The sequence below is a fragment of the Thrips palmi genome, unplaced genomic scaffold (assembly GCF_012932325.1).
Source record: "Thrips palmi isolate BJ-2018 unplaced genomic scaffold, TpBJ-2018v1 HiC_scaffold_15, whole genome shotgun sequence".
NCBI lineage: Eukaryota > Metazoa > Arthropoda > Insecta > Thysanoptera > Thripidae > Thrips > Thrips palmi.
In genome coordinates this window covers 6,165,143-6,425,399 of record NW_023144624.1, presented here as the reverse complement: position 1 = coordinate 6,425,399, position 260,257 = coordinate 6,165,143, and the positions used below count along the sequence as shown (strand labels likewise).

Below are 260,257 nucleotides of genomic sequence, written 5' to 3'. Positions count from 1 at the left end.
TCATTTTTCATTCCGTTCATCGCAAAAGTATGAGTTTCCCTCGGACAGCAATTAGCGTCCTCGTAAACTGATCAAGGCGCTCGCAGGAAAGGGCGGGACATGCAGAAATGATAATGACCCGTTCTCATTTCCGCGATGTCAAACCCGTCCTATCAATGCTGTTATGGCATTGTGCGCGCGACCGTGCTGGTCCAGAGTCGTAACCCTGGGGCATTAAGTGTCAAGCCCACTCATAACGTGGGCAGCTACAACGAGCTAGTCGGGAGGCGACTCCTATACCGCCTTCAAGACAATTCAATTACTGTGAAAGACGCCCCGGCCCACCGACAGAGGACGCTGGATTTCACTTATTAGTGAAGCAGCGTCAAAGGAGAGGCTTATGGAAGTGTCGCTGTGACCGACCGGCACGCCGACCGGCACCCGCTGGCGGAGAAACAAATGGTGGTCGTCAGAGCCACAACAGCGTCGTGGACCAGACACACACATTTGAATTGAAATGCATATTCGGGGGCCACTGCTGTGTCCCTTTCCAACAGGAGGGGGCTTTACGATGTTCAACACACCTAGCACTTTGGGCCGAAAGCCCCCGCTGCTGCACTTTGAGCCCAACGGCATTGAAGGCCAGACAGGCAGGCCAGACAGGCAGGCGCGGCTGGGTTTCGGGAGCCGCGGCAGGAACACGTCACGTCGTGTGGCTTCTGTTGACAAATTGTTGAGGAACAACTTGCTTCCATAAAAGGGGCTGATCGCGCGCGGCCCTGGCGGGGACCGGCTTATCTGTTCACACTAAAACGCGCCACCGCAGCGGCATTTATCAGCCTTGTGAGGGACAGGCAGCGACACCGTCGTCACGAGCGACATAGGCTGGGAACTTCAACGCGGGAGAGAAGCGATAGCTCAGCAGTCTCCGGGAAATATCACGAAAACCACTAAACACTCGCTGATGATTGAACTGTGGGCATGCGTGTGTCGACGTGGTCTGGTTTGCAACGGTAGCTGCCCTGCTAATCCCGCGATATTCTTCGCTGCTGCTGGGTTCGTTCTGGGAAGGCTTTCGGAGCGACGCCGCGCCCACGCTGCGCAATCCTGATAGCGGCTCTGGCTGCGCCACCCGGGGGGTGGCGATCGTGCGGGTGGGACAAGGACCGATAGAGCCACCACCCGCGGGGGACAGAGCGGCTCACATTGGGGGGCTCCCTCGGGGGTTTCCCTTGGGGGATAGTCACCCTGCAGGAGTCATCATTCCCTGCTCTAGCGGTGGTGAATCTTCCAGTCTCTTTTTTAAAATGCCACTTGTACAGAGACATTTTACGTCCTTTACTTGGCAGTGATTGTAAAAATTGTGAAAATAGAAAGTGGCAGATGCTTATATCAATGAACATGAGGCTCGAAAAAAGAAAAGCACACATTGTCAATCGCCAAGTCGCGGCAAACACACACAGAGTCATCCACCCATCACACACTGACACGCACACAGGTGCCCCTCCCACGAAGTCCACACAAAAGAACTGCGCTTCCAAGAAGGTGCGGGACGTCCCCACCCGGGTGCAAGCATGCAGTAACGTAAAGCAAGGTGCAACTACAATCCTAGTCTACAGACGCATAAAACTGATCTTAATTTTTCAAATTCATTCTGACTTTATTCGAAAAGACGCAGAATTCCAACCCTATTTCTGCACTACAGAACTGCACGCTGATAGCTCACAAAATGCGGCACCCAAGCACGCGAAAGCTCACGAGCGCTCAACACTTGCGCGTACACGCACATGCTCTCACACACAGACACAACACACGCACATTGGCACACAATGGGGCTCGTCATTTGTCCACTCAGCACGCAGCGCCTCAGACCTAATTACAAACGCTTACCTGTTGAGCTGGCTGAGCCTCGCTGAGTGCCACGCGGTTTAGGCTCACTGTCCCTCTCCCACTCATGGCGAGGCCGAGCCCTAACGACTACCGCGCAAGATTTACGACGAGGCGTTTGTCCGCATCGTTCTTTTCCACCGAAATTCCAGAGGCTTTGCGAAAGAGTGAACGCTAAAATTTGTTCCAAATTATGGAAAATGCGTAAAACGCGAGCGATGTGACCTATCCGCAATAAGGACTGCGTGAGTAGGGTGGTTCGAGCATGCGATGCAGAAGGGGGAACTCGTCTGAAACGGAAGACTCTGTTTCGGGGGACGGCCGCCAGAGCGCAGCACACAGTGGGCCGGCCGGTCGTAAACCAGGAGTATCTCTGGGCGTCCGCGCGTCCGCCATGCCTCATCGAACTTTTAATTGGAATACGGGGCCCAACCGGGACTGCTACAAATGGACCGGAATCACCTAGAAGGTAACGACCCGGCCAGCAACACAGAGATGCATTAGACAGAAACACAATATGAATAACATCCAAAATTGAATATCTGAATGAAGAGTAACTGACAGATTGAATGGAAGAGTTGAAATGAAGACGGAAAACTGAAGTGGTGGGCCGTTTTTTTCCACACCTGCGGCGAGGTGGCGGCGAGGTGGCGGCAAGGTGGCCCTATTATGGCCCGGCTTGCCCTCGTCATTGGACCGGCCGGTGGGATGCCCGTTTGGCGGCCCAAGATGGAAGTTCCGTGAAATTCGGAGCTGTCGGAGCTCAGCAGGAGTTTGCCGACAATCGGGTGACCACTCACTTTACGCAGAAAACCACCGAAGGCTCGCCAACATCCCGGTGGAGGTCCACAACACAGCAATGCGACTGCGCTCTCTCTCGCTCCCTCACCCGGTCCGCCCTGCACCGCATCTCTCTCTTTCATTTGTCGGATTTTTTCCACCTCTGCCGACGTGCGCTGTGAACCGAACGAGGCCGCGGGGGACACGGCGGCGGCGGCGGCGGCCCGGTCATGAGAGCCAATGACGATGTCGGATCAGAGAGGTCTAAGCCCTTGCGTTTCCAAAACACGATTCGATTTTGTGGCGACGACCAGAGCGCTCCCCGAGCCGCCATTGTGTAGAGCCACTGGGCCTCGAGGAGGACGAGGAGGGGGGAGCAGAAGAGTTGTCGGCGAGGTGACCACCGGGCGTCGGCCGCCGGCGGCGTCGGTGCGGGAGGTGACGCCTTGGCTGCCTCGGCCCGCCCTGCGGTGCGATATCAAAGGGGCGGCCAGTTAGCGCGCTGCGGCCGGCCAGCCGATATTTTGCGTGCTCATTGTTATTACCAGCGGCTCGTATAACCTGCTCTAAACGGCCACCCCGTTGGCCAGGGCCACGGGCACGTCCCGGCTCCTCCTCATAACCCAAATTCCTTTTATCGCGACCACTCCGTGCTTGCGTCAGTCCTCCGATTGCTTTTCGACTTTTCGACTCACGCGGCATTAAAAACAGAAAAATATAAGGCGTGATAAAAAAAAAGGTCAGCCACGTCACTTTGGATTCCGAGGGAATAAGTTTGCAACTTTATTAGAGCCAATAACTGCGAACTGCGTCTGAATGGGGCAGTTAGGCTACTTTTCCCCCACAAACTGCACGCACGCGCACTGGTTTCTCGAAAGCGTGAAATTTAATGGCGTCTGCGGTCTCGACGCCGGTGGAAGCAGCGCACACACGCACAAAGTGTGCTTTATTTCCAGAAATGAAATTAATATTTTTCCGGCCTACTATAATGCTTTACATTAAATCTGTTTGCCTTTGTTCTGAAATAAACGTTGGTACAGTGCTGGCCTCGCGGGAGCTGCTTTGCGAAACCCCTTTCGGACGGCCATTAGTTTAATGGAAATGGCGCGAGCATCTATTCGGCCTGTATGACTGACACGCGGGGCAAACGCCGTGGCGTGCAGCGCCGTGCTGCCTCACACCGATGGCCGGCCCGATAGCGAACTTCGGCGAATCGGTCGGAAACGCGCCTCCGACGCAAGAATGGTGTGCCGCGCCCGCTCGCGTGCGTCCCGCGTGCGTCTGTGCGTCTCGCGAGTCCCGCGACGCGTTCCGGGAAGACAAGTGCCCGCGGTGCTGCGTTCCGTGTTCGCGTTTCGCACTCGGATGCTCCCGATGAAGTGGGATGAAGGGTCGGCGCCACGCAACGCCGGCTAAACGGCGACGCACTCGTTAACGGGGACCGACAACAGGATGCCCGAAAACGCGCCTAGAAATGCAGCAACGGGAGGGTCAAGGAGTGGGCAAGGAGCGGCCGCTGCGCCGCTGCCTCAATTTCACTTATCGGCTCTCCGCATCTGCCCCGAGCCATGGCGAGCCATCCGGGGCGATGGACGGATAGCCCCGACGCGAGCTTCTAACAGCTCTAAAAACGAGGCAAACATTGCACCGGGTAAAGCGTTCGGTAGCCGGTTGCCAGTTATATCTAACCCACAATAAAAGTTTATGAGTGCCTTTTAGCACCTCCGGCGGTGAGGCTAGGGCGACTCCGCGGCCCTGCCGTCAGGTGACTGCCGATGCACCCCATTTTGCTCACCAACCTCGGCATTCAAATAACAGTCCTCGGCAAGAAAGGCGCCGGTCACTTCCTTGGTCGGATTCGTCGATTCGTCGGGTCCGTTCCTAACGCGCCGGCGTGTGTAAGGGATCGGGTGGCGCAGCTTCGGCCCCTGGCTGCTCTAGGTTCCCAGGTAATTACGCGCCGTGGGCACGGTAGCCCAGGGTAGTCCCGATAAACGCTAATCAAGGCGGCGACAGGTAAAAAGCGGCGCCGCCTTTCACGAATCAGGCCGGCGTTTTCCGGTCCACTGGACAGCCGCGGCAAAAACGTGTGCACCTCGGGAAGACAACCAAGTGCGTCAGATTCGTTGATTCGTGCTTCCTGTGCTGCGCGTTTGCGACAGTGGACCTAATGCAGGGTGGCGGGGACATGCATCATTTTCTAGAAGCGTGTTATGTAATCTCCAATGCCTTGGTTCGAATTTCACCAACGTACGACAGTGGATGTCTAATTAGGTAGAGCAGTTTAAACGCAACCACGTGACAGATTTGAGACTGTCGCGGATGTTTTAGATCCCGCATTGGTGATTGTCCCACCAAAACGGGCGTCTGGTTTACCAGTGCACCCCAGCGGCGAGGAAAGGGGTGGTGCCAAAGTCGTCACGCTCGCCCTGCATGCTAAAAGATTGCCGCTCCAATTTACGAGAGCCGTAACTCAGACTATGATTAAATTCCGGCCGTACGTTAGACAGTCCTGATTGGGAGAGAGCCTGCTGTCACGCTGTCAGCCGCCAGAAAATACGGATCCGGATGATTACTCAAATACAGAAATCATCCTTTCAGATTAGCGCCGGCTTTCGCGTCCAAATTAGCGGCCCGTTTTTCTTTTCCTTGCATTTCGTCGGTGCCGGCGTGCGGATTTTGATGCAAATAGCGCGGTCTTTGTTCACGCAGAGGCACGCCTTGCGGTCGCGCTGCGTTTGGCGCGACACGGCGGCGTGACAGGCCGGTGAGCCGGGAAGCCTTTCGCGGCGCACTCGCCATATGGACAGAAGCAATCTCGATTGTTCCGAATGGCGCGTAAATCTTGTTAGGCATAACAACTACCGAATAAACGGTAAATCATGGGGATGGCGCATTCGTAAGTCATTCGTGTTCCAGCTGCAAATTCCAGCGCCTTGCCTCGCGGCGACACTGTACAACGAGGAGGCGGATTTCCGCGGCCAGTGGATTGTGGCGTCAATCCGTTTGCCCGGACTGCCTGCGCTGCCGTGGCGCGGCGGCGCGGCCAACACTCCGCCCGGCCAGTCCCCCACGACAAACTTCCGCCGGTGAGGCAGAGCAGATCCTGCGAATGGGGCTTTCTGGTTGTAATGAACGCCCCCGTGGGATGTGGGGATGTGGGCCCGTGGCCTGCTGGCAGTGGCGGTGGCGCGTCGTCGGCGACATCTGGGAGGATGCATAACTAAGATCATTTTACGGTCCAGACCTGCTGGGCCTGCGCACCGCGCCACACCGCACGCCGTAGCGGTTCTCTGGTTTATGTCGAGCCGACCGAATCTCCTCGGTGGCTCGTTTCCTCGCGTGTCCCCGAGTGTTGATAGGGCGCCTCGCGAACGCCTCCGAACGGGAAAGCTCCAAGGCCAGAGCTGCAAGCTGACAACCGCTGCACCTCGATCGAGGGACTGCTCCGGCTTTGCAGCGTGAAACGTTTCAAGAACATGCTAAACACACTAGCCGACGAAACCATCACCCCTGCGAAGATGCGGAAAAGGAATGCCCAGCAGGGAGGGGCCCCTCCCGGCACAGGCGGCAGTGTGAATGCACGCACAACAAGCGACTATCGGCCTGGCTTTTACAGCTCGGCATTTTTCACCTATCCCGCATAGCATCACGGCCGGCAAATATCTGCCATAATAAAATAGACATGTTACGGCGTAATCAGGCAGGCCGAGCCCGGCCGAGCCAGCCAGTGGTGGGTCTCTATCCTCTACCAGTTCCTCGCGAGGCACTCCGCGCGCGCGTAACTGCGTCCTGCGTGTGTGTGTGTGTGTGTGAGCGCGAGCGGAGTGTGAGTGAGGCGGACGGAGAGTGGGCTCCTGCAGTCGCGCCTCCTCTATTCCGGCTGAACGACCTTCCGCGAATGCAACCTACAACACGTGCATCGCTGCCAGAAAACAACAACAACAACATGCAGTTTCAATCTCACGCCCCCGATCGTTACCGCCGCGTTACCGCCCCACCGTGACGGCCTGATTCACTCATCGGCCGTGTTTGTTTACCTTTGCGTTGCCTTGCGTCGGGGAGGGGCTTCGCCGGTGTCATTTTAATTTCACACATCCTGGGCGATTTGCGGCGCGCACCTGCCGCAAAGGCCCGAAAGGCCCGGAGGGGCGGCCCGGATGGTTTCCGTGGCGCGATCAACGGGGAGGGTGGCGCCGGCGAGCAACGCCGTCCAATCACTGCCCCGCGCTGCAGCGTCATCCCGCCCCACGCCATGTACAGTCCCCGCCACCACCAGGCCGCCGGAATGCGTCGGAATGGGGTTAGGTCTTGGGTTTGGTGAGGTTAGGAACGGTTCGTGATCGCCGCGGAGGCCCGGGGATGATGAAACTAATTTAAACTGGCTTCAAACGGCGAGACAGCCCGCCTCCAGTGAAAGAAGATGAACCTCTCTCCATTTTCCTCTTTTTTAAAAAGGGACACTCACGCCGGAAGGCATCGTGGTCGGGCCGGGCTCTGGGCGGCCGGTTCACAGTTCAGGCGGGCCTTGCCCGGACCGGCCGAACGAATCCGATTTTGTGCTCTATCTCGGGCCGCTCGCTACCGGCCGGGCCAGGCCGGGCCAAGAATCAAGGGCTTGCTACCGCCGCGCTGAGGCTCGGCTTGTAATAATCATGTCGGGCGGACGGATTTCACGTTGCAGTGCCGGAACGGCGGAACAGGGCAAATCGCAGGGAATTAATCACCCACTCTCCTGTCTTGTTCCCATGCCGGCGCCTGGGCTGCGCTGGGCTGCGCTGGGCCGCGCCGGGCAGGGCCAGCCCTTTGGGCCTAGCCTGTCCCTTCAAGATTCATTGCTCACTGGCCAACAGGCTGGCGTCCGAGGCGCCGCTCTCACCTCATTGGTCGGCGCCCCGGACGCGGCCTGGAGGGCCTGGACCTCGGCCTGGACGGCCTGCTGGAGCCACCGAGTTACCAGTCAGCGCGCCTAGATTTACAGGCCAGCGCTCCGAACGGGGTGCAAGGCGCACGCAGAGCACCTGTAAATAAAGAACTAAATCAATCAGGCGCAACGCAAAGCAAACACACTCACCGAAACAGGGTAAGACTGTCCTCCGCGGCCCCCGCGGCCGGATCGGCCATGGATCGGCCGGAGAAACCCGGACGGCGTTTACGAAAATGACGTCCCCGACACGGGACGACAAGACAAGGCACGACGACGTGCCGATAGAGTTTTCCCTCCGCGTCGTGACTGCATTTTGTTGTTGTTGTTGCTGTTGTTGTTGTCGCGGCAGTTGTCCGGGCAATCAGGCCCTGGTGACTATCGAGCCACAGCCTCGGTGTAGTCGCACCTGATCACTAACGAGCTCCCACTGGAGAAGAAGAGGAAGAAGAAGAAGGAAAGCGACTTCAGAAGGGACCTGAAGACTGTTTCGTTCTAGCGGCGGGTGTGTGCGCGCGCGCGTTCGTAAAAATTTTGATTGTTCCAGTCTTATCCAGTGTATGGCATCCTGCTGCTTGGACGCTCCGCCCGGCTCCGGCTGAAAATGTTTGGATCCGTGGAAGCCATTTATGTTTCCGGCGGGACGGCGAGAGGGAGAAGGGCCCAAAAATTAATGATGGCTGGAGTGTCCTGGCCACACCTGACAGGCGGTACGAGTCTGTCGTCTGCCGGTCTGTCAGAACGCCCGTCTGTCTGTCTGTCTGTCTGTCTGTCTGTCTGCTGGGAGGATCCTTGCTACTTGCGAGACGAAGGTAGGCAACCTGAACCTGTACAGCCCGTCCCCTTCACCGAACCTGCTGCAGCAGGAGGGGGCAGCGGGGGACACTACACCTACGCGCTGTCCCCTCCGATGTTCTTCTTGTTGTTCTTGTTGTTGCGTCGTAATTCGTAACGAGGGGGCGCTGATTTTATTTAGTCGGCGCTCCGCGGGGCGCGCGTGTCTCGGTTTTATGACGGCCGCGCACGCGTGCGCGTGTGATAGACTCCGGCCGCTACACCTGTGTGTGCGTGTGTGCGTGGGTCCCTGAACTCGCTAGGGAAACAAAGCGCAGACACGGCGAGATAGCAGCGCGTCATCATTATGCTTTCGCACTGCAGTGTAGCGCGCCGAGTGCAGTGCGCACTGTGTGCAGTGCAGCCAGCCGACCCGAACCAAAACGACGACACGGCCTGCACGGCATGGAGATGAGGTGGCGTGCGTAATTACGCCCGTAATGTGGCGTGTGTGTCACTTGATGCGCGCCCGCCACTTTTTTCTTCCGTTCCGTTCCGGCGCCTTATTCGCGACGACGCTGCAGCGCGCCGCAGCGCTCGACGAGGTGCCGGCAGCGCTCCCTCGCGGCGCGCGGCGCAAGCTCGCCCAGCCAGTTTCCTCCCCGGTACCGTGGTACCGTGTACCTACCTGTACCCGTAACATCTCACTCCACTCCAGCGAGCCTGCAGGGCCATTGTGCGCCCCCTCGGCCCCGCGCCCCCCGGCCTGCCCCTCCCCGCCTCGAGCTGGCCGAGCCGAGCGAGCCAGCCCGGCTGCCTGCTCCGCGCTGCTCCGCGCTGCTCCGGCCACAGCTTCATTTTCTTCTCCATTTAGTCGTGTTTTCTGCGTCCCACTCGCTCCCGCTCGCCCGGCCGGCCGCTCCTCGTCGCTCTCATGCACGTGGGCACGGAGGATCTGTACCGGGCGGGGCGCGGGGGGCGCAGGGGCCGAGCCAGGCCGAGCAGGCCGAGCGCGGACATCGGCCGAGGCGGCGGGCCGAGGCAGGCAAGGGCGCAGGCGAGGCGGCCGGAGCAGGCGAAGCAGGCGACTCAAAGACTCAAACCTGGTCATTACGGAGACTGAGACAACGCTGGCTGCGCGGCGCGGGCTTCACCAGCCTCACCGTGGCCGGCTAGGCTGGCCGCGGCCCAGATATCGGGATGGACTCCCCGACGTCGCCGTCGCCGTCACGACCAGAGCGCGGTACGGGCAGCGCCGGTCGCCGGCAAATGGCACGAGAATGTCCACGCCGCGCCGCCGGCCTCAGTGTGGATGCCCTCAAATTTGTGGGACGTTCTAAATCATCGGCCGGGGGAAGGGGGAGAGAGAGAGAGAGAGAGAGAGAGAGAGAGAGAGAGAGAGAGAGAGAGAGAGAGAGAGAGAGAGAGAGAGAGAGAGCGTGCACGGCAGACGCAGTGCCCGGACTATTGTCCAACCGGTTGGGGCGGCCTGCCTTACGGCCCAAGGGTACCAACTGCATCGCCGGCCAGGGCACTGCCAGGGCAGGCAACTGCAGCATACCAACCTGGCGACACTGAGAGCGTGTCGTCTGCTAGCGCTGCCGCTCGGGAGCGCCGGGGACACCTGTACGGCCGACGCTCCCCATTGGAAACGGATATCGTGGTGTTCGGCCCATCTTTTATCGGCCCCAACCGTCCCCCTCCTCTCTCACTCTAACACAATTTCGGCCCCGGAAGGACCTCTTTTGGCCGGCCAGCAACGAAACGAAAAAGCCACGGAGGCGAAACAAAGCCATAAAACCAAGGCCCTAAAAGACCGCAAAACGCCACGCCGCGCCACGCCGCGCCACGCCGCGCCGCCCCCCGCCAGGCAGCTCGTTTTTTCCCGCCTCCTTGTGCCTTCGCAACGAAAATTCGCACTTTTTGTGTTATTTAGTTTCGGGGGAAACAATGGCTGCACGTAACGGAGAAGTGAGTCATTATCGGCAGGCCTACGGTCTGAGACCTTCCCCCGGCTTCGCGGAAAGTGCACTGCAAAAAGCGCGGCTGCCTCTCGTGGCCGCGTCGCGAGTTCAGGTCTGCGCGGCACTAAAAACTGCGTCGAGTCGTCGTCGGCGTCCTCGTCTTATAGAGGTGAATCTGAAAATGACCTCAAGAAGTCCTCCGGCCTCGTTTGGGTGAAGTGTTTCCCCAGGTGTGGTGGTGCGGCGTCGTCGGGGTGCCGAGGGTGCCGAGGTGGGGTGCGAGAAAGGCCGGGCGGTATGTGAGACCGACGGACATCCTCCCCGCCCCGCCCCGCCTCGCCCCGCCCTCCTCCAAGTACGAGCAGCCCAGCCTAATAATAAAAGTCCGCCTGTTTGTGTTGTTATTGATGTTGCAGCCGCCGGTCGCCGGACCTGGACCTCCGCCTCCTTCCACCTGAGCGGCACTAGCGCTGCCGATGCGTGGGGCCGCGCCGGGACGTCGCCGTTCCCCGGGCGGCGGGCCGCGGCCACGTCAACGCCCTCGTCGAGGCCCTCGTCGTGGGGCGCAGGGCCGCGCGCCGTGGCGGCAGGGAGTGCCTGGGCGTCGTCGGCGTGGCGCGTCCAGGCGGCCGCGGCCGGCGTCGTCGGCAGCGCTAGCCGTGCCCGCCCGCCGGGCCCAAGCCGCTCACACATACTGATTGAGACATCAACGTGCCGGCCTGCCGGCGCAGCGCGCAGCCCATGGAGCAGGCGAAGCAGGCGGGGCAGGCGCGGCGTGGCCGGAGCGGCGCGATGCTGGGCCCCCTGGCCGGTGCCGGGCCGGCGGGGAGGGGCGGGGCCGGCGGGGCGGGGGCCACCTGTAAGGCCTGTATCGAACACTCCAAAGCCTCGGGTGAGACTTCCGTCCCGCGTGCCGGACGCGCCGCGCGCCACCGCACGCTACCGGCCCCTACGATCTGCACGACCTCGTCGGGGACGGCCAGGGGTGGCTCGACAGCGCGCACCCCAGCGTGTTTCCACCCTGGCCGTCAACGCGCGGCCAATCCGGAGGCGGTTTTCCATTCAGGGGCTGGACACTACGGACGCACAAAGCCTGGAAGGCCTGGAGGTGGCCGAGTCCCACCCCGCGAGGCCGTCATCCCCCGCGGCCACCACCCGGGCCCGAGGGGGCCCACCCCTGGGGCCCACCTGCAAGACCACCTGCGGGACCCCTGTGGGGGCCGCCGGGCCGGTGCGGTGGGCCGGTGCGGTGGGCCCGGGAGGCGGTGGGGGCCCCCTTAGCCCCTTAGGCCCCCTCTGGCCGTGGCGGGGCGTGGCGGGGCGTGGCGCGGGGCACGTCGGGCACGCAGCGTGAGAAGGCTGAGGCGGACGGGCATCAGGGGCCGTCCGGCAGCGGGCTGCCAGTCTGGCTGCCAGTCTGGCTGCCGGCGGACTGGAGGAGGGCGCGACGAGGACTCAAACGTTGGCGCTGGATGTGATAGGCATTTCGAGGGCAGACGATTCCTGACAAGATCCCCGGGGAAAGATGTCCAACAATTCAAATACGATATCATCCGAACGCGAGCGTGCAAACCAGCAGCTTCCACAGTACTGTACGGGCCTACGGGCCCGAACACTGTTGGAGCCGAAAACTGGCATACGCGCAATGCTCCCGGGACGGTCCCCGAGTCCTCGACGCGCCGTCCGGCCAACAACACTCCTCCGAGGGCCGCGTCCGAGAGTGCGTCTCGACGGCCGATCCGCCGGCATCCTCGCTCCAGCGGACTCCAGCCGCCTCCAGCCGCCGCTCGCCCCGGACGCGTCTGGTGTGCGTCTCGCGGCACGGCCGCCACGGCGAGTGAGGAGGCATCACCCGGGCAGTGCCGGCCGTGCCGGGCAGGGCATCATCACTGCCCGATTGATTTCACTGATTGATTATGGCTCACGGTTGCCGCGCAGGGCAGCGCATGGTTGTTGCGGAGTGGTGGGCGGTGCCGCGGGGCCGTGGGGCGGTGCGGACCCCATGGGGGGTCAGTCGGCGGCGTGCCGCCCGGAGGGGGACCGGAGGGGGAAGGGGGACTGCATTGCGAGCGAGTCATGTACCCGGGCACTCGTCCTTTTCGCGCGACCAATCACGGTGGCGAGCGGTGTCGCCATGGCAACGGGGAGCGTCACCTTGGCGACGACGGGCACCTCGAATTGGGTCACTTCGCCCACACTGTCGCGGCGTCGCGGCACACACGGCCGGCGGCACCGCTGTGTACACAAGACAGGTGCCGCTCCCGTCTTTGCTTTGGGTTGGGGCGGCCGGGGCGGCCCATCCAGGCCCAGCCACGCCACTGGGCGCGCCGCCGTATCATCACCGAGGGCGCTTATTTGGTCACCGATCGCGTGTTGCCAACTCGGCGATGATTGGGGCCTCCTCCTGCCCGGCCCGGCCGGGCCACCGCCTCCTCTAGCCCTCTTATTTCGCGCGGTGCGACCGTTTCCTGTCCGGGGATTGATTCATCTCAGCCCGGCCGACGACGGCCGTCTCGCTGTCTCTCTCGCACCAATAAGGGCCGCCCCACGAGTGCGTGCGGGACAGAGCGACAAAAACACTGTTCGGAATCCCTCGGCGGGCAACACAGTGTGCTACACACACCGCACGCAGCGCACGCAGCGCGCGCCGACAAAGTCCGGCGGCGTCCTCCGGCGGCGTCCTGGCGGCGGCGGCATCGTCCCGCCCGAAAACGGCTTAATCGGCCGGCATCGGCCCCCCGAGCAGGGCCGCCAAAAATGTGGCGCAAAAAAGGTGGCGAAGTCTCCCGAGAAAACGTACGAACTGTACCGAAAAACAACCACCACTCGGGCAGGCCGGCATCCCACGACCACGACGACGTCGGTCGCGTCCTGGGGAACCTCCACACGCCACTCTCCGAGCCGCTCCGGCACTCTCGCACGGGAACGGCGCCGCGCGGCACGACACTCGGTTTCGGACCTTCGGAGACCGCGGTGCGCGCCTCTCGTCGGCATATTATTTGTACGGCTTAATTATCACGTTAGAGCTGGCGGGCCGGGGGGAGGGGGAGGGAGGCTGCGCGAACGGCGCACTGCCACGGCACGGCGTGCACGGCGATGCTATCGTGTGTGGTTCCCAAACATCCATAACGGACGCATAATTATTATTGTCGCCACGACGCGACCCGGATGTCGTAAGTCTCGGCCGGCCGGCCCTCGCAGTGTAGGACACCCTGCACCGCGAGCGTCCGGCGCGAAAGCACGCGAAAGCGTCGCCAAAAGTTACGAGATACTAAAGCACACGAGGGATGTTCTGTTCAAAATTGTCTTTGTATGCTTTGACAATCTCATGTGCACAGCATTCCGCGAAATTTCCAAAAATTGGAAAGAAAAATAATTCAAAAACTCGACGAAAATTTTTGAATTTTTATCAGTTTTGTACGCCGGAAAACTCGGAAGTTGCTGCCCCCATCCCCTTGTGGGTCTCTCGCTGCCCTGCGCCACCAGAGTCTGCACGAGGAGAGCTCTGCTTCGGAATCAGCCGGCAGTCCTTGGCCGAGGGCAAGCCGCGGCTAATCTTGACCGGCGATGCCCCGCCATAAAGCGACTCCCTTCTCTCTGTCTCTCTCGCACGGTCGGAGGGGTGACCACATCACCTATAAAAAAAGCCCCCCGCCCTAAAATCGTCCGCGTTTGTTCGGAACGGCCTCAACGAGTTCATGAACTCATAATTACACCAATCGGCGCGCGTGTGAGTGAGAGAGAGACTCGTCTTCGAACCACAACGACGCTGCAGGGCTTCGGCAGGGCTCACAAACTAACAGCACCGCCACGTTTCTCCAAACTACACAGTGTACGCGCTTCTGCGGCCACGGCCCGCTAACCGCACGCAGCCGAGCAATTCCGAAGAGCAGTTTCGTCGCTCTGTCTCTCTCGGACCCGTACGGGCCGCCCCGCGAGTGCGACAGAGACAGAGACAGTCTGCGCGGTGAGTGACGCAACGGCTTTCTAAGTGTCGATGTCGCCCAACAGTGTGACACGCGCGCGACGCTGTCGGGACGTGCGCCGCTTCGTTCGGTGGGTGTCGATGGTGGCGGGAGCAGGTGAGTGCGGCAGTGTTTTCGTGAGTCGGTGTGTGTTGCGCGCACACACTTTGTTGCTCCAATAAAAACAACAATAAACAGGCGCGGCGCGCGTGAGATTTCGGAGGGGTTTACGACGAGGGGGTTATTTGACAAAATTGAAACAACTGTTGGTGCAATGACCATGGCGGACACCGCGGCCGGGACGCCCCGCCCCGCCGCGCCCCGCTGTGGTCCGTCCCACCCAGCGCAGCCCTCCGTGGGGCTGCCTGGGGGATATTTATCGGCCTGTCATTATTACGAGCGCCACGACGCCATGAAGCTCTGCCTGCCTGCCTGCCCCGCCCGTCCCGCTGCCTGCCAGCCCCGTCTGCCCGTCCCGGCCGTGTCCGTAAGACCGTTTGTAAATGAAACAAAGTGGAGACCTCAACGCCAGTGTGGTGCGCAGCGCTCACCGCCGCCACGTCCTTGCGGGCCTTTGCGGCGTGGCTCTGCATTTCCTTACCAAATGGCCGCCTTTTGCCCGCCTGCCCGTCGGCCCGTCACCCCCTCGGCGTGCGTCACGTGTTCACGGGCCGCTGGCAAAGGCGCCGCGGCGGAAAAGAGGAAATTGCACGGTGTGCCCTCAAACGCGCCGCCCCCGCCGCCAGCGCAAAGGACTCGGTGTTCCCCCAGTGCTCCCACCGCCGGGCCGGGGTGCCCGGGAACACTTCCTAGGTCGCCGAGGACACGTGGCGCCCTGGACCGAGAGGGATGCAGCCTGCACCCGAACTCTCTCTCAAACCCGCACGGAACGCCCTGTGAGTGCGAGAGAGACGCACTGCTGGGGAGCGGCGTCCTGATTTATGCGTCAAACTCTGGAACGAGCGGCGCGCAGGCCGACGGCTAGGAATTCCCTGGCGGGGTGTCGCGGCAGCCGTTTGTGGGACTTTGCGTCCGGCAAGTTGGTAGTGTAACTCGATCGAGCCGGATGGGCTGAGGCTGCCGAGTCCGTCCGCAGGGTCCGCAGCTGGGCTGTGTCAGCAGCTTAGGTCCAGGGCCCGACGGCGGCGGCAGCGGCGGCCAGCAAAGGCGGCCTCCGTCTCCCGGTCTCCCAGCCGACGGTGTAGGGCTTCACGCCGGCCAGGCCCCGCCGGGCTGCAGGGCGGCCAAGTGCACCAGAGGGAAAGTGCAGCAAAAAGTCGTCGAATATTAGTTTGGATCCGAATTACGCCTGTCGGTCTCCGCTCCGACGCGACAGAGCGCCTCGCTGCCGCTAGCTGCCGCGGGCTGCATCAGTGCTGCATCCTGCACCGCCCTGCATCCTTCGTCTCCCGGCCGGCCGCCAGGGCGCAGCACTGCATGGATGCGGCGGCCTCGCTTCGCGTCGCTTCCACCGCCAGGCCGGGAGGGCTTCGAGTTCCGAGCGAGAGAAAGGAGGAGAGCAGGCTGGCGGGGCACGACGGGCACTGCGGCCGGGCGTAGCCGGGCAGAGGCGAAAGGGAGGGGGAAGCCGAGGCATCGCGGTGGCGGCGAGCGAGGCACGCCACGCCACGCCGGACATGACTCAATTCCGCGGTCAGCCGTCCACATTATCAATCAGCCTAGCGCCCCAATAATTGAATATTTGCATGCGGTGGCTCCTGTCGCGTTCCCACGCCTTCCGCCGAGCCTTTCGCCCGCAGCGCGACGAGGGAGAGGGAGGGGCCGGCGGGGCGCGAACCCGCGGCCGCCGATATGGCCCGTGTTTATGGCAAGGGCGGCAAAGAGAGCAAAGCCCCGTCGGCCGCCGACGGCCCGATCGGCTCCCGTGCGCTCCGCGGCACCGCGCCGCTACCGAGTACGCACGACAATATCGCCGATATCTGCAACACGCGCCGCGCTTCGACACGACGCCCTGCCCCTTGTTCTACGCGGCGCGGTTCCACGTCGTTCTTTTTCCGCGCGGGGCAAACGGGGCGGCTTGGCAACCCGCCGCGGGAAACAACGAAACGCAACAAAGGCAGCAGTAGTGCTTCTAGTGAATGGGTTCCGTACCGTCCCATCATGTACTCTACTGGCCGCACTGGCGAGCATCGGGCGAGATTGCGGCCATCACGGGCCGGCCGTGCGGTGCCGCCGTGCCGCGGTGGCGCGCGCGTGCCCCAAACATTGCGGTCGGCCCGGTCGGCCGCCTCGTTTGCTTTTCGGGCTGCGGTGCGGTCCGGCCGGCCCGGCACGACGCGGCACGACGTGCGGTGCGCCCAATCAGGATGTGACCACCACCGGACCTACTGGATCGGGTGCACTCGAACGCGCCCACAGGGCGCCCGACACGCAAGCTTGACCACGACGCGATCACCGCATCACCCGGGCGAGACCCGTCACCATACGATCACCACAAATGGCCACGATGCGAACCAACATGTGATAACTCAACTGTGGCCGAAATGTGACCGAAATGTGGCCGGAATGTGACCGGAACGTGACCAAAATGTGACCACGGTGATGGCCTCCGCGACGGCGCCATCGCTCGATCGCGCCGACGTTCGGCGGGCCTAACCGCGGAGGACAGCGCGTCGCCCATAAAACTCCGGAATCGGTGTGCATCATGATTTCATGAATCACTCGGCCGCCCGTAACGATATTACTCGGGAGCATTAGCTGTCAGTCCTGCAAACACCCCTGGGCGCACTATGGCTCGACTCCCCGTGGGCGGCGGCGCGGCGGCAGCGCGATTGGCTCGCGGTTTATAAGGTGATTCCGATAATTTGATTAAGCGGGAGCTCCCACACGCAATTAGGCGATCACCTACTTATGCGAAAACTGCATCTCGTGTCGAAGCCGGTTGGGACGCGTAATTTTCGGTTAGCATATTCATCAGCACGTCAAAAGTTTTCTCCGAAAAAAAAACATCGAACGCGTTATTTTTTTACCCGCATCAAAAGAAAATAGAGGGGCGGTCCGACGACGCCGGGAGCGGATCGTAGGCCGGCCTCCACTTGAGAGAGGTCCCCGTCGAGCTCCGCGTTGGTGACCGCGAGGACGGCGTGGCGGCGCGCGATGCCGCCGCGGCCGCTTACTTATTTTGATTCCCGCCCTGCAGCCATGCTGCCGCCGCTGTGCCTGCAGTGCAATGTGCCTGCTGATGAAGTCATTACCAAGCCGGCCAAAGTCGGCCTCACCCGCTCGGCTCTCCACCGAAGTCGCTCGGCTCGGCTCCCATCTCATCTCATGTCTTCATTCGGCTCATTATTTCAATTTATTTTTAATTTGATTTGGGCCCGGCTGCCGCTGTAAGGGGGACACGCGGGCAAATTGCCGCCGCCGCTGCCTTTCACCTCCTTGACGGCGACCCCTCGACGGCGACCTCACGACGGCCGCCCTTCGTCGGGGACCCTTCGTCAGCGACCCTTCGTCGGGGACCCTTCGTCGGGGACCCTTCGTCGGGGACCCTTCGTCGGGGACCCTTCGTCGGCGACCCTTCGTCGGCGACCCTTCGTCGGCGACCCTTCGTCGGCGACCTCACGACGGCCACCCGTTGACGGCGACCCTTCGACACCGCGCGTCGCGTTCTATTCGGGCCACCTGCCGGCGGCGCGCTGCAGCAGGGTACGCGTTTTAGGGATCCAGGATGAGAACACGATACAAGCCATTAGCACTTTGACTGGGGGCCACTACGGCGGCCTGCGGCCCTGCGGGCTGCTCTGGTTGTCATGTGGTGGCATGGCACATGTTGTGCCCCCTTTGACGCCCGCGCTCGGGAGGAGGAGCAGGAGAGGCGGATGCGAGAGGTTCATAGGGCGGGTGGACCGGGCCACCAGGCCACCAGGCCCCGGCATGTGTTGAGTGTCACATCGGCCCCAGGATGTGTTTATTTGTCGATTTGCGCAAGTCAAGCAGGCAGCAGGCACGGGTCCCCTTGGTTGAAATAATAATAAAGAGGCAAACTGAACGAGCCGGCGAACAGACAGTCAGACAGACAGACGCAGAGTGTCAGCCCCGCACCTCGTTACAAGGGTCGGCCGGCCTCAACACGTTATCGCCGACCTAATTGGATCGCCTTCATGATAATTATATTAATTTTAATTCGGCCATCCCGGAAGTATCGCTTTTTGTGCGGCAAAGTGACGCGTTTACTGCGCGCGTTCCGCACGGCCGGGCCGAGCCAAGGCGAGCCAAGCGCGGCGCCAATTTGTCAATGAACCCGTTTGTCATTTCATCCGCGCGAAATTCGCGAAATGGATTCAGTTTTCATCGCTTTTGGAACCTCCCCCGATAAAATCAAACGGGACAAAAATAACGATAGCTATTGACACCACGGCGCGCACGCTCCGCGCTGCCTCGCGGTCCTCGCGCGCTTATTATGCGAAAAGGAAACATCTGTCGGCGTGCTCATGTCCTTTGTTTAGAATGCACTAATTGGACACGAATTCTCGCGGCCCATTGCTGGAGACAAGGTGCGAGGGGCGGCGGGCCGGCCGGCCGGCCAGCGCGGTCAATAAGGGAAAATAAGAAATGACGGCCGTGCATACACCGTAGGCAGATGTTCGGCCGGCATCATGGGGCATGTTAATTGGGAGAGAAGTGCGATAATAGAGTGATAGAACAGGTGTCGGGGGTTGGCAGCCCTGGCCGGGCCTCGCCGGGCCTCGGCAGCCCTGTGGGCAGGCGGCGCAGGCGGCCACTCGTCGCGGTACTACCAACCTAACAGAAAAATGCAGAGCAGCTCGTAACTCATCGTGCCTACCGGGCAAGAAAGGGCGGAGAAAAAGCGGCCGCCAAGGCCGCGGCGACGCGGCGACGCGGTGCCCGATATGGCGGCCCGTCGCGACGTCGCCATCGGACGCCATCGGCACAGGAGCCAGTGGCTGACGGGCGCGTGACGCACGCAGCAGCCGGCCGCCGCCAAAAATGGCGTTTCGTGCTGCCGGCTCGCCCGGCCCGCCCGGCCCGCCGTTCGAAAAAGGGTTAAAAAGAAGATGAGAGGCGGCGGCGCGGACGAGAGGACGAAAGGGCCCCCAGCTGTGAATTGGGTTACGGCTTCTTGGTGCAGCCACTGTGCGCCCGTCTCGCCGTCTGCAGCAGCGTCCCCAGAGTCCCTCAGGTGCACCGTCGCCGTCTAGGGCTGCGGAGCCGCGGAGCCATCGGAGAAACGGCCGGAGTGTATAGTGTAGCGCTTCGTTTCGAGCGACGACCTCAAACCGCAAGTCTGTGGGTGGAAACTCGCTTGTCTGATTCGCAAAAGGAGAACGGTGTGCCTCGCTGGAGAGGCGCGGCGTGCAGCGCAGGCAGCGCAGGCAGCCATCGCCAGGCTGGAGGCAGCGGCCAGCGCGCAATCAAAACACGGCCTCGGTAGCGACCGGAGTAGCGACCGGAGTAGCGCCACAGAGTAGCGCCACCGACCAGCTGACGTTTGGGGAAAGCACATTCCGGGCGGGGTAGGGCGGGGTGCCTCAGCCTCAGGGACAGCACGGCGTGAGTTTCATTTCGGCCCATACCAGGTACAGGCTATCAACCCTGTCGGCGGCGGCACGCCCCTGCACGCCCTGCACGCCCTCAGCAACCAAAGCGAACGCGTTTTGGCGGCGCCTGTACGCCACCGAAGCTCGCCGAGAGAGCTGTGTGGTCAAAATACCTCCGATTGCCGCTTCGCCGCTGCACAAAGAAGGCTAAGGGGAAAAAACGCGCGCGCCGCCACAGCGATCATCTTTTTAAATACCGATTGTCTTAATAAGGTCGGACAGGTGCTTACCTCGCTACCGCACTCGCCGGCCGAGCGCAAAAAAATGCGGCATTACTTTTTAAAAAGGGGCGCGTAAAAAAGGGAGCAGGGTGGGCGCGCGCACACACACAACGTTGCCCTACTTACGTTGTTGCAGTTGTTTGTTGTTGCTCGTGTTTTTGTTGTTGTAAATTGGCATGTTCGCGCCGACGCACGACGCAGGCCCAGGCAGGTGCATCATTTTCCACTCTCGGGGGGACACGGACATGGAAAAGCTCAGAGAAAGGCGTCCATTTTTTTCCCACCCTCTCCGGCGAGCTCTCCGCCATCTCGGTCGGCGGCGGCGCCCCACACGGCGCGGCACTAAAACGCACATGCACATATGCTTCATAAAAGGGGCGCAGAGTGCACGTTGACACACTACACGATTTCGGGAAGACATAATAACGAGATGGGGCCGCTCGGCCGCGTCTTTCGAAACCACAACAACTCGTCATGTGCGCAGCCTCGCGCTGCCGTCTGGTGCCGTCTGGTGCCTTCTGGTGGCCTCTGGCCGTCGTCATACGCCGCCGTAAACTGGAACACTTACCAGGCCCTTCCTGACTCAATACACGACAATTAGCGACGCACACCGCTAAATACTGCCGTAAAGCGCGCAGACCGTCCTCTTATTGCAGAACGCAGCAACGTTCGCCAGGCACGGCCAGGCACGGCCAGGTGACCAAATTAGGGTTCGCGTCTAATGCCCCGGCCGACTGGCTTTCAAAAGCCGCGCGCCTCCTTCGCGGATAACCCTTCCCGCGGGTACTTAGGCCCGGCTATGCAAGCAGACTGCGGGTCATGCCTGAGTGGTGCGGTAATGCCAGTGTTTACAAGCCGGGAAATCTACGCGAGCACACGTGAGTGAGTGTGTGTGTGTGTCTGTGTGCTGGCGGTGCTGATGGGTGCAGATTAACAAGGTGTGAGCGGCCGCGCGGTGCCATTTCATTGTGCATCTTCCACACCCACACACGCAAACACTCCTACACATACATACATACACACACACACACGCACACACTCGCAGGACGCCTTAGACGACGTCCAAACGAGAAGCCGGCGGCGTCGTGGCGGTCGCGCCCTTGATGACTAGAGGTTCAAGTGCATACACCCAGTGTAGGCGCACCTTGGCGTGCTTCGCAGTTACAACCAACTTCGTGGACATCGTTCCCACAGTGGAGGGAACCGCAGGGAATGCAAACTAACGAGATAGAGTCCCGAAAAAAAAAGATAGGAAAAGAAAGGAACAGATACAGCCCGACTCAAGGCACTTGGGGGCTGACGAGTTTTGATACAGTAAAGCAGCGGCGGACAGAATCTGTTCGATGGCCGCCCCGCACGACGACGGTGAGTTGCACAACTCTTTTGGAACGGATCCACATTGAGCCCGAGCACGCCGTCGAGCACGCCGTCGAGCACGCATGCTCGGATTTATTTCAATGCGGCTCCCGTTGGGATTCCTTGCGCCGAGGTCTGCTCCCGAAGACTTTCGTCGCCCTGTCTCTCTCGCACCCGAGCGGAACGACCCGCGGGCGCGAGAGGGACGGAGCGACGAAAGTGTTCGGAACGGGACGGCAGGCCACAACGTCATTACCGGAGGGACAAAGACTGCCACACTGCAGGCGCTATTCATCAGGCCGGAAGGCGGGCACACTAGGAAAGGGCCCAGGTGAGAGAGAGGGCGGAGCCATAATTAAAAACACGTTTGACGGAGAGGAGTCTCGTTTCCGAGTCGTCATCGAGTCGGCAGTCGTCGTCGGCGATTCGAAAAACAACGAGGAGTCCTCCGGATTAATGATGCCCGTTGGCGCATGCGCGGTGCGGCTCGGCGCAGTGCGCGCACTTTGAGGACACTCGGCCCTTTTTGTGGCGCTTCCGCCGCGACATCTTTGAGTGGCTTTTGATTAGCGGGGCGGGGCAGCGCGTCCTGTTGCCCCTCGTCGTCATGAAGGCCCTCCTCGACCAGGCCCGCCGGTCCGGTCCGGTCCGCCCCCCGCAGCCAGCCAGCCAGCCAACCGGGGGTCGTCACGGGCTGCTGGCCGCTGCTGGGCCTCGGCGGCGGTGGCCTTGGCGGCCTTCTACCCGGTGGGCGTGATGAGGAGGGTCATGGCGTTCCATTACGGAATGGAGGAAGCGGGGTGCCTGCGAGCTCGCCGATAAGCCGCACTGGGGGAGGGGAGAGCGCCTTGAAATTTTTGTTTGAATTACCATTTACTTTTATCAAGGTTTTACATGAAACCGTCGTAAAATTTTCACAAATTTGTCACATCAGCAAGTTTTTATGAAGAATGTAAAATTGGAAAAATTCGGGAACTTTTCATTTTGTTTTCGTTAATTTTGTAACCGTAGTTCCATATTTTTTCCAGGATTTTTCATAACTTTCGTAGCAAACATTTTTCAAACATCAGTGCAAATGTTTCATGAATCTTACAAAACAAAGTGTTACCGTTTGGTGTTTGCCGAGTGCGACGTTCTCTTCCATGGGCATGTTCTCTCGGACAATGCTATGAGCTGGAACACCCCGCGAGTACACATGACAGGATCGAAGCATTGGCCGCCGGAACAGGCTCGGCAGGTACACCTCCCGGCTACCCCGCGAGGGGCGGGGCGTGGCGGGGCGGGGCGGGGCGGGGCGGGCGGGGCGGCGTCTGCCTTGTCAAGAGACATGAGCCCCACCATCCGTCTTGCTGATGGGCCGCGGCTGCAACTCCTTGCTTGAGTCATCAGTTGTTCCGAACCCCTTATCGCCGGCTTCCGAAAACGACGCAGTAATACCAACAGAACGCACTGAAAGGTTACTATTAAAAATCACTCGTTACGCGTCATTGTCAGGCTTTGATGCGAGTAGCCGCGCCAAATTTTCAGCCGCGGGCTTGAAAACTGAAACGGAAAAACCCCCGCGGCCGCGCAGGCCGCAATTGGAAGAAAATTTACTTTTAGTGCGCGCAGCGTGTACCACGTACAGAGAGTAGTACGGAGGGGAGCCCGGCGGGCTATGATCTTCCAGTTCATTACCCAAAGGGAGCCTCTTTGTTACTGGGAGGCCCCGCTAATACCCTCAGCACCACAATGAGCTTCTATTTCACAATGGCGTGCCGGGTTCACCCTGCGCCTCGCCAAGCCTGGCCCAGCCCGGCCCGGCCAGCCCTCTCCAGATCTAGATGCTAATCTCCTCATGTCTGCTCAATGTGGATCACACCAAAAGAGTCACAGAGAGAACCAACAGAGCCTCCCCGCCGCGGCCGCCCTCAAAGTGGGTGAGGTGGGCCAGCCAGCCAGCCAGCGAGCCAGCCAGCCAGCCAGCCAGCCAGCCAGCCAGCCGGGACGCGGACGTGCGGACGAGCCCTGCACGCCAGTCATGCACGCCGATTCTGGTTCGGACTTCCGGTGCGAACCTGCATCGTTTTCGTCGCTCTGTCTCCCTCGCACTGGTGGTGCGTTCCGTGTGGGTGCGAGAGAGACGAGGCGCTTTGCGGAATCAGTCCGCAGCGCTGCCGCAGCAGACGACGCGGAGACATGAGCGAGTGGGAGGCAATGTTCCAGGGCGGGCGCGCCTGCCTCGCAGCGCTGGCAGCCTGGTTTCGAAACGCGCCCATGCGGGTCACCTTACGAGTGCGAAAGAGACAGAACGACGAGAGCACGGCTGAGATGGGCCCGGTTGGGGGCACAACGCCGCGCCGCGTCAGCAGCGCGCAGAGTCGGCTGGCCTTTGAACCTTTGAACTCGCCGCGGCCTCGCCGGCCTCGCCGCCTGTCGGTAAATGAGCCGGCAAATTAGCACGGCCGTGCGCACACTGTGTGCCGAGCCGACGCCCGCCGAAGACGCGCCCGAAGCGGAGCCGAAGTGGAGCCGAAGGCGCGCCGTAGGTGGCGGACGGCACGCCGCGGCTTTTCGTCTGGCCGCGGTCGCGGTGGCCGCGAGCAGCTCGACGAGCAGGCAGCCACCCCGCCACGCTTCGCGCTGCTTCGCCACGCCCAGCGCGGCGGCACCGCGGCATCATGGCGGCCCACACTGTAAACCCGGCGCGCTATCACACGGTGGGCCGGCCGCGAGCCGCGCCGCGAGCCGCGCCGCCATTGGCCAGAGCGGCGGCGGAGGGGAGGGGAGGGGAGCAGCGCGTTATCAGGCCAGCGGCCGCGCACGCGCCGCGTGTGTGCGGGGTGGCGCGTTGGTGCGGGTGGGTGCGCGACGACGCGGTGCTGAAAACTCCCCTCGCCGAACGCCGCCTCCACGTCGGCCACCACGTCGGCCTACATGGAGTGCACGGCGGTGCAGTGGGGCACAGGGCTGTCACGGACGGGCCGGACGTCCGCTGCAGCGCCGCAGTTCGCCGTCGCGGGTCTGGAGCGCTGTTGCAGTTTCCCTCCATTCCCAAGAGTCGCTTCGGTCGCTCCGTCTGCCTCGCACTCGTAGCGTCCCGCAGGGGTGCGAGGGAGACAGGGCCACGACACGACGCGGCCAGGAAATCCTCCGCCGTCACGTGACCGAAGGGGAGGATGCCGTCGAACGCCCCGCGACACCGCGACACACAAAGCGAGACAGCGCCGGCACCGGGACTCGAACCCGCGCCGCGCCGCGCTTGACACGACGGGCACGACGACACGGCGCCGCGCCAAGGAAACGCACGCACCGATAGAAACGCCCATCCTCTTTGCAAACGAGCTTAGCAGCACCCCGTCAAGGCTAACTGTAAACAGTTGTCACCTACACTCGCGCGGCGCTCGGCGTGCACGCACTCCGCGGCCGAGGCGCGCCGCGACGCCGCGACGCCGCAGAGACGCCGGCGTCACGTCGCCAGTTAGTTCGCAGCGGCAGGCAGGCTGGCAGGACAAGGCGGCGGGGCGGGGCGGGGCGGGGCTTGATGTAAACACTCCGGCGTCGTGTCGTTTGATCATTTGCAATGCGAACGGCGCCGCATAGCGCCGCACAGCGCCGCACCCGGCGGCGTGATCCAGCCAGGCAGAGCCAGGCAGAGGACGGCGAAGCGCCAAAGGGAGAGGAAGGGAGGGGAGCGTGAGGGGGAAGGATCACGAAAGGAGAGGATCGCAAAGGAGTGAGGGGGAAGGATCACGACGGGAGAGGATCGCAAAGGAGCGTGAGGGGGAAGGATCACGACAGGAGAGGATCGCTTGAGGGAGGTGATCTTTGGAGGAGCAGAGATCTGAGGGAGAGGATGAGGGAGAGGGTCTGTGGTAAGTCCACCCAGTGCGACTGCTATGATACACTCGAAGGGAGAGGAGAGGATCGTTGGTGAGAGGATCGCGAGTGTCGCGAGCGGAGAGGATGGCAGTGCCGCTTTGCGTCGCGCCCGGCAGACAGCCTACGCGACTGGCCGTCTGCGTGCACCGCGGCGTTGGCGACAACTCTGCCGCTCGTTGGCTCGGCCGGCTCGGCCCTTTGTCGGCGAGGATGCGAGGATGCACTCACTGGCCGCGCGGCCGCGCGCAGATAGAGCGCTCATAGAATGCGCGGCGCCGCTACACTCGCTGAAAAGGGAATCGCCGCGCCGAGCCGCCGCTCGCAGCGCCGCCGTGCGTTTTATCGGAACCAAAGGTCAGTCCTCACTGCCGGCCCCCGTACTCGCGCTCCGCGTCGCATTCCCAGGGCCAGAGGGCCAGAGGGCAGTCCGTATTGTTCCAAGGTGGACGCCCGGGGCGCAACCGGCGACCAGGAGGGGGTGGGGGTGGGGGTGGGCGGCTCGTCATTAGAAGGCCATCAACCCCCTGATGGGCCGTAAAAGCTTTATTGCGCGCAAGGTGGCCTATTCGTGGGGCATAAGTGCGTCCGCGCACTGACTGGGCCTGACTGGCCGCGTACTGGGTCATGTGTACGAGCGAGCTGAAAGCTAAAAGAGACTTGTCGGCCGGGGGTCGAATACCTGCCGCCGCCGCCGCAATCACAATGGTCTCGCATTTTATTTCCACCTTGCTGTTTGTTTGTTATTTTGTCTCGATCTGAATGCGGCAATGCCAGGGCAACGCCAGGGCACTGCCAAGGCGAGGGAGGGGGATCGGCGACAGGTCACGCGGCACGACGACGCGACGGGTTTGGCCGTAAAACGCACACACGCCGCGCACGCCACCCGGGTCACGCGCTGGGACGCGTAAAGTGAGAGGGCGGGCTGCGCGGCTACACTGCGAAAACAGGGGCGCGAGACACGGCCGTCTGGCCTCACGCGACGCTATTTCCGAATTTTATTGAAGAGGGGCGTGCAGAACCAGCCGCCAGCACACAGTGCGAGTCTCACATCGGACGGACGGGCGGACGGACGGACAGACAGGCAGACGGACAGGCAGAGCACGTTGATTGCTACCGAATAGCGCGCAAAGCCAGGGCAGCCGTCTAATGCAGGCAAACGCCCGCGGTCTCGCTCACACACACACACACGCACACATTTACACACGCACGGATGTCGACACAAATCCTGATAAATACATAAGAATCGCTTTCACAGGGGGGCTAATCCTTAACGTACGGCTGGCTGGCTGCACCCTCGGCGGCATGGCGGCACCACCGCGGCCACCAGCCGGCCAAGCCAGCCGGGCCGCCCGAGCTGCCAGCCCCTGCCAGCTTCTGGCAGTGTCGTGTTCCGAAATCCACCAGCCCCGCGGCGCGGCGGTGCGCTGGGGTCCACCATGGGTCCACCACCCGCGGCTCTCCGGTTTCCAAGCGAGTCCAGCCCTGCACCTTGAACCGGCTGAACCTCCTCCACATCCCACAGGACTTCCCGGCCACACCATCTGCTAAGTCGGGCACGGAATCTGGACCAAGCTCGCCTTTTCTTTCTTTCTTTTCGGTTTTCCTTCGCGATGATATCAAAGTCACTCGCGCGACACGCCGAGCACAAAGGCCCGAGGTGTCTGAATGGCGGCCGCCACGCATACCGCACCAACCAGAGTGCGGATGGAAAGCTTCTTCTTTCTTTCCTCTCTTTCTTTTTTTTTGTGCCCACTGCGGGTTCATATCGATCCCAATGATCTTGCGCGGGCTCGCCTCGCAAACCACAGCAGGCCGTACCTTACCGCGCGCGCACGGGAAAAAAAACATACACCACACTCGTACACTTACACACACATGCACGGGCACGTACGCGCACACACACACACTGGCACACCGATGTAGTGCTAACAGCTCGTTACAGAGCAGTGTGTGTCCCGAGCCACCCTCCCAGCTTGACGTCATAATCCGGGACGAGGCGAGATCGGCGCGCCGCGCGACGCCAAAGCCGCAGATAACTTTATTCCACCGCACTGGAAAAAAAAGAGACACCATTTTGCCCGTTTCTATTTTTTTAGGATATACAGTATTCATTCCGTATTTCAACGTGCTACACACAGATCTCCGGCCCCACGCCTCGCACTCTGCTTTACGGTCGTGTGTGTGTGTGTGTGTGTGTGTGTGTGTGTGTGTGCGTGTGTAGGTGTGTGTGTGTGGTGAGTGAGTGTGAGTGTAAGCCCCGTCCAGTCATTAACCCTAAAATAAAAAGAGGAGGGAAAACAGTTAACGCGATGGAGCTGTCAGTTATACCGCTGTGTTTGGCCGGTACCGTTTCAATTTACGTCAGCCGGGTGAAAACTTACAAGTCTACTCGTCGTCCTTGGGGTGGAGGGGGGGGGGGGAGTTCGACGTCGTCATCGACGAGGCGGCGGCGGGGAGCACCGCGACGGCGAGGACGGCGATGAGGACGAGGAGGCGCCGAGACGCAGTGGAAAAAGGAGGAAGAAAGTCCTAATCAATAACTTGTCCAACGGGCTGCGCCGGCCGGCCAGCAAGCCAGCAGGCCAGCCACCCAGAGAAAGGCGCGAGGAGGACGAGCAGCGCCTCGTCGCGCTGTCTCTCTCGCACCCGTCCGGGCCGCCCCGCGAGTGCGAGAGAGACGGCGCGAGGGCCTGCACTGCAGCAGGGCCAACGGGAGCGGAGAGGGGCGCCACGGAGGATGGGCCTTGGACGCGCTGCAGCGCCGCGGTCCGGCCGAGTGGCTTGTTTTGATAGATCAGTGTAATTAGAGGCAGGCCGTATAAAAACGGAGCAATTTGTTAATTATGGCTCTCTTCCCTGTCACGCCTCATCACGCTGTCCCTGTTATGTGGAGCGGAGGACGGCCCGGCGGCCGGCCGGACGGACGGACGGGCAGGACGGGCATAGGTGAGCTGCACCGCCTAGTTTGGGCGGCCGGGCCTGCACTGCGGGGCCTGCGCTCCTCAATGACTTCAGCTGCCGCCTTTTTTTACTGCGCGCGCTGTAAATGTTAAATCTGCCATAAAATACACGCGGTACAATGGAGCGGGGCGCGGCGGGGCGCACGGCCTGCCTGGACCACGGCGTGGACCACAAAGGAAGGAAGGGGTGTCGATTAGACAGTCAGTCGCGTCCGGAGTCGAGCCAGGTGAAAATTGATAAAGCTCTCCCTTTTTCGTTTTCCCAGGTTCGTTCACTCACAGAGCGCGTTTGTTCGCACACCGCTGAAGTTTCGATTCCGAAAAATGGTCTCGCGAAATCGCGCGGCCTGCCGCGAGGGGGGGGGGGGACCCGCGCGCCAACCCGGCGAGTAAACAGAGGGAGAGGAACACCTTCGCTAATCCGCTAAGCCGGCGAGGAGGAGAAAGAGAGCCACACATCGTCGCGGACAGCGATCCCCCCGCGATACGAGCCCGGCCCGGCCACGCCGCGCAGCCCACCAGTTGCTCCACATGCGATGCAACGACTCGGGGTTTTCTGGCGCAAAGAAGACGGCGAAGCGCGGCCAGCGCACCCACTGCGAAGAAGCGTCGCTCTGTCTCCGTCGCACTCGCGGGTCGCTCCGAGAGGGTGGGAGAGAGACAGAGCGACGAAAGGATTGTTGCTCGGCTGGCACGGCTAGCAAGCCTCTATCTGCCTGTCCGCCGCGGCGCGCCCACACTGGCTGGCCGCCCTGCAGCCTGTCTCCGGACGGTACGCTTCGTCGCGCCGTCTCTCTCACACCCCCACGGCGCGGCGCGCGAGTGCGAGAGGGACGGTGCTCGGAATGAGCTGCTGGCTGCGGCCCGCAGACACACTGCGAAATAAGTCATCTTGAATGAAGCTGGAATGCCGGCCGCAGGGCCGAGTACGTTAGTACGCTGCGGCTCGCAGTGCCGCAGTACCCGTCCTCTTGGCTCGCCACGGCTTGCCATCCTCTGCTACTTCCGCGAAACAACAATTGCAGCCCTTCCCCCTCCGCCGTCGTTTTAAGGCCTCCGACCGACAGCTTCACAGGCTATTCGCGTGGTCGACTTCACAGAGCACTCGGTGCCTCTGCTGCGGTTCGGAATGATAGCTTCATCGCGCAGACAAAAGGGGAAAGAGAGAGAGAAAGAGGGACGCAGATGGAGAGAAAGAGAGAAGAAGGCTATCGCCACATTTCCCGCGAAGGCCGCAGAAAAATGCGGCGCATCGCGCATCAAGTCATCGGCGCGGCCGCGGCGGCCGGGGCGTAACTGCAGTACCATAACGGAGGCGGCTTCTGCGAAGGAGCGGAGCGCGGTGCGCGGACCGGCGAGGTTCGAGCGTCGCGGCGCGTCGCGGCGGCGTTTAATTTCGGTTACGTTTCGAGACGCGCCTAAGCACATTGTCATCCGCGCTTAATTGCCTGGGGCCGCGCGGAAGGCTGAGGGAGGGGGGCGTTAAAAATATTTCGGGAGTGCGGATGGTGCACTTGGGCCGGATGCGCGCCTGTCGCGCCGTGCCGCCACACTGTTGGCAAGATTTCGAACCCTTACCGGTCGGATCAACGATATTCCGCGCGGGTCCGCGAGTCACGGCGAGACGGCTGGCCAAATTTAGAACTTAGACAAAGCCGCGCTGCGGTGGGGCTGTTGGGGGCGATCCTGGCTCTGGCCAGCAGACTCATTTTGAACGGCAGTCGTTTGGTCGGCGTGTCTCTGTCGTACTCGCGGCGCGGCTCGTCGGGGAGCGAGGGAGACAGAGCGACGACACGACACTGCCTCGGCCGGCTGGGCTGGCCAGCACCGCGAGGCACGCGAGGCGGGGCAGGGCCGGTGTGGGGCATATGTCTCCTGCCTCCCCCTCCCCCTCCCCGACGCGGCCCAACGCTTTTGATGCCACGCAACATTTACGAACGCTTTAATACCTTCCGAGCCTCCGAGCCCACCGCCGCGCCGCGCCGCGCCGCGCCTCGCCCTCCCCGGCGCACTAATGAAGACATCCGATTCACGGCCACGGCGAGCTTGGCGGCGCGGCGGCCATGGCGGCCATGGCGGCGGCGCCCCGAGTCGTTTGGCGTTGCTGTGAGCGGCGGGCGGCAGGGCAGCGCGGCAGGGCGCGGAAGCTTGCGCGAAGCGCAGCGCCGTCCTCGGCATCAAAGTCCCCAAACGGAATTCGAATCAAAGGCATGACCCTCATGGACTCCTCGTCGCGTGTGTTCGTTCAAGTTTCGAGGCCATAGAAGGGAGGCCGTCGAGAGCTCCTCGCCCTGTGCTGTGCGTGGCGGCTGGCTTGGCCTAGCCGCTCCTAGGCAGCGTGCCCCGTGTGGCAGGCCGCACGCCGCGCTCGCCTGCTCGGCGGCCCTGCCCGCCGCACAGGGGCTCTCGCTGCTCCGCGCCGGTTGACGTTGACGCGCCGCTTGGCGACGGATTCCCACATGCTGTCTGTCCGTCCGTACGTCCCGCGGCCCGCCGCAGCGCGGTGCTGTTGCGGTGGATGTCCCGGAGTGCCGGTGGAGCCACGGCCGTGCAGTGTGGAGCCACAACGGACATCCGCGCGTCAAAAGAGAGGAGTGAGAGAGGACTCGCGGCAGGTCGCTGATTCAATAATGGATCGTTCGTGCGAAAAAGACAAATGAATGGGGAAATGAATGAATTAGGAATGAAAGCACAGCGCCGGTCACGTGCGGCAACCCTCTCCGAACCGCCGAACCGCCACCAGCGGACCGCACGGCGCGGAGGGGTGAGGGGAGGGACGCCGACGGCGAGGTCCGCGGTTCGCGACCGTTCCATCGCCTCGTTTCAAAAACCACCACACTGCAGCGCTTCCGACATACGCGCCGCCGCAGTCACTGAAAGGGGGCGGGGAGCACCGCGACGACGCGTATCGGTAGCAGCGCGGCGGCAGCGCGCTGCTGGACCAATATTTGCCCACGCCGGCCTCGGCAAACACGGCCTCGCTCTCCCCCAAATTGTCGTGCGGATAAGCTAAGCTCCTTTCCGGAAGTGGCGCGAAGTCGCGCAGGGGGCGAGGCGAGACGCACATCCTGGCCTCCGTTTCCACATTTTGCGAGGCTCGGCACTGCAGTTAGCAGCAGCTCTGCGGTGTTTGCGGACCTAGATAAAAACGCGGCTCAGCGACAGACATCGGCTATCCGTGTGGTGGTACGGGGTGATATGGGGTCATATATCCATCTGGCAAAAGCACTGGGGATGGCTTTACTACGGGATAACCCTCCCCCTACTAGAACGTTCAAACGGCGTCGATTTGGGCGTTTCCGAATGCACGACTGTTCGTGCTGGTGGGCCGCGGCCGCCCCGTCCCGCCCCTGGGGGCCGCGGTCGACCCGCGGTGTGGACTAACAAAGGCGGTGACGAGGCCGCGGCGGCGACGCAGCGGGGTGGGCAAGCGTCAGAGGCAAAGAGCGAAGCGCCGGAACGGAAAGAACCCACTGCCGATGGACGCCAAACAACAACAACAACGTCGCGATCACATATCAAACGGGCAATTAAAAGGGTATCTCGCGGTGCAGTCCGGCCTGCTGAGATAGCGAATTGGGATTGCGGTTTTCCCCGCCCCGCGTCCGGGCCCCGCAGACGTGGGCGGCGGGCGTCCCCCTCGGCCCCTTCGGCCTCACCGCCAACCACGTACGGCTGTAATGTCTTCATCTGCCAGAGCGTCAGGGGGCCAATGAAGGCCGGCGGCCTGCCCCGGCCCCTCGTGAAACCAAACAAATTAAAACTTGTCATTTTTTTAGTAGTTAAGTTTTGTTATATTTTAAAAACTGAGTTAAATTTGACTAAATTTAAGTATTCGTGGACTGCCCCTAAGCGTCCAGTAGCCATCACCCGCTCCGCGCCACGCCGCGCCGCGCCGTGCCCGTCCGATCGCCTTACACCGAGCGTGTCCGTGCGCACGCAGCGCCGCCCAGCGCCGCGCAGCACGCAGCGGCGACCCAACTTCTCATGCAACATATTACCAGCGATGCCAAGCATGTGTGATGCCTCACACCCCTCAATTTGAGCGAGAGGGCGAGAGAGAGAGAGAGAGAGAGAGGAGAGAGAGAGAGAGAGAGAGAGAGAGAGAGAGAGAGAGAGAGAGAGAGAGAGAGAGAGAGAGGCCGGGGAGAGCGAGACCGCCTAATAAGGGTGGTTGTCCGTAATAGCGCCCTGCCACGCCCCCGGGCCCCCGGCGTCGTCCCCGCCTCCATGCCCCGCCCCGCCCCGCCCCGCCCCGCCCCGCCCGCGACCGCCTCGCCGGCCGGCCGCGCTGCCCCGGCCGCTTAGCCCCGTGGCGCTCGGAGCTCGGCGCGCTCGGCGCTCGGTTACCCCAGGGGCCCGAATCATCATCGGCACTTGGAAATAAAGTTATTTCCCCGAGCGACTGACAGACGCGTTGACGCCTCGACGACTCCGTCGGCACCGCGATGAGTCGACCGCGGGGTGGAGGGTGGAGCCGCGGGGCCGCGCTGCTGTGAGCGCAGCCGGCCCGGCAGGCCCGGCCCCATCGCACTCATTTACACCTTCCGAGTAAAATGGCCCAAATTGGCCCCGGACTGGCTCATCAGCCTAAGTAGGCTAAGTAGGCCAGGGCACCGCGCGGACACCTCGCTCTGCGTGACGACGCGGCGCCGGCTTGTTCGCTTTGCTTGTACGCTGTAACTCAGTAACTCGACGGTGGTTCGATCGTCATTCGGATTCGAGCATATGCTAATAAGGTTAATATCGCAGAGGGCGGGCTTCTCACGGTGAGGCCTATATTGTCGTCACCGACACACACATTCACGCCCACACGCCGCTCTGTGTGTCTGTGTGTGTGTGATCACACACACATGAGTCATATCTTGCGTGTTGCCGTGTGGCGGTCGTGGATGTGGGAATCTGCCTCCCGCAGTGCTGCGGCAGCGCGCGCACACACACAGACACACACACAGGCGCGCGGCGGGGCATTGTTTTGTGTTGTACCGCGTTTGTCATCCAGCACAAAATTGTTTGGACCCTCCTCTAACGCTTTGTTTAATTCCCCGTCGTCCAGAAAAAGGAAAAGTCAACTCCCCTTCAAAATATTACAACAGGCTCCGCCGCCGCCGCAGGTCGCGGTCAATTCAATTCACCTTTCCCCAAAAATTTATTTCGAAGTTTGGAGCAAACACGACGAGTAACGATTAAAGACAAAGATAGCGCCTGTACAAATAAACGAAAAACCAAAATAAAATATGGAGCGGCCTGAAAAATAAAAAGACCAGTGAGGAACACGTTGCCCCAGCCGCCGCTGAGTCACTGTGACCTCAGCAAACGTACACACACGTCTCGCGCTCAACACCTTCCAAATCATCCGACCGACGGACAAGGGATATCAAGATGAACAGGGCATGGCAGGGCAGGGCGGCGGGGGCCGAGTCTGGCCGAGCCGCGTGCCTGCATGACACACTCCAGCGCCACGGCGGTGGGATGGCGGTGTCGAGGGTCCACGACGTGGACGTCGACGTCAGCAGGCACCGCGACACCGCCAAGTAATTGGCATAGAAGGCGCTACGCGTTGCAGGCCGCGTTGCAGGCCGTTGCGCAGGTCAACGCGGAGGCGAGGCGCGGGGCGCGGCAGAGCGGCGGTGCGGCAGCAGGGATTCCAGGTGCGTGCCTCCGCGGCTCAGCTCCCGCGTGCCTCTGCGGCAAGCGACGCCGCGCGCGACGAGGTCACGAGTTCATCCCCGCATCCAGGCAGCCAGCAAGCGCAGCCTGCGAACCGGGCCGTCACTTTGGACCCGCGGTACATAGGGCCCTGGGACTCGCGAGAAATGGTGGAAACCGCGCGCGGTCGGCACGGATTGGTTCCGTTTTAGCAGTGGTCGAGGGAACGGGCCAGCCTTCCACGTGTAAGGTCTCTCGGAGGCACCAGCACGCCAACACACACACACGCACACACACAACAAAGCTCCCCCACCCCCGGCCGTAATTTCCATCGGGCGGCCGTAAATTTAATGACGCTCGCCATTTCGACTTTGGACGGTTTGATTTTCTAGAATGGCGGACGGCCCGACGGCCTTCCGCTTTACGACCCGCCCGATGCGTCCGATTAGCGAGATGAGGAAGGCAGCGCTTTCGTCGCCCCGTCTCTCTCGCACTCGCGGTGCGGCCCGCAAGGGTGCGAGGGAGACGGAGTGATGGGGCGCAGTTCGGGATTGGCCTGCTGCGAAGGTAGCGCACCGGCCGGCCGGCCCCGGTGTCAGGCAGTCAGGCAGTCAGGCCGGCGTCGGCAGCGTCAGATAGCATCAATTTGCCATCCGGACAGGTTCGTAAGCCCGACGGCGCGGCGCGCGCGAGAGGCATCTCCTTCTCGGCCTTCTCGGCCTTCTCGGAAAGACGAAACGAAACGAAACGGTCGCCGCCGAATGCGGGCGCCGACGCCTAGCCGACGACGCCTGCCTCTGGCCCGGCCCGGCCCGGCCGGACGACGCCTGACGCCCCGGGAGAGGTGCCGTGTTGGGGGCAACCCGCGTCTAATTTACGGTCCAAACAAACTAGACACAGGTCCCCCCGACCAAAAAGTTTACGGGGAAAAAGTCGATGAATGAAAAGGAACATTTTGATGATCATTGGGCCGGGCGCGGCGGCTTTGACGGGCGAGCCGCGCCAAAAACGGCGCCTCGAATATACCGGGCCAGAGAGGTTCCACTCCGACGAGGCCCTCGCAGAAGTCACCAAGGCCTCGTAGAAAGACCACTGCCTCGTGGAAACCGGAAACCAGGGATGGGAACACCAAATTTTAGTAAGCTGGAGAGAGCGCCACTGCAGTGGCGAGAAAATTTGTCACTGACAGTGGCGTTGACCATTGTCGGGTGGACGGCCACCCGCTTGTGGCGAGTCGTTTCCGCGGCCCGCGGCCGATAAGAAGTGGACTGCACGTTCGGCGCGCCTCGCGCTCTCGCGGTGCAGCGTGTGGATGAGGCGTGCCGCCGACGTGCCGACGGCGGGCTGGCGGCCCTAGGAGGCTCCTAGTGGGTCGCGGTGCAATCAAGGGGAGGACGTCGTCCATTTCCCACGGCCGTGCCCCGGCGGGCTGGCGGTCGGGCTGCCTTATGGCGCTGCGGATGTGGACCGCGGCTCTGCGGCGCCGCGGTGTGCAATGTCTGCCTGCCTCGCCTGCCCCGCCTCGGAGAAATCACCCCGTTGGGGTAGACCGTAAGCCCTGCGCTGCCATGCTGCTGCATTCTGCCACGCCGCCGTGGCCCCGCCAGCCTCGTCTGCACTGCGGCCCTCACTGCAATGGCAGTGCCATGGCAGTGCCATGGCACTCGAGCAGCGGAACCTTGCGGAGGAGTCGCGGACGTGAAGCAATCAGGCGGCCACCCCGCCCCGCCCCGCCCCGCCCCGCCACCCTGCAGCACCGCGGCATCGCGGCCCACACCGACTCGCCGACGTCCTGGACCCAGATCCCCGCGGATCCGCCAACTCGGCCGGCGTCGCGGACGTCGCGGTGGGATTCCGGCCACAGCGGCGGCCCACGACGGCGACCCTCCCCCTCCCCGGTCGCCGCGACGCCGCGACCGCGAGTAGACCCGCCGCTGCCGGCAATCCCTTCGCAGCGGGGCGGCGGGGTGGTGTCGGGGTGGTGGCGACCCTCGGGCCCGCGACTCGCAGCCAGCCTCGCGGCTTGGAGGGGAGGGTCATCATGTCGGGATGACACCCCTCGCGCCCTCCCGCCGAACCGGTTGGCTGCGCGACTACGCGGCGACGCGGCCCGTGCAACCGACCAACCCATATCCCTTTTCGTAATGACAGAGGCGAGGCGAGGGGTGCCAGCGTCATCCAGGGCCACCATCAATACCATCCCCGGCAGCATGGCCACGCACGGCCAGCCAGCAGCCACCCTGTGCGCTAGCCCTGTGCGCCAGCCCCGCCCAAAACGAGAGCCAGGACGAGCATCTTCTCGGTGTCAAAGACGGGGCCTCGCAAGTGTATACAAGACTTTTGAAAAATGTATTCCTCTGAAACTCGCTGTAGCACTTGGAAGCTGCGTTGCGGTGCGCTGCGGTGCGCGGTGCGGCCACCACCAAGCCTTGCACCAAGCCTTGCACCAAGCCGCCACCCTCCTTGGCGTGAAGCAGGGACGCGGCTCGCCTTCTGATTAGGGAGGTTGCTTCATCAGACGAGCATCGGGGAGCACCGCAGCCTCATTCCCGACACCCCCCTCTGTCTCTCTCGCCTCGCTGCGGAGCGCCTCGCGAGTGCGAGAGAGACAGAGCGACGAGTGCTCTGCCCGGCGAGGCGGCGAGGCGACGCGTCAAGTACACTATCGGGCGGCGGATCGCGCCCCGCCGTCGCCTCGCCTTGCTCGCCTCCCCAGCAAGCGACCCGCTCTCCGAATTATCATTCCGAACGACAGGGAGGCTCGGTTCACGCAATGGTCGTGATGAAGTTTTCGCATTTCGCGCGCTTTTCCCGGTCGCGCGGGAAATGGGAATGACGGCTGGCCGGGCCCGCGTCGCCCGCGTCACGAAGGCGCGCCTATTTCGGGGCGGCAGAGACCCGCAGAGACGGCCAGAGACCAGATTGGCGGCACATATTTTCACGGCTCTCGGCGGTTCTGGGATTCTCGGCCGGAACGTACACACACACACACATGCAGGACGAAAAGGGACGCCCAGGAATGCCCTCTGTGCCCACCACGCACGCGCGGGAACGCCAGGGAACGCCAGAGAACGCCAGGGAACGCCGGAGAACGCCAGAGAACGCCGAAAATCAACGGCGAAAACGTCGCGGAATCGTTTTTCGAGACTGCGGGGACTACTTTGCGCCGGCCGGGCGGCGTGCGCGGCTCGCCACGGCCCGGGCCGCCGCACCGGGCGGATCGGGGCGGAAGGCACGGAGGATCGGGCGCCGAATCAACTCAACAGGTGAGCAGAGCAGGCGCAGCGCGCAGCAGGCGCTGGAATGAGGCCGTATCAGCCACTAATGAGGGTGCCAAGCCTGGCCGAGCCAACGCCGAGCTGGCGACGCCACCGCGCTGTTTACCTGGACAAACACTCGGCCCCCTTGCCGCCTCGCCGAGAGAAGAGGGAAAAACAAACTCGAGGAGCAGCGGGGTGGCAATACCAGACGAGTGCCACCCGTTTTTTCGACAAGTACGAAAATGCCTGGCGACGAAGCGACGTCTTGATGAAGCGACTAATGGTTCGGCCGGCCGTCGGGCGGAGCGGGCGGAGGCAGATGCCGCTCAAAAAGCAGCTGCGCGAAAATCGGACGCCGAAAAAAACGCGGCCAAATTCGCAGACGGAATTCGGGATTTAAACGTCAAGACACTGGGCGGCCTAATGATGTCCTCCTTCGGCGACGGGTGGGGCGCGCCTCGGGGGTAGGCAGCCGGCCAGGGTCGCCCCGTCCAGGGTGGTGAGAGACAGCGCAGAGACAGCGCAGAGACACCGCTGTGCGATCGCTCTGCCGAGTGGAAAGGGTGCAGTGGAGCACAGGGGTGGACGAGGGGTGCCGGGAGTCCATTGCGGCCTCGTTGTCATTCGAGTGGTGTCACTCGCGGCAGAACCGGCCCGGCATTGGTTCCAGCCTCGCGACGCGTGTCCGTGCGTGTCCGTGGTCCGTGCCTCCACTGGAGTGGAGTGTCTCTGCATTGTGGTCCTGGCGCGCATCGCCAAAGATGGCTGCCTTTGTCCGCGGAAAAACCCTCAATGAGGAGCGGTTAAAAAACCATTCTTGCGCGCCAATTTCATTCTTTTTTTAGCAGATGATACGTTCACGTATCAGCGTGCTTGTACTCTCGTGCAGAGAGTACCGAGTTTCCGGCTAGCCAGGCAGCAGTTGCCTCGTTGCCTGACTAGCAAGCCTAGAAGAGGCCGAGCGCCTCGCTGGCAAGGCAGCGGCTGGCTGGCCTGCCTAGAAGATTATGAGCGGAGGGCCCTCAGCGTGCCGCACCGCGCCGCGCCGTACCGCGCGCCGCTCATGGAATCGGGGCGCCTGCGGGGGCTCGGGTTGCGCGCGCGGTGTATAACCTCGACACCCAGCTCTCTAGTACTCATGAAGTGCGTCCCTCGCGTTGCGCGTCGTTACGAGACGCTGCTAGCACGCATCGCGTAGCTGCCCCCTCGCCCATTCCCTTGCCGAGACGCCACGTCCCACCGCGCCCCGCCACACCCCGCAGCAGTCTACACACACACGCACCTGAGCCTTGAGTGCGTAGAACGCATAGTGCAGCGCCCCCCCGAACCCCTGCCCCTCTCGAGAAGCGGCGCGTCGGCAGTCGGCAGTGTGCGCCACTCTTGTTTATCTATCTTGAGGTCGGGTTCGGGTGGCGCGCCGGCCGGCCCGGGCCCCCCTTGGAGATGTGGCTGACACGCCGCGTGCCGCAACGCGCCTTGCCCTAGTACCGAACACAACTTTTACGGGTATTGAGTATTTATGTGATTAGCCACCAAATTGTGCATCCTCGCGTTGAGACAACGAAAATGATACCCAACACAAGTGGTATCGGACATATGAGTGTCCCACCGTCATTGCGAACATGTTTAACACAAAACAATGGCACGTTAGGATATTCAAAATTTATAATAAAATTGACATTTTCATGAATTACCATGTGTAAGAAATTTGTCAAAAAAAGAGTTCCGAGTGTTTACTCTTTGAAATAAATTGACAAAAAGTCACATTCATACATTTCAATAAACATTCTCATAAGTATCATCTGCTTTCACGTTAGCGTTAGCGTTAACGTTTTTTTTAAATCACGGTTGGATGCGGTAAAGAGTGGAGGAAAGTTTGCGATCCTGAGCTTTGAAACGAGAAGCCAGTCAACTCGCGGCGACGCCGAACCTCGAATCACATCAAATCTACATTCATATTCGGGGCGATGACGTCACCCTCTCCGGGTGCCACGTGCCGGGCAATTACGGGGCTTATTATTCATATTGGGATATGAAACGGGCGATTGGTCGGGGACACGCGACCCTGCCGCCGAGCGCCGCCCGCCCCTTCCCCTGGAGCTGCAACGCTGCAACGCTGCAACGCCAAGGCAGAGACGCTACACTGCCGAAAACTCGGTGCCAAGGTTCGAATCGAAATTCGAAACCGAAATGAAATTTCTAAACTTCTTGACAGTGTTGGTTCCGGTGGCGCCTCGTCCTCTCCGGCACGCGCCCCGCTTGGCCCCGTCGGCCCTGTTCCCTTCCGGGACGTCCATGCGGGCATCCTGGCCGCCCTGCTGCACGCCCAGGACGTGGCCAGGAGTGTCCAGGACGTCCTGGAGGGCGGCCGGTCGGTGCCCGTCCAGGCGCCCCCAGCCTCATCAACAAGAACACCCCGCGGGACCATCGTCCTCTCCCTCCTCTCACCCCCCTCTCTCTCCCTCTTTCTTTCTCTCTTTCTCTCTCTCCGCCGAATCAGCATGGCCTCCCGTTTTATTGTCGCGCCCCGAATTTGCATTCCCCGTTAGTTCTGCACCGCGGGCGAATTTAACGACCGCGGCGGTCCTCCTATCCGAAACGAATTCGTACTCATTTTCCTGATGGAGTATCCCCGGGACGTGTTGGTATACAGATCTCGTAAAAGAGTTTACGGCAGCCGGCAGGTTGGCCCGGCCCCGGCAGGTTGGGCCCAGCCGCCTCATTCCGACAGCTCGTTTCGTCGCTCTGTCTCTCTCGCACTCGAGGGGCGTCCCGAACAGGTGCGAGAGAGACAGAGCGACGAAAGGCTCCCTCGGAATCGGACGGCCGTTTGGGCCGTTTGGGCCGGCCAGCCGTCAATCCCACTGACTTTCTAATCAAAAGGAGAACGGCCGCATAAAAGTGTCTCGGCGCTAATAGGACGCGAGACGAGAGGACTAGGGCGGCCCGCCAGCATCACCAACACCACCAGCATCGCCTGCACCGCCAGCACCGTCAGCACCGCCACTCCAGCAGCGCGAGGATTCCAAATCGCCGCCGTGTCGCCGGACCGTTGACCTTCCGATGTCCGATCCGAGGAGCGGCTGGGACGACCGCGCCAACAGGCAGCCGTTGTCGCTACCCCGCGCGCGAGGCTCAAACCACCACGCGCGCGGGGTAGCGTCACCATCGACAGGGTCATTTATTCCGCTCCCTTCCGCTCGTAAGACCCGTGGCGATACCCCGCGCTTACGCGCTGAGCGCGGGGTAGTGGCGGGGTGGTGGTTTCTCCGCACTCCCGCCAGGCAGGGGTTGACCGGTCACCACTGCGACGTGAACACCCGAGGCTGATTTCGTAAGCAGAGCGCTCTCTTTCCCTCCGCCCCCGCCGACGCAACATTCAACCCTCCTCCCAGCTCCTCCCTCCCTCTCTCCCCTTCCCGAGAGTAAACGTGAGAACGGGGCGCGGTCCTCCAAAAGTGTGTGCGCGCCTCGCGGCCGGTATGAGAAATGAGTTTGGACGTGTGGCGGGGCGTGGCGGGGCGTGGTGGGGCGGGGCGGGGTGGGGCGGCCAGTGTCCAATGAGAGCTTCACAGGATGGGCCGCGCAAGACCATCTCAATGAGGCGAAAATAATAATACGTTCGATGCCGGATAATATCGGTGATGCTCGCTGGGTGGTGGACGCCCGTGCGGACCCCACCCCGCTCCGCTCACATCAGGTTCCCACCCACTACAGTGTCCCCCCGCCCTCCGCCGCCCTCCGCCGCACCGAGGCATCATCACCCCTTCCCCTCCCACGACCGAAACTGCGGTTCCTCTCACAATGCAACGTTTTCCGAGTCACACACATCACCCACGCCGCGAAAAGGGAAGAACAAAACACCACGGTAATTTCTCATTTTGATTTTTTTTTTCCGAGGTGTGTCCGCCCTTCTCGCTGCGGTTGTCCCCGCCGTGTTAACCCTTCCCCTCTAGAGTCCCCGAGGCCAGCCAGCCAGCCAGCGGCCCCCGAATGGGATAGATTGTCGGCGAGGTGTGGCGGTCACTAAGGCCCCTTTACGGCGGCTTTATGGAGAGGGCCTCGGAGATGAAGATGTTACGGCTGGTGCCCGTCCCGCCCGTCCCATCGCACGGCCAGCGCGGCTCCCCGAAGGACCCGAAGGACCCGAAGGAGGAGGTCGTTGGTTGGCACCCAGAGCCGCCGCAGCCACCGCGCCAGTCCTGTCCAGCTGTCTGTTTTCTTTCCGCTCGGGCCGCGTGAAATCGTCAAGGGACCGACAAATTTATTTATCGAAGTTGGAGCCGCGCCGGTCCGGGCGGGGAGGGAGGGGGCAGGGGGTAATCTGGGCAAGACTGCGCGCCGTCGTCGGCGACGATGCCTGCAGCTTGATTCCGAACACAGCGTGTCTCGGTGACGACGCGGCGAATGCGAGGACGCCGTCGTCCGCCGTGCCGCGTCCGTCCCGACCCGGCCGGGCCCCCGCAGCATGGCGGCGTGGCGGCGCGGGGCGGGGCGGCTGTCAGGCACTCCTTGGCGGCGGTACGCGGTACGGGGGTGATTGTCTTGTCCCCGCCTCGCGACCCAAACCGCAAAACCGCAGTTTTCATTTTACACCTAGCACCGCCCTCTTTTCTATGAGAAGCGCGACGGCCCCACTCACTGGCGTGCACGCCGCCCCGCCCCGCCCCGCTCCGCACCGCAACAACAACAACAAAATTAGTGTCTCTCCCGCAAGGGTCGTTGCCTCGACTCTCGGCTCGATATGCCGACGAGTTTGCTCGAGCTGCAGTGTGATACTGTTCGCAATGCAGTGCAGCTGCAAGGTACTGCAACGCGGTGCACCAGCGCTGCCAACGGCGAGGACGGCCGTTAGCAAGACTACAGGGGCCATGGCTGTGAGGCTGAGGAGCGGAGGAGGTATTTCTAAGTTGCTCGAATTCAGAGAGGAAAATTTTTTCAGATTCGGGGCTTTCTGACAACCCGAATCTGAATCTGCAGCCTCGTCGCCTTTTTTTGTTTGAATGCACATAAACAAAAGCAAAGCCTCAACAACAAAAAATGTGTTGTTTGCTGGCCGACCCAGCAGAAAGCAGCAATGTCCAGCAGCATCCGGCATAGGCAACGAAGGTGTTGGCACGGAAGACCCCGGCCGCCTGATAGATAGGCCACCCAACGTACGGATCCCGCACGCGAGCCGCCGGGTTGTTGGGCAGCCCAACACACAGACCATTTTCACGACCGTACGTTGGGCTGCCCACCTACCCGGCGGCTGCGGCACGGGATCCGTACGTTGGGTGGCCTAGGCGGCCGGGGCATAGGGATATACAGGTGGCAGGTTTTGGAACCAGATCGCAGGTGGTTGTTGTAGTTGCTTTTGAGAGCCCAACCAGTTCGAGACCATCGGGTAGGGCAGCCCAGCCTGCTCCCCGCCGCCATCGGCCACCCCACTCAGAGCGCCCGGGGCGTAGGCAGCCCATCTGGCTGCGGCGGCGTGGCAGGCGCTCCGGTCATGGCGGTGTGGCGGTCGCGGTGCCGCCCATGGGCGTCGTCTCGCTGTGTCCGCGCCGCCACCGCGAGCCGCACCGGCCTGCACGGCCGCAAGAGCCGGCCGGCGCATGCGCCCGCCAAGCCTGCAGGCAGCTTCCGGACACTTGGCTCTGTCTCTCTCGCTCTCGCGGGCGTTCCGCCGGGGTGCGAGAGACAGCGTCGGCAGGCTGGCGGGTCGTGCAGCCCATGGCGATGCGGCGCGACGTTTCGAGGCCAAATTCGCAATTTGAATTGTCACAGCCATTGTGGCGATGAGCGCTTGCCGCTTCCGAGAGCGGCGCGGCGGCGCGGCCCGCGATTGTGGCAACGAGAACAAAGTGGTGTGTCCAGATCGGACACGTGTTGTTCGGCGGCGCAAATCCAGAGAGTGGCCGCCAGCCAGGATGACGTCGGCGACGAGCCACCGCTCATTTGCAAGGCGAGGCTGTCAAAGGAAAAATTGTCGCTGCAAGTGCCGCGGCCGAGCCGAGCCGCACTGACGGCCTCGCGGGCGAGATGGCGCATGTCGGCATAGCGCGGCCGTCCCGGCGTGAAATTGGAGGAAAAGCGACGAATGGGTCGAGTCGCGAGCCAATCGTTACCGCCGGTTCGGTTCGCGGTCATTACGACTGCACTCGTCTCGTCTCCACCGGGTAGCAGAGCCGCCGGCCGGCCAGGGTGTGGACGGCAACGGACACGCCGCGAAGTCGCCAAGCCGCGAGGGGCAGCGCCACACCACACTCCACCTCGCTGCTTCGCTGTTGCACCGGCCGCGCGCAGCTCTGGCAATGGATTACCTCTCACCTTCTCGGGCTGCTCGGGCTCTGAGAGAGAGACGAGGCTGCCGGATGGGTGCTCGGCATGCTTGCTGCAGTTTAGCCGGGGGCTTTGGCACTAGGGCCCTGGAGGGCCCCGTGGAGGTGCTGCTGGTGCCGGGGAAGCCCTCGGCCGCCATCGGCGCTCCGGCCGTCTCTCTCGCACGCGCTGGACGCCCTGGACGCCCCCGTGGCGGTCATTACCGTGGCGGGTTCACAGAAGTGCGACTGGGGAAAGGCACAGGGCACTGACGGAGGGCGTAAGCTCGGGCGTAAGGCAGTTTTGTGTAAGGCGTGTTGTGGGTGTGTCACCTGCCTCCCACTCCTCGCGGCAGATTCCTGCCTGGATTTTTCTGGCCGCGGGCCACAGCACTGGGTGAATGTTCGCGGTCTACTGAGGTAAGACATTTCTCTAAGCCAGGACGACTCGTGTTTGGTGTAGTATCACCGGTGTGGCCGGTCGTGCTCGATAGGCAGGATCATTTGTGGTCCAGCGGCCCCCGGCGCTCCGCAGTGCCATGCCGGTGTGCTGGCCGTCGGGGTCCGCCGCGGGAAGGCCTCCGTGACGCCGACGGCGGCCTGCTCGTCCTTTTGTGCCGATGGCTTTGGCGCTTCCTCTACCGACTGGGAGGCTCGGAGCGAGGCGTGTTGTTGGCGCGCCGCCTGATGTAATGCTGGCCGCGCTGCGCGGTGCGCCGCCCGCTGGGGGTGCAAGGCACTGGAAGGCGGGGTCAAGGTGGTCGCGAAATACCACCAACGCGCTGCGACGTGCGACGCGCTGCGATGCGCCCTGGCCGTCGACGGCCTCCACAGGACCGGTGCGGGCGAGCGGCCGAGCGGGTGCGTTGCGCCTGGTCTGTCTGTGGGATATCCGGCACGTCGTAATATTTGTCACCCGATCCAGCGAGCCGCTCCAGGTCACCGTCGGCGCGCTCCCCCCGTGACGCACATCGCGCACACTGTGCACTCTGCACTCGGATTTGCCCGGCGACTGGCTGGCGAGCGGCGCGCCGCCAACACCACCCTCGTGCCCATGCCTCTCATGACGTGCTGGCCCGCACCCAGCGCTTCCTCCAGAACGCAGCAACGCAGCGACGCCCAGTGAATGACTCGGGCGGCCGGCCGTGACGCCGAGGACGCCGAGGACGGCGTCAAGCTGGCTGCGCAGTGTTCCTGGTCCTGGAGGAAAGCCCCCGGCCCGCCGGCTGCCTCACGACGACGGCCTGCTTGGTGACCCCAGTGACACCACTCGCCATTCGCACCTGTGTGTCCGCCGGCACTGCACTGCCTGGCGCAGGCCGCGAGGGATTCCCGCAGCCCGGCGTGCCCGGCGTGCTCGGCCTGTGCGCTCGCGGGCCGACCTTCTCGGCCTTGGCGATATTGAGACTCACGGCGCGCACCGGGCTGATTCCGAGCGGCGCCGTCGCCGTCCGTCTCCCTCGCACTCAGGAAGCACTCCGCGGGGCGCGAGAGAGACAGCCTCAAGACCCATCATCGTCGACGCGGCCCGCACCGCAGGGCAGGCGGGAAGGGTTCTTGGTTCTTCCTCCTCCTACTTAGACTTGTTCTTCTTTGCCGCGAAGCAGGAAACGCGGCGGGTGCGCTCCTGCCGCCTCACTCCGAGGGACCGCGTCGTCGCCCTGTCTCTGTCGCACTGATGGGGTGCGCCGTAGGGGAGCGAGAGAGACAGAGTGGCGAAGCGATCGTTCGGATTCAACCGGCTGGGAAGTGGCGGCTCGCCGGCCGGGCCCATAGTGACACCGCCACACCGCGGACACGTCGCTGGCGGCCCGCCTGCCCGCCTGGCGGCTGTGTGCTGCATTGCACGGCACCCCAAGGCTGTACTTGGCGTCACACAGGACACTGAGCGAAGCGACGCGAAGCTAAGCGAAGCGAGTCTCGCAGGAAATGCAGGCAGCGGCGGGGCGGAGGCAGTCCTCAACGTAGCTTGCCGTCGCAGTGCTCCAACGCTACAGCCAGCCGTGCCGTGCCGCGCCGCGCCGGCAGAGGGAATTCCAGCGCCGCAAATTAATTCCTGCCCAATGGCGCATTCCTGGCCTGCATGGCCCTTCGATATTTTTCATACCTCCGCGCGGCACTGACCTCGGCTAGCTCGCTCGGTTAGATACGCCCCGCCCCGCCCCCGCCCCGCCCCGCCAGATGCCAGGCTAGGCTCGTCTAGAGTGAGTCTAACGCGCCGTACAATTACAAGATGCAGTGCGCGGAGGCCGTTGCCCCGCCGTCGTCTCTTCTCTCTCCCTCTGCCTCTTCTTCTCCTTCTTCATCTTCTTCTCCTACTTCTTCTTCTTCCTCCCCGTGCGACTTCCCAGCCCCTTTCCTCGATTTCCTCGCCGTTGCCTTGCGCGCGGCGCGCGGGTGGCGGTGGCGCGCGCGGCATCCTGTTTTGGCGGTCTGCGCGCCGACCGCGCCGAACGCGCCGAACCCGATCAACATCAACACTCCCCGCGGTGTGGCAGAATTCTTGTCGCGCTTCGCGAGGCGCCGCACTCCGCAGTGCAGCAGGCTCATGCCCCGCCCTCTGTCTCTCTCGCACTCGCGGGGCGCCCCGAAAGGGTGCGAGAGAGACAGGGGCAGGGCCTCCTCCGCGCGCCAACCGTTATGCGCACCTGACCTTCGCAAGTGGCTCCTCATTGGGCATCGTCTTTCTCCTCTGCTTCTCCTTCTCGGCATCGCCTCGCGCACTGATTCCAGAAGGGTCGTCTCGTCGCTCCGTCGCACTCACGGTGCGTGCCGCAGGGCTGCGAGAGAGACAGAGCGACGAGGCAGCCGTGACGTAACGCCGCGGTGCTGGAGGAGCTCGTCTTCGCAGTGCTTGCTTTGCTGCGCTTTGCTGCGCCATGGAATAGGGCCCTCGGAATGGCAAACCGTTCGCCCCGGGCCCTAAAGCTCACTGCGTAGGTACTGGGCCACTGCCTTCTGCGCGACGGCCGAACGGCCCGGGGGTATGGGGCTGGGGGGGGAAGGGGGGGGGTGCGCGCGTCCTGCGCGCCAGGACGTGTAAAAAAACAAACGGGGTTTAAGGGGCCCCTGTGCAGGCTCACTTCTTGTGTGACATTGTCACAACTAATGAAAAATGAGGTTTTAGAGGTTTCTGAAGTGGGGCATAAAGGTTCATTCAACAGGAAAGCTGCACGTTCCAGAAAAACACAGCCCGGAAAACAAATTTAAATTTCCCTTTAATATACAGTGCCCAGGCTCACAGCCCCAAAGTTGCAGAACTTTTGTGGATAAAATTTGATCACACACATTATATTTTAGGTTAATTTATACTGAGACTGATCCTCCAAACTTTTACTACCAGGATTTTGTGCGGGGTGAAAAACAAATTCCGTTTTGTTTAAAAATTAAGAAAAATGGCTCTTTATGAGCTATCATTGGGCCCGTACGTGCCCGCATTTTGGGCGATGAATTACCCCCACTCAATATATTCAAGGTCGGTTTTACCCGAAAAGATTTCTCCAATACTTCATTACCCGGAATTCGGGGGGATGCCGAAAATTTACTTAGAGTTTATTAATTTGAAGGGAAAAGGCCGCTTCACCCCTTAGCAGAGACGCGTAGTGGCCCCCATGTCAAATCCCGACCCGAGTCCTATACCCGTAGGACTCTAGTACCGACGCAGTGAGCTTCAGCCAGGCAGGCCCAGTTGCCACTCCAGCCAGAAAAGGTCCTACTCTCATGGCTGCGCTTTGGCGGCTTCGGCGCGGCGCGGCCCGGCGGCCAGGTCTAGTTTGCCGGCGTCGCCTTCACCCCGATGGCGCTGACGGCGCTGATGGCGTGGCGTGGCGTGGCGTGGCGTGGCGTGGCGTGCCGTGGCGGCGACCTCCGCGGGGAGCTGGAGCGCCGGAGCTGTCGGAGCCTCCTGCGGCGGGCGGCAGGTGCACTGGTGAATACATGAATACGCTCCTTGAATGAAGCGTGCCGCGCCACTCGCTTTGCCTCTGCCTTGACATTGAGACCTCGCGCCTTAACGCCTTTAAAAAAAATTGATGGGACTTGCGAATAAATTTGCGGAGGCAGCGACCCGAACACGGACGGACTGGGCATCGGCTGCTCTGCAGGACTCGATGGAGCGGCGCTGATTGAGTAACGACCGGAGTTGGTTTTAAAGTGTTGCCAAGCGCGCGGCCTGGCGCTACGGAGCGGTGATTACCATCGGCAGTTGCTGCTTTTTTTTTCAACGGCCTTTTTGGAAGTTTAGATTTGAGCTGCAAGCCGTATCAGAAATTTCGTCGCTGTTTACCGGCAACCTTCGCCTAACAGTAATCACTGATTTTTTTATTATTATTTTTTTTTCATTTGCGTTCCCATCACCCACCCATCAATCTACATGCTTCCGGTACCAACTGCAAGACGGGGTGCTGTACGACTGTGCGGACTGGCCGGCCAGCAAATTATTTTCGAGCGGCACCCGACAGAGGCGGACTGGGCCAGCACTTAGCGCGTCGCTGGAGCCTTTTCCAGAAGGGTTTCCGGGCTGGATAGCACGGAAAAGATGGCCCACCACACCGCGAAGGTGGCGAGGCCAGGCCGCTTTGCTGCTCTCGCACCGCCGCGGGAACAACACTTGTTCCTGAACTGGCTGCCGCGGCGAGCAAACAGACTGTTCAGCGCTGACAAAACAAGGCAGTTTTATCGCCCCTTTTGGTGGCACGATAACGCCGGGATCGTGCGTCTGTCCCCCGGCCGCTTCGTTGTCGTATTTTAGTCGGATGCAAAACGCAGCGTCGCCGTTCCGGCCGGGGATCCTCGTCTTCCTGGTCGCCGCGGTTCCCGTCCCGGTCGGGCCGCTTTGCGTTCGCTGCAAGCCGCCGTCCCGTGCCTGTGACACCGCGCAGCGCGCACCGCGCACCGCCGTGCCGCGTCCGTCTCGTTCGAGGCAAAGCGTGACTGCACCGAAGCAGGCTCACGCCGCAGACAGCACACGTTTTGAGACTATAAATGAAATCCAAGAGAAAAACTTTATATAACGAAAAAAAATCTCATTCAACGAACGTTAATGAAAGCAGATGATCCATCGCCTTTCACAACTGCTGTGATAGCCGAGAGGTTAGAGACGTGGGGTCGAGTTACCGCAGGCCGGCGTTCGAACACCAGCGTCACAAAAAATTTTTCGACTTGCTATCCTAAGGGTGGTGGTTCGTGGCCATGAGAGCGGAGCCGTGTGCAACAGGCCCACATGCCGGAGGTTCGACTCCTAACAAATATTTCCATTTAATTTTACTGCCTCACCCAGTGCGGTTCAAACCCGTAAACGTGAGCCCACTCCGTGCATGGGACGTGGTGGTCCAGGGAGTAGAGGCGTCGGTTCTCAGTGCTAGGGTCGGCGGTTCGACTCCCCCAACTTCTTGCGAAATTTTGACCGGGTCGGTCGAGTCCTGTTGCGTCAAGAACCCACCTCACGCCGGTCCCCTCATCATGGGCCGTGGTGGCCGAGAGCGTAAAGTCGTGTGATCCCGATGGCGGGGTCCGGGGATCGAATTCCATCATTTCATTACATTTTTCGACCGCCTTCCTCCCAGTGCAACTCAAACCCGTCGTCCAACACGCTGCCAGACGTACAAGCGTGATAGCGTAGTGGTCAGAGTCACATTCACCTGGCCACTCCGCTGTGGGTGTCTAAAAAGCAATCCGCTTCGGCGGGTTGGCCTCGGCACTGGAGCGATGGAGTATTTGATCCATCAATCCAGACCATCCGGTGTGTGGTTGCGGGTGGTGCCTCCTTGACTCGTCGGGGAGGCGATGATAAGTCCTTTGAAGCTGGCCTAAAACGCTGTATGTTCGGTACGGGAGCGCCGGACAGTGGGGGTACCATGGGGTACACAACCAACCCTACGAAAACAAAAAGCTCCCACCAAACCTCTTCTCTGTCTGAGTCTCTCTCTGTCTCTCTGTCGTCTCACTCTACGTCCCGCCCCTCAAAGAGCTTCGTACTGGGTGCTCTCACCCAGCTGCCTGAGCTTTGGGGTCCTACTGGGTCCCCCGGCGAACGCTTAGAGTCGCTGACGGGATTAACCCCAGGTACCTGATAGCACCGGTTCCCATCCCGAACACCGAAGTAAAGCAGGAGGCCTCCCCATTAAGACTGGGGAGGGGGTGTAGAGTTCAAATTTTTTCTTTTCCCTTTCAAATTTCTCGGTTAATAATCGTTTGGTTTCCTTATGCGGGGTAGTATGCGGGCTCATTCAAAGATAGTAATTAAAATTGTGAGTTCGGCCAGTCAGGCTGAGTCCCACTGCGCCGCCGAGTCCGCCAAGTCCGTCCGCGGAATGCGAGGGACTCGCGGACCGGCGCGTGATTCGAACAAGAGACCTTGCATAATGACCGAAATTGCCGGATTCGCCTCGTCCTGACAAGCGGCGCCACGGATTGGCGGGGAAAGGGGGAGGGGGGCTCTGCATCACACGACTACACTGGAACTTGGAACTGGAACGAGTTTCACAGGGGGGGCCTCTGGGTCACTAGGATTGTAGAAAAAGGAACGGAAGTCGAAATCATCAAAGGTTTTATGTCGCGGTCCGTTTTGCAAAGCTGCATTTTTTTAGAGTGAATTTATTTCAGTTTTCACTTTTTATAGCGCGGACACAGTGCTGAAACGTTTGACGCGGCCTTCCGCTCAAGCGGTAAACGAGGAATACTTCACACAACCATAAACACCCGCAGCGCGCGGCGCGGGCAGCCACGGACGGACAGACGGAGTCGTCGGCGGCTGTCATGCTGTCACCGCGCGCCGCCACACCTGCCTGACGACTCGCGAGGATCGTTCCATCGCTCCGTCTCTCTCGCGTCTCCAAGGGACGCCGTGAGTGCGACAGAGACAGAGGGATGAACTGATCCCCTTCCGAAAAGCGGCTCGGAGATTGATCGCAGAGCATGCGGGTTGCGCTGCGGCAGGGTGCGCAGTGCGCCGCGGCGACGCCCTGGAGACCGTCTCCTTCCACTGTGCAGGTCTGCGCGGCACGGAGCCAGCTGACGCGAGCTGACGGCATCCTGCTGGGGAGTCCCGGGGACCCAGTCCCGCGGACCCAGTCCCCGGCAGGCTGGTGTGATCGCAATCAAGCGTGGAGGCGAGTCGCCAACCGAGATGCTAATGTGTCCAACAGCGACGAGCTGCCGAGCCCAGCGAGTGGCGAACAGGAACTAAGTTCAAACCACCCTTTTTGGGGGGCGATTCCGCCCCGTTTTTCGGTTTTGGCGTTTTCCAAAGCGAGTCTGGAGGCACACTGTCACTGGGCGTGCTCCTCACCCGGTGGGCGAAGAAAAAACCTCACGGCGGCGATAATCAGAAAGTACCGCGCCGCCAAACGGCGATAATTGGAGTAATGAGCTTGACGTCCACCCGCGGCACGCGAGCAGGCCGGCCAGGGCTCTCTTTGGCCAAGCCTGTGAGCTACACTACAAAGTCGCCGGCGTCGCAGGCAGAGGCTGGTGCCTCCAGCACCCCAAGCCTCCCCGGCCGCCATCAGGGGGTTTCTGGAAGTTGCCCGAGGTTGGCAACCCTTTGGACGCTTGCGCGCGCATCGTGGGAGGGAATATTTCCCTACTACTTTCTCCCTGCACTTGCGCCGGCGGAACAGGCTTGCCAAATCTTCCTCGTGTCCCGGTGATTGAGATGAGGGGCAGTACCGGCGAGAAAGTGCGAGCCCCAAGTAGGGCACGGCGGGGCGGGGCGGGGCGGGGCGGTGCCGGCCGTGCCAAGTTCAAGGAGCGCGGGCCAGGACCACGACCACGCGCCAGCGAGACAGCGTGGCGCCCGACGTCCTGTCTCGGCCCTTAGGGCACGTGCAGTGTGCAGTGCCGTGCCGTGACGCAAGGGAAACCCACACCCTCCGCCGTGCTGCCCAGGGATTCCCGGCCCCTGATTGACTCGGAAAAATTATCACATTTATGAACTTCTATAAGCCGCGTTGGGATAGTTTTGGGTCTAGATAGGCGTATTCGATCGTGCAGGCTAACGAGCGCATTAGTACTGTACTGAAAACTTGACAACATTTCAGACGTTAGCGTTGCCTCAATCCTGTTGTTGTCACAGTCCGTCTATTCTGACAGTCATGCTGTCGCCCTGGGCGCCCTGGCGTCGGCTCATCGGACAAAACGAATTTGATCAACTCCGCTAAACGTCTTCAACGAACCGCGTCCAAGTCCCATAGTGCACACCACGGGGGCGGGTGCCTCCTCCCCCCTCCCCCCCCTCCCCTTCCAGGTCCGCGTCGCGCGATCCGCGATGGGCTCGCGTGTATGGTCGCCCCGCGGGCCGCGGCCCGGCGAACTGGTCGCGAACAGCGGCCGGCGGCCGCCCTGCCCCCTCCCGCTCCCCGCCGCGCCGCGCCCCGCCCCGCCCCGCCCCCCGCGCCCCACCACGCCCCTCTCACGGAGTCAGCCGGCTGAGCCCGCCGCGCCGAACGACGTCAGTTTTGTTATGGCCGCGTCGTGAGCCGGCAGGGCAGGGCTACGCAGGGCTACGCAGGGCTGCAGGGCGGCGCGAGTTACAGTGCAACGTGCAACGCGGAGTGCAGGCCGACTCCAGCCTTTTGCTGCAGTACTTGGTGTACTTGGTGGACTTACTCGGCGGCCGTACTTAAGGCGACAGCGCGGGGCGACTACCAGTGGACCGGCGAGGGACTTAGTGCAAGGGCGGCGTTCAAGGTGAGTCGCTGTCAAAGACAAATTGAAACAAGACTGAAAATTTTTGAAAAGCGTTCTCTGAGTTTGATGGTCCCTTTTTCGAGCGCGCAAAAAATATGATTGTTTGTGTTTGTGGGAAGCGTTAAATTTCATCTTTGCGGCCTGTGGCTACATAGGGAAGTTTAGGAAGTCTCATGTTGCTCTCCTGGGGATAACCGAGTGACAAGTTTTGTTTCAATTTGCTGCAACGTCATGTGCCTCCAAATACCTTAAACTGATGAAAACTGGATTTCCCCCACCGCGTTCTCCCGAAATCTTAAGCCATTTGCCCACTTGAAACAGACACATTTGTGTGAATCGCGAACCTGTTTTTGGAGGAAGTGCTTGCCATTTTTTCGCGGTCACCGTGTATTGTGTGGCCACTCTTCGGGCGTCTTAAGTAGCAGGCGAGGAACAATTAGCAGCCCTGCTGGTGTGCACGGCACGGACCACGGACCGCCCGGACGTCACAGCGTCATTCGCCTTCAGAAGCAATTTCATGTGTTCCCATGGATGAACCGAGGCAACACCAATTTTGAGAAACATTTTTGGTAACCGTGCAATGCGTTAGCATTGGAATTTTTTTGTGGTGTAGCAGTAGTGCCCCTTCCCTTGGTCTACTGCACTTGCATACATACGCACACACACGCACGCACACACACGCACAACTGCCCGCGCTGCACCGCCACTGCCGCTACAGCCCGCGCGGCGTAACCGTGATGTAATTGCTCCTGGACGTCAGTCCGCTGCACCGCGTCGTGGCCGCGAGGGCCGTGAGGGCCACCGGTGCGAGTGAAGCTCTTTCCAACGAACTTTCCAACGGCTGTTCGTCCAGGCGGCCAGGGCGACTGACGAGGCGACTGACTTGTCTGGTGCGATACGAGGCGGTGCGGCTGCTCCCGCCACAGTCCTGCAGTCCCGCCGCTGCATCGCGTCGCGACAAAAACAGATGAAAGCGAAAGCAGACGACACTATAACTGTCGCGATCACCTCAACGACGTGCAGCCTGTTGTTGTTGTTGCTGTCACCGGCGCCGCCCCGGTCGCGGCCCATGTTGTTGTTGCTGCCGCGCCGCCGCGACCACGCCGTCGACCCTCACCCGCCGATGTCGGCATTTATTTGCATACGTCAACATTACTAGCCGCGCGGCTCCGCCAAATGTAGGTCAGTGCGCGCGGCGACGCGGCGACGCGGCCAAGCGGCGCGACCGGGGGCTCGCCGTGTAGTCGCTCCGGTACGGCGGCGGCATCGCCGGCCGGGGTGGTGTGCGTTGTCAGGGTGGTCGACGTCGACGGGAAACGAGGCGGGGATCCCGAGCGCGTGAAGGGAAAGCCCAGTCCGCGGTGAGGCGAGGACGGCGAGGACGGCGAGGACGAGCGCGCTGCCCTAGGACCAAGGACTCGGGAAAGTCTGCGGCCGGTGGTCCTGTCGCTGTCCTCAGCAGCCCAGGCCGGCCTAGGCCCTTACAAGGGCCATCCCGGCTGGAAGGGCCTGGGCAGGCAAACCACAGCCAGGCGAGCTAGGCCCGGGCCGCCCGGCGAGGCGACCTTGGCGGTGCGTTACGGGGCCCACGTAACAGGAAGCGGCCCTGCCTGCCAGCACGCGGCCAGCACCGCGGCCGGCACGGGCTGCAGCGGGAGCCGACGCCGACGACGACCACCCCAGCAGGGCGGCCCTCCCACCAGTGGACAGGCAGGCCTGAGGCAGGCCGCCGCGGCCGGCCAGCGCGTCCGTGGCGTTCGTTGCCCCGGCCGGCCGGCAAAAGCAGGCAGAAGGGCAAGGGCGCGACCCAGTTGTGTGTCCGCGTGGCAGTGGCACGGTGCACGCCGTGCACGCCACGCCGGTGATCGAAGGCCGACATGCCGCACCGCGCCAGAGAGGAGCCAGCCGCGGGGCGGGCGCGGCGCGGGCACCTACCCGTCGGCACCCGTTCGCCTGTCCGGCCGTCCCTCCGGTGTCCGGCCGGCCGTCGCGGACCGATGGCCACCACTCGCTGACCCTGGCTGGAGACACCGCGTGACCCCGCAGCCCCGCAGCCCCGCAGTCATGACCCAGTCTGACCCTCTCTCTCTCTCTCCATAGCAGCGGCCAGCAGGCCCGCGCGTGGCCGGCATAGCGCACCGAAACGGTGGTTGCCAGTTTCCTGTTCCGCCGATTCGGCAGCCAGCGGCCCGCGGCACGCGCTCCTGGAGACTGGGGCCCAAATGGCAATCCTTCTCGCGGCCCGTGCCGCCCGTGCGTCCCATTTGGCGAGTCGGCCATTAGAGCGAGCATCACCTCGCGCGGTAATTCCCCTGTCGGGCGGGATTCCATAATTTCTGTGGTTTTGACTTCAGCGATGTCCCGCGAGAAATTTGGCATTCCGTCGCATTCCCAGAGGGACGCTTACACCGCCGTGTACTTGATTTTACAGCCGCGCCGCGATTTTCGTTTTGTTACTTTGTGACTCTCGGTGCGTGGCATTAACACGGGCTCTCTAACTCGGCAACAACAACGACAACATTTCCGTCGGGCTGCGTCATTGACGCGTCCACTCTGGACTTGCAGACGGCTAACGGATTACCACAAGTCATGCCCGTGCCTCGCTCGGCGCAGCGCGGCGCCAGAGAGGTGCCTCCAGTACAACAACGGGCGCGGAGTGGCGCTCTGTCTCTCTCGCACTCATGGGACGTTCCGTACGCGAGCGAGAGAGACGGAGCGGAATCGCTCTGCCCGGCTCTGCCGATACGGCGAAGGCCGCCCTCCCCACAGTGCAGGCAGCGCGATGACTGCGCGCCAATTTGGAAGCAGTGTGCGTGTGTCTTACCGAGGAGTGGGACAGCTTCACTGCATGGAGCCGACCCTGGGGCTAACCGCGGCGCCGCCAGTTATGTCAAGTACTAGGCCCGCACTGTCTGCGGGCCGAGCTGGCACACTGTGCTCCTCGAAAGCCTTGGAACCCTGGCCAACAGGATCCTTTTCATACGCAAATCGTGCAGCTTAATGTAAACTTCCTTATGATTTTTAAGAAATTTAAAAACTACAAGAGACAACTAAAATTTCCCCATGACATATTTTTGTGTCTCTGGGATACCCCAATACGTAATACAGTCCGTACGACCCCGGCGCAAACAGAGCTTGCTAAAACGTCCGCCGCAAGTTTGTCAGCGACAAACCTTTATTTTTTCCGTCGCCAAACTTTGCTTGGTTGGGCGGTCATAGATAACCGCGTCCGCGCTTCGGTTTGTCGATCCGCAAAAGGTTTCGCCAAACACGTTTCCTGCCCGCTGACCGCCTGTCAAAAAAAGTAATGGTAAAATCCGACTCGTAAAATTTGCATAAAGCCCGGCGCGCGTGTGTGCGAGTGCGCGTGTGTGCGAGTGTGCGTGTGTGCGTGTGACGCGTGTGGGGCCTAAGCTTTTCGCCAGGCTCACAACAGAAGGCTGGTTTTCGCAGGTCGCGCGACGGACTCCCGATTCGAAATCCTATCGGCTTTTTACATCTCTCTTTCGCAACCCGGTCGTCGACTTCCCCCGAGACTTCCCTCCGCCGCCGTGCAGGCCCACAAGGACCCCACCCCGGGGGGAGTCCGACCGTCATGAATCTCGCGTCGCAGTGCAGTGACGGCTAGCAGGGTCCTTGATTCGCGAAAAAAGCGAGAGGTGGCGTGACAGTCGCCCGATTCCACAGGATCGCTCTGTCTCTCTCCCACCCCTAAGGGACGCCCCACGAGTGCGAGAGAGACAGAGCGACGGACTGAGTCGGCGGGACGACGTCGCACGCTCCGAATACCTCGCGTCCTCGCGACAATTATTGTGTCCCGGCGGCCGAAATGGCCGAAGTGGCCGAAAATGAGCGGCTTTGCTGCGACTTCTCTTGGGAATGACTCTTCGTTCGGTCCCCGCGTGGCGCCGCGTCGCGCCACTGGGTGGACAGTGGACACCGCGGCGTCCCCAGCGTTCCCATGGCCGTAATGACGGCCTATCATGCGCTCGTGCCCTCTCTCGAAAATAACTTCGAGTCCGTGCGAGCCGCGGGTCGTGGGCCACAAAGACACGTGGACTCGCACACTGTCGCCCCGTCGCCGCGGTACACTGGTACACTGCCTCGTGCCTTCTGGCTCCGCCCCTTGGCTTTCCCCCTGGGCCTGCCGGCCTGCCTCTGGACAGCCCTTGCCCCTGCCTCGTCGCGGGCTTGGCTCTGCCGCTCTGCCGCTTGAGTCGTTTAATTTCGGACTCAAGCCGGACGATGGCCTTTAACGGTGTCTACTAGGAGGCCCAGCCGGGCAGGCGTTAATCCGAGCCAGACAAAGAGAGATTTGCCTTGGAAGCAACACACACACACGAGGTGGCATCCACGGTCTCCGTGAGCAGCATGGCCGAGTGGCGGGGAAGGTGAGAGGGGGCCGGGGCGGGCGACGCGGCAGTGAGGTGGCAAGCGGCGGCGGACCGCCAGTCTTCCGACGTGCACTGCGTGGCCCCTCCAGAGAATGCCTTCCAAGCCCCCTTCCCTTCCCCGGGCCGGCTGCCCTGGTGCAGGCCCTAGGCCTTGGTGCAGGCCCTGGTGCTCTGGCCGGCCGGGGTGCCGTCGCCAGTTCGCGACGACAACGTCCCTCGGCTTTCACTGCGCCCAGCTACGCCCTGCTACGCCCCTGCACTGTCGGGGCTCAAACCGCCACCGACAGGCGTGTCCGGGACCTCGCCGCCCGCGTGCAGCTCGGGGTGCCTCCAATATGCGTGTCGCGACCTAGTATGTATTGGGCCACCGCGCCCCGCCGCGCCCCGCCCCGCCCCGCCTCGCCCCGCTCCGGTGCGACGCGGCGGTGTCGCCTTGCCAGCACGTCTGGCCGTTGTCTGGAGCATTCATGTTACGGTATGGCCGGCCTGCGCGACGACGACGGTGACGAACACACATGCAGCGAAGGGCCGGGGGGGGGGGGGGGGGCTCGGCACGGCGTGCACGTCGTTGCACCGGGAGCGCGGCGATGACGGTGGTCTTGTAGGCGCGCGGGCCGGGGTACTTTCTCGTCAATGCCACCGGACGGCCGGACGGCCGAACGGGGAGCTTTTCCCGTAATAAAGGGTTAGCCTGGTCCGGGGCGGGGCGGCTGGGCGTGGCGGAGGGGGAGGGGGAGGGGATGGACGGAGCGCCCCTTGATCGGGAAAGTGCGATGCCACTCTCCGCATCGCGATGACGCGCTGACGCCACGACGCGCTGCGACGGGAGAAAATAGCGGGCGGCCGGCGAGCCTCCTCCGTGGCAGCCTTGGCCGCCTTGACCGCCTCGGCCGCGGAGAACAAACAGCACCGCGCCGCTTTGCGCTTTGCGGCGCCTTGCGCGGAGTGTGCATAGCCCGGCAATGGAACCACGGGCCGATTCCGAACCAGTGCCTTGTCGCTCTGCCCCCATCGCACCCACCAGTGTGGGTGCGAGAGAGACAGCGCGACGAGGCACAGCCGGGCTCGGCGTGGCGTCGTTCGGGAAGCAAACTCCTTTGTGGCGCCGCGGTGTTGGTGTTTGGGGCGTATCAAGGTCTCGGGGGGACTGGGGACGCCTGCAAGGACGCGGCGCCCCGTGGGGCCGTGGGCCGGTTGCCGGTTCGAGTCCCGCCGAGGGCGAGGGCGCGGTGCATTCGAAGAGAGGAGGGGGCGTGGCCCCGGGGCCGCGTGGCCGCGTGGCCGGGTTACGTGGCGGCAGAGCGTCGTCGCGACGCCAACAAATTACATCACAATGGTCCGCTTGGGCAGGGCCTGGCAGGGCCAGGGCAGGGCGCGGCGTCGCGGGCCCGCACCACCTACACGTCCCACGTGGCTCCGCGCGGCTCCGACGGCTGTACTTGGTGACGCTCTGCTTCGCACTCCGCCTCGACGAAGTGCCACCGAACTTTGGCCTTGCGTCCTGGCGGCGCGACGGCGGGCTCGACCCCGTGGACCCGTTACATTAAACGGCTGCCGCCGCATAGATTGAAAATCGCGCCGTTTTCGCCAACAAGGCGGGCAGGGCAGCCGCCTTTCGGGCATGGCGTGCGGCGCGCGGCTCGAATTTATCGTGAGTGACAAGTCGGCGTGATTACCCGAGATGAGCACGGCGTCGTTACCGTGCGGTCCTCGTTTGGGGCAAGGCCTGCAAGGCCTGCACGGCCTGGCCTGCACGGCACTGCAGTCGTCTGCCTCGCCAAATGCCGGACCGGCCGACCAGGGGTCAGAACAAGGACTTGGACCAGGGGGACCGACGCCAGGACTGCTTTCCGGTTTCCACTTAACGAGCGGCTTCTTCCATCCGCAGGGACACCATGGCCACCGTCCTTGGGTAGAGGAGCCCCCTTGCCCTGCCGGAGCGCGCCACCGGCAAGACCGCCGCCACCACCGCCGCCGCCACCACCAGCACCATGGCGGTGGGCGCCGTCATCGAGGGCGTCAAGGACTCCAAGGCGGCCGGCGACTGGGAAGGCAAGGCCGCCGCCACGGACATGAACAACAAGAACCTGGAGAAGAGCGGCGCCGCGGCCGAGGAGGCCAAGAAGGTGAAGGAGAAGGCGGAGATCCGGCCCGGCGACTTCAGCAACTTCTGGGAGCTGTCGTTCCGGCAGAAGATGGTCTTCGTCCGCGACAACATCACCGTGGAGCCCATGCTGGCCTGCTACATCATGCCGTCCGTGCTCGCCGCTCTGGCCACGCAGAACCTCAACCTGGAGAAGGCCTGCCGGGTCAACCTGGGCTACAGTGACGAGGTGTGCACCGCGCTTGCCGCCCGGGAGACCGCCAACTACACCCACCAAGAGAACGAGGTAGGGCGACCGCCGCACGAACGCACACACTGTTCAAACCGAGTTAGTTTTGACACTGTCTCCTCGTCGCGCAGGTGCAGCAGCTGGTGGCGGGGATGGCGGGCTGGAAGACGTTCGTGCAGAGCTCGGTGCCAGCCTTCCTCATCCTGTTCCTGGGCGCGTGGACGGACCGCCAAGGTCGCCGCAAGCCCTGCATGCTCATGCCCATCGTGGGCGAGTTCCTCACCAGCATCGGCCTCATCGTCTGCACCTACTTCTTCTACGAGCTGCCGATGGAAGCAGCAGGGGTGAGTACGGTTTTTTTTTTCACGGTCACGGAAGTCTGTCTTGGTGGGGCGCGAAATTTCTGTAGCGCTATCATTGGGTCTACCGAGCAGCAGCAGCAGCAGTACCCAGGCATTACGATGGGCGGTCGGTGCTAGCCTTGGCCTACAGGGGTACTACACAGCACTAGTTGAGGGTTCTGCCTTCCTGCCTGCCCGTCCGTCTGTCCGTCTGTCCGTCCGCTCGCTTCCTCGCGCTGCAGCCATGCACCGCCGCGCCGCCCCACCGCGCCGCCCCACCGCGGCGACGCGGCGTCACGCCGGGCATGCGGTTACGTCCGATGATGGCATTTTATTACATCCAGACCGGCGAGGATGCCTCTGCCTCCGCGGCTCCGAGGCTCCGTGCGACCAGATAGGATGGGATTAGAAAGTCAGACTTGCCCCGCCGATGCCATTTTCGCGGTCAGCAAACGACTCGCAACGCGCAAGTTGCAGCAGAGGCAGCGGCACGGCGAATCATTATCTGCACTGCCATTGTGCGGCCCGCCGCCTTCCTTGTGGGTGAGAACGGTATTACCAACCTTCGCGCGGAATGGCTGGACGGCGGGCGCGGAATTTAAATGCAACTGTCCCGCTCGTTGCTGATGTTGCCTCTTGTTGTTGTTGTTGCAGCTGGTGGAGTCGGTGTTCCCCGCGCTGACGGGCGGCTGGTTCACCATGTTCATGGCCGTGTTCAGCTACGTGGCCGACGTGACGGACAAGGACTCCCGCACGCTGCGCATCGGCATCGTCAACGTCTTCTGCTCGCTGGGCATCCCCATCGGCATGGCGCTGTCGGGGGTGCTCTACAAACGCATCGGGTACGCGCCGGGCCCACGCCCACTCAAAGGCCTCCACCTTTCCGATCGCCGCGCTAACTGACCCTTCCACGCCCGCAGGTTCTACGGCGTGTTCTCCGTGTCCGCCGTCATGTACCTCTTCAGCTTCTGGTACGGCTTCTTCATGATCAAGGAGGAGCCGCGGAAGAAGTCCAAGGAGGCCGCGGAGAAGGAGGCCCTGTCCGGGGACCGGCCGTCCCTCTACAGGAGGCTCGTCGACTTCCTCAAGGACTTCTTCGACATGAAGCACATCCAGGAGACGTTCCGCGTCGCCTTCAAGGAAGGCGAGAACATGCGCAAGCAGCGCGTCATCCTGCTCATGATCGTCGTCATGGTTGTCATCGGCCCCATGCACGGTGAGTCGCGGCCTCGGTTTCGGACACAGCCCAGCCGAGGTGTCTTCCAGTGTATACAATGTTTCGACGCGCTTTCGAGCGAGAGCGCCCCTGTTTTTGGTAGTGCAGCTCGGCGAGCGACAAACGAGGCTCACGCCACGGGCACTAGATGGATCTATCCTAGAGTGCGGTCAACACGCCGGGCACGGCGACGCGACGCGACGCCTCGAGGTGGAGGGCCGTCCGGGGGCGGGGGTGGTCCGTAAGCCAGCTGGAGGGGGCGGCGGCCACGCTGCCGGCTACGCTGCTGTGCTCTGGGCTGCACCGGCCGCCACCGGCCGCCGGAACGGGAAGGGCTTAGTCCCGCGCCCCCGCGTCCGCCAGCAGAGCGTTTCCAAGCAGTGCATCGTCGCTCTGTCTCTCTCTCTCCCTTTACGAGACACGCCATAAGTGCGATAGAGCGGCAAAAGCACTGTTCGGAATGGCTGTGCAGTCCGCCAGTCCGCCGACGGGGAGGGGCTCGGCGTGTCACGTGGACGACGCGGACGCGACGCTAGGCCGGGCTGGGGGACTGGAGCACCGAGAGAGAGAGAGAGACTCTCGATTTTATCCGGCCTCCGCGCTTAGCGCATAGTGGCCCGGGGCAGAGGACTGGAGCACCACGACGAAGTGTGTGGAACGGGCGGCCGGCGGCGCGGCCAGCGGCGGCAAGGCGAAGCAGTGGCACGGCCTGGTGCCTTTGGCCGCCTTTGGCGGAAGGGGAGAGTGGTGGCGGCACTGAGGACACTTTGGCCTGGACGGGCGGAGAGGGAGGGCCGTGCTGGGATGGCCCGGCTGTGCCCTTGAGACCCACGCCGCACCGCGCCGCGCTCCGCCGCGCCGGGCCTCACCGCGTCACATCCGCGCCTCCCCCCTCCCTCCCCTCCCGAATCATCACTCAGGTCTTTTCCCGCTGCCGCCCCGCGCCGCATCTTTTCCGTGCGTTCCCACATGGCTGGCGCTGGCCCGCGCCGCGGCGCCGCAGACAAATGCGCCAAGGCCGCGGAGCCTTCTCCCTCTCTCTCACACACTGTGCGCTATGGGGGTTCCAATCCGTTCGCCGTGGAAAATGGGCCTGACGAGGCGAATCTTGTTCCACTGTTCGCAGGCGAGATGACCGTTATGTACCTGTTTACGAGACTGAGATTCAACTGGAACGAGGTGGACTTCAGCATCTTCTCCACCTACGGCATGGTCACCAACCTCATCGGTGAGTACTCAGTACGCGAACGGGTTTACGATGCCAGCCGGGGGTGTCTCGGGTGTCAACGGCCCGTGAAAAGAAATGAAAGCTCGCTCTGTCTCTCTCTGTGTCTGTCTCTTTCGCTCGGGACGCCCGGGCGCGAATTTGCATAAATGGTGCCCAGGAGTTTACTGCCGTTTCGGGTCCCTCTCTCTTCCTCTCTCGCCCTCTCCCTCGGGTTGGACGGACAAAGGAGGAGTTACTGCGATCGGCCGGCCCGACTTATCCGACTGTGCCGAAAGTGGCCGAAAGCAAACACGGGACTGGGAATGACGCGTCTTGTCGCGCTGTGTGTTGCAGGGACCATCATCTCGGTGGGCGTGTTCAGCCACCTCCTGGGCGTGGACGACGCCATCATCGGCATCATGTCGTGCATGTCCAAGATCCTGAGCGGCTTCCTCTACGCCTTCGCCACCACCACGTGGATGATCTACCTCGGTGAGTACGGTGTAAAATAAGAGTGAGTCTCTTCACGGCCGCCGCGCCGCCGCTCGAGCGTTTGGTTACCGCATCTTCCCCCTCCCCGCAGCGCCCCTCGTGGACATGGTCAACGGCACATCCTTCATCGCCATGAGGTCCATCGCGTCCAAACTCGTTCCCCCGGATGAACTGGGTAAGTGGCGCCCTGGAGTTGGGATCGAGTCCCCGCCCGCAGCGGCAGTGACGGTCATGGCCTCCTCTCTGCTTGCAGGCAAAGTGAACTCGCTGGTGGGCGTGTGCGAGGCCCTGATGCCGCTCGTGTACGGGCCCATGTACTCGTCCGTGTACCAGGCCACCATGACCACGGTCCCCGGCGCCTTCTTCCTGCTGGGCGGCGCGCTCACGGCGCCGGCCATCGTCATCTTCGGGTACGGAACACGCGGCCGGCTACTCGCCGCACCGACGCACTCACCCGAATCTTTGGGCATTTAAAAAAGGACTCGCTTTTGCAGGTGGATGTACACGGTGCACCGCAAGGAGCGGCTGGGCCTGCTGCCGAAGCCCAACGCCAAGGACGCCAAGGACGCCGAGGGCTGCGTCAACATGGGCTTCGAGGAGGAGAAGAAGGGCGGCCTGCTCACCACGGGCGACGTGTTCCTGCGGGCGTCCTGGCGGGAGAAGCGCTACAGCGGCAACAACAACACCTTCAACGCCAACCACCTGGCGCCGCTGCCCTCCTCCCTCGAGGTGCCGCCCAAGTAGGCCCACCCCTCCCGCTGGCTGAGGCCGCCGACGAGGACGCTGTCGAGGACGCCGTCGAAGAGGCCGTCGAAGGACGCCGTCGAAGAGGCCGTCGAAGAGGCCGTCGAAGAGGCCGTCGAAGAGGCCGTCGAGGACGCCGAGTACCGAGTCGGATTCCGACGCCGCGTGTCCGCGCCCCGCTGCGGGCTGTGCGTGTCGACTGTCGCGCCCTCTGGCGTGCATACGGGTAACCGAGGACCTCCCCGCGGACCTGGAGCCGGCCCAGGTCTCCGCCCAGGTCTCGGTCCAGGCCGGCGGAAGCGGTTTAGTTCGGTGGTTCGTCTTGTGATGACCCGCGCGAGGGTTGCGCCGTGTTTCAACTTTTCCAAATGCACTCCACCGTGACCACAGTGTTAGGCGGTGGTGAGATGCCGACAGGTTCGTCCCTGAACCACGTGCCGACTCAGCGCTGTGATACTTTTTGTTAAGTCTTAATCGATGGATTCGGATGGAGTGTGAGATCACTCTGTTCCTGAGAAGGGTTGGCGCGTTGATTCCTCCGTCCAGGCAGGCAGACTTTCGTTAGCGGAAAGAACAAACACAAAAATGGGGTCAAAGTGTCGCTTGCAGTGACGCCGCTCTCCGCTCAGGAGGACGAGGCAGTGGCACTTAGCGACGTCCTCGCGCCGCGTTCCCTCCCGGCCTGTTCTTTGGGAAAGGCCGTGGACGGGGACGACGAGGACGTGTGCCTCTGTCAGCAGCACCAAATTCTGCTGGCAACTCAGAGTCTGTTTCCATAGGATGCATAATGTGATAGTAGGTTAAAGATAATGTGATGTAGCCCCGTTCCCGACTCCGCCGTACATTCAATTCAGTGAGATCAGCTTGCCACACTACTTATGTATTGTTCTTATGTATTACGTTTTTGTTGTGCACAATTCATATAACATCGGTCTCCTTCTTAACGACCCGTGCGCCTCATCATCTTTCGTTACTAGATTCAGGACTGTTTTCAGGTTTAACTTTGTGCCTTACATCCTTCTCTCTTTCTTTTTTGTAAATAGTGTGCGTATAAATTTGTGGTTTCAAACTAGAGACTTGATTTAAATTTTGTACATTTTGTATATTTTGTATATCTGAACACATCCAGTGATAAAACACTAAATCTTCGTTTTATTTCACTCTGGTAACAATGTATATAGCTAATAAAACAGAAAGCCAACTGAGATACTGTTTTCTTTTGCCCCTCGGACAGCCCGATGAGCAGGAAGAAATGCAAAAACTCCACGGTCGAACGTATCTACGCTTCAGACATCGAATTATAATACAGACTATGTACAGGCCTACACTATAGACACGTATGATATTCCTAGATTACATTGTTGAAATGGCAGTGATATGTGGGAATGTTTTCTGGAAAGGCGCACCAACGTTGCGCCGTTCAGAAACACTCTCGCGCAAAAATCACTGCTATCATTTTTATTATCAAACACAGCATTTAAAGTTGACTAGACAGGTCCAACTACACAATTCTACAGTTAAAGACTAACTAAATAGCTGACAACACTCTAGTTCGCAAGTTGTCATTTTTAACTTTTTTAAAAAGATTATGATAATGAGGTTGGGTTTGCGCGCTGGCGGTTTACACATACTTCAAAGCGACATGGCTGGGGCTCGACTGGCCCAAGACGGTACCAACGGGTGTAAATATCGAGGAAACGGAAGTTCTGGCCGAAGCCGCCACGAAGGCTCAGCACGAAGACAAAAAGGACGTGGTCGCCGGGGATCGAACCCGCGGCGGCGAGGCACGCAGAGTCTCAGAGGTCGAGGTACATGACGCGGGTGGCGGCGATGGCGCCGCAGAAGGCGAGCGAGGACGCGACGGCGACCACGGTCACGGTGGAGCCCACGATGCTGATGAGCGTGCCCATGCACACCGAGAGCACGAACTGCGCCAGGAACACCATGGAGCTGACGATGGCCACGTCCGTGCCCAGGCCGCGCACCTGCGTGCACTCCACCGCGGCGCCCACCGCGTTCACCTCGAACTGGAACCAAAGAACCGCTGTCAACGCCAGTCAACGCGTGTCGCGGCGCCGACACGAAATGGCGACGGTCCAGCCAAATTGTGGGCCAGCCGCTCAAGGTCTGGGTCGTTTGGACTTGGTAATTCACGTCATACACCAACAATGCTTAAATGCGAACAGTTTGATAAGGTCAAAAAATGGCGGTGGTGCCTCACCGTGCCGCAGGCGTGGTAGTGCGCGATGAGCAGGTACGGCATGGTGAACAGCGTGGAGTACATGACCCCCGCCGTCCACGAGAACAGGATGACGCCGACCGGGTGCTGCGTCAGCGCCATCAGGAACATGCCCACGGAGTAGAAGAGCAGGCCGCCGACGTACACGCGCCGCGCACTAGAACAAGAGGGATGCCAAGTTGAGACCGACTTTGGCGGTGGTCGGGGTGCTTGTCTCGGCGGAGAAGGGACTCACCCGAAGCGGCGGATCAGCCGCTCGATGACGAGGGAGTAGCAGGCGCACGACAGCGAGTACATGGACATGCCCCAGCAGCCGAAGCGCACGCCCGCCTCGTACAGCTCCTTGGACTCGGAGCCGTCCGGCGCCTGGGGCTCGCCGCCGAACACCGCCTCGCCGACGAAGTCCGTGAAGTACAGCGAGTAGCACACGTGCGCGCTCCAGCAGAACAGGTTGGTGAGACACACCATGCGCACCGAGTGCGGCATGTACACGATGGACATCAAGTACTGCGACAGCGTTGCCGGCTCCCCGTCTTCGGCAGGGGCGGCGGGCCGCTGGGCCGCCCGCGCCGCAGCGGGGGGTAGTGACGCCTCCTGTGGGAGATACGCCTCGCGTCAGAGACAGCCATTGCAGCAGGTCAGTTCGAAGCTGCATCGGCAGCACGCACCAGGTCGGCGTCGAAGGACGTCTCCGCCACCCCGGCTGCCGAGCCGTTGATCACCGGGTCCCACGGCTGCCCTCTGCTGCCCGGGGCCTGGTCGCCGCCGTACACGGGCAGGTAGTCGGGCCGAGAGGACCCCTGCGCCAGAAAGCACTGCGTTGCAAGACAGCTTCATGGATAGCGTTTCCACCACAGCGCCTGTGAAGTGCGGGGTAGGCAATCTGCAGTGATTCCGCGCAGCGGAGTGCCGCGGGATTGCCTACCCCACAGGCGCTACGTGTCCGCCTGCGAAGAGCGGGGTAGGCAATCTGCAGTGATTCCACGCAGCCGAGTGCCGCGGGATTGCCTACCCCACAGGCGCTATGTGCTCGCCTGTAGAGAGCGGGGTAGGCAATCTGTACTGAATTCGCGCAGCCGAGCGCCGCGGGGCGGCATTGGCGCCATGACTTGCCTGCGTGCCCGGCTGGCCCGGCCGCCGGTGTCCCACGCGCTGGTGGCGCCGTACGAGTCCGGCGCGCCGCCCGAGCCCAGCGGCTCGCCGTCGGCCTCCTCGTCCATCTTGCCGTAGCGCGGCCCCGCGCCGGCGTCACCCCTCTGCAGCAGCGGCGCGCACTGGTTCTGGAAGTCGAAGAAACACGTGAGCGACCAACTTCAGTGGGTTACAAAGCCACGGACAGGAGCCCCAAAACAATGACGAAGAACAAACAACAAAAAAAGATGTGCCGACGCACCAAGGCCGCGATGCTGGGCCGCCGCTCCCGTTCCAGGACATCGAGAGGCACTTCCTGGAAGCTCGTCACGGTGTAGGCCACGCACGTCACGAAGATGAAGGTGATGAGCGTGAACACGGCGCGCACGTGGCCGCCCAGCATCTCTCCTGCAGCAGAAGAGAGCCGCCGTTTGTCAAAGAGCAGCACGATGCACCAGTTTCGAAATGCATTACAAACACATTTTAACCCAGAAATGTATTCAGAGCCACAGAAATAAAGTCAACACGGCAAAGAAAATTTCAGCGAAAGAGGGCACCCCGGCGAACCGGCCCTCTTCCCTGCGGGGGTGGTGCCCACCAGACAGTTCCCCCATCTCATCACAGGAGCAACCTCAGAGTTAAACCGCAGTGGCCCCGTCATTGGTCACGTCATCTGTGATGTGGAGGAGTCCTCTCATAGTAGGCCAGGCTGCCACCTTTCTCAGTAGTTGGGTTTCGATCCCCGGCCCCCTTCCCACTCAGGGGCCATGCTACTGGTACTCAGGAGTCTGCGTCACCCTGCCCAGCAGCGGAACCACTGGGCTATGAGAGGCACACCGGCGGTCGGCCGATTTTGTATACTTGAACCGCCTTCCAGCGATGCAAACTTGGTAAAAACAGTTGGCACCGACCGGGTGTTGAACCCCGGACCCTGCACTCGAGACCCAACGCCTCTACGCTCTCAGCCACCACGACTCATGTGAGACGGTCACCGGAACGGGACCCTTGAAGCCACGGGTTTGAACCACCATGGCAGAGACCGCCAAAATGTGTAAGCCGGGATTCGATCGCCCGACCCGAGGGTCGAAGACAGACGCCTTCCCGCGCTCGGCCACCACGGCCCATGGATTGGGCCGAGTGAGGTAACGGGTTCGAACGGCAGTGGTATGTGAGAAAAAAAATCTCATTCAGGGAACGTTAATGAAAGCAGATGATCCATCGCGTTTCACAACTGCTGTGATAGCCGAGAGGTTAGAGACGTGGGATCGAATTACCGCAGGCGGGCGTTCGAATACCGGCGTCACATACGTTTTTTCGACTTACTATCCTGAGGGTGGTGGTTCGAGGCCATCCGAGCGGAGCCGTGTGCAACAGACCCACATGCCGGAGGTTCGACTCCTAACAAATATTTCCATTTAATTTTACTGCCTCACCCAGTGCGGTTGAAACCCGTGAACGTGACCCCGCTCCGTGCATGGGACGTGGTGGTCCAGGGAGTAGAGGCGTCGGTTCTCAGTGCTAGGATCGGCGGTTCGACTCCCCCAACTTCTTGCGAAATTTTGACCGGGTCGGTCGAGTCCTGTTGCGTCAAGAACCCACCTCACGCCGGTCCCCTCATCATGGGCCGTGGTGGCCGAGAGCGTAAAGTCGTGTGATCCCGATGGCGGGGTCCGGGGATCGAATCCCATCATTTCATTACATTTTTCGACCGCCTTCCTCCCAGTGCAACTCAAACCCGTCGTCCAACACGCTGCCAGACGTACAAGCGTGATAGCGTAGTGGTCAGAGTCACATTCACCTGGCCACTCCGCTGTGGGTGTCTAAAAAGCAATCCGCTTCGGCGGGTTGGCCTCGGCACTGGAGCGATGGAGTATTTGATCCATCAATCCAGACCATCCGGTGTGTGGTTGCGGGTGGTGCCTCCTTGACTCGTCGGGGAGGCGATGATAAGTCCTTTGAAGCTGGCCTAAAACGCTGTATGTTCGGTACGGGAGCGCCGGACAGTGGGGGTACCATGGGGTACACAACCAACCCTACGAAAACAAAAAGCTCCCACCAAACCTCTTCTCTGTCTGAGTCTCTCTCTGTCTCTCTGTCGTCTCACTCTACGTCCCGCCCCTCAAAGAGCTTCGTACTGGGTGCTCTCACCCAGCTGCCTGAGCTTTGGGGTCCTACTGGGTCCCCCGGCGAACGCTTAGAGTCGCTGACGGGATTAACCCCAGGTACCTGATAGCACCGGTTCCCATCCCGAACACCGAAGTAAAGCAGGAGGCCTCCCCATTAAGACTGGGGAGGGGGTGTAGAGTTCAAATATTTTTCTTTTCCCTTTCAAATTTCTCAGTCAATACTCGTTCGGTTTCCTTATACGGGGTAGTATGCGGGCTCATTCCAAAGATAGTAATTAAAATTGTGTATGAAACAAAATATATAGACCCGAGCGAGGTGGCCGGTGTTGGTACTTTGGTACTAGCCGTGCCGAGCTGTGAAGAACGCAGAGCCTCAGTGCCTCTGGACTGCGGCTTACAATCCACCCCGTCCTAATTAACGCAGTACTTTTCTCTCTCTGCCTCTCTCGCTCCCGCGCGAGCTTCACCATGTCCGCCCACGTGACAGCCAGTGTTCGGCTCGATGGACAGCGCGGATCTCGTCCGAACGGCCGTTGCCCGCTGCCTGTCGGCTGAGCCGCGCCGCCGCGGGGGCGGGCTGCCGAGCGGGCGTGCGCGTCGGCTGGGCGGCCTACCCTGCCGGCGCGGCCCGGCCGCCCGTCCCGCCCCGTGCATACGGCCCGCCGCCCCGCCGCCGCGCCGGGCCGCCTTGTTAAAGACGGCTCCCGGCTCCCCAGGGGCAGGCGGCCTGCTGGCGGCGGAGGCAGAGGCAGCTCGCCCTAATTACAGTAATCTGATTACTCGCTGGGCACTGCGAGGCACTTCTAGGCACTGCGAGGCACCGGGCCATCGGGGTGGTCACAGCGAGGACCGCGGCGAGGGCCGCACCGCCTCAACGCCAACAAGTGCACCGCGCCGAGTCATCGCGACACACGACCCGCCTGTTTTCAGGAAGCTTCTCCGATCAGTCGATAACCGCGATATTTGTCTAGTTTAATTAATCGAGTGGTTTTCCTCGATGACGCCGCCGCCGCCGGGCCCTTCGCCCTGCTCGTCAACATCAACACGCTGATACCAGGAACAGTTAGACGTCACTCCGCGCCGCTTCCTGGCCAGCATGCTCTGCAGGGCGTGTTGCAACGGGGACGCGGGGCTCCCCGCTGCACTGCCCTGAACTTGGTCCGGGGGCCCTGCGGCCCGCTGCCTGTGGGGCAGTGCCTCGGGCAGTGCGGTGCGGTGTGCGGAGCGGATGTGCGGAGTGGGCATCGCCGCCATGGTTGGCAGCAGCGTCGATATCTCAGCGGCGACCGGGCGCGGCGCGCGGCGCGCGGGGACTAGGTGACAAAGGGGTGGGGAGGCGGGGGAGTGGGCATGACGCAACCCGTATTTAGCCGTTGTAGACTGTAACTGACCGCGCTCAACATCGCCAACACAATCACGTGCGCAGTGCGTGCACTAACAACGACGCGTCCACAGCGCAGCGCCGCGCGGGTTCAAATACTCGTTGGGAAACAAAACAAAATGAAAAGACGGCCTACCGATGGCGGTGGCGTCCCAGTTGATGCCGCCCAGGGCGTAGCCCAGGAAGCCGCCCAGGCCGGCCATCACGGTGAAGGTGCTGAGGCCCCGAGCGTGATCCTCTGAAAAAAAAGTATGCAAATTTAAAACCTCTGTTTCTTGCTAAGCATTTTTCTTGATGCAGATGAGTCATTGAGACAAAGGCTTTAGAGATACCGGGGTTATCAAGGGACGATGATTCAATGCCCGAATGTCCCGATTTTTTTTTGTCACGCATGACGTGTGCTTTTATGTCGTATGGACGATAACTTCCATCAATAAGCAAAGTGCCGATCTAATAGTCATTGTTTGGAATGGAATGACAACAAATAAAAGCGTGCCGTTTCCTTGCCGCTCGAGTAACGCCAGCCACGCGGGGTTCGGCCGGCTGCCGTTCGATCTCGGACCCGGCCTGCTTCGCCTGAGCGATAACCAGCCGCAACCAGCCGCAGCCGGCCGAGACCGCACCAACATGCCAACACACCAACACACACGCGCCCGGCCTTTTCCGAGCGATCGCTCCGAAAAGGGAAAATTCTGTCTGGCAGCAGTTGACTCAGTTCAGCCAGTCTCTACATAGGCAAACTTCGTAAAAAATACTTTGGGATTGAAATTCGGCTCTCTCGGCGAACGTGTAAAATAAAGCGAGAGCGGCGGGTCGAGTGACAACATTATCACTCGCTCCGGGACAAGGTCACTCCAAGGCCGCGGCCGGCCGTCGCCAGGGCCGTCGCGCAGGGGCTGGGCCGAGCGGCGCGAGCCGAGGGAGCCGCAGAGTCCCAGGTTCAAGGTAGAGCGTTTTGCTTTTGTTTCGTTTTGTTGGTGTGCTGGCGTCCGCGGCTCCCGCCGAGCAAGGGCCGCGTGTCTGGCCAGCTGGCCAGGCAGTGGGCCAGGGCAACCAGTTTACCGGCCACGGTGACGTCCAGCAGGTAGGCCCGGGCGGGGCTCTGGCAGGCGTCGGCGTCGAAGTCCAGGAGCACGGTGCCCAGGATGGTGAAGAAGACCCCCCAGGGATGCGAGTACTGTGCGTCGTTGACGGGCGTCCCGGCGGCCAGGAGCGCCGTGCGGTTGGCCGCGGGGAGGTCCTTGGACGGGTAGTAGTCCCCCATGGAGTGGCCCATGTCCTCGCCGTTGGGGACGAGTATCAGCCCTGCCGGGAAAGTCAACCATTTTAACACTCTGAATAAAAACAGTGGGCCGGGAAAAAGTTTCCGCGCCCAGTGGAAACGCCGAGTCCTTTCCCCTATCTGGCTGCAGCGCGTTATCGGCTCAGCGCAAGGCTTCCAGCGCGGCCCGGCCCGTCGGCCCGCCGTCAACAAGCCAGCCGCGGAAAACGCGCCGCCGCGCCGCCCGACGCAAATTCGATGCACTCGATGTAGATACCGAGGCAGCGGGGTCAGCGCCGCGTTATCGCTCAGCGCCCAAACTAGTCGCTCCGACAAATTAAAGCACTATCGGGCCGTGACGCGCACGCTGCCAGGCGCCACCGGGAGTCGAACCCGCGACCCTCCGCGCGGGGTCACCGCACGCACCCCGTGTTTGCGTTCTCTTTCGGTGGCGCGGATAGCCGTCTCGCCGAGTCTCGCGTATCTATCAATAGACTCGCGGTCGTAAACCGAAAGCAGTGGGTGAGTAAATAGGCGCGTTTCGGCGCAACGCGCAGCGCGACTTACCGACGAGGACGCCGATGGCGAGGACCACGATGAAGGGCCGGCGGCGGCCGAAGGGCAGGCGACACCGGTCCGACAGGGAGCCCAGGACGGGCGTGAGGAAGAAGCCGACGAGCGGCGACAGCGCCCACACCAGCGTCATGTGCTTGTGCTCCACGCCGATCTTGAGCAGCGTCGGCGACACGAAGGCCGTCTCCGCCGCGTACGAGAACTCGATGCCCATCACGGCGGCGGACACACGCACCAGCTCGGCGCGGGTCTTCCGTCTGCAAAGGGGCGGCCGGTTATTTCGTTGTTCTGTTTTCGAATAAATATGCACCATGAATGGGTTTTTCGACATTTTGAGAACTTTGCAAGTCCGCGCTTCCAAAGTATGTATGGTTAGGTGAGGTGTGCCAGAACGTTGAGGCAGGCCTTTAACCACAGCTGTGTTGGACGCAAGGACCACCAAAAGGCAGCAACATAGAATTCGTCGACACTTTGACAACGAAATTGGAGACTTTGGCGCACCTGTAGATGTGTGCGTAGTTGTCGCCGAGGATGCCGGGCGGCGGCTCCACTGGCGTGTGTTCCTCCCTCGGCGGCTGGTGCTCCTTGATGATGGCCAGCAGCCACTCGCCGAGCGGCCGCCCGCCCCGGGACTCGCGCCAGTCGTCGAGCACGCCGCGGACGCGGTCCCGCAGCGCGTGCACGCGGCCCAGCACGCCCTCGTACTCGTGGAGCTTCTCCGCCATCCTGGAGCCGCACGCCGCGCGGACAGCCGAGACAGAAAAAAACGACAGCAAGTGAGCCCTGATGGAGGACGGGGCAGCAACTTGTTGGTCCTGGCGTTCGCTTTGTCCGGCGCGCTGCCGCTGCAGCGCCACTCTGCCACTCTCCAATCGATGCTGGAGTGGCGGCCGTGTTGACGCAAGGGCCAGCGTGGCCAGGCGCGGGGCGCGCCGCGGCGGGGGCGGCTTGCATCCAAAGCCATCGCGATCGTCTTTCGCGGAGTAATACAAGCGACATGCACCGCACCGCCAGGCCGCCAGGCTCAGGTTACTCCGCGCCGACTGTGCAGACTGTCGCAGCGCCTCTGTTTTCAGCGCCTCCAATTAAACAAATTGCAATCAGACGAGCTTCCGCCGCGGCAGCCGCGGTGTCAACGGAAGCGAGTACAAACGGCTGCGCATCCGTCACCGGGCCGCGCGCCGCCCCCGCGCCGCCCCCGCGCCTCCCACCCCCGCCGTCCCCACGGGAGTACCGTCGGCCTGGCAGGCGCCTTGCCACCCCTTCCCCTCCCCCGACGGACAGATTTCATCTCTTTTGGTGTTCTATCGGAGCGGCCGCGGCAATGTAGCGGAACCCCGCGGCGCCGTCGTCGCGTCGTCGTCGCGGTCCTCGCAGGGTCGAAGTGTGCGGCGGCCGCTGTTTTATTCGACCGTTTTGTCTTATGCATTACGCTGTTGCGCGTCCGTTCTGAGTAATCGGTGAAAGACGTGAAAGAGTAATCAGCGTCTCATAATCCGAGTCCGCGGTGGACCGGGCAGACAGTGTGCAACATTTTATGGCGGGTCGCGCGGCCAAGCGTGGAGGACGGCGACGACGGCGACGTGGTGGCGGCACCGCGGACACGACGACCCAACCCTTGCCGCGCAATGCACAACAACGAGAATCGCGGGGTCGGCACTGTCTCACGCGTCAAAGCGCCCCGCCGACGCAGTGCCCGCTCTGCAGTTATTTCGTTTCGCCAAGGCAAGGCCGAGGCCGAGGCCCCGAAACTGTTGTGCTGACCTGTGGTGCGCAGGCTGCCCGGCCGCTAGGCGCTACCGCGCTACGTGGGGGCCGACTCGGGGGCCGGGCGCCTGCTGCGGCGCGACGTGGTCGCCCTGGCGGCGCTGGTGGAGGCCGAGGCCCGGTGCGCCCAGGTCGCCCAGGTGGTGGCGGACGCTGCTCCGCGCCTCCTCGCCATGTCACACGCACTCACGCACGCACACACTCACACACGGGAACGCGCGGCGCGAGCGCGGCACGCGGGCACGGCGCAGCACGGCGACGCATCGCGACGCGGGCCGACGGTGGCTGACGGAGGCTGGCGGAGTCACGGGACAAAGTCCGGCCACGGTCTGGCGAGGCGACGCGATGCGCCGCGCCCTCCAACGCTGCCCACGGCGCCGGGGGCAGGGGCGGCGCGGGGGCGGCGCGGCGGGGGGAGGGGGCGCCACCCCGGCGGGGCTTTAGTTAGAGAGGATTGTCGGGGAGGGGGAGGGCAGGACGCGGAGGGCAGGACGCGGAGGACGGGGGCGGATGAACAGAGCTGGCTACTCCCTGTCATCGTGTCCCTCACAGCAGCGACGCCTCCTAAGCGGCTTCCACGCCTAGGCGCGCCTCCCCCTGCCTTGCCTTCCCTGCCTTATTGCAGGCCTGCTTCGCCCTTCGCCCGGCTATGCCATGCCGGCCATGCCGATACCCGCCCTCCTTGGCCGGGCTGGCCGGGCTCACTCATTCCAAAGCTCTGTCTCTCTCGCACCTGTGTTCGCTACCGCCCAGAGAGACGGCCACGAAAACGGTATCGGCCTGCTGCACGTCGTCCTGGCCGTGTGCGTGCGGCCGTGCGGCCGGGCACGCGGCCCAGTGTACGCGCCGCCCTCCCTATCAGCTGACGGTCCACGCGGTCAGCCCGCCCCGCCGCCCCCTCCCTGCTCTGCATCATCTCCGTGTCATCGCGGTGCTGGCCGGGTGGCCGGGCTGGCCGTCGTGGTCGCAGCCTCCCGCCAGTCCACGCCGGACCCGCTGGCCGCGAGCACCACGGCGTCTTGCCATTGTTGTTGTTGTTGTTGTTGGCCAAGTCGAGGTGCCACGTCCGGGTTGTGCCCCTCTCGGCACAGCACTGTACTGTGGTCGCTATGTGAGAGGTGCCGGTGGCGGTTCCGAGGCGCCCCAGCCGTGCGAATGCTGCTCGCCGACGAGTCGTCCCGCTGAACTAGACCGCCGTCCGCCACTGCCGTCGCGCCGTCGCCATGGTCCTGGACTCCAGCTGCGAGTGCCCCAGCCCCGAGCGCCCCGACGGCGGCCGCGCCGACAGGGGGCTGCTGGAACTGGAGGCGCAGCCCCTGCTGCCCATGCACCACCTCGCCGTGCCCTCCTTCCACTACGGCGCGTTCGGTGACAGAGGTGAGAGCCGAGGCCCGGCCCAGGACGTCGCCTTGCTTGACGACGGCGGCGGCGCGGTGCTGTAGTCAGGTAGAGTCCAGCCCAGCCGGGCACGTGGACAACCGGTATGAACCGCCACGCATGTGGATCTCTTCCAAATAGTCTCGAGGTCGAGGCCAGTCTCATTCGCCAAAAGACGGCCGGCGGACCCACAGACCCAGTTCGGTGTCAGGCGGTGAGGTTGCAAGCCGGATATTTTGTATGAAAAAGGCTCCCAGTCTGTCTCTGGGGGCAGCACAGAGATTCGTTGTAAAAGCTTAAGCGCAATATTAGAACTGTACGCTTCTAGAAGACCGTAAGTTCTGTAAGCACAGAGTTGTCAGGATAAAGCGCGACGTCACGCCTTAGTTTTTCAAGTGTGAAGTGTAAAGAGCCATCCGAATCGAAAACTCGTCAAAGTCCATCATGGTGCCACCGTCCTTGCAAGGCCTTTGGCCGGTGAACTCCAGTCCCTGTGACTGCCCGGCCAAGAAAGCCCAGCCTCCATAGTCCAGCCGCCGCCGGTCCGGGAGTTCGCGCTGGGAGTGAGAGGACTGCGGGCCGCTAGGGGTGGCTAGGGACGCTGGGGTTCGCTGGGGGCGGGAGAGAGGGATGGGGCTGTCTGGAAAGGCGCGGTGGTTAGCTTAATTGTCTGGACGGCGCAAACGTCTCCGCCGGAGCGGCTGCAGGCGTCCCAGCTGGGGCCGGGCGAGGCGGGGCGAGGCAGGGTGGCAGGGCGGGCGGGGGCGCTTGGATTGAGGGTCAGGCTGGTCGGCCTAGCGGAGAGGGACGAGAAAGAAACAGAAGGAGGGGGCGCGTCGTACGGCTTCGCTGCTCAATACCTGGGGGTGGAAGGGGCAGCCGGGGGAGTTTGAGTGACCTGCAGGCCCGCTGTTTGCCTACCGCCTCTTGAATGGGCAGCACACTGTGGCCTTGCGGGCCGAGCTAGCGCGATCGCAAGAGCGAATGGGGTCACTGAGCGCGCGGCGAGGGCTCGAAAAAGCGGGACAACATTGGCTCGTCGCATTTCAGCGCGCTGCGGCAACAAATTGGCTGGGCCCGGTAGGCGCAACGTGGACGCGGCCAACGCGCCCCCAGCCCAGCAGGCTTGCCGGCGGGCCGTTTGGCTGCGACACTAAAAGGGAGTCAATGCCGACCGAACGGCATGTAAATGAGCGGCACGGTTCGCGCCAATTTGGATTTACTGCGCCTGCCGCCCTCGGCGGGGCAGGGGAAGGTCCGCTCCGCTGCGGATAGCGATAGAGGGCTTCGTCGTGCGAATAACGGCGCAATACACGTCGCGCGGCCCCCGGCCAAAGGCGCGGCGCGCCGTTTCAGGATTTGTTTTATTCCCACATTCGTGAACATACGAGACACGGTTGTCTTCTCGTCAGGAAAGGCGTTGAGACACTGTCTGCCTCGATGACCATCGACTTTCTAGACTGGAAAAATACCCGCAGGATGCACCCACTCCCACTGGCGGCCACTGACGCCCCCACGCCACTAGGAAGTTGGCCGGGATAGTGAACCCTGCACCTGCAGGACACTCCGCCGATTGCCATTGGCCTCCCAATCGCAGACGGCGGCCGCGCGACCGCACTCGAGTCGAGATCATTATCAAATCGGCTCTAACCAGGTAGGCCCCGCGGCCCCGCGGGCCCGCAGTCTCGGCTGGGAATGGCCCCCGGGTTCGCGCGCTCCGCTGCGTGCCGATAACCGCCGCGCTCCGCAGGACGCACGTCCGGATACAACCCCAACCAAAACATGGGTGAGTCAGGCGGCGCACAGGAGGAAGTCGGGCTGCCCTTGCCCTCGGCCTCGGCACTGGCCGGGTTCGGGTCGGGCGAGAGGCGCGGGGGGCACGCACGCGGTCGTCACTGTGCGGCCGATTGGCGCCGAAAAAAGGAATCTGACACGGGATTTGAATCGCGGCCGCCTCGTCCGTGTCGTTGTCTGTACCGGGGCGTTATCGGGTTGGACTGGCCGGCTGGGCTGCCGAGCCGCGCTGTCGCGCTGTCGTCCTCCTCACCTTCGTCAAGTTCAAAGGGGGGCGCGCTTAAACGGCCTGCGTTCGGTAACCGGCGTGCCCCATGGCGTGCCCTACGCTGCGTCGGTCAGGCTGTCCGGGTCAGAGGAGTGACAGCTTCAATCTGAGTAACGTGTGTTGTTCCCCATCCCGCAGGCCTTGACTTCGTGGAGGGCGGCGCCACCTTCGAGCATGCCGTCACCGAGACCGGTGAGTAGAGGGCGGGCACTGGCGGCGCCCTGGCGGCGCTGACCGCCACGTCTGCGCCTCGTCTGGCGCGGCCCGCGGTCCGCCGTCTGCCGCGCTACTTGAGATAATGACCGATAGATGGCGCCAAAAACGGTTTTTGAGTGGCGCGCTCCTCGCGCTGTTCCCAGGCTTCGGCCGGTTCCACTACGGCCTCATGGCGCTGTGCGGCCTCGTGTACCTGGACACCGCCATGGGCATCACCATCCTGTCCTTCGTGCTGCCCGCCGCGCAGTGCGACTTCGACATGGACAGCCCCAAGAAGGGCTGGCTCAACGCGGCGCCCATGCTCGGTGCGTCCGCCTTCGAGAGAAATAAAGTAGCGAAGCAAAGCGAAACGGAATGAACACTCTGGTATTTGGGGGTCGCAGGCATGGTGCTGGGCTCCTACTTCTGGGGCTGCCTGGCGGACACCCGCGGCCGCAAGGTGGTGCTGATCGCCACCCTCGTGATGGACGGCGTCTGCGGCATCGCCAGCTCCGTGGCGCAGTTCTACGGCCTCTTCATGTTCCTGCGCTTCCTCAATGGATTCGCGTGAGTGGTAGGCTTACACCAATGTCCCATTTTCGCCTTGCCGTTTCGGAATGGTGAGCGAAGGAAAGTACTCATCTGGAATGGCCAATGTTTACAGAATTACGGGCGCCATGGGGATCGTGTTTCCGTACCTGGGCGAGTTTCAGCCCACTGTCTACAGGGAGAAGATCCTGTGCTGGATGGAGCTGTTTTGGACCTGTGGCATCATCCTACTCCCAGGTAAAATGAAACAGTCCTCGGCTGCCGTCGGTACTCGAACCGCAGACCGCGCTGCAACGCCCCGCTAACGCCCCGCTGCTTGCAGGCATCGCGTGGCTGGTGATCCCGCTGCCGCTGCGCATCGTCAACGACTACTTCGTGTTCGGCTCGTGGCAGCTGTTCGTGGCGGTGTGCGCGCTGCCGTCCCTCGTCATCGCGGCCTGGCTCGCCGTCTACCCCGAGAGCCCCAAGTTCCTGCTGGAGTGCGGCGAGTACGAGGAGGCGCTGGAGGTGCTGCAGGAGATGTTCCACACCAACACGGGCCGCCCCAAGAGCGAGTACTCGGTGAGTGTCGCTTCAGCTCGCCTCCCCAGCATGTCCCTGCACTGTGGCTAAAGCTACATGTCGTGCTGCAGGTGAGGAGCCTGCGAGAGCCCCGGTCGCGCACCATGTCCATGGTGAGCACCACCTCGCGAGTCAGCATCAAGAGCATCCGGTCGCTGCGGACGCCGAAGGACATCAAGCTGCTGGTCATCGAGGTGTGGGACCAGACCAAGCAGCTGTGCCGGCCGCCGCACCGCTACTACACGGTGCTCACCTGCCTCATCCAGTTCGGGCTCACCACCAGGTACTTCACTGACTCTGCAAACTGATTACCATTTTCGCTCCCGTTTCTAACCTTCTTCCCGTCAGCTACTACACGCTGATGATGTGGTTCCCGGAGCTGTTCGACCGCTTCGAGTCCTTCTCCAAGACGCACCCCGACGAGAGGGCCTCGGTGTGCGAGGTGTCGGGCGCGGTCCTGGAGACCACGGAGTCCCTGGCGTGCCCCAACCACATCGACGACTCCGTGTTCCTGCACACCCTCATCGTGGGCCTGGCCTGCATCCCCACCAGCTTCTGGCTGCCGCTGTGCGTCCACAGGCTGGGCGCCAAGTTCTTCCTGGGTAAGCCGCGGAGCGCCTCGTAAAGGGTCCAGCCACTTTGAACCGAAACACACAATCATTTGCGTAAACCTTGCAGTGTTCAGCTTGGTGGTGTCGGGGATGGTGGCCGTGGGCCTCTACTTCGTGACCAACGCGACGCAGAACCTGGTGCTGTCGTGCATCTTCGAGGCGCTGACCAGCCTCGGCATCAGCACCGTGTACTGCGTCATGGTGGACCTGTTCCCCACCAACCTGCGCGTCATGGCCGCCGCGCTGTCCCTCACCTTCGGCCGCGGCGGCGCGCTCTTCGGCAACCTCGTCTTCAGCTACCTCATCGACATCAACTGCGTGCTGCCCATCGCGCTGTTCGCCGCCATGCTCTTCGGTGAGCGGACTGAACCCCTGACAGAACCTAACCCAACCCTCTGACGAGGTCTTAACTCATTTCGGATGTTGTTTTCCAGCGTCTGGCGGCTTGTGCTTCTTGCTGCCAAACACGGGTAAAGTGGAGCTGGACTGAGCGACTTCTCCGCTGGAACGGAGACACCCGCACAATCCCGCAACTCTCGCACAAGGACGAAGGACATCGCGGAGGAGCTGATCCACCAGGGCCGCCTGGGCAGTCAATGTGATATTGGGGGTGGCAGTAGCCATGCTGTGGGTTTTTCTAGTCATAGTGCTCCGCCAATCGATCCGAGCCAACAGGCGAGGCGTCAGTGCTGTTTCCTTGAACGACATTAAAAGTAAAAGACTGCTGTTTTTTGTCGATCATCCCTCCCAAGGTGGTTGAAAGTATTTTATTTTTTTATTTTGTAAGTGTCAAGAAATAATGCTGTTGTGCATTGTGCATTTTACCGAAGATTATTGTTACTGCATTACCATTATTGTAAATCTTTGTAAATAGTGCCAACTGTTTGTAAATAATATTGCCAAGCATTCATACGGACGGATTTATTCGTATAACAATCCCACTTCGGAGTTTCACAAGCATTCCACAAAACAAGCACGCAAAAATAAATTACATTCACTCTTTCTCCTCCAAAATGGAAGGTTATCCAGCCTCCAGCGCGAGTTTTAAGCACCGCTAGGGCCCATCAACCAGGTGGCCTGTTCAGAAGTCAATGTCAGTATCCCGTGCAGCGCCATGGGCTCAGGAACACTGACACAAGAAAAAACAAGCCAGCTGGTTAATCCACGTGACCTACACAACCACTCTATGACTACGTCTTAAAGTACTAATCAAATAAATTAATGATTGCAGTTCGGCGACGCGACGCGTCTTCTTTGGGAACTTTTCAGACTTCGGCGGCGGTGGGAGCAACCTCCTCATCCAGCGGGGATGCACTCCTGTCCCTGGCTGGGTGCGCGGTGGGGGCGCCAGCTTTGGGGCCCTTCCTTTTGTTGACGTTGTTGTTGTTATTGTTGTTGGGCCTTTCGTTGTTCTTGCTGAGGATGAGCTTGACTTGCGGCAAGGGCCTGGACCGCGGCGTGCTGCGGGCATCGATGGGCCTGGGCGACGTGGCGGAGGGCTGCAGCTTGGTGGGCAGCTTGTCGATGAGCGGCTTCAAGATTCCGGGCTTGAAGATGCTGGGCTTGAAGACGGTGGGCTTGAACACGGTGGGCTTGAAGACGGTGGGCTTGAAGATGGTGGGCTTGGTGATGGTGAAGGGAGGCTTGGCCGTGCTGGCCGAGTACCAGGCCGGGTACTTGCACGGGATGAAGTTGCACTTCTCGGCCTTCTTCACCGCCTTCCGGATGTGGCTGATCTGCTTGCTGAGGTGCGGCGGCAGGATGATCTCCAGCACCCTGCGAGTTGAACATACACCGAGTTAGCGGACACCAGGAAATGCAGGGCAGACAAGTGACAGAGACAGGCACAGATTGGGGAAACTCTTACTTGAGCGGCTTGTTGCCCAGGTGCATGGTCCTGACGGCGCGGCCCACCTCGCAGGCGATGCGCTCGCTGCAGTCCTTGCCCTCGATGGACTGGACGACCAGCTTGGTGAGGGAGGCCAGCTCGTCCGGGGCGTGCTTGAGCGCCGTCACGCCGCGCGACCGCAGCGCCCCCCACTGGCGGACGGAGGAACTGTTAGTGGTCGAGGCGCCGGGCACGCCACATTCGGCCGCACCGGCCAGCCAAATGGGCTGCCTACCCGACGGGCGGCAGTTCGCTTACCTTGGGCAGGAACAGCACCGACATGACGAACATGAGGGTCATGCCGATGAACCCCGACATGGCCATGAAGAGGGGCTCCACCGACTTGTTGCCGTCGTTGCCCTGCATCAGGGCGCTGGGGTCCCCGGCCAGCGACGCCATGATGCCCATGGCGGTCTCCTTGTCGATCTCGCCCCCTCCCGAGGGCTGCACAGGGCACAGGTCAGCTGCGTTTAGTACGAGGAACCTCGCGGCGCTGTCTGCGCATTTGGCCGCGTGCTTACCCCCGCGTTGAGCTGCTGCAGCTGCTGCTGCGCCTGCAACTGCTGCGGGGACTGCAGGGCGTTCTGCGGGTTCTTGTCGGCCAGGTCGCGGATGGGGAAGAAGTAGTAGTAGTAGCCGGACTGGTCGGCGCCCACGGGCACCTGGCTGAGCGGCGCGGGCTGGCCGGGCGCGCCGGGGATGAAGCCGCCCTTGACGGCGGCGAGGTCCAGCTGCACGCCCTTGTCCGCCACGGCCTGGTACACGGCGGCCAGCTCGTCCTTGCTCAGTGGCGGCGCCTGGATCGGCGGCGGCGCGCCCAGGCCCTGGCTGTAGCTGTGGCTCGGCGCGGAGCCCAGCGCCAGAGGGGTCTCCGCCGTCGGCTGCAGCACACGGAGTGTCGGGGCGGTCAGTGTGAGTCGCGGCGCCACGCGCACGTCGTCCTCGTCGTACTCACTGCCAGCACGTAGGGAGGCCCGTCCAGCATGGGGTCGTTCGGCGGGAAGGCGAGGATCTCGGCGTTGTGGGACGCGGCTGCGGCGGGGCCCGAGGCCGCCGGCGACGCTCCGATGTCCATCCCCGACGCGGCCATGGTGGCGGACACCCTCTCCAGCGCCGCCCTGGAGCAGGCAGAGCAGTGAGTCGCAGCGCAGAGGCCGTGCCGCGGAGGCCGGGGTGCGCGAGAGGGACCTACTTGAGGTCGGCCACGGGCCGCGCGAGGTCGTTGGCGGGCGGGGCGTCGGGGTCCTTGCCGTTGATGCGGCTCATGACGGACTGCAGGAAGCCGGCGCCCGTCTCCTCGGCCTCGGCGGCCGCGCCCAGCACCAGCAGCGCCAGCAGCAGCGTCGTCCTGGAACAGGCCAAGTCCCGGGTTCAGAGCCACGCACCGATCCGATTCCACCAGACTCCCATCTGTCTGCCTCCGTTTTCCTAGTGCGATTCAACAAACCGGTCTGGTATCCGGTTCCAAATAGGTTTATTAAAATCTCAATATTTGTCATCCGGTTTTCGCGGAGTTTTTTCAGTTTGGATCGCCGCTGGTGGCTGTGGTGGGAACGCCGCCGTCCTGGATGCATGGATGCATACGCCGCGGCGGAGCGGGGACGAGGATGAGGCGCTGGACGGCCATAAAACGGGCGGCTGGCGAGGCGGCGCGGCGTCACCTCCAGGCTCCAGTCGGTCCACGCGCAAAGAGCAAGCAGTGGGAACCGGGGCGGGATGAACCAAGCCGAACGGGAGCAGCGCGTCGTCGCCGCGTCCCAGTCATGCATGTGTCGCGCTCTGTCCCTCCTCGCACTCGCGGGCGTCCCCAGGCGTCCCGCGGGCGTGCGACAGAGACAGAGCGACGGAATCGCTCGAATGGCGGCGGACTGCATAAACGGCCTCATCCGAAATGGAAACCGATTCCCATGGACATGCACGAGGCACGGCGTACGACGCGGAGGGCAAAAGTAATGAGCGAGTCCACCGCCAGGCCGGTTTGTCCGGTGGCGGTCTGGCGTCCGGAGCACGGCGCCGGCCCCGACACCTCGCCGACGACGCCCCGCATTTCAGGCGATTCAAACGGCGCGGCAGTCCTAGAAACGCCGCGCCCCGCCGTGCGAAACGGCGACCGCGCGGCGACGCGGCATTCGATTTCGCGACTGTATGGGACTTCCCTGCATCCAGCCTTCGCGCATGGCACGGTCCCGTTAGGGTCCGTCCGCGAGCCGCGCCGCCACGCCCTGGCCGGGGTTGCCTATCCGCCTGTCCGTCCTGCTAGAGGCCACGAGGGGCCGCCGCTAAGCGCGGATGCAGGAAACGGTCTTCTTCCCCGCCGAGCAGAGATGGCCGATGCTCTTCTCAAAAACAGGTTCCTGAAGAAAAGCAGGCCACGCGACAGGCGGGCGCACTCCAGACGCGACCCCCCTCCGCTCCCCCTCACCTTTCCGTCAGGTGCGCCTCACACACACGCACACACACACACTCACACATCCATCTCTGCTTCTTAATCTGGATGTTGACGCGAATTGACAAGCGAGTCCAGCATTCCTAGTGAGGGTTTTGCCACGGTTTTGCCGTCGCGTCCGTCCCGTGGCGAAAATAGGGCCCGGAGTCCCGCAGTCCCGCAGCCCGACGCGGGGCGGACACGGACGCCTTATTATTTCTGCCGTTACAGTGGGGTGGCGCCTCGGGTCGCCGACGGCGAGGACGCGCCCCGACGTTGATTGCTGTTGTCGTTCACTGGCCGAGACCGAAAGTCCAAGAGGAAAATAATATAAATCCACACACCAAGTGTGGAATTTTCTCTAAACAGCGCACAGTGTGTCGGTTCGCGTTAACGGTCCCTTGCTGAGTTGTTTTCCGCGCGACCCCTGCACGCACGCGCTGTGCCGCCGTGTCCAGCAGGCTGAATCCGAAATAGTGCTTCGTCGCTCTGTCTCTCTCTCATTGGCGTTCCCTTGGGGGTGGGAGAGAGACAGAGCGGCGAATCGGCCCACTCCACTGCTTCATGCCTTTATCGGGGTCGCGCGGCTGCACCGCGACCCAGCCTGCCCGGCCGCCAGCCCGCCCCGCACTGCCCCGCACAGGGACTTGCCACCGCTTTGGCTCGCCGGCCGGGACAAGCAGTCTCCTAGCCCGCCTCGCCGCCTGCCTGGCCCTCTACACCTAGCCCGCTGTGACTGGGACACCTGATCGCACCTGCACGCCTCCTCAGGCTTAGACTCCTAAGCCACCCGTCGTGAGAAAAAAATAATCAAAAGCTATAAGTTGTTGGAATGAAAACACAGCAGTGTGCTCAAGAGTGAGATGAATCCGACCTGATGCTCTGATGCTTGTTGGGAGAGAAAGGAGCTACAATTACAGGAACCGCTCGTTTGGAGCATCGCGGTCCTAAATAAGACGCCGGAGGAGTCACTGGCCGGGCTGCTCTGCTCGTCATCCTCACGGAAGGCCCCTCCCGCCCCCCCCCCCCCCCCCCCCCCCGGCCAATAATCCGCTCCGCGGCTCCAATTTCGCGGCCGAACCGAAATCACCGCGAAATGTAAGCGGCCTTGGAGGACGCCGCCAGCGAAAGTCCTTTCATTTCCCTCTCGTGTCGTTACGGGAGGGGCTTCCCTCATAATCGAGGTTAATGTCACGTCGCGGCCATGTCTCCGTGTCCTCCGTGTCGCCGTGTCGCCGTGCCGCCATGTCGCCGCGAAATGGAGCGTGGACGGCGTGGACCGCCAGGCCGGCCAGCCAGGCATGCCGCTGCGTGCGCCCTTCGCGTGGTCGGCGAAGTCTCCCATGTGCCAAACACTACCAACATGAAAACATGGAAAGCCAACCCGCGTACAGTCACACGAAAAGCGCACGACGCGTCGACGTACTAAAATTTTCCATGACGTTATTATTTAATCGTCAACTGTCGACCAAAACAAGTATAGTGGGTGGCATTAAAATTCGGCTTCGGCTGTTGATCTTGGTCTCATCTCGGAGATTTTCCCTGCACTTTACTCACTGCAGTTTACTCATTATTTTTTTCCGGTGCACTATCGGCGGCCCAATTTCCGAAGGTCGACCAAACGGCACCAAACGGTCGCTCGCTCGAGACACGCCGACGGTGAAAACAGACTTGGCCGTCGGCGCGTGACAAACGCGTGACGACGCGTGTGTGACAATGCATGACAGGGCGGTGGGGTGGAGCGGCGCGGTGCTCGGGCGGGCGTGGCGAGGGTGCGCGACTGCGCGCGGCCGGTGGAATGGGATAAGGAGGCACGGGTCCGGGCCGTCCCGAAGGGTTTCACTTTAAGCTAGAGTTGATTGGTACTAGTGCAGTGGTTCTCAACCTTAGGGTCGCGACCCCAAGTGGGGTCGCGAAAAAATTTTAAGGGGTCGCGGCGAGGTAGCTGGGGTCGTGTTTTGGGCCGATTTTAAGCAGCCACTGCGTCTGATCCGAGGCGGGCATTTTGCTCCCTCAACCGGCAATTGGTCTTTGAACCTTCCTTTAGCATGCCTTTGTTACGGAGTGTGATTATCAGTCTTAGTTTGGGAGCAGTATTGTCTCAAAGTTTACCAAAACGGTCAGAAATGTCTTTGAAAAATCGTGTTTTGGGCCTATTTTAAGCAGCCACTGCGTCTGACCCGAGGCGGTATTTCGTCCTCCTTCAACGGGCAATTGGTCTTTGGACCTTCTTTTAGCATGCCTTTGTTACGGAGTGTGATTATCAGTCTTAGTTTGGGAGCAGTATTGTCTCAAAGTTTACCAAAACGGTCAGAAATGTCTTTGAAAAATCGTGTTTTGGGCCTATTTTAAGCAGCCACTGCGTCTGACCCGAGGCGGTATTTCGTCCTCCTTCAACGGGCAATTGGTCTTTGGACCTTCTTTTAGCATGCCTTTGTTACGGAGTGTGATTATCAGTCTTAGTTTGGGAGCAGTATTGTCTCAAAGTTGGCCGAAACGCTCAGAAATGTCTTTGAAAAATCGTTGTGCCTGTTTTGGTCAACTTTGAGACAATACTGCTCCCAAACTAAGACTGATAATCGCATTCCGTAACAGAGGCATGCTAAAGGAAGGTCCAAAGAACAATTGCCCGTTGAGGGAGCAAAATGCCCGCCTCGGATCAGACGCAGTGGCTGCTTAAAATCGACCCAAAACATGATTTTTTAAAGACATTTCTGAGCGTTTTGGCCAACTTTGAGACAATACTGCTCCCAAACTAAGACTGATAATCGCACTCCGTAACAGAGGCATGCTAAAGGAAGGTCCAAAGACCAATTGCCCGTTGAGGGAGCAAAATGCCCGCCTCGGATCAGACGCAGTGGCATGCTAAAGGAGGGGTCCCGTGGGGTCGCGAAACTTTTCCTGGGGGTCGCGGAAATTTTTGGCTACAAATTTGGGGTCGCGAGCCGAGAAAGGTTGAGAACCGCTGTACTAGTGGGCGCACTGGTAAATGATGTGTCTGAGCGGTCCAGGCAACACTTGCTTCCATCTTGGGTTAGCTTAGGACACGCGCAGCGCCCTCCATCGTCATCCCGCGGAGGAGCCCAGCCCAGCACAGCCCAGCCCGCGGCCGCCCGGGTGCACCGTGCAGTGCCGGCTGCACCCCGGGCCCACCAGCCACCCCTCGATCGATCCGCAGTCCATACCCCCTGCCTGCCCGGCGGCGCGGCGCGGGGTATCTCCACCCACGACTCTTGGCCTGCCCTCCCGCCCCGCCCAGCGGCCCGGCCGGCCGGTCCAGCTGTGGGGCGGTCCGGTGCGGTCCGGTGCGGCATGCTGCGGGACAGGTCAGGTTGCTGTTGTTGTTGTCTTATCGGTGGGCCGCTTTCGTTTCTTTGTCCGTGACCCAGACCCAGAGCGGCCCTTGAGGCGCGGGCCCCACCTGTCCGCCGAGGGGATCGGAGAGGATGCGCAGGGCCGGCAGGCCGGCAGCATTCTTCTCTTGTTTCCCTTTCCAAATCGGTCTTGCTTTCATCGGGCGGCGCGGCGCGGGGCCGCTAACTACTCGGGGCCCTTTGGGGCCCTTGGTGCGTGCCGGCACGCCATCGAGCAGTGCGTCGCCAAGCCGGGCGCAACGAGGCCTGTGCCAGCCTGCGCCGGAAGGGCAACCAATACTAAAGTTAAAACACAGCTCGGAAGAGCTGGCGAAACAGTTGACGAGTGGAGCGGTAGTCTGATTGGTTCTGTACGGGGATCAGCGGGTCTACAGCCACAGCGTCAGCGCTCCTGCAACGCTGGGTTCGAGGAGTTGAACTACTTCAGACGGTGGACACAGAGTCCTGCTGCGCGATCTGGGCTTCTGCGAGCCACCTAGTGCACTCAGTGCACCTAGTGCCCCCTACTGCACCTAAGTGCCACCTACCGGCGGAAGGTCGTCGTCATGGTCGTCGTCGTCCTCTGGCGTGTCCTGCAGGAGCCCATCAGCAGCACATGTTGTCGCGCGAGGTTGTCGCCGCACTGCACCGCACTGCACTTCGTGTGGTCGCGAGGGTTCGAGTGAGTCGGTCCTGGAACGGCCGTTCGTCTTCCGGGCCGCTCAGAGGCCGCGCACGGACTGAGTCAGCCTGGCCGACTGGCCGAGGGGCTGGGCGGCGAGACCGGCCGCGCGGGCTGGGCCTTCTCGAGGTACCCGCAGGGAGGGGTACCCGCTGGGAGGGGTACCCCTCACGCGCATTCATGGGGAGCGAGGCGGGAGTCACAATGCCGATTCAATGTAAAATTGAGAAAATAAATATATTTGCGGATAAAACAAGCCGTGCCGCTGGCGCCTACTTCCAGCACACGCACACGAGCGCGCAGGCGCCGTTCTTGCCCTTGGCGTTGCACTTCCTCCTGCAGGGGCCGCCCTTGCACCGCTTCAGCTTCGGCTTCCAGCGCTGCGTCTCCACGCCGCCGCCGCCGGCCTGCGCCCTGCTCTCCAGCACCTCGTTCAGGTCGATCACCTCCAGGTCGTCGTCGGCGCCGTCGTCGTCATCGAGGAGCTCCGGGACCGCTATCGCGCTGAGGAGGTCATCCGCTGGATCGCCCCCTACAGCAGCCAGGACGCGGCAGTGAGGATCAAGCACAACACGCACACGGCCGGCACGTGCGGGAGTACGCACCTGCATCGACGAGGCCCCAAGACGCGGCTGCAGCACCGCCGGGCACGCTGCTCGCCACCAAGCAGCCCGTCAGCAGCACCGCGAGGAACGCCAGGTTGGACATGTCTGCGAAGGTCTGTGACTCCGGCCGACTCTGGCTCTAGCGGTCGGGCTTCGGAGCTTTTATCCCTACACCGGGTCTGCCTGGTCCTTATCTATCTCCGTGGCTGCGAGGTCGTTGCTGGGCCACATTTCCTCCTAAGTGTGTTTGCTCGGTGGCCCTGCAAAGCCTGCTGCAAAGCCTGCTGCAAAGCTGGCGCATCAGGGCCTCCTGCACACGGTGCCGACAGCGTCACGAGCGGGGCGGCGTGGTGGACGCGTGGCCGTGGCTTCGCCGCCGTGGAAAAAAGATCCGCTTATCCAGAGGCATATTGAAGAAGTTGTATTTACCTCCGTGGTACAGGAGGATGACGGTGTAGTGTAGGTGTAATTCCGCTGTGTATGCTTTAGAGGTAAGCTACTGTAAAGGTCAATTCTTGCCTTCGCCGATTGTACGTACTGGCGTGCGCACTCGTAACTACTTTAAGCCAACCGACAGCTACTCGTTCAGTGAGGGATGAGGGGACAGTAAATTGAAGAGCAACACAAAGTGACTTCCCGGCTGGTTTTCATATTCTCACTGTCATTCCACACGTTTTGTACAAATCGCTAAATTGGTTCCCACGTAGTTGATCGCATTGCCATAAAATCTTGTTAACGGTGTGGCAAGTACGCGTAATATTTCTTAATGTCTAGAGTAATTACAATATGGATCTCTGAGTAATCTCTTAACGAGCGTGAACGTACAGTGCGAAAAAATACAACAAACAATAAATTCATGACATAGAAGTTTTGATTATGTTTTCTGATACTGGTCGTTTCTAGGTAGAAAGCGTGCCGAAGCTCTTTTCGGAACGTGCCGCTAGAGTGAACGAGACCATCCGCAAATGCACGGAAAAGCACGTCTCCAAATTCACAACAGGTTATTTCACATAAAATGTCTTTTCAAAATGAGTTAACGTCTACTGAGCTGGACGTCGTCTTACAAACTATATTTACAGTAGATTTACAACAAAACCATTTAGACCGTGTACTGACAAGCAGATTAATACATTGAGATGTCTAACACCACTCCTACTGGCAACACAGGAACTAGAGACCTCTGCACATTCCACCTCAACCTTACTCTCCAAACAATTCATTTCGTTTCAAATCGGAAATAATTTGATTCCTGATGAAACCGCTATTTTTAACTGAATAAATTGGGCAGAACTGTTTCGAAGGTCTCCTTTTCATATTGACTGAAGTCCTAACTCACATAAAATAATTTGAAAGGTTTGTGGCGATTAGCAAATGACTAGGATTGCCTTTGTCTAGGATATAATGTACACACAAAAGCTAAAGAACAAAATTAGAGAGAGAGAGAGAAAAGAGACTCATCCTCACAATGATAAAAATTTAACAACAGTAACAGGAATTATTTTTATGTAGCGGGGCCCACAGGGAAATGAACCCACGCCCATTAAAATGCAGACATAGAAATCAAAACAAAACATAACTAATCCTGATTCGCACCTCTACACTTATTACAATTATTGCACAGGAAATACAATCATGATTACAACCACTACCGCTCGCACGTCGCACGCGGGGCAAAAGTACACACATTTAAGTGTTTTGCCTCCACTTTTTACATTGTGTCTGCGCCAAGTCGTGACGAACTCCATTAAGTACTCGGCACTTAAAAGGAATAATTTCAAAGTGAGAATGATGCTGTGGTATTTGCGCTTAAAACAAATTACAGGGATGTGAAAAAATAAGAAAATGGAATGGCTGCAGCGCTCGCTGGCTGCAGCGGGGCGTGTCATGGACAGCCCAGTCATGGAGGTGACGCTCTCCCCGCCGCGCGCCGACACTAGCGAGCACGCCTCGCAAACGTTGCCCGGCTTCCTTCTAACTATCTCAAAGTCTGAATGTCCCCGCAGAGGGCGCCTCTGCCGCGCCACTCGGAAGAGGATTAAAAAAATAACGCAAGGACCTCGGACAAGGTTCGGGAACCGCGCGTCCCGTCACCAGTGTCACCAGCTGCTGCGGGCAAGGAACCGGGTGACGATTTCAGCTAAAACCTAAACTAAAACTTGAGCTACAAGGCCCTCGCAAAGCTGAACCTATCGGGGCAGAATGCTTCTACGTCGCACGCGGCGAGGGTCATAGTTACTTGTACCATCAGGTCATTAAGTAAGTCCTATCATTACTGCGTAACTTTTACACGAATCTTACAATCACAAATACATATATTATTTACAAAATGCAACTTTTAACGAGGAAGGCACTTTTCTAGTTACAATGTGTCGAGAATAAAATAAATGCAAGCAAATGAGCTTTATATACATACAATAAAGAGTATAGAATAAACTTTAAATCACTTAGGCATACGCCAATATTTCACAAACGCGCGACTTGGTTCCTTACACCTTATCTTGCAATAGTATTTGGTCATCAAAAACCCTGCAAAAGCGAGGACCCTTCTTCTTTCAGGCTAACAAATAAAACGTTTACAAAACAAAAAGACTACAAAGTTTTGAAAGAAAACTTAAAAAAGATAAGGAAAATTAAACACAGCCACATAACAGAAAAGAAGTTGAGATTTTGTGCAACATTTTCTAAGTTGATCGCACCCAGTCGCACCGCACCGCGCCAACGTGCGACACGCCAAGAAGGTCCTTTCGCTCAGCGAGCGTGCCGCGCGGGCGGTGCGGCCGGTCAAATATCACCTAAAATGACTAAAATGCAGCACTAAATGCAGCGTTGACAAAGTATCACAAAGAGGCTCGACGGGTTGGGCCGGCCCCGCGCGTCGTCTAGCGGCCAGAGTCTAGCCGTCGCAGCGACGCATGAACTGGATCCGGTACTCCAGGAAATCGCTTCCCAGGCTCTTGGCCGGTAGATCGCACAGGTCCTGGAACAGAACAGAAAGGACGTGGGGTTTATTTTGGGGGCAAGAAAAGTGCCACACCGGTATGAGACGTGAGTAATTGAACCCGCGGCTTACCCCTGACGCCTCAGACACCGGCACCCTGAAGATGGCCGTGGTTGTGATGTGGCGGTCGATGCCGACCGTGTGGACGTACTGCTCGGCGGCCCCGCCCCTCGCGCCGCCCCCAGCGTCGCCGCCCGCCTCGGCGCCCGCCCCCCGGGACAGGTGCTGCTTGGCCGTGCCGTCGGCGGGGCTGCCGGACGGCTGGATGGCGCCCACCGCGTCCACGGCGGGCGCCTTGTTCCGGCTGGGGCACGGCGAGGCTGCCGTCGAGCTGCACAGCTCGGGCCTCCGCCAGGGCCGCGAGAAGCTGCGGACACAAGGACACGGTGAGTCGGCCGCGCAGTACACACGGGGGTGCCCGCCCGGATCGGGACTCACCTGAACTGGAGCTGCAGCCCCGGGTCGGCCAGGTAGCGGCTGATGTACACCAGGTACGAGTAGTTGCCGTGCGGCCCCGCCGTGTGGCCCCTGCACGCGTCCAGCTCCGCGGCGGGGGCGGTGTGGTCGCACAGCTCGGGGCCCAGGGTGCGGTTCAGCGAGGAGCCCAGCACTGCCACGGCCATGCGCGGCGCGTCCTGCCCGCCGGCCTCGTCGTCCGGGAACAGGTTGTTGAGCTCGTCCGCGGCGCGCTGCGGCCGCGCGGACAGCAGCGCGTTGTTGTTGATGTAGCTGGGCGGCTGCGAGCAGAGGGCGGGAGTGAGAGAGGCAGCGACGTGAGTGAGGAAGCCTCGCGAGTGCGAGACAGAGACAGCAAAACGACTCCTCGGAATCCTCCTGCTTGGTGGAGGCCTTACCGTCGCCTTGGTGAGCGGGTCCGGCGGCGGCGCGGGGCTGGAGGGCACCGCGACGACGGACGCGGAGGGCGAGCCGGGCGCACAGCAATACGTCTGCAAAACAGTGGTCCGGGCGTCATGAGTTCGGTTCGATAAGCACACGCACCACGACTATCTCGAAACGCGCGATGCACAATATCCCGGGCGGACGCCGTGCGCTTATGCAGTCCCGTCGAACAGGGCTGTCTCAGCGCTGCCTACCCTCCAGGCGCTCGGAGGCAGCCCTGTCGGCAAGACGGCAGAATCACGGAATCCTGGGGCATTTTTAAGTGCTTCCGCCACCAAATCTGACATGAGACCCACCAGGCAGGACTCGGCGTCGGCGCGCTCGCACTGCGAGGGGCGGCCCAGCAGCGGGGGGCGCTGCGTCCGCGGCGACGTGGCCCTGGGCGACGTGGAGGAGGGTGGCGCGGCGGTGGTGGGCAGGGGGGGCGCCACCGTCTTCTCCATGCGCCCCCCCTGCCGGCCGCCCTTGAGATCGTCGCGGTCCGCCTTGGACAGCTTGCTGCAAAAGAACGGCGACATTCGTTTTTCGGAACTGATTTGTTTACCTGTTCGCCATGCGTCTGGTATACTCACACGTTGGGCGCCATGGTGGCGTTCTTCTTGTTGGGCGCGGCCCCGGACTTGTGGCGCATCTTGGACGGCCGCGACGTCGTCTCCAGCGCGGCCTGCGCCTGGGCGTGCACCACGGACTGCCGGACGGTGGGGCCGTCGTAGTTGTCGCCGCGCCGCTGGAACTCCAGGAAGTACAGCGTGGCCATGGCGACCAGGCTGCGAGCAAAGGGCAAGAGGGGAATTAGAATGACGTTCTTTCGTGGGAAAGCACGAGGGTACCGCGGTCGCCTCACCAGAAGGCCATGATGAGCACCAGGATGACGATGATGATCTGGATGAACTTGTTGGAGCACATGGTGCCGTCCGCCAGCGACGCGAAGGGGCCTCCCTTGCGGCTGCGCAGCGCCACGCTGGACGACACGGACTTGAGGCTGTCCAGCCTCTCCAGGCGCTTCAGGTTGGTCAGGCGGCGGTTCATCCGCTCCAGCTCGTCGATGCGCGTCTCCAGGTTGTCCGTCACCTTGCAGAGCTCCTTGACGGCGCCCACGTTCTCCATGAACAGCCGGTCCTGCAGAGCAAACAGATTAATGCCGGTTCTGGAACATGTGTCGCGCGACACCACTGCTCCCAGCACGTTCCAAACCACCCCTCACCCGGTTCACGACGAGGAAGTTGTCCAGCTTGGTCCCGTTGTCCAGCACCACGTCGCCGGCCGTGCTCACGGCCTCGGGCAGGACGTGCTGCACCTCCTGCGCGATGACGCCCGTGCTCACGCCCGCGCCCAGGCCGGCGTGGCGCGCGAAATCCTCCGTGTAGCGGTACTGCACCACGCGGATCTGCTGCACGTTGCGGAGCTGCTCCCGCGTGTCGCACTGCAAGGCAAAGAATGGATAAGAAATAAAATAAAAACAGAAGCTGCAAACGGAGGTAGGCGTCCAAAGTATCCTCCGCAGGGCTTCGCACCTCCCGGATGGCCTCCTTGGCGCGGCTGTCGCTGGGCTGGATGAGGTGGCCGGTGAGCCGCAGGTTGCCGTGCACGGTGAGCGCCTCCTCGGGCCGGTCCGTGTTGATGCCGCACCGGCCCGTGTGGTAGATAGAGTCCGAGACGGAGCCCTTCTGCCAGCACAGCTCCGCGTCGCTTTCGAACTGGCCCGGGTTCGACGCCTGCAAACCAACAAACACTGTCAGTATTTTCTGCTCTCGTTCGTGAGGTGTCAAACGAGGACGGGGACGGGGATACGAACCCTGACGATGATCCGCTCCGAGTTGTGCGACACGATGGGGTAGTCCAGGTCGTCGGTGCAGTGGGCGTGCAGCCCCACCACGAGGTAGAAGTAGCGCTGGTCGGGGTTGGGCTTGCCCTTCTTGCGCATGTTGTTGGAGGTCGTCTCGCTGAAGTGCAGACGGCCCACCGTCTTCTTGACGGGCTCGTCCACGCGCAGCTCCAGCCTGCGACGAAGGGGTAGGGTTAGGTTAAGGCGCACTGTCGTTGCGGCGCGGCCCAGCCGAGTGGGCGGGAAAAGAGGCTCAGGCTCTTACTGCACTGGGTGGAACGCCTTCTTGGACCGGTCGCTCTGGCTCTGCTCCACCTTGATGGTCTGCGCCGTGGCCTCCGTCTTGGCGCCGTAGAAGTGCAGCTGCCAGGACAGGATCTTCTTGAAGCCCTCGGCCGTCTTCACGAACTGCGCGTCGCCGAGCAGCTTCACGTGGCAAGTGATCTGTGGGGGAAAGCGGTCATCGTCGTTTAATTAGTCATTCGATTTTCGCGGGAAAGCCATCCCGATGTTGCGGTGCGCTATGGCCGCCTGGGAGGTAGGCAACTCTTCCGCCGCCTCCGCGCCACGCCCCGCCGAGCACAGCGCCAGCCTCACCTGGAAGTGGTTCTTCTTCTGGCACACGAACGCGTCGTCGGCGTTCGAGAAGTTGAAGCCTTTGTCCGCGACCACTTGGTACTTTGGCGGTGGTCTGGGGTTGGACAAGCAAGATTTCAAAACGATTATTTCTCTCTGTTTTAAACACGAACGGAGGGGTCAAAGCAAGGTGAGACTCACAGCTCGATGAACTTCTGGTCGCACAGCGCGTGCCAGTCCGTGGGCTGGAAGGGGCTGAAGCGGATGCACTGCAGGCTGGACTCCAGGCCGTACATCTCCCCGGAGCAGTCCATGCCGAAGTCGTCGTCCAGCACGCCCGTCTGGTTGGAGCAGGAGTCTGGGGACAGCTCTGCGACAAGAGGTTGTTGTTTTCATTTCCACGGGCCACAGCATGGAAACGGACAAGTGGACCGGCACTCACCTGCCATGCCGGGCTCAGTCTTGACGTGGATGCGACCGTCCTGCGACAGCTTCCTCTTCTTGGTGGCGAGGACGGGGCTGGTGGGCACGGCGGCCGGGCCGACGCCGAGCACCGGGAACACGCCGCCCACGCCGCCGTCGCACTCGGCCAGCGGCAGGGGCAGCGGCGAGGCGGGCGGCATGGCGGCCAGCACGACGGAGTGCTGCACCAGGATGGTCTCCCCGCCGGCGCCCTGCACCTGCAGCGTGGGCGTGTGCCCGGGCAGGGCCTCGGCGAGGTGGCCCACGGCGTGCGGCACGGCGATGTGCAGGGGCTGCGCCAGCGACTGCGCCAGGGGCTGCGCCACGAAGGACGCCGGGTGCATCAGCATGTCCTGCAGGCCCGGCGGCCGCGCGGCGCCCAGCCTCTGGTCTGCAAAGGGTGGAAAGAGGCGACGCGATGCGTTAGGCGACAGACAGACAACGCTCTGGAAATCCGGGGCGAAGAGGACTCCGGGCACGTGCAGGCCGCCAGCGCGCCGCGCCGTAATTTGTGCAGAATGAAGCTCCTCGTGCTGTACGCCGAGTACACTGGAAGCCACTCCACGCCACTCCACGCGCGGAGCCTCGGGCACGGAGCGAAGCAGCGAAGCACGGAACCGGCCGCCCGAGCGCCGAAATTGATGATGGGCCACGGATGGGCAACTCCGAAACGGGTATCCAAAAACCAGACGCCGCGCCATGGCGCATCGGTCGATCTCGGTTTGGGGCTGTTGTTCCTTTGCTTTTCGTCCTTTTTGGCCCAAACGGGTATTTGACGTCAATTCTTAGGAGGGACAGGAGACGAGCGACGGAAGGAAGCCAGGTGGCCGACCAGAAATCGGACTTCTTTTTTGGCATTATTTTAAGTACATTGTCTGGGTATACAATTTTTCTTCCGAACCGCGCCGCGGAAAGAAATTGCCCTCAATCGTTTTGCGTCAACCAGCACTGAAAAAAAAACACAGTTTGTACTTACGAGGAGACTGCCCGCCATGGTCTTGCGGGGAGTACGGAGGCTCGGACCCCGAGTCCGGGGGGCTCTCCGGGAGACTGTGTCTGCAACGGACAGGACAATCGTTATCTAGAGTTAACTCAATTTCGTATTTAAAATCAATCCAAAGAAGAATAAATTTACAAAACAAATGGTGAAAATGGATTGTGGGGCACTCACGGTGGGATGACGTAGACGCCGAAGGTGGGAGGTTTCGAGTCTTGCGGCTGTTGCTGTTGTTGGGCCACATCCTCCTGCGGGTCCGACAGCGCGGTCGCGTGGCCGCGTGCCTCCTCATTGTGCACGACCAGCGTCGTGTCATCGAAATAACTGAGAGGTAAAAAGACAAACACGCAATTACATCCAAAATCGTTTGAGACAAGTAGGTCTTTGGCCTAGTTTTTTGTTTTTGTTTCGTTGAACTTACTCGCTGCTGGTGCCGTCGCCAATGATGAAGTTCTCCAAGTCCCCGAAGTCAAGGCCGTCGTTGTCGATCCCCTCGAAGTCGTTCCGGCCTGCAACACAAAACGGCGCGGCCTTTAAGCAAACGGACAAACACGCTGGGCAAACAGAGGGCGTGCAGCCCTGACCACGCACTTGTTGAGCCGCCCCACACCCCCGCACTCACTGTCCCTGCGGGGGTTGTCCAAACAAAGACGCCGTGTGTAAATGAGCGCCGGACACCAAAGCCCCGCCGCTGCCGCGACCTGGCCGTGGCGACCCGGGCCGCGTCGCCGTTCCCACCGGCGAGCATTGCCGTGTGAATTCGGCAGTCCGCGTGCGGGTACGAGCAGCAGTGTAAAAACAGCTGACTGTGCTTTGACGGCATAAACGAGGAGGCACGTGCTGGGGGCGGCGGGTGGGTGGGTTGAGAGGGAAGGGGAGGGGAGGGGAAGGGGTGCGCGATTAACACCGGAAGACCGCCTGCCGGACCATTAGCGCGGTCAGTGCGCGAGAAACTGCCTCGGTGCATCCCCCTGGCCTCCCCCTCCCCTCCCTCACACACACATACACACACACACACACTCGCGCCGCACCGGCAGGTCGTCCCCGAAAGAGATAGGTGCGTCACGGTGGCCGCGCTCCCCGGCAAAGGTAAAGGTTCCGGCAGTGCAATATCGGCGCTTCGATTAACCATCGCCCCCCGCGTCGCCCAACGCGCACTGCGTGGCCAGCGAGGCGCGTCGGCCGCCTCCGAAGCGTGCGGCGGCGCGTCCGAAAGGACCGAACGGGCCGGGCCGGGCGGGCAGGGTGTCGTCCACCTGACGATGACACCGGCCGCTCCGGAACGAACGGGACGAACGCGGCGGGGGATGGTGGCAGGCGTGGCAGGTTGTCGGCCCGCCCGGAGACTCCAACGCGGGGTGGCGTATCCACGACGGGTGGCGGGTGGCGGTAGCGGCGGCAGTCCAACGGGACCGACGGGGACCCCTCCACGCGAACGCAGCTTTTTGGACGGGTAGCGCGGCGCGGGCCGCGGAGTGCAGCGCGAAGCCGCGCCACCGCTTTCACTACTGCGTGTGACGCGCGCGGTGTAGTGATGGGTCCAGCGTCAGTTGGCACGCCTGCCGCTCGACGCGACGGCCTGGACGGCTGGACGCGCAGCCCCGCGGAGGCAGGGCTGCCAGGGCTGCCAACTGACACCCTCGAGAACCGCGGAGCCGGGCTGCCAACTTGAGTAACGCACAAAGGGCGCATCGGGACGTGTTGAACAATCCGGAAGCGTGACTGTTTGCATGGCTCGCTTGGACGACCTGACGGCGAGCCGCCCGTATGAACAGAATCCGTGATTATTTCCGCAATCCTTCGTCCCCTTTTTCAAATGTAAGTGCAGAATCGTAATCTACGTGAAATTTTACGTTGCCCTGATGTACTCGTTATGTCAATCAAAAAACTTCTATTAGCTTTTTTCGTTTTTAAAAATTGGAAAACGGAGCCGCTCCCTTCCGAGCCTGGTTTCAGCCGGGAAGGGGAGTTTCCCCCGGCTGGTGTCGTCCCCCTGACGATGACACCGGCCGCTCCGGAACGAACGGGACGAACGCGGCGGGGGATGGTGGCAGGCGTGGCAGGTTGTCGGCCCGCCCGGAGACTCCAACGCGGGGTGGCGTATCCACGACAGGGGTGGCGGTAGCGGCGGCAGTCCACCGGGACCGACGGGGACCCCTCCACGCGAACGCAGCTTTTTGGACGGGTAGCGCGGCGCGGGCCGCGGAGTGCAGCGCGAAGCCGCGCCACCGCTTTCACTACTGCGTGTGACGCGCGCGGTGTAGTGATGGGTCCAGCGTCAGTTGGCACGCCTGCCGCTCGACGCGACGGCCTGGACGGCTGGACGCGCAGCCCCGCGGAGGCAGGGCTGCCAGGGCTGCCAACTGACACCCTCGAGAACCGCGCAGCCGGGCCGCCGACTTGAGTAACGCACAAAGGGCGCATCGGGACGTGTTGAACAATCCGGAAGCGTGACTGTTTGCATGGCTCGCTTGCCTGCCCGGCTGGCTGCCTGCCCGTCTGCCCGGCTCGTGTGCAGCAAACGGCGCGCGGCGTCGCGATGACGGCGATAAGGGCCGAGAAGATCTACGCGAATTCCTCGTGGAAACTGCATGCAGCATGCGGCGTCTCAGGCCGTCTGGCCGCCGCAGGACTGCAGTTTCATTTTTTTCATTCCCGGTCTTCAATCTCCCAGGTGGGACATGTCAACGGCGAGCCGATTCCAGCGGGAGCAGCGGTTCCCATGCAGCCACTTGCGTGGAATTCCAGCGGGCAGCCTGCAGTCCAGGCCGACGCCGGCAGGGGATTCCAGTCCTGCCACGCGTGCCTGCATAGAAAGCATCTGATGCACATTAACGGCTGCATCCTGCGCTGCACTTCTCGCTCGGCAAGTCTGCGAGCGCGCCGCCCCCGCCCCTTCCCCGCTAGAGATCCGCCCACGCCCCCCCTCCCCCCTTTCATCGCGGCCGAGATAATCGGACGGCGGCGAGAAGATTAGCGGGCAACACTTCGCCTCTCTCCAGACCCGCTCCGACGGTGGCAGCACTGCGGCCGACTGCGGCACTGCGCAGTAGCGGGTGGTGTTCGCGATTTCGATTTTCGGTGTGGCCGGACATGCACGCACGTCCAGGAACAAGTGCAGTACGAATTGGGCACTCGGCAACACGGCGCCCTGCTGCTCGCCCTGCCCTCCCGGGGAGGAGGCAAGGCGCGTAACGTGCATGCGTTAGCCGAGCTTCCTGGCCGGGCCCGGCGTGACTAGAACCACGGCCCCGCCTTCGCGAAGGCTTCCCGAAGGCTTCCCGAAGGCCCGGCAACACTTGGCGCGGTGCGCGGACACACAACGTACCTTGCATTCGGCGACACCGGTCCTCGGCGGGCTCCACGACGGGGTCCTCACCGAGAGACCATACGTAGTCCATGGCCGCGTGGCCCCAGGGCGGCGAGTCCCCCAGAGGGGTCCCAAGAGGGGTCCCCAGGGGGGTCCCCAGCGGCGGCGGCGCCCCCAATGGCGCCCCTAGCGGGCCCCGGGGGCCCCACGCGGGTCCACGGGGTACCTCCAGCGCCTCCAGCGGGTCCACGCGGGCCCTGGCGGCCCCACGTGCGCCCTCCAGTGGAGCGGCGGATCGGCCTCACAACATGTGGACGGGGAGTCGGGGACCGAGACCTTCACCGCCGGGCTGGCCGGGCTGGCCTGGCTCGCCGCGCTTCAACGAGCCTTTATGTAACAACACGGGAGGTACGCAGTGAGCCGCCTGCCTGGCCTGGACCCTGGTCGCGTCTCGCTGGGCCGTTGTGCTTGTCATCGTGCCTGACCCCCTTCCTACCTGGGTCATTGTCTCGCAGCTTATCTAAGCGTTCGCTATTGTTTTTGCCGCTTTGTACCGGGCCTCAAACCAGCGGGAAAACCAAAAACGATTTTGATTCATTGGGTGTTCTCTGCGCTAGACAGACACTATGTAAACAGCTCTCAACAGATCTTTTAAAAAATTAGTGTCCAACGAAAAAACACAAACCCATTTTTAAGAACTTATTTTTCACAAAAATAAAATAGTACTAAGTGACTTAGAAAAATATTTTTAAAAAAAATTCACTTGTGACTTATTATAGAAGAAGTAGTTGCAATAATTATCAATTACATAACTAGTTGTTTACTTTTTCAATGAACGGACAATATATTCCATAGCTCATTGTTGTTGTTGCTGTTGTTGTTTGTTTCCCCGCGAATGTGCCCCACCCCTCCCGTCGGTGGCGGCACTGCAGCGCCGAGTCGCGCTTCCGCGGTGACGTTGTGACGTTGTGTCAAAGTATTTTTACCGAAATATCCCGCGGAAAATGAAGCAGACAAGGCGCCTGACAAGGCGGGTGACAGCTCGGCGGCACGCCCTGCGAGGGGGAAAGAGAGGGACGAGCGCGCACCAGACGCCAGTGAAGCGACTTTTACTGCCGACAGTAAGGAAACGGAAAACAAAAGAGAAATTGGCAAATCAGGGGCTGCTCCGCCCGCCGCACCCCGCCCCGCCACGCCACGCCGCCGGCAGGGCTGCCAGTGCAAGCAGACCTTAATTTTTATTGCGGCGATTTCACGGCTAATGGAGGCAAGGGCCACAGGCCGCCACAGGCCGGCCGCGGGATTTTGCAGTTTCCATGACGACCGCGCTCACGTAACCGCGGACCGCGCCCAGGGCCCAGAAAGGGACCCAGAAAGGGGCTCGCCAAGCCTTTGTTTGTCCAAAGACCGCAGGAGTCCGTCAACCCCGTCAGCCCCCGGCAGTGTGGGGCGGGAACGCCTCCGCTTTTCGTAGGCAAGTCCCAACTCCTTTTCTGGCAGGCCGAAAGGCCACAGCGTGAACAGAGAAACAAAACTAGAGCTTCTGCCCTAGTGTACGCGCTTCCTGGAATTTTTGGACACAGCATTCATACCAGGGCTTTCATGACGATCAAGAAAAAAGGCCGGCGTATTAATCGGCGCTTTTCTGGGAACGGCCACAATGGAAGATTAATCCCAAAGCGAAACAAGTAGTGGTGCATCCCGTTCGGTGAAAAACGTAACACACGAGTACAGTGGCGCTGCCGCTCGCGGCTCGACACGCAAAAACAGAGAGCCGCGCTTCTCCATCAAGACGGCGATAAAGCGTGTACAACCGGCAGCTGTCTCTGTCGCACACTCCGGCGAGTGTGGCGGCCACCGTTCGACTCGCGGCGCGCCTCGGCACCGTCGCGTCGCCAGGCCATCCTGCCACTCATAAGTTACACTTTCACGATTCCCGAGTGCCTTCCTTCCAGCGCTTGCAGCGCTTCCAGCCCACTGGGTAGCGAACCATCAAGCCCGTCCCGTCACGGGGACTTCCCCGGCCCACACTCCCACACTGACACAGTCACGTGCGCGCAAACACACACACCCAGGGTGGGCACGTTCCTATCGCGGCCTCACTTTTTATTTTGAGGACGAGATCGGCGCGCGCCGCGAGGCGACGGCAGCGCTCTCTGCCGGCCCGCGAGCTAATTAGCGGATTGGCGAGGCGAGGCTCGCGGACTGTGACGGAGAGCGGAGAGCTCATTTGGATGCGATTATGCTTTCTGCCGTCCCCTTTCCTCTTTCGCGTCGATAAGGCGCAAAAGGCAACGCCTCGGCGGCCCACGTCAGGCAGCAACAACAGCAGCAACAACAAGACTAGCGTCTTCCCAGGAACTCGACAAGCACAACGGCCGGGCCGGGCCAGGCCGGGCGGCACAACGACACCTCCAGACCACCGCGTTCGATTCTCACCAGAGCATCAATCTGATTGCCCCCCTCTCACACACATGCACTGAGTGATTATCCGTTCAGGCGACCGCGCACTATCACTGCCGAACACAAACGCGGACCCGAGCACAGCGCGCGTTCGGTGCGTGTCTGCGTGGCGTGCGCGAGATGCGTGCGCGGCGCGCCTCGGTTCGCGGTGGACTGGCGGGGCTACGCTTTAGTCCGACTCCGCCGCCCCCTCCCCTCTATTCTCACGCCGCCCCGCCCGCCCCGCCCCGCCCCGCCCCGCCGCTCCCCCCACCGCACACGCCCAGGAAGACCAATTCAAACTTTGCCGCACCGAGAATTTCACACCCCAGCAGGCGAAGGGCTGCACTGTCCGAGGAAGGCGGTGGCTAGCGGTGGCTACCCCGCAGCCCGCAGTCCAAACGGGTGGCGCGGCGAGGGCAGTGTGTGGGAGGTGGGAGGGGAATCAAAGCCCTTGCCGCCCCGCCATTTTTCTGTTAAGTTGCGGATGCATACAGTGGAGTGACGGTACCCCAGTGGACCACCAACCCATCCAAGTTACGGATAAGAAGCCGAACCAAGGCTGTTTGTGCTTGGAACCCCTAATTTGAAACTTGAAACACGCTTAAATATCGCGTGGCTTGGGAGAAGCGACTCAAGATTCTCTTTTAACCCGCAAAGCACGCGACGGAAAAACGACGCCTCCTTGGCGACACGACTAGATTTCGCCGTTATCGTGCGAAAAAAATCAAGCAACAATTTAGCTGGACTTCCTAATCCAGCCATTTCTTCCTTCCTTCGCCAGTCGCGTGCCACACCGATATTCCCGGCCGTTTGAGAGAAGAGCCAACGAGGAGTAGCAGGCGCTGGTTGCCGTTGTTGTTTCCGCTGCTACTGTTGTTATTGTTGTTGTTGTTCCCATGAAATATGTGGCCGCGTGTGTGTGCCGCCTGTGGTCACAGGGCTATGCGCGCGCTGATGTTAGGCCTGATACGATCGGCCGGTAATTTATATCGGAGATTTTGCGATTTGAGTCGCGGCCGTAGAAGACAGTCGTAGACGCCGTAGACTCGGCATGGTTATGGCGGGTGGGTGGCCATGGCGGGCGGAGGGGCGGCCACCCCCTCCCCCTCAGGAAAGACGGAGCGCCGCCGTCATCGGCCCAACGAGCATCGACCGCATCGCCTTCCTCGGACATTTTTCAAGATTCGAGGCCCGACTCGGGATTCGGCTTCGGTTTGCGAGGGCGCGCAGTGCGTCCAAGTCTCCGCCAGGGCAGGCACTGCATTCCGCAGGGCCTTCGAGCGAGAGCGCGGTGAGGTGTCGCGGGGGCCACGGTTCACCGGGCACTCAACGTTCGGGGCGCGGGTCCACCACGCCGGGCATTTCCTCCCGGCAGCAGCTGCCGCCGAAATGAGTGTGTGTGTGTCTGTGAGTGTGTGTGAGAGAGAGTGTGGAACGTATCGGTAGTGGAAAAGAGGGGGGGGGGGGGTTCCTCCGGCCACTGAGCCGTGAAGAGCGCGCACCTCGCCGGCACCTCCACCTCGTCACGTCACAGAGGGTGGCCGTGGCCGCCGTGGCCGCCGTGGCTCGAGATGGCCAGCGTGGCCAGCTCCAACGGCTTCCGGGTTCAAGCGCCGCGCGGTCCGCGAGTCCGCGACGCTGCAGCTGGTGCGCGGTGTGTTCGGCGTGCTCGCGGTGCGGCCGCTGCATTCAGACACCTGTGCCAAACGCCGTCGCGGCCGTCGCGGCCGTCGCCCGCCCAGCCCCGCTCTTCTGGCAGTGTGGCCATCACGGCTCACATGACCGAGCGCGCCGCGCGCCGCGCCACGTCTGGGTCGTGTCCCGGACGCCAATCACTATGACGGGCACATCACAGCCCCCCGCCCCGCGCCAGCAAGCCAAGCCCAGCCCGCCCAGCCCGGCGAGCCCAGCCTTCGAGGCGTCAACTCCCTTGAGCTGCCAGCCTGCCTACCTTTCGGGCGCAAAGGGTCCGAAACAAAATGGGAACGGGACGTCGCAACTCATGCATGTGCGCGGCCCGCGAAAGAGAAAGGGAGCGCTCTCGCTAAGGCTTCAGATAATTGTATGTATTTTTCGCAAGAGAAAGAAAACGATAAGAAATAATGTTTAGATTATAAAACAGAAAGCTTTCATTATCGCAATGGTCATGGTGCGGTCGTGGATGACTCTGCGACCCAGTCACTCACACAGACACACACACGCACTAACACACACAGAGGCAGTCGCTCGGACGCACCCCTTTCCCCGCCTTCCATTCCAATTCATCCCCCGGGTCGCCACCCCACACACACCCCGAGCGTGCTTCCGCAGCCCCCACCCCCTCCCATTTCCGTGCCACATTTATCCAGTTCACTGCGCACAGCAGTGTTTCCACATTATATCTATGTCGTCTGAATGGCATCTACTGTAAACCGCGTGCAGCGTTAATCGGCGTTTCCTCCACCCCTCTCTCCTTCCCCTCCCGCCCCCCAGCGCACATACACACACCTGCACCCACACATAAAGACAGGCGTGAAGACGGAGAGGGCGAGAGGGGGTGACTGCGGTCCGGTTGATGTGTCCCAACGACCCCCGCGCCATAGTGTACACAAGGAACCGACATTCGAAGGTGGGCATTGGAATGTCGCACGTTATAGGACTGAAAACAAGAACGGAATTTCTCTCTCAAAACAAAAGACGGCCGCGTTGCGTCGCGTCGACGCGGCCCCCGGAGGCCTTGCTGCGGGCCGCGCCGCCGACGAGGCGCAGGGGTCATCGCGGTGCTCGGGGGCCCCGCGCCGAGGTCGGCGGGGAAGCGGGGCGGGGAGGCGGGGCGGGGTGCAGTTCCAGGTAAGAATAAAGGGAAGGGCTGCCCACCAGGAAAAGGGAAGGAGGGGGCAGGACAGCAGGGCAGGTGAACGTGAGAATGCAGGCACGTGCGCCGCCGCCGCTGCCGCCAGCGGCCAGGGCGGAACCGAAAAAGGCAGGGGGTGGGTGGAGGACAGGGCGGAAAACAGACACGTGTGAACGTCGATACGACCCTATCGGAGTCCGAGCGGCGCCGAGCAGCCCACAGGCAGGCAGGCGGCGCTGCAGCGGGGCCGGCGCCTCGGCCGCCACCGCGTCGTCGAAGCCACGATCGTGGTGGTGGTCAACAAGGGCCAGAAGCCAGTGGTCGTCAGGATGTCAGTGGCGGCGACCGAAAAAGGAGGGGGAGGGGTGGCTCCGGGTTCCGCATCGCGGCCGCCTTCAAGAAGTCATTCCCTCGGCCGACGACGTGGGCGACCCCGCCGCCAGGCCGCCAGCGCGCTGCTGTCAAACGCGGAGCACGACAGCGGTGTCCAACTGGTTGCCTACGTCGGCCCCGTGGACCTGTCCGCCCGCCCCGCCCCGCCGCCGCCGAACTGTCTTCAGGCTTGAGCGGCGCGCACGCGATCTGGCCATAAGCAACGCCGAAGCCAGGCGAGCCAGGCGAGCGCAGCGCGTGCGGCGGCCGACAGGGGAACTTGGCCGGGAAGGGGAAGGGCCCAGGCCCAGGGCCCAGGGCTAGGGCCTCGCGATGGCCGGCAAGGGCGGGGCGGGGCCGGAGGGCTGTTTCCAGCTTTAGCGGCATTAATAGGGAAGGAACATTTCTGTTTGCCAACGAAGCGGCCCAGTGCACGGCACGCGGCGGGGCGGGGCGGGGCGGGGCGGCCCTGGGGCCCAACCTGTGGTGTCTCACACTAGTCCCAACACGTCCAGACGGCCATACAGGGCGCGATGTGTTGGGCAAGTTGCGGGCGACAGGGTGGAAGAATTGCGGTCTTTTGAAAGCGCATTCTTCGAGGTGTCGTGCGAGGCGACGGACGTGGGGGTGGAAGAGAGACAGAGCGATAGCATGGTCTCTAGAATGGTCCCTCAGGCGAGCGGTAAAGAATGCACTCAATGCAGCGAACATTTCCGCCTCTTCCTCGAAAGCCGCTGCGCACTGCGCGTCCACCCCACCGCAAGAACGGCAAGAACACAAAAACATGCGGGCAGTGGCTGCTTGTTCGGGTACTTTGGGCCAAAGTCTTTGGGGCGCAGGCAGGCGCCAGGTCGATACGGGGCGGGGCGCGGGGGGCGCGGGGGCCTCGGAACGACCTCGCCGGCACGCCACCGGGCCCCGTCCGCGGCCTCGTCCACGGCCTCGGCGGGGCCAGTGCGGGGGCAGTGCGGGGGCAGTGCGGGGCGGAGGGCCGCGTGGAAAGAAGCGCGTCCGCCGGTTGGTCAAGCCGCGGTCATCGGTGTCCAAGCGGCGTCCACCGCGGCCTGCGATTGGCGCTTCGCTGGCGCGAGGGCTCGGGGCGGCGGGGTGAACCGCTCCCATTGGTCGGCCGGCAATGCCGGCATCGATCGCGAGGGTGGGGTGGGCGGGACGGCGGCGAAGCAGCGCGAAGCACCCCGCGGCTTGTGGCCACGACCCTCCCCCTGCAGCCGGCCTGCTCGCCCTGCTCGCCCTGCTCGGCCTCCAACGCCTCCAGCGGGCACGGCAGCGGGCCAACATTTTCATTTCATGATCACGCCGTCCGCGGTGAGCCCACCGCCAGCACCGCCAGCGAGAGTGATTCTGAAAAGTGCTTTCGTCGATCCGTCTCCCTCGCTCTCCCACTCGGATGGAGTCCGCGGGGGGAAGGCCGCGCCGCCGCGCCCGCCGGGCAGACAGGCAGCACAGCCAGGCGGTCTCGGACGGGAAACCCTACCAAGCACAATCTCCAATCGGGTGGTTGTGGTTGGTAAAGCCAATCGTCCGTGACCTGCTTATCGCGAGTGACGCAGCGCGGAGCGCAGGGATTCAGTGTCGCTCACGAGGAAACCACTCGCGCAATGGCCGGCTCACCGAATCCTAACAATACGTAAAATAGTAACAGCGCATCAGCAGAAATTTCCAGAGAGAAAAGTAACAGGGAGTAGACGGGTCACAAATTTCGGGTGGATTGCCCCTCGGCTGCTTATCTGATGCCGAAAAGTGAGCCGTCGGATCTGGCGGTGTCACCACGCCAGCCACGCCACGCCGCGCCACGCCGCAGGTAAACAAGACACCTAATTGGAGCGAGCAACAAATTTCCCTCCCATTTTCCTGTCTTTTCCGTTTCCGTGGAGCGACTGGCGACTTGCAGCTATCAATTCCACCCCGCAGCGCTCGGCAGGAGGAGGAGGAGAAGGAGAAGGAGAAGAAGAAAGGACCTGGGAGACCTGGAGCGGTTGGGCCCGCTGGGCCACCATCGACCATCCGCGCCATCGGTCCGAGTGTTTATTCGGCCGGTAACAATGTCAAGAGCCCCAACAGTGTCACGGCACTCCCTCCGGCGCGGCAATCACTGTCGCAGTCGCACCAACCGCCAACCACCAACCCCTGCCATGCCGACCCCCACGCAGTGGAACCTGGAACAGTCGGCGGCGACTTCCTCTGCGCAACTCCTGGGCATCGACAACCTCCCCCCCCCCTCTCTCCTTTCCCACTATACACTACACACATAGTCACACACAAGCGCGCGCGCTTTATTTGATTTGTAATCAATGAGTGCAAAAAGTACACACACAGTGCGATACTGATGACAGTGCGCTTATACACCCTCATGTTCACACACGCACACACACACCGTCACCGCCGCGTCCGACAGTCCGACGGCAGGGCTAAAGCGTGACGTTTCTAGACCAAGCAAAGCCAAGGGGCTGCGCTGGGCTGCGCTGGACGCCCCGCCCCACCACCGCCAGGCCGCCCCCTCCCCCTCCCCCCCACCCCCCAGCCCCCAGCCTTCATAAAACGTCAGGAAGGGCATTGCCGGAAGTCACGTGATGCCCGCGGGGGATGGGATACTTCCTCTGGCCGTCAAGGGAGCGGGGGAGGGGGGGAGGAGAGGGCAGGGGCAGAAACGGAGGGGCAGCTCAGGAAGCATCAAGAAAGAAATCAGAGGTCGAGCAGAACGAAAACAAGAAAAAGAATAGGGGCGGAAAATAAAGGAGGAGGAATGAGAAATGGAAGGGCGCGCTGCGTAGCAGTGAGGTGGCGTGGCGTGGCGCCCTAGCACTCCGTGGGTAGGCAGTCCCGCCGAACGGCGCCGCATCCGGGACGGCCTGCCTGCCGGGCGGCAGCCTGCTCAGGCCAAGGAGTACGATTAGCCGCTGCTCTGTCTCTCTCGCACTCATGGGGCGTCGCGCGAGCGTGCGAGAGAGACAGAGCGATAGAGCGACTCTCCGGAACGAGCTCGAAGATGCGAGCAGTAGTGGGTAAAGAGCTTCAGCAATAGCGATCGTGGGTGTGTGTGGCTAAGCGCGCCAAAGCTAGCGCGATCAAGCACAGCAGCTGTTGGTTTTCTGGGGACAGGTTACGCTCCAGTTCGCTCCGGACTGCCGTGAGGGAGGGGCGGGGGGCGGGGGCGTGGTCCTCGGAGCGACGAGACGGTCCGACCAAAATAAAGGGTAGAAGAATGGAAACGGAATCAACTTTCTCGCCTCTCCCATTCCCCCGATGCCATGCAGAAAGGGCAGAAAGGGCTGCCCTGCCCGTGACAGGGCATTAAAGGGCCGTCAGGCGACAAAATGAAAAGATGGCAAGATGGCTCCGCACTGCTGGTGTTGATGTGACAGCGGGCCGGCGGCGTGCTTTGGGGTGGGGGGGAGTCGATACGCCACCGATTGCCGCCAGCCTCATATACAACTTCCCGAAAGACAGAAACTTTAAAGCATACTCGATTCACCGTTATGCATGCAAGGACACCGCTCCCCTTCGGTCACCTGGGTTTAATAACGCACCGTGTCGAACAGCCACACACCCACACTGCCGCGCGGAGACGCGGAGGCGGCCAGGTGGTCGGTTCTCACGTGGAAACGGCCCGCCTGGTAACTTGTCCGCTTGTCACACAGTGTGTCACACACTGGGCGCACTGTGGGTGCAGCCGGGTGCAGCAAGGTGCAGCAGCTTGTTAGGCGCGCGGAGAATCACGCGACGCGGCGCTTAAGCGCGCTGCAGGGCTTCAGAAGGGATGGCTTAAGGACGCTGCAGGCGCCCTTAACACACCTCGGCCGCCACAAAGAAAGTACCTGTCGCGTCGTGTGGAGACAAGATTGCTCGAACTGGCCGTTTGCGATCTAACTCATCGCAGAGGTCGGTGGAATGAGAGGCACCCATTGTGGTGCCCGGTTCACTCCGCCCGTGAAATTGATTCGTTCGCACCGCGGCTAGAAAGCTCCGGACCGGCGCGGCGCGGGGGGTGGGGGTGGGGGTGGAGACGGTGGAGGCGTCGGTTGGGTGGCCTACCGCCACGGCGCCCGCGCGCGAGAGGGAGTACGATTGAGGCCCTGGATTGGTGGACCGCTTATGACGTCAGCCCAAACCACCATTTCCAGGCATTTGTCACCATTCCGAGCAGCTAATAGCACGTCGATTGAGTGCGAGAGAGAAAGAGAGACAGAGAGAAAGGCGGGCGGCTGCCACGTGCTCGGGCCATCTTGAGCGCGGCGGTGCGGCATCCCCACTGCAAGTCTGCCGCGGCCTGGTGGCGCCTCTGGACGGTGCGCTTTCCACGCATTGCCGCGCCGCTTCCCGCTTTCCTGGCAGAAAGAAGCGCTTTGTTTTCCCGAAAGTTAATCGCGGCGACCGGCGGGCCTCGCTCAGCCTTCCCGACGTCGCGTATCAGTCATCATCTCCGCCGATACGACGGGACGGGACGAGCCTAGGAGACTCGGCGACTCGACGACATCGCGATGACGATGACGCCGCGCCGAGGCATTCGGGGGAGGGCAATAACCAAGGTGAAATACGGCCGCGGGAAACGAACGGGACGGCGTCCGAGGCGAGGGGCGCGGCGGCAAGGCGGCGGCACGGCGGCGCGCACGCAGCCCGGGGAGGGGAGGGGGAGGGCGCGACTCCAGGGCAGCCATTTAGAAATGCAGATTCGGGTATAAAGCACGGGCGGGCAGGGCCTCCGCGACGCGAAGGCGGCCTGGGGAAGCCTGGGGACGCGAGATGCGTCGCGTCGATAGCGCGTCGTCGTTGTCAAACCCCCATAATTCACGCAACCGGATAACCGGATCGGAAAGCAGGGCCGGGGACGTCCGCGGGCACGCCGGCACGCCACCGTAAGGACGAGGACGAAGATAGACCGCGAGGGGCAGCACGGGCAGCACCACCCCCGCCCCGCGGGCCAGGCCGCGGCGGCAGCGTGGAGGTGACCAGCGCCATGAATGCGGCCGTCGCCGGCATGGTGGCCGCGGGACCGCGGCGGGCCAATAGCACGTCATCCGGGCCACGGCGGCCACGCGGCAGCCACGCGGCGGCCACGGCGCGCGCCTCGCGGGTCACAGACCTGCCCTGCCGAGCGGCCATATCCCCAGACGGCTGTCGGGAAAAAGTAACCGAGTGCAGCGCAAATAATGTTAAAGTTTGAGGTGGCTACGCCAGGGCTTCGCCGCGCTCAGGCGGAGGGCGGAGGGCGAACCTTATCAGTCCGACCAATCGCGCCGCGGCGTCACGAAGACCCACGACGGGGCGCGCGGCCGCGGCCCGCCAATGGCGGCCACCGGCAGCGACACCAGGGGCAGCAGGGCCAGGCAGCCTGGCGAGTAGGAGCAGGCCCTCCTAACGGACGGCTACTCGCCGACCGACCGATTCCTGACAATGATTTTCGCGTTACTCTGTCTCTCTCGCGCTTCTACGGGACGCCCCATGAGTGCGAGAGAGACCGCGACGAAGCTTCTCTTCGGGACGAGTCTGCTGGCCGCACCCCGCGCCCTTTCGGAGCCTCTCTCCCCCGCCACTCCGTCCTCGTTCCTCGTTCTCCCCCACGGCGGCCGCCGGACGCCTGCGGGACGCGGGGTAGGCAGCCCGCCGCGCGGGCGAGTGTGGCAGGCTGGCGGCGAGTATCGGCAGGCGCTTGCTCGCGCTGGCTTGCTCCGACTCCGAGCGCGATAAGGCCTGGATGCGGCCGCCGCGGCGGCCCGGGCCGTGTATGCGGTATTCGCACGACGTGCGCAGTCCCCGCGGCTGTCGTCCTCCAGCGGCCCTTCGGGCCTTCGGGCCTTCGGGCCCTTCCCCGCAGAAAGCGAAGCAAGCGAAGAAGGGCAGGGCCGAGGGAAGGGCCCGCCTGTACGCTGCCTGTCGGCTGATAGATCGGCTGGGTCGGATCGTCGGATCATTGGATCGGAGCAGTGACTGTGCATGCCTAGCGTTAGCCCAGCGTTAGCTCGGCCCCAAGGTCAGCGAGTCGGCGCACCGCCGCCGCGCACCGCCACGCCGCGCACCGCCACGCCGCGCCTCTCACAAGCCCAGCCAACAACTCCGCGCACTCCGCGCGCTAGGTCGCTATCGGATACATACCCACAGCCGTAGGAACGAACACACACACATGCGCACACGCGCACATGCACACGCACGCACGGCCAGAGAAACGACCTCAGATCATAAAACGTACAGAAATCTATTTAATGTGGAACTGGAGCGGGCACTCACTGACACACTCGCGGACACTCGCTGACACACTCATAGGCCCGCGCCAAGGGCGGCAGGCTCGGTGGCAGGGCGAAAGGGAGTAGGCCGGGGAAGGAGCAGCCTAGGCTACACTAGGCAACCCGCCGGGAGGCCGTGCCGGGCCGTGCATTGCTGTCTCCAGCGCCGTGCCGTGACCGGCCAGGACGCTGGCTGTGGCTACGCCCATGCCGGCCATGCCGACGGCTGCTCCGCCCATGGCGGAGTGCAAGTGCCGATCCTGGACGACGGACGGCGCCCTGCTGCGCGTCGACTTGTTTGTTGGTGCGGGCGGACCGGCGGGCGTATCGGCGGGCGTGCCGCGGCCTGCCGACGCAGGAGAACTTCCCGGAACCTGTGGCACCGGGGCTGGTGCGACTCGGTGCGACTCCACGCCGACGCCACGCCGACGCCACGCCGGCCGCGCCACTGGGGCATCCCGGCATCCCATCCCATGAGTTTAGTGCCCGCGGCCCGCGGCCGTCGTGCAGTACACGGCAAAGATTGTCCAGGAGGTGTCGCCGCCGCCGCCGACGGCGAGCTCGCCGTCGTCCGGAAACTTCCCGCGAGGAAATTAATGAACCGCGCCGCCTACACGGCAAAAATAAAAGCGAGAGCACGCGGCTGCCTTAACGCCGCGACCGGCAAACACTACACTGTGTCACCGCGGCGCGGCGCGCTAGCGCTCCTCGCGGCGACAATCCGAGGCTAATTGCTAAAACAAACGCGGCCAGCGTGGCGGCGAGGCGGCCGGCCCAAAAGCACACGCTGGCCGGGCTGGCCACAGCTAGGCCACAGCAGCCAGGAGTCCCAGGCTCCCACCCACACAGCCGCGTTGGGCCGCGTTGGGCTGCGTGCACGTGGTCCAATCGGACGCCAACGCGATGCGACGCGAAGGGAACAGGAACAGATCAATGATGAGCTGCTTCGACTTTATCAGAGCAGATTATTCGCGCGTCGCTGGGAGGCGGGAATTCCCAGGGCCGGGCCGGGCCGGCCTCACTCCGCCTCGCTCAACCGCTAGCGCGAAAACACGAAACACGGCCAACATAGGCTGCCGCGCTGCCGCTGTCGCCGTGAGCGGCTGAGCCGCAAGCTGCTGTGCTGCTTCTGTTGATGCTGGTCGCCCTGGTCGCCGCCGCGGCGGTTGAGCCAGCCAAGCCAGCCAAGCCAGCCCAACCACCAATCATGGAGCTTGCTATGCCGGCAAACGCGCTGCGGGGGAGGGGGCGTGGAGGGCAGGGAGGGTGGGGGGGGGGGCTTGGAGGTTAGAAAGAAAGGAGGACGGCTAGGAGAAAGGGAGGGGCAGAGGAAAACAAACACACCGGTTGATCACAGACGACGTGCACCGCGGCGATGCGCGATGCAGTCCCTCCGTCAAGCCGAGACGGAGCGGCAGCGCTGCAGGCAGCATCAGGGACTACAAGGCTTGCTACAAGGCGCCGCCCTGGAGCGTCCTCAAAGTCCTGAACGGCACCCAGTAGTCCCGCGTGTAACTGTTCCGAACGACGACTCCACCAAGAGTGAGGAATGATGACACAAAGGACCGAGCAGCTGCTATTTTATCGGTGGGACCAACCGAGCCCCACCATGCACCCACACACACACATGCATACACACAGCGCGCGCGCTACGTGCCCACACTGTATGAGCTGTCACAGTGACAGAAGCCAAGCGACAACAGCCATTTGGTCTTGATTTTAATGCGAACATAGGAAACTAAGTAGATCACGCACATGGAGTCAAAGCAGGGTTCGATTGATTTTGTCTTGTTTTTTGTCTTCTCGGTTGGGTCCGCATCAACGTGACACACTGAAAACTCTGCGAGGCCCTTCCCCCTCGCGGTTCACCGTAATTTGGCTCTCGAATCGTCCGGCACTTATTCGTCGCCATCCGGCCGGACTGTGCACGGAACCGTTTCGTGTATTTTATTTTTTTCACTCCCAGCCAGCGTCCGTCTGTCCGTCCGTCGTCCTGTTGCGGCTGTGCTTTCGTCCCTGCCGCTGCCACGCGATGACCGTTGCCGTCTATGTGTTTCACTCAGTCCGTCTATCGGTCTGTCCGCCTGTCCGGGCGAGCAGACGGGCTGACAGGTGCAGGGAACGACAATGACAGTTCATGTGCACTGTGCCTTCCCTCCAGCTCCCTTCAGCGAGCCCTTTGCCCGCTCTCCAGCAGGGCTCTGCCTCGGCCTCAGCCCCAGACGAGGACGAGGTCCGACTGCTTTGCCCTATTGCTGGGCCGCCCAGCCTGGGCAGCAGCCTCCTCATGAGACCTCAATGGAATCTGACCGAAGCGGGATCTCATCTCAGCTGTCTCTCTCGCTCAGCTGCTAAGCCCCCAGCGAGAACCGCCTACCGCGGAGCGCGGCTCGGCTTTGGCTCGGCTCGACTCGGCTCGGTCGGGGCCTATGTGTCCTGCGAGCAACGTGTTGGCCGTACGCCGTTTGCAGCCGCGCTAGCACTCAGACTCACCCAAGACTGCCTGCAGGTCATCCCCTAGAACCTCCATGGCCGGCCGCAGCACAGGTTCAAGCCATTTTCACCTCGGAACCAGAACGGGCTTTCTTGCGGCCGTCTTCCCGTTCTCGTAGGACAGCATAGGACCAGCAAGGCAAAGGCCCGAAGCCGCGAAGCCGCGAAGCCGCGAAGCCGCGCCGTGTTCGGCTGTCCCGCACTGCTCTGCTCCACGGCGCCGTGGCGAAGCGAGCGAAGCGAGATGCCCTGCCCGGCTCGGCTGTGCTTCCGAATCCGACTACCTTCTCGCAGTCTCGCAGTCAACAGACCACTTGTCGCACGTCAGGACTTTAGTCACGTGATCCAGGCTCGGGCCGCCGCTGCCGCCGCCACCGCCACGCCGCCGCCGCGCTGTGCAGGGCCGGAGGGGCCTGAGGCCGTGCAGCTGCAGTGGTGGCGGTTCGATTCCGCCGCCCGTTCCACGGAGCGACGGTGGCGCTCTCTGCGGCCTCCAGCGCCGCGCGCCGCGCGAAAACAAGTGAATTTGAACGGAGCTGGGAATCGCACTAGGGCAACATTGCGCGTGATTTTCGGAATAACTCAATTTTCTCCTCGTGGAAAATGAATTTTGTACTGCTTTAAGGTGGCCATTGGGGAGGGATTCCATTGGTGGCTGTCGTTTTTGTGTTTTCTGTTTGTTATGTAGAATTTCTCAGTGTTTGGCCCCTTGGTTGTCATAGCAACCAGATTCCTTAGCGGAGCATTCAACCTACTGCTGCTTTACCAGTTACAGCAGCAATAAAAGTATGTTATTTCAGATCCGCAATTTTCTTTTTGTGTCTAGATTTCTGAACTCCAAGGTTGCATGTGTTGACATTCTATTTTTTGAATTGATCATTGTAATTTAGATGTGAGATTCCGAACCGAGGGAATGACAGTTTGGGTACAAGGTTATGTCAGCCAGTTGGCAGTTTTGAAAAAAAAATTGAAATTTCAATTCAACACAGTTGTTTGAAGCTTAGGTTTGAAAAAAAAATACAACATGGAATTTTGTGTTTTGCCGTTACCTTTACTTTTATTTTTCACAGATGCCTGACTCTACAACAGATGATGTATACAGTGCTCCTCAGATCAACATTCCCCCTACTTTTCCGTTCATACTGAAACAGTATGCCAAAGCAGCCATTCGAACTCAGCCGTATGATCTATTGCGATGGTCTGCTGCTTACTTCAGAGCTCTGGCCAAAGGAGAAGAACCACCAATAAAAGATCGGTTGGAGTATCCTCCTCCAGACACTCCGTCTGGTCTTTCACCAGGATATTTAAAAGTCTTGATTAAACAGGTGCCACTTCATGATTGATTCATTTACAAAAAAAAATTTCTGTGTGTGTGTGTGTGTGTGTGTAATGGCTTTTGTAAAATATTTTTTCCAGATTGGGAAAGGAGGAACGGTGACAGTGAATGAACTTGTGGAGCGGTGGAACGGAATTTGTCTTGCTGAGGAGCCACTACAGGAAATGCTTGCTGTTGGCCAGTTTGGTGAAACCTTTGACTGGCTACACTTTGTAGCTGTAGCTGCAGGGTTCCTGTCTAATGTATGTGCCTTGCGGAAAAAAATCTGTCTATTCAGACTTTATTCAATGTAATGCAAATTTGCTTTTTTACTTCCAGAATTTGACACAAACAATGGTTTTGCTGTGTAATTTGCTGACAGATGAGCCTGATGGTGGCTCAGCTATGATTCCTCTTCATACATTTGCAAATTTGTATACATTCTTAGCATCTCTTGACTGTGGGGGAGGCGAAGATCCTGAAGATGAGGATGAGAGCCATCATGAATATGTCTTAACGGAAGGTACTTCTTCACCGTAATTTTAGGCAAGAGCACCAATTTCCCCAAAACCCGATACATCCTTCTTGACAGGACAGAGAGATGATGCCAGTTTATTCTCTCAAGATTCAGCCTCTTTGAGAAGAGAAAGTGTTGAATCATGTCCAACAGACCCTTCTATTTATCAAGTGGACTGGGAGTCTCAAAGTGCACATCAGTTGTTTGTTGAAATGCACTGTCCTTTCCCAAGTCCTCCAACATCACGCCCTTGCACTCCATTTATTGATATGGGAAATGCTAGCACAACTACTCTTACCTCACAAAATCAGCAATGTATCTCCAAGGAACAAGGTTGCACTGAAATAACTATTTTTTTTATTTGTCCTTTTCTTGTGTTCTTGTTTCCTTGCTCATTTTTTCTTGTTCACAGAAAATAAGGAGGCACACCCAGAAGCTCGCCTTGAGACCTTTTATGATGCAAAACCAAAGGGAAGTCATCACTCCAGTCAAGAATTGACTGAAAAGGGCAAGATAGCCACAGATATGCAAGAGCCCCAGCCTGATCCTCAAAATAATGAAAAGAGAAGCATCAGCCTGATAGAGCAGAGCACCGTGAATGAACCAAAGATAAAGAGTAGTGCATCGGTTCCAAGCTCAGCTCTCACTACAACAATGAAACAGACGAGCAGTGGTCGAGGTGACTCGGCCCAAGTACCCACTTCGATCAGAAAGAGAAGTTCAGATGGAGTTCGGAACAAACGACATATTCCTGGAATAGGAGCTCTGGTTGATGCTATTCAAATTCAAGCAGTCATAAACTACCTTGAAGGTATTTATAGCAACTTTTTCCAAATACTTCTGTTCAAAACAAAATTAACCTGAAAATTTTTCATTCCTTTTCTGTAGGCGTAGCTTTGAAACAAGATGGCATGATAAAGCCAAGCAACATTCGACACTTTCTATGTCCTCCTCTGGAAAAGGTTCCAGCATCACAAAAGACCAGAGTCTGATCAGAAAGACAACTTGAGCAATGTGCTCTCTTACACCACAGCTGGTATCTTGTAAAAGGAGCTTGCAGAAAGTAGTTGCCATAGAAGGCTGATATTCATTTTATGGAAAGACTAAAAGCATATTCTTAACTCACAACACCCTTTGACTAAGGTACATAAATCTACTTTGTACCACCTTTCCATTGCTCACAGTACCTGCTACTTTGCACTTTGTGATATCTTTTGTAACTGATGTTACCAAAAATAATTTATCTCTTCCAAAGAGCTAACAGTTTCTTGCTTGTCCTTGCTGTTACATGTAGCCTTAGTATTTGCTCAATTAGCAAAAGAAAGATTTTATTTCTTGTTCTGTAATGAATAAAGAATTCTGCAGCACTGATATTCCTCAGGCCTCTTAACACGTTTTATTTAAAAAAACTATTTATATAAATATTTATTGTATTAGACAAAAGGTTAGGAAAATAAAAAGTAAATACATGTTGGTAAATTTGCTTTATTTCCTTGGTTGACTATATCATCAGCTTGTTAAGCTTCACACCCAAATCATCAAATACAACTTCATCAAATAAAATAATCTGAAAAATCAGCAACAAAACAGCACTTTACTTTTCTTCACACAAACATTTTGTTTTTTTGCAACAAGAAATTCAAAATTTCAGGACAGCACTTGCGTAAGAAACAACTTGTTTTCAGGATTGACATTTTCTTACACTTCGTTCTTTGCACTTATTGCCACACACTTGAGCACAACCATGAACAGAGCTAGCTGATGATGAATCGAACCAATGTCTTTTCCATTCTCACAATAGTGGAAGTTCAGTGCCAATGAAGAAAAAGAGCTTGGTAGATTATACTACTTTGAGAGGATGGAATAATTACAGCCAGAAACCTAGAGACAAAAATGCTTATACAAATAAAAATGGTTAAAATCTTGAATTAGGAAGACAATAAACAATCTTGTTTGAGTTCCAACTGTGTAACATTTTATCAAAGGAGGGAAAGAACTGAGCTATCAAACTTTTGTACTCCATAAATGCCGTAAAATGCAGAACCCCTGATGAGCAACAATGCTTCATAAATCTTTATTTGGACTCCATTCATAGTTGACCCACATGACAAAATGAGAACACTAAGTTTACTTACATACTTAATTATAAATCAGGGAAAATAAAAGCATGTCACACCTAGAAAATAATATCAACTATAAACCATTAATATTTTAAGACAATTTAAGCGTATCCAATACAGAACCAATGAAAAATTCATATTATACAAAATATAGGGACTTTAATTGGGAACACTGGCGGACTCAATTACACACTTTTAAGTACTGATTGTGAGTGGAAACATTGTATCTAAAAGGAACAAAGCAGAATCAAATATAAAGAGATGATTTCCATGTTTCTTTAAAATGTTGGCACCCAATGTTCTATGTGAGACACAGCACACCACAAACATTCATCTTTAAGAGATACTGTCATCTGATCGGTATTGTTCTAGCACAGCAGTTCTTCTACATCTAGGTAAGCCCATTCAGAAAAATAACATTCTTCTGGTATGTTTAGATGATATGTTCAACATACTGCTTGACAAAAAGGTATAATAGTGCTCTCTATTATGTAAAGATTCTATAAGCAAATTCATAATTATGAAATGTTCAGGCACACAAAGTATCAGATTTCATCATTTCAAGAAGACTTGGGCTCAGGGCCAGGGCTATAAAGCAATTTGCTGCTCATTGTATACCTGGAAGTGTTTCTATATTTGGCGATGGCAGCACATTGCTTCTTGTGAAACATTCATAAGCACTGATCTGAGAGCAAAAGTAAGTGATAAATTAAAAATGGGTTAAAATCACATCAGGCACCAACATTATAATTTTGAACATGGACAGAAGAATTTTCTTAAAAAGAGTACAGGAAGCTGCAGGCAAGGGAAGGTCCCATTGTAGACGAAAAATTTGTTCTTTAGTTAACTGCCTACTTGCTAAGCATGACAACAGGTACATTCATTGAGTAAAAATAACACTATTTAGCCAAGCACACTAAGCTCAAAGGAAATGTCAAAGGGCATCAAAGCGGCATAATTATGCAATAATAGCCACTACAACAACAAAACAAAGAAAACTGTTTCACTGTATCTTAGCAAACTACAAGTAACATCAACAATAGTTACAGGGTAAACAGGAAGGTAAAATTACCAACTCCAGCACTCATATGATCTCAAATCTACTTTAAACCCTTGGCTTAGGGCGAGGCAAAATCTGTTGTCAAAGCAAAACCTATCCCCATCCAAAAATATAAAAGAAGATTCACCAGTTAGTGAACCGAACGCTGAACTGGAAAATGTGATTCCCCTCATCACATTGCACAACATAATTTTACTTCAGAAACTATGTGTATTGGTCACATGTGTGACAATTACCCAGAATAAAGGCTAACAGAAAAAAATGCTTAATAAGGAAAAGTCCACCACATAAAACAATATTAAATGCAACAACAAACTGGCCGAAAAGAACGGCTGACATATATCCATACACAAGCAAGGAGAATGCATTTTTCACCAAACAAGGATAGTACATCAAGATATAAAAGATAAAAGCCGACAAACATACAATCATAAGTCTCCAGTTTAACAAGCAGAAAAGCACCACATCAGATTCATGGCAAGAAAAGCCCTCCAAATGTGTTGATATCATTTATATCATTTAATTATGCCACAAATAGAAGTATATACAAATTAAATCTGTAACATTCAATATCTCTCTATTTACAAAGTAAAAAATAACACTACATTTATCTCTTCCTACAAATACATATTTATGTACAGAAATTTAATATCCAGTTTGATTGTTTGCTATGATACAAAGGTCATGTTTGACAGAAGAGATGACAACCAGAAAATTCTTGAAGGGTATTGTCAAACTGTCTGCTGACACACAAACTTAAAAAGTGGTCTATATTGTTAATCAAGATTTGCACAATTATACACAAGATTGTACACACTCTGGTCCAAAGTAACAATTTTCAGTAAGAAAACTGACAATGTTCACAAAAGCCACACAGTGTGCTAGGCAAGATGTACTCTGCATGACCCTGTGAAGCAGGATTCAAAAATATGTGCATTACACACTTCTCAATTTTTTCTAAAAAAGAAAAGAAAATGATTATTTTTATAGAATCAATTTAGGCACCATGAAATTGCAGAAAGCACAGGGTGCAGCATTTGTGTCCAAGAAAATCACAGACTAAGTCAGAATGGGCTAGGAATGAGGCTGAAATGGAAAACATTCTGTCTGCTCATGATACAACCATGACACTTGTTCACTTGTTCGTGACAGGAATACAGTAAACCGATGTCAATTTCAAAAAATAGCCTATATCACATAATGCAGAAATAACATGCTGTAGTTACCTCACATTTGGATACCCATTAAATGCCAGACAGTTTTTAATTTCAATGAATGATCAGAGAGCAAACTTACGCCTTAATTCACAGATTTAAGTAATTATAGATTTAAAGAAATGAGTTTAAAAGTGGCACAGTCCTGGTATCAATCTCTAATGAAACATGACCATCCCCTATCATACAAGTTTTTGATAAAACATGTTTGTACTATGAGAAAAACAAAGATGACATGGCAGGTCATAAACAAAATGAAGTATGCAGAACAACACAACGACAACAGTACATGATAAACAGAATCAATGCCCAAATTAACAAACAAGTTAGGGTTAACAGATCAAGTTTGGTATTTTAATAGCACCAGAAAAGAGAAGAATAAAAATGTTGACCTGCCACTCATCAAATGACATGGCTTCTGAAACATTCACAGTCTAGAGGGTTGTAGAGAACCAAAAACACCACAAGTTAAAAGAAACAAAGACAGTGGAATAACTCACAACACAGATATGATAAATGAGGTATTTCTTGACAAAAATCAAGGGTATCAGGTTAATTACATCTGTTTTTCTTGTGCGATCACATTAGATTTTGAAAATGAATAAAATATAAAACCTAGTTGATGGAAAAAGTTAACTGATTTAAAAGAATAAATAAACTTAAGCTTGCATCAGATAATAGGGAATGTGAACATGATCTGTGCGCAGTCTCCTCAAGGAGAAACAGAAGTTGATCCCTCATGTAAAAGTCAGAAATCAAACTGTCCTAGGAGAATGGTTACAACACCAATAAATTCTTTGATTCAATTGCATTCACAGGTAATAACACTGAGTTTCACAAGAAATAATATCACTCACTCCTAGTTAACAAAAATTAACAATTGTCAAGCAGAAGCAAAACCTGTATCTTTGTTAGTTTTTATGTAGTTTTAAAAACACTTTCCATTATGAATGAATGAAAAAGCACAATATCCTTTCTACTTTCAACACAGAAGGCACAAAACAAGAAAGGTACACTAACAGGAAAGATCAGCGTTCAAGATGCTCTAGAGGCACAAGAAACAACTTTGCCAGACTCTTCAAATACCTATGACAAGCCACAGTGTCACAAAGTTCACACAGTGCTAAAATGAATGTTAAATGCAGAAAACCCAAAAGTTACAAATCCAATTGAAAGAAATTAGAAGACATTATTGTTAAAGTCCATTATTGTTGAAGATTTAAAAATGGCATCCCATAGATAATTAAGTATAAACAGAAAAGAAAAATCTTAACTTGATTCCCTTGAGTAACATAACAATTGGCTAATCTAAATGAGCATCACTAGATCTCCAAGGATCTGCGAATATTTCAGCAGCAGGACTCTGCTAAGAATGCATTTGAAAACCGAATGGGACCAGGTCTACAAGTTACGTTATTGTCATCTACTTGACATTGACAGCAACAGCAAATTTGTTCTCAACTCATATTTATTAACACTTGTGGCAGGTAATCTAGCGAACACATTAAGCACAACCCCCAACCCCTAATTAAATTATTCTTTTAAGAATGAATTCGCCAACATCATTGCCTAGCAAATTTCCGCAACTCCCATACATTTTTACAATAGATTACAGTTTAAAATAATCTGTGTTACAAAATTTTAACAAAGTCACACATGAAAACCTGAGTTGAGAGCAGTACTTACTGAAGCTATCAGAAATCACACATTTTAGCATAAGATTATAGATAACCTAAACACATTCATGCTGACAAATAAAATATTTCACAATAAATCACATTCTAATTCATACTTCCTCATGAGATTATAAAAGGTAAAAATCTGTAATTCATCACACCATTTGCATCAGTTCTACAAGACCATAGCTGCCATGTGTTATCTTAACACACGCATTACTAACATCAAAATTATATCACCTTCATACATGGCAAGGGGAAGCAAAATGCTTCAACAATAAATAATTTACACCCTATCCACAACACAGATTTCTCACTTCCAGTCTATCTATGGGAATAAAAGCAGGCACACTATGTACTGTAAAAATCTTTGAACTGTGGCATTTCCTCCATACCGAATCTGTCACAATTTTCACGCAGTAAGAACATACATAGATGTGTGCAGATAAGCAGTATAGAGGAAACGAAACACATTATCAGAAACCAAAATATTAGATATTGAATTCAAATTGAAAGAAGTTCCGTGTAATATCAAGAGCACTCGATCAAAGCAAAGATGACACAATACACCGATGAACAATTAGCAGACTGCACGATTTGTAATATTTCATGATATGAGAAAGTCATAAATAAGGTATTCATTCATGAAACCCAACTTTAAAAAATTATAAACAAGTGATACAAAAACTATTGATTTCAAATAAATAACTTTTTAAATAGAAAGAATACTCTTATCACAAAGCAGGGATGTCTAAAATTACTTCTTAGCACTACAGTAACCTCACTTCAAAGATTATTGTAAAAACAGAAACAGGAAACATTACAGTTAGTGCAGCTGAGAACTTGCACCTTGATCTTGAGGTCTGAACCCGGGAGGTGTTTAATACCTGCTGGTCCAATAACTTTTGTTGTTTGAATTCAAAACATTCCCAAATTTCATACAAACATATTTGGCTGCACTAGCACCTCAAAAAATACTGAGGGGATTTGTCCATTAATTTCAAAGTTTTAGAACCAACCAGATCACTACCTTGTGCTAAGCATCTCTCTGCTGGGTTACTGAGTACATTGGCATATGGCACTAACAGTTCTCATGAAGATTTGCTTAAGGTTCTTTCAAAGTCCTCTCCGGAGCGATTTGGTAATGTCTTTTCAAATTCACTCAATGCTCTATGAATAAATTCATACTGCTCGGCTGTCTGAACCATTCCTCCCCTGAAAGCCAAAAAGGTGAAACATTAGAATCAATGAACAGTAACTATTCACAAGCATAGTGTAACTAGTTTTGAGTCATACCGGTCATGTCGGAGTCTGCACACAATGCCTAGCACATCAACATTGTTCTCTTCGGCCAGCTGAATGGTCCCTATAGCGACAGCAAGGAAACAACCTGTGCGACCTATTCCAGCACTGCAATGAACAACGACTGGAGCTTTACGTGGAACATTGTCACCATACTGTTTTCGCAGTTGGGACAATGATTTTTGACGGAAGGCTTCTACTTCACGAACTAGTTCTACAATACTTTTGGCAGTATCAGGAGTTTTATGATCTGGCCATGTGTCATACCAGTAGTGCTGGATAATACGAGTTTCATCACCTCTCTGCACAGATAAGGTAAGATTAGATGAAAAATGGACACATGAAGCTGGAGCAGAGACAGAGGCAGAAACACAGGCTTACCTGCACTCTTAACTCCCTTACAACATAGCCATCTCTGGGTGAGACTTTTTCTACAGTTACAGTGACTTCACCATACTTTTCTGTGGAGCCGGGACCCCCAAGCGACTGAGCCATTGATGGAGAGTCTGGAGGTGAGTCCCCATCATCTTGAGGATTCATAGGGATGTATGGCTCACATTTACACTTGCAAGTTTCAACAAATCTTGTTATCATCACTATCACTGGAACTCCTTCACCCCAAACCATCAGCCAAAAGTCTGCAATAGTATTTGGCAAAGGTCCTTGGGTTGCAATATAGGCTTTGTCTTCACCATCGTAACCCTGTTTTCAAAGAAATTACGAAAATTAGTTGACAGCTTTATTTATGAGACAACACAAATCATATAAACACTTACCCGTATATAGTTAGCGTTTATATAACATGCTAATTGATCCTCTGCAGACCCAGGGGCCATTCCTAAACATGGGGGGGAAATTTGAACACGAGTCCGTTCATTTGGGAGAATACTTTTATACCTATTCTTAAAACCTGCTCCAGCAACACCCAAATGTTCTCTATAGTTTGAGGGAATCTCCCAAAACTCTCTATGGAGAGCATTAACATCTTCAAGGCACTTTCGTAATTGCTGACGACTCAGCATGTTGCCGGCAGATAGAAGGTACTCATCAGTGGTGCTGGAATTAAAAATAATATTTTTGTAATAAATATATATTGTAGAATTTATAACTTGCATAGGCATAGGGTATGGAGTGTGGGGCTCAAGTTGTATAAATTTAACGGGAACTTACCATTCCCGCGTAGGCCCGCACAGAGTAGAGATATTCTCCTGGCTTGGGTGAAGGTCAATGGTAAGGGAAGCACTGGACCCACGTCTCTCTAATAGACCTTTGGCTTTAATACGAATGGGTTCTGGCCGAACTTCAGATGCAAATCGAGTTCCACCTCCAGCTGTGGAGGTGCTTGGGCCAGCAACCACCGCACTTTGCCGCAGTGCCTCTGGCAACTGTGCTTCAGCTGTAAATCAATTCAAATTTAATAGAATCACAGATGGCATTATACAAGCGCCAAAAGCTGCAAAGACACAAATGCCAAACTGACCAACACAGGTCTCCTGCACTGCTGTTGAAGTTGCCTGAAGCTTCCAACAGTGGCTGGAAACTTCCTCAGAAACAACAGCCGCGACTGTTGTGTTTGATGTCTGAGACACAATTTTATCCTGATCTTCTGTCATTGACTCAGGTTCCTCACAGTCCTTTTTCTTTGAGAGCAACATTTGGCTTTTGAACCATAGAAGCATCTGTTTTTTGTTATTTTTTTATTTTATTGTTGAAAAAAAAAAACAACATTCTTTAGTAAAATATGGGAATTTTGTAAAAGAAAAACACTTGAAGAGATACTGACCACAAAACCCACAGCAATGGCAGCGAGGGAGAAGAAAATCGGATGCTGCCACTCTGGCCAGCCAGGGTGCTTGAGTGCAGACTTTTCACTCCATATGACATTCTCTGCAGGGGGGCTTGAACCGTTTTCTTTGGACAGTTCAGAGTCTGGTCCTGACCTGCGGGCTGTTGCCATTGTTTTTTGGCCGGCAGCGCCTTTTCCTGGCCCGTTCTCCATGCTAATTTCTGACAAAAGTACGCACTGTTAAACTTCTACACTCTTTTCACAATTCCTTTATCAACTTAAAACAACCTTCAGTTACCTTCATACGTGTCATGGACTCTGGAGGTGTTCCAATGATACTTTCAAAAACAAAGAAAGACAACCACCTAATTGAGCAAATATTGTTTCCTGCAAACCAGAGTTTCTGTCCTCAAGGCCATCACTCTAGACAGTGGTGGTAGTTTTTCACAGCAAATCTGCTTCATTGATTACATGTCAATGTCCAGCATCCTGTAAACAAAAATCAAACATTAAATTAAAATATATACAATAGATACAAACAGATGAACGTTTTAGTACAAAAGGGCACCAAAAGAACAAGCAAATAAAGTACACATAAAATCTACCAGAAATCTTCAAGGAGTTTTTGGTTAGAAATGCCAAGTGAAATAACAAGAAAACACTTGAATTTCCAGAGTCAAGGACAAACATTATAAAAATAATAAAAAATTCACAAAAATAAAATCAAAGCCCTGAGGAACCAATAAATAGGAAACCCTGTCACTTGAGTATTTATCAAGGAACTTCGCGACCACTTTAGAAGACAACTACGTGTACTTCCGAGTGTATCGCATTAGAAACATCAACAATCAAGTTAGAAGGATGCAGCCTGTCAAAGGCATACTTCGGCGCCCTGCCCGAGGAGAGCCGAGAGGCTGTTGTCACATCTGTGAACGTGACAGACAAGGTCACAACTCCAAACTTCTAACCAACTTACGGCTCGAACTGCCATCCCGTCGCCGCTCCAACAACCAACACCGCCCTAGAGCCCTGTTCCCAAATCGACAAGAAGCACAGAGACGCGCAGCCACACGGGGAGCGAGCGTGCTTTTCCGGGCATGTCCGGGAGGACTTGTGAAATCAGCTGCGATCCATTCACCTCCACACGCCAGACAGATTTCGATTTCGCCGTTCGTCTCCTCAACGCAACAAATACAGGCCGTCCCGTCTCTGTGAATGTTCCACGGCCGACGACATCTTGAATGGTGGCCATTCAAGACGCCAACCGAACGAACCGTCAGTGTTATTGGTTTTGCGTCAGTTTCGGACGCGACGCACCAACTAAAGGTCACGCCCTCCAGCTCCAGGCCCACAATTGAAAGAGTTGGATTACAGTAAGGCGAGGCGGCCTCTTTTGGGTTCGACGCTCAGGACGGAATAACGGCAAGCGGTTCCGCGCCGCGAGGTTGGCAGCGTAAATGCCCCGCCCGCCGCGCCCCGCTCTGGCCGCAGCTGCAGCTGGCTGCCTGGCTGCGTCGTACTTCCCCCTTTCTCTGCCCCTGCGCGGGGCGGGCAGAGGCGGGCAGGGGCGGGGCTGGCGGGGCGCGGGGCGCAGGGCCATGGCGGGGCGCGGAGCCCCCCCGAGTCGAGTCGCCGTCGAGTGAATGGAGGCCTGCAGTGGGTGGAGCAGAGTCACAGCCCCACGACCCTCCCCAGCCGCGCCGCACGCCGCACTGTTTTGGGACCTAACTCTCGGACCAACTCGAAATGGCAAAGGAACCCTGATTCAACCTTGCGATTGCTACCGTTAGGAAGCCCTGCCACGTGCTCACCACCCCCCCCCCCCCCCGTCACCCCTAAGGGCGTGTTGCCTGGCTCACCCTCTTCCCTCCCTGGCTGGGCTGCGACCGACTCATTTTGCTGACACTAGGGTTATGGGTCGCGGCCAAGGTGGCTGTGGCGCGCCACCGCGGTGGAGCTAGGCCCTGCCGCACGACGCCCCACGCAGCGGGCGTAGCGCGTATACCGTGTAGCGGACATGACGGCGCGTCGGCGCCACGTAAAGGCCAGAAAACTGAGCAACGGAGGCGACGTCGCTTCTGGGGCTTCTGGGCCCGTTCCGTTTCGCCAGGCAGGAAAGACACAAATAGCTGCCATGCTGGTGGTGGCCGCCCTCGGGGGGCAGGCAGGGAGGCAGGCAGACGGTAGCGGGCGGCGGCCACGCTCGGGGGAAGTGCCAGGCTGACACCGTGTTCCGTCGTCCCGACGTCCCGCCCCGCGCAAAGCATGCAAGTACACCTCGCCGGTGTAAGAGCAAACACACCCAGTGTGGTGGCGAGCCAGCCGAGGCCAGCCCTGTTCCTGCGTGGCCGGGCCCACTGGGCAGCCACTTCCTTTGATGCTTCCCGCTGATTACCCACGACACGTGCCGTCCCGTCCACGACATAAACAACAACAAAAACCTTGCAATCAGTCTGATTTGAAAAAGCAGACCCTCATCGTTTTTTTTTCCGCGGCTTTGTCGCGAACGGAGCGTCGTAAGTGGCAATGAGGCCAACAGGTTGGTTAGGCGAGCGGGCCCGGCCGTCTGGCCGAGTGTGCTTTACCGCTTAGTCATCAATGCCGGCGCTCGCCACGCCACGCCACGCCGCGGGCAGACACGCGAGGTGACAAACCTTGCCGGCGATGTTAAATGTTTATCGAGCGAGTGCTGTGCGCTGTGGGTCGGTCGCCCCTTTCCTGACATTAGTCAAGCGACGTTCTGCGCCTTGGCCGCCTTGGCTCGCCGCATCCAGTGCCACTGCGATAGAGGCTGCCTGCCGTCCGTCCGAGCCGCCGTCCCTGCTTCCCACAATACCGGAACTACTGTGTTATTAACCGTCTCGCCCGTCCTGCCCCCCCTCTCCGCCCACACACTTCCCTCATCCGCGCCGCCCGCATCCGCCCCCCTCCCCCCGCCTTTCCCCCCTGTCCGTCCGCCGCTTCCTTCCTTTCCTACACTCGCTCTTTCCGTTTATTAGGCAAAGCCAACGGCCAGACCAACACAGAACAGGCAGACACCAAAGGCAAAGTCCTCCGTACCCAGAACAGACGAAGCCGGGCAAGCCAACAGCACGAGCAAGCACGAAAGGCAGAACAAGGCAAGCCGAGAGCAAGCACAGAGAACAGGAAACAGAGGCAAAGCACAGAGGCAAAGCACAGAGGCAAAGCACAGAGGCAAAGCACAGAGGCAAAGCACAGAGGCAAAGCACAGAGGCAAAGCAGCCGCCGACGGCACCGTGCCAGAGGCGAGCCAGACGGAACCCCCCGGCTAGCCTATCGGGGCGCGTCCCCCATTTGTGGATTTGTAGGCCAGTAGTTCGACCTGTGGAAATGCCGCATCGCTCGCCTCGCTCAGCAGAAAGAGAAGAAGGGGGCGGCGTGCCTTGTGCGCAGGGCAGGGCGGCCGCAGCTTGAACAGACTGTTTCCAAGAGTCGTTTTCGTCGCTCTGTCTCTCTCGCACTCGCGCGGCGTTCCGTACAGGTGCGAGAGAGACAGAGCGACGAAAGCGACTCTCGGTCTGCAGCGCCGAGCGCGAAGCGACGGGCGGGGAGGAGTGCCCGAGGCGCGTCGCGTCGCGTGGCCGCGGCATCAATGAGTGCCTCGCGAAGCTCGTGAATGGCGGTGCCGCGGCGGAGCGGCGGAGGCCGTGGCGGAGGCCCATTCGGAATTTGGCTCAGACGGATCGGGGAGGAAGGAGGGGGAGGGGAGGGGCAAGGTCGGGCGGCTTTCGGTTTAAAGTAAACTCGCGCGGGCTCATGGGGGTGGAGAGGGGGGGGGGCTCACCGCTTCGCGCGCGTCGCGAGAACACACGCGCGGTGTGTGTTTGTGTGTGCGTGTACACGCGGGCGCCAACGAGGGCAGTGAGTGGGTGGGTTCGAATCCCGCCGCCGCGTCACGTTTCTCTTTGATCGATGCAGATTTTTGAGTCGCGCTTTGCGGCCAACCAGGCCAACGCGCTCTCCCCCTGCTTGCGTCCCCCTTGTTGCCCGTCCGTACGCCCACCTCTCGGACTTCATTTGCAGGCAAGGATGTGGTCTACCCGAATCATGCACGATCCAAAAGATTACCCAATCGAAAGGAAATCCCAGGGTTAGGTGTTTAAGTCCCGCTCGTGGATGAGCCCAAGGCCAAGCCTGGGGAGGACAGAACTACGGCGAGAGTACCGACCGTGTGCACCTGAACTGGCGACTTGGCTCAACCTCGGTTCAACCGGTTTACCTGGTTGCCGTTGTTGACATTGTTGACGCGGGCTGGGCCGCTGGGCCGCTGGGCCGCTGGGCGTTACCCTTTCCCTTATCCCACCTGATTGCCACTATCAGCGCGGTGCGAGATAGGCTCTCTGTGTCATCGATAAGATAGCGCAATCGCAATCCCCCGACGAGCAGCAATCAGTAATTGCCGTATATTTTGCAACTCACACCCCTTGCATCAGGGCATGACTTTCGAGAATGCGCGGTGTTAGATAACGGCCGAGATGAGCCCAGGAGGAGGAAAAAACCAGGCGCGTGCCTTTGTCAACAATGTTTCGCAACTACGGCGGGGGTAGCTATCACCTTTCATCGCGTTTGCCCGCCTCAAACCTCCTCTTCATTGAGATGAGCTCCGCTAGAGGAGGACGAGAGTTTCCACGAGAGGGGTTTACAGCCCTGAGTAGAACTGACGCTCATTCTCGAAATTCTCGCAAACATGGAGAGAAGGCATTTTTAGAGTTTCAGAGACGACTAGGTGATTCTCCACTCGCCTTTACTGTCGACTGTCATGTTAGGCAATGTGCAGCAATGTCCAAACATGGCAGCGCGGAGTCCGAAATGGTAGCCTCCCAAGTTGGAGCTCAAGCTTCGGCTGTCCACTACGACCGTGTGCGGTGGGATGCATGCACGCTTATGAAAGCGAAGGGCAGAACTGAGTCACCTGGTACAAAAATAATGCGAAAATGAGAGAGGGCTGTGACTAAAAAAATATTAATTCTCTAGAAAACGAAGGCTGATGTACCCAGTGCACCCACCTACAGTGCCTGTTGCATTGAATAGATACGTGCCTGGCCAGTTTCCACGATCAAACCCTCACCAGCAACCACCATCTCCAACACAACACAAAGTCCTCGGCAAAGTCCTCAGCCGTGCACAACAGGCACAACACGTCTTGAGCACCACTGAAGGTTCGTTCAAAGACGGTCCCAAGATTATCTGTGATACGTGACACTTGAGCCTCGAGCGACAATGCTGTCAGATCCCGATCCACTTGCTGGTAATGTCACCCCCCGCCGAAAACGCGCATCGGCGTCATGCAGTCACACACGCGGTCCAAGCAGTCTGTTCCTCACCTGCCGAGTGCGTCGAGCAGCCAGCCGGGGGCTGCCTGAGGCGCTGGGGGCAGAAAGTGGTCTTATCGGCTGCATCTCGATCGAGACCTCGACAGCCCGATGCCTGGCCGACGCCTGGCCGACGCCTGGCCCAGGCCTGGCCGGCCGGGTGAGGCTCGGCCCGCTCAGCCCATGATGGCGGGTGCCAGGACGAGCGAGCGACACATCCACGCGCCGGACGACGACGACGACGACGACGCTAGCAGACGACGCCTGCAGATGATACTCGCAGACGACGCTAGCAAACCACGCTAGCCGGCGACGCTAGCGGGCGACGCTAGCGGGCGACGCTAGCAGACGACGCTAGCAGACGATGCTAGCAGACGACGCTAGCAGACGACGCTCGCAGACGACGCTCGCAGACGACGCTAGCAGACGACGCTCGCAGACGACAAGCGAGGGGCCAGGATCGCGGGGAGCGCGAGCGCGCGCTTGGCTCGAACGTGGCGCACAGCACAGCACCGCGTCGAGGCACCGCGTCGAGGCAGTGAGGGAGGCAGCGAGGGGGGCAGTGCGGACCCAGTCCAGTGGTGGTGATTCACAACAGCCACCCCCTCCCCTCCACGCAGCCGAGCGCGACCCGAACTTCCCCGAGCGGCAGGCCAGGATCTCGGTATGAATGAACTCGAAGCGTGTCGCTTCGTCCCTCTCGGACGCTGCTGCCGACGCCGTCCTCGTCGACGCGGTCGCTTCGGAGGCCACCCCACTGGCAGGCCCCCCTCCAGGCGCCAGGCTCCCAGGCCCAGCCCCTCCAGGCCGCACACAGTCAAAACATCTCCACCCTACAGCGGGGGGTGTAGGGTGGCGGCGGTGGCAGCGGTAGTAGCGGTGGCAGGGAAGGCCTCGAAAACGCGTTCCACGTGGCACAGGGCGCAGTGAGGATGGCAACGGTTCCACGTGGCGCAGGCCGCAGGCCCAGCAAGGGCACAGCGGCACAGCGAGGGTTCCCGCCCTTTCCCCAAACCCCCAAACCACGCTCTGGTGCCGAACTCTTGGGAGCGAAGCGACAGGCGCAGCTTTGTAAAACACACAGCACGCATCATCATGGCTCGCTTGGCCAGGCCGCCAGGCCGCCAGGGCCGCGGCGCCCCAATTGTGGACCAGCCGGGCGGTCGGTGGGTCTCTGTTGCGACATCGATTAAAAGTGTGAAAGAGTGGACGGGTCGCGATGAATGGCTCGACGTTCTGAATGTGAGCTGGCCCAGCCCGCCAGCCCGTCAGCCAGGCCAGGCCAGGCCAGGGTGGGTGGCGGCCTGGGCGGCCTGGGCGGCAGGGCATGGCCTGGGCCAGGGCAGCCAGGGCAGCCAGGGCGGTGGCGGCGCTGGGGCAGCCATTCATGCGAGAGGCGGGGAGGGTCAGGTCGACAACGGGGAGGTGGTTCGAACCGCCCTCGATCGTTCCACCCCCGCCCCCCTTTCCGCCCGACGGCCTGCCTGCCTCTCTTGAATGATTTCAACAACATGCAGTCCGGAAAGCACACACCCAAAAAGGATTGCCTCTCGTGCCCAGTTTGGAAGGTGACGACACTCTTCCCTGGACGTCCATGGAACGTCTTTATGAAACGTCAAGCTTGCAGAGCTCTACGTCAGCCCCACCCCTTGACCCCCGAACAAGTTAAACCCTGGGGTGGGAGCGGGAATTAAGGGAAGGGCTGGATCCGTCCCAACACGCCTCGACGTCAACTCGGCCGTCTAGTTAGTGTATAGTGTGCCCAAGAGTGCTCGCCTTAGTACTGGGGCGGGACAAAATTCGATTTCCGCCTTCGTGCTTTACGGTCGCCATCTTTTACCCCAGCGAGTTTAAAACAGACAATCCGCACCCGTGCTGTCTGGGCTGCAGCGCCGAAATCCTGGCAGAAGAGCCTCAAAGTGGCCCGGTTTCGGTTTCCACCCGGGTGGGCCGCGCGTGGCGCATAGCGCACAGCGCACAGCGCATAGCTCAGCGAACGGGTAGCGGCGCGGTGCGGTTGAGTGCTCGGAACTCGGAACAGGCCCGGCCCGCGCACGGGGCGGGGGCGGGGGCGAGGGTGGCCGACGGGGTTGCCCGCTGCCTGCTTGGCGTCAAGGCGGCGGTGCGGGCATCCGGGACTCGGGAAAGACGAGGGAAATGAAGGCGGGTGGGGTGTGCCACGCGCCGCCACGCGCCGCCACGCGCCGCCACGCCGCCACCCGCCCCGATGTGGGTCAGACGAGACGGGGGTGCTTGGTGTGCTTGGGGGTGGGCCCGCAATGTGGGTCACGTCTGGCTTGCAACGGGCGGCACGGCGGCACCCGGGGGCTGCTTCGCTGCTTCGGGCCTGCTTTGGGGGAAGAAAGGGGGAAGGGAGCGACGGGGAGGCTCTCCTGTGATTCAAGAGGAGCGCTGCGGGTGGGTGACGCTGACGACGCCGACGCTAGCGCGGGGCCGCCAGCGACTTGCCACAGTGGAGCCGATAATTGCCGCCATGGCAGTTTCCCCAACCTTAGCAGCTGCCTTCGCTGGGGCGGCCGGTCGAGTCAGCGAGGGCCTGCAACGTGTGCTTGCCGCCAACGCCGTGCACCGTGCACGTCAAGTCTGTAATGTCGCAGCCCGCCGTGCTGGCCGAGCTGGCGGCTACCTGGACAAGATCTTCCTACGGCCTTCACCCAGGTCCTCACCGCTGAGGTCCTCACCGGGCACAGCACGTCGCAGAACGCCCCTCGGGCCCCGCCTCCCCGCTCCACCCCGCCCCGCCCCACCCCACCCCAAAACAGACAATGGCAGTTGAGCGTGGTGCTCGTGAATGAACAAGACGCGGGGCGTGCTTCGCGCTTCGGTGAGGCAGCCGACGCGGCGTTACCATGTCTCCGGAAGAGGAGGGCAGGGGATAGGAGGGGGGGGGGGCGTCGAGCCAGGCCAGCTCCAGCCATGTTTTCGCCGAGTGAATGGGGGCCGGAGCAGGTCAGGGCGGCTGGGTGGGCCTTCCCTGTGGGGTTGGGGCCTCGCGCCTCGCACCTCGGTCACCCAGGGGCGGAACCGGTACACGCAAGCGCTTGGTCGCGGGGTGACCGACTCGTCGCCACGTAGGCTGATTCCACTCAGAACTATTTCCTCAGAACAAGGATGAATGGGTCGCCTCCAAACAGGCCAGGGACAAATTTAAATCCTGGGCTCTTTCTTACGGCCCACTAAAATTTTCGGCCAAAATTCCGGACGGGTTTTGAGCTACAGCCGCTCGACAGGGACACGAACCGCCCGCGTGACCCCACCAATGGATAGCTCTCCGAACGAGGAATCCATTGGTGGGGTCACACGTTTGGTTCGAGTCCTGTTTAGCGACTGTGGAGCCCAAAACGCGTCTAGATTTTTGGCCGCCTGCACGGGTCTTCTGGCCTGCTTCTGGCCCACTGTGGGGCGGCAGGCGGCAGGACGAGGCCGATGAATGGGGCGACGCCCCCCATTGATGGCCCGGCCGTGGCCCGGCAGTGGCGCTGGGCCTCGGCCCTCTCGGCCCTCTCGGCCCCGGGGGGCTGTGCGCCGTCCGCGCCGTCCGGGTCGTCCGGGCCCCAGAAGGCGAGCTTCGATCGGCGAACAGGGTAGGCCGGGCGGGGCGGTAAGAGGCGGGGCACGGAGGGGCAAGCTGGGCGGCTAGAATGGGGTTAGGGGTGGCCAGGGTTGGGCGGGAGGGGAGCGTGGAGGGGAGGGAGGGGGGAGGGGGCCGTCGTTCAGAACTCACCGATCCATCGAGCACGTAGAACGAGCGCGCAAAACAACAAGGACCACAAGAACCATGGCAGCGAGGCGCCAGCCTGGGAGGTAGGCTTCCCGCTGGCAGCGGTGCGCGCGCGCTGCCTACCCGCCAGGCGCTCGACGAGGACGGGGCGACGACGCCGACGAGGTGAACGAGGCACCGCGCCTCCAGGGCGTCCCGTCCGCCGCACGCTGGGCGCGCTGGGCGGGATGGGCGTGCCGCAAACTCGGCGGGTGTGGCGTCCTCGGCGTCCTCGCGTCCTCGCGTCCTGGCGTGGGCGGGGAGGGCGTGCTGGGACCAGGCCGGGACCAGGCCGGGACGACGACGTGCGGGGGAGGCGACTGTTTGCGACAACGGAGTGAAGTGTGTTGCGATGCGGACGGGGTGGGGGTGGGGGGATGCATTATAGGGGAGAAGCAAACTGAGGGATGAAGGAAAAGGGGGAGGGGGCGTGAGTCACCCTGCCCAGCCCACGCAGCCACGGCCCATTCAGTGTCCCGCGGCATCCCGAGCGGTCCCCCACCCCCACCCCCGTGCAGCGCGGCAGCGCTTCGTTATGTTCGACAAAAAGTCGCCGCAGAGTCGTTGAAAATGTGGCGCACGTCTGACTATGCGGGCCTATTTCAGCAAGCTCTGAAACAGAAATTCGTTTAAAGCGTCGTTTTCCTTTCCCGTTGACGATCCTGTCATTCTCCGGCTCTGGATGCTCCGAAAATTCCCATTGAAAATCCGCGAAACGCGAACTTTGCACTTGTTCGCTTTCCCCGTCGCCGTCTAGCTAGCTCCAATTGGACTCGGTGTAGTTGGAGGAGCTGCGGCCGTGCGGTGACAGCGACGAGGCGCCGCTAGCGGAGCTCCTCCTGCTCCGCTGTCGCCGCGCCGAGAAGTAGGCAGCCCAATTAACACGAGTGCTCTTTATGTTTGTTTTGCTTGTTTTCTGCTTGGCCTCCGGAAACGTGACGTCGGGTGACGGGGCGGCGCAGACGGCGCGGCCGAAGTCCAAGAGGCGGCCGGGCCGCGTCGTCTCGCCCCGTCGTCGGCCCCACAGCGCGCTGGCGGCCGGCGGGTCGCGGCAGTCCATCGACAGGGGAGTGAACACACCTAGGCGGGGCGCTAACTTCGGGTGCGCGAATGGCGAGCGCGGCCTGGCCAGGCCTGGCCGGCGGGTTTGACGCACTTTGGCGCACTTGGATGGCAACCGGCGGACTGACTGGACGGGGCGACGGGACTGACGGGACGCGCGTGCGGATGGCACCGGGACGGCACCGGGACGGCACCGGGACGGGACGCACGAAGGATGCTGCAAAACAAAGCGCCGTTCAAGGGTTCATTAGCACCTCCCCGGTCTGACGCGCCTGACGCGCTTGGCGGGCCGCCCTGGACCGCGGCAGGGGCGGGGCGCCGGCCGGCCGGCCGGGCAGCGGAGACGAAAGTAAATAGGAATAAACTAAAACCGCCAGCTCGCTTCGACCGACACACGTCACCAGAGCCTTCAGACTGCTTCGGACTTGAGAGCCCCCCCTCCCCAGGGCGAGCCCCAGTCCAGGGCCTTCCAGAAACTGCAGCTCGTCGCTCGCGGGGGTCCTCGTCATCGCCGCAGGGGTGGCGCAGCCTGGACTGGGCTTGGCTCGAACCGCCCGTCGCGACATGGACGCTAGGCTGCGGCTTGGTTACCGTGGTAACTGCCCTTTGAAAAACATGACCTCTAAGTGTTCTCAATACTTCTTTCCAAATTTATTTTTTGAAAAACAAAAGACAACGAAAACAAGTTAGTACACCCACAATCGAAAGCCCCGTCAGACAGATGAAAACCGCACCGCCTACTATTTTACAGCAGTGCAATTAATTCCAACTTGAGCGAGGATGTCGGCAGGCTGGCCGGGCTCTAGAGCAACATACGCCGCCTAGAAGTTTTCTAGAGCCTTCCTTTTGATTCCGTTTCAGCACCTCAGTCCTTGCAATCACTTGTGTCCTATGTAGTCCAATCTGTCATATTCTCGGCTTTGCGTCATTCAGTTTCCTATTTAACTTGTATAACGCAAAGCCGAGAAAAACTGTCTATGCCAAGACAGAAGGAAGAAATTGAAATTTGAAGACAACCTCTCCTGCTCGAGTGTGAAGAGGGGTGGAGGGGGGAGGGCAGGGCCTGGGTAAGGTGCGACTGTGCGCGCCGGTCCGTCCTTCTGTTTGTTCGAGCCCAGGTGCCGAGGGGAGTGGAGGCATCCCAGCGCGTCTGTCCGTCTGTGCGCTCATCTCTCACATTTGCCAGCCAATCGCGTCACTTCGCGGTCCAGCGGGTACTTCGGAGAAATGGCACTGAGTCGCACGACGCACGCACGTCCCTCCTGTTTACTTGTGGTCCAAGTCCCTCGGCACGTGGAGGGGGAGGGGGCGGCTTGTGGGGGCGGATCGTGGGGGCGGCAATCTGTCTGCAGGGGTGTTGGTCGCCAGTTCGGTCCGCCCCCGCTCTGCGTTCGGCGTGGCTCGGCGGTTCGGCGTCGACGCGCGAGCGACGCGCTCCGTCTCACTTTGTTTTGTTTCGACGCTGCGCCGCGCCGCACAGCCGTTGCACCGCGCCGGCCGCTGTGTTTCGCAAACTCGGCCGCAGGAATGTCAAACTAGCGTCCCCGGAACGGCCGCCGTGCGACAGGGGTGGCCCGAGAGCTCGCAAAAGGTGGAGGTGGCGGTGGCGGTGCCAGTGCCCGGGCAAAGACCATGGAAGGAAAAAAAGTTTGTCGAAACGGTTCGTAGAAATCGTGCTTTGGGCTGACTTTAGGCAGCCACTGCGTCTAATCTAAGGCGCCTAATCGTTCTCCCTCAACGAGTGGGTACTCTTGGGGCCTTGCTTTAGGACACCTTTGTTACGGAGTGCGATTGGTCGCCTTAGTTTGGGAGCGGTATTGCAGCAAAGTTTGTCGAAACGGTAACAAATGTGTAGAAATCGTCGTTTGGCCTGACTTTAGGCAGCCACTGCGTCTAATCTAAGGCGCCTAATCGTTCTCCCTCAACGGGTGGGTACTCTTTGGGCCTTTCTTTAGAACACCTTTGTTACGGAGTGCGATTGGTCGCCTTAGTTTGGGAGCGGTATTAGTGCCGCCACGCACTGGATTGAACACCGCAGAAGTGTTCGCCGGGGTCCATCGCCACCCCGGCCCGTCGGCCCGTCCGGTCGTTGGCTTGCCACCAGGCGCCGACCTTGCCAGCTCCGCGCCGACACCGGGGTGACACGACACGCCGACGGCGGCGTTCGAGTGCACCGGCACGGCCGGCACGCATGACGAATGGCGAGCCCAGCAACGCGACACCCTCCAGCCCGAAGTTTGGCAGTGTGCCACGGCGAGGGGCCGCGCCCTGCAGCGCCATGGAAGCGCCCTGCGAGACGGCAAGGAAGGACGGAAGGCTGAGAAGGAAGGGCTGTGTTTGATTGGATTCGTTAGCCCAGAGTCACAGAATCAGGTGGGAGCACTTTGAAGCTGCGAGGGCGGAGGGCGGCAGGCAGCACGGCGGCAGCTTGCGGGACGACGGGGCGGAAGGGCACGGCGCACGGCAGCGAAGGGTCTCTCTCTCTCAGCCCGGAGTGATTCGAGGCGGGCGGAGCAGGGCGAAGGCGAAGGCGAAGGGCGGGGGTAATCCGGCCCATTATTTCCCGGGCCGGCGTCAAGGGTGGCTGCTGCCAGCCCCGCCAGCCCCGCCAGCCCCGCCAGCGCGCGTCTTCCACCCCTCTCCCCCGCTTCCCTCTGCACGCGTCACCGCCGCGCGCTGCGCCTGCGCCCCACACGCACCGCCAAGCCACACCACGCGCCACTGGCGGAAGGTCGGACAAACAGACGGACAGACAGACGGACGCGTCGCAGACAGGCCGACGGACCGACGACGACGGGCGACGACCACCTTGTCCGGCACCACGGCACGGCACGGCGTGGCACAGTCACCGTGCCACACGTGCCACAGCCAGCCACAGCCAGCCACTGGCACGGCGTGCCGACGGCCTGACGGCGTGCCGCGCGGAGTGGGGCAGATCAGTGAGGGACGAGCGAGGTGGCCGACTGCGCTTCGCTGCTTGGCGGGCTTGGCGTCGCGTCGCTTGCCGTTTGGTGGCGGCTAGGGCCATTGTCAGTGTCACACCGGTGTCGAGAGGAAGCGGGCGGACCACGGAGGAGCACTGCCGAGCAGGGCCCACGTCCATCTAGTGCGCGAGCGACAGTGCGTGTGTGTGCGTGCGCGAGTGCGTGTGTGTGAGGTTTCGGCCAGCCGGCACCATACCGCCCAGACATCAACAGGACCAGCATGGTGAACGTGAGCAAGGTGAGCACCATCCCTCCCGCCGGGCGCCGAGCAGTCAAGCACAGTGGCGCGGCACTGCTGTGGCTGCGTGTTCACCAAAGGTCGCTGTCGGAAACGAGAGCGAAAGCGATTGTTGTTGTTTTTGTTTGGTTAGATGGGACAACTAAATAGTGGAACCGACGCGAGAATAAGGTAGGGACGAGGAGATGGCCTTTGGTAGCCCATGAGTGCGAGTGAGAGGGCTGCACAAAACTCGTGTCGGCTCGACGATAGCAAGCAAGGCACGACTCCGTGCTCTCCACCCCACTGCCGTGCTGAGGTCCATGGCTGGCTTTACCTGGCCGCATCAGCTCAATTTGAATTGAGTTGTTGCGTTGCTGGTTGGACCCGTTGAGTAATCGTCCCTTCCATGGCACCCTGCAAGAGTCACATCCAGACGGAAGTCTTTGTTGACGGTGGATGCCCTCTGGGTAAAATGAATGGTCCTCGGATTGGTCATTGTATCATCTGCGCTCCCTGCGCAGCCCCTCGGATAAGCTAATGAACAGACTTTACGTAACCCGCGCAACGTCCCGCAGCAAGTCGGCAAGTCGCTCGACAAGTTGTCCCGAACAAACGTGAAGTGCAATACGCCACACAACCAGAGGCCGGTAGGAAAAATATTACACAGAAGTGATGGCCTGGTCCGGTCCACGGGCAATCGTGCCGGTTCGTCTTTACGGTCCAGCAGCCTGTGCCAACGAGTCGACCTGTTTGAGTCCGTCTCTAGCGGGCATTCTAATTGGCTCGCCATCAAAGTGCATTCACGCTTGGGTCGCGTCGGAGGCGTGGCGTTGGCGTAGCGGGCCCGGCAAAGCGATGTCTCCAGCCTCATCTTATTCATTCGAAGACGCGAGAAAACAAGACGCAGAAGATGTCTCTCCGGTCGACTTCGTCTCGCAACCCGAGTACAGGCATCAGGCGGGCATGCGCCATTATTCCAGCGCATTCGTACCGTTCTGTTACACCTCTCCTCCTGTCAGTTTAGTGCACCGAATTGCCTGTTTCTTGCGGGTAGGCCCAACAGTCCTCCGGGAGGGGGGGGGGGGTATCGATGCGCGTTTTGATTTCCGACACGATTTCGCGTTTGCTGGAGGACTCAGCGAGCCAGCGTGGTTCCCCCTTCTCTTCCTCCCTCTTCCCTCTTCCCCCACCCCTCCGTCCTCTCCCCCTCCCCCTCCCTCCAGCACCCGGCGGACCCCGTTAGAATGCAATGATCGTGTCTGTTGGGCTGTGCGCCCGCGTCGCCCGCGTCCGAAAGCGACGCCCCGGCGACGCCCTCGCCCCGGCGCCCGCAAAGGCTTCACAGCCCGCGGCGGCGCTGTCTGTGGCTGTCTGGCGGCCGCCCCGGACGCAGCCAGACACGCCCAGTCATAGGCAGCGCCTCGCGCATGCTGATTTTGGACGCCCCCAATATGAAGCCACCTGCGCCGCCTGCGCCACTGGGTCACCTTCCCCCACTCTTCTCCAAAAGTGCAGGCCAATGCCCCTGCAGAGTTTTGACAACTGGCTGGCGGGAAAAAACTTACCTCCCTACAAAATTCGCTGTTCTTCGGCTTTCTACCTGAGAGGGTGAAATCGCGCCGTTGGGTTGTCTTGGACACTTTTTGAGCAAAAAGCGGAACTGCGGGCCGCTTTGTCCGAATGTGCCTTCGACGTGTTGCATGCAAGATTGATTGACTCGAATTGGCCGCGACGGTCGAGTGTGCTGGCAGCGATGGCTGCATTGCGCCGTTTGGCCGTTAGGCCGTTTGGGTGTGCCGGAATGGCATTTTCGCGGTCGCATAAAGGATGTGCTCGGATGTGCCTCGGTTTTAGTGTCGCGCGACCATCAGCCAGTGACGATTGATGCACTGTAATGGAAATACGTCTTTGGTCGCACTTTATCGCTGCCGATGATGGCGGGACTGGTTTTTCAAAAACCCGGCTTGCACGTACCCAACTTGGAGTATAGAGTGCGCACCGCACTAAAACTGTCAGAATGACTCCGCGCGCGGCAACGATTGCCTCAAGTTGAAGGTCTCGTCGTCGAGGCGACGTCGGCGACGCGTCCATGTTCCGTGAAGTCCCTCTTTTCACACCTCAGGGCGTGTTTGCCGAAGCGGTGCCCGTGCGCGTGACACACGCCGGCGGCGGCACGCAGAACGGCCGTCATCGGCTCCGGCCGTGCCGTGCCGTGCCGCAGTTGGGTCTAATCTGGGACAATTTTCGAAGTTCAATGACTGGACTTGACTCCTCCCCCAGCTCCCCGAAATCGGCCGCCTTTGTTTATGTATCATAACGGAACCCGTCCTCCCTCCCCCTCCCCCTCCCCGTGTCCTCGCCGTATTTGCCTGTGACCCCGGCGGCCGCCCCTTCTGGCCTCCACCAGTGCGTGACCCACTTGACCTGGCGGTCCGGGACCTTGAAGGCCTGCCCGTCCTTGCGCCGTTGGGCCCTTGGGTTGGGGTCGTCCTGGCTTTCGGACCGCGGCGGCCGCCGGCTGCCCAGCGCGTGTTGGCGGCGACTTTGGACCGGAGGGGGTTCAGGCTGACCGGAGACGCACTCTGCGTGCGATTCGCCCACCGGCCGTTCGGCCCGGCCGCCCCTTCAGGTCGGGCGCGTTCGGAAGCGGGCTCGGCGTGCATTGTTTTTGGTTCGGCGCCGCCGGTGTGGTTGTGTTCCGGACGCAGCCGCGAGCTGCAGGCGGTTGTGCAAGAGTTTTAGCGGCGGACCGCGAACACCCAACACCTGCCCCTGCCCCTCCCCCGGCCTCTGCTCCCCTTCACCTTGACGCCGGGGATGGAGGGCGGCTCGGCGGCTCGGCTCGGCGGCCCCATGGTTCGGCCGTGTCCGCTCATTACCGGGCCTGCACACCGATTCCCAGAAGGAATCGCCAGTGCACGACAGAGAGCTCATCTCGTGGCACGTGATCAAAGAGGCCCACTTTTCCAGGAATACTTGCGAAAATTGGCGTGTGCTCTCGAAGCGCGCGTCAACTCCATAGCAAAGTCCCCGCCCGTCTCCCCTCGTGCATTGGGCCGGGGAATGCCCCCTCCTCCTCCCACCCCCTTCGTCTGCAACTCTGCAGAAAATGTGTTGAGCCGATTCCCCCGAAAAGCAAATAATTGACTTCCAGCGCCGTGCTTGTTCTGTCGCTCGGACACATGCTAGTTGACACTCTGAGCCATCATGCCGTTGAACAAATATTTTGACGACGCGGCTCGCGGGGCGGCGCGTGGCGGCCCCCAACGCCGTCCTGCTGGAGGTGCTGGAGGTCGACAACACCCTGGGCGTGTTGCGTCACGAGGGGGCCACCCCGGACCCCGTCCGTCCACCCCCGTGCTGCTCGCCTGCCTTTGATTACGCGCTCGGCGTGGCTTTCACAAAAGGCTCCTCATGGGCTTGGACAGCGTGGCCGCCGTGCCGTGCCACGCCGTGTCGCGTTCGCCTCGCGCCCTTGGCACACTGCAAAGTATGGGGCGTGGCGTGGCGATGTGCCGCGCGCCGTTCGTTGGCCAATGACGCTAGGCCCGGCGCGGCCCGCACTGACGGGGCGGAGCAGGCGGGGGTTTCTCTAGCTCCTCATGGACTTCCGGGTGGTGCTCTAACCCTGGCGAACGCCCTGTGCGCCGTGTTGCAGATGGAGAGCCTGTCGGCCAGCCCCGTGAGCGACTTCTACCGCGGCCGCTCGGTGCTCATCACGGGCGCCACGGGCTTCATGGGCAAGGTGCTGGTGGAAAAGCTGCTGCGGAGCTGCCCGGAGGTGAGCACGCTGTACCTGCTGATGCGGCCGCGCAGGGGCGTGGACGCGCGCCACCGCCTGGACGACCTGCTCAACACCACGGTAAGCAACATGGAGTGGGCACCGCGCGACGCGGGGCTACGGAACGACAACGCAGAGCAAGTACTTGACGCTCTCTCGCTGTCGCAGATTTTCGACGAGCTGCGGCGCAGCCGGCCCGACGCGCTGCGCAAGGTGGTGGCGATCCCCGGCGACATGACGATGGTCGACCTCGGCATCTCGACCACGGACCGCGAGCTGCTGGTCGAGGAGGTGTCCGTCGTGTTCCACTCGGCGGCCACCGTCAAGTTCGACGAGGCCATCAAGCTGTCCATCGAGATGAACATGCTGGGCACCAAGCGCATGCTCAAGCTGGCCCGCCAGATGAAGAAGCTCGAGGTGAGTACGACGTGGAGGCACGACGCCGCGGCCCCCGCGGCGCCCGCGGCCATGGAGCGCTGGCTGCAGGCCAAGGCGCCACTGGCCGCGGCGTTGGCCAACGCCTTACGAAAAGGCAGGGGGGGCCCTCGCTGGATTCGAACCCGTGACCTTGCTCCTTGTCGCAGGCCTTCGTCCATGTGTCCACGGCGTACTGCAACTGTGACCGCAGTGAGGTCGAGGAGAAGGTGTACCCCGCGCCCACGGACCCCGAGAAGCTGGCGCAGTGCGTGGACTGGATGGACGCGGAGATGGCAGACCACATGACGCCCAAGTAAGTCTTGCGACTTCTGCCTCCAGTGCCTCCCGAACGGCCACTACCTGAGCGCCACACCGCGCACCGCTTTGCGTATGTTTGAACTTTCCGTTCTCATGTCCTTCAGGATTCTCGGAAACCGGCCCAACACCTACACGTTCACCAAGGCCCTGGCCGAGACCTTGGTCATGAATGAGGCCGGAAAGTTGCCGCTCGCCATCGTTCGGCCGTCTATCGGTAAGTCGCTGGCCTGGAGTCCGTGTGAAACTGGGGTTTCGGTTGTGTTTTTTGGCGTGCGTGTGGTGACCTTGTCCTGTGTCAGTGACGGCCGCGCGCCGGGAGCCCATCCCCGGCTGGGTGGACAACATGAACGGGCCGACGGGGCTGCTGGTGGGCGCGGGCAAGGGCGTGCTGCGGACGCTGTACTGCCACCGCGACATGGTGGCCGACCTCATCCCCGTGGACGTGTGCATCAACCTGCTGGTGGCCGTGGCCTGGAAGACCGCCACCGTGAGGAGCAGGGCGCTGTCTGCCGCGGCGCGCGAGCCCGACGGTGACGTAAGCCTCTCGTCCTTGCTTCGCCACGTACCTGCCGTCGCCCCGGACTTACCCCTCTCTGCCCCGCAGGCCAACAAGTGCGCCAACGAGGTGGTGGTGTACAACTGCGTGTCCGGCGCGCAGAACCCCATCAAGTGGTCCGTGCTGGAGAACGTGGGCAGGACCCACCTCCGACGCAACCCTTACAACAACGTGCTGTGGTACCCGGGCGGCTCCTTCAAGAGCTCGTCGATGTACAACGAGGTGTGCGCCTTCGCGCTGCACGTGGTGCCGTCCTACATCATGGACGGCGTGGCGCGCGCGTCGGGCAAGAAGCCGCAGTGAGTGTCCTTCTAGAGGTCTGGCCTGGGCGCTACAAGTCCCACCGTACAACTAACGTTTTGCTCTGCTTAGGATGGTGAGAATCCAGCAGCGCCTGACCAAAGCCGTCAAGTGCCTGCAGTTCTTCACAACCAGCGAGTGGCGCTTCGCGGACGGCAACGTGCAGCACTTGTTGGCCGAGCTGACGCCCGTAGACCGCAAGGTGTTCGACTTCGGCATCGCGGACTTGGACTGGGACGCGTACCTCAACACGTACGTCCTGGGGACGCGGAAGTTCATCCTCAAGGAGGACCCCAGCACCTTCCCCGAGGCGCGCGCCCACCTCAGGAAGTAAGCGGCATCGGTCGGGCGTGTCGCTCTGTCTCTCTCGCACTCCCATGGAACAGCCCGTGAGTGCGACAGAGACGGCGGCGAAACGCCTCTCGCAATGTGTGGGGGCTGCCTATTGGTGCTGAGCTCGCTGTGTCTGTCTCGCAGGATGTTCTTCGTGCACCGGCTGAGCCAGTTCGTGACGGTGACGCTGATGTGGCGGTTGGTCTTGTCGCGGTCGCAGATCGCCCGCCGCGTCTGGTCACTGCTGCTCGGCATCCTGGCCAGGGCCGTCTCCCTGGTGTCCGGCGTGACCCGCGCCGCCCTGCCCTCCCTCGGCCCCATCGCCGCGCCCGTCGTGGGCTAGGCCGGGCCGGGCCTCGCCCTCAAACGTGTTTTATCTACCACTGTACATATCATTGAGACATTTATGCCCATGACGTCATCACGTGTTTTTATGTACTGATTGTATATTGTAGTTTTTACCTGTATCTTGTTTAATAATTGTTTTATTTTGTAAATTACTTTATTCGTCCTGACGGGCGAGGGATGGGTAAGCCTTGCTGGTTACTTGGCATACCAGTTTTAGCCTAGATATATGATGCAGGGTTATGAATTTTTGTTACCTAATGGTCTCTCTTATTAGTTTGACGGGATGTTAAAGTAAGGGGAGATGCTTTCTTTGAAGAGCTGTGCTCAGAGCTATTTAGTTACCAAATCTGCATTATTTTAAGAGTAAAATTGTTTTAAGAAGAAATTTGTTTTGAGATGCAAGATCGACAATTTTGTAGGAATTGTATGACCATTCATCAAGCTCAATAAAATATGACATTTGTTTCTGTGCATGGACTGTTTCATTCAATAACTAAATCTTGAGACTCGGCCGCTGCCAGAGGGATTCTCTATCCTCCCAGCGCATGGGTGATTAAGCGTCTTGTGAAGCCAGTGGGGCTTAACTCCAGGATCGGTGAATTTTAGAATACACTTGCCAAGGACAGAGGGAATGAAATAAGCTAGTAACTACTAATATTGACTCGTTTCAGTTTATATCATGGCCATAAATTGGCCATACTTTTATTTATTTACCGACATGCGTTTTTGCAACAAGTGATTGCATAAGGCTCTTACATTAAATGAAAAAGAAACTAGACCTAAACTCCTATTATACATACAAATTTTAACTCAGGATAAAAAAAGAACAAACAAAAAACAAAGTAATCGGTCTGGAGATGCAATTGAATAATAAGATTACACTTGTGGTTTCAGAATCTCCACCAACAGCATTTCCAGAGGCAATGGCATTAAAGGGTGTACCCTTTGTCCACCTTTGCCAAAATCCCAAGTAATGTTTCTGGAGAAAATGTTGGAACGTAAGAAGCCCAAGGTTGCACCCAACTTTATTATCTTGAAATAATTATTCAATTGCATGACAGACCTTAAAGTCACTCTCTTAGTATTGCTGAAGTTAAGGCTGATTTCACATTTCAAGCTCAGATTTCAGAAAGCAAAGACAAGTTTTCTTCTTCTTGGAACATAGTAAACAGAAAGAAATGTTCAATTTAAAAAGTGCCTTCCTTTTTCCCTCCACATCAAAATTTAAACTAGAGCAGCAATTTCAGCACAGAAAATTAAACAACAAAATTATCATCGCAGGTTACATTTGGCAAATATTCTTATTGTTATCATACCTTTAAAAAATCATCAATTCTGATCACAGCTAAAAAAAAGTGTGAAGGCTCTGAAATAGGTAGCATGATTGCTGAAGGTGTTTGCTGAACAGCGAGAAATGCCTTTGTTGTTTTATTTATCATTATAATAATTATTATTTATGTATTTTATACATCAATTATCCTCAAAAATATTCGACTGGGTGAGACTCATTGACTGAACTGCGACAAAATTTTCATCAAAATCTACAAACTATTGCACATCACCCTCTTTAACTACAATCATTTTAATTTTCACGATATCTGATATTTGAGCTCAAAGGAGTTACACAACTCACTAATTTTTCACAAGAATAACAAGAAAATTCAACTTCAGAAATGGATACATGGGAATAACCCACCTCTGTTTCTATGTGGTGTTAAGAATCAACAAATTTATAATAGATAAGGAAAATTAAAGGAATACATCAAGAAGTTGGTACCAGCTCCCTAACATTTAAGAGCCAAATTTCAAACCTTCAGTACGCCACCAAGCATTTGAGTTTCTACAAGAAAAGGCTCAACGATCATAACAATTCAAAGCATGTTTACTTTACTCAGTTGTTAGACAACAAGAAAAATAATTTTTTTCAGGAGATAGCACCAACATAGCTGAAGAATGGGGAAAAAAATGTTTTAATTTGACACATTTGAGTATCATGGTACGATTGTTCTAGCACTATTGGACATAGCTACATGCAAACACACTGAGTCACTCATCCAAATATTCTCTTCCTTGCACACATACAAGCGCACACGCACACAAATGCCCAGCCGACTCTGTCCTTCCCAATGGAAATGGCAGTATGCAACTTTGCATTAAAATGCAATGAAAAGCCCAATAAACGCAACAGCACTCCTTCAGAAATCATAAATGCCACTTTTAAATGTCTCTTTAAATGGTCATGATTTACACCTCTGACTTGGTAAATACATAAGTTTCTACAAAACATACCATACTTTTTAATGTAAAAAGTACAATGCAATATAAACAAATGATTCTTTTTTTTTTTAATTTTATTTATAGAAACATTACCAACTTTCTAAATGTAGAACCAGAACATTTCTTCATCATTGTGAATGCAATGTCCAAAGACGATGTCCACTTCGACTCAATACAGAATAGCAACAATTTTACTCCTACAGCTCTCACTAATTTGGCAATACTTTTGCACTTATTCTTGAAACATTCACATGAATTGCAGATGGCAGTAGGTTGCTTACAACATATCTCTTATTGTGTGTAAAGGTAACGTAAAAAGTCCAGCATCTTGTGCATTATTGCAATAAAGGACATAAATTCATCATGGATGACAACAAACAAGTGGCCTAAAGGACAAATGTAGCTAATGAGCTAACACACAACCTTTTCTTTTTGTTGAGATAAGTAACTGTTACACAATAATCACCTTGAACCCATTGCTTGAATGAAATCAATCAAAAATAAACTTACAGCTTTTAAATCCAATCTCAGAAAATGAATTATGACCAATTTTCATTGATTAAGGGTATGTGACAAAAATTATGATTAAGAGAAGTACAATGAATTCTCAAAGGATCTTGTTTGGACTAACTGTAATCTTCTCATGAACATAAATTTTGATGACTGCTACTGGAAACTTTCTTTGTTTTCTTCTTCTAAGTAGGTGAGGAAAGGAATTATTTATAAAAGAACAGAAAAGTGAAGCTGTGCAAAAATATCTCAACTTCAATGACAAGATTAAGGCCATAAACAAATTTGATAATTCATTGCATTTGTCTCATCAAATATAAATTATAACAATTTTAAAAATGCCAATGAAAATCTATGTACACCTCAGAAATAAATAAAAACAGTAATAAAGTAACGTCCTTTTTGATGAATACTTCACCAAGTAAATGATAGGCATAATTAAGCTGATAATTATAATGGTATAGTAAATAAGGTAACATAAAACAGCATTTTGCACACACAAACATAGAAGATGATGCCAGAAGCTTAACAACACTTCATCCTATAACTTGCTAGACAGAGCTAGAGCTTTCCATTGTTTCTCACTCAAATTAATGCTGTCACAATGTTGGAACAGTCTAAATCCATTTAAAGCTGAGAACCGTTTTGGAGTAATAAAGAGCAAGAGAAATAATGGGGGAAGCAGAAATTCAGAAGTTTTCACTCACAGAATTACAGTGCAATGTATTTTTTGAAATTAGAGGTTGAGAGTACCACAGAGAACTAGAACGGAAACATTCATAACTTTAGAATTTTAACTTAAGTCTTGCTCAAAATTTGAGCAGTAATGGGGATCAGCAAATTTGATTGCACAAGATTTCACACTCAAGTACACAAAGGTTTGGAATACACACAACAAATACATACAGGCACCCATCGCTTTTAGTCACCAACACAGACACAAAAAATGTGAGCATGTGACACAATTGTAACCACCATGAAAAGGAAGGGAGAAAAACATCTTTCTAGATGGCCAATTACCCAGTACATCGCTCTAAAGCATTGTTATCAAAATAATATTACAGAAAAACAATGGTCACAAAAGCTACCATTGGGATAACAACATAGGCAGTCTAAGAATAACATAGTACTGCAACTCCATTAGGCTGTGACTTGAGAGCAAGAAAAATACATAAGCTGGAACTCTACAAGTTTCATGTTTATCCAGCTAGTAAGATAAAGTCAACATGATCATTAAGCATGAATACACTTGAGATGTTACAGAAAGGGACGGTTGGCACACTTCAAACATGAAGCAAGTATAATTTCGCCCCTAATCACTTCCATATATGTTTAAGTAAACAGCAGAGATTTGGACTGATGGTCTAAAACACAGCGTGTGTAATAACAAGTGTGATGCTCTGACAGCATGCACATTTCTCACAAAATACTCACAAAAGCAACTTTATCTTATCATCAATATATAAACAACAAGAAAAAATTTCAAACAAAGCTACCATAGCTAACTGCCCACCATACATTTCTTAGGACACAATTGCACATGCACCACATAAAGCTCTGCAGTACTGTGTGGAATGTAGTGCTGAACGATGCTGAGCAGCACTACATTATCTAAAAGTAGCACTGACCAGGCCCTGAGCACTGAATACACTGCATCCACAGTATATTCCTAAAGTGATCACTAACAATCTGCTTAGGTCCTTGCCTTATAACAACAAAAAGCACTTGAATTTAGGTGAGATTTTTCTTTCTTCACACAGTTGACAAGTGCAGGTACTTTTTGATGCACTGCATGGTTAGCATTCTGGCCATGTCAAACATATGGTATCATTCTTGCCATCCGAACCATTATATCAAGAAGAAGGAACCACAGACGGCGGGCTGCAGTTGAACGTAACATGAGAGCCCTCCACACAAGAACAACTCCCAAGAGTTGTGAAAAGCGATGAAGCCAAAGCAATCTGAAAACAACAAAGCAACCATATGGAGATGACATTTACATTGAAAGTTCGAATTGTAGTTTTGACCCATAAGGAATAAAAATTTTGATAGTTACCTTGTCAACTGTTTCCTGGTTTTAGGTATTGAACTGGGATGCTCCTTGAAAATGAATTGCCGAATACCAAGAACATAACTTTCAAGGTACTGCGTCCAATTAATTTGACGGACATCAAACATAAATGTACTTCGATCTTCAATACTGAGCATTGAATTTAGGTGGCGCACATTATCATCAGAAAAGCGCCATTGCTGAGTAGAGAAGTATTCAAGACACTTTGCTGCTTTCTCCAGTTTTGCTTGTACTCTGACCATTCTGCAATAAACAAAGGGGAAAATCATAAGATTGTCTTGTATCAATGTAACAGAAATGGTGAAGAAAAACAACAAACTTACATTCTTTTCTTTCCTAACAGCATGCTAATTCCATCAAGGACATATGCAGGCAAAATGTGTAATGTCATTACAGAAAGTTTGTTTAACATCCAGTTTGTATGAATTTGGCCATCAGGGTACCATATAAGATCCCCAAGGGGATGTTTGCGCATAAAAACAAAAGAGTAATCCACAAATTCTTTCCATGTGATGGGATTCTGCATTCCAGTAGCACAGTTATAAACTGCAATACCATCTGGCCTAGAAATTAAAAACAAATAAACAAGTTAGTTCACTTAAGCAAAATTGTAGCACTGAGAATAAAAAGGATGTCTTTAAACTAGAAAAGGGGAAAAAAAAAATCTGATAATGATTTACCTGTTGGAGGCTGTCCTCCAAGCAGCAGCAATCATGAGGTTGATGACCATATCAACAGGAACAAGATCTGCAACTTTACTCTCATGACACAACATGGTACGGAAGAAGCCTTTTCCTGCTGCTGCAATTATCCCCGTTGGCCCATTCCAGTTATCCACCCACCCAGCAACTGGTTCTTGAAATGATGACAAAACTAAAAAAAAAATACACAACAGTTTTAAAATTTTCTCACAATAAGGGAAAAAATTTTCATTTAGAGCACTACTTTTAACATTACAAACGTACCTATGGAAGGCCTTACAATAGCTACAGGAAGGTTCCCACTTTCTTTTAGCAGCATAGTTTCTGCAAGAGCTTTTGTGAATGTATATGTGTTTGGACGATTTCCTATCAACCTTTATGGGGGAGGAAAAAATTAAATGAATAGGAGAAATACAATGAACAAGGGCAGTTCAGGATCAGATTGGTACTTACCTTGGTGTGATAGCTTCGATAAGATCATCATCCATCCATTCCATACTTTGGATTATTTTCTCAGGGTCATAAGGTGGGGGATAAATGACTTCAGCAACTTCTTCTCGGTCACAATTGCAGTAAGCTGTAGAAACGTGAATAAGTGCCTGAAAGAAAAAGGACATTAGTTATTCAATATTTCTTCCAGCAAAATATCTAAGATCAAACATAATTTTAATAATACCTCTAAACCCATCATTCTGTGACACAGTTCAACGAGGCGTTTTGTTCCAAGCATGTTAATAGTGACTGAAAGTTTCAAAGCTTCATCAAATTTCACTGTTGCAGCTGAATGGAACACAACAGACACTGTACGAATAAGAAGGTTCTGATCCGACTGGCCAATGCCAAGCTCTGGTTCTGTGACATCACCAAGAATTGGAACTATTTTGTTCAATTCGTGTGGCCGTTCTTTCCTGAGCTTGTCAAATAACTGGAACAATGAAAGTAAGGTCATGTCTATTCACACGCAATTTCTAAGTAAAGGGATAAATAAGCTCAATAAAGAGATTTACTCACAGGGGCATTAAGGAGTTCGGTGAGCCTTGCGCTGATATCCTGGCCCCTTTTCGGCCGCATGAGAAGGTAGATATTCTTTATGCCGGGGCAAGATCTGAGCAATTTTTCCACTAGTACTTTTCCCATGAATCCTGTGCCACCCGTCACAAATACTGAGCGGTCTTGATACCACTGGCTCACAGGCACATAGTCCATAGGACTCGCTGTTGCTGTGGCTGCCATTGTGTCTACTTTGCAAATGCAGTAGCTTCCAACAAATAACTGACTTGAGGTATAAGATTTGTAGAAAATAAGTGGTCTGTTCCCCACTTATTATTTAAGAAGCTACCACTTGCTACCACTTAAGGGAGCCATTGACTTGAAAAGAAACATTCATTGGCATATCCATAGTTTGCAAACTTCTCTATAAAAAGAATTCCTTAAAAGTTGACTAGTTTAGACTTTCTTTACAGAGCTCCCTCGCAAAGGGGAGCCTCGCAGCAGAATCAGAGCAAATGGACTGCTTTCAGCGTTGAAGACTGGGTTGGTGGGAACATGTTGGTTGGCTGTGGCTGTCGGTTCTCTCTGTGCTGGTCGGGGCTGGTCAGCAGTACGGCCCCACCCTCGGAGGTGTCTTGTCAGCTTGCGGTCTGCAACAGGAGAAACAAACAATTGGCGTTAAAACTCATGGAATCGCGGGCGGTGCCACGTGGACGCCGTGGCAGGTAGGCAACACATCACACCCGGATGAGTGCCATGTTCGCGCCGAGAGTGCTCGCCTCGCCCGCACCGAAGCGGCACCGAAGCGGCACAAAACGCGCCAAAAGGCTTGCCCCAAAAGGAAATCCCTTTTGTCTTTCATGTCCCCCGCGGAACGTCTTCGCCGCCCAAATCAGTGGCGGCCAAGTTCGATACACGGGATTCCCCCTTCCCCTCCCTCCTTTCTTTGTGGGGAAGTCTACGCTCTTTCGCACACGAGAGAGCACACTCCCAAGAGGGTGAGGGCGGCGGCGGCCCAGTCGCACACACGTAGCCGCCGTGCCGTGCCGCGCCGTGCCGTGCCATCCCGGGCGGCCAGACTGCGGCGAATCGGTAAAGTTTTGCAGGGGAAATTGATGCGACCCGCACTGGGTCTGCAGTGTTCGGGCCGGGGGCGGGGCGGGGGCGGCCCGGGGGCGGGGGAAGGACCGAATGAGGTTGCAAGGAGGACAACAAAGAAGTCGCCGACTAATTTCCAGCAGTTCGCCTCTGGCTGCCCCGCTGCCTGCTGTCAGCTCTACGCCGGCATGGGCACGCCAGGCTCTCCGGACGCGACGGCGCATCCAATTTGAATCTGCCGCCTTTCGCGTCCCGACCCGCTAGGCCGCCCCGCCAGGCCGCCCCGCGTGGTACCGCGTGGGCCTGACTGGCACGGGCCGGGGCTTGGGCCGGGGCTTGGGCCGGGGCCACGGCCTTGGCGGCGGTCTCGGCCACGAGCGAGGCGAACGGTGAGGCAGCACGGCCACGGTCGACGGCGCCGTCTTCCCCCAACGGAGGAGAGCGGGGAGAGCGACGGACCGAACGCTCCCGGGCCGCCAGAGGAGGGAGAGGAAAGCAGGCCCGGACGAGACGAGACGAAAGGAGAAGTAAAGCGAGGAGGACGCGAGACGCACTCGGTGGCGGCGCGGGGCAAGGCGCGGGGCGTCGAGCCACGGCGGAGCGGCAGAGCGCGGCAGGGCAATGTCAAGGAGAGTCCCGGCAAGGCAGGCAGGCAGGCAGGCCTACCCTGCCCAGTCGGTTCACTGACCTACATTCTGGTCAGGAGGTCGAACAGGCAGAGAAACTCCAAGCGGCCCCATGCCGTCCGACCGACGCACATCGGGCGCGGTGCGCGCGGTGCGGCGGGGCGCGGAGGCGCGGCGTTCCCGCAGGACGGCGGCCTGGCCTGGTCGCCTGGTCCGGCGGGGCGCGGAGGGGAAGGGAGGGGAAGGGAGGGGCCGGAAAGGGCCGAGGGGAAGGACCCGGGGAAGGGCCACGCTGGATTGGCGGCCTGGCAACGCCTGGCAGCGCCTGCCGGTCTGGAGTGGATCGGACCGGCTAAGTCCGGTGCATGCTGCATGCCGCGTACTGCATGCCGCTTCCCGTTCGGCCGTCCAGCTCGTCCAGCCCGTCCGGACAAGGAGGGGTGCTGCGGCCAGCAACACCCGCTCCACTCTGCCGTCCGCTAGGGGAACCGCCGGGCGGCGCTTCGGTCAGCCACTACTCGCCGGGACGGTGGGAAGGACCACACGGACGGAGGGGCAAAAGGAGCACAGGCATCGATCCGCCAAGAGCAACTCGGCTAAAATGCAATTATGAAAAGGTTACGTAAGCGTCAACGGGGACGGTACATGATACAGAGGCATCGGCCCAAGACGCCAACGCACGCGCTCGCGCGCCGTGAGGGTAGGCAGTCCCGCTGCACACGGCTGCATGCGAGTTGGCGAGGTTGCCTACCCCGCACGGCGCCCTGAGGTAGGCAGTCCCGCTGCACACGGCTGCATGCGAGTTGGCGAGGTTGCCTACCCCGCACGGCGCCCTGAGGTAGGCAGTCCCGCTGCACACGGCTGCATGCGAGCTGGCGAGGTTGCCTACCCCGCACGGCGCCCTGAGGTAGGCAGTCCCGCTGCACACGGCTGCATGCGAGCTGGCGAGGTTGCCTACCCCGCACGGCGCCCTGAGGTAGGCAGTCCCGCTGCACACGGCTGCATGCGAGCTGGCGAGGTTGCCTACCCCGCACGGCGCCCTGAGGCAGGCAGTCCCTAGGTGGGACCTCACGACCACCACCACCACCCACTGAGGAGCTCTGTGGTTGCCAGTGGGATTAGCTTCGTGTGATTCATGGTGAAAGTATTGGACGCACAACAAGGCACTGCGTATGACGGAATCGAGAGAAAGGAAAAGAGAGAGGACGAATGGAACGAGAGAGATGGAGAAGAGGATAGAATGAGAAGAGAGAGATAGAGAGAGCGCTCATCATTATGGTGGCAATCCTTTACTTGCTGGAGGGGAAAGTGTTTTGCGGGGCCGAGCGCACTGCCGCATCACACATCGCAATGAAAAGTAAAAACAGTCCAATTTAAATTCCCCGCCCTCCCAGGGGGCCGCTGCTCCCACTCCCTCGCCAGATTCCTGCTCCGAGAGCGACCCAAATCACGGGGGAGCTGCACCTCCCATCTTCTCATCAATATTTGCAATGACCCCTCCCCCTCCCTCCCCGCCCGCCAGGAAGGCACTTCCCTTTCCCCTGGGGTGGCGGCCGGGACGCGGTCGGACGGACGGACCGAAAGGGTCGCTTTGCAGCGAATGGGATTCGAACCCACGACCTGCACAAACAGTGACGCTGTGATCACAGGCTCGTCGACGAGCCCCTTGGACGTCACGGCGCGGCAACAGGTTGGCTTCCAGAGCCGGAGCCGGTACGCGGGGCCCTGGCGTGGTGGGGCGGGGCGGGCGTGGGCAGCCCGGTACTTACACCTGTGCCGACCTGTGCGGGGGCCGCAACCAGCCTGGCGCAGCCCTGGGACTCGCCGCCCACGGCCGGCCAGGGCGGCGGCCCTCGGGCCTCGGGCAGCCTGCACCCCAAGAGGCTGCTACACTGTGCCGGAACAGCGAGACACGGACTCGCGCCGACGCCGCCCTCAGCGAGCGAACGACGCGCCGCGTCGACGTGGACCACGAGGGTGCTGCTGCAGCCGCCTGGAGCCAATCGCACCAGGGGAAATGAGTCCCCCACTCCGGGGGCAGATTGGCGACTCGGTCGTGACGTGTTACGTGTTTCTTTCCAGCCCAGTCGATACGTTATGAGCTGCAGCACCCCCGGCCCGGCAGCCGCCTCCCCCGGCCGCCCCAGCGTTGCGTGCGCTGCGCGCTGCACCCCGCCGGCCCTGCATAGGTCGACGGGGGTGTGCGGGGGCGGAGAGCGCGACCGCGCAGGACCGGGCCGGCGGGACGGGGGGGACAGCTGCCCGGCCACCAGTGCACCAGTCACAACACGGAGCATACAGTCCGCTCAAAAACCGAGCGCGCGCCAGGCAGCGTTGAAGCCAGTGCGGTTTTCGTCCCGGCCGCCCCGGGCGCGACCGGACTTCCTACTTACAGTGCGCCGTCCTCGCGCGCCGAGCGCCGCGCTCAACTACAACGACATCGTGTCAAACTTGAGGCGCCCGGTCCGCCCGGCCGCGCGCCGCAACGCCCGCACCCGCGGGCCGCGTGGCGGGGAGTGGGGAGCCACTGAGCCACTTGCCGCGTTAATCATTCATTTAGATTGTCGTTTATTGATTAGCCTCGCTCAGCCTATAGTCTTGCAGGGCGGACGGGCGGCGGCCCGTGGTGGGGAGCGAGATGGACGCAGACAACAGGCAGAGGTGGAGGTGGCCGTATGGTTATTTCATCAGCGGCCTCGCCCGACCTCTGCCGGCAGGGCCGAGGGCTGGGCCGAGGGCTGCCCGGAGTTCCACCCACCCCGCGCCCCGCGCCCCGCGCCCGCCCGTGCGGTCGTGAGGCTGGGCCGGGCTGCGTGGCCGCCTAGTGGAGACAAATGTGCATCTGTTCCCCGGGCCCGACTTCGAGGCGGGGCACTTCTTCTCCGTGGGAGGGGTTGGGCACGGGCGCAGGGACGCAGAGGGTAGCCGTATTGAAATGGAAATCCCCTCACTCGCGCCAACGAGAAAGAGAAACACCCCTCGTGTACATCCTCTCTCACCCGTACTGTGTTTTTTTTTTTTTTGGAAGGTAATAATTTAATTTTGCCGCAGCGCGCGGGTTACGTAGTCCATGCACGCCAGGGCCGCAGTGCTAAATTACCCCCTAGCCTCGCCACTGCTCGGCACCCCAGGCCACTCGACCGCCACACCGCCGGCTCGCACTCCCCCGCGGCCCCGCCCCGCCAGGGGTATGGCTGTTGGTTGTTCGCTTCAAAACCCGGAGCGACCCAACAGCACGGAGCACGGCCCCTCTGGGTCCCCGTCGTCCGCGCCGGCGCTAATGGGGAAGTGCGCGAGGGCGGCCGGGGCAGCACAGCGAGGTGCCAACAGCCAGGGCTATTATCAGGGAGCAGGGCGAGCAGGGCTGGCACGGAAAAGCAGCTCCACAGTGCAGCGCGACTCTGCAGTGTAGCGCGCCGCCTCGCCCCTTGGAATCACCGCCAGGGTAGTGCCGCGGCACGCACTATTGGCCCGGCCCGGCCCCACCTGCAGTCCGTCCGTCTGCCTGCCTGTCTCCCGTCCGTCAGTCGGTGCGCCCCATTCAGCGCGGAGTCTCGAACATTCAACTCGCCGCGCCAGAGCGCCATGGCCCGCCACACCTTCCGCGTGGCCGCGCCGCTCCCGGCGGTTCCCGGCCACGCCACGGTCGCTGCGGCTGTGGCGGCGGTAGCGGCGGTAGCGGTGCATGGCCGCCCCGGCGCCTCGGTGCCGCGGTGCCGGTGAGGAAGGTCACGGGCGTGCGCAAGTGTGCCGCCATGCCGCCATGCACGAGGCGCCGGGGCCGAGCGCCCCAGGTGCCAAACAAGCAGGTGAAGCAGGCCGTCACCGCGGTGCTGCGGTCCGCGACACACTGCCGCCCGCGCAGGCCGCAAAGGCCCTCGCGGAGCCTAGGGCTGCCTGGGGCTGCCTGGCCCATCGGCGCGCCGCGGAAGGGAGAAGGGAGCCGGCGAGGTGGGCCTTATCAACGCCTTATCGCGGGCAGGCCGCGGGCCGGGCGGGGGCGGCGAGGGGCGGGGCGCCGCCACAAAGGTCCTGTCAGTGACGCAGTGACGCACCGCCATACGCACCGCGGCCGCCGCCCAGCCAGCTGATGGGTGCAGCGCGGACACCTCACCGGAGGAGGAGAAGGCTTTCAGTGAAAAAGAGAAAACTGGAGGCGTCGGAGGAGAGGGGGCGGCAGGGGGTCCGAGGCGCGTTAGTGGGGCAGAGAGCCGCCGCGTCGCGCCGCCCCCCTTCCCCCTCCTCCCGAACAGTTAGGTGTAACGGTGCCCCCGCCCCCCGCTGCCCCCTTCAGACGCCACCAGTGGCGTAGCACGGCGTAGCACGGCGTAGCCGCTCGACACGTGCTGCGCGAGGCTGCCGGAGAGTGCGTTCCTACATCGAACACCTTGCAACAACAATGGCCACCTGATTGGAGCTGGAATCGCGGCGGCCGACGAAAAGGGGTCGGGAAACGGGCAGCGAGGGCACGGCGCGGCGCGGCACGGCGACGAGAGTGACAGTCCAGTGCAGTCCGACACGGCACAGCCGGCACGGCGAGACGCGGCGGGCGGAAAGGGCCTCAATTCGCGGCAATCAAGACGCCGCCGTCAAGCACGCCGAGAGAGACAACCGCCAGGGGGCAACAGCCGCGTCTGCCAAAAAAAGTTAAATCCGCTAGCCTCCGCCAACCATAGTCGAACCCGGGACCGGTAGGAAACGAGGGAGAAAGGAAGAGAATCGAGAAAGACGAGGAGGCAGCTGGCCGGGGCGAGCGTCCCAATGATTGGTACACTGCCCTCATACTTTCCCTGTTGTGTGTGGCGGCGGTCAGTGAGCGGCGCGGCGAGGTGCTGGTGGGGGGAGGCACCGGGCCACCGGCATGCCACCGCGGGGCGAGAGGCCTTGGCATTGATTCTCCAAGGAATCCTGGCGGGAGGAGCCCGGAGCCCCTTCCACGCCCTCCGCGGCAGGGCTGCTCTTCCTCCACACCGTCAATGGCGAGGCGACCCGTCATCGGTGGTATGATACATCCAGTTCGGCCACCCGGCCGGCTGGCCCGACTGGGTGCATCAAGTAGGTCAGGTCGGTGAACTCGCCGCTATTCCCCTTCCTGCAGCGCCTTGGCTGCGCCTTGGCTGCGCCCCCTGCTGCTGGGCTTTGCAATGTCACGGTCCAGGCCGCCGTCGCGGCCGCGGCGCGACACCTCGCGGGCCCGGCCCCGCCCGGCCGCCACGCACCGCCGCCGCGGTCGACGGCGCCGGCCTGGTCGAGGACGTCGACGACGGGGTCCGGGCGGGCGCCTGGCAGCCGAACCACCGGGCCACTGCTCGCTGGCGCTCTAACGCTACCCAGACAACGGACCACCGAACCAGCCGCGCCGTCGTTTACAGTTCGGCAGGGAAAAGTGCGGCAGGGCCGGCAGGGCGGAGCCGACACGCGAAACGCGCCGCGAAATGGCGGCAATCAGGACCAGGACCAGGCAGCGCGGTTTGGCCGTGTTTGCCGGCCGGCCAGCCCGGGGCCTGGAGGGGCCTGGCGGGCCTGCGGGCCACGACTTTTGTTTTCCGTCGCACAGGCCGCGCCGCCCGGGCGCCACGGCCTGCCGCAGCGCGGCCACAGCGCGCCACAGTAACCCATATCCCGGCCGCAACGCCCCACGCCCGCCACGAGAGGCTGCGGGGACGCGGGGACCGCCAAACCCGTTCCGGCCACATTGTCGGAAGCGGGACTAAACGAAGCGCCTTCTTTCTTTTTGTTTTCGCCGCGCCCCTTCCGCGGCCACTCTCACCTGCTGTGCTGCTGTGCGCGAGGCGCGGGCGGCCACACACGGCCCGTCCAGGACAGCCCGGACTCGGCCCGGACTACGGCCCCGCCATAAAGCACTTCCTCGAGACGCCGCGGACGAGAGCAAGCAACACTCCGTGTGCACAACGCGGAGGCCTCCGGCCGGCACGCCGGCACGCCGCGGCCGCATGTGCCGGGGTGAAAGCACCAGCGCACGCACGCCAGACACGCGTCGCGTCACGACGCGGACACGCACGGGGCACGCCGGCCAAGGACCTCTCTGCCAACAACGACTGCCGATCCCCGCATCCGGCTGCCAATAGCGATTTTCCCCCCGAATCGAGGCCAGGCCGACGACCGGCTGAAAAGGGCTGAAGAACGACGAGCACCAATCAAGGTGCCCGTCAGCGCGTCGCCGTCGGGGTGGCGGTGTGGGAGATGACCTGTTGCAACGCGGGCGGCGCGGCCTGCACCTACCTGCGCGAGGCGCCAAGTCCAAGGCGCGGGGGCAAGTAATCCTTAAGGGCGACACAGCACAACACACGCGCACGCACAGTGGATGCCGACGCACGCGGGCGGGCAGGCGGGACGTAGGGCGTCGTTCGCTTTTAACGGACGAAACACAACTGAACTGAACGGAATGAACCGAGTGAGCCAGGGCGGTTAGGGGCGGGGGGGCCGAGGCGAGAGCGCGGCGGGGCGAGGCGGGGCGAGGCGGGGCCAGGCGTCGCCGGGGATGCCGGGGGGCGTGGTGGGGGGAGACGTCAGGACGCTAGGCCGCGCCGCCGTGGAGGCCGTGGAGGAGGCGGAGCAGGGCAAGCAGGGCCTAGGGTCGGCCCGGTCAATTGCCAAAGTTGCATGCCAGCCAGGTTTGGCGGAAAGTTGAGAGGATGCAACTCGACCTGGCCGTCGGCGGTACCCACACCAGCAATTACGCATGCGCATGCATGACAGGGACGCGCCTTTGAGCCTCGAATCATGAATGACAACCAGCGCGGCGATGACGCCTGCGACCAGGAAGGGCCGTCCGCGCGTCCACACCAAGGTCCACACCCAGCGACGCACGGCGACGCCCTGCGATAAGGACGGGACGGGCTTGGCCGCCATCGCGAGGCCTGCGCCGTCGTCTCTCTCGCACCCCTACGGGGAGCACCGGGAGTGCGAGAGAGACGGGGCGCTGTTCAGCCTGCTGGGCGCGAGGGAGGGGCTGTCCGAAGAGGATGCACCGTCGCACCGCCGTCCTCGAGCACGTGCAGGAAGGCGTCGCCGCCGTCGCCGCACTTCGTCGCGCAAGTCGCGGCCGACGTGGCGCCGCGTCGTCGCGTCATCCATTTTTAAACGGGGGGTCACTTTAAAAAACGAACGAGGCCGCTGGAGTGTGCGGAGAGGGAGAGGAAGAGGGAAAAGATGGCAGGAGCGGACTGAAAAACGGAAGGGACAGCGGCGTGTCAATTTTACAGCAGCTTAGGCGAAGGCCAGGCGTGCCGCTTGCCGCTTGGCCTGGCGACTGGCGAGGAGGCCCCGGTGGCTTCGCCGGCCCCGCGACAAGAAAGCAATATTGAGGGCTGAAAGATGCAACAGCAGCCAGTGCGCTGCCATGGCGCCGCGCCGCGCCCCCCGGCAGCGCGGCAGCGCCGAGGACTGCTCGGGCCGGCTAGACGCGGCTCGGGCGTGCTTGAGCATCCCGTCGACCAATTATCTTGCTGCACTACTTCTCCTCCTCGAGGGTCCTCGAGGGTGCTCCTGGCGGCGGCATCGCCAAAGCGGCGCGCCGGCGACGGGCTGCGGGCGTCCCTTGGTTCCGCGCGGCCTGGGCCTAGCCAGGGCCTGGCCGGCACCCTTCCCCTTGCAACTTTGCAGCAGGGCCGCAAGGCAAGGCAGGGCAGCCCCGGGCAAGCTTACTTAGGACGGGCGGAGCATGGCGTGGGCCGGTCTGAGTGATAAACCATGGCCGAAGTCGGGCGGCAGCAGACCAGGAGGAGAGGGTCGCTCACGGGTCCTAGGTGGCGCCTACGCACGCCTACGCGGGCAGCCCCAAGGCAGGGCCAGCAGGCAAAACATGGTACAGGGCCATGGAGACTGGGCTGGGCCAAAGCCCGTCCCTCCTCGGCCTGGCAGCCCTCTGCTGAGCCAATTATGTGATGTAGCAGTCAAGCCGCCCCGAGGCCGGCCCCTGCCCGCCATGGGGGGCTCCGGGCAAGCAGCCCCGTCCACCCCGTCCAGCCGGCCAGAAGGCCAGAAGGCGGCCCACTGGCCCCACCGGCCCCCCGGCCCCACGCAGCGCGGCGCCTGTGGGGCCTGTGGCGCCGGCGGGGCAGGCAACCCCGCCGCGCCCTGTTGACGGCCCAGCCTGGGCAGGTCGGCACCCTGACAAGCCAGACAGGCTGACAGGCCGCCCCCAGATTGACACTGGAGGTGACACGCGTTTCCCTTTCCTGGAGCGGGGCGGGGCGGGGCGGGGCGTGCACTTGGCACGGGCAAAAGGCGCCTCTTGGCCAAATGAACCTGCGTGGCAAAGCATCCGATGGCGGATGTTTGACTCCCCCCCCCCCTCTCAAACTCTTGGCCTACTTTCGGTGCACAAGTGCCACCACGGCGCCACGGGACGCCACAACACACGCGCGACAAGACACCGCCACGAGGCCTTCGCCGCCAATTCGGCAAAATTCGGTTGGACACCGCGGACACGGCGGGCACGCTACGGCGTGGCGGAAATCATAACTAGCACCTCGTCGCCGCGTCGCCGCCACGCGGAGGCCCCGAGTCGCAGACGCAACAGCAGACGCGCTTACCTGGTGTGGGTGCAGTTGCCCAATCAGCGAAATCTGGAAACAGAGGCCAAGTCTCAGTCAAAGCGACGGCATGCCCGGCAGGCGCGCCTCACCCGCGCGAGGCGAGGGCGGCAAGCAGACTGATTCCGGAGTCATTCCGACGCAGTCCGTATAGGGGGTGCGACAGAGAATTAAATTGAATTGAATATGTTTCAGGTGTTGCATCAAAGGACAAAGTCCCGCGAGGGTTAAACACCGCCGCTCTCATTTACACATCGGTTTACATAAGGAAGAAAAAAAATTGAGGAAGAAAGCGACGAAGCGACTCGCTCGGGCCGCGCACAGGCACGCAGTCGCACCTCCCGGAAGGGCATCACAATCACGGCACGGGGCCCAGCTAAGGGCAGCCAGGGACTGTCCGCGGGGGTCTGTTCGGGCTGTCGTTCGCTCCCACCCCTTCGGCTTCCTTTCCCCCGGCCAGGTGGACGCACGGCAACACACGGGACGTTCCGGACCGCGGCGGGCTGGGCCAGGCTCGGCTCGGCTGGCTGGACTCTCACTGAGAAAGTGTGGGTCGCTCACCCCGCCGTTGCCGTTGCCGGCGTCCGCGGCGGATTCGGCGCCTTTCCAGGAACGGCCAGGCCGCGGTCGCGACTCCGCGCCGCCAAGACCGCCAGGACGCAAACAAACCCCGCCTGAGTCACGCGGCCTGCATTCCACTGGATGCGTAATTTCGGAACGGGCCAGGCTCATCGCCCAAGTGTGGTGGCAGCGCCGCCTGCCGCCAAAACGGATCCGGGCGTCGCTTGGATAAACGCACTGCAGAGGGGATGGGGCACCCGCAGTGCCACAAGCTGCGTATGGCAGTCTGAGCTTGAATGAGCGACTTCAAGTCGAGACTGAGGGCGGGGCTTGAAGTTGATTGGGTTGCCTAACACTCCGGCGCGCAGAGGTTGGTTGGGTTGCCTAGCACCCCGGCGCGTGGCGGTTGATTGGGTTGCCTAACACCCCGGCGCGCGGAGGTTGGGTGGGTTGCCTAGCGCCCCCGCGTACGGCGGCGCGCTGGTCAGCCGATGCCCACAAGCACAGGTGAACCATTCGTAAACTTTCAAAGCGATTTTACCTCGTATGAATACCGGAAATGTAAACGCTCTCATTAGAGCAAAGTCAAACAAGTAAAAGCAACAGAATTACATGAAAAAAATACGACATACAATACATGCACACACCACAGCATTATTATATTTGAAGCAAAACTACGAATCAGTCAATTAAAAAATAATAAAGTAAAGCTTAAATACTGGTTACTACATGGATGAGTTTAAAAGAAGGAAAAACTGGCTCTGTAAGAAAAGATTCAAGAAAAGAGGAGATGATGACACAAGGCAAAGAAAGAAATTTTATTTTTAAAATTTGAGAAAACCGTAAAGAGATTTAACCAAGAGTAGATGATGTAGTCAATGGAATATGTATGATTTGTGAATACATAAATTCATTACCTGTTAATAACTGGCCACCAGACCTGGCGCTTAAACTCGGAAAACAAGCCTTTGGGCATTGCATTTCCTACACGTCCCAGGTTGGTCAGGGCGGAAGATCTCGATAAGAGCTGTAGAGAAGCCAATTCCTTGGATGCCAATCCAAAGGCTTCTCCAGAATATCCATGATGCAACAACTAAATTAAACAGAACCAAATAAAAGAAGCAAAATAAAAATACAAAGCTTAAAAAAAACACAAACACATGCACAAAAACAAGGGGAAAATATATAAACGAACTGTTACATGGCACATCTACGGTAAAAACTTCACAAGAACAAAAGGTTGGGTAAGCTCGATACATTACTTCAATAAAATAAATAACACCCCCCGGCGAAACCAAAATTCAAAAGTGCAGAACTAATCATTTTTTCAATTATGGACTAAACTACAAAAAAATACTGGTAAAAAACGATGACTGTGCATAAGTGAGTCAGCTAATGCAGTTACACAAAAAACTTGTGAAAACGAGCTAATCCGAACATTTCTGAAATCAATAAAATTAACAAAGATCCACAATATTGTGATTGAATAGTGGATTAAATTAAAGAATGAACTTCTAATGCAGCAGTTCCAAACCATGCATACACCGCATTTCGCTCACTGTTAACAAATGGTAAAAATCCGGTTGCAAGTTGCAAGGCACCCCAACCTGGTCCTGCCTTGGAAGGGAGGTTCCTAACCTTAAAATTTACCGAACACTAACCCTTTCATCGTATTGCAAAAACGTCTCTAAAACCCAAAATAAACCCTATTTGGGACTGGAATATACCCGCCAGACATAAACAAATCCACTCACAGGTCTACCAACATGCCGGTGAGGAAAAAGGACCACTTTCAGCGACGGGGGCAGCACGCCCCGACCAGATTGTTGGTTAGGGGACACCGTACCCCTGCATCAAATCGGCGACGCGCGAGGGAAGAATGCACGCAGCTGAGACAAAACCTCGTCAGAATGCGACGCGGGTCGCCGAAAAGCCTGGCAGGGGCCGCGGGCCGCCTCCGGAGAGCCAAATGACAGTGACATCCATCAAGCAGACGGCCGTCTGGCTCGGGGGGCTGCAGAAGAAAATTGGCAAATTACCAGCCGATCGGCACTCCGAGGCGGGCATTGGCAATCGTGGGCCCGATCGGCGGCCCGCCTAGCATGACACGCGTCCGGGGGGCAAAACCGGGGTTCCCGCGCGAGCCAGCGTTAAATCCCCTGGCGCGGGGGTTGGGGGCGACGGGCTTAGTTACCGAGAGCAGACGAGGCGGATGCGACCCGAGCCGAGCCAGGGCCCAGGGCTAGCCCCCTGGCGCCCGCGGACCGCCGTTCCGACGGGAAGAACGGTACTTACAGCTCTGTCCTTGAGTCGGAAGAAGGAAGAAATGATAGCGAAGGGTTGTAAGGCATCACTTCATCAACTCCGCGGGCGGGACTCGGGTGAAATCAAAGTTAAGATGAAACGTCCAGAACCCAGTGGCCCACCGACAGCCATGTTTGGCAGCAACCAGAACAGGAGCGCATCGCTCCCAGTGCAGGGGTAGGGACGAGGGTGCGGGGTGGCGCGGGGCCAAAGGGGTGCGTCGCGCGGAGGGGCGAGGCTAGGCGAGGCGGCCGGGCCGTGGCGAACCGGGCACGGCGCACGGCGCTACCCACCCGGCTGCACAGCCCTCACAGCCCTAGCAGCGCTAGCAGCGATCCGGAGGGGCCCTACGCCTGCTACGCCCACCCACCCCCGATCAATTTCCCCACATGTGCCGCGCAGGGCTGCCAGGCTGCCGGGCCGCGCTGCGGGATTTCCCTGTGGTGCCCGGCCGTGCCCACACTGCCCACACCGGCTCCCTTTTCGGACTGCGGCATTCCGATTGAGACGACGTGACGCCGACGAGGTGCATGACGTGCTCAGGGCCTGCCTGGGCTGGCGGCTTTCCTGCGGGCCGAGAGTGGCCGCGCTGGCGCCGGGCGCAGCCTTAGAGCTGGAGCGGGGAAGTTTCGCCTGAGGCGGCGGCCCTGCCGTCGAGGACACGGAGGACGTGGCAAGCAAAAGTTAAGGACAAGTCAGGTGCGAAGCGCATCGGGAAGGGCAGACACGATTCATCCCCCACCCGCACTGCCCCGGGCAACCTGGCCGCCTCCATGCTCGCCGCGGGGCACGACGAGGCAAGACGCCGGCCGTCCCGGCGCGTAGGGGGCGGGGGGCGGGGACGGCGGCCGCTCCCCTCGTCCTCGCGCCGCCCGCGCCCCTCGGCGGTAGGCCGCACGCCGCACGCACGCGCCTGCATGAGGCTGGAGTGCCTACCGGCAGGGGGCTGAGCTGATGGCGCAGCCAGCAAGCAGCCGCTGAACTAAAGCGGTCTGGGAACACCCCCGCAATTCTCCGCCACCCGTACCGGCAGCATCAGCACCGACCGGCCGCTGGCAGGGCTACATGGACAAGGACAGCAGCAGCCACCCCCGTCGGCGTGGACTCGCGGTGTCGGGTTGCCGCGAAGCGGGGGCCGCAGCCGCAGGGGCCGCGTGGCCGCCGCACTGTGTACTTGTGATTGATGGATGGCGGTCGCATCCATTCGAAAAGCGGTTGCGAGTGGCGCCTCGTTTCCCGCCGCTGGAAATTATCGATTTTTTGCGACCGCGGTCCGACCGCGCCGCGCAGAGGGCAGCACCGGCCGGCGAGCGCCAGGGGTGGGCGACGCGGGGCGAGGGGTGCGTAGCGAGCCTTGGCGCGCGGGGTAGCGCCGACGCCGTCACTGCGTGGGGGAGAGGGTGGGGTTCTAATGGAGCTATTTCCTTCCTTTTCCGCCGTCGCTGTGCGACCACGTCAGGCTCGGGCTGGCCAGGGCAGACAGGCAGAAAAATCTGCCGGGGCCTTCGGGTTTCGGACCAGTAACGTCACAAAGTTAAGACCCTACTCCCTCATGCCCTGTATCGGGAAGACGTTGACCACAACGATTTTGGCTTTGACCGCAACGATTTTCCGACCAAGTTGGTCAAAAAGTAGTCGAATCTTGGAAATTTGCTGATTTTGCTGACTTTGGGTGGCCACTGTGTCCATTCTAGTCGCCGTAAAAGGCCTCCCTCGACGTCCTAGTATTCTTAAGACCCCACTCTTTCATGCCCTGTATTGGGAAGGCGTTGACCACTACGATTTTGGCTTTGACCGCAACGATTTTCCGACCAAGTTGGTCAAAAAGTGGTCGAATCTCGGAAATTTGCTGATTTTGCTGACTTTGGGTGGCCACTGTGTCCATTCTAGTCGCCGTAAAAGGCCTCCCTCGACGTCCTAGTATTCTTAAGACCCTACTCTTTCATGCCCTGTATCGGGAAGGCGTTGACCACAGCGATTTTGGCCTTGACCGCAACGATTTTCCGACCAAGTTGGTCAAAAAGTGGTCGAATCTCGGAAATTTGCTGATTTTGCTAACTTTGGGTGGCCACTGTGTCCAATCTAGTCGCCGTAAAAGGCCTCCCTCAACGTCCTAGTATTCTTAAGACCCTACTCTTTCATGCCCTGTATCGGGAAGGCTATTGACCGCAACTAGTTTGGGAGCGGTAGCCTCACAAAGTTGGTCATGAAGGGTCAATCTCAAATTTTATGATTTTGCCTTTTGGCGGTCCTTATCCCCCTAAAGGCCCCCTCAGCCAGTTTTTTAGAGCCTACCCACCCTGTATCGGGGAAAGCTTTTAAAACGAAAGATAAGGGTTTGGGGGGTAGTCACTAATTTGGCAAAGAAGTACTTTGCGCGCCTTTTGCGGTTCATTTAAACCCCGTCTAGCCGTCCGGGCCCCGGGCCACGTGCTCGAAACTTTAAAAAAAAGAAATTAGTGGCGGGAGTTGCCGCCGGGGTGACCGGCAAGACCGCCCGCCCCCGCTCGGAAATTGAAATTACGCTCGCGCTTGTGCTGCTGCACTGCTGCGCGCCCCCGCGCCGGCCGGGTCATCCCCTCCCAGCTGGGCTCCGGGCTGCAGCTGTCTCTCTCTCCGCGGGGAGGGAGGCTGGCGACCGACGAAGAGAGTAGACCCGGGATCCGGACGCGGTGCAGGGCGTGTTGATGCACGCCGTGCTTGGTGGTGAGCAGGCCGGGGCTCCAGACTCGTCGGCCAGTCGTCCGTCGTCCAGGGTCGCGACAAGGCACCAGCAGCTCCGCGACAGGTGGGTCGTATTTGGTGGACGGCAGCACTAAGTGCCTGCCGCCGTCACGTGGATTGGAAGGATTGGAAGAGTGGTTGTAGCGGCCCTAGCCGAGGCGTTGAAAACGAAATTTTAGTTATTTTTCGCAAATGAGAGGGGTCGTTGTTTTGACCAAATTTGCGGCAAGACTGCTTCTAAAGCACGGCGGAAAATCGCTATCCGTAGAAAAGGCGTGCTTTAATATTTTGGGCGTTAACATTTGTTATTAGTTGCTCCTGCCTGGACTCGGATTCCCTTGTTGGCGTTACTGAGACCTTCGTAGACTTGAAAGAGGGTCGAAAATAGATTGTTGACTGCGAGCTTTCTTTTGAGTGTTTCCACCCTTTGCTTTTGCGTTTTGAGTTGTAAGTTTTGCCCTTTAACATAAAACGACGCTCAAATAAAAACAGCAGATGGCACTAGATGTCAAAATGGTTTTATTATACATATCACAATGGTCATCACAGTGGCTGAGTCTCGGGCAGGAAGCGCCCCTCACAGGCGCCGCGTCGACGGTCGTTCCCGCGGTCAGTGTCGACGTGTTGGTGTTGTCGTCGGTCCGTGCCGATTACTCCGGCGATTGTCACACGCCGGGGGCAGCGACACGAGACATCCGCAGTGGTGGTCGCGGTGGCGATGGCGCCACCCCCGTGCAGGCCGCCAGGCCGTTGGGAGAAAGCGTGGCCGTCGGCGTGGCCAGCGTGGCCCGGCCGCCCGCGGCGGTGGCGGTGCTGACGGGGTGCCCGCGGAATGCATTCACGCAACGCGGCGACGTAGAGGCCCGGGCCGCGTCACGCCGCGTCACGCCGCGGCGGCGCTGGCGACGGGGATACACATCCGCGCCTGGCCCTCGGGGCAGGGCTCCGCGCCCTTCTTGAGCTCGCAGAGCTGCGCCGCGGCGGCGAAGCGCTGCACCAGCACACCGTCACGGGGCAGGCAGAACGGCACGGCGTTCTCGCTGCACACGCAGTCCTGCTGCGCCTGCACCTGCAGCGCCAGCGCCACCGCCACCAGCACGAGCACGCCGACGATCCCCTTCATGTCGGTGGAGCGGCCGGACACGGACTGACTGCCGCCGCCGGGTGGCGCTCCGCTTTATGGACAAGCACGGCGTCCTTGCTGCCGCGCCGCCGGGCCTGTGGGGGCGGGAGACAGCGTTCGTGCCTCGCAGCAGGCTGATTCCGAACAGTGGTTCGTCTCTCTCGCACTTACTCGGGGTTACGTAGGGGTTCGAGAGAGACAGAGCGATGAGGCACTGTGCAGACAGTGCAGGCTGCATCGCCGCGAGAACCTGTAATTGGCGTGCGAAATTGCGAGCTGACACGGCGGCGCGGTCACGACCAGGCGATGGAGCAGTCGGCAAACGACGTTCCGTTCGGAAAGTGTGACGTCTCGATGCTCAATGGCTGATCCTCCCCCGTCACAGCATGGCAGCCCTCCCCGCAGCCCCGCCCGGCAGCCCCAAGGGCAGCCCCACCGCCGGCAACAGGACCGCGTCCCCGCTCGCGGCCCCCACCATCGCCGACCTGCTGGATGGCGTCGCCGTGCTCGTCACCGGGGGGACGGGCTTCCTCGGCGGCGTCCTGGTGGAGAAGCTGCTGCGGTCCTGCCCCCGCCTGGCCAAGATCTACATGCTGGCTAGGCCGCGCGGCGGCCTGGACGCGAACGCGCGCGTCAAGCAACTCCTGGACAAGCCGGTAAGGGCTGCCGTCAGCCACCGTCCGCGAGACCACGCCCATCTCGCCCACTGTCCACTACGGCCCCGCCATGTGTCCGCAGCTGTTCGCGGGCCACAGCCAGGCCTCGCGGGCGCGCGTCGTGGCCGTGCCCGGCGACGTGTCGCTGCCCGGGCTGGGGCTGTCGTCCGAGGACCACGCCACGCTGCTGCGCGACGTCCAGGTCGTGTTCCACGCCGCCGCCACCATCAACTTCAACGCGGCCCTCGCCACGGCCGTCAACATCAACGTCCTGGGAACGCGGCGCGTGCTGCAGCTGTGCAAGGACATGCCCTCGCTCAAGGTGGGTGCGACGCGGACCAGCGCGAGTCTCAAATTTTCGCTACAACCTTCATTTTATCTGTCCTTTGGTTAGGCCATGGTGTACTTGTCGACGGCCTACTGCAACAGCACGCTGCACGACACGGTCCGAGAGCGAGTCTACCCCTCTGGCCACGACCCCAACAGCATCATCAGCATCGTGCAGGACACGGACCCCGAGGCCCTCAAGGACATGACGCGCAGGTCTGACAAGGCATCATGCTGGACCGTAATAACGCACCGATCCCAACGTGTTATTTCCATGTTCCGGTTCATGTTTGCAGCCTGCTCGGCGGACACCCCAACACGTACTCGTTCACCAAGCAGCTGGCAGAGAACGTGCTCCTGAGCGAGCGTGGGGACGTGCCCGTCGCCATCGTGAGGCCCTCCATCGGTGAGTGGCTTGACTGTGTACTCACTCGTTGTCTGCAACGCGCCTCGCCTCGCACCCGCCACTCGCACGCCACGGCAGCCACGGCCTTCCCGCAACGTCCGCCGTACCGCGGGAGCGCTGGCCGGGCAGCCTGGCGGTGCTAAAGCTCTCCGAAAGTCGGGCGCGCGCGCGCACGCCACACCGCAGCACTCACAACACGCATCGCATTCGTCGGCAGATTTCCGAAAAGCCTTTCCCCGGGGCGCGAGGCGCGTGTCCGGGAACCGCCGGAAACGCACGCAGCGCGCAATGCAATTAGCCGACTGCCATTTGTAATTCGCCGGGACTGTTTGCAGTGATGGGCACCTGGTCCGCCCCGTTCCCCGGCTGGGTGGACAACGTCAAGTCGGGGTCGTTCGCCTTCATCGCGGGCGCCATCAAGGGCGTGTTTCGAGTGACGCTGGCCGACCCGGACAAGGTGGCCGACCTGGTGCCCGCCGACCACGTCGCCAACCTGACCATCGCCGCGGCCTGGGGCGCCGCCATGACGGGGTGAGGGTCGGAAGCGGAGCGGACTGCGACACTGGGTCAGACGGGGACGTTCGACCCTCATCCTTATTCCTTTCTGTTGCTTCAGGAAGGGTCACGACATCCAGGTGTACCACATGACCTCCGGCAACAGCAACCCGCTGCTGTGGCGCGACTACGTGGACCTGGTGGTGCAGAAGTGCCGCGAGAGGCCGTGCACGGGCATGACGTGGTACCCGGACGCCAAGTGCCGCAGCAGCTACCGGCGTTGCGTCCTCGTCATGTACCTGTTCCACCTGTTCCCGGCCATCTTCGTGGACCTCCTGGCCCGCGCGACTGGCCGCAAACCCGAGTGAGTACAAAGGCGGCATAGGGTCAGGGTTTTATTTCGGTTGCTGCAGCTCTCGTACAAGGGGCGGTAAGTACAAACAAAGGGGAGGGGCGATTTAAACATACAAGTCGTACACACAGCACATGGACAAGGACAGGGTCTAGGACACTAACACAGGTACAACGGACACACAAAACACAAGTCAAGGCGGAGCTTTCACAGCATCAAGGTGCTCGCCGGCGGTGGTGGCGGCCGGCTGTTGGACGTGGTGGACAGTTGCGACATGGTCCTGGAGCTGACGGTGATGGACGACGGCGTGGTCACTCCGCTCAGCAAGTTCAGGCCGCACATCTCGTCTATGTCCAAGTGGTCGCCCTCGGAGGCCGTCCTCTTGAGCTCGAACATTGGCCGGCGGTGCGGGTAGGGTCGGACGGCGGAACGGTGGTCGCCGTCCTGGGGCAGGGCGGTCAGCTCGGCGGTGTTGTGGAGGTCGCGGAGGACCCGGGCGGTCCTGGACAGGGCGTCGTGCTCCGACGGCGCCCCCAAGTAGGCTCGGCCCTCGTGGAATGTGAGCAGCAGCTGCTTCTGAATGGTGAGGTCAGTACGCAGAGCCTCCACCGTCTGCTTCAGCTTGTCGACCTCCATCTCTCTGGAGCGCAGCTGTTTCTCAAGGGATGCCCCATCGCCCTCCTCGCTGCGGGCCTGGAGCGCGCGCAGCTCCTGCTTCAGAGCTTCGGCGGTGAGATTCAGCACCTTAAGCTCGGCCTCCTTCTTGGCGTTGTCACGCTCCGCGGCCTCGGACGCGGCCTTGGCCACGGCGGCCTCATCGGCTTCTTTTTGGCGGTCGGCGGCGCGCTGCTTTTCCAAAAAATCCACCCGCTGGACCTCGTCGCGCAGCCTCTGCAGCTCGGCCTCCGCCAGCTCGGCGCGCTTCCTCAGGGCCTCTGCCTCGGCGGCCTCGTCGCGCAGCCGGTCCAAGCGCCCCTCGTTGGCCCGCAGCGCGCTGTGCGTCGTCCTCACGGTGTGCTGCATCTCGTCCTGCCGCTCCTTCTGCATGCGGTGCATCACGTTGAGCAGCTGCACGTTCTCCTCGGCCAGGTCGCTGTTGGCCTTCTCGAAGCCCGCCTTGGCGTCGGTCAGCGCGCGGATCTCGTCGTCGCGATCCGCGATCTGGCGCGCCATGAGCGACACCTGGTCCTCCAGCTGGGCCTCCAGCATGGACGCCCTGGCGGACAACTGCAGCTTCTCGTTCTCACAGTCGCTCAGCATGTCCTTGAGCTTCAACACGTCCAGGTCGAGGCCGGCCTTGAGGGCGTTCACGGCCTCCTCCAAGTCGACGATCTGCTGGTCTTTGCGGCGCGCCGCGTCCTGCAGCGTCGCGATCTGCTGCTCCCTATCGCGCGCCGCCTGCTGCAGGGCCTCTGCCATGAGGCGCTGCGCCTCGCCGTCCCGGCGCACGGCCTCCTGCAGGGCCTCGGCCATGCGGCGGTGCTCTTCTTCCAGTGCAGCGATCCTGGAGTCCTTTTCCCGTATGGCCTGGGGATCCTGCGCGACGTACTTGAGTGCGGCGATCTCCGCGTCCTTGGCGCTGACGACCTCGGCCATGAAGCGTTGCTGCTCCTCCAGGTTGGCGATCTTGGCGTCCCTCTCGCGCACTGCGTGGGGGTCCTGCAAGGCGCTCTTGAGCGCGGCGATCTCCGCGTCCTTGGCGCTGACGACTTCGTCCATAAGGTGGCGCTGCTCCTGGGCCATCACCAGCATTTGCTCGTCCTTGCCGCGAGCGTCCTCGACGTTCTCGTCCTTGAGGTACTCCATGGCCCGCCGGAGTTCCTCCTCCTTGGCGTGCAGGGCGTCGTTCTCGCGTTGCAGCCGCTCCACCGTGTCCGTGAGCCTCTCCGTGTCGTCCTGGCGGTCGCTGAGCGCGCGCTGCAGCAGCGCCATCTGGCGGCCGTTCTCGGCCTTGGCGAGCTCCATCTGTCGGTCGCGCGTGATCAGCTCGTCCTCCAGGCGCATCATGGAGTCCTTGAGGAGCGTCATCTCGGCGTTGCGCTCCTGGCGCACGTTCTCCACTTGCTGCTGCAGCTTCTCCACGCGGACGCGGCAGTCCTCCGTGTTCTTCTTGAGCACGGTGCGGCCCAGGTCGAGTTCCAGCTCCAGCTCGCCGATGCGCTTCTGGCCGTCCTGCACGACGCTCTCCAGCGCCGCGGCGCGCTCCAGTGCCGCTTGCTGGGCCTGCTGCAGCTGTTGGGCCTCTGCCTCCAGGCGCTGGAGGTCGGCGTCGCGACGCTGCAGTTCCACGTCCCGGCGCTGCAGCTCGGCGTCGCGGCGCTGGAGCTTGCGCTTCAGCACCGCGACCGTGGCGTCCATCTCCTCCTTGGTGCTGCGCAGGTGGTCCTCGTACTGGTGCAGGTTCTCGCGAAGCTGCTTCATGTCGTTGTCCTTGCCCAGCATCATCTTCATCACCTGCGGAAAGCAAGGCGGGTTGAGCAAGGGAGCCTTGGCGATGACAAGCGGTACCGTCGTACACCTCACCTTGTCCTTCTCGGCTTGGTGGCTCTGCAGTGCACTGTCCAGCTTGTCCTGCGCCACGGCCGCGGCGGCGCGCGACTCCGCGAGCGACTGTTCGAGCGCCGCGCGCTCAGACGTCCGCCGGTCGAAGGACCGCCGCACCACCTTGAACAGCTTGGAGAACTTGGCGACCAGCGCCTCCCGCTGCTCCACGGCCGCGTCCCGCTCCGCACGCAGGCGCTCCGACTCCTCGGCGGCGTCCGCGGCCCCCTTGACCAGCTCGGCGCGGTCGCTGTCGACGCGCGCCTGCAGGCGGGCCAGCTTGTCGCGCAGTGCCCGCACCTCCCGCTCCTTCTCCTCCAGCACGACCTGCCGGCAAGACGAGCCGCGTCACGGAGGACGCCTCGGCCACGCTTTGCATACGTGGAACCCCCACAGACCTGGAAGTTCTCCCTCTGCTTGGTGTAGTGGTCCGTGTCGGCGCGAAGGCTGTCCCTCTCCGTCTGCAGCAGCGCACGCTCCCTGACCATGTCGTTAATCTGCTCGTCCTTCTCCTCCACGGCCTGCTTCAGCTTCGCGAGCTCCGCCTCGTGCTGCGCGCGCGCCCTGTCGGCTTGGCGGCCGCGCTCCTGCAGCTCCCGACACTCGGCGCGCGCCTCCTCCACGACCTGCTTGTGCTTCAGCAGCGCATTGTGGAGCTCGGTCGCCTCGGCGGCCTTCTTGTCCAGCTCGGCCTTGCGCTCCCGGTGCGAGTTCCTCATTTGGCTGACGGAGTTTTTTAAAACAGCGATTTCTTTCTCGTGGGCCTGCGCCTCGGCCAGCAGCCCCTCGTTGCGGGCCTCCAGCTCGCACCGCGCCTCCTCCTCCTGCCGCCGGTAGTTGACGAAGCGGTCCGTCAGGTCGCGGATCTGGACGTCCTTCTCGTGCAGGGCCCCGCGGAAGTGGTCGCCGTCCGCCTTGTGCTTGCGCCGCGCGTCGTCCAGGGCCGCCTGCAGGCGCTGCAGCTCCGCCAGGTGGCCGTCGTGGAGGGTCTGCATCTCCCTGCGCAGCTCGTCCGCCGCGGCCGCGCTCGCGTGCCGCTGCTCGTCCAGCGCCTTGCGGAGGCTGTCGGCCTCGGCGCCGCCCTTGTGGGAGTCCTTCAGCGCCTTCTGCAGGTTGGCGATCTGCGCGCCGCTGCTCTGCTGCAGGTCCTTGAGTGCCCGACGGAGGCCGTCCGCCTCGGTGCCGCCCTGCTGCAGGTCCCTGCGCAGGCGCTCGATCTCCAGGTTGGTGTTCTGCTGGTGCTCGGCCAGGACGCCGTGCATGCGGGCCATCTCGGCCTGGTGCGTCGCCATCAAGTCGGCCCGCTCCGCGTCGAGGGCGTGCATCTGGCTGTACGCGACGTTCAGCCGGTGCGTCAGGTCCTCCTGCTGGCCGTTCATGGCCTCGACCGTCTTGAGCAGCACGGCGTGGGCCTCGTCGGCGCGTTGCTGCCCCTCCAGGGCCAGCTGCAGGCGGTGTTGCGCGTCCTGCAGCGCCGCGCTGTTGTTTTGCAGTTCGATCATCAGGTCGCTGATGCGGAGGTCCTTCTCGTTGATGGTCTGCGAGTAGGACAGCGCCTCGACGTCCCTCTGCGACTGCAGGATATCCGTGGCGTTGCGCAGCGACTGCTGCTGGCGCTCGTAATCCTTGCGCATGGACTCCATGGCGTCGCGCAGGTGCTGTGAGTCGTTGTCGCGCAGGCTGAGTGCCTTGCTGACCATCACCATGACGGTCTCCTGTTCGGCGCGCAAGGCGACCAGCTCCGCGTCACGGGCCGCGAGGGCGTCGCCGCGGGTCTGCGCATCGGTCCGCGCGGCGCGGAGGGCGCGCTCGTGGTCGCGGAGCTCGGCCCGCAGCGCCTTGAGCTCGCCGTCGTGCGTGGAGTTGAGCTGTTCCACGGTGGCCAGCAGGCGCCCCAGGTGCGCCTCCTTCTCGGTGAGCGCGCGGCTCAGCCGCATGCTCTCCATCTCGTAGCGCGACTCGGAGGCCGCGGCGTCCGTCCGCACCGTGCTCAGCTCGGCGCGCAGCTCGGCCAGGCACTCCTCGTGCTTGGCCAGGACCTCGTCCACCTGCGCAGGCATGGCAGAGGGCTGGTTCAAGAGGCACCGAAAAGAGAGGAACTGCCGCTGGTGTCATGAACATACCTCAAGCTGCTTCGTGGCGAGCAGCGCGTCGACGGCCTGCTGGTGAGCGGCGGTCTCGGCCTGCTGGCGCGCGTTGGCCTCGGCCAGAGCCGCGGCGTGCGCCACGCACTGCGCCTCCACCTGGCGCTGCAGTGCGTCCTTGGCCTTGACGGCCTCGGCCATGGCCTCGTCGTGCCGCCTCTGCTGCTCGTGGATGGTCGCCTTGTGCGTGGCGTACAGCTGGGCCAGGGCGTTGGCGGCCTTCTTCAGGTCGACGTCCTTCTCGCGACAGCTCTGCTCCAGAATGGACACCTGCGCCACCACCAGGCACTGCAGTGGTGGGCGAGCCTCTCCGGAGCGGCGGCCGCACCGCGACGCGTACCTGCTGCTGCAGGGTGTTGGTGGCGGCGCGCAGGTTGCCCACGTTCGCCTGCAGGCTGTGCACCTCCTTGTCCTTGCAGGCCAGCATCTTGGCCAGGGCGGCTGACTCTTCGCGGCGCTCCGTCTGCAGCCGCGACAGCGCCCTGCTCAGCGACACCGGCTCCACCGACTCCCACTGTAGAAGGGTATTCCCAAAGGCCATTAGAGACACCGACGCACTCGGCGCACCGAACAATGTCCAAGTCGCTCCTCTTCTAGTGCATGTTTTACGAGGCAATGCCGTGTGATGGAGCGAGTTGGCCTTGGCAAGCCGCCGCTGCCTCGCCAGTCGCAACCATTTGAATTTTCGATGAGCTTTCAGCTCCGCGAAAACAAGCTGAGCGCACCTGTAGGTTCGCCTTCACGGATTCGATCTCCCTGCTAAGGGCCATGTACTGCTTGAGCACGGCCTCCAAGACCACTTGCATGCTCAGCACCTCCTGGAGGGTCACCAGTGTGTCAGCGTGGTTCAACCAGGGTGAGCCGCCGGGTGGAGGACCGGCCAACCAACCTTCCTGTTTAACCGGATGTCCCTGCGCTGCCTGGCCCTGGTCAGCCTCCCCAGGATGCCCCGCTGCCAAGCGCGCACGCCCTCCCCGTCGTCCTCTGCGGCCGCGTTGCTGTCCGCATTGGGCGCCGCCTTGGACGTCCCCGCGGTCCCCGCCCCCAGGGCCGTCCCCGACGACATCCCCATCAAGCTGGTGAGCGCCGACAGCTCGCCCGAGAGCCTCGCCGAGGCTTCGCTGTCCGGTATTGAGAGTGACGGCGTCTAAACGAGACAACGCCGCATTTTGTTTTGTTTCGTTTGGGAGGATTCCACGGCAAAATAGCTGTGTGCAGAGGATCTCTCACCGCCATGGAAGGTGCTATGCCTGACGCCGTGGCGGAGGCCGAGGCCGAGTCGTCCGTGTCGCTGTCGTCATCCTCTTCCTCTGCTATGGGTGGCCTGACTGACAGGCCAGAGGTGGAGGCCGTGGCCTCATCGGACGGCGTGTACTTGACGGTGTACTCCTCGAGCGGCTCGTCCAGGTTCAGCTCGGTGTCCGAGGTCTGCTGCTCCGCGTTGACGGACACCACCTCTTCGACGGCCTCCGCGGCCTCGGTCGCCGCATTCCCCTGCTCGGCGTCCTGCCTCCTGGACGGCTTGTCTTCCTTTGTCGTCTGCGTGAAATCAAAACAAAGCAGTGCAGTGCCAGCCCGGCACGCACCCTGCAGGGCACCACGAGGGTACTCACGCTCACGCGCACGTCGCCGGCCGCACCGAGGGGCTGCGGGGCGGCGGTGGCGGCGGGGGCCTTGCCCCGCTTCCACAAGGGGATCCTCTGGCGGCGGTAGGGGTCCTTGGCCTTGTCCTGCTGCCACTTGGCGCTCGCCGCCGTGCCTGGGGACCGCCATCGAGTGCACTAGCTGCGCGCCGGCAGGACCCACCGCGGAAGGGAGAAGGGAGAAGGGAGGCTCACTCACTGCACTGGGGCTGGTCGTCGTCGCCCTGCGCGGCCGCGGCCTCCTGCCCGGCCTTCCGCTTGCTCTTGCTGGCCGCGTCGCGCGCGTCGCTGCTCTTGGCCTTGAAGTACTTCATGCTGGCCGAGGCCGAGGTCTTGCTGTTGACTGAGGTCTCGTCGGACAGCCCTCCGCCCGTGCGACTCCCACCCGATGCGCGCCGCGCTGGTGGCCCGCTGCACTCTCTTAGAACTAAAACCCGAAACAAAACAGCATGACAATAAAAATCTAAAAACCCCTGCCGCGATGGGCGGGACAAGTGGCGGAATGCGGAATCGTCCGGTAACGCAACAATGGGGGCCATATTGTTGGCGGCGGGGCGCCCAGCCTCGGCGCCCCCGGGAGGCTGCGAGATCCGATGTTACCCGGAAACTGACTGGAAATAAGTCTCTTGATGGAGACTAGAATACTGATGGGCTGCGCGCCGCGCGCCTGCAGGGCCGCGGGTAGGCAACACAACTCGCTCACCTGTGCGGAGTGTTGCCTGCGCCGCGCCTCAGCTCCGATCACGATGCTCACGATGCCACCCTCTCTCTTCGACAGGCTGTTCGACATCCAGCGCAAGTTCCTGACGGGCATGCAGCTCGTACGCATGTTCACCGGCAACGAGTGGCGGTTCCGGACCGAGGGCATGGCGGACCTGGCGTCGAGGCTGAGCCCCGCCGACAGGGAGAGCTTCTACTTCGACCCGGCCAACTACACGTGGCCCGAGTACTTCGAGCGGTGCGTGCTGGGCGTGCGGGAGCACTACCACAAGGAGACCCTGGACACACTGCCCCGCGCCGCCAAGGAGCTGCGCATGTGAGTACAGTGGCGTGGCCTCTTCACTTGATCGCCTTTACCGCCCCGCGGACCTCCGCTGACATGTCCCTGTTGCAGCTGGCGACTGGTGCACTGGTTCAGCCACCTGCTGCTGTTCGTCGTCGTGGCCTGGCCCGCGTCGGCCCTCCTCGGCTGGATCGCCGGACTCGTCTTCGCCGCCGTCTTCATGCTGCTCTTCATCTGGATTTAAACAGCTGTCCTGCATTTCGCTTTCGTTGTTTATTGTTATGATATTTGAGAATCTGACCTGTAGTTTCTATGAAACAGTACCCATTTGTTTGTTGAATCACTATTAATTTATATTTTTGTACATATTGGTTTATTATATTGTTGAAGTTTACTTTTTTCTGTGTTTAAGTATCGTTACAAAACCCACCCCCACGTCCCACTTCCATTCCACAATTGAATTTTAATCGTGCAAGCAGTTCAAAATTAGGTTCAAACTTTTGGTCTCAGAGCGTTTATTCTCCTAAAGAAAACACGGTATTAGGTGTCGCAGTGTCGCCTCTAATTGTCGATTCAAAGTTTAGCGCCTTTTTGGCTTATCCACTGCACACACTTCTCATTCATCGTTTAAGTTCCTCCGATCTACATAAAGCTTTTGGAATATGGGCTTATACAAATTGGAAAAGCATTCAAGGTCATTGGTATAACGCTTTAGTCCTATGTCTGCCAGAAATTTTTAGAGCGAAACATTTAAAATATCTTTTTTTATCTTTTCATGTTGCCGTTTTGGAGAGCTACAAGTCGGCGTCCTCTGGTTGGCCAGGCTCTTCCCCCACCACAACCGCGGCTCGCGGCAACGGTTCCCTCTTTCTCCCCCTTTATCCGACCTCTCCCTGCTCTCCCTTCGTCTTCTTCGTCGTTTTCCAGGTCCCCGCCGGTACGTGGGTTGGGCCTCTCAGCTTCGCCGACGCCCCGCCACACAGACAGACGGGTTACGGTGAGGTTACCGACAGAACGGGTTATTCGGTCGTAGTCACGCTGCACGCAGTACCGAGCTCGCAGGGCTCAGGACATCTCGCGCCACTGCATCCTCCGTCCGGCGTTTGGGGCCCCTTCTGTCAAACTCGCCGACGCCCTCTTTTCCAGTGACGGTGACTTGTTTTGAGGTGAGTTTTTCACCGGTTCGGATTTTGGCTCCTTTTCCGCTCAACATTATCTGCCTGGATTATTCCATCATTCGGGAGGAACCGGTTGGTTGGACTTTAAAAACCTTGTGCAGGTTAGGTTTGACAGTCAGGGGGGGCCATTGTGAAAGTTGCACTTTCAGTTTCCCTCAGTACTTTTTCACTGAATTCTGTCTCTTGCAGTAAAAATATATGCATAAGTCTTTAGTTATTACATACTGAGGCTTTGTGCAATGTTCACTTGTTTTGATTTTGCTTTTGGATGTACGCTCAACTAAATGTCACTGGCCTATTGTTCCCATCCATCCATCCATTCATTCATTCATAACTCATTCATTCAGTCATTCATTCAATTGATGCGGTTCAATTAATATTTACTTCTTGTAGATCAAAGTAATTGGATCTAAATCATAACTCAATAATTTCCATTGCAATAATATGACTGCATTTGTGAAGCGTTGGTATTCTGTCTTACTTGCAAAAGTATAATCTGACAAGAAGGCTACAAGTACAAGTAAATGCATGCACTAGCACACCCTGGAAATTCAAGAGAAGCATTATTGGTCGGGTATTTCCTTTATATTGTAAAACCATCCTTTACTTTTCTTTGTTTGTCTTTTCTACCCTTCTAGTATTTATGGTTTGCATCAATTAAGCGTACACCATGATAGGCTCAGGAGTACGTAACTGTAGCGGATACCTTTTCCCTCCTACCTCTGCGTCAAAGTTTGTCGCAATTCTGTTGACTAAGTGTGTTCGGTCTGTCCATCTTCAAACAACATTTCGCCAGAGGAGAGCCGAGACTCGCGCACATGGCCACTCAGGCACCGGCCAACTTTCAGGCCGCGCAAACAGAGGCGACTTGGCGGTGGGGCTCTCGAGGGGGCCGTCCGTAAATGGTGCGGCTCGGCGGGACGAAGAGAGCCTTGCCTATCCTCGCCCAGGCCAGGCCGCTTAGGCGCAGTCCCCTCGTTCGCCGCGACGCCGCCGTGCCCAATGCAGGATCCGAGGGATGAGGGGCCATTCATTTCCACGCGTAGCCATATAACGGAGGTAGGGCCGTCTGGGAGATTTCCACGACGGCACTTGGGCACGGGGCTGCGTCCAGGACCAGGGCGCCAGGGCAGCGGCAGGGCACTGGCCGGGGGCGACGCACTGCTTGGCCAGGCCGCCGGGCCGCTGATTCCGCACAGCGGTTTGTCGCTCTGTCTCTCTCGCTCCCCCGCGGGACCGGACGCCACCTGAGTGCGAGGACGAGTGCGAGTCCTCGCAAGCGCGGCCGGGCTGCCGCTAGCTGCCGCTTGTCCCGTGTCGTGTCCCGGCGCATCGCGTGGCTTCAGCAGAGTCGCATTCCGGCATGCGGCCCCCGGCCCGACCCGCTGCACTGCTCATAGTCGGCGGGGCGTAGCTGCGGCCCGGGCTGCGGCGGAGGTACTTCCCTCGTGGCTTTCTTGGCGTCGACCGTGACCCGCCCCGGGCCCCTCCGGCTTTGTGCTGCACCTGTGTGTGCGTGTGTGATGGATTAAGGGCGTGTAAGCGGGCTGAACGCCCCCCGTGGCGCTGCTGCCGGCGGCGGCTGTGGCGCTGTCTCTCTCGCACTCGCAGCGGCGACGGCGGCAGTCTGGCAGCTGTCTCTCTCGCACTCTCGGCGATGACAGGGGCCTTTGACGGGACCCGGCTCCATTGAGGCCTCATTGTGGTGGTTGCGGGGCGCCGCCGCGTCCTTGCGGTGCCGGCGTCCTCCTCGTCGTCCTCCTCACCTGCTCGTCAACCGTAGGGCCGCCACAGTAGGGCCGTCGCGGTCGTCCTGACGCTGGGTCGGCTGGGCGGGCTGCGGGCGTGGCGGCAGGCCAAGGACGTCCTGCGAATGGCTCGGAATGGAACGGCGGTCTCGTCGTGGAGTCGCGGACGTGATTGGGGGCCAAAAGCGTTTTCGGGCTGCAGACGGATTCCGCCGTTCCGCTCTGTCTCTCTCGCACCCCTGCGAACACCGCATGATGACGGGAGAGACAGAGCGACGACTCCACTGTTCGGGCTCGGCCACGACCTCGGCCTCGACCAGGAAGTGGCGCCGAACCTGGCCTGCACTCGGACCACTCGGTCGAGGCGAGTCGCACGTGGCCGGCCGGCCGGCCGGCCGGTCTGTGCGGCTGGGAATATGCAAAACGAGCCTGGATCTTTTTCCCGCCGAATCTGCGGCCACTTGCTGTGGCCACCTTGAACTGGGAACGCCAAACGCCAACCTCCTGACCCAGCCCGACCCATATGTGTACTTTGGAAAATGTAACGCTTTCGTTTGGGCGATTTGATGGTTCCTCTCTGAGCTTTCGCTTGGGACGTGGCTTAATTTAGACTTTATCCAATCACAGATCGTTGCGGCCAGGATTTTTTTCCCGCCCCCACTGGATCCTGATTGTGTGGTGGTTGGCCGCGCGGTGTGATTATTCTGAACGGAAGCGGCAGGATGGATGCCTGTCGTCGCTGTGTGTATTCTTTTTCCACTCATTCGATTTTTTTTCTTTTTTTTTATCTGATGGCGTGACGTCTTGTCGCGTCTCTTGGAGACTCAAGCGTCTCTCTGCCATAATTGTGGCTTCGCTGGCGCGGTGCTGAGGACTCTAACGCGGCGGTCAAACAAGCCGAACGACCGAACTCGGTGACGTCAGGCTCGAGACATCCAGGGGGTGGGCGGGGGCGTGAGCTCCGCGTCTGGGACCGTCTGGGACTTTGAACCCAGACGCAGAGGCCCCCTGAGACACTGCGAGGCGGTGGCCTCTAGTGAACCTTAGCGTGATAGTGATAGTCCTTCCACGCGGAGGTGGACCCAGGCCACTGGACTAGCCATCAAGGTTCTGGACTGCCCTGGCGACCTTGAACAGGTGGGACCGGTTTGATTGAATCGGAGCTGCTCCTGCACTGTGCTAAACGCCGCCTCGGAGAGCGTCGCGTGCGCTTGAATTTTACCCGGAGTGCGGGAATAATTTGCGTCGGTTTGCGTCCAAGATTGCGGCCTGGTTATCCAGGAGGCGACGCGGCCGCGGCCTTCCCTCCCTGCGTCCATCCTTCATTCCGCGGGGACGCCTGCCCGGCCTCCGAACCGCGAACTTTAGACTGGGTCGGCGGCGGCCGCGCGGTGGCGTCATTTCTGCGTCCCCCGGTCCAGGAAATTCGGTTTTGAGTGTTAGTCTTTGTGAGGCCGGGCAGGGCCGGGCACCAAGCCGGCTGGCATGCCTGCCTCAGGTGCCTCCGGCGAGGCCCGGCCCGGCCCTGCAAACCGGCCGGCGAGTGGAGTGGCCGACGGACGCACTGGGTCGAGACGAGACGGCCAGGAGCGAGTGCAGAGTGCAGTGCACTTCTGCTGCCGTGCGTCGGAGTCTCCAGAGTCTCCTTCCGCGCGGTGTGAATGTCTGAACCAACATTGTTTTTGCGCGTTGCTGCGCCCGCTGCGCCGGCCGGCGTTGCCCGGTGCGCCCAGCCACGACCGCCACGACCCCACCATGCCGGCCATGCCGCACGCGCATGCACTTTGCTGGACGGAGACAGACGCAACGCTGCAGAGGCGTCACGCTTCGCGGAGATTCGCCGCGGAGCTTCGCCGCCGAGCGCTGGCGGTGGAGTGGAGCTTGTCGGTGAAGCTTTTCGGCCTGGCCGGGGGCTGCTGGTCACACCGCGGTCACAGCGTGGTCACAGTGTAGTCACGGCGGGGGCGCGAGGGGCCTCCGAGAGCTTCGCGTGGTGTGACTTGCGTCACGGGCGGCCGGCGGCCGGAAACCAGCGACGCCAATAGCCGAAGCGCCGAAGCCAGGAATAGCCAGTGTCGTGCCCTTCCCGCGAAATGAGTGCCGCAGTGCCTGGCTCGTCCCGCACATGGCCCTTCGCGGTGGAGTGCAGCCCGCGCTTCCGGCCCGTCCGGCCCGCGCCCCGCGGCGCCAGGATGCGCCTCAGGCGAGACGAGACGAGGCGAGGAGGGGAAGGAAGATTCCGCCGGATTTGGCGCGGCGCCTCGCGCGCCACTGTGTGGGCCACGAGTTCGATCCCGGCTAACGGCGCTGCATTGCTGCATTGTCGCTTTTGCCGTCGGGCTGCGCTTTCCTCCGCCTTGCCTCCTCGCGACTTGCGCCAGCCCAGCCCAGCCGGCCCGCGCAGCCCGTCCACCGGTTAGCCCGCCCGGCCCGCAACGTACGGTACTTACATGCGGGGCCGTCGGGCCGACCTGATATGTCGGCAGGGGGAGGGGCAGGGGGAGTGCACCCGAACGCAACAGCGCCGGCCGTTGCCACACTGCGCTGCCTGCGCACGCACGAATGCACCTTGCCCAGGTGTCAAAATCAAAGTGTGATCCTCTCTGACGGTCTCCCTTTGTTTTCCCCCGCAGGCTCCACCATGGCCAGCGCGGTGGCCGAGTTCTACCGGGGCGCCGACCTGTTCATCACGGGCGCCACGGGCTTCGTGGGAGTGGCCCTGCTGGAGAAGGTGCTGCGCTGCTGCCCGGACGTGGGCAACATTTACTGCCTGATGCGGCCCAAACGCGGCAAGGACATCTCTTCGCGCGCCGAGGAGTTCCCCAAGAACCTGGTCAGCTTAAGTTTATTGTTTCAAGATGGTTTTGTTTAAGAACTTGTTTGCATTTAACGGTGGTCGGTTTTATGTGACTCAACAACTTTCCACTAAATTTTTTTTTTTTTTGTTTTTGTGGTTTAGATCTTTGAGAAGCTGATTGAGAAGCATGGCAAGGACCTTTTCAAGAAGATCATTCCCATCGCGGGTGAGATTGGCGAGGAGAACTTGGGCCTCAGCCCTGAGGACAGGAAGCTGCTTCAGGACAAGGTGCAGGTGGCGTTCCACTGCGCCGCCACACTGGATTTCGAAGCCAACCTTCGGACAACTGTCGATGTCAACCTGCTGGGAACACGTCGCATCGTTGAACTGTGCAGTGGCATGTCCAAGCTGAAGGTCTGTAAAATTTGTCTCATAACTAGTGTTTTTTTTTTTTGCAAGTATTTGTCTGATCTGTATTAAAATTTTTACAGGCTCTTGTGCATGTGTCAAGTGCTTATGTGAACTCAAATTTGCATGTGCAAATTGATGAAAAACTTTACCCTGTACCTGATGATGCGGAGAAAATTATTGGTATGGTGGCAGCACTGAATGATTCTGCACTTGAAGAGCTAACACCCAAGTAAGTTGTCTTCAATTTATTCTTCTAATGTGATAAAAATTATTTATTGGAGGTGTGTATTAATGTGTTCATGATTACAGGGTTCTAGGCAATCATCCTAATACTTACACCTTTACTAAAGCGTTAGCTGAGCATGAAGTTGCTAAAGGATTTCAGAAATTCCCTGCCGTGGTTGTCAGGCCAAGCATGAGTAAGTCTTTCACTGTATGAAACTTTTTTTTATTAGACATACCCTTCTGTATTTTTTTTTTAAATGTTAATGCTAATTATTGTGTCTAACTCTGCAGTTACTTGTGCCTGGAAGGAGCCTGTGCCTGGCTGGATAAATTCTAAAAATGGTCCATCTGGATTTTTCATGGGTGCTGCAAAGGGTGTTGTGCGTCGTCTCCCAGTCGGCAAGCACTTGGTCTATGATTATATACCAGTTGATATTGTTGTTAATGAAATGTTGGTTGCTGCTTGGCACACAGCAACAAATAAGTAAGTTCCCTTGTTTCTATCAGTTTTCTTATTTACGTATTATTAACTCTCACAAACTTGTCTCTTTTGTTGTCTTAGGCCTAAGGAAATGCCAGTGTACCACCTCACATCCAGTACCTGCAATCCATTCCGCTGGGCTTCAATTGAAAACCGAATTCAAAATCAGCTCAATTCTATGCCATTGAAGGCTGCTGTTTGGTATCCCTCTTTGAAGCTGGTTCCCTCTCTCGCATTGTTCCGACTTTCAGCCTTATTTGTCCATTTCATGCCAGCCTACTTCTTTGATACACTAACCATGTTTGCGGGAGGAAGGCCTATGTAAGGATTCATCTCAAAATATTTTTTACCTAAACGGTCTTTTAATATTTATGTTTCTTTTGGTTAATTATTTTGTTGTGTCTTGTCACATGTCCAGCCTTGTCCGACTTCACACCAATGTTAGCAAGTCACTTGTACGACTCGCACCGTTCATCTTCCAGGAGTGGTTCTTTGACAACAAGAAAACTCTCGCCTTACATGAATCCTTGAACTCTACAGACAAAGAAATGTTTGGTTTGGATGTGCGCCCAATCCAATGGGGTGACTACTTTGAGGACATGCAAGCTGGAGTGCGGCGCTATTTGAACAATGAGGAGCTTAAGACTCTTCCTGCTGCTAGGAAGAAAAACAAAATGTAAGTCCACACTTTACTCTCTAAAGTTACTGAGTTGTTTGTTTCATTTATCTTAAAAAAAAAAAAAATTATGTAGGTGCTTTATGTGATACCTTTAAAAAGTTTAAGACAATTTTTTTAATTAATTCTTTTTTCTTTTTACAGTCTCTACGTGCTGAACATCCTTGTACAAATTGCCTTCTTGTCTACAATCTGGTTTGGATTCTCAAGATTCGTGGGAATGTCTATGGCGTCCACCATTTGGCTTTACCCCATTTTGTACTTCCTTTTCAATCTCCTGTAAAACTTTTAAAGCTAGTTTTATTTATTGTTCATATATTTTTATATGTTGGCATGTAAATGAATCCCATGTTACATTTGGTTTTTGTGATTTGAAACAGTACTATTAATTTTATGTTGGTCTGCTTTAAAGTCAGGCTACTCAATGAACCCAGTGTGTTGCATTAGTCCCAATGGCTGAGAGATGATAGACTGGTTATTTTTAACACAAATGTGCTGGGTTTTAATTTCATCAATTAGTAGTTGGTCCTATGGAGGTGTGCACAAACCTAGTGGTAATTGAGCCGGGTTTTTATCTTGGTGCATTCATTTTAATATTGTTAAATTTTAATCTTTCAGTAACAGTCTGTTACATGCTTATGATATTTAGTAGGCTAATAGGGCAAAGCTATTGTCTTTTCTCCACTATTTCCACTTCCTGTTTGGTTATAATTAAATGCATAAGTATGACAAAGCTGTAGTTTTCCTTCCTGAAATCCCCGACCCTTGAAAAAAGAAACTGGTTCTACGATGAAGTGAACTAGCAAACAATAAGCAGCGGGAGAAAAAGAGATGGGAGGCTTTGATTTCACTTAACACAAGCTTGACTGCCAGGGAAGGCCACCGGTGCGCCGGCTAACTCTCCCCCAGATCGAAGCCCCGTTCCATGCGGCAGTATTCGGCTTGATGCCTTTTTGCTGCGGTGCGCTGCAATATGCATGAGGCACAAGCCGCAATCGTGACAACACGACGCGGCCGTGGCACGGCAACGCGTTGCGGTCTCTCTGCGCCGTTTGGGAAACGCGGGCTGGGGCCGCACCGCTTGGCGCCGCCGCTGAAAAATTGAACGAGGCTGTGTCTGAAAGCGGCACCCGGACGCCGAGCCGACGGCCTGCTCGGAGTCCTTTCTGCGCGGACACGCCGAGTAGAGCGCCTCTCGCCCAGGCCGCCACGCGCCGCGGGATGCACGCCACGAGGCCCCAGTGGCGGGGCGAGGGGCGCGTTCGGCCGCCGGTCCAAGGCACCGATTCTAAGGACGTTTTACGTTACGGGGAATGCCATCCGCAGAAACGGTGAACGGTCCAAGTGTCAGCGTTCAGCCATGGTATGTATCCTGCGTTTTTCTACGCCTTTTCAGTGATTGGTTTTGTTTTACACGGCTCGATTTTCTTCATTTGTTACGTTCTTTACGTGTACCGTGGACTAGAAAGTGGGCACCTCATGTGGGCTGGCGGTGGCGCTCTGGGTGGTCGCCTGCCACTCGCTCAAGCTGGAGCTCAGCGTGCCGGTCATGAAAAGCGTGTTGGAGTACAAGGGCTTGAACCACGTCGTCGGCGTGTTCTGCAGCAAGGAAGGTAGCGTCGCCCATCTAGTCGAGTTCGATCATCCAGTCGACTAAAAGTTAACTTTTAAGTGTCGGGCAGACGGCTGGGCCTGGGAGCGCGCCTTCGCGCAGAAGGGCTCGACCTACGTCGCCACGCCGCGGCCTGGGGAGTCGGAGAGGCCGCGCGCGGCTCCGGGCGCCCTGCAGGTCCTGCAGTCCGCCAGGGAGCCGGTGGCCGTGTACCTCCACGCCAGCTGCCCGGACGCCGTCGAGGTCCTGCAGAAGGTACGCGTTGGTGGCAGGCCGCCCGCGAGGTGGGCAACCCTTTCTACCGCCACGCCGTGTGGGTTGCAGAGCTCCGCGGCGGGCCTGATGGGCGGCAACCGGCTGTGGGTAGTGGCGGGCAACTCCTCCACGTCTCGCTTCGCCCTCTTCAGCCTGGTCGAGTCTCTGAACCTCGGCCCCGACAGCGAGGTATAGTACCGGCAACGCACGGTGCACTGCAACGAACAAACGCCTCGGGTAGCGCCTCCATCCACAGCCCTTCTGTTGACGTAGTTGTCGATGGCGTACATGGGGGCCGATGGGCTCTCGGTGCACCTCGTGGACGCGTACCGGTCGTCGCCGGGGCCGCCGGGGCCGGGGCGGCCGCTGCACACCGTGCTGACGGGGACGTGGAAGGAGCGGGTGGGACTGAGGCACTTCCTGACGGGCACCGCCGCGGTGCGCAGGAGGAACCTCCGGGAGACGGTCCTGAAGGCTGGCGTGCTGGCGAGTATTTGCGAATATTTGTGGATGTTGGAGTATAGACCAGTGGTTCTCAACATTAGGGTCGCGACCCCAAGTGGGGTCGCGAAAAAATTTTAAGGGGTCACGGCGAGGTAGCTGGGGTCGTGTTTTGGGCCGATTTTAAGCAGCCACTGCGTCTGATCCGAGGCGGGCATTTTGCTCCCTCAACCGGCAATTGGTCTTTGAACCTTCCTTTAGCATTCATTTGTTACGGAGTGTGATTATCAGTCTTAGTTTGGGAGCAGTATTGTCTCAAAGTTTACCAAAACGGTCAGAAATGTCTTTGAAAAATCGTGTTTTGGGCCGATTTTAAGCAGCCACTGCGTCTGATCCGAGGCGGTATTTCGTCCTCCTTCAACAGGCAATTGGTCTTTGGACCTTCTTTTAGCATGCCTTTGTTACGGAGTGTGATTATCGGTCTTAGTTTGGGAGCAGTATTGTCTCAAAGTTGGCCGAAACGCTCAGAAATGTCTTTGAAAAATCGTTGTGCCTGTTTTGGTCAACTTTGAGACAATACTGCTCCCAAACTAAGACTGATAATCGCATTCCGTAACAGAGGCATGCTAAAGGAAGGTCCAAGGAACAATTGCCCGTTGAGGGAGCAAAATGCCCGCCTTGGATCAGACGCAGTGGCTGCTTAAAATCGACCCAAAACATGATTTTTTAAAGACATTTCTGAGCGTTTTGGCCAACTTTGAGACAATACTGCTCCCAAACTAAGACTGATAATCGCACTCCGTAACAGAGGCATGCTAAAGGAAGGTCCAAAGACCAATTGCCCGTTGAGGGAGCAAAATGCCCGCCTTGGATCAGACGCAGTGGCTGCTTAAAATCGACCCAAAACATGATTTTTTAAAGACATTTCTGAGCGTTTTGGCCAACTTTGAGACAATACTGCTCCCAAACTAAGACTGATAATCGCACTCCGTAACAGAGGCATGCTAAAGGAAGGTCCAAAGACCAATTGCCCGTTGAGGGAGCAAAATGCCCGCCTCGGATCAGACGCAGTGGCATGCTAAAGGAGGGGTCCCGTGGGGTCGCGAAACTTTTCCTGGGGGTCGCGGAAATTTTTGGCTACAAATTTGGGGTCGCGAGCCGAGAAAGGTTGAGAACCGCTGGTATAGACGTTTACTTATGATTATGAATACCCGGGCCGGTACACAGAATCCTGTGAGTGAATACCCCTCACTCTGGCTCTGCTGACAGGTGAGCGGGTTCCAGGACCGCGACTTGCAGCGGGTGCTGGAGAAGCCCAAGGACAACAACCCCCTGGTGTCTCCCGTGGCTGCGTTCAGCCACACGCTCACCATGCACCTCCGCGACATGCTCAACGCAACGTGAGGCTCACTTGGTTCGGTAAAATGGGAGGAGGGGACCCAGAGTTGCACGGGCTGCTGCTTCCAGACTCGTCCTGCAGGCCGGCACGTACTTCGGACTGCTGCAGCGCCTCAACGACAACGAACTGCACTTGCTGAGCACGGTGTCCGACATGGAGGCGCGCTACTGGGACTTGCTGGACTACACCACCGTGCCGCTGTGGGCCGAAAGGTGAGCCTGGCTCTCGGAGTATCGCCGAGGTCTGAGCGGCTCCGGACTTTCTGACACGCTGGGTATCGCCGTCGCGCCGGCGCGGCATGGCGGCACTGTCGGCAGGCGGGTGATGGTGCTCAAGAACCCCAGCGCGCTGTGGTCGTACGACGGCTGGCTGCGGCCGCTGGAGTCCAAGGTGTGGATCATCATGCTGGTGCTCATCGTGTGCACCGCCATCGTGCTGCGCGTCGTCGGCTACTGGGAGGTCAAGTTCGACCGCGGCCACGTCGAGGAGGAGGACTCGTGGGCCTCGGCCGTCACCACGGCCATCAGCATGGTCTGCGCTCAGGTACGCCCGCCACGCCCACCCGGCACCGCCAGAGTCCTCCGAGAGCCTCATCCTTTCCGACGTTGCGCAGGGCTTCACCACGACCACGAGCTGGACGTCGAGCCGAACGCTGCTGCTCATGTTCGAGTTCTTCAGCTTGTTCCTCAACCTGTTCTACACCAGCGGCATCGTCACCTTCCTGCTCACCTTCCCGCCGCCCTTCGCGCACTCGGTGCGTGAGATGGTGGACAGCCCCTTCACCGTGGCCGCGGACCGCGGCGTCTTCAGCCGCGCCAACTTCACGGTCAGCACCGCCATCGAGCCCATCGAGCGCGTGCTTTTAATCAGACTAACAGTGGGGCGGCGGCGGTCCGGGGGAGCGCCTGCGGTGGAGAGGGTAGGCAGCACCGCGAGGCACTCGTGCTCGGCGTGGCGGCCCGCCCTCCCCTCCGCGGGCGCTCCCTCCCCGCCCGCCCTGCCGCGCTCACGCCCGGCCCGCACCGCCGCAGGAGTCCAAGGACCCCTTGATGCGCGAGCTGTACTACAAGAAGATCGACGACCAGAACGGCGGCGGCGGCTTCCTGCCGCTCGAGGTGGGCGCCGAGGACTGCCGCCAGGGGCGCTTCGCGTTCGTCGGCTCCCCGTTCCCCATCTACGAGCACGCCGCGCGCGCCTGGTCGCCGTCCGACATCTGCCGCATGCAGGAGATCCCCCTGAAGCCGCCCGGGCTGCTCGCCATCGCCCTGGCCAAGCGCTCGCCCTTCCGGGAGATCCTGAACCAGGCGTAAGACTTGCAGTGCTGTGGGAGAGGAGGTTCCTGGCGCATTGTGGCGTTCAACGCGGGGCTCCTCGCTGCCCGCAGCATCCTCGCCCTGGTGGAGCGAGGCGTCCTGGCGCGCGAACGCATCCGCTGGTCCGTGCTGCGGCCGCGCTGCGCCCTCAGTGACGTCACGCAGCTCGACTTCGTGGGCATTCGCCAGGTCATCCCCCTGCTGGGCTTCCTCATCGCCGGCCTCCTCGTCAGCACCAGCATGCTGGGCGCCGAGATCATGTACCACAGGAACAGGGACAGGTGAGGGGAGCGGAGGGCGCACTCAGCTGGCGGGGATCGGGGCTGTTTCCGCGGGTTCATGTCTTTTCTTGTCTTTCAGTATTCAGAAGTCGCCTGCGATGGCGATGTGGAGGGATGTGACCAAGATGTTTACGGATGTGAACAAGAAGTCAGCGTGAGGAAAAGGAAAACAGGAAATGACAAGAAGAAAAAAACGCTTGAAAAACACTTGTTCATTAAAACACCCACCTCTCTTTTATTGCACATGTTTCACGACCAGGAAATCCCAGTCTCTTTGTACCTCAACTTACATGACAAAAAAGAACACAAAATCACGATTTATAAATAGAGTGCGAAATGTTATTCGGCTATGAGCTAATGAGTCATAAATAAAAAAATAAAGTGAATATTATAGTAAAAGTAATAAACCAGTCTACGTAGATGGCATCGATGTTGTGAACACAAATTCGCATGATTGTAGCACAAACCTTTTTGTTGAACCGAATACCATTTCGAAGTACTACGCTATCACAATGGGGAGAATGGCACACTACGAACACATAGACGCTTCTTAAGTACGAGACTAAGACTAATGAGATTAGTGTGTGAGACGTTAGTGCGAACACGGGCGCCAAGAGGCGGCCGACGACGGGTTTGGCTTGGACTCGGTGCAAGCGGAGCGGCGGCCGGAGGGGTGGCAGGACTGCCTGCAGACTGGCTGCAGACTGCCACCCTGGGGCCTGAGTGTCTGAGCACCTCGCCGAGCCCAAACTGCACACTAGGCATGGCGTATGTGTATCACACTCGCGTTATGGCACTGTGAACTCGGGTTCGGGATCCGGCTCCGGCTTCCGAAATAAATTAAAACAACAAAACGCGCGGAAACCGGAGAAACGGAATTTTCCGCCTTGTGGCGGTCAGTCTCCTGAGGAAGAGCTTTCTCGAGGCGGCCCGGCGGCCTGGCGGCCTGGAGGCGGCACGTGTGCGTCCACCCGAGTGGCAACGGGTCCAGCGCCTCGTCGTGATGGACGGCGGCACAGCCGAGGGGTTAGGGGGACCACACCTCGGGCACGACGACGCGGGTTCGATTCCCGCTGTCGGACCTTCTACTTGGTCTTCTTGATCTTGATCTGGAGCACTCGCAGCGCCTGCAGCGTCCAGAAGAGGCCGGACAGGGCGAAGGCGGCCTGCAGCACGGGCACCAGCATGGTGCAGGGCGCGCCGGCCAGCAGCCCGCAGTACCGCGGGGCGCCCGCCACGAAGACGGCGCAGCGCACCAGCTCCATGAGGCACACGCCGGGCCGGCCGTCGAACATCATGCCGATGGTGGTGAGGGACGCCAGGATGTACGCCACGAAGCCCAGCACCACCAGCGGGCTCATGCTCTGCGGAAGGACCACGCCGTTGTCACACACTGGTGCACCCACGCACAAAAGAACAGGGTCGGAGGGGTTCGAACCCGGGCTCACCATGTAGCGCAGCGCCAGCTCCTGGAAGCCCAGCACGACGAGGACGAAGTGCATGGACAGGTACACGTTGACCCAGAGCGGCAGGCGGACCTCGTACTTGTCCCGCGGCTTCACCTGCAGCGAGAAACGACACGCACGGGATGAGCCTCGGCGCTGCGAGGGTGGCCTACCCGAGGGAAACCCGATCGGAACTTGCAATCGGAGTCGCTGCCCCGGCAGCCCGGCAGCGGTGTGCGTAACACAGGGCTCAGGGCGCAGCCACGGCTAGCCATGGCGCGGCGCAGGACGTGGGCACGGGCAGCGCCGGGCAGCGCCGGGCAGGTGGGGGCCGCGTGCCGCGTGCGTGCCGCGTGCGGGGCGCGAGGACTCAGGCCGCCTCGGACTGCCTCGGACGCGACCGCCAGCTGATCCGGCCAGTCGCGCCGGCCATATCCAGTGTCCTCAGCCTGTCCTCGCAGGGATACCCAGAGCCAGCACGGCCAGGACGGCCAGGACGGCGACCACAGCCAGCAAGTCGCGCGACACTGCCGCCACGGCTGTCCGGGCCGCCTTGGCTGCCTTGGGGGCGTCCTTGAACTTGAACGCTTTATGCATACGACTCATTTGTCCCCGGGCTGTGTTACATAAAGCTCCAGCGTTGCCAGCCGCGGCACAGTCGGCACACTCGACGTGGGCCGCGCGGTCCACGCGGTCCGGCCTTAAGCTGCCGGCCGCTTCGCCGCTTCTGCCGGTTTCGGCTGTACTACTCACATCGATCTTGTCCTCGTCGGCGCCCGTCCACGGCCGTCCCGGCAGCCAGCTCGGGCCCTTGATGACGGCCGACACCTTGTTCCTCCAGCCCGTCATGGCGCGCACCTTGTTGACGACGTTCTTGTTGTAGAAGATCTGGGGACACGCAACGTGCTGGGTGAATTTGGCTGCCTTCTCAAAGTGGTCCAATAAATTCAACTCCAGCGCGGCCTCATTAGTGATCCGAAATCAGCCAATCGGGACAAGGCGCGGCGCGGCGCCGAGGCGTTCTCTCCGTTCTCTATAAATATCCTGGTCGCTGCCGCGCGCTGCCGACACCGTCCCTGTCCCCAATCGGCCACTCCGGGCGGCCGGCCTGGGTCTGCGCCACCCCTGCTGCAAGCCCTGCTCGCTCGGCCAGGGCACAGGGCTGGCGACGGAGCCGCGCAAGGCCGCCAAGCAGTACCTGGAGGAAGAAGGGGTTGAAGGAGGGCTGGTTGAAGACGAGGCCGTAGATGGTCTCCTCCTTGGGGCGCTCGTCGGCGAAGGTGCCGAACAGGCGGTCCCAGATGATGAGGAAGCCGCCGTAGTTTTTGTCCAAGCAGTACAGGTTGCACCCTGCGCGAACAACACGACGGAATGAGCTCAACTCGACGCGATGCCGCCACTCTGTTGAGGAAAGGGCTCGCGACTCACCGTGGTGCACCCGGTGGTGCTTGGGGGTGTTGAAGACCCACTCCAGCGGCCCCAGCGTGCTGATGGTCTCGGTGTGGATCCAGAACTGGTACAGCAGGTTGAACTGTTGGTGGGTCAAGAAGTGTGCCGGCGGCACGAGCAGCGCCATGGGCAGGTAGAAGACCTGCGCGGCAGCAGCAAAAGGTGGAGATAAATCAACCTGATCAACCCATTCGGCCATCGGCCGTTCCGCGATCGGAGAGTTCGGCCTCTCAGGCGGAGCGACGCCGGGGAGAGAACTAGAACTCGAATCCGCACGTGTCACTTGCTCTGCCTCGCTCTGCCTCGCTCTGCCACTCTCCTCGAGTGCCACTACTTACGAAGCCGCACCAGCCCTGCAGCACGGACTGCCGCAGCCCCACGGACAGGTTGTAGTCCTCGGAGCTGTGGTGCACCTGATGCTGCGCCCACAGGATGTGCACCTCTGCAACGGAAAAGCAAGGCGTTCTCGCTGTCATTGGTCCGCCTCGAATCCTTGAATCCTTGAATCCTCGAGTCACATGGCATCGCCACTGCGGCCGCGCGCCACGCCGCGCTTCGAGTTTCCTCAGAAGCCTTATGCCGCCTCAGACTGGGGACGGCGACGACGACGGGACCGCAACCTCTCGCTCGCTCTCACGGCTCCGCCAAAGTGTGCCTCTTTCTAGCCGGGCCGCGTGTCAGACCCCTTGAGGCCCCTGGAGGCCGTGGAGCGGCTCGGGGAGGCCGCGGATCCTTCGTCCTTGGCGGGGGACGCGCCATGCGGGCACAGGCGAGCTGACGTACCGTGGCTGGCGCGGTGCACCCAGTAGTAGCAGAAGTCCACGCCGAGCAGGGCCAGGTACCAGGTGATGGCCGAGTCCCAGGGCAGGTCGGCCAGGCGCCAGTTGTCGTAGATGTACAGGTACATCCAGTGCTCCGCGCCTCGGAACACCAACCTGCGAAACAAGACGAGCACGGCGATAAGTCGGATCCTTCAAATGACAGATAAGCCACCGGTGGCGGTCTTGTTCTTGAAGTGGTCTGGCAGTCTCTGGCGGCAACCCATCCAACCCCCCCTTTGTTCCAGTACAGCAAGGAGCGCCTCGGATCGTTCTTGGCCAATAGTGTACCGTGCGCAACAATTTCCAACTTAGCAACACAAACGATGTCAAAAAACGCGTGTGTGTGTGCGTGTGCGTGTGCGTGCGCGTGTGTACGCTTTTTGACATCGTTTGTGTTGCTAAGTTGGAAATTGCTGCGATGACGACTCGCTATAACTCGCGCGAGTCGTTTGTACAAATAAAGGTGTCCGGGTTTGGCACGAGCCCAGTAACGTGCTGTACAGACTATACTCGAGACCCCCTCCCCTCAGCCCTCCTCCCAGCAAATGACACAACTTTGCATAAAATATGAAAGGCGTCTGATCATTTCCCAAAACCAGCCCATATAATTCTACCACGCTTTTCTCCAAAAAATGAAATAATCCCGAATAATAAGCAAACCCTGAATAGAAATAAAAGCGGACGCGCTCCAAACCCGATTTTGCGGTGGGGTGGAGACCCTTACCTGCCGCACTCCTGGAAGATGCCGTGCGAGATGGACGTGAGCGAGTCGTTGAGGCGGGCCAGGGGCTTGTGCTCCAGCCACAGCACCAGGTTCTCCAGCAGCAGGAAGGCCAGGAAGTAGGGCCAGGCCTGGAGAAACAGAAACACGGTGAGAAGGGTCGCACAGGGCGGCCCAGGGCGGCCCAGGGCCCGGGGAGGGGGCGCCCTTCGTGACAGCGATACGCCTGGGAAATTGGCCGAAATGAAACGAGTGCCGCCGCCGTGGGGCAACACGCGAAGCGAGAAGGGGGCTGCGCCGGGCTGCGCGGCTGGACGGCGAGGTGCCCCGGCAAGGGGGTGGTGTGGCGCGGGACGGCGTGGGACGGCGTGGGTGATTTAGGACGGCAATGCAGATGCATGACTGTTTGGTTTTCTGGGTGACTCCTTGGCCGCTTTCGGCCGGCGAAGTCCGCGCCGTGTCCTCGGCTGCGTCCGATGGCATTCGCCTAACAGTACGGCTGTACGAAGCTCACCCGTCAGCTAATTGAGGACCCGACTCGGCTCGGCTCGGCCCGACTCGGCTCGGCTCGGCTCGGCTCGGCTCGCGGCGGCGCGCCGTAAACAAATGCCACGTGACAGTTACGCAGCTGACGCTGGCCGCCGCGTCGACGCCCAGCCCGCGCGTGCATTTGCGCGCCTCGCCCCGTTCATCGTCTTCGCGACGATGCGCAGTGCCTCGGGTTCGAATCCTGGCGGAGGCGCGCGCCAGGTCCGCATCCTGGACTTCCCCGTGCGCATGCACGTGCACGTGCCCGGATCGCACGTGCGCCGAACACACGTGCTGCACGCGGAGATGGAGAGGGGGGTCACCGAACCGCGGCGAGCCCCCGCGACGGCCCTGGTCGTGAATCACGGTTCTCATTTGAGCTTTCGCGCCAGAGCTCAGCGCTCGGCTTGACCGGCTGTGCGACAGAGACAGCGCCCGGCCAGTCTTCGGCCCTTTGGGCGGCGGGTCGCGCGGGTCGGGCGGGGTCGCACCCGCACGAAGCAAGACGATCGAGACTCGACATGCACCGGCTAGGATAAGGCAGATTGGGGCCGAGGCCGCTAGATAAAGACAGGTGCATGGACGGCGGCGGTCCGAGCGACACACCGACACACTGCGGTGGCAGAGGTTTCGATCGATCCGGCCCGGCGATTTTTTTAGGGGGGGGGGAGTAGGGTCACGGCGTGGACCCCTCTTTGGAATGCAACTTGACGATTGATTAACAAGACCCGTTTGTGGTGTCGACCCGAAGGGGGGGCGAAGCCCCCTGCCCCCGGCTAGGCTGTCGATGTGCCGGAGCACTGTGCATTGCCTAGCCGCGAGCGGAATACAACCAGCACTTCTAAGTTTCTCACCGTGTTCACAGTTTGGACAAAGTCGGCCCCAGGAACAAATCATTACTTGGACGCCATGACGTACCTGTCTCCAGTAGAAGGGCACCTCCTGGGGCGTCTCGAAGGTGGTGTCGGCGGGCTCCACCATGTAAAACATGCGTCCGAGGCCGTGCAGGAGGCTGGCGTCGGGGCCGAGGCCCAGCGCGGCGCCCAGGGCGTGCCGGCTCATCGTGGTGTTGGCCATCGCGGTGGTGGTGCAGCACGATGTCACGGCGTCACGGCGCACTCACTGACACATGATCGCGAACGGCACGGAGTGGAAGGAGCGCCCTGCGACGTGGCGGCGTGGCGGCCGGCGAGCAGCCTACTAGATTCGAGGGCACGTCGGCACGTCTGCTCTGCGTCGCGGCCAGGCAGCGTGTGTTTCTGGCGGTCGCCTTTGGGCCGAAGGAAGGCCTCAGCCTGTACAGTGGCGGCGGAGGGAGCGGTGGAGGGGGCGGGGAGGGGCGCCGGCCGTGCGGTGGTGCTTGCGCTGCTTGCGTAACGAAGGGGGTGCGGCGGGGGTGCGCGCTGCTCGATTTCTCATAGGGCCGAGCCGAACACGAAGAGGATGAGCCAGGTGTAGAAGGCCAGGCTGCGGCACCGGAGGTCCAGGACGCCGATGGCGGTGTCCACCATTTGGACGTGTTCGAGGACGCGGCGGGCGAAAGCGCGAAAGGCGGAGCGGAGCGGTCGTGTCGCGAGGACGGCGGAGATGAGCACTGCGACGACGCGGTGGGCAGTGAGCGTCGCCAGCGCCGCGCGACTATTTATACGGCACCACGCCACGCCACGCCACACCTCCCACAACAAACTGTACGGCCGAAGAACGCCCGAAAGCTGGCCGAAGGAGCCTAGCCGTTCCGGCGGAGCGCAGCGCCACGGCATGGCTATCCTGGCCATCCCGACCAGCCCTACCAGCACGCACCCCCAACGGCCTAGCCAACGGCCTTGCACCTCCACCCCGTCGACCCGACACTGCCTGCAGGATTGCAGAGGCGTCGAGTATTTTTGGCGCTATGCTCAAGGCAGCCATGCCGGCCGCCGGCCGCGAACAGCATGCACCACGAATCCCTGGCGCTTCGGAGAGTCCTGCCAGGTTCCTTTAAAACACGTCAAAACTCGTTAAAACGCGGACAAATACCGCCATACCGACGCCGAGCGACGCATAAGCATTACGTCCTCCGGCAAAACAAAGCAAGTGTACACTGCACTTGATGCAAGCCGGCGCCGGGTGTCGTCACGTGCGAGCGCTGCCACTGCCAGGTGAACCCGAGTCCAAACAAACGGCGCGCCGAGCAGGCCGAGCAGGCCGAGAGGATGGAGGAGGCGCTCGACAGAAGCGCGCCGCATTCTTCGGGTACCTAGCGCCAGCGGGGGTCGCGGCGCCTTGCACTGCTGTGCCTGGCTTCGCGTCTTCGCCCTGTCCTGTCGGCATTTCGGAGCGGCGTCCGTCCCATCCCGTCCCGCCCGGCGGACAGCGTCGATTGGCCCATTAGCGGCCGGCACAGCAGTCGGCGTGGCCACGGCGGCCACGGCGGCCACGCCGTGTGTGTTTTGAATAGGACGCACGCCTGGTTACGTAAAAGGTTTCAAACCGAGTGCAGTTAGCAACAGCATGCCGGACCGAAGCCTTCGGTCCGAAGGTAGGAGGATGGAGTGTCCGCGAGGAGCACGGACGAAGCGAACGCGGCCGCGTCGTCAGGCGAGGCTCTCGCTTGCTCGAATTCGCATCCTTGGCGGTCTCTCCACTTCGCAGCCGGCTGCTGATAACCCATGGGGAGCGTCGCGGGGGGCGGAGGGCAGACTGTCAGACCGCAGTGGCGCCAGTGGCGCACTGCGCACCCCCCACGCCTCCGAGGCCGCTGACACCGGGCCCATGCTCCAAATCATATCCTGGACCTGGTGTTGCACACCGTCCCCCTAATGTAAGGCTTTGCACAAAAAAGGATATTTTAGCCTTAAAACAAATAGAAAAGTGCATTTTTGACCCATTTCGGCAAGGAACTTGAGGCACAATTCGTAGCGATCTGCACCGGTGAGGCGAGTGGGTCGGAGAAAAGGCCAGACAATGCTATCGCGGCCCACAGATTGGCCCACATCAGCGCGCGCTTTCTTCGGGTGGGGTTTTCCTCGTTGTCGGACGGTGCTCACACTGATACGCGACAAAAAAGGTGGGGACAACACAATCACACTTGGAGTGAGCCGCCGCCCCCCTCCCTCCCTCTCCCCCTTTCTTCCCCTGTGAAAGAAAAGTAGCAGCGCCGTTTCCTCGGTGTGCGTGTCTGGCGTGTCCCCCCCCCCCCCCCCCTCCTTCTCGCATGGCTGCTGCATCGGCGAAGCGCGAAGCGTGCTGGCCGGGCGCCGCGCCGAACTCTGCACCGAGTAAACATTGCAGTAAATGTATTGACGGCGTGGATAAGACGGTAGTTAAAACGAGAGAGGGGGCGGGGAGGGCTCGAGAAACCAGTGCATCAATGTGGGCAATCAGATGCACTGGTTGACAACTGCACAGACACTTGCACGCTTAATCACCCCCGCGTTTTTTTTGTTTTGTTTTGTGGGATTGGCGGTCGAGAAGCCGCTGAGAAAACGCTTGGTAAACAAAAAGCAACAAACAACAACAACGAAAAATAAACGGCAATGTGCAGGCGATTATGTGGCCGCCTCCGCCTGCTCTATCCCACCCCGCCCCCTCTCCCCTCTCCCGGAGGATCCACCGTGCCGTGGCGGTTGGCCGAGGTCAGTGCCGACGGGGCGCCCCGCCCGGCCGTCCAGGCCGTCCAGGCCGTCCACACAATGTCGCCGGACTGCCGTCCGCCCGACGAGTGCTGCACCGGCCAGGCCGACAAGTGCGGGACGGTCCCCGGCAGGCATTTCCATAATAAGGAGGCAACATGGCTCTGGCGCTACACCGCGAGCAACTTACGCAATGAAAGCTCAGAAGCGCAAGGGTGTGTGTGTGTGCGTGTGCGTGCAAGTCGTGTGTCTTAATTTAATCTGTTCGAATCGAGTTTCTGGGCCGATCGAAGGCTGTTGTGTCCATGGGTTGATGGATTACTTCGCCATGAGCGACGGACATGGCAATTGCTCGCCGTGAGGCTCGTCGCTGCACGGCCACGCCTCCGAAGAAGACTATCGGGGTGGGTACTGCAAATCCAGCAATGCCTTTTCATCGGGCGAGAAAAATGAAACATTAGTCGGGACTTGAACCTTGACCCCACACAGGCAGAAGAGAGTATCAAGTGTCGGCATAGCAGCGCACGCAGCCATGGCGGCATTGCTCGGGCTGAGTGGTGGACATCGGCGTGGGACAGGGCCTCTGTGAGATGCTCCTGCCCATTCCCCACTCGACCGGCCGGCCGGCGAGGCGCTTGGCGCTTCCCCATCAAGTAACGCCGTGTTTTGATTTCGTCAGGTGTGGAAAAGGCAGAAGGAAAAAGATGCGCGAAAAAAATAAAAAACAGAAAAGAGAGAAGATCGGCGGTGTGATTTCGAGAGAAAACCACAGGTTTTGGAGCCGTGCCAGTGCGGGCCAGTGCGGGCCAGAGCGGCACATCGGAGGCACCTAATCTCCAGGTCCGGCGGGGCGATCTTCGGACAACCGAGTACAATCGGTTCTTTATGGCAAACCAGAAAAGCGCGAACCGAATTTATTTGTTTATTTATAAGTACGTTGACTGCTAAGCGGCTCCGTTGCCGACGTGGCAAATCTCCTCACTTCCTGAACATAATAGTGAACAATTTTCATGGCGCATTGGCCGCTTTCGTGACAAAACGCGTGCATTCCGCGAGCATCGGCGCGCTGCATGCCGACGATGGCCGACGCGGACGTGACTGGAAGACGAGGGAGATGAGGACCAGCAGAGGAATACCAACGCCCCCCTCCCCAAATCCTCTTTTCCGTTGCGTAACGCAGCGCCAAAATGAACCGACCGCCAAATACGCTCCAAATGTGGTACTTTTCCTAGACGTTTGTGGTTCTCTGGGTGGGCGCGGCTAGCGCGGCGCGGTCGGCGCCACTTCTGCGCGGTAAACACGTATTCCATCGGCCGGCCGGCCGGAGTGTGTGATGTGTGAGTGTACGCGGCGAAAATAGGTTTCCGAACAGGGTCCGCGGCGGGAAAGAGGAAAGCGGATACCGGAATTCAAACCGGCAAAAACAAGGGGCTGAAAACAAGGCTCGGGTGGCGAGGCGCGGCGCGGCGGGGCGGGGCGGGGCTCCACCACTAAGCGCCAATGGACCAATCCGTGGACACTGTTCGGGAAAAGCGTTTATGTAACGCGGTGCGCGATTCTCCACGGCGAAGCGCCTTTATGTAATTATTCGTCCAATTGCGATCGACAGTAGCTAGTTGCAAAAGCACATGTCGGAGAAAAAAGTTTTCCTCTGATTTGCATCGAGATGCGCTTTTGCGGCGAACGGCCGCGACACGTGATTTCAGCGAAGCGCCGCGGCGGGCCCGGGTTCGAGTCCCGGCCGCGCGGCTTGCACTTTTCGCGCGCAGAACGCAGTCGGCAGGGATAATCCAACCCATGATCCAACCCTCGCGGCGAGTTGCATCAGAGCGTTAACAGCGCAGTGTCGCACAGTGCAGTGAGCGCAGTGAGCGCGCCGCGGAATCTAATGCGAGACAACTCGATAAATAAATTACTTGCCGCGGATTCGCCGCGCCACTGTATAGATGCACCGTGAGTCTGGAAGGCAGGCCGGCAGGCCGCTCCTACCAGTGCTTTCGTCGTTCTGTCTCTCTCGCACCCACTGGGGCGTCCCGGAGTAGTGCGAGAGAGAGAGCGACGAAGGCACTGTTCGGACGCAGCCCCCGGGTGGAAGACCCGGCGCGCTCCGGCCACAAAGAAGTCAGTTTCGGCACCGTAAAAATGGCACACTGTTTCCGTGTGCCGATATCGCGGTGAATGGAACCGATAAAAGTCGTTTAGATCGCTCGCCAGCCCCAGGCGACTCGGTACCCGGTACCCGGTACCCGGTACTCGGTACCCGGTGGGAGCGGCGTGTACCCGGTTTCGCTCGCCGGACGCCGGCGTCACAGTGGTCGGTTAACCGGCCGGCAGCGCCCGATACTGCACTGCCATGCGACCATCTCACAAAAACAAATCGCCATAAGACTTACAGTTTTCAGCTTACAGACCTTACGAAGAAAACTTCATGCAGTAATTTTAGCGTCGCTAAGTTAGACAACAATGCCTCGTCATTTACGATGCAATTCTTCGAACGAAAAAAAGTATTTTGTATCTTACATCAGCTTTAAAACACTCGGTTGGGTTTTTTTTAGAGTGAAACAAACATCCTATTTGCTACCGAAACAGACAGGTTTTCGTGGAGAACTCGTGAGACATTTGTGCTGATAACAAACTTGGGATTTTTGCTTGCTTCCCGTTATATCTGTCAAAGTCCGCTCCTGCCAGGGCCAATGAGCGTAGTCCTGGACTCCACTTCGAACGGTGACGTCAAGCCAAGCGCATCAAAACACACCAGTCTGTTTTCTGTCTTTATATATTGCAATTCGCAGCTCGAACGCGCCTCCGCGCCGAACCGGGCCCGGACCTCTCGCGGAAAAGGAACTGCATCCCGACGACGGTCCTGACGTCACGGCCGACGAGTGTTTGTGCGAAGCAGAAACCGAAACCGTTTCGGAGACACGACAGACCGCGGCCGGAAAAAGATACCGTGGTCGGGGATAAGGCTCTGGATCGCGTTCCCGGCGAGTGGGTGCATCCGCGCCGGCCGCGCCTCGCCGCCCGAGTCATCAGGAAGGCATAAAGCGAGTGATGGACACGGACCGGAGTCCGCTTAAAGCAGGTAGTGATAGTGGACCACGCTGCAGCAGCAGGCGGCCGGCGACCGGCGCTCGGAAGCTTCCTAGGCTCGACTTCGGCGCGGCTCGGCGCGGCTCGGCGGCGCTCGGCGGCGCTCGGCGGGGAGGTGCAGTGGTGCACTCAAGCCACTTGCAATGCACGGAAGTGACACTGGATCGCCAAGGACGCCCCCTCCCTTTGGAGTGTCAGTGCACCCTCCCGGCGCGGACGCGGCGCGCGGCGGCGCGGGACTCGGTGCAACACCCCATCGCGGGTCGGCGTGGCGGCGTGGCGGCGTGCACGCTGACAGGCGTCATCGAGGCGGACAACGCCACGAGGAAGTCGCGGGCGATCCGCCAGCTGTCCGTCCGGGATAGGCTACCTGGATCATCAGAAACCAGCAGTAAAACATTTGGTTTGTTTTGGCGTTTGTTTATTTGCACAAAACTTGCAGCCAGGCCCGCAACTCTGTTGTTCTGTCGTTCTTTACACCGTAACGGCTCACTTTTTGACAGGGGGACAGGAGTCCTGTACACCTGGCCTGCCGACACCTTCCAGTTTTCTCTCACAGACGCATAGAAATAGAGTAATTGCATAAAGATGTTCATTTACGTAACGGCTTGCACCGTCGATCTTGGCGCGGCGAGACCACATCAAATGTGATCATCGATATTTTATTTGAAATGTCACTTGAAATCTGATTGCCCATTAATAGCCTCCCGACGACTGTATGGTGATTGGGGACATCCATGGACGTGACCCGCGGCGCGGCCAGCAAGACCACCGTCTTCACCACGCAGTGGTCGCCGCTGGCGTTACGTCACGGAGGGGCGTGGTGCCGCGAGGTGCCGCGCCGTGCCGCGAGGTGCGCGGTGCTTCCAGGGGCGGGCGGCGGCCGTGGTCTTGAACTTGGGCCCAGGCAGGCCGTAGCTCAGCCTTTAGCTCCAGCAGCTCCAGCACCCAGCCTCCAGCGGCCCATCTAGCGTGACTCCGCCAGTCTACGGCGGGCTCGGTGGGCCTGGGCCTGCCTGGGCCTGGGCCCCCAGTAGCGACGCCCGGCCTACCCGGTCCGAGACAGGACCGGTTGCTCGGCTGTTGTCTTCTACGAGCCCCTTATATAACGCCCCACTGACTGACGAGGAGGAACGCTAGTGAACGCCAGGGAACGCCAGCGCGGCGCGCCGAGGGTAGCAGGCGGTAGCAGGGCCAAGCAGGGCCGGGCCGGGCCGGGCAGGGTCGGCAGGACCATCGTCTTCCTCCCGGGTAACGGAACCCACGATGTAGCCTGTCCCCATTCTCCGCCCCACCAAACCGGACAACAGTTTGTGATTGGTGTTTTGAGATGAGGGAACGCGACTAGAATTCTTACCATAGGTCCAAGAGACGTTGAGAGGACGGATCGAAAATTGGCGGCGGAAGGATGATCGATCATCCATACAAAACGTGGGGCAACAATAATTTTGATGGAGTAGATTGCAGATGGACGACGGGTTCTTGGATGAGATCGACCATCTGTTTCCTTGGCGTCGAATGGGCTGCCTGCTTGCCGGGCTGCCCGGCTGCTCAGTCAGCGCGCCGGGCGGACAGGCAGCCCAACGTGCACCAAGCTGGCTTGCGATTCAAAACCTATCGACAAACGCCCGTCACTTCAGACACCGGTCGTATGTCACAGAGGACTGGGTTTGAGGGTTTGAGTGCCAGCATTTCTCTCCATGTCTAAATTGGCTCTAGTTCACCAGTTCGTATTCAAGAGTGTTATTTACCTGCCCGAAGAAAATTCATACGTGGTTGATGGAGAGGAACGCCCTGTTGTCGATGTTACCCTGATTGGGCACCAATTTTCAACAGCAAAACAAGATTTTCTTCGAGAGAACAGTAAGATAAGCATCAGTTTTTTTTTTTTTAGTTTGAATCAAGCTTTTCCAGAGGTGCCGGCTGTAATTAAACAGTCTTTCCCCATCTTTCCCCATCACATGTCTCTTTCTCTCTGGTGGCCTGCGTAAGAGATAGACATTAACAAATTTATCAAGGCACTTCCGAGGATCAAGTGTGTGCGCCTGGCATCGAGTGGGAATGGCGACAAGACGCTGGCGTGTGAGTAAGTACACTGTGTCACACCTGGCGCTGATGATGATACCCTCAAAACCCTACAAACTACTTCTGTAGTATTCTGAGCGTACATAAGCTTAATTCAGAACTTGCAAACTAATACTTCGTAACTAAACAGTTTGTACACATGCTCATATTCCTTCCGCTCGGTTTTGAGCGGTGATGTGGAGGCCAGGGCGAGGCGAGCCCCCAGCTGCCCCCGCGGGCCTCGGGCTTCAGGGCCTTTAAGACCGAGTCCGATCAGTGCGTTTCGTCGCTCCGTCTCCCTTCCACTCAGCGCGCGCTGCGCAAGGGTGTGAGTCACAGAGCCACGAACCACTGCGGGCACTGCGGGGGGCTTTGATGGTGTAGGTGCGGCCCTGGCCCTATCAGGAAGCGCTGGCTAAGCCCCGGGAGGCCATCGGCTTGAGCGCCAATTTCCATCGGCAACAAACAGCAGCGCTATCTTTATAGCAGCGGGGTGGTTGCGGTCTCGGCCTTGGCAATGGGGCATTAGCGACGGGGTGGACTTCGCACTGTTGCACAACGGCGTCGTCGGGGGCGGGGCGGTGGCGGCCGCTAAGGGGGTGTCGCCGAGGGGGTGTCGTTTCGTGTCCAGGCCGCCTGGAACAACAAGTGTGTGTTTGTCCGATTCCGAAGAGCGTGTCCTCGCTGATCTGAGACGCCGCGTGAGTGCGAGAGAGACAGAGAACAGCGACGTGCGGAACGAGACGGCTGGACCTCGGCGGCCCAGCCTGCTCGCGTTTCCCCCTTTTTGCGGTGGCCCGGGCCCTGATTACACGTCGCGGTCGCCAAATTGTCAGGTGGGCCGCAAATCACCAACCCATTGCGGCGTGCTTCTCGAAAGGGACTCTATTACGGCCAGATTAGCGGACGGAGGGAAGGGCGACGTGCGGCCGATACCGCGGCGTACACAAGGCGGACGGGCCCACGCGCCCGGACACGCGGACATCGCCGTCCTCGTCCCGCACCCGCGCCCGGGCCGCCCGCCCCCGCCGCGCCGCGAGTGCGACGAGGACGGACGAGCACGGCGACGGCGAGGACCCCGTCGTGGCGGCGGCACCGGGCCGCACGTGGCGCCGCCAGGCCGCGAGGTATGAATATGTGCCGGCAGATCCTGGCCCAGTCGAGACCGAGCAGCCCCAGAGCGAGCCCAGCACCGCCCAGCACCGCCCAGCACCGCCCTGCCGCAGTCGAAGGAACCGACTGACGAACACTGGGCGGCAAGCGCAGGTAAGTCGTGGACCCGGGACGCCACACTGTGGATGCCACCGGATTTCTCGGTCCGGTCCTTACTACGTTTCGGTCATGCCGGGAATGTCAAAGCCACCGAGGGATGTGCGAATTGCAAACAACGAAGTTTAATGCTCAACTGTAAAAAAAGAAGGGCTTAAAATTATTTAGCCCCATTAACTTTTTATTTTTCCCTATTATTTTTATGAAATATGATTCCGTTTTGTCCTTTAATAATAATATTACTACAGAGTATCTTCGCAAAAAAAAATAAGAAGAAAAGTAGCATTAGCTGTTGCAGTTGCCAAGTGAAGCCATGCAGGCTGCCTCACGACCAGCTTAGCGAGTTATTACCCGCCGCTATCTAGCGAACGGGCCCTCTAGAGCGAGCCGATTAGCTGATCCATCCTTGTGTCCATCCGTCCATCGCACCGCGCGTCAGAAGGGGGAAGTCCCAAAGGCGGGGCGGGGCGGGGCGGGGCGGGGCGGGGATCGGAAGCGTCAATGCCAAGGTTGCGCGGGGGCGCTGGGGCGCTGAGTTCCGCGCCCCCGAGAAAACTCTGCGGCGGAACGTTCGACCTGCAAGGGGGAGGGGCGCGGCGGGGCGTGGCTCTCTGACTGTACGGATACCACTGCAGGGCCAAAGCAGCCCTACGAAAACGCGACCCCGACCTAGTCGCCAGTCGTTTGGCGGCGGCAGCGCGACACGGCCTGTCCCGCCCCGCCACCGCCACGCCACCGCCACCGTCGCAGTCTGCAGCGGCGCGCAGCGCCACGGGGTGCCATGGCCACGCCGCGGGCACGGCGTCGGCGGTGTCGGGGGCGAGTGTGAGACCGGCGCTGCCCGCTGGCGGTGACGAGGTGGACGAGGTGACGAGCGGGCCCACGGACCCCCGCGCAACGCCGCAGGTAAGCCGACTGGGCTCCGTCGCTGCGTGCTGGCTGAGAGACCTAGCCGTCTGAGCTAGCACTGCGGATTCGCGAACACTCCGACTCCCTCCTCCTCCACGCTCCGCTGTACCTCGCGGCCTGCCTGGCACCGCTGCCACCACACTGGCACCCTTCCCCAAGGCCCCGCCCCTTATCTTCAAACGCCGCGCTTCAAATCCTTCGCCAAATGTTCGCCGGCTGGGCCTCGCCGCGAGTCTTCTCGCAATCAGCTCACCTCGTGGCCCCGTGACTCTGCGGCTGTGCGTATTGTTTTGGGACACGCGGTTGCTGTCAGTCATACGAGTTGTTAGTTTTTCATTGAGAGCAAGTCCTAACGCCATATAGGAGCAGACTGAGGAAATTCTCCTTTGCATTCGGATGGCACAGATAGGTGAGCCTAGGGAACCTATGCGCCTCTCAACGGCAAGCGTCACAAAAATCGGGAACCACTGTGATTTTAAGGGAGGGGGGGGGCTCCACCTCGCATGGCGGTGTTGACTCGCAAAGCCCGCCGTTTCATTATTTTCGGGGGTCGTCATTTTGAGATGGATTTATGCCTCGAGTCGGTAAAGCCAGCCAGGGGTGCGCGTCCACGCCGGCCACGCGGCCACGCGACGCCTCCCTGTACAGTGGTACAGTCCTGCTGTACAGGCTTGGCTGGGCCGTGCTGTCTGCTCCCGGCGGCCGCGGCGCCCGGCAGTGGCAGTGCCTCGCGAGGTTCGCACGCCGACGCCTCCGTCCTATCCGCTTATAAGGGTTCCGCCTCGCTTTGGTGCCACAGTTGACAAGAAGCTGACGCCGTCATGAGGATCAAGGCCATGGTGGCGAGCGTGCCGGTGGCCCTGCTGCTGGCCGTGGCCGTGCACGCCCGCTCGGTGCAGCAGCAGCCGATGGAGTTCGACGTGCACGTCGCGGGGCACTCCGCGTCGCAGATGGACGCCGCGCGCTACAACGTGCAGGTTGGTGTGGAAGCGCTGCGGCCTGCCTGACGGGGAGGGCGGTCTTCCTCCGGTCCGCGGCCCGGCTCAACTAAGGGACTGTGCTTGCAGGCCGACGCCGTCCCCGTGGTGACTCTCCCCGGCCTGGGCCAGGTGCAGGGCACCACCTCCGTCACGGACCAGGCCAAGCGGACCGTGTTCTCGTACCTGGGCGTGCCCTTCGGGGAGGCCCCCGTCGGCGAGCTTCGGTTCGTGGTAAGTCTGACACACTGTGTGAGAGTACGATAGAGCGACCGCGGTGGTTTTCGAGTGCACTCACTGATTCTGTCCTCTCCCTCCGGCAGGCCCCGGTGCCCAAGAAGCCGTGGGAGGGCGTGCACGACTCCACCGTGCCCGGCAAGACGTGCTTCCAGGTGGAACTCGGCACGGCCGCCTGGCCGGTGGACGACGGCCAGCAGAGCGAGGACTGCCTCGTGCTGGACGTGCACACCCCCAAGGTGCGTGGGCGAGAAGCGGGCGGCGAGGTCAGGGACCGGCACTGGGACACTGGGAGGCGAGTCCGCCGCGCAGCCTCTGCCCCGCTGTCACTGCTAGTGCGTGACAACACGCGACGACCGTCGACCAAAGCACTGCTTTTGGCTATGGCCCGCAGAGCGTGACATCGTGACCGCCAGGTCGGACTCGGCCGGGCCGCGGGGGTGCGGTGTTCGAAGCCCATTGCGCAACCTGGCCGAGTGACCGTGACATTCAGCGCGGCCGCACTGCCCGAACAGAGCTTTCGACTGGCACACTCCCCATTGAATCGTGTCGCACTTTTCTAATTTGGCGCTCTGCTGCAGGTGGACCCGAACGCTAAGCTGCCCGTGCTGGTGTTCATCCACGGCGGCAACTTCTACACGGGCTATGCCGGCCAGAAGCCGCCCACGGCGCTGCTGGACTCCGCCGACATCGTGCTGGTGTCTCCGCAGTACCGGCTGGGGCCTCTGGGTAAGGCCGCGGTGAGGCCCGCGCCGACCTCAAGTGGGCGGCGGCGTGCAGTAGTGCGAAGCCCCTCAAGGGGCGCACAGGTCTCTGTCTCTCTATCTCTGTCGCGCCCGAGCGGGGTGCGCCTTGAGTGCGAGAGAGGCAGAGCGACGGGCCGTTTAGCAGAGCTAGACAACGTCGCCGGGTGCGAACGGCCGAAGCGCGTCGTGCAAGTGGACTGCCAGTGTCACGGTGAAGGCCGGCGCGAGCGGCGCGTCCGTGCCGGTGCAGGCTCTAGGCTTGCTCTCGGCCCCGCTCGCCAGCTGCTCAAAACGAGGTTATCTTCGCAAGCACTCGCGTTCAACAAGAGATTAGCTTAATTGGGTGAACGATAGCGACGCGCGAACCCCCACGCCGTGAACAGGGGCCACGCATAATAATTGGTTCTATGAGTGCGCTAGCGAGTAATCAGTCAAGCCTCTCGAGAGGTACTTCCTGCACAGGGACACCGCGCCTCGGTTCCCAACCCCAACAATGTTAATCCGGGAACTCCATTCATTCGGAATGAGCCGCGCTGGATGAGGTCGTCACCCTGCTCTTGCCTGCGCAGGATTCCTCAACCTGCAGACCGAAGAGGTGCCCGGCAACGCGGGGCTGCTCGACCTGGTGGAGGCGCTCCGCTGGGTCAACAAGAACATCCAGTACTTCGGCGGAGACCCCTCCCGGGTGACGATCGCCGGGCACAGTGCGGGCGCGGCCTCGGCCAGCGTACTGTACCTCAGCCACCTCACAAAAGGTAACCCGGTTTCTGGTCCGTCTTGAAGAGCGTTTCGAACGGTCTCCGATTACCGCGACTTGCTGCGCAGACTTGATCCACGGCGTGCTGCCCATGTCCGGGTCCGCCCTGGGCTTCTGGGCGTGGGACCGCACCCCCGAGGCGGCGGGCAACTCCATCACCAACGTGGCGTGCCTGGGGAAGACGGCCATCGCTGACCGCGTGGCCTGCCTGCGGGCTGTGCCGCCCAAGGACCTGATCCGTGCCTACTTGATGTACGCGGTGAGTGGCGGGGGTTGGTATACTCCCCTTTACCGAATGAGCCACCAAACCTGACGGCGTTTGTTCTCGCTCCAGGGAATTTCGTTGCTGCACGGCCACCTCGGCATGTCGGGCTCCATCCCGTCCCTGCAGAGGGCGGCCATCCCGGACGACAAGAAGGTGCTCCTGGACCTGCCCGAGAACATCCTCTCGTCTGACGACCTCAAGGCGCTGCCCTACATGACGGGCGTCACCAAGCACGAGGGCACCTACCCGCTGGAACGTAAGCTCGCCGCCCTGTTCGGAACGCCGCTTGAGAGTGTCGTGGAGTGAGGCCCGTGTCATGGCAGGGTGCGCCTTGGTGTGTTGCAGTGGCGGAGAAGTTCTACCTGGAGCTGAACCACCTCGAGAGCAACGCCTCGTTCCTCCGCAACGATGTGGTCCACGTGCTGCTCGCCGTGATCGGTGAGTGCGAGCGGGGCGGAGCGGGCGGCTCGACGTTTCAAGTGCGACTTACAACTTAAGTCCCGGGCGGGAGATACGCTGCCGGGGCGAAGACTGACTCATGACCGACAAGAGTTGCTGCTGCGGAGAGAATAGGGACAGGATTCGAACCCCGGAAATTTTCTTTTTGCAGGAAATGACGACCCCGCCGGCTACGTGTCGGACACCTCGGTGCAGGCCTACTTCGACCCGACCACGCTGGGCGACTACCAGAGCATGCGGGACGGGCTGATCGACGTAAGTCCCTTTGGAAACGTCGGTTCGAGTGCACTTGAAAGTATCCCGCTTTCCGGAGGGATGGTCGCGCCCTTGTCAACCAAGACCGCTACCCGTGCCGCTGCGCGCTCCAAGACGAAGTCACCCAGACAACAGTGTGCTGGTGGTGTTGCAGATGCTGGGGGCCTTCGGGTTCAAGAGCGCGGCCCGCCGAATCGTCCAGCGTAACTCGGAGCTCGGGCAGCCGTCGTACCTCTACGCCTTCAACCACAACGGCGAACTCACTCGCAAGTCCCCCGAGGGTTAGTACACCGCAAACCAGCAAAACTGCAAACGAAAACCCAAAACGACAAGCCATTTTTACTAGCTGTGAGTTCTCTGGCATTCTCAGGTATTTTCCACGGGGCAGATCAGCCGTACATCTTCCCCATGCCCAAGTACCCCACGCTCGTGGGCAACGACCTGGAGGTGTCTCTGGCCCTCCGCAAATACGTCACCAACTTCGTCATCTACCAGTAAGCTTGGCCGTGCTTATGTGCGTGGTACTCAGCGAGGTACTCGAGGGAGCGCCGGTTTGACACTCCGTCTGTCCCCCAGGAACCCCACGCCGGACGAGTCCCCCGTGGAGCACAGCCCGACGTGGAAGACGTTCCAGCGCGACCACGAGGACTACATGGAGCTGGTGTGGCCCCCGACGCAGAAGCAGTGGTTCCAGAACGAGCTGACGGTGGCGCGGCGCGACCAGTTCAACGAGGGCTTCGGCACCTCCACGGCCCCCACAGTGGCCCCCACGGCGGCCCCCACCGCGGCCTCTACGGCGGCCTCTACGGCGGCCTCTACGGCGGCCTCTACGGCGGCCTCCACGGCCTCACAGAGCAACACCAGCTCCAAGACCTCCAGGGCTGACAACGGCAACACGTCCAACTCGGCGGCGGCCGCGGCCCCCTCGCTAGCGCTCGCGCTGTGCCTCGCCACCCTGTTCGCCCGGCGGTAGGGCATCGGCTGGAACGCCGAAACGACGACCTCCAAGCGGTCACGCTGTGCTGCTTGAAAACGTTAAAAAGTTTCGTCTTTGTTTGAATTTTGAAGACTTTAAGACTATTTTGAAGGCAAATACAGCAAGCGGACATTGCCGCTGGTCGCCGCTGAAAAAAGTGCGGTGGACTGAACCGGTTGTACTATCTCCGGGAGTGGACGAGACCTATCTGTGATGCGCGGAGCGCGTTATGCCTGCAGTATTTCGCGTGTTGGTGTTAACCTCTGTCAGTTACCAAAATGTGAATGTCCTTATGCGAGCCAATTCATGATTGAACGTCTTGTATGTTTTGTAAATATATTTTTATATAAATGAAAACTGAGATTTTTTTGCGGTTTGGTATATTTCAATGAAGAATGAAACATGACAAAAGCCTCTGAAGTAATTTTCAAAGCAACTCACACATCCGTCTTTTAAAAGACAACATAACCCGCTAAAATTCATGGAAACAAAAAAATAAAATAATAATACTTAATCCTCACTTAGGATAATAACACATAATCAACAATGAGTGGCGCTATGTACAAATGGCTTAATCTAACGTAGGTAACTCAGGTCGTTCTTCGGGGCTGGGCTCAGTCGGAGATCTCGGTCCGCCGCGAGCGGCCGCGAGGCAGTCATCTGGCCAGGCCGAGGACGTCGTTGAAGAGGAAGGAGCCGGCCAAGAAGAAGACCCGGCAGAGGAAGAGCAGGGTGAGGCCCTGCGTCACCCGATGTGCCCACCACAACCTGCGCACAAAACCCGATTTTGAACATTAGAGGAGCTTGAAGGAAACCCACTGTAAAACCAGGTTACCGCCATCACGTACTTCTGCAGCTTGCTGCGGGCGGAGGGGAGGGACTCGGAGCCGTCCTTGAGGATGTACTTCCGGATGCCCATCATGTAGTCGGTGACGTACGGCTTCCACGACATATGCGACACGTCCACGTCGAAGGTCTGGCGGTCGGTGATGCAGTCCATCTCCTTCATCAGGGCCTTCATGTTGGAGCTCTCGAAGTCCCACTCGTGCAGCGAGAAGAACTCGCCTGTCTTGGCGGCCAGCTTGAAGCGCTGGGCGATCTTCACCATGCTGGAAGCAGCCGAGACGGCGTCGTCAATGTTCGAAAGGTTGGAGGTACAAATGCGCCGCGAAACAGGCTTGCACTCACATGGGTTTGCCGCCCTGGGCGCGGATGAGGAGGTCCACGACGTGGGCGGGGAAGAAGTGGAAGAAGATCTCGCAGAACTTGTGGATGTAGCGGTTGGTGCGGAAGGAGAAGCCGGGGTACCACTGCACGTGTTTGGTGGGCGTGTCGACGGCCTGGTTCTGCGTCAGCCGCCCGAACTCGTGCCAGTGCACCGGGTTGAGCTGCCCGCTCGTGCAGTTGTACACCTGCAGCAGGGCGTCGGGGTCGGGTCAGAAAAGAAATATTCGGAAGCACTCCGCGCGGAGGAGACGCCGTCGCGCACCTGCACGTTGTTGGCGAGGTGCGTGCCCGTCCTCCAGGCGGCGGTGATGAGCGTGTTGACCACCAGGTCGACGGGGATCAGGTCCACGATGTAGTCCTCCTCGCAGATGATGGAGCGGATCGTGCCGCGCCCGATCTCCATCATGATGCCCGTGATGCCGCACACGTTGTCCACCCAGCCGGGCACGGGGTCGCGCAGCGCCGCCGTCACTGCAACACGTTGCGCAACCGCGGTGACCGTCAACAGCGTGACGTCACTTGTGTCCCGTTGCACACGCATGCACCGCGGGACGGCCTACCCTCCAGTTCGCAGGCGCTAGCAGGCGCCTAGTGGGTAGGACGTCCCGTTACACACGCCTGCACCGCGGGATGGCCTACCCTCCAGATCGCAGGCGCTGATCGCAGGCGGCAACAAGCTTACCGATGGACGGGCGCACGATGGCGCAGGGGATGTCGTCCGCTTCTTCTTGCACGATCCACTCCGCCATGGCCTTGGTGAGCGTGTACGTGTTGGGGTGCCGCTTGCCCATGAGCGCGTTGGCCAGGCCGGGCATGGCGTCCTCGGGCAGGGACTTGACGAGCTTGATGACGGCCTCCGGGTCGGCCGGCGGCGGGTACACCATCTCGCGCACCTCGCGCTTGTCGGCGTTGGAGTAGGCTGTGGAGACGTGCACCAGGGACTGCGAGCAGAGCGTCATTGTCGTGGTCAGAGTCTGGCGGCGAGAGGGCGGAGGCGACGGTCTGGCGGTACGCACCTTGATGTTGATCATCTCCTTGCACAGGCGCATGACCCTCTGCGTGCCCACGGTGTTGAGGGACACGGCGGCGGCCAGGCCCTCGTTGAAGCGGACGGTGGCCGCCGAGTGGAACACGATGTTGACCTCCGCCTGCAGGCGACGCCGGTCACCCTCGCTGAGCCCCAGGTGGGGCAGCGACACGTCCCCGGCCACGGGCCGCACCTTGCCGAACACGGCGGGGCCCTGCTCGGAGCGCAGCCGCTCGAACACCTGCACAGGACGGGAACGGTCAGAGCGCGGGCCCGATGTGCCAACGCCACTGGAAATCCAGGACTGTGACGTCACGTTCGTTTGAACGCAAACTGTGCAACGATCGTTTAAATATTATGTCACATTTGTTCCAAACGTGAATCGGACGAACGTGACGTCATGCTTCCGCATTTCCAGTAGTGCCGTGCAGTGTCGTTTCAAGCAAACTCGACGCTGTTTGTCTGGTTGGTTTGTTGTTGGGGGTACCGACCGGGTGCTGGAGCAGCTCCTGGTACCGCCCCTCCACGTCCATGCCCTTCTTGGGCCGGATGAGGATGTAGATGACGTTGAGGTCGGGGCAGCAGCGCAGCAGCTTCTCGACCAGGGCCTTGCCGACGAACCCGGTGGCTCCGGTCACCATGACGGTGGCGCCGGCGAAGAACTCCTGCACCGGCGAGGAGAGGGTGGCGCTGGCGCCGTCCTCGGGGGCGGCCTGCTGCACGGGCACGGGCGCCGCTCCCACCGGCACGCCCTCCGCCGTCCAGGGCGCCGCCAAGCCGGCGTCCAGGCCCTCGCTGGGCCCGGCGGGGCCAGTCTCCACTCCCATGGCGCTTGGCTCGGTCCTCCTGCAAACACCCACGCCGTCATGGTCCTCGCTCTGCACTAGCCGGCACTGGCGGCACTGGCTGCACGTCGCCGTCGGGCACCTGCAGAGGTTGTCCAGGAACAGGTGCATGTGGACGACGTGACGACAGCACTGCGAGCGTCCCCGGCGTCGCCTCCGTGCAAGGCCCTATTGATCCTGTCCTCCCGGGCCGCGCGGCGACGGCACTTGAAGGCACCGCGGCTCGGTTCGAACGACGTCTGTCAAAGCGACAGCGGGGAGCGGGACGACCCCACGACACAACCCTCTGCCTGCCTCTGCCGCCGGGGGTAACGAGGGCTGCGGGGTGGCGGGGGTTTGTTTGAGCGCGTCACCCTGTGCAACCACGGCGTAGCGTAACCCTCGGTAACCCTACACGCCGCTAAGAGCCCGGCTCAGACAGATGCGCGTGGCTTCGCCTCGCCGCCTCGTCGAGATCGAGAGGTTCCAAGTTCGAGTGCCAGAGAGATAGCTTCTGGATGGACCCTTAATCACGGCTTACCTTGCGATCCGACTAGAAGAGCGCCGTTATCCTGTCGGCGTAGCCGCTGTCACTCGCACACGGGCACTGTCTTGCACACGCACACACACAGACACGCACCCACACTGTAGCACTGTCTGTCGCACAGGTGTCACCAACACACGCGCAAAACGATGGCACTGCGCTCACATGCTCCGGGCGACTGGTCACTCTCGATTCGTGCTCGGCACTGCAGAGTGCCTGCTGGAGCACGGAGGCACGGCGGGCACGGCGGGCACGGCCTGCTGGACCCCTGCAGCTGCAGAGAAGCAGGGTACCGGAGGAGAGGGTGGACGGGGGACGGGAGGGGCGGCAGAGGGAGGGGGTCAGAAGGGCGGTCCAATACGGAAGCACGGAAAACTGAGTCACAGCCATCACTGGGTGGCCTCCTTACACCCCTTCCACTCCCCGCCGGCCGCCTCCCCTCCCGCCCCTCCCGCCCCTCCCCGCGTCACGAGAGCAAGGGCCTCTGTGTGGGAGGGGCGGGCCAGGGGGGGAGGGGAAGGGCCGAGGGAAAGTTGTGTATACCCACGTGGTTCGGAGGGCCTTCCCAGAGCAGGGCGATGCAGCGGGGCGGGGCGGGGCGCGGGGCGGGGCGACGCGGTGAAGCGGGGCGGGCGGCGGTGCCCCGGTGCCCGGCATGACATAATCGGGAGGCGTTATGTATTGCGCCGGCATCCTTCCAGTCCTTCCAGGCCCCGGCCGGGTACCGCCCGGCACCTTCTGGAGGCTGGCATGTCGGCCCCCACCCCGGTCCTGGAGGCCCGGCGGCCCGGCGGCTCGGCGGCCCGGGGGAGGGGAGCCTTGAGTCGCTGGACGGGTAGCCTTGGGAGGCAAGGGGCGATTCCGGTGCGGCGACCTTAACACCGATTGAGAAATGCAACTGGGGCGTGCGTCCGGCCCGTCCGGCCCGTCCGGCCTCCAGTCGGGCCGCCGGGCCGCCGGGCCGTCGCGGCGGGGGCGGCGTGAGGCGCGCGGGGTCCGAGGTTCAGCTTCGCGCCTCGCACGGACCAACGCAGTGGACGCCCTGGCCCCTGGTCCTGCTTGAGTGTAACATGCGTGCATGTTGCGACGTTCTTCGGCCCGCGCCCAATCGCGCGCGACTGACCACCGCCATGCCGGCAACGCGATCCGTCGGTCTGGCAAACTTGGCAAATGTCGGGCTGCAGCGTGAGAGCCGAGCCACGAGAGACGTCTTCTCGGAAGAGCGTCGGGCCGGTGCGCTGCGGGGCACTACACTGAGAACTGCTTCTCGTTTTGAGGCAAATCGATTTAGTGGCACTTGTCGGACACTTCCGTGACTGCGGTTGCTTACTGAGAAACAAATCAATCCAGCCATCTAAACGGGCTCCAGGAAAAGTCAACGGCTTTTGAAGGTCTCGTAAGTCGGCAAATATGAGAAGCGCCAGTTTTGAGCCATATAGTTGGCGAGGGGTGCGCGCGGCGGGCGTGATTGTACTAAAAGGGTGCCACCGCTAACGTAGAGCGTCCGCTCTGTCTCCCTCGCACCCTCACGGAATTCCCCACCGGGGGCGAAGGGCACAGCCACAGCAGGGCAGCCGCATCTCCCCTTCGGAACGGCACTAACAAGCCCGGACCTTCCAGCTCTAGATGAGCCGGTGCGGCGCTGCGCGGCGCCTGACCCAGTTGCCGTGTAGGAAACAACAAAACGGTGCCGGTGCGTCGTGCGTCGCGACGTGCCCGTCGTGGACGCGTGTCAGGACAGAGCAGCCCCGGCGGTAACCGATTACGTGCAAACGAGTTCCGTGGATCTACTCTTGTGCAATGCGGTACGGTCCCCGGCCGGCGAGGCCCCGCACCCGCCCGCTCCGCACCTCCCCCCCCTCCTTTTCCTCTTCTTCCCACTCCACCTGGCCGCATGTGGCACACTGCACCCTCGAAAGGGGGCACGCCCGGGGCCGCGGCCAGCTGAATTGAGACATTTCTGTAAGTTTCTGCGAAACTGCTGCGGCAGTCGCGGGTTCAACTTGCGGTCTGTAACCGTATTGTGGGATTGCGTGTGATGTTGTCAAGGCGGTGACTTTGTTATTTTTATTCATATTTACTTTAATTTTTCCGGGTCGTGATAGCCAGCCAGGCAAACCGGAATACCGGAACCGCGACTGTTCGATACCCGGATGTGGCGTGCGAAGGAGGATGCGTTCCTTCCGCGGCGCCGCGGCCTGACTGGCCTGACCCACATGGCAACATGGCTGGGCGGCGATGTGTTTCTGTCTCCTGGACCAGCAGGGCCCAGCCAACTATTCCGAAGGACCGTTCCTTCGCCCTGTCTCTGTTGCACTTGTGAAGCGTTCCGTTGGCGAGGGAGAGAGACAGAGCAACGGAACGATCCTTCGGCTCTCAACTCAACATCACATTCCGGCTGCGACGGCGAAGGAAGGCCGAGGACGACCCGGCGTCGCGCCCCGCCGGGCCGCTCTGCTGCGCCGGACTTTGGCCCGCGGTGCAGGTGAAAGTGGCCGCAGCTCCTCTCCCTGCAGTGCCTGTCCCTGGACGTGGACGTCCAGGCTCGCTGGCTGAACTTCGCTCAGCGCGTCGTCGGGCGCTAAGTGGGACGGGTCCTCCGTCGCCTCCACCGAGGTGCGCAGCAGCGCAGCAGCAGGCTCATTCCGAGCGGGCGCTCTCGTCGGTCTGTCTCTCTCGCACGCACACGCAACGGCCCATGAGTGCGAGAGAGAGAGAGACCTCACACTCGGGATCAGCCGGCAGCAGCGCGGCGACGAGCGCGGACAGGGAATCCGCGAGCAAATACTTTCGCCGCGTGTGGACAGGGTTACTTGTCGAGCGCCGCGGTACCGCACCAACCAACACACTGCTTTCGTCGTCGCGGAGCGGTCCGCAGGGGCGCGACGGAGAAGGAGCAGCAGTTCCCGTACCCCATAACAGCACGCCGTGCCGCGCCGAGCCGCGCCGCTCCGCCGTCGGCGGGGAGGGTGCGACGGTGCGACGGTGTGACGCCGTCCGTGGTGCAACCCGCACTCCTCTCGTCAAACAAAGCGGCTGAAAGGGGCAGGAAAAGCGCGGTCTCTCTCGCACCCTTGCCGAGAGTCCACAGCCCCATGAGCGTGACGGTGACAGAGCGACGAAACAAATATTCCAAATAGCTGGGCTGCATCCCGCCATCGGAGACCGCTGGTGCGGCTGCCACGGAAGCTGTGAGCGAGGAGTATCGCCGTCCAGGCTAGGCAGACGCCATGGCAAGGAGTATCGGCGCGCCCTAGCGTGCCCCGTTGGGGTATCCACGACTCTCCGACGTGCGTGCTAGAGGCGTCAGTGAGAAGCGGGCCGGCCACCGGTGTCGGATGGGATGCCCACCTCCTGGGGGCCGCCGCGCCATGCCCGCGCCTACCGGGTTTCCCTTGAGCTATGTGTCGCCACCTTCTCGTGTCATTGGGATTCATTGGTTACCGAAGAGAAATCCACAAGAACATCTACATGCTTTATTTTAGAAAAAAGAACGACTGTCGCCATCTTGTTTCAGGAATAAAATAATATCACTTCCTTTGTACACCAGTCAAGTCCTACACGGTCACGATGTCCGTCGAGGAGGACGCCTCCTCGTCCGCCGCGACGGTCGCGCTGGAGGACGCGTCGGTGGACGCCGCGGTGCCGCCCTCCAGGGGCGTCAGCGCGAACGAGTTGGCCATGGCGGCCGCCATGCTGCTGTAGTACGACGCCGTGAGGTGCAGTGAGGGCGGCGGCGGCGGCAGCCCCGACGGGGCAGGCGGCTGGAAGAAGCCCCCGGCCAGGCCGCCGGCGGGCGCCACTGCCACGGCGTTGGTGGCGGAGCCGAACAGCCCCGGAGGACGGGGGGCCGTGACATGCGGCGGGGCGGGCAGCTTGTAGCGCGTCGTCATCTGCTTCTTCCACTTCGTGCGCCGGTTCTGGAACCACGTCTTGATCTGCACCTCCGTCAGGTTCAGCGCCTTGGACAACTCCATGCGCTTGGACACGCTCAGGTACTTGTCGACCTGCGGACAGAACGCGGCTACAGTTATACCGTGAAAACGCTGAAACGCCGGGGCTAGACGTAGCGCTGTCCTTTATACCTTGAACTCGGTCTCCAGCCGCTCCAGCTGGCGCGCGCTGTAGGCCTGGCGGGGCTTGCGGTCCAGGCCCGGCTTGCGGCACCGCCGGCCCGCGGGCTTGGGCGCTGCGACACACACAAACACACAAAAGATGAAAGATGAGAAACTCGGCGACAACATACAGGCATACCGCCCAGCCACCCGCGCCACCAAGGCTCCGGCCCGGCCGTTTCGCACCTGCGCGATAACGACTCGGGAACACGCCGCGCTCGGTGTGCTCGGACAACATGGGGTTATTATGTCGTTATGGGTGTCGCGTCTCTTGGCCTGCTCGGCAGGGCGTGGGTGCGAGACCAGCCTTCCGCGAACGGCCGAACGGGCAGCTCCTCGCCGGCACGACGCGCTGCTTGTGGGTGTTCCGGGTCGCCCATTCTCGTTCGTGGAAGACGGGCTTACCTTGAAGTGTGAACAGTGGCGTCCCCTTGGGCCCGCCGAGTCCCCCGGCCAGCCACCCCCCGTACAGGAGGGAGGCGGGGTAGTGGTAGGCCGGCGGCAGGGCGTTGGGGCGCGGGGGCCGCGGGGCGGGCGGCGTCGTCGTGGGGGCGGCGAGGGCGGGGCTCCCGCGGGCGTCGTGCTGCCGTGAAGGGGCGGGGCCTGCGTTCAATCGGGAGGTTATTCACTCATGGCAACAACCACATGGCAATGGCGAGCGTGCCTTGGCGGTCCATTCATCGCGTTTACGCAGACGTACCCGCGTCCGAGAGCTGCCTGGCCGAGTCGGGCGGCAGGCTCGGTCCCCGTATGTGCACGCCCAGGGCTCCGAGGCCGTGGATGGACAGCCCCGCGGGCAGCCCAGCCGACAGCCCCAGCCCCAGGCTGTTGAGGTCGGCGAGCGCGGACAACCCCGGCGGCAGCCCGGCGGACAGGCCGAGGCCGTGGAGGTGCTGCATGCCGTGCATGCGCAGCAGGGCGGGCACCGGCAGGGCGGGCAGCCCGTGCACCGGGGAGGGGCGCACGAAGCGCTGCGAATGCAGACGGTTAGCCAGGGCCCTTCGCGCATTTTAGACGAGAACGAGTTAACGGCCAACCTGCTGCTCCCCGTCGTCCGCGCCGTGGAAGGCCCTCCACAGCTCGCCCCGCTGCTCGTCGCCAGGGGTGGGCGGCGGTGACGGCGCGAGTCCGGCCGGCGTCCGAGGCCGCGGCAAAGGCTCCGCGTCCAGCTCCGCATCCAGCTCGGCCTCGTCCCCGGAGTCGCCGAAGGGCTCCACGTCTGCCGCGGACGCTTCCGAGGCCTCGGAGCCGTCAGAGCAGCCACGACTCGGGCTGAGCACCCGCCTGGTTTCATTCAAACACAGTCAGTCCGGCTTTGGTTTCCTCTTCACTAAGCAGGACGTCAAAACGAGCGCACTCACCTTCCCAGGATGCTGTCGATGGAGAAGTGGTTGTTCTTGGGGCTGGTGCTGGAGATGACGCCGGACGCCGACGGCGAGAGTCTGCCCTTACTCCTGCGCTCGCGCACGTCTCTCCGGTCGCGACGCAGGTCCTCGGGGCTTCCTGGGCACGCCGCGCTGGCGCTGCCGTCGCGGCCGCCGAGCTCCGTCGTCGTGGAGGTCACCTGCAGGTTCCCGCAGTGTCTCGGTGACGGCGAGCACCACACCTTCGCGTCGTCGTCCTCGTCCACAGTGACGTCATCGTCGTCGGACGGCGGCGGCGACAAGGCTGACCGGCGGTCGCACTCCAGGGCGGCGTCCTCACCCACATCGCGGTGGCCGCGGTGGACGTCGTCGGCCAGCAGGAGGCGCTCGGCCGCCGTCACGGACGTAATCATGGCGAGGCCGCCTGGCTCCAGCAAGACCCACGCATGCTTCACGGACACTGACTAGTACCACATCCACTACGACGCAACTCGGGCCCGGCGGGACTACGAACCGCTACGAACCCATGGCCTCGGCCGCCTCGGCTAGCACCTGGGCGGCGATGCTCACTGACATCCTGAGGACATGCCTTCGCGTCGTGGACTGGAACCGCCAGCCGCCCCGCCGGAGCACTGTCCTGCCGCCCGGGCCGCCCCGCCCCCGCCGCCCCCGCCGCCCCGCGCAGCCCTCGGACTACCGCGCTGATAGTTTTTAAGGGCGAAAGCACGGCCACATTACCCGGTTTGTTGGCCAGACTGAGCGGTCCCGGGGTGCGGGGGTGGAGTGGGCCGGGGCGGGGAACGAGTGGGAGGGGGCGCGGGCCCGCCTGGACCAATGGGAACCGATCAGGTGCTAAACTTCACACCTTCGCGTTGCTCCTTTATCTCCCATCCTCCCCTCTCCCCCGTGGTCCTCTCACTCTCGCTCCCTCTCTCTCCCTCCCTCTTTCCTCCCGTCCCCCGCGCTGCCGCTCCTCCCCCGCAAAATGAATTATGGCAGGAAGATGCTGCGTGTTAGTGGTACTTTATCCATCCCTCCGCGACGGAGGGGAGGGGGCGGGCGGGGCGGGCGAGGGCGCGGGGTTGGTAAGAGGGAAGCGACCGGGCGGAACAGGCCGGAGAATGCCCGCTGAGGTTAAGATTGGAACTGGCCGTTTTTAATCTGCTGCAAACCTTTTTTTTTTTGGTGTGGTTGAAAAAATATACTAATAACATACACATTTTTCTCTCATGTCACGTTGAAAGAGGGGAAAGCTTTTACAGTTTTTTGTTTGCTTTTTTTGCGGTTGGAAGTAGTGTTAGCACTTGGTTTGCCCGTCCACAGTTAAGACGTGAGTGCCCCACGCCTGCCTGCCTTTGTCCCAGCCTCGATCGCCTCCTGAGGGAAATTTGGCTATGCTGTGCGGCGCGAAGACGCGCGGCAATGAATGCAATGCAGTGGCGTGGCAAAAGCAGAGGCAGTGGCAGAGGCCACTTTGCGCGTCGATTGCCGTTTCGCGTGCTGCTGGAGCCTCGCCGGAGCCTCGCTGGAGCCTCCAGCCTAAAACCTGGAGCGAGGCGATTCGTAGCGCCTGGCCACGGCGGCCGCGGTGCGTCGTGCGTCGCTGCGTCCGGGCGTCCGCCTTCGCCCCCGCTTGCGTCTGCGTGTTTGCTCGCCCCTCTTTAGCGCTGCTTTAACGTGAACCGCCTCGACACACACGGCCAGACGCAGCGCAGCGCGGCCCGGCCGAGCCTCCGCTCCTCACCAAGCCGCCAAGGGTTCGAGTACCGGCGAGTGTCGCCTCTCCTTCCCCCGAGAAAATGACAAAGCGTCTGGCCGGCCTGCGGAAATCTGGGGGCGCGTTTTGCTCGTTTCGCTTCGCCCAGCGCCAGCTTTTGAGCCGGCCGGTACTGGCGGTGCGCAGTGAGGGTGCTGCTGGTAATGGAGTCCAGACAGGCGGCACGCGGCGCCACGCGGCCGTTCCCACGAAGCACAAGAAGTGCCAGCAGAGGGTGGCGGGAGGGCGCTGCGCTGTGATTGGCTCGCCGCGCCGCGCTTACGCCCCGGGCCCGCCAATGGGGAGGCGGCGGGGCGGCGATGCGAAGCAATGCGAAGCAGGCAGGGCGCGGAGGGCATGCAAAGGCGTGCGCCACGGCGAGGACCCAAAGCGACCGTCTTTTGTTACGAACGGCGCGATTATTATGTGACATTCGTTTCAACGTGAATCGAGCCTCGATTAGACCCAACTGATTCACGTCATGTTCGGGCTGAGTTCAGACTGCCACTGCGTCCAATCAAAGGCGAGAAAAGCTCCCTCAACGGAGAAGGCCTTTGGACTGTCCCTTAGCACGCCTTTGTTACGGAGTGCGATTTCCCGCTAGAGCTTGAGAGCAGTGTTGCCGCGAAGTTGGTCAAAACAGTAACAAATATGTAAATCTCCTTGCCTGGACCATTCTCAACCCGTTCCTTCCCCCGTCTCACTGTGCCCTTCCTTTCCAGCGTCGGTTTCCTCCCCCTCTACCCCCTCCCCCTTTCCCAGCCCCTAATGTGCGAGGTCGATTCGGAGGCTGGGATGATTAGCGGTGCTGGGTCACGCGATGGCGGCCACCTCTCCGGCCGACGCACAAAGAGCAAGGTGCGAGAAATTGGCCCGCCACGCCGCGCCACGCCAGAGCCATGAGGCGTCGCGTGCCTGGCGTGCTTGGGGCTCAGCGCCCTCGCGCCCTGTAAGGCTTTACCGCCAAACCTAAAGAGGAGTCTTCGGCCCACCGAGTCCGAGACACTGGCAGGCCGCATGGCTTTCATTCAAGGAATTATTCGGGGCTTTTGTACGGCAGTTTCAGAACAGTTGAGAAAGTTTTATGAAAAAAAAACACAGAAAGGATGGTTTATTACAAAACGTTGCCACGGTTACAAAAGTAAGAGAGTTAGGATACATTATTTACACTGCACGCTCTCCGCACGTTCGAAGAAGGATCAAAGAAGCAATCATCACAAATGAGCACTTAACCTACGCGTAGAGGATCAATGGGGACAAGAACAGCTCGATGCAGCGTTTCGTTCCCGCCCCCGCTGACGCCGTGCGAGAAGCACCCGAGTCCCCAGCCACCGGGAACACCCCCGCCACCCCCGCCCCTCGGTTTAAAGCTTAAACCCCCCGACACCGGTGCAAAGGATATGGCATGACGCGGCGCCGGGACTCGATTCTCGAGCCACTCGAACCCGCGCCGCGACGTCTTGGTGGTCTTGGTGCGCTAGGCCGTGTCCGCGGCCCGTCGCCGCGAAGCCTTCCTCGCCGCCGCGTGCGGCCCGGGTCGCCGCCGCCGGTTGCCCTTGTTCGTCTTGACGCCGATGGCGGTGAAGTGGGCCGGCTCGCCGTGGTGCGGCCGGGCCGCGGGCGCGCCTCCCGAGGGCCGCATCGTGATGATCTTCGGCAGGTCGCTGAAGGCCGGGTGGATGATGCCGACGGGCGGCCCTGCTGGCCCTGCCGGTGGTGGTGCTGCGGAGGCTGGCGGAGGGGCCTCGCTGGAGTAGCTCACCGTGGTGGTGGGCTCCGGGGCCGGGGCCGTACTCCCGGTCGAGGTGACGTCCCTGACGCCAGGATCGCCAGCCCCGCCGGGCCCGGCTGCATCGGGGGCGCCTGCGCCAGGCACGCTAGGGGTGGGGCCGGCCGGACGCGCGGCGTCGCACCGCGGGAACACGGCGCTGCAGCGCGCGTTCCCCAGCCCCAACAACGAGGCCCTCAGGTTGTCCAGGGTGGCCACGGCCGGCGCGGCGGTCCCGGGGGAAAGGCGGCCAGCCACCCAACTCATCCCCACACTGCGAGCAAGAGAAAAGGGTTCCAGAATGCCCGCTTCCAGTTAGAAAATCCACCAAAAAGTTGTTTTCAGTTCCACCTCCAGATCGGCATCCACAGACGAAAGGGGCCCTCGATGGTCCTGGAGAAGCGGTTGTGCTTGCAGAGCGCCCGGTGCAGGCAGTCCCTGTTGTCCGGCGCCTTGTCGGCCCAAGCGTCCGGCCCGAGCGAGCGACCTGGCGGCAGAGGCACAAGCTTTAACCCTTCAACTGTAAGATAGTGGTGGTGACATAGGGCGGGTCAAGCACCTGCGCAACGGGGTAATCACTCGGTTTTTTTTTGCGTCCAGAAACTATGACTTCAGGCCCTCGTACCTGCAGCTCGCCGTCGCGGTGCCCGGTAGACGAGCATGGCGGCGTCGATGGAGGCGAGCACCCTCTGCGCGGCGCGGTTCAGCATCTCGGGGGACACAGCCGGCAGTAGAGGCGTCGCGGCCCCCGGCCCGCGCGCCGCTCTCCGACGTCGCCGGCGCCCGCCTTCGCCCTCCCCTGCACCGTTGTCTCCGCCGTCGCCATCTCCGCCACCAGGTGTGGCAGGCACCTCCATCATCATCATGTTGTTGTTGTTTTGCTGCAAAGTTTTTATTTCGTATTTTACGCTGAAATGAAAGCTAAGCATGATACACAATACATTAAAGCTTTAGATGTACCGGTAATATTATGAGGTACATGATGAGCTGGACTGCGAAGGCCCCGAAGGCCAGGAATGCGATGGCGGTGAGCACCAGGTCGAAGAGATCCTTGAGAGACAGCATCTTGCTGTGGTGGCCTTTCTCCAGGTGCTCGTGGTGCTCGTACTCGGGCTCGTGGTGTTCGTGGTGCTCGTGGTGTTCGTGATGCTCGTCCAGGTACTCGCCGCCGCCGTACTCGAACGGGTTCCTGTCCTCTGCCGAACCCACTCAGTTTAATGGACGGGCCGGGCAGCGCGGCGGCCGCCGCGCCGTGGAGGCAGGCCACCCAACGTACTCACCTCCGACGCCGAGTGCGTGCACGGACGAGACGGGCGCAGCAAAGCTGTTGATGGAAGAGGCCAGGTTGAGGCCGTGCGAGTGCATCCCCAGCGAGGGTAGGCCTTGGGGCAGGCCGGGCAGGGCGACGTGCTGCCCCGGCACGTTGAAGGTGCTGGCGCCGAGCGCGGGGGCCGGCGGGACCGCGGCGTGCGTCATGGCAAACCCCGTCACCTGCATCACCCCAATCTCATGTAGGAGAAGAAAATGCGACCGGTCGTTGTGGGTAGTCGAACCCGCGACGCGCTCACCTCGCCCCCCTCGAAGGTGGCCGTGTCAGCCTGCGAGGTGTGCGGCAGCGTGGCCGCGGCGTTGTCCGAGGCGGACGCGATGTTGTCATAGTGCCGGTAAATGTCCTCGAGCAGGGTGGTCCTGGCCAGCCAGTCCTTGTACGCCGACGAGCCCTCGTCCGCGAGCAAGCTGTCCTTAGCGTCCGTCCGTCGCGGTCCGGACCCCGGCCGCTTCCTCCGTCGCCGACGGCGACGTCTCCGCCGCTTGCCGTCAGCATCGACCGCCGTCGCGGCCACGACGGCCTTCCGCCGGAACGCCGGCAGGTTGCTGCGCGGCTCGTCGACGGCGCGGCGCCGGGTGTCGCTGGACGGTGGCGCGGCCGCGGGCGGCACGGGAAGCGGCAGCCCGGCGTCAGCGTCGGCGTCGGCCAAGCCGGTGGTGCCGTTGGCCGAGGCGCCGCTCCTGTGGGAAACGACACGGATATGTGGAGTGGAAGGCACCGCGCGGCGCAGCGCCATTGTAAAGAGGCGCGCGGCGTGAGAGCACACACACGCACAAAGGCCCTGCATAGCGAGGAACACGTTTTCCCGATAAACTCGCATTATACCTGTGCTCGTCCTCGGCGTCCGCGAGGCCTGGCGCGGTATCGTCGACGCCGCCCTCGTCCTGGTCGTCGCGGCGGTGCCCCACAAGCAGGGTGCTACTGATGCGTCGCCGCGGCGCGGGCGGAGAGGCGGTGAGCGCCGCGGCGTTGGCCGGGTCCGGGCTCGCCTCCACGTCCGTGTCGGTTAGGTCGGACGCGAGGCCCACCCCCGTCATGTCGCCCAGGATCTGCTCCGCCACGAAGCCGCGGCAGAGGTACTCGTTCATCATGCGTCTGCGGGGTTCGATTCGAATTGTGAATCACTAGCGGTAGGCGGTCAACACGCGCTGCGAGAGGTTCGGTGTCTCACCTGTGGAAGTTCATTGTCACGAACGCGTCGCTCCAGTTGCCCCCGTAGGTCTTGAGGTCCTGGTTGGCGAGGGGCGCCGCGGCGGCAAGCGCCATGGCATCTGTCTGGTTGGTGGGTCCCTCCTGCAGGAACAGCGTCCCGGGCAGCAAGTCCGCGCTCAGGATGTCGTTGACGTGCAGCAGCGCGCCGATGGCCAGCCCCGGGCCGAGCAGGGCCAGGGCTGCCGCCAGAGCCAGCCTCCGCGACCATCGCGACCGTCCGGGGGCGGCGCGGCCCGGGGGTGGCGGCGGGGGCGGCACCAGGAGGGGCGGTCGGGGGCGGGGCCTTGGGTAGCGTCTCCGGCAGGACATGCTATCCGCCCGGCGCCGGCTCCATAGCTATGCGGCTCATATCGGCATCGGGCTGGACAACGCTCTCTGCGTCCGTCGCCGCGCAGAGTCCCTTCACATCGTCCACCTCAGCTCTCTAGGAGGCTTGCCTACGCGAGGCTCGCGGCAGCACCACTCAACACACAGCACAGTCGTCGCACAATCCACGCGAAAACGCAAGAATGACCCGGAAGCCCGTTCGGTCAGTCCACTCGCTTCACCGTCGCACAGAATCGCCGCCTCCTCGGAGTGCGGCAAGCTGGTCCACCACGGTGACACCTCCGCGGCCCGACTGCCGGCCGGGCCGGAGGCGTCTCTGCAGTCACGCCACGTCACGCGCCAGGCGTCACGCTTTGGCCGTGACCGTGGAGGCGGTGGAGGCGGCGCGGAGGCGGCCGGCGTGACATGACCGCCACGCGCCGAGCTGCCAGGCGCTGCCATGTGTCAACAGCGGCACCCGGACCAGACGCCCTATCCCGCAGCAGCCCTTCATTTCGAGTTTTTACTTTGTTTCCATCTCCAGCGGTGTCGCTGGTTCCGCCGTCGATTCTCCGTCTCTCTCGCACCGATGGGGCGCTGGTGCGAGGGAGGCAAAGCGAGGAGACACTTGAGCAGAATCGCTACGGAGTGTCGCTGGTCAGGAAGCCCGTGACACTGTGGCGGGCACTGCGCGGGTCCCGGAGCGTGCATCTCATTTGGCCGCCCTGCCCTGGCTTTGCCCTGCCCTGCTACGCACTGGCCGACGTCAAATGGAAGCCCCCCGCGTAACGGGGGCACCGCGGCGCGGGGACGGAGATGGACTCGTGCTGCTCCGCGACCACCGAGCACAGCAAACTGATTCCGCTCCGCACAGTGTTTCAGTGTTTCCATGCTCCGCCTCTCTCGCACCTGTAGGAGTGCGAAAGAGACAGAGCGATGATCGGTCAGCGGTGATGATGACGGTAACGATGATGTCTGGTCCTGCTACCTCGCCTGCTGCATGTAATGACTCCTGAAAACCGCATTAGAATAGGGAGGAGCAACTATGAGAGAAATAAGAAAATGGTATGAATTGGTGACCAAAACCCGGCCACAATGAAACAGTCGAAATCTGACGCCACAGGACACGACACGGCACGGCGCGGGGTTATGGCCGACCAACGGGAAGCTGTCACGGCTGCGGCGTGCGCGCGGCCCGTGCCGGGCTTGGCCGCGGCCAGGGGGGACATCAAGGAGGGCACGCAGGCGGCGGCGCCTGGCGCCGGGTTCGGAGGGCTCGGACACGGCGCGCACCGTTCCTCCAGTTTGTTTATCTGTGGCCCGCGTGACGTCACTGTCACGACGGTCTGCTCTCCAGCCTCACGCGGGGCTAGCGGAGGCAGCAGCTCGATTCCGATCCGAACAGTGTCGTCCTCGCTGTCTCTCTCGCACGCCCCATAAGAGCGAGAGAGAGCGACGGGGACACTGTACGGAATCGAGCTGCTCCTGCTGGTCCGCAGTCCCCGCCGAGCGCCCACCCCTCGGCGCGGCCCGCGGCACCCAGCGGCGAGTTGCGGTGGCGCCACAATGCAGTGAAGTGACACAATGGCCAAAGGGTGGCTGTGGCCGCCTCGCCTGCGCAGCACTGCGCAGCCCGCGGGAGTCCACTTAGCAGCGATATGACTAATAGGTTGCCTGCCCGGGCCTGGCAGGGACACTGGCAGGGAGACAACCACCCGATTTCGAAAGGCAGTGTCGTCACCCTGTCTCTCTCGCTCTCCCACGGGACGCGTCATGGGTGCGACAGAGACAAAGCGACGAAACCGTTTCGGAATGAGGCGGCGGGCTGGACTCCAGAATCGGCCACCGCGCGGGTTTGTGATTTTTCATTCTTTCGTGCATGCATGCATTCACTCATTCACGCGTGTGCGTGTGGAATGGACTTTCTTACGTTATTTATACGAGAGCGCTGCGTACGGAACGTGCGGCAGGCCGCCTCCCCCTCTCACCTGCCCGAGCATTTCCCCCACCCCTCCTCCCCTCTCCCTCGCGCGGAGACGATCGCATTTATCACACCTACAAATCCATTACGAGATAATAAACGATGAGCCCAACAACCCCCAAACACGCTGCGTTTCCCACGGCCGCCTCGGGGGCCGCCGCTGCTGTGCTGCCACCACCTCAGCCTCTTGGCCCACTTGGCCCGCTGTAACCGCCCCGGCCCGCCCCGGCAGCAGAGAGCGGAGAGCAGCTAGGGCTCTAACGCCCCGTGTTCGCCGTGGCGGACCCACGGGCTCTCCTCCACGGGCCCTACCGGCCCTGCAGCTCGATGCCCAGTCTCTCTCGCACTCATGGGGCGTTCCGACGAGGTGCGAGAGAGACAGAGTGAGATGCTGGTGCCCTGGTACTCGGCGAGCTGGACAGTGGGCTGGTCCGAGCCGCGTGCCGGTCGTCGCAGCTTGTGTAGCAGGACAAGCAGGACACGGATACAACGGATACATCTCTGTCGATGCCTCTCTCTCAGCCCTCCCCTTTCTCTCCCTCTGGTCTCGTTTCCGGACAGGCACGCGTACCGCTACGCGCCATACTGCAGGTAGGGCCTGGCGCCGTGCGTACAGCTCCCCCCCTTTCCTCTCTCCCCCGATCCCGACACTCACTCCCATGCCCACTACTACTCTTCCGGTGGCCTCCATACGGGCCGCGCGGCGGCGAGGCGTGGCGTGGCGTAGCGAGGAAGTTGATGAGGATGAGGTCCACGTCGATGCGGCCGATGCCGCCCGGCTGGACCACGCGCCGGCTGGATCACGCGCTGGAGCGCCAGCAGACTGATTCCGAGAGCCGTTTTCGTCGCTCTGTCTCTCTCGCACCTGTACGGAACGCCCCGTATGAGTGCGAGAGAGACAGAGCGACAAACCGCTCTTCTGAATCGCTCGGCAGCGGCACGCCTGGAAATCGGCTGTAGCCTGCCGTTGCTGTTGCCGGCCTCATTGGCGCTTGGCGCGGTGCCCCGCTGCAGGTGGAGTGCCAACGCGCGCGGTGTACGCACGAAGCGCGCCTGCCGCCTCACTCCGTAGGGTCGTTTCGTCGCCGTCTCCGTCGCACCCACAGGGCGTCGTGTAAAACGGCGAGAGAGACGGAGCGACGAAAATGATTCTTCGGAATGAGGCGGCCGGCCGAGGGAAGGGAGCAGTGAGTGCTACTCCGTGACCGAGTGGGGCACGGCCAGGGCACGGCACGGCACGCCACACGCCAAACCGCGTCGCGACGCGCCACGGCGACGCTTGGCTCAAGTGACGCCGCGCAGTGCGGGCAGCACGGGCAGCGTGCGTAGCGCCACCACACCCAGTACCTCCACCTCCAGTGCCCAGCGGACCCAGGCGGCAGCGCGGCGGCGCGGCAGCACAGCCAGGGGCGTAGCCGCAGGCCGGCCAGGGGGGCCCAAGGGGGGGCCGCCGGGGCCGGGGCAACGCCCTTTCCTTTGACAACGGCAAGGCGACAGCCTCGCGCGGCGGAGCGTCGCCGCTGGTTCGCTCCTTCCATCCGACGCCCAGTTCCACACTTTCCACGAATAGATTATTGCTATTCGAGGCCGCGCCCCGTGGGGACCAGCGGGGACCCCCCTCCCCTTCCAACCGCGAGGGCCGCGACTCCGAAATAATACCCCCAATCCCGATAACGGCCTGGACGCGGCCCTGGTGCTCCGCGTCCTGCCGGCCCGGCCGGCCCCTGACTCGGACCCCGGTCCGATTCGGATGCAAATGCGGCGCCGATCAATGCATTGCTGGCGGGGCGGGGCGGGGCGGGGCGGGGCGGCGGGGAGTGGCTGGTGAAAGCCGACATGGTGCACCGCACTCTCCAGTGGGGCGTGCTGGCGACGCTGACGCCAGGCTGCCGACGCGTCGCGCGCGGTCCGCGGCGTACGATGCACGTACGCTGTGTACGCGTACCCGCGGCCAATGGAGGCGCCGCCGACGGCCGATCGCGCCTCGCAGAGAAACGCTCACACACGCGCGGGGCACGCACACACTCACACGCACCGCGGGGTGATGCATTGGCGTCGGCCGGAGTGCGCCGCGGCCGCCCTTTACTTCACTTGATGCAGGATCCGGACAGGTGCGTCCCGCGCCGCGCTGCGTGGCGCCGCATCCTGCAGTGATTCACACCGCGGGGCTGCGTGCGAGGCGCTCTTCGGCGGCCCCAGCATTGTTTGCCCCCCTCCCCCCTTCCCCGCGGTCCTGGCCGGCCGGTCCGGACGCAGCCCGCATTACGGCCTCGGCAATGGCCGCCGCCACTGCGCCACTACGCCCGTGACGGCGTTCTTGGAGTGCTCGGCGCAGACGCCATCGGGGGGACGGTACGGCCGGATGCGCGGCGCCGTGTGCTGTGCTGCGGCGGGGCCGGCGGCGTACGCCTGTCTTCCTGTTTTGCATTGTGAAGGAGGCGGCCCGGTTCCCGGTTCAGACTCGGGGAGCATGCCAGACGATTCCAGCCCCCCACAACACAGGTTCCGATGCATAAATCCGATGCATCGCCATCATGCATGCACTCACCGCGATGGATGTTTCCCAGGCTTTCCACTTTACGGTCTAGCTGGCTTAAAATTTTCGTCTGAAAAGTTGTCAGAAAAGAACAGACTCCACGAAACGGCGGTAGGGACACAAATTCTTGACGTCTATGAAATCCACAATCCACGACAGAGCACAGAGCCTCCTTGTGCCGGGTACGCCGGCGGCGGTGGGAGGGGGCGGGGGAGAGGACGCCAAGTACTTATTCCGGCGAGAACGGATGACTGGGAAGGATTACGCCATCGTGCTGAATCAAACTGGGCGTGGCGTGGCGTGCGCGAGGCTGGGAAGCGCGAGCCGACACGCCCGTGCCCGTGCCTGCGGTGCCCGCAGTCAGTGTTGCACGAAGCGCGCTCAGCTGCCCGATCTTCAAGTGTCTACGCCAAAGCTCGGTCCTGCCTCCAACGTCCTCGCGCTGCCGTCCGTCCGTCACAGCGAGGCGGCAGTGCAGCGACGCCCCGTCGCCGTGCCTTGCGAATGGAGTAGTGGTGCCCAACGCCCGCCCAGCCATCGCTGCTCCCCCGACCAGCAATCTCGACAGACGAGGTTAACCTCAAATTTCCAACTGGAGTACCCGAGAGCCTGTTGCTGCCGCGGGCACTCATTTTGGCGCCGCGTGAGTCGGACGTGTCTAATGTGTCCGCACCCCGCAGCTCGCCGCGGCTCCTACACTGCGTCGGCGCTGATTGCGCTGATCACTGCCGTCCGATCCGAGTGGACCGCGAGGCGCCGCGAGGCCGATGCTGTGGCCGCGTCCTGATGGGGCCCTGTCTGTCCGTGCCGCGAGGGAGGGTCTCTGCGCGAGCCTCGCCGCCCGACCGCTCTCCGGACTCTTCGGGACAGGTAGGCATTAACGACTAGGGCACGCCGTGCCGCGCCGCGTCGGCATGGCGCAGGGCGAACTCTCTCCTTCATTTGCAGTGCCAGGTGCGAGCAGCGAGCCCCGCGCTTACGCCCAGTGCGTCCCTCGACTCGTCCCCGTCCCCTTCCCCACGGCGCGTCGCGGTCGCGGATTCGAACGCCCCGCCAAGCGGCTACCGCTCACCGCCAGGACTTCCATTGCCGGCGCTGCCAACCTGTTGGTGGGGACGACGCCCACGGTCTTGGAGTAGCTCTACCGGCGGACGCCCAGATCACCCTTGCTTCGCTTCTGCGGCGCTGCGAGTCCTGGAAAATGGAAAAATTTTGTGCTTCGTGAAGACAGCCGGGGGCTTCCAAATGTGTGGACAACGGGTGTCAAGTTGCCTGTGCCCAGTACGGTGTGACGGTCAAAACAAAACGAGTGTACAAAATGGCAGAAAGAAACCGTTGGGTTGTTTGACTTCAATGTAGGACTCCGGAAGACAGTGTAAATATGACTCAATAAGCATTAATTTCAAAGCCCGACTTTGGATTTGACTTTGCGCCACCGTAGTGCATCATTCAGAACTGTAATCCACCAATGAAAAGTGCTATTTTACCTATGACGTCAGTGCTGTGTCAGTGTGCAGTGTCCACCGTACGTAGTTTTGCTTCATCTAGAGACTGTGATTTATATGATGCCACCCCCTCACATCGGCGACAACAATAAGAATCGTGTCGAGAATATTAAGAAGAAGTTTGAAGGCAGCAACAAGTTTGTGCCCATTTCGGATAACCTCAACAACGTCGCTGCCAAGAGCCGAGCAGCTCGACAGGAGGATGAAAACAATGGGAATGCAGATTCGAGGTGTCAGACTGACACGCCCAAAAAGCAGAAGCTCGCCCTCACGACGGACATTAGCGCCTCCAACAGTGGAGGCCATTTCCTCAACAACCAAACCCCATCCAAGGGCCACCCCGTTTTGGAGAGGCAGTTGAGCAGTCCCACATCAAGAGGCCATATAAAGAGGAGCCCAGCCTTCCGCTGTGACAGAATCGTCAGGGGTAAAAATGTTTTGGCGCCCTCACCTGGAGCCCCAAGGTCTGTCGTAGGAAAACGAGTCAAGCAGTTTGACTCCACCCCTGATCTAGTTTCTGCTAAAATTTGCAATGTGATTGGTGATGAGCAGCCTCACCAATTCCAAGTTAAATTATCAGCAGATGGAGTAAACGAGCGTGCTAGAGCTTTTACTTCACCTGACAATTTGAGCCGAAGTCCAAAAGATACATTGGATAGCAATTCTTCTGGTCCATGTGAGGCGAAGCGCAATCGACTTGATTATCAGGGAGGCTCAACAGGTGGCAAGAATGGTTTGCCTATCAACTCACCAAGTAGTTGGTTGCTTAGTCGTGGTCTTGGCAAGCCAGATATTTTAAATGACAATAAAGTCAAGACACCATTTTCTAATCAAGATAGTTTCCCTGTCAAGAATTTGCTGTCTGAAATCAAGTTAAAGAGAACTGTCAACGGCTTCAATGAAGAAAAAACTGATGCATCATTGAAGAATCACATTAACCAAGCAGGACCTGCCCCTAAAGCTGTGAGTCTGACTGTCATACCCTCCAATGGCAATAGCCAAACATATCAGCAGGGATTGAGTGCCACCCTTAAAGCAGCACTCAAGGCTCCTCTTCCCTGTGGTCCTCCTCCCAAGAAACCCCCAAGGACTTTTGCCCACAACTCTCCAAAAGTTAAAAGTCCCTCGGAGAGGCTTAACAATTTGAAATGCAACCCAGGTGCCATCAGAAGTCAAGAGTCGTCTTGCCATATTAGTGTGTCCCCACCTCCTGTTATTAAACCTGTACGTTCCAAAACTGAATCTCAAATAATGCTGAGAAAACTAGAAGATGCCCTTATGAATCACAAGCCCTCACCAAGAGGAGCTCAGTCCCCAACATCACCTGTCAACAAAGGTATTAGGCAAGGCAGCTTGAGTCCTCCAGGGAATGGGGCAACATCTGGATATCCTATTTGCTCAAACAGCCAAAACAAGATATGTACTCCGACTCATGCCGCCCGGAGTGGTTGTCTGACCTCCTTAAACTGTGCTGTGGGTCCCACATTGTGTTCACAGCCCCGAGACAGTGTTTATGAAGTCAAAGCAAAGCAGCCAGAATTTATTCCAGACCCCCACACGAAACGGAAGTCAAGTCTACAAGATAATACGTCAAATGTGCAGAAGAATATTCCTGGAAGTTTGCATAAGTCCCACAGCGTTGAGCACATTTATGCTGAGCCATTTCAATTCATTGGAGATGGAAACCAGATCTGCAAATCAAAAGATTGTGAAGCAAATTTTAGAAGTACATCATTTGGAAGAGAGATTCCCAAACCACAGCCAAGATTTCAGCCCAAAAGAATTTTGTCAACATCTCCTGAACAGATTTTACGAACTCGTTTGGGCAGTCCCACTGAAACAAACTCGGAAGGGTTGCACTACTTGGTAAAGACATTCTTATCCAACCAGTTAAAATATGTTCACTTGCATCTTGACAAATGAATGTTTCTTTTCTTTTTCTCCCTGTATTCTCACTGTTTGTTTTTCTTTTATTGCAGTGCACTCCGATTCAAGAAGACTCACCACTTTCCTCTTGCGAATTACAAATGTCATCCCTTCCTTTACGCCTGTCACCTCCACCAGTTGAAGCCACTAATTCAGAGTTGTTGAAGAATGCTGGTCGAGGTTGTTTGTCTTTAGAGATGCCACGTGTGACGACCCCATCATCATCAAAGATGATTCTTAAAAGGAGTCCAGCTGAGAAAGACAAGATGGCTAAAGACGTAATGGATACAAATCTTACCAGTACCAAGGTATTGTATTCAAACATTGTTTTTCCCCACTCATCCCATTTCTTCCTGTTCCAGTAACAAATAATATGTGTCAATTTCAGATTAAATTTTTGATGAATCAAGCATTTGGCTCTCCACTACAATGCTTACCTGCCACTCCACTGGATAGCAACAGTGACTCAGATTCATTGGCTTCAACTCCAGATGAAGGAGTTTCATGTGCACCGTTTCCTGGGATTCCATCACCTCCTATTCAAAGTCATCACAAGGAGATTACTCGTAAGTAATCCAGCAATCTTTAATCAATTTTCAATTTTCTTTTATGTTACTGGTTACTACAAATGTGTTTTAATTTAGGTCCAAATTGTCCACCACCTGATGTACCAGAATCTGCATCACCAACCAAAGAGTCTCTTCAACAACTTACAGCAGAAAGGCAAACTTATGTCCGCCGAGTGTCAAGCCATGTGATGGGTCAGCGTACACTGCGCCTTGCCCACAAAACTGCAAACACACCTTCCAATCATTTGTTTGAATGCCTTTTACTTGTGGGTCTGAATTTGGATCCAGATCGCCCTAAATGCAAAGTGCCTTACATTAAGAGTAAATTTCCTCCCGAGGTAAACCCATTGCCCTCTTATTTTTCTGTAACCAACCTTGGGATAAACAAGACATTTTTAATTTAGTTTACTGAATTTTTGTTGTGCTTATCCTTTTTTAATGTATATTTCAGGCTATTGTTCCTTCCCATATCGAAAATCTATGCTTCCCTGATGCTGGGGAATGGCCCCCACCAATCACCTCCGTTAAAGGTGCCTCTGATTCATTGCCTGGAGAAGAACAGTGCTATTCCCTTGTTGTCACAAGCGAGGTAGGAGAGCGAAAATATGGATATTGCCGACGCGTTCAACCAGAGGGAGCTCCAATTTGTCTTCCACTGGCTTATTGTATCCTTACACAACATCGTGCATCAGGATTCTACTTCAAGGTGTTATATTCATTCATAATTTTGATAACACTGTTGTATTTTTTTTTTTAAGTTAATATCTCAATCAAAATTTTTATCAGGTTTTGGCTGAGCTGGAATCACGACATGGAGAACCAGAGTTACTTCAAGCTGAATTCATTCAACAGTTATATGATTGCGGGCTCCCTAGTCCTGGGCAAGGTTTAAGAGTCCATGGCTCGGGGGAAAATATTTCTGTTGGTTGTGCTGGTTCTAGCAGCTCTAGCAGCTCTAGTGGTACAAACAGCTCTGGCACTGGATCAAGAGGCCCTGTTGTCCTTAAGCGGCCTTATGATACCAGACTAGAAGAACGCGACCTTACAAGATTATTCAACTGCCTCCAAATACCTATCTTTCTTCAAGTGTTTAGTTCTTTGCTCCTGGAGCGCAAGGTTCTTCTTTTGAGCAAATCTATCAGCAAATTGTCGGCCTGCGTTGATGCTCTCCAGTCTATTTTGTTCCCCTTTGTATGGCAACATACATTTATCCCAGTTCTTCCAGCAAACATGTTGGATATTTGTCAAGCCCCTACTCCTTATATAATTGGAGTCCTAAAAGGCAAACATCCCATTTTACCACCTGTTTCAATTGATGATGTGAGTGGGCTTTGTCTGTCATTGGCTCTTGTTACCTCTCTACTTCTACTGAAAACTGCTAAATCTGATGTTTCATTTTTTTCAGGGCATTGTTGTTGATGTGGACAATTCTCTTATACTTCAAAGCCAGCAAGATGAAACCACTATACTTCCTGTTGGAATTAGCAGATCTTTAAAAGTGGCCTTGCAGCTGGCACAGAGTAGTACTCCTCCTGATGATCCATTAAGAAACGTTCTGGTATCAGAAGCATTCCTACGTACTTTCGTTGAAGTGTGTGGGCACTATCAAACCCACATAGTTGTCCAGCAGGATGGAAAAAAAGTTTTTGAAGTAAGTTCTGTTCATCAAAATCAGAAGAAGAAAAATATGTCACATGGTTTTAAAGAATTACAGTGTTCTAACATTTCTTTCTTTCTTTTTTCATTCTCAGAGGGAATCATTTATTAAAGCTGTACGTTCTCGGAGCATTCAGTTGTTTTTGGAGTGGTTTACAGAGACAGCTATGTTCTCTGCATTCATTGATTCTCGTGTAGATAAGTTAAATGATACCAAAGGTACAGCATTTCTTACCTTTATCATGTCTTGTGTTCTACTCTTTGTATTAACAGACATTATTGTTTTATTTGTGTGTGATGTTTTTTTTTTTTCTAGGAATGTTTGAACAGCGTGTGATGGAACATCATGAAGAGAGGGAAAAAAATACTTTACTGTACCTGAAAAACTACAAGGGTATCAACAAGAAAGTAAAAACACTTGGTATGTTCTTGAATAGTCATGTCAATGCCTTTCACATCATTGATCATCCACTATAAATTTTGATTTCTGTTGCAGGAGACCGCTTCAAAGACTGGGCGCCATTCAGCTAGATTCATTGATAACACAGTATGTGTGTGTATGTGCAGCTTCTTCCTTTTTACTTCAATTTTGTGTGGCAATCGTCTCTTTTCTCCAGAAATATCTTACTATTGTTCTTTTGAACAGCTGAGAAGTGTTTATTCTCTTCTTTGTGAGAGTTTCAGTTAATGGAATGTCCATTAATGTTTCATACAGAAAAAGTGCCTTTAAATTTTAGCTAGAACTACCACAGAAGCTAGACTGAATTGCTTTTGCAAACCATCTTAGGTAATTAAGCATAACACTCTCATATTTTTGAAGTTTTACTAGATGACACAAGTAATCAATCACTTTCTATGTAAGTTTTAATAAGTATATTGACACAAATTTTTCAAAACCGTCCATTTTGAGAAACTAATGTTAAAGCTAGCATTTTTAAAATACATATGACTTCACTTGTGATATCTTCCACATATCCTAACCAAAAAGCTGTATTTTGCACTGTCTCAGACCATTTTGTAACAATATTCAATTTTAAAAATATCTTGTGTGCTTTACAATATTGAAACTTAAATTGCTTTATGATTCTGTTGAAACCTAGAATTTGTTACGTTTCCTTGTTAAATTAATAATTCTTGTTGGCATTTAATAGTCTTGCCTTTGTTGTCATAATTGTTCTATAAATTGTATTTGTTCTCCATTTTGCCATAATATTCTTGTTAGAGGATCGTTTTGTTAGGGATAACAATTGAAAAACTCACCGGTGCATATATGTGCCAGTACTAAACATCATTTAGTATGAATCTGACCGTGAAGGACTGCTTCCAATAGTTGTGTAGTATTTTTCCTGTTGAAGTGGAGTGGTTTATTTATTTTGTACCTTCAATAGCTAATTTATGTCTTAACTTATTTATTTTGAATCTTAGTTTTAAGTGGCATTCACTTTGTTGTATTTAACATTTTCTACACTGAGCTTTAATTTAATTGATTTAATTTTGTATTGTGATATGTTCAAAGTAAGCTGTTAGAGGACATAGTTTGTTTTTTTTCTTTTTGTATCTTATCAAGAACTACTCCCTTGCTCATCTCATTTACTCTAAGCAAGGGTTAAGTTGCTCAATAGAAATATTTTCTCCCTGAAAGTGAGTGTTTTATTATTGACCTTGAGCACCTCTCGTAAAAACGAGGGTCCGTCCGGGATTTGAACCCGGGACCTCTCGCACCCTAAGCGAGAATCATACCCCTAGACCAACGGACCGCGATGACTAGTGAAGGTGGGGGTATTCTGCATTCTCAGCGCGCAAGAGACGTGAGTCTGTTGGGTTGCCTACCTCCGAGGCTCCGAAGGTGCCGCTCAGCTGAGTAGGTAGTGACGTAACCCATACATCACTCACGTTTTTCTTTTTTAGGGAGACCGGAAAGAATAAAAAGAGCCACATGCACTGAATTTAATTAAGGACACGACACACCACTTTAAATCTCAGAATATTTTTCGACATTTTTATTTATTCCCTGGCTCTCAGGGGAGGCCAGGCTGGCAAACCCAAGGCCTTATCGTTGCCTTATCAGTACCAGCTCACAAGTCAGTGCATTCATCTTCGTTGATCCTCCGCGGCCAGCATGGTCCGATCGGCAACGATTACGAGGCGAAGGTTCTTACTGTGATTGAAACCTTCATCCCACATGTCAGCTTGTAAAGGCCTCGTCACTATACTGAAGGTACAGAGAAGGCAGCCGTAGGCGATCCAACTCAACGCCGAAACGAGGGACTTCCTTTCCAGCCTATCATGTTCATGTGTGTCCCCAGCGACAGCCGTTTGGCTAGAGGCCTCTCTGGCGCCCGGTGGGTAGGCCACCCATTCGACGCCTCTGACTAAGAAGTCAAAAATGCACTAATCAAACCCTCAATTTCTCTCCCCGCTCCTTCCCTCTTCGTGTTTGCACAGGCTGTACTTCATAGTATTTGCTGAATTGACCTGTTCTTAATTTCAGAACATTCAACGAACAATTTTGTACATTCAGGTGTGAAAACAAGGAAAAAGTCCTTGTGTGCTCTGTGGCCGTAAAATGACTACATCTTATGAATGCTCTTGTGGAGAATGAAGATGACAAGCCCCCCCCCCTCCCCAACCAACCACCACTTTTTATCCTCCTTCCCCAAGGCAAGGCGGCCGAGGATGACGCAGGGTATCGTCTCCACTCCACCTGAGCGCGCGGTGCGCGCAGTTCTGCGTACTGGCCTCATGCCGCATTGTGGTGGTGAGGCCGCTATCAGAGGCACCCTTGTCTCGGAGTCCTCGAGCCAGTCGCTCCGTGGCAGCCTAGCCGGTGGCGACCGTCCTGCGGGTCAGCAGATAACTACACCTGCACATCGGTGAGGCAACAGCGGACAGGGGCACGCGATCTTCAGAAATCCGGACTGATAAATGTTGCACAGGCTCTGAACTCCACCGCTGTTTTCCACAGAACGTCTGCAACGCCAAGATGGACACGGGCGTCACCAAGGCTATGGACATGGGCGGCGGCGGCATGGACATGGGCGGCACCACCATGGACATGGGCGGCGGCGGTATGGACATGGGTGGCGGTGGCGGAGACATGTACATGATGGTGAGCTATGCGATGCAGTACGTAGATCTAGATCAAATCAAAGGCTGGCTGTCCTGGTGCTCTTGGCCGACGCCAGGGGTCGAATCCATGCACCGCCTAAATGCCCCCGTTTCCAGATTATGTGGTTCCACGCGGGCATGAATGAGTACGTCCTGTTCGACTTCTGGAGGGTGAAGGACGGCGCCAGCCTCGCCTACAGCATGGTCATCCTCTTCCTCGCAGCCTTCTTGTACGAGGGGCTCAAGTACACGAGGCAAGTAACAACGCAGTGGTCGCCGGACGGCTAGCGTAGGCCGCTGACATGGGACTAGTCTCATGCCGCTGACCACTGGCCAACTCTCAAAGGGGCGGTCGCGAATCCGAGGCGCGCGGGGAGCGCGGGGCAGGGGGAATGACCGAGGGACCGAGGCCTCGACCGAGGCTATGAAAGTGACGCGAGATTGGAAAGGGGATTTCCCCTGATAACTGCGCGCTGCTAAGCGCCTCACCTTGTAAGAAGAGAACGAAGTGCTCGGCTGAAAACTAGGTGTGAAATTGACTTTGAAATAATGTGGCTTCGCACTCTGATGTCCAGGGAGAGTTTGTACGTGAAACACAACCACAAGCACGGCAACTCACAAACCAGTTCGGTAGAGCTCAACGGGCATCACCAAGAGACCAGGTAAGATGAGGCAACATTTTTAAAAAATAGCAAAATATATATTGTAACAAAGCAAAGACTAAAAAAAAAATATATATTTTTTATCCAGCTGGATCCGCGGTATGCTGCGGCCGTTGCATCTGGTGCAGACAGGACTTCATGCCGTGCAGTTCTTGCTCTCCTATCTCCTCATGTTGGTCTTCATGACTTACAATGTGTGGTTGTGCCTAGCAGTCCTGCTTGGCGCCACTTTCGGTTTCTTTGTGTTTGGATGGAAGAAGGAGAAAGCTGTTGATATGACAGAACATTGTCATTAAGGGCACTGATGTGTACAACTGCATCACATTCTCACAGGATAATTTTTAATGGTTAACAACTTTGCTTACTTGTTTTATTTAAAATTCATCACATTTCAACAATCCTAACAGCATCATAATTTCAAACAAAAAACAAAGCTCAAGAGTGGATTCTCACTCTTTTTCATTGTATCTGTCGCAAACAATCTCACCAAATTATAACACTGACTGAGTAGAAACGAACATTGCTTTAGAGGACCTTTAAATACAGAATATTGTTAAATTCTTAAATAAAGTGTTTCATTGCCCCTATTGCATCCCCCAAAAATACTAAATGGGAAAGGAAGAAATATGGCCCTTGAAACTGAAAGTTAAAGCGCAAATGACAAATATATATATTTGAAAGAACCATATTTACATCATATGTTTCAAAGCCTTTGTCAAAACATTACATCAGATATGGCAAACAAAATGGAATAATACTATGAAACAAGATTTATAATTCATCTACATAATGAACAGTAGCCTAAGGCACAGTCTTACATATACCTACAACTAATGCACAAATGGACTGGTACAGTGAACTGACTTTAACGAACTGTCCACTGACCAGTGTAATTATTGATCATCATACAATCCACATGCAGCAACTCTAGCAGTGGTCCAACACTTTCATGTAGAAAAAATAGCAAGTAAATTGGGTTTTAAAAAACTTAGAATAATTACCTTAATTTAACCTAATTTTGCTGGTAAATAATTATGATGACTTTAATTTGTTACTTGCTCGTATTTTTTTTCACACCATACTATTAGTAAAATTACCGACAATGAAGTATCATGGCATTTTATTACACAGCAAGCTACACAAAAACGAAAGGAAAATCAATTTGCAGAAAAGCTTCATGGGAACTCACCGCTTTTTCTCTCAGATGTAATACTATTGATGCACTTATTCAGCTGACTCCTTAACCATTATCCAGAAAATCGCCACCAATAATTTTGTCCTACTTTTATCAATTTATCATAAGTACTCACATTTAACAACTGTGAAAAAATACATTTAACAACTGTGAAAAAATAGTGTATCTGGACCTCCTTCATCCTCAACAACTCCGAGATAATGTTTAAATCCAGCAAAATAATACAAGTTTCTAAACCTAGTTGAGAGCACACAAAACTCAATGACAGCAGAAGACACATAATAATAAATCAACATTTCTATTTAGGTACTACATTTGGTACAGAATGACTATAAATAAAAGTACATACTGACAAGACAAATACAATCAATATGATTAGCATATGGTGCAAATTTACAGTTTAATACAGCTATAAATACCCATATGTCAAAATAGTACTCCAATCTCAATTTAACACAAAGCTAAGTACCGATTGACATGATTTATTTTCATTAAAATGACGGTAACTACTTTCAGCATAGGGCAGTCTAACACAAACAATATTTCATCCCTGTGTTAATTCATTAGTCAAAGGAACTTGCAAAGTTGAAGCTAAAATATTGCTTCATGTTATGATGACTGCTGCCATTGTCTTTCTCATATATTTTCTTAAAAACAAAAAGAAAAGCGTCTGGCGGAAATTATAGTTGAGGGTTGAGTAAATAATGCCAACCAGCTTTTATCTAACAGCAAAATATGATAAAATATAGAAATACCTCCCAGTAAAATTTACACAATTTGGCGATTAGAAAGGCAACTATTGGCATGGAAGGAATTGACCTGGTGGACGGTTAGAGGGGAAATGGCAAGTAGCAAAGCAATGAGCTGCCGAGGGAAAAGTACAGAGTTATTGTAAATGAACTAGGGCAGTCAGCTGAAGAAGCAATCGTCGCTAAACCTGATGGCACTCATTTGAGAATGAAGAGTTGGAAAAGTAGCCCACCTGAAACGCGAAGTAGTGGCAAATCATACTACTAGTCGGCTATGGGTGCGAAAGCATTAGCGGTCCGGGATTACAGCCTGGCGCGACACCAGCCTGGAGTCGCTACGGCCGATCAGTAACAGAGCTAAAAGTGACATGACGCCCTTGCCCTCCCCTTTTTAAATTAACTTCCTAGAGCGAGCGTACCGGACCCCTCCCGTAACACCCTTTGGCCGGGGACCACACGTTTCCTGGAAACGGTTCGAATCCCTGCAGCTTCCCGCCGACGGCCGAGGGAAGGCCCTGCTGCTTGCCGCCCTTGGCGCCCTGGCGCACTAGTGGAACGGGTTGAGCGAGCTGTTGGCAGAAGAGCGGCCGCGCCTCCGCTGCGGCAAGATGCCCCTTCTCGCCATGTAGAACCGGATGGTGGAAATAGGGATGCCGAAGCGGTCCGACACGGTCTGGAAGGTGGAGCCCTTGACCACGCAGTCTGCCGCCTTCTGCAGTTCGTCCTCCGAGCGCCGGATGCGCGCCTTGCCGGGGCTCTGGCCCTGCCCCATACCCATGGCCCCCACGCCGCCCATGGCCGCCATGCCGCCCATGCCCAGCAGGTTCATGGCGGGGCCCTGGTCCTGGTCGAAGTCGCAGGCTGAGAAGGTAGGCGTCGAGAGAAGGCTCTCGACGGGCACAGGTCCCATGCCGGGCCCCATGCCCTGCCCCATACCCATGGCGTGAGGGTGTGGGTGCAGCTGCTGGTGCATAGGCCCCATGGCCCCGTGCTGAGGCTGACCGTGACGTCCCGACACTGCAAAGAGACAAGTCCTGAGTCAAGCTACTGCAATTTAACACAGGCCCACAGGGGCATAACAGGGTTTAGACTAAACATGCTTCAATGCCGTTTCAAACACTTTCCTGATCAATGGGTCGACAGTTGAGAGCACTGGTGTAGAATGCACTCTCTGTCCCGTCTCTCCCTCTCTCTCGTGTAGAAAGTGTGAAATGAGTTGACGACAAGAAAATGCGTCTGCTGTTCATGTAAGTGCCTGTCAATGTTTTAGCTTATCACGGACTGTGTTATGCGATTGTTCCTGACTACAAGTGGCTGATCCCTACAGTTTTTTTAAGCCTTACACATACTACAGAAGAAAGGAAATGACATGCTGAAAAACAGAAAATTGTAATTGAGATAAATAATGTTTGTGTTGATGTTCCAGAATAGTCACTGACTAGTGTTAAACCCATGGACAGAAAGGAATCTGGTTAAATGAATTGTCGCAAAGAATACTTCATCAATGAATTTAATACACTTACAATTTACTATAGTCTTCAAAAAGGAACGCAAAAAATCAACAGGTAGCAATACAAACAAGGAAGAGAGAATCAACAGATATTTTAAAAGTTCAGCAAAATGGAAAAGAAGTCATGGATTTAGTTGACAAATTCTGAATTTGCTGAAATCTTGACAAATTCATTCACAAGTTTCTAGAGAAAGCACTCAAAATGGAGACAACTGAGAGGTGTTCCTTCGAACACCGTATCGATCAACAGGGGACACTATACCCCGCCTCTTCATGTGGTAGAGCAAAGTGGTACGAGGGATATCAAAGTTCTTAGCAACTGCATTCACAGACATTCCATTGGCAACTTCTTCCAGGCATTGTTGAATGAGAGACAGATCATGAAGACGTCGTTTCAGTCTGGGAACGCCTCCTGTCCACATCACTGAACCTGAAGGAAGAAACCAGTGTTAGAACCATGAATTTTAAACAACTCACATTTTTAACAACTCACATAATTACTTACCATAGAATGGTTCAATCAACGAAGACAAAAGTATGTAATAAGGGGCACTTGGAGTTGAGAAACAGAAAATATGCAATAATGATAAACATTTATTTCTGAGAGGGGAACCAATAGTGGAGAACTATGTCTCCCTTATCAGTTTGGTGCTTTGTCCTCATAACACAAATTTTACAATTCAAATAATTCACAATAATAGACCATAGCTGAAAATTACACAGGATAGGGCTAGAATACTAGACGTAACTTTCCCATCTAGGACCCTCAGTAAGCCCAGTTGCTGCTAACAAACTCATTCTCTGAACGTAATGTTCAGGGTCAAATAATGGCACTTGTATCGAGGCCTGGTCTATTTGAGAAAAATACTGGCTTGACATTAATAACACAGGCTGACTTTAATCATGGCGCATATATTTTTATATTTGCTAAAATAGATTCTTTGAAAGGATTTTTTTAAAAAATCAGTTAGGCTGAAAATGTAGGCGGTCACACATTCTTTAGACAAATGTGAAAGGTAGATGTGGAGTGGATATTTACAAACGGAAGCAACCTCTAAACATTGCACTAGCTTGACAGATAGTAAATGATCACATACAAGTACTTACATCTTCACAGTTTAGTTATTTACATTTAAATATGTACATTTAATACAAAGAAAATATGGTAAGCAGTAAGAACTTGCATCAGTCAAAACTAGAAATCAGTCTTCATGACAAACCCTCCAAACTAAAAGTTCATGAAATGAGTTTGCCAGGTAAGGATTCATTTGAATATGTCGCTTATTGTTTCTCTGTCTTTGACAGAAGTAATTAAGGAGTATCGGTTTAATGGCTAAACTATTTAGATTACTGTACAGAATTCAAATTTGTTCCTACACTGATTGCATAAAGTGGAAAGCAAGAGCTACAAAAGTTGATTGAAAACAAGCATTTGACTACAACAGTGTCTCTCTTCTACAATATGCAAATTCAGTAGAAGCTAATAAGATCTAATTCACAGACAAAATTAAATCAGATGTTAGCATTCATTAAAAATATTGCTAAAAATCACAGTGTGCCCTGCAAGAGGTCAGCAGCTCTCTGTACAACAATTACCAGATATATTGCCTCAAAAACTTTTAAAATAATGTATAAAATATAGTAGCTTTAGTTAGAATGAGAAGAAATGATTGCAAAATTATGTTACAAGACCATAATACACTATACAGTTAACAACCATTCACTCTCTCTTTGTTCCACAAGGCTAACACAAGGCACAAAGAAATGTGAGCTGATCTAAATGTAAAAAGTTTTAGCCAACAACCAACACACATAAAGTTGGTATGCAATGCAACTGAATTTTAATCTCCAATGAAATATTGAGGAAAGAAATTAAGTTGACAGAAAGAAATGAAAACACAGATCTTATGTGATGCAGTAGCTGAACTAAATTCTAAGAATCACATATCCTACATCAACTTCTGGGACCTCTTCATAACAGAACAAAGAGAAATCTTTGGCATAAGAAATCTGAATCTAATGAATCAAGATTTGACATAATACACTGTTAACTGTCTCCATCAGTACTGAAAGTTTTGGATATTTGTAGGGAGATTTGCGCATGCGTATTGCATGCACAGTATTTCTATTTGACATCGTAGTTTTAGTGTGGATCCGTGTGGCCAAGTCACAGTCTTTGTGCTGGATCCTGAGCATACACGTACATTATTTTTTCCAGGGCACAAAGCAACTGAGATAACGAGATCACTAACAATACATGATACCAATAACTTCCAAATAATTGTTTGGAAGAAGTTGTTATAGATGTGATGCAACAGGGCAAAATCAACAGCAAAATATTTTTTATTTTTTTAAAGGAACAAAAGCTGAGTTAGTTATCACATTTGCCAGTCTAGTCTACAATATAACCACAATGTGATCACGACAAAATAATAATAAGTACAAGAGAAAATCTCCACAATAACTTTAATATGACTACTACTCATTTTGAGTCAACTCACAAATACAACAGCAAAGGCTACAAAAATGATTAAGAGTAAATACCATGGTTAAAGCTTATTTATGTACAAGGTGAATAGCCCAAGTTGTAAATCTTACACAAGTGCATAACGTGTAGTAAGTACTGTCCTAAAGACAATAAGATAGTAGCAATTCTAGGGGTCAATACAATTTAATATAGCAGTTTTAGGTACATAAGAAAAAACTTGAAGCTGTTGAAATTTATTCCACATTTTAAGGAAAAAAAAATATGAATAGTATAAGTGAAGTTTCTTTTTATTTTACACACAGATTTCTTTGGACCTATTGAGCAAGGATATGTTAAGCTTAGAAACCGATACGGCTGAAAAATGGCAGAATTGTCTGACAGTAAAATGATAAATCAAGAAAAATTGATTCAAATTGTATTCTGTAAGATGCAGGGAGTGAACCAAAAATACACACATACTAAGGTTCATTTCAGTTTGCAGAACTTTGGTGGAATGACTTCCTTCCCTACTAATTTAAATAAGACTTGCCATTCTCCTACAAGGCACCACAAACTGATTAAGCTAAACCTTAATATTTAATTCAGTTCAAGCAAAACAATCAGTCATTCATTAGAAAATAAATTCCACAACCATTCCACCATCAATAACTACTAAAAATTAAGTACATGTGTTTATGTAATATTAAATTTACTATTCGGGTGAATACTTTGTTCTGTTTGTTCTACATCTGATTCGTCCGAAGCACTCTCTGAATCCGACTCATCATCCATTTCTGTCGCTACTCCGGTAACATCCTCACCACTGCTTTTAGCACTCACACCAACACCACTTACTGCTTCTTCTTCTTCCTCCTCATCTTCCTCCTCCACTTCTTCATCCTCATCTTCTACATCTCCCTCATCATTGGCAGGCTGTGTATCACTCTTCTCACTTATCTTTCTACTACTAAGAGCTTCCTGGTCAGGTTCAGAATCTAAATCTATTTCAACAGGGGGTGTTCTGGAGGCTTCAACTTTTGGAGGCCTCAACTCTTGAATATCACAAAACTCACTTCCAAACTCACTACCGAAGCCAGCACTAAATTCATTGTTAAAACCGTATTGCTGCTGAGAAACAGAGTGGCTGCTCTGCTGAGCATGGTGCTGAGAAGACTGAGGGTTCTGAAGCTGAAACTGCTGCTGCTGCTGAAGATGACCCTGTTGTAAATGGTGATGAGAAGCATGTTGCTGCATCTGCTGCATCTGCTGCTGCTGCTGGTGTTGAAGCTGTTGCTGCTGTTGTTGCTGCTGCTGCTGATGTTGCTGCTGTTGCTGCTGTTGATACTGTTGTTGATACTGCTGTTGTTGGTGCACAGAGTACTGTGGTGGATTTGGTCGGGGAAATGATGAGGGGTTCATGAAATTTCCAGGCATTCTGAATGGTTCAGAGTAGAAATGATACCTGCACAAAGAAAAAGATACCAAGGTATAATATGAACATGATAGGCTAAGCAGAGAAGATGAATAACAACTTTTTCAGTAAATTAGTGACAAAGTAAAAGAATAAAAACCCAAAATGTTAGAAAATGTATCAAAAGATTAGGCTTTTAGAGCAATAGCAATAACAAAATTGCTTTGGAACATAGGTTGGTTATAACCACTGAGAACACTTACGATGATCCAGATGAAACAGGCCGCCCCCTCTTAAGAGGCAAACGCAGCATTCCAGTTCGCTTCATATAGTTTCTCAAGGTGGTTGGTGGAATTTGGAATTGAAGAGCAGCCTGTCTCAGAGTGTAACTTCGATCTATGACCAGATGAGCAGCCGCTTTCAAGCTTGGATCATCTCGTTTAGGACGTCCTCTCCGAGCAGTTGAGCCCAGGAGATATTCCAAGTGTTGCCAAGCTAAAAAAAAAACGTGTGAAATTAGAAAAGTGACCACTCAACTACTGTACTTAACAAAGAGCACATGGTTAGCAACTTACTGGGACTAGGACAAGAAAAAAAAAAAAACAGAAATTGAAGAAGATAAAGTAACAAATTAGTACTTCTCAACAAAATAGAGAAAGTTAAGGTAACCCAAGAAAGATAACTAACAGGTGCTAAAAATGGGTCTGCAGAGGAGAGAGAAGGTTCAAGGACTTCCAAGTGAAAACAGTAATGTGAAATTTAAAACACATAGAGAGGAAGAATAGTGTTTTGTAAGGAAAAACCACAATATCAATAAAACAAAATTAACTTCATTAGAAGTATTGTTGAAAAGAGTTTCAATAGCGTTAAATTGAAATCAAAATTTTCCTATAGTTAAATTGAAATCAAAATTTTCCTATAGGTGGCAACCAGTGAAAACATAATCTGACCCTCAAACAAACTACTTACTAAGAGATGTAGGAAGGGGGCTACTTCAATGAACTAGATGAATAATACATCAGTAAAACAGAGGTACAGCTTTACCATTCATAGAATTTGTATGTGCTGCTAATTTGAGCTGCCCCAAGAGAACCTTTGTGAACATCTTGACTGAAAGTTGTCTTTGGTTTGACTAGCATGTTGGCAGTTTGAGATGTGAAAGAAGTGTTTCCTTTATTGCTCCCTCTGCTCATTGAATATCTCCCCTCCACGACACACCCACCCACCCACAAACACACACCCACACACATAAAGTAGAGTTCAGATATTTTGTTATGAGTCAAAATTAAAAGGCAAAAGGTTACCAAGAGGAAGCAGGAAATAGTTCTTAAGATCATGAAACCAAGTAGTTACAAGAATTAACACATTTATTAATTCATCCTCCCAGTTCAGTAGAACTATTAATAAAAACCAGCAGATTTGAATTGAAGGCACAAAGTCAACATTCAGTCATTATTTATCTCTAACTTGTGTTGAAAAGCAAAAAGGTACAAAACAAACATATGCTCCAAAAAATAAATAAACCTACAGGATTGAGGCCACTAAAAAAAACACAGAAAGAAAACAAAAAACATGTTTTAACAGGAAGGCATTAATTACCAGCTCACTAATTTCCAGAGATAAAAAAACAGAATGAGCTGCTCTGAATGCACTGAAATATGTATGGTTTGTTCCAAATCCTACCTTAGCTTTCTAACTACGCAAAATATTATTATCTAAAACCTAAAGACCAGATAATCAAAAACTATAACTCAGATGGCGGAGTGACATTTCACAGCAACTCTCTAAGGCACACTTGGCAATTTTCATGCAAAAAGAAAAAGAAGAACACAAATTAGTGTTGTTGTTGGCCTATGATAAAATTTATCTAAAGCATTAAGAAGTGCAGATAGTATATGACATACAGTATAAATGCGCTTCTTTCTTTATGATGCCATCAGAGTTCCCATATCTGAAAGTACATACTACATACTACTCTATGCAATACCTTAACAGAAAACAATCCAGTGCAAACCACTTAAAAGTAAATTTAATATCCCATGGTTAAATCTTTCCAGAAAATAACCTGACATGGAATATTGTAGTTAGTGTAATTGGTCTTTTGAAAGTTTGACATAAAAGCATCAGTCACAGCAGGAAAATAGTAATTAAATAAAATACTGATACAAAGCCAGTCTTGTCTTGCTCACTCACACCTTAACCCGATAATACTGCTCCGTGATGTTTAGCATAGATCCTTCTGAAATGGCTTAAGACTTGAAACCCAATTTTACTTTAGCAATATTTTTTACTCTAATCTTTTTCTCAAAGTACACAGAGATTTTTAAAAAATTAACAAGAATCACTTTATACCCTGATTAAGGTTAACAATCTGCTTCTGCAGGACCTAAATAATAAAAAGGGCAAATGAAGAAGAATCATTTTACTTTATTTGGCTTGACAACTTTGAATGAGGGACATTCAAAATAAACACAATGGGAAAGAAAACGAATGTAAAGTTTAGTAGAAGCATAACAGATACAACTACTCGTCTATTAAAGACAAGCACATGCTTCAAAGCTTTGTTAGAATCAGCTGTCAGAACAGTCGTCCTTAGAATCAGCCGCTAAAGGGACCGGAAGGATCAAGTCTGAGGAAGTATTTGGGGACTGCTGTGCAGCTCTGGCAGCTGCGCGTCTTAAGTACGGTGCACTGAACTGGCTCTGAATATTGAGCCTTTTCATCCAATCGCGAACAGTTTTTTCAGGCACTCCATGCTTCCGTGATGCTTTGTAGACACTTTCACCACTACTAACTTCCATGATTGCAGCCCATAATGATGCCTCTGAGTATTGACGATAGAAGCGGGCGCGAGGTACCCAACTGGGGCGCATCAGCATCGATAGTTCTGTTGAGGAATAACCATTCTTTCAAATTCAGATCATATGCTACTAAGTTAAGATATAAGATACATAAAAATTAGCAGCAAAATCAGTGATTCAGTTAATAACAACAAGCAAAACTAGGAAGTTGAAAATTACATGGGTTCAATGTGAGAAAACCCTTAGATCTAACTAGCTAAGAATTGAGATACAGCTAGGGCTTAAACACTACAACTGTTTAGGAACTACAGACACATCCAATCCAAACATTGGGTGGATAATAAAAAAGGACACAGGAACGAGTAAGTATCAGCCCTACTGTGAACCAAACTCCCAATGTTTCAAATGCATTCCCTTATCAATCCATAATTTATCATGCATTACAACCACATGCACACCAATCCATTACAATACTAAAGAGACAAATGTTCTTCTTCACCTCATGCAAATATTACTGCAAAATGAAGACATAAATATGACAAATAGTATACCAAATCAAACCAGAAAATAGCAAGAGTGGGAAAGAGAAATTTAAAAAAATAAAAAACTGTTTCCTCTTTGACAAATTAACAAGAACAATTTAATGATGTTTTGATAAAAATATGTCATCCTGGGCTGAAAGCATGCAATGGGAAAGACACAAATATAATACTGACTCATTCTGGTTGCACAAGTCCATGAGGTATATCTTATGCAAAACATATTTCAAGGAGCTGTCTTTTGAAGAGACACCAATTTTACAAGCAAACAGTGGCATATGTTCGAAATACTATCGGCCGCCCCCTTCCCTTCTGCAGGAGTTTTGATTTACTGTTTGAGTGCAGAAACAGATGAGCCTGTTACCTGGCCTCAAATGAACACAAGACGAAGGGTTCTAATGTGGAAAATTTGTGTTTCCTAACAATACGTGAAAAGTCGTCTGCCATGCCACAGGATTTATTAACAGATTATTTTAGATGTAGTTGAGAGCTGCAACAGTAAGAGCTAGTTCTCATACATGTGTGGATTGTGTTACTCGGGGAAATTCCCTGAACAGAACTGAACTAATGAGAATTTCATTACCTCAAGTGATACAAAGGAAAGGGCTTTGATGTTAAAGCATAAAGTCTTCACTTTAAAAAAAATGGGGCAAGATTACAAAAAAAAATCTTTATTATGAAAACACTAGGAATTTTATACAATGTTTCATGCTAATGCACAAGAAGCCTTAATACTCAGTGCCACAAAGGTGAGTTCTTGGGGCTTAGATCTATTGTTTCCATTGGTCAACACTTAAAAAAAAGATAGAATCAGACAGCTTTGCTTTGTCTGCTGTCCCAATAATTCATAACATTCCAAAAGTCTACATTAAGAAAGAAGTTAGTTATGCACATCATATTTGAAATGGTTCAGTCTTTAGACACTTGTTTTCAACATCAGACTTAATGACTGCAGAGGCGGCACCAAACAGGACATTGTGCAGAGGAACAGAAACAAGGCAAAAAAAAAAAAAAATTATCAGTATATGCTCCACCCTGCTTCAGAACAATGAAGCTATTCACTGCCAATAGACTGTTAGTTCAAAAAAAAAAAAAAAAAAAAAAAAAAAAGGTGCCCTCCACACTTTTGAGAGAATCTGGTATTGGCATTTTCAAACCCTGTAAATAACAAATTAAGTCACAAATTTAAAACCTGTGATCAATATCATATGTCTTTGGTATTAAAGAGGAAAAGTAATAAATAACTTGTCAGAATCATATCAGATTTCTCAGGCAATGTGCAAATGTTACATCATCACTTAAGGGGGTTGGGGAAGTTTTGGGCCTCCAATAACGACCCTATCTTAAAGACATGGGAAGGTTGGGTTAGACTGATGATGGAGGGTACAAAAGAGGTGATGTAGTATTTGCATGTTGCCTGAAGTCAGTTATCGTGAAACCATCCAAAAATGTGCTCCACGATAATTACTTTACAGCAACTTTTTGAGAAACACCCGAGGCAAGTACGTGAGTATAAGGAAACATGATACAAACAATATTAAGCCAAAAAAAAGAACAAGAGAAAAAATGCATGCCTCAAAACATAAAATTAACCTAATTTCATCTCAATTTTCTTGTAGTTTTCACTTAAGTCAACAGCTGAAGAATCATAGACAATTATAAGGACTTGTACAGCATGTGTATAAAAATGACTCAAGGGAGAATGGGTACCCTGTAGAAAGATTTCAAGGACAATCACTATGACTAGTCTTGTGTAAGTAACCAAATCATGCAGCCTGCACAAAAGTTGAATAATGTGATAAACTTACACTCGACTACTACTTAAAAATACAGCAAGTAAAAAAAGAAAACTGATTAAATGGTAATACAGCCTAGAGAAACAATTAACAATGACTGGGGTTTTAAGCTACACAAGCGAGGAATGTGACTAAAAGAATATAATATTTTAACGGTATGTTCACATGTGCAACTTGTATTTACAAAGTACAATAAATAAACTTGATGGGAAATAGGTCCAACATTAGAAGTACATAATCAGTGGTAAAACTTTTCAGGCTACTAATCCAACAGTCATTTATCATAAACAGGAAGTGAACTAAAATGTTAAATGCACACTAACTAATGAGTGAACCAGCCTCCCAAACTCATGAAAGAGTTTACGGACATTGCATGATAGAAGATCAAACCAAATAATCCTGTCATGCGTTCCTCATCATTAAAATCACAGTTATGTAGCTAAAAGGCTCCACGAGCAAGTGGTGAGGAAGAGGATTCAGCAAGAGCTGTTCCTTTGGCGCGATTCTTGATTCGGTAATGGAGAGTGGTCAATGGAACTCCATAATGACGTGCACATGCTCTCACAGATTTGAATCTTCCAGCCATCATATCTGCCACAGCTTGATCAAGATTTTCCTGAGAATACTGGCGAACTTGGCGAACATTGAGCATTCGTAAGTAATGCTGCATGTCAGCATTGGACATCATCCTGCCTGAAGTAATCATGCTCACATCGCTGCCCAAGTTAAAGTTGCCATATGACAAGTCGTAGATCATGTCTCCTTTAATGGTTATCGATGTTCCATGGATTATGTAAAAAAAAAAAAAAAAGAAGACGAAATGAATTCACTGCAGGGAATACTAAAGTAGGTTCTTTCCATTAGGGAAACTTAGAAAGTGGTGACAAATTGAGACTGCTGACTCCATACCCTGCAGCAAACATGCACAAGTGGAGTAAGCACAGGTGGGACCAGAACAGATTGCACTTTCACCTTCAAAACTAAAAAATTTAAGCATCACATATTTACATAAGCAAAAATTCCATGTTTATTTAATTGTGTTAAAAAATTAAGTCAAAATAAAACTACAGAAAACCTACAACCAGACACCTAGAACTTTGGTCCAAAACAGGCAAATGTGCAAAAATAAGCTATAAGGTGATGTGCAATTTCATGCTAGACACAGACCAACTTACATCCATAGACATGCATCTGAACTTGGCCAAACACGTAGAACGGAAGTCACCAGATTTTAACAAAATAAAAACGGGGCACAGGCAGGGTCTTCCACTTGGATGTAACAAACTGGCAGCACCAACCCACATTTGAGTTTAAAAGAAAGGGGGGGAGGGCGAGAAATAGAAAAGTGTGGTAATTTTTTAACTAAGATAAAACTTTTAGGGTTTTCAACCAAGAAGATAATATATGCCAAAAGAAAAGCTGTATGGCAATTAATTGTTTTAAAAAGAAATGATCACAAAACACGAAACAAGAACTTGAAAACAGGCAATAACAACAACAGATCATTTGTTTTCTTGCCGCCTATGGATTTCTAGTCATCACTCCTGTCCGGTGAAGGCATACCTCATTAAGGATCAATAAACAAGAAATATGAAGGATTTCACCTTGGGGCAAGATGAGATTTAATTTTATACAAAATACAAAGCAGAAATAAGTCTCTACATTAACAAAGAGAAAATAGAAGACTTATATTATGAATTTACTTAATGTTATGTACAGTCTAATTGTGGATGAATGCTAATGATGGCATTCTGAATTCAACTCTTGCTATTCCTTAAGTTTAATCGGCCCTAAAACTAGTATCACAGAACTATTACTGAAGTGTATGATAGAAACAACACCATTTCAATATAATGATAATGAAACAAGTAGCTTAAGAGACAAGTGTTTAAGATGAAGTTCACTTGATAGAATGATTAACACATTACGAATTTAATGACACTTGAGAAATTAATTTTAACTTTCCACGCTGAACACTCACAGACAAACACACACAAATTGGTCAGATAAACATCTGTTGACTTAGCAAATTTTAAGACCACATGTACCAAGGTGCACAGGCATGAAAACCCCATAAAACGCAATCCAATCAATGCAACTTTCTACCATACTATATTTCAACAAACAGAATGAAATGTGATACATTTCATTTCTTATGAATGAATGAGCAAGTGTATTGAAAATTTAACATCAGTTTATGCAGTTTATGCAATCAGTAGAAATTTGCGAAGTTAATTGACATCAGAGGAGTCTGATGGAGGCAAATTTGGCTCAGAATTGATAACTCTTAACATTTTCATTTTTTCTCTGAAACGTTTTTGACGAAGTCGTGCTAATACGAGCTTCCTTTCTCGTTTTTCAGCTTCTGAATGAAATTTACTAATGCGAGCTCTGCGGCCATCGACCAAGTTAACAGGTCCTCCAGGTATATCCCAGACAACTTCATCCATTGCACCATATGTAAAACTATACTCATCCGTATCATTAATATTATGCACATCTTGACTATGACTTGGGTGACTTCCATCTAATTGTGGGCTTCCTCGATATGACAACTGTGTCAGTCTGACAGAGTCCGGGATACTGTTGTGATGATCTACGGCAGCGACGCTTGGCAGCCATGTAAAGTGGGCAGAGGGGCCAACACCTGCATCCAAGACAATATTGTCAAGCTCAAAGGGAACTATCTAAGCTACACCTTGACCAGCCACCTCAAACTACTTGAAACACATAATCACTAGATATGAAGATTACCATTAATAATAAGGAAGGTTGGCTGTCAAAACTATTACAACAATGCTCTAAGAAGAGTAAAAGTAAAAGGTGCAAACCAAAGACAAATTAGAAATAATTCAATGTGCAAACAGAACAAAACTTCCTGCCTGATGAGGATTTAAGTCAAACCTTTTAATCATCATAAACATTTAGCATCAGCAAAACTTAATGATGAATAAAAGAATCGAAAGATGAAACGGTTTAAGTGAATGAGCATACTTAACAATATCATGCATCCCACATTTTTCACAAACAACCGGAAAACGCATCTTGTTCCTCTTGCCACATATAGAACTCTAATCCATTTTCAAAGCTAGGATAATACCCCAGTAAAAGGTACTTATGCTGAATGTACCTTGAAAATCTTGAATTTGACAGGAAAAGCTGTCATCTTTGTCTACAGCTGACACAATGATGAAAATATCAAATGTATATTAAGCCTAAAAAAACTCTAAATGAGACCAACTTCAAATTTAATACAAGCCGTTCATCTAGAAACAGAAGAAGCCTAAATGTCACAGACTCATGCTAATCTTTAACACAGAATGGACAAAAAAGCAAGGCCAGCATGACGGAACATTTATCACCAAGCAACCACACCAAATATCTCAAAAAAGAAAATAGAGATCATGCGGCACTCAAAGCCAAATTGTTACTGCATTCTATATAATATATGAATAATTTCATTAACACTGTACTATTTACAGGCACCATCACGTTAAGTTAATTTTAGAACCCTGAAAGTAGATTAGGAAAAGTCTATTGATTAAAATCCAAAATTTTGGAGTAGAGTGAAAGAAATTAGAAGGCACAAATTTCTACAAGACCCACATCTAAGTTATTCTATTTTACCATACACACAACATAAAAGTTCAGCGGCAAGACTACATCAGTAACAGGATGAACAAGAGAAAATATGTTATGGTTACAACTTACCATGAACAAATTAAAAATCAGCAGTCGCATATGAGATCTTCGTTTAAAAACCAACCATAAAAATAATGGATAACTGCACGTATCTTCAAAGACATCATCTTGTAGGATAGGCTATCACTTCCAAATAGCCACACAAACAAATTGCAGTAATTCAAAATAACAGCAACAAATGAGTGTTGAGTTCCTTCCCACCCCACCCTGTCCCTGTGTGGTGGTGTCTACACTTCGCTGAGATTTTCTGAGACAGATGTTTAGTGATGGAGATAGATGTTCAACAATGAGAGATGAGAGGGAAAGAAAAAGTCCTGCACATGATCAGGCCATACACTACAGCTAAAAATACTTTACATACATGCCCATGAAGTACGGTACAGTACGGGTCAAACAGACGAATGAAGGTCAAGAGCCCCAAGCTCCCCTCTGCTACAGTACAGTGTTCACTTTATTCAACAAGCAGTGCAATAGGGATCAGCCAACCCTCTTACTTAAGACCTACAAGCACGTGTTGCATTGAAAAAAGGTAGGCAACTTAGCAAGGATATGGTTTGAGGCAACATTAATTTTAAGTCTCCAATAAAAATAAAACTATTAAAAAATAACAAAAACAAACCACATTCTTGCTAAGGATGCTGCATCATCACTCTGAAGTTCAGGTCATGAGAAGGAAACTAAACAATTCCTTCAGTCAATAAAAGTTGAAAGTTCAAAATTGAAATCCATATGAAAAAAATAATGAAGGAGGGAACTTTAGAGGATGATGCTAGATATTCACAAGAGCATCTGAGAATCTAGTGATTTAACCTCACTGTCACCCAAAACCTTGAAGTCCACAAAACAGGCCAGAGCACAAGATAATAAATGAAAATTACTGGAATCAATTAATTCAGAAAATCATGGGAGATACTAGTCATAATAAAACCAGAGTCAGCACAGAAAACGACTGAAACAAATATCTAACAATTAAAATCATCAATGAACTAAAATGAAAATTAGAAATAAGATGAGACCATGACCCAATGCCAAGTGCAACAATGCCAGTCTTCTTAATATTCACAACATACATGCATGCTTGCATAAAAATGTCTTGCTTGCGTAAGAATATACAAATTTCCTATGTTTATTTACATAAGATTCAGAGTTCTGTGCTGGCTCTGAGATAAAACAGGAGAAGACCAGTCAGTCATTGAAATTCATCAGAAAAAATTGCTAAGAGGTTTTCATTTATAGGTGAAACATTCATTAATCAAAATAATAGGCTCTGTGAGCAACAATAGGCTCCAAAATAACATTTGTTTCATTTTGAACTTGACAGACTAAGTGCTCTTCTCCTTTGGGATAAGTTTGAATAATTTGTACATACCTGCTGTTGGCTTGGATTCTTGCACACCGGATGGTCCTGCCTGGTCTAAAGGTGAAGTTGGCATGGATATATCAGGGTTCATGCTGTTTGAATCATCCTGAAAACCCAATACCACTTGCATTGATGAAATCTTGTAGCAAAGCAGTTAGCATGAAGCACAGCTCATGAAAAATGAACATTTTACTAAACACAACTGCTATTCACCTGAATGTCAAATGAGTCGTAGTCCCCATCATTGTCGAAGTATGAATCTTCTTGGTCAATATTTTCACGTTTAATGTTCGACTAGACAGAAAAAAAGCATGGAGTCAATTTCCATGAACAAATATTTAAAAAATTAAAGATTGTTTAAGTTCTACACATTAAAAACTTACTCTGTCTGCAGTTTCCTCAGGACGAGGTTCCTTTAAACTACTGTTGCGTTCTGTATCTCTCAGTGGTGCTGATGTAACAGATGCTATGATAGGACCAGACACCCCTAAGACTGAAGCTAAATCATTATTTGATGAGGTTGGTGTAGATGTTCCTAGGGGGTTCTGAGTTGTGTTGGCTGATTTAGGAGTTGGTGCATTGGATTGTTGCTTCTCTTTACGTTCTTGGCGTTCTTGCCGCTCAGAGCGGTCCTGCTGCTGATCAGGAAATTTTCTTCGTTTGGCTGGAGGAGTTTCTCTCCCACCTGAATGCAACAACACAATTCAATGAAAATAATTTTCATTAGACAGGTACAGGTCTACGATCCTGGATAGAACTTACCACTGTCTGAAACTGTGGTTTCTGGAGGTAAACTGACTGCATTACTGTCTTGTTGTCTGTCAGCCCCACATAATCCTCTAATTTGCAAGGCTTCAGCAGCCTTTAGGAGAGTTGAAATTTCATCTTGAGATACATTCACTTCTCCTTTGTACATAAAATCGACTAATGCTTGTACCTCCCAATGCTTCATATCCTTCATAAAAATAATTGGATGTTGACATGGGTTCTGAACAAGTAACTGTTCAAAATACGTACTGCAAGCCGACAGTACCACCTGCCAAAAAAGAAATTAGCACTTAGAAAACTGGGGACAAATGGCAAAAGAAATGAAAACCAGGCAAATATTTATATACCTTGTGACATTTTATCATTTGAGCTTCACATGCTAAAGTGACATCAACAAAATGTTCACTATTGAGAAGCTTAGGAAATACATCCTGTAAGTTAGTTTGGTAACTGTTCCAACGTACACAAAATTGCTGAGATCCTAACATCTTCGGTACCTAAAACAGAGAAGAACAAAAATTTACAAGCAATTCACAAACTAATTATTTTTTTTCAACAGAGCAAATAAAACAGAGGGAGGTCTAAAAAAAAATTATGCAAGTGATCACCAAACAATTTTAAGAAATGAAGGTTGTTGAGGGCCTGAGAAGCCTAGTCCTTTGTTTGGCTAACAACACCTCTCACTATAATATTCAATTTTAGCTATCTTTTTTTTTTTAAGAGCTATGAAACCTCACAACCCAGAGCCGATTCCCGAACAAAATTTGAATCAAATAGCTAGTCGAACAGGCCAAACCATCAAACGAAACTGTTCTTTTAATAAACATCCAGAACAACATGAACCCGTCAGCCATCACTCAAAACCGACGCGTACGGATGTAAATGGCTCCGTCTATGGAAGCCTAGATCCACCATCAGGATGAACGCAAGGAAGAAAAATCACGTATTGAGGGGCTACGCGTTCCTCAAATACAATGCGAAACAAAGGCAAATAATGAGTGCCGAGCGTAGAGGCGAGAGACGAGGTCTAGGAATTTCAACTGGACAACGACAGACCGTTGCTCGATGATGAATGTGTCCGAGAGCCGGCGGCTCAAGGAAAAAACAAAGCTGTCTTTTCGCGTTCGGTCGTGCACAAATTCCACCCGAGGCGAAAAGGGATCGAAAACGCATGCGGCGCACCAGTTAAGAGAAGCTCCACTAGACGAGGCGCTTACAAAGACACGGGACCCCAGCGTTTCAAGGTTGCTGTTGTTTTAAATGGCTTAAGCAGCAATCATAAGGATGCAGAATGTCTTGGAAACAAGAAAATGTACGGCAAGGAGTTGCACATACGGCCCAAATCTTACCTTTAATGACTACTATCACTGTCCTTAAAGTTGTGAATGCAGCGGCAACAGCTTTAAGCCATAAATAGCGCGCCAGACCCTCAAATATTTCTTCCTCTCAATTCACTCATCTTAGGACAAGAGCTTGGTGACGCCAACGACGCTCGGCGTGCCTGCAAGATGGCGATGGTGCTTCCGAGGGTGGGGGAAGGCGAAGGGAGCGGAGAGGGGGATGGAGGGTGCGGTGACTCAACGTCTAGCCGCCAGAGAGCGCTGGCAGCGCCGCGGCCGCACGGCGGAAGGCGGACTGGGCGGGGCACAGCGCGCCAACGTTTTAGGGAAATCCGGAAATCCAAGCGGCAGGTAACCGCCGAAGGGTACCGAAGGGTGGCAATTCGAATCGGAGGAAATGGCACGAGGCAGCGTTCGTAACGCAACGCGCAAGTAGGACGGCAACCCAGAGAATGTTTGAATGAAAGGCACTCTTCATTGAAACCATGAGGCGAACGCCCAGGCCCAGCGATTCCGGAAAGTCGTTCCTTCCCTCCGCATTCACTGAAGGGGCGCGAGAGAGACGGGCTGATGAACCGCTCTTCTGAGAGCCCCGAGAAAGGGAGGCCCGAGTCGACTTGCGACTGGTAAATGGGACGAATTTCAACCAAAAGGTGGCGCACTGTAGCCGACAATGGGGAGGTTTGACGGGTCGACCAGGGCGACCAGGGGCCAGCCGGGCAGTCAGGGGCCGATGTGGCTGGCGGGTGGAAAAGGATGGAGACCATTGTGCTCCTGGCCCTGCCTTGCTGTGGTCCTGGACGGTGAAAGGACGAAAGGACCGAAGGACTCGATTGACCTGTTTTGATCCGGATCAACGACTCGGCCCGGCAGCCCCCCGCCTCGGCAGTCACCCTGGCAGCCCGGCGTCCCGGCGTCCCGGCGTCCCGGCGTCCCGGCGGATGGCGGGCCGGGTGCGGACAAAAGGGCTAGACCGGCAATGCCAGTGCCGGGTGGTGCCGGGATGGGGGTTTGGCCCTTGCCCGCCCTCGCGCGCCCAGCACATTCTGCGGAGGACGCCACGGGGGAGGAGGGCGAAAGGACGAAAGGGCCCACACTACCCTTCCGCAGGGCGCTTCCGAGGGTTTCTCGCGGAGGCCGGCCTAAGTGTGGGTTGGCTTCG

The 260,257-nt window shown here is 58.0% G+C and overlaps 24 protein-coding genes and 1 non-coding gene across 40 annotated transcripts; 11 read left to right on the top strand and 14 right to left on the bottom strand.

Moving 5' to 3' along the window:
• The first annotated feature begins 51,926 nt into the window (after nt 1-51,926).
• Nucleotides 51,927-64,081, top strand: LOC117641072 (proton-coupled folate transporter-like). Its single transcript, XM_034378177.1, has 10 exons — nt 51,927-52,149; nt 58,432-58,933; nt 59,008-59,220; nt 59,872-60,059; nt 60,138-60,433; nt 61,560-61,661; nt 61,995-62,132; nt 62,224-62,307; nt 62,386-62,542; nt 62,627-64,081. The coding sequence occupies exons 2-10, from the start codon at nt 58,535-58,537 to the stop codon at nt 62,874-62,876; spliced, it is 1,827 nt and encodes a 608-aa protein (XP_034234068.1). The 5' UTR covers nt 51,927-52,149; nt 58,432-58,534; the 3' UTR covers nt 62,877-64,081.
• LOC117641131 (proton-associated sugar transporter A) lies at nt 64,009-76,496 on the bottom strand. Its single transcript, XM_034378248.1, has 11 exons — nt 76,383-76,496; nt 72,089-72,313; nt 71,582-71,844; nt 70,816-71,058; nt 69,890-69,991; nt 66,509-66,654; nt 66,324-66,395; nt 65,784-65,915; nt 65,351-65,709; nt 65,098-65,272; nt 64,009-64,903 (listed from the first exon to the last, which is right to left on the bottom strand). Exons 2-11 carry the CDS (start codon nt 72,310-72,312, stop codon nt 64,673-64,675), a joined length of 1,947 nt encoding a protein of 648 aa, XP_034234139.1. The 5' UTR covers nt 72,313; nt 76,383-76,496; the 3' UTR covers nt 64,009-64,672.
• Nucleotides 76,380-79,619, top strand: LOC117641073 (synaptic vesicle glycoprotein 2C-like). The gene is made up of 10 exons (XM_034378178.1): nt 76,380-76,517; nt 76,932-76,985; nt 77,153-77,314; nt 77,393-77,555; nt 77,653-77,774; nt 77,860-78,098; nt 78,170-78,381; nt 78,447-78,700; nt 78,777-79,064; nt 79,144-79,619. The coding sequence occupies exons 1-10, from the start codon at nt 76,514-76,516 to the stop codon at nt 79,197-79,199; spliced, it is 1,554 nt and encodes a 517-aa protein (XP_034234069.1). The 5' UTR covers nt 76,380-76,513; the 3' UTR covers nt 79,200-79,619.
• On the bottom strand, nt 79,616-81,863 carry LOC117641130. Its single transcript, XM_034378247.1, has 6 exons — nt 81,790-81,863; nt 81,553-81,715; nt 81,119-81,478; nt 80,856-81,041; nt 80,577-80,749; nt 79,616-80,485 (listed from the first exon to the last, which is right to left on the bottom strand). Exons 1-6 carry the CDS (start codon nt 81,861-81,863, stop codon nt 79,975-79,977), a joined length of 1,467 nt encoding a protein of 488 aa, XP_034234138.1. The 3' UTR covers nt 79,616-79,974.
• Nucleotides 81,864-87,268: 5,405 nt separating this feature from the next.
• LOC117641252 lies at nt 87,269-87,823 on the bottom strand. 2 transcript variants are annotated; one of them, XM_034378413.1, is made up of 2 exons: nt 87,663-87,823; nt 87,269-87,589 (listed from the first exon to the last, which is right to left on the bottom strand). In XM_034378413.1, the coding sequence occupies exons 1-2, from the start codon at nt 87,763-87,765 to the stop codon at nt 87,330-87,332; spliced, it is 363 nt and encodes a 120-aa protein (XP_034234304.1). In that variant the 5' UTR covers nt 87,766-87,823; the 3' UTR covers nt 87,269-87,329. The 2 variants fall into 2 exon arrangements, with proteins under 2 accessions (XP_034234304.1, XP_034234303.1); XM_034378412.1 differs by having other exon boundaries at nt 87,269-87,596; nt 87,670-87,821.
• A 468-nt stretch (nt 87,824-88,291) lies between these two features.
• On the bottom strand, nt 88,292-98,855 carry LOC117641129 (myelin regulatory factor-like protein). The gene is made up of 18 exons (XM_034378245.1): nt 98,749-98,855; nt 95,842-95,929; nt 95,595-95,744; nt 95,400-95,479; nt 94,580-94,814; nt 94,404-94,537; nt 94,163-94,331; nt 93,983-94,076; nt 93,651-93,829; nt 93,356-93,560; nt 93,075-93,275; nt 92,765-92,983; nt 92,405-92,679; nt 92,133-92,327; nt 91,938-92,058; nt 91,099-91,349; nt 90,733-91,027; nt 88,292-90,639 (listed from the first exon to the last, which is right to left on the bottom strand). Exons 1-18 carry the CDS (start codon nt 98,819-98,821, stop codon nt 90,556-90,558), a joined length of 3,048 nt encoding a protein of 1,015 aa, XP_034234136.1. The 5' UTR covers nt 98,822-98,855; the 3' UTR covers nt 88,292-90,555.
• A 14,817-nt stretch (nt 98,856-113,672) lies between these two features.
• Nucleotides 113,673-116,342, top strand: LOC117640891 (ropporin-1-like protein). 3 transcript variants are annotated; one of them, XM_034377868.1, is made up of 7 exons: nt 113,673-113,898; nt 114,183-114,437; nt 114,529-114,690; nt 114,767-114,950; nt 115,053-115,277; nt 115,357-115,755; nt 115,833-116,342. In XM_034377868.1, the coding sequence occupies exons 2-7, from the start codon at nt 114,183-114,185 to the stop codon at nt 115,934-115,936; spliced, it is 1,329 nt and encodes a 442-aa protein (XP_034233759.1). In that variant the 5' UTR covers nt 113,673-113,898; the 3' UTR covers nt 115,937-116,342. The 3 variants fall into 3 exon arrangements, with proteins under 3 accessions (XP_034233759.1, XP_034233757.1, XP_034233760.1); XM_034377866.1 differs by having other exon boundaries at nt 115,020-115,277; XM_034377869.1 differs by lacking the exon at nt 115,053-115,277 and having other exon boundaries at nt 113,678-113,898; nt 115,833-116,341.
• Nucleotides 116,343-116,413: 71 nt separating this feature from the next.
• On the bottom strand, nt 116,414-129,567 carry LOC117640888 (tyrosine-protein phosphatase non-receptor type 5-like). 4 transcript variants are annotated; one of them, XM_034377864.1, is made up of 9 exons: nt 129,448-129,567; nt 124,401-124,591; nt 124,100-124,323; nt 123,797-123,995; nt 123,487-123,712; nt 123,093-123,372; nt 122,698-123,018; nt 122,311-122,618; nt 116,414-122,229 (listed from the first exon to the last, which is right to left on the bottom strand). In XM_034377864.1, the coding sequence occupies exons 3-9, from the start codon at nt 124,313-124,315 to the stop codon at nt 122,106-122,108; spliced, it is 1,674 nt and encodes a 557-aa protein (XP_034233755.1). In that variant the 5' UTR covers nt 124,316-124,323; nt 124,401-124,591; nt 129,448-129,567; the 3' UTR covers nt 116,414-122,105. The 4 variants fall into 4 exon arrangements, with proteins under 4 accessions (XP_034233755.1, XP_034233753.1, XP_034233754.1 ...); XM_034377862.1 differs by lacking the exon at nt 129,448-129,567 and adding an exon at nt 125,079-125,437; XM_034377863.1 differs by lacking the exon at nt 129,448-129,567 and adding an exon at nt 125,241-125,437.
• Nucleotides 129,568-137,128: 7,561 nt separating this feature from the next.
• On the top strand, nt 137,129-144,008 carry LOC117641538 (putative fatty acyl-CoA reductase CG5065). 2 transcript variants are annotated; one of them, XM_034378961.1, is made up of 9 exons: nt 137,129-137,500; nt 141,141-141,344; nt 141,432-141,680; nt 141,848-141,993; nt 142,103-142,212; nt 142,298-142,533; nt 142,603-142,853; nt 142,927-143,184; nt 143,332-144,008. In XM_034378961.1, exons 1-9 carry the CDS (start codon nt 137,483-137,485, stop codon nt 143,528-143,530), a joined length of 1,671 nt encoding a protein of 556 aa, XP_034234852.1. In that variant the 5' UTR covers nt 137,129-137,482; the 3' UTR covers nt 143,531-144,008. The 2 variants fall into 2 exon arrangements, with proteins under 2 accessions (XP_034234852.1, XP_034234854.1); XM_034378963.1 differs by lacking the exon at nt 137,129-137,500 and adding an exon at nt 137,537-137,671.
• A 184-nt stretch (nt 144,009-144,192) lies between these two features.
• LOC117641540 (putative fatty acyl-CoA reductase CG5065) lies at nt 144,193-163,402 on the bottom strand. Of its 8 annotated transcripts, none has more exons than XM_034378966.1 (11): nt 163,223-163,402; nt 161,845-162,020; nt 160,367-160,399; nt 150,106-150,734; nt 149,771-150,019; nt 149,548-149,693; nt 149,359-149,468; nt 149,074-149,266; nt 148,717-148,956; nt 148,379-148,636; nt 148,136-148,283 (listed from the first exon to the last, which is right to left on the bottom strand). In XM_034378966.1, exons 4-11 carry the CDS (start codon nt 150,325-150,327, stop codon nt 148,136-148,138), a joined length of 1,566 nt encoding a protein of 521 aa, XP_034234857.1. In that variant the 5' UTR covers nt 150,328-150,734; nt 160,367-160,399; nt 161,845-162,020; nt 163,223-163,402. The 8 variants fall into 8 exon arrangements, with proteins under 8 accessions (XP_034234856.1, XP_034234857.1, XP_034234858.1 ...); XM_034378967.1 differs by lacking the exon at nt 163,223-163,402 and adding an exon at nt 162,682-162,923; XM_034378965.1 differs by lacking the exon at nt 161,845-162,020 and having other exon boundaries at nt 144,193-148,283.
• Nucleotides 163,403-167,464: 4,062 nt separating this feature from the next.
• Nucleotides 167,465-169,330, top strand: LOC117641125 (putative fatty acyl-CoA reductase CG5065). Its single transcript, XM_034378238.1, has 6 exons — nt 167,465-167,734; nt 167,817-168,056; nt 168,129-168,277; nt 168,358-168,467; nt 168,803-168,998; nt 169,084-169,330. Exons 1-6 carry the CDS (start codon nt 167,465-167,467, stop codon nt 169,328-169,330), a joined length of 1,212 nt encoding a protein of 403 aa, XP_034234129.1.
• Nucleotides 169,331-169,354: 24 nt separating this feature from the next.
• On the bottom strand, nt 169,355-176,222 carry LOC117641124 (myosin-1B-like). The gene is made up of 11 exons (XM_034378237.1): nt 175,839-176,222; nt 175,655-175,764; nt 175,230-175,538; nt 174,889-175,146; nt 174,725-174,817; nt 174,340-174,513; nt 173,979-174,269; nt 172,254-173,882; nt 171,838-172,182; nt 171,088-171,768; nt 169,355-170,841 (listed from the first exon to the last, which is right to left on the bottom strand). The coding sequence occupies exons 1-11, from the start codon at nt 176,179-176,181 to the stop codon at nt 169,522-169,524; spliced, it is 5,553 nt and encodes a 1,850-aa protein (XP_034234128.1). The 5' UTR covers nt 176,182-176,222; the 3' UTR covers nt 169,355-169,521.
• A 2-nt stretch (nt 176,223-176,224) lies between these two features.
• On the top strand, nt 176,225-176,966 carry LOC117641545 (fatty acyl-CoA reductase 2-like). Its single transcript, XM_034378978.1, has 3 exons — nt 176,225-176,323; nt 176,421-176,678; nt 176,757-176,966. The coding sequence occupies exons 2-3, from the start codon at nt 176,455-176,457 to the stop codon at nt 176,887-176,889; spliced, it is 357 nt and encodes a 118-aa protein (XP_034234869.1). The 5' UTR covers nt 176,225-176,323; nt 176,421-176,454; the 3' UTR covers nt 176,890-176,966.
• Nucleotides 176,967-177,525: 559 nt separating this feature from the next.
• Nucleotides 177,526-184,641, top strand: LOC117641542 (putative fatty acyl-CoA reductase CG8306). 2 transcript variants are annotated; one of them, XM_034378973.1, is made up of 9 exons: nt 177,526-177,811; nt 182,205-182,404; nt 182,531-182,782; nt 182,860-183,008; nt 183,089-183,198; nt 183,296-183,488; nt 183,567-183,806; nt 183,904-184,161; nt 184,306-184,444. In XM_034378973.1, exons 2-9 carry the CDS (start codon nt 182,213-182,215, stop codon nt 184,442-184,444), a joined length of 1,533 nt encoding a protein of 510 aa, XP_034234864.1. In that variant the 5' UTR covers nt 177,526-177,811; nt 182,205-182,212. The 2 variants fall into 2 exon arrangements, with proteins under 2 accessions (XP_034234864.1, XP_034234865.1); XM_034378974.1 differs by lacking the exon at nt 177,526-177,811 and having other exon boundaries at nt 182,213-182,404; nt 184,306-184,641.
• Nucleotides 184,642-187,735: 3,094 nt separating this feature from the next.
• LOC117641544 lies at nt 187,736-189,663 on the top strand. Its single transcript, XM_034378977.1, has 7 exons — nt 187,736-187,869; nt 187,937-188,080; nt 188,186-188,411; nt 188,482-188,694; nt 188,900-189,174; nt 189,253-189,462; nt 189,542-189,663. The coding sequence occupies exons 1-7, from the start codon at nt 187,841-187,843 to the stop codon at nt 189,618-189,620; spliced, it is 1,176 nt and encodes a 391-aa protein (XP_034234868.1). The 5' UTR covers nt 187,736-187,840; the 3' UTR covers nt 189,621-189,663.
• A 10-nt stretch (nt 189,664-189,673) lies between these two features.
• Nucleotides 189,674-196,067, bottom strand: LOC117641543 (alkylglycerol monooxygenase-like). Its single transcript, XM_034378975.1, has 9 exons — nt 195,345-196,067; nt 193,902-194,029; nt 193,140-193,291; nt 192,695-192,798; nt 192,336-192,498; nt 192,106-192,257; nt 191,661-191,795; nt 190,911-191,024; nt 189,674-190,826 (listed from the first exon to the last, which is right to left on the bottom strand). Exons 1-9 carry the CDS (start codon nt 195,501-195,503, stop codon nt 190,548-190,550), a joined length of 1,386 nt encoding a protein of 461 aa, XP_034234866.1. The 5' UTR covers nt 195,504-196,067; the 3' UTR covers nt 189,674-190,547.
• An 8,243-nt stretch (nt 196,068-204,310) lies between these two features.
• On the top strand, nt 204,311-210,398 carry LOC117641537 (carboxylesterase 3B-like). The gene is made up of 13 exons (XM_034378960.1): nt 204,311-204,457; nt 206,169-206,346; nt 206,437-206,580; nt 206,670-206,822; nt 207,165-207,312; nt 207,899-208,084; nt 208,155-208,345; nt 208,421-208,607; nt 208,697-208,789; nt 208,962-209,065; nt 209,220-209,346; nt 209,436-209,559; nt 209,642-210,398. Exons 2-13 carry the CDS (start codon nt 206,191-206,193, stop codon nt 210,036-210,038), a joined length of 2,010 nt encoding a protein of 669 aa, XP_034234851.1. The 5' UTR covers nt 204,311-204,457; nt 206,169-206,190; the 3' UTR covers nt 210,039-210,398.
• Nucleotides 210,399-210,527: 129 nt separating this feature from the next.
• LOC117641539 (putative fatty acyl-CoA reductase CG5065) lies at nt 210,528-213,876 on the bottom strand. Its single transcript, XM_034378964.1, has 8 exons — nt 213,661-213,876; nt 212,787-213,141; nt 212,285-212,536; nt 211,951-212,209; nt 211,531-211,739; nt 211,230-211,453; nt 210,890-211,150; nt 210,528-210,809 (listed from the first exon to the last, which is right to left on the bottom strand). Exons 2-8 carry the CDS (start codon nt 213,120-213,122, stop codon nt 210,698-210,700), a joined length of 1,653 nt encoding a protein of 550 aa, XP_034234855.1. The 5' UTR covers nt 213,123-213,141; nt 213,661-213,876; the 3' UTR covers nt 210,528-210,697.
• A 3,344-nt stretch (nt 213,877-217,220) lies between these two features.
• On the bottom strand, nt 217,221-217,942 carry LOC117641121 (homeobox protein ceh-19-like). The gene is made up of 3 exons (XM_034378235.1): nt 217,749-217,942; nt 217,417-217,670; nt 217,221-217,359 (listed from the first exon to the last, which is right to left on the bottom strand). The coding sequence occupies exons 1-3, from the start codon at nt 217,905-217,907 to the stop codon at nt 217,221-217,223; spliced, it is 552 nt and encodes a 183-aa protein (XP_034234126.1). The 5' UTR covers nt 217,908-217,942.
• Nucleotides 217,943-218,464: 522 nt separating this feature from the next.
• On the bottom strand, nt 218,465-219,750 carry LOC117641120. The gene is made up of 3 exons (XM_034378233.1): nt 219,140-219,750; nt 218,816-219,062; nt 218,465-218,749 (listed from the first exon to the last, which is right to left on the bottom strand). The coding sequence occupies exons 1-3, from the start codon at nt 219,553-219,555 to the stop codon at nt 218,465-218,467; spliced, it is 948 nt and encodes a 315-aa protein (XP_034234124.1). The 5' UTR covers nt 219,556-219,750.
• Nucleotides 219,751-222,112: 2,362 nt separating this feature from the next.
• On the bottom strand, nt 222,113-225,370 carry LOC117641119. The gene is made up of 8 exons (XM_034378232.1): nt 225,168-225,370; nt 224,950-225,091; nt 223,947-224,157; nt 223,627-223,862; nt 223,292-223,547; nt 223,018-223,153; nt 222,854-222,940; nt 222,113-222,131 (listed from the first exon to the last, which is right to left on the bottom strand). The coding sequence occupies exons 1-8, from the start codon at nt 225,260-225,262 to the stop codon at nt 222,113-222,115; spliced, it is 1,182 nt and encodes a 393-aa protein (XP_034234123.1). The 5' UTR covers nt 225,263-225,370.
• Nucleotides 225,371-231,182: 5,812 nt separating this feature from the next.
• Nucleotides 231,183-237,328, top strand: LOC117641657 (DENN domain-containing protein 2A-like). Its single transcript, XM_034379152.1, has 10 exons — nt 231,183-233,402; nt 233,516-233,770; nt 233,851-234,028; nt 234,107-234,369; nt 234,483-234,737; nt 234,818-235,351; nt 235,437-235,682; nt 235,783-235,906; nt 236,004-236,108; nt 236,184-237,328. The coding sequence occupies exons 1-10, from the start codon at nt 231,594-231,596 to the stop codon at nt 236,216-236,218; spliced, it is 3,804 nt and encodes a 1,267-aa protein (XP_034235043.1). The 5' UTR covers nt 231,183-231,593; the 3' UTR covers nt 236,219-237,328.
• A 44-nt stretch (nt 237,329-237,372) lies between these two features.
• Trnap-agg lies at nt 237,373-237,444 on the bottom strand. The gene has a single exon. It is a non-coding gene; the product is annotated as a tRNA-Pro (tRNA).
• A 955-nt stretch (nt 237,445-238,399) lies between these two features.
• Nucleotides 238,400-240,023, top strand: LOC117641659 (high affinity copper uptake protein 1-like). Its single transcript, XM_034379155.1, has 5 exons — nt 238,400-238,560; nt 238,653-238,796; nt 238,913-239,049; nt 239,371-239,457; nt 239,546-240,023. Exons 2-5 carry the CDS (start codon nt 238,671-238,673, stop codon nt 239,751-239,753), a joined length of 558 nt encoding a protein of 185 aa, XP_034235046.1. The 5' UTR covers nt 238,400-238,560; nt 238,653-238,670; the 3' UTR covers nt 239,754-240,023.
• A 3,462-nt stretch (nt 240,024-243,485) lies between these two features.
• On the bottom strand, nt 243,486-259,283 carry LOC117641658 (broad-complex core protein). The gene is made up of 8 exons (XM_034379154.1): nt 259,105-259,283; nt 258,103-258,252; nt 257,750-258,023; nt 257,371-257,672; nt 257,201-257,281; nt 256,997-257,093; nt 247,053-247,284; nt 243,486-246,840 (listed from the first exon to the last, which is right to left on the bottom strand). The coding sequence occupies exons 2-8, from the start codon at nt 258,241-258,243 to the stop codon at nt 246,072-246,074; spliced, it is 1,896 nt and encodes a 631-aa protein (XP_034235045.1). The 5' UTR covers nt 258,244-258,252; nt 259,105-259,283; the 3' UTR covers nt 243,486-246,071.
• Nucleotides 259,284-260,257: the final 974 nt, after the last annotated feature.

Excerpts from the sequence above, each read along its gene's own strand:
- LOC117641072 (XM_034378177.1), top strand. The coding sequence starts at position 58,535 with ATGGCGGTGGGCGCCGTCATCGAGGGCGTCAAGGACTCCAAGGCGGCC. Across the intron at positions 60,434-61,559 it reads TGTCATCGGCCCCATGCACG|GCGAGATGACCGTTATGTAC; the intron begins GTGAGTCGCGGC and ends CACTGTTCGCAG. Across the intron at positions 61,662-61,994 it reads CATGGTCACCAACCTCATCG|GGACCATCATCTCGGTGGGC; the intron begins GTGAGTACTCAG and ends TGTGTGTTGCAG.
- LOC117641131 (XM_034378248.1), bottom strand. The coding sequence starts at position 72,312 with ATGGCGGAGAAGCTCCACGAGTACGAGGGCGTGCTGGGCCGCGTGCAC. Across the intron at positions 69,992-70,815 it reads GCTGGACGTCACCGTGGCCG|AGGATCACGCTCGGGGCCTC; the intron begins GTAAACTGGTTG and ends CTTTTTTTTCAG. Across the intron at positions 65,916-66,323 it reads ACGGCAAGATGGACGAGGAG|GGGTCCTCTCGGCCCGACTA; the intron begins GCCGACGGCGAG and ends TTTCTGGCGCAG.
- LOC117641073 (XM_034378178.1), top strand. Across the intron at positions 77,556-77,652 it reads CGCTTCCTCAATGGATTCGC|AATTACGGGCGCCATGGGGA; the intron begins GTGAGTGGTAGG and ends CAATGTTTACAG. Across the intron at positions 77,775-77,859 it reads TGGCATCATCCTACTCCCAG|GCATCGCGTGGCTGGTGATC; the intron begins GTAAAATGAAAC and ends CGCTGCTTGCAG.
- LOC117641130 (XM_034378247.1), bottom strand. The coding sequence starts at position 81,863 with ATGAGCCGCATCAACGGCAAGGACCCCGACGCCCCGCCCGCCAACGAC. Across the intron at positions 81,042-81,118 it reads TGCAGCAGCTCAACGCGGGG|CCCTCGGGAGGGGGCGAGAT; the intron begins GTAAGCACGCGG and ends TGCCCTGTGCAG. Across the intron at positions 80,486-80,576 it reads CTGGGCAACAAGCCGCTCAA|GGTGCTGGAGATCATCCTGC; the intron begins GTAAGAGTTTCC and ends TTCAACTCGCAG.
- LOC117641252 (XM_034378413.1), bottom strand. The coding sequence starts at position 87,765 with ATGTCCAACCTGGCGTTCCTCGCGGTGCTGCTGACGGGCTGCTTGGTG. Across the intron at positions 87,590-87,662 it reads TTGGGGCCTCGTCGATGCAG|GGGGCGATCCAGCGGATGAC; the intron begins GTGCGTACTCCC and ends TGGCTGCTGTAG.
- LOC117641129 (XM_034378245.1), bottom strand. The coding sequence starts at position 98,821 with ATGGACTACGTATGGTCTCTCGGTGAGGACCCCGTCGTGGAGCCCGCC. Across the intron at positions 95,930-98,748 it reads CCGGTGTCGCCGAATGCAAG|GCCGGAACGACTTCGAGGGG; the intron begins GTACGTTGTGTG and ends TTTGTGTTGCAG. Across the intron at positions 92,984-93,074 it reads CCAAGGAGGCCATCCGGGAG|TGCGACACGCGGGAGCAGCT; the intron begins GTGCGAAGCCCT and ends TTTGCCTTGCAG.
- LOC117640891 (XM_034377866.1), top strand. The coding sequence starts at position 114,183 with ATGCCTGACTCTACAACAGATGATGTATACAGTGCTCCTCAGATCAAC. Across the intron at positions 114,951-115,019 it reads TGAATATGTCTTAACGGAAG|GACAGAGAGATGATGCCAGT; the intron begins GTACTTCTTCAC and ends CCTTCTTGACAG. Across the intron at positions 115,756-115,832 it reads AGTCATAAACTACCTTGAAG|GCGTAGCTTTGAAACAAGAT; the intron begins GTATTTATAGCA and ends CCTTTTCTGTAG.
- LOC117640888 (XM_034377864.1), bottom strand. The coding sequence starts at position 124,315 with ATGGAGAACGGGCCAGGAAAAGGCGCTGCCGGCCAAAAAACAATGGCA. Across the intron at positions 123,713-123,796 it reads AGTGCAGGAGACCTGTGTTG|CTGAAGCACAGTTGCCAGAG; the intron begins GTCAGTTTGGCA and ends ATTGATTTACAG. Across the intron at positions 123,019-123,092 it reads TAAACGCTAACTATATACGG|GGTTACGATGGTGAAGACAA; the intron begins GTAAGTGTTTAT and ends CTTTGAAAACAG.
- LOC117641538 (XM_034378961.1), top strand. Across the intron at positions 141,994-142,102 it reads GCAGACCACATGACGCCCAA|GATTCTCGGAAACCGGCCCA; the intron begins GTAAGTCTTGCG and ends CATGTCCTTCAG. Across the intron at positions 142,854-142,926 it reads GCGTCGGGCAAGAAGCCGCA|GATGGTGAGAATCCAGCAGC; the intron begins GTGAGTGTCCTT and ends TGCTCTGCTTAG.
- LOC117641540 (XM_034378965.1), bottom strand. The coding sequence starts at position 150,327 with ATGGCAGCCACAGCAACAGCGAGTCCTATGGACTATGTGCCTGTGAGC. Across the intron at positions 150,020-150,105 it reads CCGAACTCCTTAATGCCCCT|TTATTTGACAAGCTCAGGAA; the intron begins GTGAGTAAATCT and ends TCATTGTTCCAG. Across the intron at positions 149,469-149,547 it reads ATCGAAGCTATCACACCAAG|GTTGATAGGAAATCGTCCAA; the intron begins GTAAGTACCAAT and ends TCCCCCATAAAG.
- LOC117641125 (XM_034378238.1), top strand. The coding sequence starts at position 167,465 with ATGGCAGCCCTCCCCGCAGCCCCGCCCGGCAGCCCCAAGGGCAGCCCC. Across the intron at positions 167,735-167,816 it reads AGCAACTCCTGGACAAGCCG|CTGTTCGCGGGCCACAGCCA; the intron begins GTAAGGGCTGCC and ends ATGTGTCCGCAG. Across the intron at positions 168,999-169,083 it reads TGGGGCGCCGCCATGACGGG|GAAGGGTCACGACATCCAGG; the intron begins GTGAGGGTCGGA and ends CTGTTGCTTCAG.
- LOC117641124 (XM_034378237.1), bottom strand. The coding sequence starts at position 176,181 with ATGGCCCCCATTGTTGCGTTACCGGACGATTCCGCATTCCGCCACTTG. Across the intron at positions 174,270-174,339 it reads CCAACACCCTGCAGCAGCAG|GTGTCCATTCTGGAGCAGAG; the intron begins GTACGCGTCGCG and ends GTGGTGGCGCAG. Across the intron at positions 171,769-171,837 it reads ACCAAGCCGAGAAGGACAAG|GTGATGAAGATGATGCTGGG; the intron begins GTGAGGTGTACG and ends TGCTTTCCGCAG.
- LOC117641545 (XM_034378978.1), top strand. The coding sequence starts at position 176,455 with ATGCAGCTCGTACGCATGTTCACCGGCAACGAGTGGCGGTTCCGGACC. Across the intron at positions 176,679-176,756 it reads GCCGCCAAGGAGCTGCGCAT|CTGGCGACTGGTGCACTGGT; the intron begins GTGAGTACAGTG and ends TCCCTGTTGCAG.
- LOC117641542 (XM_034378974.1), top strand. The coding sequence starts at position 182,213 with ATGGCCAGCGCGGTGGCCGAGTTCTACCGGGGCGCCGACCTGTTCATC. Across the intron at positions 183,489-183,566 it reads TGGCACACAGCAACAAATAA|GCCTAAGGAAATGCCAGTGT; the intron begins GTAAGTTCCCTT and ends TTGTTGTCTTAG. Across the intron at positions 183,807-183,903 it reads TTTGCGGGAGGAAGGCCTAT|CCTTGTCCGACTTCACACCA; the intron begins GTAAGGATTCAT and ends TCACATGTCCAG.
- LOC117641544 (XM_034378977.1), top strand. The coding sequence starts at position 187,841 with ATGCACCTCCGCGACATGCTCAACGCAAC. Across the intron at positions 187,870-187,936 it reads CGCGACATGCTCAACGCAAC|ACTCGTCCTGCAGGCCGGCA; the intron begins GTGAGGCTCACT and ends TGCTGCTTCCAG. Across the intron at positions 188,412-188,481 it reads TCAGCATGGTCTGCGCTCAG|GGCTTCACCACGACCACGAG; the intron begins GTACGCCCGCCA and ends GACGTTGCGCAG.
- LOC117641543 (XM_034378975.1), bottom strand. The coding sequence starts at position 195,503 with ATGGCCAACACCACGATGAGCCGGCACGCCCTGGGCGCCGCGCTGGGC. Across the intron at positions 192,499-192,694 it reads TGCAGGGCTGGTGCGGCTTC|GTCTTCTACCTGCCCATGGC; the intron begins GTAAGTAGTGGC and ends GCTGCCGCGCAG. Across the intron at positions 191,796-192,105 it reads TCAACCCCTTCTTCCTCCAG|ATCTTCTACAACAAGAACGT; the intron begins GTACTGCTTGGC and ends GCGTGTCCCCAG.
- LOC117641537 (XM_034378960.1), top strand. The coding sequence starts at position 206,191 with ATGAGGATCAAGGCCATGGTGGCGAGCGTGCCGGTGGCCCTGCTGCTG. Across the intron at positions 206,823-207,164 it reads TGGACGTGCACACCCCCAAG|GTGGACCCGAACGCTAAGCT; the intron begins GTGCGTGGGCGA and ends GCTCTGCTGCAG. Across the intron at positions 208,608-208,696 it reads GGGCACCTACCCGCTGGAAC|TGGCGGAGAAGTTCTACCTG; the intron begins GTAAGCTCGCCG and ends GGTGTGTTGCAG.
- LOC117641539 (XM_034378964.1), bottom strand. The coding sequence starts at position 213,122 with ATGGGAGTGGAGACTGGCCCCGCCGGGCCCAGCGAGGGCCTGGACGCC. Across the intron at positions 212,537-212,786 it reads AGGAGCTGCTCCAGCACCCG|GTGTTCGAGCGGCTGCGCTC; the intron begins GTCGGTACCCCC and ends CGTCCTGTGCAG. Across the intron at positions 211,151-211,229 it reads GCCCAGGGCGGCAAACCCAT|CATGGTGAAGATCGCCCAGC; the intron begins GTGAGTGCAAGC and ends GGCTGCTTCCAG.
- LOC117641121 (XM_034378235.1), bottom strand. The coding sequence starts at position 217,907 with ATGTTGTCGCCGAGTTTCTCATCTTTCATCTTTTGTGTGTTTGTGTGT. Across the intron at positions 217,671-217,748 it reads GGCTGGAGACCGAGTTCAAG|GTCGACAAGTACCTGAGCGT; the intron begins GTATAAAGGACA and ends TTCTGTCCGCAG. Across the intron at positions 217,360-217,416 it reads TTCTTCCAGCCGCCTGCCCC|CATGGCGGCCGCCATGGCCA; the intron begins GTCGGGGCTGCC and ends GTACTACAGCAG.
- LOC117641120 (XM_034378233.1), bottom strand. The coding sequence starts at position 219,555 with ATGATTACGTCCGTGACGGCGGCCGAGCGCCTCCTGCTGGCCGACGAC. Across the intron at positions 219,063-219,139 it reads ATCGACAGCATCCTGGGAAG|GCGGGTGCTCAGCCCGAGTC; the intron begins GTGAGTGCGCTC and ends GAATGAAACCAG. Across the intron at positions 218,750-218,815 it reads CGGACGACGGGGAGCAGCAG|CGCTTCGTGCGCCCCTCCCC; the intron begins GTTGGCCGTTAA and ends CTGCATTCGCAG.
- LOC117641119 (XM_034378232.1), bottom strand. The coding sequence starts at position 225,262 with ATGGCGCTTGCCGCCGCGGCGCCCCTCGCCAACCAGGACCTCAAGACC. Across the intron at positions 225,092-225,167 it reads GTGACAATGAACTTCCACAG|ACGCATGATGAACGAGTACC; the intron begins GTGAGACACCGA and ends CGAACCCCGCAG. Across the intron at positions 223,548-223,626 it reads TGTACCTCATAATATTACCG|CAAAACAACAACAACATGAT; the intron begins GTACATCTAAAG and ends AAAACTTTGCAG.
- LOC117641657 (XM_034379152.1), top strand. The coding sequence starts at position 231,594 with ATGATGCCACCCCCTCACATCGGCGACAACAATAAGAATCGTGTCGAG. Across the intron at positions 233,403-233,515 it reads CGGAAGGGTTGCACTACTTG|TGCACTCCGATTCAAGAAGA; the intron begins GTAAAGACATTC and ends CTTTTATTGCAG. Across the intron at positions 234,738-234,817 it reads CATCAGGATTCTACTTCAAG|GTTTTGGCTGAGCTGGAATC; the intron begins GTGTTATATTCA and ends AATTTTTATCAG.
- LOC117641659 (XM_034379155.1), top strand. The coding sequence starts at position 238,671 with ATGGACACGGGCGTCACCAAGGCTATGGACATGGGCGGCGGCGGCATG. Across the intron at positions 238,797-238,912 it reads GCGGAGACATGTACATGATG|ATTATGTGGTTCCACGCGGG; the intron begins GTGAGCTATGCG and ends CCCCGTTTCCAG. Across the intron at positions 239,458-239,545 it reads GGGCATCACCAAGAGACCAG|CTGGATCCGCGGTATGCTGC; the intron begins GTAAGATGAGGC and ends TTTTTTATCCAG.
- LOC117641658 (XM_034379154.1), bottom strand. The coding sequence starts at position 258,243 with ATGTTAGGATCTCAGCAATTTTGTGTACGTTGGAACAGTTACCAAACT. Across the intron at positions 257,282-257,370 it reads CTGAGGAAACTGCAGACAGA|TCGAACATTAAACGTGAAAA; the intron begins GTAAGTTTTTAA and ends TTTTCTGTCTAG. Across the intron at positions 246,841-247,052 it reads CCTGTTTCATCTGGATCATC|GTATCATTTCTACTCTGAAC; the intron begins GTAAGTGTTCTC and ends TTCTTTGTGCAG.